The sequence below is a fragment of the Pelobates fuscus genome, chromosome 5, assembly GCF_036172605.1.
Source record: "Pelobates fuscus isolate aPelFus1 chromosome 5, aPelFus1.pri, whole genome shotgun sequence".
Classification (NCBI taxonomy): Eukaryota; Metazoa; Chordata; class Amphibia; order Anura; family Pelobatidae; genus Pelobates; species Pelobates fuscus.
In genome coordinates this window covers 45876212-46162884 of record NC_086321.1, presented here as the reverse complement: position 1 = coordinate 46162884, position 286673 = coordinate 45876212, and the positions used below count along the sequence as shown (strand labels likewise).

At 42.6% G+C, this 286673-nt stretch overlaps 5 protein-coding genes across 9 annotated transcripts; 2 read left to right on the top strand and 3 right to left on the bottom strand.

Moving 5' to 3' along the window:
* Nucleotides 1–12925: 12925 nt before the first annotated feature.
* On the bottom strand, nt 12926–37524 carry KIF24 (kinesin family member 24). The gene is made up of 13 exons (XM_063453806.1): nt 37443–37524; nt 29558–30177; nt 27135–27324; nt 26195–26292; nt 23678–23893; nt 23263–23350; nt 21736–21857; nt 19493–19598; nt 19160–19231; nt 18359–18468; nt 14889–17117; nt 14167–14260; nt 12926–13529 (listed from the first exon to the last, which is right to left on the bottom strand). Exons 2-13 carry the CDS (start codon nt 30148–30150, stop codon nt 13389–13391), a joined length of 4059 nt encoding a protein of 1352 aa, XP_063309876.1. The 5' UTR covers nt 30151–30177; nt 37443–37524; the 3' UTR covers nt 12926–13388.
* Nucleotides 37525–57806: 20282 nt separating this feature from the next.
* On the top strand, nt 57807–70195 carry NUDT2 (nudix hydrolase 2). 2 transcript variants are annotated; one of them, XM_063453823.1, is made up of 3 exons: nt 57807–57854; nt 65225–65368; nt 69577–70195. In XM_063453823.1, exons 2-3 carry the CDS (start codon nt 65236–65238, stop codon nt 69891–69893), a joined length of 450 nt encoding a protein of 149 aa, XP_063309893.1. In that variant the 5' UTR covers nt 57807–57854; nt 65225–65235; the 3' UTR covers nt 69894–70195. The 2 variants fall into 2 exon arrangements, with proteins under 2 accessions (XP_063309893.1, XP_063309892.1); XM_063453822.1 differs by having other exon boundaries at nt 57822–57847.
* Nucleotides 70196–70297: 102 nt separating this feature from the next.
* On the bottom strand, nt 70298–103473 carry LOC134610696 (uncharacterized). The gene is made up of 7 exons (XM_063453819.1): nt 103125–103473; nt 84623–85117; nt 79944–80069; nt 77848–77919; nt 74227–74317; nt 72771–73838; nt 70298–72270 (listed from the first exon to the last, which is right to left on the bottom strand). Exons 1-6 carry the CDS (start codon nt 103195–103197, stop codon nt 73628–73630), a joined length of 1068 nt encoding a protein of 355 aa, XP_063309889.1. The 5' UTR covers nt 103198–103473; the 3' UTR covers nt 70298–72270; nt 72771–73627.
* Nucleotides 103474–122524: 19051 nt separating this feature from the next.
* On the top strand, nt 122525–137099 carry CIMIP2B (ciliary microtubule inner protein 2B). The gene is made up of 6 exons (XM_063456790.1): nt 122525–122745; nt 125989–126221; nt 129699–129874; nt 132458–132596; nt 133435–133656; nt 136500–137099. Exons 1-6 carry the CDS (start codon nt 122678–122680, stop codon nt 136586–136588), a joined length of 927 nt encoding a protein of 308 aa, XP_063312860.1. The 5' UTR covers nt 122525–122677; the 3' UTR covers nt 136589–137099.
* Nucleotides 137100–140789: 3690 nt separating this feature from the next.
* RUSC2 (RUN and SH3 domain containing 2) lies at nt 140790–207370 on the bottom strand. 4 transcript variants are annotated; one of them, XM_063453800.1, is made up of 12 exons: nt 206968–207370; nt 186959–188953; nt 166062–166853; nt 162504–162701; nt 157370–157504; nt 157202–157278; nt 150980–151154; nt 149447–149552; nt 148555–148601; nt 147230–148088; nt 145685–145843; nt 140790–144110 (listed from the first exon to the last, which is right to left on the bottom strand). In XM_063453800.1, the coding sequence occupies exons 2-12, from the start codon at nt 188868–188870 to the stop codon at nt 143960–143962; spliced, it is 4611 nt and encodes a 1536-aa protein (XP_063309870.1). In that variant the 5' UTR covers nt 188871–188953; nt 206968–207370; the 3' UTR covers nt 140790–143959. The 4 variants fall into 4 exon arrangements, with proteins under 4 accessions (XP_063309870.1, XP_063309872.1, XP_063309871.1 ...); XM_063453802.1 differs by having other exon boundaries at nt 157370–157447; XM_063453801.1 differs by lacking the exon at nt 206968–207370 and adding an exon at nt 191018–191069.
* Between the last annotated feature and the right edge of the window lie 79303 nt (nt 207371–286673).

The window sequence follows — 286673 nt, the reverse complement described above, 5'->3', positions numbered from 1 at the left end:
TCTCCTTTCTAATACAGACTATACCATCCTTCAAATTCAACAGATGTAATGAATAAACAGCTAATATATGTGAAGTGAATACTTAAGTCAAGAGTTTAAAGTATGAAGAAAGAAAGGCAGTAAACAATACTTAAAGAAACACTTAGCATTACAAAGCTGTATTCCTAACGCTATAGTGTCCCCATGCCCATCCCCACGGCAATTAAAAGGTTGAACATTTTGCGGGGGGCAGGGCCTAACCACAGAGCAGAGCAATCGCATGGTACTGCAGCTCCTGCAAGCTTACACAAAAACAATTGAATCATGCTGAACAGAACGTGTGACCTGACTTCTTTTGGATCCTGGGTGAATCGGGACATCGAGCCCCACAAGATGACACCTTTCCCAAGGTTTTACGCTTCGGTCCTGACCACCCAGCTAATGAGGCCTACACACGATGCAGACATGGGGGAGACTGTCGCTCTCCCACCGCCCCAACGCACTGTGAGGCACAGCTGGAGCCACCGTCCCGTCCCCATATGGACCGGCGGGGGTTATCCCGGTCCCCACAAACCTGGCACACAAAGCTACATGGCCTGCAACTGATCACCAAAGCTGGGGCCCTGAGTGTGCTGAACCCAGCAATATGGCGGCTACAAAATCTGGGCCCACACACAACCCCAACCTTCAAGCCTGGACCTGATTTTCCAGAAATTTTGGGCCCGCCTGGAACAACTTCTCGCCAAGTCCTCCCCTGCCTACGGAGCAAAAGAAGAGGTAAAGGTGAAGAGGAGACGGAGCGGACAAATCCCGTGTAAAGCATGCTCACCTACGCCCGCAATGACCGCTGTATACCCACCTAGGCTGGAGGTCCTACGGAGGTTTCCTCCAAAGCTTCAGCCACAACGCCGGAAGCCCGCCCGCCGCTGGCGGCGGCGAAACACCAGGGCCACCTGCAGCGCCCACACAGGGAAAGACCCGGCTCACATAGATGCCCGAGTCTGTGGCACGCAGAAGCCGACACGGGGCCGGGGAGAGGTCCCTCCTCCCTCACAACCTGTCAGCAGCATCCAGAGCTTGCACGCTCCGACCGCCACACGAACAGCCAAGGGAATTGGCTGAAGCAGCGCCTCGCACACCGGACCCACACGCAGACATCCGAGCACCTTACTAGGACTGACAAACGGAAAGGATTACAGAATTGCAGCTGAGTATCGCCCATTATACAAGCGGACACTGACTCTTAGTAACCAAGTCACTTGACCCATAGTCGCTACTTACCAAAGCACGTTAAGATTTATATCCTGAGACTCCTCTCCACAACTAGGCTATACTCCTCTCTTTTAGCTCAGGGGAAACTCAGCCTGTTATCTAACCCATTGAAGACCCCTTTACCGGTAGTTGCCTCGACTATAATGCCGTGTGGGTGCTCCTAGTTTATAGCACTCAGGTGCACCTAGCCAGCCATACCTTGCAAGTGAGTTATACCTTTGACTATCCTCATGTAAAACTCAATTTCTTATGTTTATGCAGTACTCAGTAGGCAAATGTTTAAATACTCAGAGATAGATCTGTTGCATGCATCACTCGAATTTTGCCTTACATATATATGTGCCAGCACAGTCATTCTCTAGAACCTCTAAGTACTTATTCTTCTCACAGTCTAGCTAGTTTCAATCTTCTGCACTCTCTTTTATTTCATTTAAATCTTCACCAAAACTGTTATGTAATTCCATAAAACAATCATTAATCTTTCTACTTAGACTTGTGCATATAGTCCCACTATACCGGAGATCCTTCATGTCAGCACATAGACGTACACACAGTATATTGTTGAACCAAACTTGTTATAAATATAAAAATGTGCAAACGCTCATGCCACTACCTAACTTGTGAACCTTTGAAACACGCTGTTGTGGCGAATGTGATAACCTGTAACCACCTGCACAATAAAAATAAAGAATAAAAAAAAAAAAGGTTGAACATTTTAAACGCATTACTCCTGTGCTAAGGTCCCTTGGCGCTGGCCCCGTTTCTTTTCGAACACTTGAGATAGGCGGATAATCGATGGGGTTAAAACATTAAGAACATTATTCTTTATTAATTCTTTCATGGAGGGTATATCTAATAACAGCTTGCAAAATAAATCATAATCTTGGGGTCCAATATTGTTTGGCCTGTGGGTTACACCGAATCTGTGAGGATCCAAGCCAAATGGTATTTGGAACAGTCTTGGAAATCAGGCATGGGGCTAGGGTAAAATAAAATAATAATTTATCTATATTTTTGCAACATTTGACAGACAAGAAGGGTGGCTGTCACAAATGGATTACATAGTTACGTAAGCTGAAGAAGAAAAAAAAAGACTTCTATTCCTTTTTCACATATTTAGACTGAAAGAAAGAAGATTTAGATTTTAAACTGACTGGCAGAAGTCTTGCAAGTGTATAATATATATGTGGGGTAACAGCTTCTTGAACCAAGGAAAGATCTGAGTGCCATTCTAGGGCTGAGAAAGATTTGTTTTCAGAAACCGATATGTGAAAGGCTGAACTTGATGGACGCAACCTATGTAACTATATAAGCTGGTCATTATGGGACCAGTATTTTGCCAAAGGAAAACTAAGAATTTTATGAAAGGACACAGATGATCATATAATGCTTTATCTTTCTTTAATCCTCAGCAAAAGCAAAGCAAGGATACTGTAAATATTTAAAGAAAGAAAAAAATACATGTACCCTAGAGGGTTAACCATAATACAACCAGTGGCGGATCCAGGGGGGGGGCAACGGGGCAATTGCCCCCCCCCGAGATTCTCTCCTGCCGGCTAACGCAGGGCTGGCATTGTCCAAGTGCCAGCCCTGCATTGTGCCTGCGGACCGGGGAGGGAGATCAGAGATCTCCCTCCCCGGTCCGCAGGCACATTACTGACAGCCGGCAGGGGAGGGAGAGAGGACCCGGAAGCTGTTACCAGCAGCTCCTCCGGGTCCTCCTCTCGCAAGATTTGGAGCGTTGCCGCGGTTACCACGGCAACGCTCCAAATCTCTCGAGAGTGAACTCTAGCCCCGGAGCGCGGGCTAGAGTTCTTCTCACCACCACCGGACCACCAGGGAATCCCCACTGGACCACCAGGGACTAAGACATGTCCCCCCTCCTCCCAGTAAAGGTAAGAAGGGAGGGGGGACATGAAGTATATATTTATTTTAATTAAATTTAAAAAATAAAAACACACACATTAAAAAAAAAAAAGCCCCCCCCCCCCCTATCCTTCTTATCATACACACACATTGCCCCTGCCCCCCATACACACACACATTGCCCCTGCCCCCCATACACACACACATTGCCCCTGCCCCCATACACACACACATTGCCCCTGCCCCCCATACACACACATTGCCCCTGCACCCCATATACACACACATTGCCCCTGCCCCCCATACACACACATTGCCCCTGCCCGACATATACACACACATTGCCCCTGCCCCCATAAACACATTGCCCCCATATACACTGCCCCCATATACACATACACTGCCCCCATATACACATACACTGCCCCCCATACACACACATTGCCCCCACATACACACACTGCCCCCCATAAACACATTGCCCCACACATACACTGCAATACACACACACACACACACACACTGTAATTGTCACACACACATACTGACCCACACACACACTGCACCCCTGACATATACTGCCGCCCTCACGTACACACTGCAACCTTCACACACACACTGCTAATACACTGTCCCCCTCACACACACACACACTGCACCCCTCACACATTGCACCACTCACACATACCACTGCTCATCTGCCCTACTACAGCCCCATTTCCCAGAGGACCTCAGGTAAGTTGTCAAACAGTTCTTAAACAGTTTGACTACTTACTCTGGGAGGGGTCTTGGCATTATTGGCACAATAACCACTACACTGAACTGTAGTGGTTATTGTGTCTGGATTATTTATTTAAATAATCTACAAGTGCCCCTCCCGAGATCAGGCTCTGGATCCGCCACTGAATACAACATATTAACCAATAGGAATGCTCCTTGCACTATAACGTCTCATGTGACCTTAAGCTACTCCTCTTTCTTTGCTGCAGCCTCCTCAGCCAAGTACAATTTTACATACCCTCTGTATAATTGTATTGCCATACATATTTAAAATTAGTCTACTGTTTGTTTTCTATTATTTAGATTTTTTTCCTCTATTTCATTTACTTCTGTTTAATGTAATTTTCTTATAGGAAATTTTTTTTTTTGTTTTCCTTTCAAGGTTCCCCCCTCCCCCTTTGCACTACTCCAGTCAATTTGTTTATTTCCCGACTGTTTGTTCCTTTCTGCCCCCATTGCCAGCTGCCTGTCTCACTCTTCCTCCCTCCTGTGGTTGGGTACCACTAGTTTCGGCGGTCGCAACAGATCGCTATTTCGGGGGGTGAGTGTGGGGCCGGCGTCGCTTGCGCATGCGCACATCACAAGTGGGCATTGCGGCGGCCATCTTGGGGCTGGCGGTTTTGCCGCGCTTTCCTGTGCGGATGTTAATGCCCATTTGAGGGTGTGAATAAGCCAATTGGTCAGCTGTGTAGTCAGGCAGCTTCACAGTGTTCCCCAGGAGCCATTCCTGAGGGAACACTCAGTGAGTTGCCTATTATTACTGTGATTTTGTGCCACATACTTTTACTAGAGTTCTATCTGCCCTGCTTCTTCAGGGCTTACTTTTTACACTGTGAGTGTATCTCCCTCCTTTTGTCCAACCTGTCTCTGCATTTTTTCTTCTACATGACTATCTATTGGTAATATGCAGTCGCAAAAGGTGCTGGAAGTTCACATTAGCGGTTCTTCCACTAGTGGCCCTAAGGCCCCCACACCCCTGGCAGTGATCAATCCACCTACACAAACAATGCAGGATGAAGCATCGCAGGAGCAAATGAACTCTGAGGAGTTTCATTCTCTCCTGAATGCTACGATGTCAAAGTCACGCAAGCCATCTTTACGGCTATGGGCACTATGTCTGCTAACATATCCCACTCTATCACACGGCCAAGAATCCACCTGCTCTCTTTTCTCCTAACCCCCCAGAGAGTAAACCGGTTGCTCTTAGTGGGCATAAATCCGCCAAAAAATCCCATTACTTAGACAAGGAGGCCTCCAAAACTTTACAGACGGACAGGGTACGTCCTGTCACTGATGAGGTGGTTGCACCACAAAGGAGGAGGTGCAGAGCGAGTCCGACGATGAGGACTCTTACGATTCAGGTGCATATTTCCCTAAACACGGTCCCTTGTCTGGCCCGGGGTTGACCCTAAGGTTGAGCTGGATGATTCCACCCTCCTTGACCTTCAGGGCAAACCACTTTTTGACCCGGATAGTCTACAACATCCGGTCTTCTGAATGGCACTCATTGGATCAATTGGCAAAGTACATTGCCGTACGAGTAAGGAAACCACTTGACAAGGTGGCACGGAATAAGCTGAATGCCCGCGCCCCACACTTCCAGATATGGCCTCCACAATGCCAGATGTAGACCCAAAAATCGCACAATTCCTGGGCAAAACAGGGTGGAAGGCTGTGACGAACTGAGCCTCATCACGGCTTCTTGGTGGGGCCTGCTAGCCTGCCTCTTGCCCACCAACTATGACCCATATTTTATTCACCCTGGTTTGGCTGTCTCCATTCATGTGCATAGAACCAAACGCTAGCTCCCTGGTGGCCGTATGTATGGGAATGTCCTGGATCTGAGAGCCAATGTAATTGTGTATTTGTTTCTACTGTGGTTTACTCTCAGGTCCAGGAGGGAGTGCCCTTTGCATGGGAACCTGCATATAAGGCCAGCTGTAGTTACCATTAAACAAGTCCTGCCTACCCTCAACATCTCATGTGTGGGGGGAACAGCTGTATCTACTCTGGGGATTGCTATATCACTATATTCCCCTGGGTTATAAGCACTTGCTTTTTTTAAGAGCATATTGGTACACTCTCTTGGAGGAGAGGTCTACCCACTGGAAGCTGGATCTTGGTCTTGGGTCCAGGGTGGGTGGAGGACAGCGAGACCCCAACAAAGCTGTAATGCTAGAAGTGGGGACTACAGTGCTGATGGTGTCTGGTGCAACGCTTGTGGTACTCTGTAAGCACTAGGAAGCAGCGATTGGCAGAGGCACCCAGTCGGCGTGCCAGGCAGTCCACCACAAAGGCCAAAAAGGGATTGGGTTTTTCCTTGCGCAACTGCCAGGATAAAATCCTGGATGTCCTGAGGTCAAGTGCAAACAACACCCCTGCTGATTTGCTTGCCATCAGAGGGTTTATCCAATGATCCGTGTGTTTAATTGGTAACTCCAATACTGCTTTGGCCACAGAGAGAAGCAAGGCGATACTTGTAAATATCGAACCAAAGCTAAGGAAAAAGGCCTCCTGTTTGGAGACTATTTTGTGAAGGAGCTAGGCTCCTATGTAGGGACATTCACAGCACTTGATAAGACACAAGCCAATATGAAGCGAGTGTTCTCCCACAGAGCTTTTGGCAGGATATCGGGGCTGTCTGCCCGGCCATTCCTCCCAGGGTTCATACTGGGGTTCTCGTGGTTCCGCTCACTCCAGGTTTCAAGCACCTTAACCCAAATCTGCATCACCATTTTTACCAGTGGAGGCAGACCTTGGCAGTCTCATGGACCCAGAGATTCTTCCTACGGCCGGCGGCCTTATGGGAAGTCCGATGTCATACCAATTTTCTTCTCTATCAGTGGGGGCAGACCAAGTCATTTTATCGATGCTTGTCACAGATTAACTGCAGATGCTTGGGTCCTCCAAACTGTCCTGGGTTATTAAATAGATTTTCGCACCCTCTTCTTCGTCCCTAAAAAAGGAGGGGGCATCCGACCGGTCATCAATCTACGACCCCTAAACGAGTTTGTAGCATACCACTATTTCAAGACGGATGGTATGCATTCTCTCAGAGACCTCCGCCGACCAGGGGATTGGATGGTGTGACAAACTCCCCTTCCCACGTGAGTTTGCCACGAGTTCCTGGAGGAGCTGGCTTGCCAGCCTCCTTCCCACAGACTATGGGCTTGGGTCACTCGCACTCAGACTCTGTTCCTCTCGACTGCACAGCCAAGGAGGAACTCCGATGCTGGTTACAACACATGGACACATGGAACGCACGGGCAATATTTGGAACAACTCCGGACTTCATAATAGAATTGGAGGCAACCAATTGCACCAACCTCCTGCGGATGGACAACATATCAGCGGTTCGTTACATCAACCATCTCGGGGGTATGAATATATAGTGGCCAATTGGAACTCCAGACACCTATGGGATACCAGCGATTGGAGACTGGTTGACTGAAGACCCTTACTTCTTCCTCAGTTTACAGTCACTTTGGGGCCCTCTGGATATCGACCTATTCGCATCCTGCTTGAACTCACAAAGTTCTTCAGCTGGAGACCAGATGCAGAAGCCCTGGCAACGATCGTGGCCGAACATGCGCCATTACGCTTTTCCACCCTTCTCTCTGATTGCCCGGATGCTACTACACCTCAGACGCTCCCAGGCCTCATTGATCCCCATCACCCCGATCTGGACAGCTCAACCATGGTTCCCAACCCTCATGGAGATGGCCATAGATTATCAGCGGTTAGTCCCGGTATACTACGACCTACTACTGGACCCCAACGGGAACTCGTGATTTTATTAAGGACATGGAGGCGAGAATTATCCTACCCGACACAGGTATGTTACACCCTCCCTGGGGGTATATGTATATATATATATATATATATATATATATATATATATATATATATATATATATATCATTTCACGAGAAGTATACAGTCGTCATAGTAATGTGGTTATTCACCTAATTGAACTATTTCTGTTGATGTTAATGTTGAAGAATTGGATATACTACTCTGTTACTAGATGCACTGCGAATAGGATTTAATATCCAAGGGCATATTTTACCACTTATTTATTTTTCTTTACAGCCTCCTAATTTGTTTCACATCAGTCCACATCGGTCCCTCACACTCTCGAACGGATGTGTGCAAGTTTTATTCCAAGTTCCATTGTTGGATTATCACGGAGTCGCTGTTCTTCACATCTAGTTGGTTGTCTACGTCGGTCTTGTTGGAATGCTCGTCGGCACCAGTACGAACGAGGGAGGGGTTTAGGGTCACATGGGACATTGTGCAAGGAGCATTCCTATTGGTTTATATGTTGTATTATGGTAAGCCCTCTCGGGTACATGTATTTTTTTTTCTTATATTTCTTATATAGCAGTATCCTTTCTTTGCTGCTGAGGATTAAAGAGAGAGATAAAGCATAATACTCTCCTCCGTGTCCTTAATAAAATCATAACTTTACATCATGAAATTAGTACAACCTGGTAATTATTCCACTAAACCCCTTAAATTATCAGCACTTACTCAGTGTTTTCTGTATCTCTATCTCCAAAGGCATTACTCTTATTCTACTCATTACTTCTTTCTCCAGATTATCCCTTAAACTTCCAGGGCAGATTAAGTTTGAAGAATTTAATGCATTGTAAGAAATAATCTTTCCATTATACATTTTGTGAAATTTCATTCCATAACGACCTATAGCTTTGTAACTTATTTTACTGTTCTGTAGAGAGACTTAAAAAGACAATTACCGAACTTACCCATTCAATTTGTTATATTACAGAATTCAATATTTGAATACAACCCTCTGTTGTGGCTATGGTACCAGGAATGGGCTGCCATCCTCCCAGAGTAAACTTACCCAAGTCCCACATGCATTTGCAGCCCAGTTTTCCATATTCTCCTTGCAAGGAAATCGTAAATCCGGTAAGCTCCACCGAGCTAAGTAGGGATACTCTCATTGTATGAGAGTCAGCTGACTGTAATCAGAAAAAAAAAAAAAAAACTGGACGCAGAGCAGGTGTCTGGTAAATTATCAAATCATTCTGAATTGGATTGAAAAATTACTCTGGGAGGGTTTGGTTGGTTACTTTAACATTTGGCACTGCTAGTTTTTTGTAAACATGCAACAGTGGAAATATCAGTTACATATATGTATTATAGCCCGAATGTGAATTAGTACTGCCATCCTATTTCAATAGGGAGCCCTTCTGTAGTGAAGCACATTTTCTGCCATCTGAGGTTGTGAAATATATTTAAATTTAGCCAATATTTTCCCACCACTAACTTTTTATATGAACAAGATTTAAAATGGCAGTCCCCCTCCACAAGTCATTGACTTGAAAGGAAGGTGGTGAAATTAGCATTTATTATATAAGTGAAAAATCCATGTTAAACAGTATATATATATATATTTTTTATTTTTTTTATTTTTTTTTTATTTCAAAGTCAACATTTTTCAAAAGCAGAAGTAAAATAAAAAATAACCCTGTTGCACAATTTTTTCCCATCAGTGGATAATTTTGAATATTATGAAGGTACATGTATACTTGTTTTCCACATCTCACACAAGTCTGTGGGCACATTCTAATTATTCTGCTCATTAATTTATATACGTACATAGAATCTATTTATAAAGATTTTTTCTCTTTTTAGTTTTCACATTTTGTAATGGAAATTAAACTGGCATGAAACAAACACTAGCTTTGCTGGTATACTCCTATTCTTGCAGACAATGAGCACAGGTATAATGCATATCTAATAGGAGACACATTTAATAGTGATAGGTCCTGTGACATCTTAACAGGGACAAGGAGATTTATTTCACCCAAGAGCCATATTTCCTGAATGCAGTCTTCCCATACCGCAGTAAGAGCAGACTTACAGCACAGTGTGATGCATGTACACACTGTCTTTCTACTGTTACCTCAGGACCATATAGCCTTATTGACTAATGGTCACAGTGCATGTAGCTCAACATTTCTAACAGCACCTGATTTCTCTGAGTCAGTGGAATGCATGGGGCATCTGGCTTGAAATCTAGATGAATATGTGATATTTTGGTACGTTTTGACACCAGAAAAAAAAAAATTCATAAAATGTGCAATCCGTCTGGCAAGTGATCTCTGTATCTGCAGGACTGCTTGGCAATGTACAAGTGGCATGTATAGCTTACATGCCCCTTTTATATCATTGATACTCCAATGTGCACAGAGACATTTCACAATGCCAGGAGGCAATCTGAAGAAACAGAAGCAGCTTTAAACCACAACAACATTGATTACTGTACATGTATCCTGTCAAACAAAACACATATATACACAACAGAACATGTACATGATAAATTAGTAAAGAGTTTACGACTAAGTGTTCAGTATCTAATAAACAAAATCATTCAAAATCATTCAAAACAAACATACAAAAACCATAACGAGCGAAAGCCAATTCAAATGGTTTAGCGCCCTGAATTAACTCCAAACATCCTGTTTGGATGGTGACCTTTTCCTAAACTAGCATCACTCATTCCAAGATGCCCTATTAAAGGGATCACTACCCAGGCAATATTTTAATATCCCAAGTTAAAGCATACAATTATTGACCGTTAAATAGTTTAGAGCAATACTGTCAGATTTCATACATTTAAAAAAGAAATGAAGATTATAATCTATTACATGTGCTTGTTTTTAGCTGAGCAAGGCAGCTGGTGACAATATAGCTAGACTATAGATATAGAATATCATTCTGTAGAATGTAATTTTTTTTTGCATGATATTTACACTTTAAACATTCATAATTTGTAAAGTCTAAAAGGGGGGGGAATTTAGATCTCATAAATTAGGTCAGCCTGCCATAACAAATGACCAGTATTAACAGGAGTAGCAGTCAGACATTCCTCCAACAGTCACATCAATCAAACCGTATATAGCATTGAGAACATCAGCTCACCAAATACATTCGTGTGTTAATTCAGTAAGAACAGGAATTGTGGTGAGTTGATATTAGTGTTGGAATTTTGTGGCTTTAACTGAAGTATAACCACACTGAAAGAGCAGATTTCAAATATGACTGGCGCAGTTTTCTGTTTTTTTTTGTTTTGGTTTTTTCAAGCATAACTTTTACTGCAGCATATTTTAAATACATCACCTAATGTGCATTTCAGTTGGCAATTACCCACAACTTCCAGTTAAGTGATTAAATACATTTTCTTGTAATTTGCTACAGCTATAAGACTATCCCTTCTCCCTTGTACTGGATTTAAAATATCTCCTTTGCTTTTCAAAGTGACTGCATGCTGTTCAAATTGTCTAGGTGTCGGGGTCCACACCACACTTGTGATCATGTGCAGTGAGCAGCTTTTTGGAACACTGAACAGCCGGATCAGACCTTGTATCATAAAGAGAGGCTACTGAACCTTTTCTGGTTTCAAAGGGGACTGTCTGCTTCTGTAACTTGCTTGTGCAGTGTATTTACCAACGTGAGAATTCAAAGTGAATTTCAAATGTATGTATTTCTAACACTATAGTTTTGAACTACCTATTGGATTCTATGCACCCCATCAGAGTGGAGAAATAAGGTTTTAAGCGTACCTTTTCTCCCTTGTTGGAGCTGACCCTGCCTCAATGGCTGAGATCATTTATCTTAAATAACTCAGCTACTCCACTGCTTTCCCATGGGAAAACATTGAAAGGCTATTGTGCTTCCGTGCAAAACGCCATGCTGCGCCAATCAGTATCTCCTCATAGAGTAGCACTGAATCAATCTCCATGCAGCGTGCATACACTGAACATAGATGCTGCACACTGTGCAGCACTGGACTAGGAAGCACCTCTAGTGGCTAACTGAGTGACTGCTACTAGAGGTATTACTAGGCACCAATCTAAGCACTGCCTTTTATCTGGAAAGGCAGTGTTTACATTGCTCAGCCTGCAGGGACATGCTTTAGTCACCCGAACCACTACATTAAGCTACAGTGGTTCTGGTGAGTATCGTGTCCCTATGAGGCCAAAGTAGGCAAATTAAAAATTTAGCTGACTTAGAGAATTTTTCCTGTATCCAGTTTTAAACTTAAATTTGAAATTCACTTTGAATTCTCACTTTAGTGAATAAATCTGTAAATGTATTTTCTTTTCATGCTTTCAATTTTACTTTAGGTGTACGTGTGTACAGGCACACTGCATTTGAAAAATGGGTTGCTTCCAGCTAACATTTGTTCTTTTCTTATTTCCTGAATCAATGAAGCAATTACATGTCAAAAATCTGATATGGTTGTTAAATAAAGCAGGAACTTAAATTTCAAGCCATTATAGTGGAACTAAAAAAAAAAAAAACAGCTCCAGTGTTTTGGCCTAAAATGTTCAATTCCCCGGCCAATGGCATACTCTTGATATCACATTGAATAGCCTGTCAGGCATAGAATGTAGACTTTGAGGATTAGTTCACAGGATATTCAGGTTATTAGTTAATGGATACTAAACACCTTGGTTATTAAAATATATGCATAGGAATTTGGGACAGTGCACAAGGCAACATTTTTGGTTATGCAGGTTATTGTATCATGAGTTAATAGATTTAACTCTTTAAAGGCTAGCTTTTTGAACTTAACATTGCACTTGTGATTGTTCAAAGCAAAAAGATTTCCCAGATTCAAAAAGGAAAGTAAAATGTAGAACTTAAACTAGATTAGAACAATAACAATCTAATCACAATTCATTTAAAAAAAATCATACAAAAAGACATCACACAAAAGGGCATTTAAAAAGACAACCATAAATAATAAACCAATTAAATAAAATAAATAAAACCCAAATACAGCAATATGGTGTCTTGCATAAAGTATTGACCTGCCAAACACAACATTAAATATATCCTGTTAGTTTTGTGTAGCATAACATGATCTCATAACCCTGGTCAGGCAACCATAGAGGGAAATTGGATTTGACTAGCAATGATCAATCATGTAGTAAATTGCTTAACAATAGTCCCCTCCCCTGTCAAAACCTGACGGAGCGCGAGCCAAATCGGTTCTAAGACTTGGTATAAAAATGTAAAAATAGAAAACTGTTCAAGATTTACCCCAAAAGGCAGCAGTAAATTGCTGGTAGATGCAGGGTATTAATTCTTAGAAGGAAATTCTATGGCTGTTAAAAATTGCTCTTTTTGGTTACTTAATCTTTGTGCTACAATAAAAAATAAGGTGTTTTTATCAAAAAACAATTTTAATTTCAGATTGTAGCAAATGTGGCAAATAACTTACATGGTACTGTATGCCAGTACAACCTGCACACATTTACCATTTGGATGGCTCAATCCTGAAATATATTTGCATCAACTGTTAAAAGTTTTCACAGTTTCACCCAGTTACAGTAAGAATGTATAAACTGCTTTGACCTGAAGGATTCTGTGAATGTAGAAATACAGACAATTTACTGGAGGCAGTTACATGCATAGCCATTCACTGATGAATGTTGATGCCATGGGAGCAGCTAGGATGCCGAGGTCCTATTTGCTGGTTTTGCAGTCTGTGGATAGGCCATAAACAACTGTAGCTGTGCCCGCATACTATAGATACATTTTGATTTCAACACCAGGATTTCATCTAGTTTGGCCACATATTCCTTAAAATCCTGTAACACAACAAGAAAATGACAATTAATTTAAACCAACACCCTGACATTTAGATTACATTAATAAATAAAGCAAAAAAAAAAAAAACCTCCAACTTTTAGAATATTCAAACAAAATTTACAGATTCTTTTCAGGTTTTCACATCAGAGTTCATTCCTCTGTGTGCAACACCATGGTACTCTGGATCGCAGTATAAACTACCTAACAGCTACTTTGCATTCAGCTCCTGAAAGAAAGTGGAGCGGAGGGCACAGGTATGTGTGTTTATTGCCCATCTTAACTATTTTCCCTGCTCGTAGGCCTGGTATCAGTCACTGGAAGATGGCATTACTCAGAGTTAATCACTGAACCAATAATCATGGTGAATATGCCCATGGAGATGCACATATTTTATGTCACAATAGGAAGAAAATGCAGAAAATGACCCAACTCTGGTATTTTTCCAACTGAGCTCCTCTAGCATTAAATTTGCAATCCCTTCTCAATTCTCCCAAATTCTTTGTTAACGAAATAACACCAGTAGGGTATCATATTAAATAAAAGCCATAAAGATTGATAAACCTATGTTTGATGTAGGTCCCTGCTTGTAGAATGTCCTGTTAGATTGATTCAGTTATCAAGAGCTGAAGAACTTACCAAGTGTGGGAACTGGCTCAGCAGTATCTCTTCCTTGGAGCTCAAAGCAGCAATTTCATCCAGTTGTTCACGGTGTGCCTTTACAACAAGTTGCCTATAAAGTTACAAAAGTTTACATTTAATTAAAAAAAAAAAAAAACAACAACACACACTGTATTTGTTGTGCATTCAATGGGATACATTCACAAATTTACTAACCCTGAAAGTAGCATTTCATCACAGAGTACTTTTAAATACAGTGGAACCTCGTAACTTGAACATTCCCGAACAATTCAGAATTCAAACTAAAATTTTGCGTTCAAAATGTCTCGGTACATGAACGATCACCGGGACCTGAACACATCACGCGGCATTTAACTCTATGGTAATCTCGTTGGGAATCTTAAGCAGTGACACCTGCTGGTTCTACGTGAGTAACAGAAGTCGGGCAGTATTATGGAGAGGTTCAAGGATTCTGTTCTGTTGCTTTTTTGCTCAGTGTATCCAACATTACAGAATTTCTTGGCATTTTATACACACACACACACACACACACACACACACTATAATATAAGAACATTAAGTTCAAATACCAAAAGTTATGATGGATAAAAGAAAAAAAAAAAAAAAAAAAAAGGAGGTGGCATACAGATTATGGAAGATTTTAGGCTTTAAGACTGATTCCCTTATTGAACTAACATAGTACATATATGTTAAAGTAATCAATAGTGAATAAAACATACTGAGCTTTCTCCAAGTGCTTTGCGTGAAGGTTTGCTTGTTGTGTCTGACTGCTTCCATCTGTCGGGTTTCTTAGATTCTGAGCTGATGTGCTTCCACAGCTTGGAAGCAATTCTTCTCCAACTCCTCCATTTGAAAATATACACTTGATAAGAGTTGATTTGAGATGCTCCAGTTCACTATCTTTAATAGTCAGCTTGAAGTGTTCTTTAAAAGATTTTTTCTCTACATCAACATCACTCTTTGGTTGATGAATGTGTCCCAATTCGGGATTGCTGGATTTTGGCTGTCCATTTTTAATTACAGCATTTGGACCACTAGTACATTCTAAAGAATCGAAAGATGTGCTGGACTTATTCCATGCAAGTTCCTCATATTTAGGACTGATTTGTTTATTCTTAATTTTAACAGTACTGTCCTCTGTGTCGGCCTCATAGTATGGACTGGCCTGATTTTCTCTGCATTGGCCAACAGCAAAGTCTATAGAAGAATCCCTGCTTAAGGAGTTACTTGACTTAGAAAGTGAAAATGGTCTTACATTTCCTTCTCTGGGTATTTTGTCCGACCTTCTATGTCCTTTGCATAACTGTGGGGAACCAATTGAAATGAGACTGTTTGAACCACTGTGTGACCCAGATAAGCTCTCCCCAAGTTCATTTTGTTGAAGCATCTGCTTTAGAAAACCAAATAAATTACTTTCAGGAGATCTTTCATTATGTCTGTCACTGGCTGTTTCAATCTCAGTTCCAACTGTCCAGACTTTGTCACAATTTAAATTATTTTCACCACTACTTTGCCTGTCAGAAGACTCAGGAGATTTAATTTGTTGTATAAGTTCCATTGACCAGTTATCTTGCAGAAGAGACAGAGTTAGTGGAGCCATAAGCCCAGAGCCCGACCCTGATGATGGTCTCTGATGGTCACAAGTTTCTTCAGTCTTTTCAGATTCACATTTTCGGCTTTCCTTTGTTTCTAAACCTGTCTCTTGTAATGAAGATGAATCAATTAAATGACCTGTGATATCGTTAGCAGTATTGTTTGTAGATAATAAATGCTTTGTTTTCTTTAAATTACTTATTGGGTCCTCTTGAGAGGAATATGGCTTTTCGGGTGTATTGCTGATCTCTGAAGATTCACAGGCACCACAGGAATCATCTTCAGAATTCCAAAATGATTCTCTCTCTGCACATTTATCAACTTTCCCATCTGAAGAAACAAATGTATTTCCGCATTTCCAGGCATCACATTGATTTAATTCTTCTGAGTCTTCATAATTGAAGCTTAATCGATCGGCTTGTTTTGGTTTTCTGATCTCTAATCCCGGAGAACCATCGTGAAGAAAAAATGAAAGTCTTTCACATGCAGTTTCTCGTTTCTCTCCTTTTTTATTAGTAGAGGCATATGAAAAGGAGTCTTCACTAAAATCACTGTCATCGAGATCTTCAAGAAGTGCTCCTTCACATGGTGATTGAGGCAAGGGACTTCTGTTGTTCTCAACGCGAATCTCCTGTGGGTTATATAGTTCAAAGATTTTTTCTAACGGTTGATAGTGCAGCTTATGCTGGAGGATGGGAGGATGTTGGAATTGCTGGTGATAAGAACGTAGATGTTGTTCTCTTTCTTTCTGCTGTGAAGATTGTCTTCCTAAGTTCCCTGGATCTGTGCCAGCTTGCCTTACAATATTTTGAACATCATGCATAGGTGTATTAAATTTATGGTCTCCAAAGGACATTGTAGTCCTTGAAACTATTTGCTTCTGTACTGGTGGCACTGCTTGAATTCTCTGCATTGATATAGGCTGCTGGTAGCAGGTAATGGGATCTTCCTGGACAGTTCCTTTTAATGGACTTACAATCTCAGTTTTAATGCCCACTGGATTCTTATTGTTAAGAAGAATGTCATTCTTCTTTTTAACAATGTTTCCCAAGTTGATAATTCCTTTAAGTGGAGTGGTGTGATTCAGCCAGGCTTGGTTTGCTTTCACACTATTTACCTTAATGTGCGTTTTGGGAGTAGATGAGAGTGGGATATTATTGGGGTGGAAGACAGATGAGCATGGATTACTTTTTGTTGTGTTTGAGGTGGATTGTTGTCCCAATTTAACTTTCTTAGGGGAGATTTTTTCTCCAAGCACTGAAGGAGAATTTTGGACACGTTTTGGAGACAAACATGCAGGTGCCCTGGCACGGCTGACACAAGTGGCAGATTTCATTTTTTTCAATTCCTTTACCCTAAAAATAGGAAGAAATAAAAAAATAATATATATATATATATATATATATATATATATATATATATGGTAAACAGACAAAACCATGCTTACTGTTTATTTAAAATAAAAAAGGAACAGCAAAACAAAAACCACTGGAACCTTAAAGGAACATTATAGTGTCAGGAATACAAACATGTACTATAGTTCTGACGTGGCTGTTTAGGTCACAAGTGTTTTTAACCAACTTTTCTCCCAGGCTGGGCCAGTCTCACCGCAGCTGGCTCCGCCTCCGTGGCTGAGATCATAAAACTTTATTATCTCAGCCAATCAAGTTCTTTCCCATAGGAAAGAATTGGGAGGCTATTGTGCAAGTGCAGCAAAACGCCACAATCAGACAAAATCTGAAAAAAGCATCAATCAACATCTCTATGGAGAAAGTTCAGCGTTTCCATGCAGAGCTTTAGAGGTGTTGCTAGGCACCAATGTGGGGGGAAAAACAAAACAGAATAACTGCACATTTACACTGCATATACCATATTAGATGTGCTGCATAACATTTTAAATTCATTGTTTATTTAAAGTAGGAAACTTAATGGTCTCTCTAAATTAAATTGTCTCTTTAAGCTGATGGTGGAGAAAGTACCCTGAATCTTGTGAGAGTGGCTTACAAAACTGACACAATTTATGAAAATCCCATCAAAGTCATTAGAGCTGACAACAGAAACCCTCAGTTCCAGATACCTGATATTAGCTTTGTCCAAGTAGTGTGCACGTGTCACATGCACATCTTGGGCTGAGCTCTCTCTTGTCCCCACAGAGTGAGAGGAACTGCAGACTGGTTCACAAAATAGTTAACTGGACTACATGTAAACTAATAGCTACTATAGGTTGTCAGCAGTGTACAGAGCGGTGCCACTCAACGTGATGAAATAACTGCTCTTTGGGTGTAAACTACTTAAAGCCTGGGGTTTATGGGATGTGCATAGACCCAAAAAGACCTGTATAAAGCTAAATATCTTATCTTGATATGGAAGGGGTGGACCCAAAGTGCAACTTGCCTCTATAAACTGTGCATCAACAGGAGACATTAAAAGGTAAGAACATTTATTTTGTTTGCATAACGTACATGGCTCAGTATTGCACAGCAAATGAGTGGGTTAATGCAACCCATTCAAAATTAGCTGATGAACCACACTTTGGGAAACCCTGATCTAGACAATTGATGGAGTATTAAAATTTTCCATTTCGTTTTCAACTTACCTGTCTGCATAACGCAGTGTGTTTAGTGTGTGTTCGGTAGCTATGTGACTTGGAGAAATATTAGCAATCATGCAAGTCTTGGAGTTTCCAATAAAGGAGTCCTTTAAAACCTATACATAAAAAAGAGAACATGAGTGTTTAATTAGGTAGCTGTAGGAATACCTGTGTGAAGCACAGTTTAGAAAATGCAAAAAGTATGCAAGTATTTTCCAGTTCATCAATCAGTAATATACATCAGAGGTGCCCGAAATGTAGTTCTCCAGATGTTGTAGAACTACAACTCCCATGATGCTTTGCATGTCTTTAGAATGGCATAGGCAACCTTTGGCACTCCAGATGTTTTGGACTACACCTCCCATGATGCTTTGCCAGCATTATGGGGGTAAGAGCATTATGGGAGATGTAGTCCAAAACATCTGGAGTGCCGAAGGTTGCCTATCCCTGCATGACAAAGCATAATGGAAGAGGCGGTTTTAAAACATCTGGGAATCTACCTTTTGGGCACCCCTGATTTACATAAGATACTGTTTCCCTCACTTAGCAGTTATGTGTATAATTTACTTGGAAGAAAACAAAATTCACAAATCACGTTTAAAGAAAGATTAAGGAAAGATTATGACAATGTAAATATGTAATTCCCATTTTACACACTATATTTTCTTAGGACATTTTTCCATACTTGAATACAGAAACCAGCAGGCGTCAGATGAAATCACTTTAAGGCCACAGCACATTTTTAAATTATTTAGGATTCTGCAAGCAGCAGGGAGAGCCTGGAATTTACACAAATGTCCCCATTACCTGTGTTAGCTTGCTTTGCCGGAACGGAGTATGTGCTTGCTCCTGGTCCAGCGCACGGATGCACTCTTTGAGCTAAAGAGCATTAAAAGAGAAGAAGAGGTTCAATGGATATATAAAACACCATATGCCTGTTTAATCTAAATCGACAAGTGCGATATCTACTTGAAAAGAAAGAACCAAGGTTATTGCATTAATAAAGAGATTTGTTTCTACTATAATAAGACCAGCATGTACCCCACCTTATATTGCTATCCTTGAATCCATCAATATAAAAAAAATAGTAAAGGAAGCAACAGGAGGATTCTGTAATAAGGATTACGAAGCACAACTTACAGCAAGGAGACTCTGGTTTATTTCTGCTCCTTCCATCTTGGTTTGTTTATCAGATTCTCTTGCATCAGACGCCCTTTCACTCCCGGCTAGATCAATAAATGATATTCTAGAAAGAAGAAAAAAAAAAATAAGATTAAATATGATTTAGTTCAGCTTTTTACTAACCGTGTATCAGTGATGTAGCTCAGCTCTAACCCTGTCATTATGTGGTATAAAAATCAGCTCTTGGGGGCGGAGCCTGACCGCCACGCTAGACGGTCGCATCTACCCGGAGCTCCTGCATGCAAACAGACTGTAAACTATTACAATCGGGAAATAATGGAGCTGACCCGGTTTGCTACCCACCACTTGCCTGAGGGCACCCGCGGGAGCATGGAGCAAGCCACCGGGATCACTGAAGCCTCGGGTGGGGCGGCTGGAAGGCGTAGCGGCCTAAGCAGCAGCGTGGATGCGGGGGAAGCGGCCGTTCTCTCAACCCCACGTCCGCACAATCCGGAGCCTGCAACTGACACTTACCACCTGGTCCCCCCCGCCGGTGAGGGATATCCCGGCACAAGCAGGGCACTTACCTCTGACATCGGAGACAATGGTGCACCAGAAGGAGCAACCACACTGGCACAAAATGGCGGATGCCAAACTCACTCGTGAAGAATCTCCGACATCACATGTGCTGGACCCGGGTCGCATAGACCGGATCTTTGCGGATTTCTGGACTAAACTCTACAAACTGATGCATCCCCCCCCGCCCAAGGTGCAAACCACCCCAACGCTCCTGCTGGCGGGTGAAGCCCGACTTAAAAAAGGAGCCGATTGGAGGAAGATGGCCGCCAAGGGCCCTGTGATCCGCGAGCAGTGGCGCAGCAAACCCCGGAAACAGGGGTTGGGAACCCCCTTGCCGGTCCGACCTCAACATCGACAGGGGAAAGCACAGTACCAGAGCACCCCCCAAGCTGGCAGTCACCTGGCGAAGCACAGCCCCACAAATGCAGTGAGAACACACCAGCGCCGGAGACCCCAAGAGAGGGACACCCGACCGACCGCCAAAATATTGAGGACAGGCCACCAACGCACCCACGCTCAGAGAGCCTCAGGGAGAAGAGACCGGGCACCTGGCATACATCACGAAAGGGCCCACTCCACCATCCTCTACCAGGACTATGTGTGCGGCAACGAGGAAAACAGCAATGGCGAGCAATGCACCTCAGCTCCAATGGAGACCTGGACCCCATGGAGGGGGCATCAGCAAAAAGCGGGACTTTGGTCCCACAGTGGGACTATCGTGGTGAGAGTGGGAGTGGGGTGATCCACTCATACAGGACTCTAAATACAGCAGTAAGCCAGTCCCTTCTGTGTATATACCATTTACCCAGTGTACCATTATTACATCTTTAGCACCAGAGTACACATATGTCCCCACAGTCTCATAGAGTCCACATAGTTAGACACATACTCATTCGTTAACCAAAATTGTTAACCAAGTTATTCCTACTGCAATTTAGCATGAACTAAACTACTGTACCTTATACATGCATAATCTATAGCACTCGTTGTCTGTTCAAACGGCATGTCATGATATATAATACTCTATACAATAGGGCTATTTACTCTTGTAACCTTAACTATTACAAAAGAGAAAAAAGTGCAGCATATCTTGTCATTTACAATACCTGCTATGTCATTCATCAATGTTGCCTTGTGTTATTTACTATACGTTCACTGTACTGTTATCATACTCATTTAAAAATGTATGCATACTCAATCAGCCACAACTGTTATAATATGTAAATGAATAACAAGCCTGCGAATGCCGTTGTGGCGACACAGGCACTGTTGTACCTACCTACCTGCATACCAAAAATAAAGAATTTAAAAAAAAAAAAAAATCAGCTCTTTACTAACACTCTGTTATGTGTGATACAGCACTTTACGAACACGCATAATTGTAATGCAGTTCACCTTTTTCCCCACTAGAGGCAGTCTTAACCAATGCAATGTAAATATTGCAGTTTTTCTGAAAATGCAATATTTTAGGTTGCAGGGTTATGGTGACGGGGACAGTGCACGCAGACCACTTCAATGAGAAACTTATCTTGCAGCCTTTCCAGTTTAGTTTTCCAATAGGAACAGGTCCTCCCAGAGAAACAACCATTAAAAATGTGTTTAAATACCACTGGTAATCCATACACCAGTCATCAGAGATAAAAGCAGATATTGGAAGGGTTTAAAAAGGATTAGAGTCTCACCTTCCCATTTTCCGGTTTCCTGCACCTTTGATCTGGATCTGAATGATTGCGTGGGAGCGGGATGAGTCAGAATTTACCCCTGTGGCCCCTGTACTGCGTTCTTTGCTGCCTTTCAGAATCATCTGCACATATGATTAAAACAGAAGACACACAGAGTAAAAATAAATGAATAAAAATATAAAAATAGGTCAGTCAAATTACAAGTACAATAACAACTAGTGTTGGCTATAGACATGGATGAAGAAAGTGAATCCAAGGCTCTCAATGCTACAATGTACTGGAATTCTCATCATGCTCAGCAAGGGAATTATAAATACCTATAGGAATCCACATGCAATCTAGTATTACAAACAAGGTATTTTCTAATCTGGAAATATTTTAGAAAGCTATATAAAACGCTGTAGTGTCTACAAATGAAAAATGACATGGAGATGTGTCACAAGCCGTTGACTTTGCTGGATGAATAATGGTGCAGAATAACAAGTTTTGCTAACGCAGGAAGTAAAGACAAAAACCTATAAGAGACATTTTTTATTAAAGTTAAACATTAATTTGCGTCTTTCTCAACCAACACTTGCGGTGATGTACAGCTGAAAGCAGGTTGTGTGTTTTCCCAATTAATAAGTAGAAACAGTGGGTTTGAGGACTTTCCTTGTGTTTAAGGTTTTTAGACCATCAAACATTTTATTCATCAAAACTAACACCACAAGTAAGAGGATAAATACAATTTAATAAGCAGACAAAATGCAAGGGCTGTAAATAGACAAACAGCTAGGCAAAGGCTTGGAATAGGCAGACAATAAGGAAAAAGCTTGGAGAGACCAATGTTAAAGCAGCTCATAAAGACTGTCTGGGAATTTCACTGCAATTGCAATTTAGTCAAACGATATAAGATACATTTGGGACTACTTTGGCTTATGTAGGTTTCCTACGCTTGACAAAAAGGAAGAGCCACCACTGTCAAGCTTTGTAAGCCCTCAGCTGTCACTAGTGACAGGTGATGGTAAAAAGGCACTGTCGATGGAGGATCCTGCGGTCTTGTAGGATACGCAAGAATATTGTACTCTAAGGCATTTGATAGATTAGAGCACTGACGAGGACTCCTGGCAGATGAAGCGTCAGGAAGATGATAAAGCTTGAAGAAGATGGCAGCGGACCCAAGGGACAGGTTCAGGTAAATAAATCTCACCTTTCCCTTGACCCTGTGGCCACCTCACTGCCAATGGTAAAGTTACCATAAGAGGGGTCTTTGTAACACACGCAATATCCCCAGAAGGTGACAGAGCCGCTTTAAGGCATGGGTTAGGATCAATAAAAGAAATATAGAGCAAGGTCAAAATTGGAAAAAGATACAACTTGAAAAAACTATTCACACAGCCAATATGCCCAGGGAACACAATCTTAATTCCTTCTGAGGCAACATTAATAGAAATCCAAACAGTCGACTGAACCTTACACGTATGTACTCTTCTCTTCAGGGTAATTATTTCAAAGTACCATATACTAAGGGCTAAGCCAATAACATACCTCAAGGAGTAATTCAACGCTTCTGACTTGCACTTCACGCAGTCCAACAACTTGTACTACATGTTTACCGTCTTCTCTTGCAAACAACCTGTGAGAATGGTGAATAAAGATTGCACAAAGTGGATGAAATGTGCATATGCCAGTCAAATATCAGTTACAAAGAGAAATATGGTGAATGTTATAATTTACTAGTAGTATAACTTTATCTAATAGGCAGGGGACACAGTTGATTTCTTAATACATAAAGATATCGATGATTGAAACTATTATTCTGCATTAAAAATCACCATTTGAAGTAATCTGTAGAGAAGGGTATGATGGGGAGAAGGGGAAGGTTAGTGGTATGGAGGGGGGAGAAGGAAAGGTTATGGGGAGAGAAAAGCCAAAAGCAACAGTATAATGACAATTCCTGTACCTTTTTCTTCCATTAAGCAAGTCATACAGTTGCCCACAATAGATTTCATAAAAACTGATCCAAATACTGCAGTCCTTTATTGATTTTTCAGCCTCTAGAAGCTGGAAGATGTCCTTTGCAGCCAGAGCATAGAGGCCTGGGTTTTTCTGAGTACCAATCATGGTATATGTTTTACCAGCTCCTGTCTGACCATAAGCGAAGCATGTAGCATTCCCTCTGAAATCAAAATGGTTTAATCATCAATAAAAATACTAAAAATGTAACCAATACAGCTATGTTATCACCGATCTCTACCTTTTTTGTAACATAACTAGATCTTGAACAAAGAGTAGGTTTGGAAAAATCACGAAATTGTGGATACTAGATCTCCTATAAATTTACTTCTGGCTCTTAAAGGGACAATTCAAACAGTAGTACACTTTAAAGTGGCACTATCATGGCCAAAACCAGTTTTTTTTTTTTTTGTGTTTTTTTTTTTCTTAACTCCTCTCCTGACTCCACTCCAATTGTCCACCTAATTACCCACGAGCCCCCCATATTACCCATTTTTTTATCTTTATTTTGTCCTGGGCACCGCCATCTTTGTGTGGGTAGATGAAGTACACGCCATCTGCCCACACTAGATAGCGCTGTGTGACACAGTGAAACACTTGGGCATTCGCTACGTGAATTTTGTCTACTCATTCATTCGTCAGAAAGACGAAGGAATGAATAGAAATTTCAGACAAACAAACACCAAATATCGGTGTTCGTTCATTCAGTTTATTACAAGGAGGGAGCTACAGGCGCGCAGCTTCCTAAGTCCCCCCATGTCCTCCCTCACTCTATGGGGGTCATATTGACCCCATATCAGCATAAGGGAGATTGAAATCTCCCGAATGACCCTGCAGCTATGCCCATGGTGGGACATCTATTAACTAGCGTGGGGGTGGCCACTGGCTGCTCACTGTTTAGTAGACATGATCCTACTCACGGCATAGCGAGTAGGGGCAGATTAATCACTTATACCAAGTAATCTTTACTTAGTATTAGTGAAGTTGGCTGAAAGACCAATTTAGGTCTTTCAGCCTTTTGGTAGATAGCTCCTTAATTCCCACAATATTAGGGAGCCATCTACTAAGTGGCTGCAAGATGCAGCCACGGCACAAATCGGATGGGAATTTCATTCATTCTAATGAAATTTTGAACCGACCTAAAAGTACCAAATGCAGTTTTAACATGAATGAACAAACTGTTCTCATTCTGTTGGGACGAAATTCTGTGGTTTCGCTGGCATTCTGTCTAAATGACAGGACGTTCGGGATTACTGACAGGAAGCATCACGAAGGAAAGGTGAGAATTGTGGGAATATTTCTCTGACCACAGGAAATGGAGCACACTTTGCTCCTCTGTTGGTCATAGCGTAGGAAAAATACATAAGACAAAGTAGTCCCTACTTTGTCTTAGGTTTTAAAGAAGACTAGTTCAGATAGGAAGAAACGGAGAACAGATCCTGAGAGATGAAGAGAATAGGAAGCGATTAAAGAAAGGTACGTTCGGCAGTTTTCCCTTTAATGCATTATACATTTTGTCCTTAATACCTATCAGTTTATTTTGCATGTCAAAGTTTATATAGTTTTGGTGGTTTTTTTTGCATGTTGCATGTTAAAAAAAAATAAAAAATAAAAAGATTCATACCTCACAAAGCACAGCAAAGATTTCAAGGAATTACAGTAAACGATACTCATAAACTAGGCCAAGTATAGCGCTTATGATGTAATTTGTAAGATTTACAGAACGATAACTGCTTTTAAAGGGACACTATGGTCACCCAGACCACTTCATCTCAACAAAGTAGTCTGGGTGCCATGCCGCTGTCATTTTAATCCTGCAGCTGAAAACGCCTCTAATGGCTGTCACACTGACTAGAAGTGCTTCCACTGAAATAGCAGCATTAATTTTGCTATTTGAATCAGATGATCTCTGAGAGACCATTTGATTGGTGCAAGCCCAGCATTTTGCCGTTCATGCACACTAGCTTCCCAATGCTTCCTAAATTGTGAGCAGGTCACTATAACTTTAGGAATATATATTAATATTCCCAACGCTATAGTGTTCCTTTAAAGATAGTTTAAATTATTATTTTGGATTGTTTGTTTTTTCCTCAAATGTATTTATGTATGATCAATACAAAAATAAATGGATACATTTAATCATGGAATGCTCCTATACTCGGGATTAAATGCATTTGTACTGCATTGCCTGGCACTTTAACATGAAATGTTTTTATCCATCCTAGTAATAAACCATTGTTGCCATCTAAATTTAATAAAATTTTCTTGGTCAGCCAAATAATAAAAAAAAATAATAATGATTGGTGCTGGTATTACATCTTATGAAACAATCTGCTTGTTTCATTGAATGTTCTGATAAGTCCTATATTGAATAACAGTGTAAAATGAAAGCTAAACAAAACATGTTTTGAGATGGTGTAACAAAGATACTGAAACAATAAATGAAATGCGGCGATATCCCTACCCGTTAAAAACATGCTGAATGAGAGGATGGGCTGTCTTCATGTACACATCCTGATTGCTGAACGTTTCACTAAAGACTTCATCAAAATAAAATACATGCTGAAAAAGTATAAGAATATCGTCAATGAAAAAAATAAATTTAACAAAGCTTAAAAAAAGTGTACAAAATAAAATAAAGAATGTTTGGTATATTAAAATTTCTGCCAGATTTACACTGGAAGGTCAGGCAGAAAGTGTGAAATTAACTCTGAAAGGTGTACGATTTATAAAAAATTTTTTATCAGAGACTGGATGTTTTTGTGTCGTTCATATAAACATATTTCCGAACATTCACTGATGCAATGGGTCAATAACAAACATGGGACACCCCTGTCCTGATGTTCTTTAATTTCTCTGTTTTTCTACTTTATTGGAAAACAGAAAATCCTGTAAAGCAGCTACACAAAGCCATTTTAGCTCTGTCTAGCGGACGCACCTGCTGCCACGTGTCACCTTCTGACCCATCATTTCCCCCATCTTGTACCAGTGTTGGACGGTATAGGAAATAAATACCCTACTGAGACTCTGCACTAGCTCAGAATGAGGTAGCTTGTTCATTTGCATAACATTTCTTCTGAAGTAGTAATATGTTCTTTTTTATAATACAGGTATCCGGTTACACCATTTTAGCATCTAGAAACTAATTTTTAATTTATTTATGTTTTACTTAAATAAATAAAACATCACTACAAAGGATCCATTTGAAACTGATTTTAGTTCAAGTAAAATTGCACAATGTACGGGTAATATATATTATGAAGGCATTTTCCAGTAAAAAAGCTATTATGCCATGCCTTTAGTGGGAATACAAGTGGAAAAAAAATTCAAACATAAGACATTATTCAAGATAGATGGAACACAAAAGCACTGGAGACATTTATAGTTTTTATTATATGCTATACCTGGAGAATATATTCCTTGAGGTTGACTGCTTCTTTTCTTTCATGAATTAATATAGTTTCATTATTTTCCACTGTAACAACATTTAATTCCCCTCGTCTCTCTTCTCTCAATCCAAGAGGGCGCTTGCGGACACACACTCTTATTTTATCAGTTTCTGTCCAAGGTCCATCTTTTTCTGAGGCGCTAGATCTGCCAGGTAAGTAATCAGGAAATAAGAAAAAAAGACCGCATATTGAATGTATCAAGTACATTAGATGTACAAAATGATTGTGGTAAGAACAAACAACAAATTTCCCCACAATGCAAATATAAAATTACTGTTACGAATAATCTGCATTTCTCAAGTTGGACTTTGAGAAGTCCCTCTTGGTCATAGGAATAAGAGTTCTTAGTTTGACATACAAATAAGCAGGCATCGTGTTTCAGATTTCATACTGCGTTACTGCAGATACCCATAGCAGTTATTTGCTTTATTTGTAAAGATTATTTATGAGTTTTCATGTATTAAAAACAATAACATACAAAGGTCATGACAGAGTTTAGAAGTACAATACGTTGTAGAACTAACTTCAATTGAAATAACGTAGTGTTGTAGCAGAATTACTGTGACGGTTGTACAGGATTTGTGGATGAGGATCAGTCGGGTTCCTCCGAAAGGAGGGATGTTCCTGTCCGTTAGCCAGGGTTCAGTGGGCACTGTTTTAAACTTGGGCAGCTTTCTTAATTTTTTTTTTTTGTTTGTTTAAAAACCAAAAGGATCAGTGAGCAGATTGGAAACATTGTCTTGTTTTTCTATGAAAAAGAAGGGGTCCAACTTAAGATATGCAGATGATACATAGCAGTCACTTTTCTATTTGCACTGTGGGAGGGGTTTATTGTATTTGGCCTTGCCACAATCCTTTTGGAAACTAGCTATATGATCTAACAGATTCCAGGCCAGAAACAGTGCCATGCTGATGAAACCCACAGGGTTGAAACTGCGGTCTAGGACTGCTTTCTGGTCATTTTTCACTTTGGATCATATCCAATTCTTTAGTTTCAAAATAGCTGTGTTTAAAACAGCGTTCATTGCTAAAGGTATTTGCAGAAATGCAATGTAGAGTCTGAAACACGATGCCTTTATGTGCTCGTTTGAATGTTAAGCTATGAACTCTGGGATAGTTGAGAAAACAAGCCCAGTAAGGACTTCTCAAAGTCCAATTATAAATATGCACATGATGCATGGGAGTGATGTTTTTGTGTGTGTGTGTGTAATATATATATATATATATATATATATATATATACACACACACACACACACACACACACACACACACACACACACACACGCTTCAGTTTCATAGAAAAAAACAGACATACAGGTGTCTATGTTTGTGGTATACCAGTAGGATGTTAAATTGCATTTTGAAATTAGTAGATCTGTACTGCGACTTAAAGCCAAAGACATATTAAGGAGTTTAAAGTTACTAATCTCTCATTAAGAAAAATCAGTGTTACTCGCTAAAGTGAGAAGTAGCAAGGATATGTCAAGATTATGTCGCCTGGGATAATATTTATTCTTTGATGTAAAGTTCAGTTTTCAATATTTTAGACCAAAATTACCTATTTTGGCCTTAAATATTAAATTCAATCTAATTTTCAGGAAACTGTCACTTTAGTAAATAACTGTAAGAACCTGTCAACAATATGACAGGTTAATAATGGACAGGGAAAGCAGTGGTTTGGTTAAAATCGATCAGAAGGGCGGGACCGGGGCGGAACCAAACATTGGCATGGCCAATCAGCACCTCCTTTTAGAAATGCACTTAATCACAAACATGTATTCATGACCCTATAAAACCACCACTCAGGTGGCTTGCCCCCCCCCCCCCCCCCTAACCCTTTTTAAAGGTAAAGTGCGGGTCTGCCAGCGCCACAATCTGCCTTCTTGCTGACATAATCAGAATTTAGGATGTCAGTCAATCCAACGCTTTCCTATAGAGAAAGCGTTTGATTGGCTAAAAGTGGCAAGGAGGGCGAGAAGGGCAAATGTTAACCAGGGTCTAAATATACAAGATAGGTACACACCATCTAAACACAGCTCAATAAAAAGTAGGATAGAGAATGGCATTATAACACAGTCACAAAACATGCCTATCACACAAGTCAGCAGACAATGGAATAAACAAACACAGTGGATATTTTTTTTTTTTTTTTACTCTATTGTGGTTTACATGCCCATCTATAAATATGGTATTCTAGAATTGTGTGAATAACTAGCTTTTATGAATATATATATGTTACATAGCCGTTTGTGCTTTTTGTATAACCAGATATATTCTCCAGCAGTTCATTAATTATATATCCTATTATTCAACAACAACCATATGCTGTTCATCAAAATGTAGGTTTCTCACCCTTCTCACTGGCATGGTATTACCTTGAGCAGGTCTGGGGAACTCCATAGTTGTATCCCGACACATGAGTTACCCTGTGAATAATGGGGGCATCACTGTCAACTGTACTTAAGCCTATGCTTTTTACAGAACAGGTTTTTGGATTGTGATCTTTTGCTCGGCAGGAAGTCATTATATCTAATGTGGGAATTTTTCCAGTGTGATGTTGATCATCTACCAGATGCATTTCAAATAGTTCTCCTGGGCGTTTCAGGGAATAAGTGTCAGACAAGCCACATATTTTAGATGGTGCACAGACATTTCTGTCCATCTCGAAGGATGAATCAAAGTGCAGCTGCCGTCTTGTAGCAGAGCGATGTAGTGAGGGATGGAGATAGACACAGCCAGGCTGTAAAGGGGTGCGCTCATGATTATCTTCTTCAGACACACTCTGGATAATTTTAATAAGCTGGAAAAGGCGCTTTCGGTCCTCCATGCTGTGAACTCCCAACCTGGAGTAATCCTTCATTGTTATCTTCGCCAACTCCTCAATTTTCTGTAGTCCAACAGCTATAAAACGAGGGTAGTATTTATCCAGATCTGCTTCACACAGGCACTCAAACAAGCAGGACGCCATCTTTACAATGCTCAAATTTTCACCTTACTATAAAGAAAACAAAATACACAGCAAATAAGATACAAAACTTTCAATAACATTTGTAAAGAGAAACAGTTAGGGCTTGTTTCCAATGTTGTTATTATGGTTTCAATCAGGTGTTATTGTGACTGGAGTTCCCTGGAGCAGTTTTACCTTCTAGTAGTATTTTCTGAGGGAGCAGTCATTCTGCCTCTCCTCTGGTGCTCTGGTGGCCAGTAATGCTATCAGCCTATTATGGGCACCATTTTGCTGCTCAATCAAATCATTTCACATTAGTCAAGCAGCAGTGTAGCGGCATTGCGACAGACACCTCTTCTGTGTTAAGTCATTCTAAAATGGTCTATCACTGAAAGGAAATACCAAGCAAATACTGGCACCATAACTTAATTGAGATGAAATGGTTATGGTGTTCAGAGGGTTTCTACTACTGGCCTTTAGCCTTGCAGTGGACAAGAGGCAGAGCTCCTATACGGAGGACAGGGCCTGGGTTTGGAGTGTGTGTGATCTGCACCCAACGTGGGAGCAGACCACAGTAATTGCTTCCTTGCGGTCCAGCACTCTGTAATGAGTCAGGGCACAATTGCTGGGATTATCAGCCTGCACTTTGACTCAGTGAGAGCTAGAACCGTAAGAAGCATTTACTGGAGGTCTGCACCTCTGTGCCTAACCACACAAATACACACTACAAATAACCACTAACACACCACATACACATTACATACAGCCAACACACACACACACACACACACACACACACATTACACCCAGACAAACCCACCCACACAATCATTACACCTAGCCACCACAAACACTATGGGGCGGGCCAGAGGGTAAGACACTAAACTCCAAATTTTTATCAAATTAAATACTAATGGAAAAACAAACAAAAATAGCCAGCTGTGACTATAGCATTGAGTTGAAGATTTTTTCTTATACCTGTTTTTTCCATTTGTATTTAATTTGGAAAATGACTTAATGTTTAGTGAATAACCCTGCTTATGTCCAGGTATGAGTCTCGACCCCAAACTTTCTAATCTGAAATTATGTTGTTTTAGGACAAGTTGATTGCCAGTAGATAATTTTTATTTATTTAAATTCCACAGCTAAACAGAGAAACTGCTTGTGCCAATTATAAAAATGTGTTGCCAGATTTAATGAGGTCTCGTTAACCAGTCATGGACGTAGTTCAATGTTAGACATACAATGTTTCCGGCTGCCACTTTCTCTGTAAGATTAAAACTTGCGGCAGATAGGTTGTACAGTGCTACAGAACTTGTTGGCGCTTTATAAATAATAATAATAGAAAAAAAAGCCAATTTAACAAGTGCAAAGTCTACAAGCATGATATAAACACTTGTTTTGGAGTGGTCATGGTGCATGAAATCTGTGTGTGCACATTTCAGTATGATCTGCTCCACAGAGATATTTTAGAATAGATTGTGGTCAGAGATGTAAGTCAATCTCCTGCAACGTCATCATCCAGTTCTGTGCACATTATTTGTACCGAGTGTCATTCATTGGCTGAGAAAGCTCAGCCAATGAATGATTGGCGGATTTGGAATCTGGATTCTGCAGCTCTGGAGATGCCGGATGTGTTTCACCTGGCTTCAGAGAAGACTCGGCATTGTGGAGTTTAGCTCAGGAGAGCCGACAGAAGCTCCTGTTTAGGAAATTACAGATAGTAGTGGTTCTGTTACCTTTTTCTGAATTAACACTATGTCTCCAGGGAAAAAAATGGTGTGTAGAACTAGTAGCAGTATAATCTGAAGTATATTTACTGGATGTATTAAAGAAAAAAGCTCAAAAAGGGATCAAAATGTTATTTCCCAAATTCTCATCCTCAGATGTTATAGGCTGCTTTTTTCATCATTAGACTTTGTGTGATTTATATAACTGGGTTGTGACAATTAGATCTGGACCAAATATTTAAATATTTTTGAGTAGTAGGCAATATGAAAAAAAGTAGTTAAAAAAAATTAAAAAGGTACACTTATTTATGTTTTGTCAAGTGAGAGAAATAATCACTTATTCCACATTTCAATGACAGCTGCTATGAGCACTTTATAAATAATACTATGCCCAAATCAGGCTTTACACACTTTATATAGCACAGAAAACCTAGTTGAGCACTATCTCTGTTGCATTTATACAACAAGCAATAACAAATTCCTGAAATGAAAAGGGTTAGAGGTCTGGAAAAAATAAAAGGCATACAAATGATTAGTTCCCATGCTAAATCTAAACAGTGAAGGAAAAGCCTTGCAGTCTGATATATATATGTAAATAATCAACCACACAGGCCATTGTACTGTCTCAGCCCTGTAAATCAACAGAGTGATCAGAGTACAAACAAGCAAAACAAAAAAAAGGTTCTTGGGCTATTACTTACATTTTTGATATTCCATGATTTAGTAAAGAGTTGCAGTATATATGTGTAAGAGGAATTAATCCATTGGAACTTGTAAAAACACATGTATGACTATATCTTGCAGACGCCAGGGCCAAGCTGTAAGATACAGCAATAAAATACTTAACACGAGTCAGTTCACATGTTTTTAAGAGAGTGAATGGCTTAGATGCTCACGCAATTACAGGTCTGCACTTCTACAGATTTGTTTATATGTGAAACAAATTAAAGTAGGTGGATGAAGAAGAAACTGGACAATTAACCCCTTCAGAACTGCCATTTAGCCATAAAAAATGAATTACCTAACAGAAGGGAGCCTGGATCAGAGGGAAAAAAAAAGGGAACTCTAAATAAACTGACAGAAGCATTTGGCTTTTCTTAAATCACTGTTTACCGTTTTTTTCAGCTGTGTTCCCTCTACTAGGGTCTTGTAACTAACCGATAACGTTTTAGATTTCTGTGGCTTAATTTCACATCTGTCTAAGAATAAACAAAAACAAGGTTTGGATATTCTAGTTGTTCCCAAGTTTATGTTAACTGTAGATTTCACTATTCTAGTTGTAGGTAAGGGAATATGTAGCTAGAAGGTAAATTGTATTTTTCCTGTAATTGCAGGAATGGTATCATTTTCCACTGGAAAAGTAATCGTTTGATCAGTATGATGCCTGCACTTTTCCATTTTTGTAGCGACAGTCCTGTTGACACCTTTGTCAAGGCGTTTATGGGGGATTCAGAGAAGTACTATTTATCTAACCCCATTGGGAGTAGTTGGTCCCACACTTTGTAGTATAAATTAATTTAGAATGTGATTGTCTCTAATGCCTTTGAGAGATAAAATGAACAAAAGAGGGATAACCCCTGCAAGATGCCATTTAATATATTCAAAGGGGTCGATAAAAATACCACATTCTGGACCCTGGCAGACAATGCACATAGACATAATGGCCAAATGACATTACTGTAAGCTACTTAACAAATTAGAATAAGAAAATCCATTCTGCTAAAGATTAGGAACACAAGGTAAAAAGGTTCACATAGCAACGGTCCTGCTTGTGAAATAAAGTTGAAAACATTAGATATTACTTTCAACTAATATATCACTTTACATATTTAAGTTATTTTGATCACTTTATTAATGCACACTTATTCCAATTATAGCATGTTATGCATAGCAAGGCCCATCACAGCTGATAAAGACAGCTGCCTTCAACAACAGCTGTATTGACACTGACCTTCACACTCACGCTCTGTAAGGACATACAGCAATCTTCTATAGCAAAGTCTCTAGTTTTTCAGGCAGCACTGTCACCCACAAACCCTCCCACCCTACCCCACCCCCCTCTCAAATCAAGTATTTCATAAAGATGGAATCTATATTAAATACTCATACTGACTGCGCTGGAATTTTTCCAATACAGTCAAAAGATATACGTAAAAGGAATTATACTTTGTCACAGTATTCTTCCTATGCCTGACATTTCTTGACAATGGGTGAAGCTTCCGCCGTCAAGAAGTGTCAATCTCCCAGGGAACTGGGTCTCTCTATGGACAGCGGGATCCTCCATAGACCTAAATTCCCAGAAAGTGACAATGCCGGTTTAAAATATATTCATTAGATAAAATAGAAGACACACAAATAAAGATCACGTAAAAGGAATTTTGGTTTTTTTTAATAAAATATATGTTTGATCACCTCTAAAGTGAAAGTACCATAGGTTAATATAGTTAAACCTAGGTCACCAACCAATTTCTCCAGTATAAATTACGCTCTGTTTCCCAACTCCCATCAATCCAAAGCATGTCCAAACAGACCAAATTAAACATTCACAATAGCCTTTCAATGATTCCATCAATGATGTCCAACATATACTATGACAATGTTATTTCAATCTGCTACTCACTTGACAAAGTAATTTCACATACCACCTGCAAGATGGAGTCATTACGGGTTATGTGTATAAATTGTCACATTTGCTTTCATGTTTGAGCCAGGGAAGAAATACTTATGATAGATATAGAGATAGATAGATATATAGATATATATATATATATATATATATATATATATATATATATATATATATATATATATATATTCAAATGGAAAGAGTGCACTCAAAGGTCTTCTTAAGGATATAAACGATTTATTTTGCCAAAATTTCAAAAGACATACAAGTCGACGTTTCAGTCCTCGTGGGACTTTTTTCAAGGTCTTGAAAAAAGTCCCACGAGGTCTTGAAAAAAGTCCCACGAGGACTGAAACGTCGACTTGTATGTCTTTTGAAATTTTGGCAAAATAAATCGTTTATATCCTTAAGAAGACCTTTGAGTGCACTCTTTCCATTTGAATATATTGAAGGCTGAGGCAGCACCGAGGCAAGCACAAGACCGGTACATTGAGTGCGGGACATTTGCAGTTTATATATATATATATATATATATATATATATATATATATACAAAATGGAATGGGAAAATAAAATGACAGAACGTCTTAATAAGTAATATTTGTTAGTTATACACTTGTCAATGAAAAGCAAAAAAGATCATAATTACAAAGTTCATTTATGTCTATTTTTCACTGAACATGCAATAACAACTTTTCACTCATGTTCAGATCTCCTAGATTAAAGGCTCATTTGAGCAGGGCCTTCTTCGCCTCTTCTGTCTACAACATTATTTATGTATGTCAATTACTTATTGTTAAATATCAGTGTTGTATATATGTAAAGAGTTGCAGAAAAAGTGAGACCACAATAATTACGAAGAAAGGAGTAATACAACCACTGAAGCGCAAAGAGAGTTGGAGTGGGTATCCCAAGCAAGAGGAAAACATTTTTTTAAAAAGAGAGAGAGTGTCAGGTGTCTAACAGGCTTCTTTTTAACACTCGGTAGTACAGTATGGATTTGTATTTCAGAAACCTAGATAAACTATGATAAACTATGATAAGAATTTCAACATCAACAGCTAGACTACAAAAATATCAGTCTTCATGTCCTCCCTCAAAGAGCTTAATATAGACATATTATATGCACTATTATTTGTGTTTTATGTGTTAATCGTTAACACATAGCGGTCACTTTCATGCATTTATTTAATGTTTATTACACAGATATAATTTAAAAAACCTCAAAGACAACTGTAGCAGACCCAGGGTAAGCCTTCCTTCGGCCGATCAGGAACCACTTAGAGTATAAAGAGACCCATTTTCCCCCAGTAACTGGACGACACAATTTTATTGGCCACACACGGATTTTATGCATATCCCCATGCAAGGGGTCTCCCACACAACCGTACAGGGTCACATCCCATGATCCTCCCCCACCCTGGGGTCCTAGCGCAAGAAGAGGACTCTGTTCCCTTTGTCCCCAAAGCCCGCCACTAAAACACAGGGTTTCCCACACCAGACGCCAGGAACCTCTGTACCTGGGAGTCCAGGCGTGGGAAAAAAGGACTGTCCCTTTGTCTCCCAGGCACAGAAAAGCCCACCCACAGGAAAAAAAACTAGTCTCTTTGTCCCTCGGGCACAGGAAAGCCCGCCAAACTCACCAATGCCCCAAAAGTGTCCACACCACTCTCAAGGGACCTGCACAACGGCTCCTCTCTCGGCTAGCCTCCGTTCACGAGGTCCCGATGTGAAACCGAGACAAGGGAAGAGTCTCCTTTTAGGGTACGAATGCTACCTCTCGCCGACACTTGTCGGTACTAATGGCGGCCACCCAGGGGAGCACTCAATTACTTCCCTTGTGGTTTCACACCTATGTTGCGAGGTGAGAACGTTCTAACCTGGTGTTCTAAATGAGGTATCGGGGGTGCGCCCCATTCGAGAGGCAAATTAATTCCCTTTGTGGAAGCACCCCGAACGGGGAGCAGGCACAATACACAAAAGGATAGGGAGACACACAATATAAAACGGGAATTTCACAAACAGGCAGCGGTTCTGCCACAACAGCTTTGGGATTTCATTGAAATTCCAATGCAAGCAAAGGATATACATGAAACAAGCAGAGAACACGGTTTCATGTTAGTACATATTGTGGAAATATGGAAAGTTTCAAGCAGCTTGTCATTTCAACAGCTGATGGAAACAAGCATCTCCTAGCACAATAGCTGAATAAGGCATCTCATTTATCACACACAGAATATCTGTTGAGGATCCCTGGGTCTTATGGGATCGTCCTAGACTCAGGTTTTATATTTCTATACAAGCGCAAAAGGACATCAATATACTGGCCCCAAGCCTGAATAGTCTTACTTAAAAAAATGTTTTTCCAAATCGCTGCAGTTTTTTAGGACACTCTGGGCCGAAGATGGGGAGAGGGGTATACTAGGTACCACAATACATGCACATGGAAGTCTCTAATTTCTACAAACTACAGAAAGAAATGGGTTATTACTGCAGTACAGATATTGCCGTAAGACACTCGTTAAATTATTTAGTAGTATGACACACACACACACACAAATAAATGCAGGCACACATAAAGAAAAGAAAAAGATACACAAAGGGTTATAATCAAATATGCACAATACAAGGTGGTAAATAACAATTGACTTGCAAAATGCTGACAAAAATAACAGGGTTTGCTAAAATCTTCACTTCAATAAATTACAAAATTACTTTCTAATTAATGTTTTTGAAGGCTAATGCTTGCAAATTGGATGCCCAATAGAAACAGGATAGAGCAGTCACCCAATGCATATTTAAGATAATTTGTTCACTCCAATAGGGCGGTTTGGTTTGTGGCAGGGGGTGAGTGTTTTTTATATTGTGTGCTAGTTCACTTCTGTGTATATTCATAGCAAGTTGGTTGTCAGTTCATGTTTGGTTCATAAACTTATACATATGAAATGGTTACTCACCAAATTGTATGGTCCAGGTCTGCTGGGAAGCACGTCTCCTGACCATCAAATTCTACACCCCAAGAACCATCCTATATCCCTAGCATATAGCAAAATAACACCACTTTATCCTCCCACTGCTCCCCCAAATCATTAAATCCTGACTTTACACAAGAAACACCACTATATCCTCCCACGGCAATCCAACATCATTATATCGCGACTTTACACCAGAAACACCACTATATCCTCCCACTGCACCCCAACATCATTATATCGTGACTTTACACCAGAAACACCACTATATCCTCCCACTGCACCCCAATATCCTTATTTTGCACCAAGACAACCCCGAAATCCTGACTTTACCAAACGTTAAGGTAACTATATCCTGATTCTCCCCACCGGTCCCCAGCCCCGGAACCCACTACTCTCAGACGCTACCAGACATCCCGCTTTCATGTAGACCCTCCCCCCCCTGATCCTCCGGTATCCCTGCTCCCCTCCAGACCGGGGGCTCCCGTGTCCGCCTTCAGGACATCTAAAGCAGTATATCCGCCAGCCACCGGTAACCGTGCCACTATCACCCTCCGGTACCCGCACAATGTGCCGCTATCACCCCCCGGTACCCGCACTCTCCCTCTCGGTATCACCCCCCGGTACCCGCACTCTCCCTCTCGGTATCACCCCCCGGTACCCGCACTCTCCCTCTCGGTATCACCCCCCGGTACCCGCACTCTCCCTCTCGGTATCACCCCCCGGTACCCGCACTCTCCCTCTCGGTATCACCCCCCGGTACCCGCACTCGCCCTCTCGGTATCACCCCCCGGTACCCGCACTCTCCCTCTCGGTATCACCCCCCGGTACCCGCACTCTCCCTCTCGGTATCACCCCCCGGTACCCGCACTCTCCCTCTCGGTATCTCCCCCCGATACCCGCACTCCCTCTCGGTATCACCCCCCCGGTACCCGCACTCCCTCTCGGTATCACCCCCCCGGTACCCGCACTCCCTCTCGGTATCACCCCCCGGTATCTCCCGGCTGTCCTCGCGCCGCCGCTAACAGTCACTGTGCGGCCTGAGAGAAACAGCTGGTGCGGTCTCTATGGTAACGCCGCGCATCCCGTTCAAACACACGGAGCTCGGCTCGCGCTCCAGCTCGCGGCACAGCGCGAGCAGCCAATCCGGAGAGGCCATGGGCGGCGCCTGGGCGAAGCGGTCACCTGGAGTGTATTGAACCTCCCGAGCTCCAGTAGTCCCTGGCTGGAGTCAGTGTGCCAGCCTGGTGTAATATCATGGCTGCCAACAACTGTCACAGGATCCTCTGGGGATCTTTACATTAACCCCATCACTGCCACGGGCCGTACGGCAGCAATGGGGTCATTAACTGACTGACAGTAATCACACAGTACAATAAATAAACTGAGAAATGGTGGGAAACCAAAGTGAATTTTAAGGGACACTCTGCACCATAACCACTACAGCTTAAAAGATAACATCTCAAAACTATGGTTTTAATATAACATCCCTTTCACCAAGCTTTAAAAGGAAATCGATTTTAATTTTAAATGTAGTGTATGTAAAGAAAATAAAAAACATTTCCTTAACCCCTTAACCCCTTAAGGACTGGACTTTTTTTGCGATGTTGTACATTTGCGACCAGGCATCTTTTTACACTTTTGTGGTGTTTGTGTTTAGCTGTAATTTTCCGCTCTCTCATTTACTGTTCCTATACAAATTATATATTGTTTTTTTCAGGACAAAAGGGGCTTTCTTTACATACCATTATTTATATAATCTCATGTAATTTAATTTAAAAAAAATGAAAAAATATGATGAAAAATTGAAAAAAATACATGTTTTTTGACTTTTATGTGAAAAATCTTTTACTCATCTACAAAAGCGAATGAAAAAAACTGCTAAATAGATTCAAAATTTTGTCCTGAGTTTAAAAATACCCAGTGTTTACATGCTTTTTGCTATTTTTTTGCATGTTATAGGGCTATAAGTACATGTAGGATATTGCGGTTTCAAAACATACATTTTTAAAATGTATCAATAGTGACATTGTAACACTATTATCTGTCATAAATCGCTGAATAACACCCCACATGTACATATTTTTTTTAAAGCAGACAACCCAGGGTATTCAATATGGGGTATGTCCAGACTTTTTTAGTAGCCACTTAGTCGCAAACACTGGCCAAAGTTAGCGTTCATATTTGTTTGTGTGTGAAAAAAGTAAAAAACTAAATTGAACGCTAATTTTGGCCAGTGTTTGTGACTAAGTGGTTACTAAAAAAGACTGGACATACCCAATTTGCAATACCTTGGGTTGTCTTCTTTTGCAAATGGTATGCCATCATGGGGGTAATTCTCATTCCTGGGCTACCATACGCTCTCAAAGGCAACGTAACCAACCTGGCCATTTTCAATGTAAAAATATTTGACCCATATATTTGACCCTGTAACTTTCAAAAACGCTATAAAACCTGTACATGGGGGGTACTTTTATACTCAGGAGACTTTGCTGAACACAAACATTAGTGTTTCAAAACTGGAAAATGTATCACAACAATTATATCATCAGTAAAAGTGCTGTTTGTGTGTGAAAAATGCAAAAAAAGTCACTTTCACTGACAATATCATCGCTGTGATATGTTTTACTGTTTTGAATCACTAATATTTGTGTTCAGCAAAGTCTCCCGAGTAAAACAGTACCCCCCATGTACAGGTTTTAGGGTGTCGTAGAACGTTACAGGGTAAAATACAGTGCTAGCAAATTAAATTCTCTGCAATTTCGGCGTGGGTTGGCAGGCAGGTCCCTCAAATTGCAATTAATAAAATTACTTAATTATGTAAAAATATTACATAAATACGCACGTAGAATTTAAATATATATGCATATTTATATATTTGAAGTCTACATGTATATTTATATAATTATTTATGTAATTTTGTATATGGACATATGAATAGTTCGTATTCTTTTTATTTATTTATATATACATAGATATATATACAATTTCATTCTAAGTGTATTTTGATATAAATATATATATATTAATATCAAAATACAGTTAGAATAAAATTTCGTATAGATATATAATTTTTTTTTTAAATTTTTATTATTATTTTTATTTTTTTAATTTAATTTAATTTACTTATTATTTGTATTTTATAATAATATATATATACAATATATATAGTTATTATATATATTATATATATATATGTGTGTAATTTAATAATACGTGTATTTTTATATTAATATATGTACATATTAATATAAAAATAAACTTAGCATGACATTATATATATGATATATAGACATATATTATATAGGTATAATATATGTCTATATATCATATATATATATACACATATATAATATTTTTTTTTTATTCACTATAACTTTAATTTTTTTTTGATTTTACACTGGCAGGGAGACTGCCTGTCAGCACAGACAGTCCCCCTGCAGGCAGAGTCTAGGACACCTATTGTGACCATGTGGTCGCCCTGTTGGGCGATCACATGGCCACAGGGGTCCTAATCCGCCATGGGGAGACTGTCTGGGCTGCAGGCAGTCTCCCCACAACGGGAGCAACGCCGATCGCCGCCGGGGGAACGACGGCGATCGGGTAAGTACCTCTTAAATTTAGGACGGTTCAGGACCGTCGTCGGTCGGCAACGCAAAAATGCCGATGACGGTCCTGAACCGTCTAGCGTCGTTAAGGGGTTAAGGACCGGACTGTTTTTGCGATGTTGTACATTTGCGACCAGGCATCTTTTTACACTTTTGTGGTGTTTGTGTTTAGCTGTAATTTTCCGCTCTCTCATTTACTGTTCCCATACAAATTATATATTGTTTTTTTCAGGACAAAAGGGGATTTCTTTACATACCATTATTTATATTATCTCATGTAATTTAATTTAAAAAAAAATGAAAAAATATGATGAAAAATTGAAAAAAATACATGTTTTTTGACTTTTATGTGAAAAATCTTTTACTCATCTACAAAAGCGAATGAAAAAAACTGCTAAATAGATTCAAAATGTTGTCCTGAGTTCAAAAATACCCAGTGTTTACATGCTTTTTGCTATTTTTTTGCATGTTATAGGGCTATAAGTACAAGTAGGATATTGCAGTTTCAAAACATACATTTTTAAAATGTATCAATAGTGACATTGTAACACTATTATCTGTCATAAATCGCTAAATAACACCCCACATGTACATATTTTTTTAAAAGTAGACAACCCAGGGTATTCAATATGGGGTATGTCCAGACTTTTTTAGTAGCCACTTAGTCGCAAACACTGGCCAAGTTATTTGTTTGTGTGTGAAAAAAGTAAAAAACTAAATTGAACGCTAATTTTGGCCAGTGTTTGTGACTACGTGGTTACTAAAAAAGACTGGACATACCCCATTTGCAATACCTTGGGTTGTCCTCTTTTGCAAATGGTATGCCATCATGGGGGTAATTCTCATTCCTGGGCTACCATACGCTCTCAAAGGCAACGTAATCAACCTGGCCATTTTCAATGTAAAAATATTTGACCCATATATTTGACCCTGTAACTTTCAAAAACGCTATAAAACCTGTACATGGGGGGTCCTGTTCTACTCAGGAGACTTTGCTGAACACAAATATTAGTGTTTCAAAACTGGAAAATGTATCACAACAATTATATCATCAGTAAAAGTGCTGTTTGTGTGTGAAAAATGCAAAAAAGTAACTTTCACTGACAATATCATCGCTGTGATATGTTTTACTGTTTTGAATCACTAATATTTGTGTTCAGCGAAGTCTCCCGAGTAAAACAGTACCCCCCATGTACAGGTTTTAGGGTGTCGTAGAACGTTACAGGGTAAAATACAGTGATAGCAAATTAAATTATCTGGACTTTCGGCCTGGGTTGGCAGGCAGGTCCCTTAAATTGCAATCAATAAAATAACTTAATTATGTAAAAATATTACATAAATACGCACGTAGAATTTAAATATATATGCATATTTATATATTTGAAGTCTACGTGTATATTTATATAATTATTTATGTAATTTTGTATATGGACATATGAATAGTTCGTATTCTTTTTATTTATTTATATATACATAGATATATACAATTTCATTCTAAGTGTATTTTGATATAAATATATATATATTTATATCAAAATACAGTTAGAATAAAATTTCGTATAGATATAATTTTTTACATTTTTTTATTATTTTTAATTTTAATTTAATTTAAATTACTTATTATTTGTATTTTATAATAATATATATATACAATATATATAGTTATTATATATATTATATATATACGTGTGTAATTTAATTCTAAGTGTATTTTTATATTAATATATGTACATATTAATATAAAAATACACTTAGCATGACATTATATATATGATATATAGACATATATATCATATATATATACACATATATAATAATAATTTTTTTTATTCACTTTAACTTAAATTTTTTTTATGATTTTATAGCAGCAGGGAAACTGCCTGTCAGCACAGACAGTCCCCCTGCAGGCAGACACATGGACACCTATTGTGACCATGTGGTCGCCCTGTTGAGCGATCACATGGCCACAGGGGTCCTAATTCGCCATGGGGAGACTGTCTGGGCTGCAGGCAGTCTCCCCACAACGGGAGCACTGCCGATCGCCGCCGGGGGAACGACGGCGATCGGTTAAGTACATTGGACCGTTCAGGACCGTCACCGGTCGGCAACGCAAAAATGCCGATGACGGTCCTGAACCGTCCTCCGTCCTTAAGGGGTTAAAGAAACTCTATAGTGTAAGGAATGCAAACATGTATTGTTAACACAACCCCCCTTACCACTGGTTAAAAAGGTGAGTTTACTAACTTTTTAACTGCATCATGCGGGTCTGTTGTGGCTGGCTCTGCCCCCTTGGCTGAGATCGTCAAACTTGATCTCAGCCGATCCAATGCTTTCCCATAGAGGTGTCCATAGCCTAGGTAGTAATGTAAACACTGCCTTTTCTCTGAAAAGACAATGCTTACATTAAAAAGCCGCAGAGACAGGCTATAGAGATTAGATCAACTACGTTAAGCTGTAGCTGTTCTATAGTGTCCCTTTATCTTTAGTATATGGCAGAATACTTCAGCCATATACAAGCACCTTGTGTCAGTGTTTGAAAATCTTAAAGGGACACTCCAGGCACCCAGACCACTTCTGCCCATTGGAGTGGTCTGGGTGCCAACTCCCACTACCCTTAACCCTGCAAGTGTAATTATTGCAGTTTTGTCTAAACTGCAATAATTACCTTGCTGGGTTAAGTCCTCCTCTAGTGCTGTCTCCTAGACAGCCACTAGAGGACACTTCCGTGTTCATAGAACACGAAAAGTGTGTTATACGACGCTGGATGTCCTCACGCTGTGTGAGGACCTCCAGCATCGCCGAAATCCCCATAGGAAAGCATTGAAAGCATTATTCAATGCTTTCATATGGGGAGGTCTAACGTGCGGCGCATTAGGTCTCCCCTGCCGAATGACATGGGGACGGGGAGGAGCATGAGTGGACCAAGAAGCAGCGGCGAGGGACATCGTCGTTGCCTCTGGTAAGTCACTGAAGAGCAACCGGGGATGGGAGGTGGGATGGAGAGGGGACCTGCAGTGCCAGGAAAATGGATTGTTTTCCTGGCACTGGAGAGTCCCTTTAACCAGGATTTAGATGGCGATGACAAACCTCACTCACCACATTCTCCATTGCAGTCCTTTCGCACCACCCATACAACTACTACACTTTAAGGATCGTAGGGATAGCGTCTGTCTTCACGGACAAAGTCTGTAGTGGGGGGGGGGGGTGGACAAGCCACCGCTCGTTTAATGCGCAGCACCCTAAAGAGTTCGAGAGGCCCGTGGGACAGATGTGCGGCAGCCTATTAGGGACAGTATTAGGGATAGTTTGGATTGATGCTAAGGTAGTGGTTTTGTAAATAGTCATTTTAAGGGGGGACTGTTATGGATGTAAATTAGAGTTAGTAAAATGTCTATTTACTCGTGTATGCCTATATTCAATATGCCTATATTCATGTGCATTAGGTCTTCCCTGCCGCCGGTCGTGCATGCGCAATAGGTCTCCCCCGCCGGCTGACATTGGCGAGGGAGGAGCTTAGGTGGAGCCTGATCCAGTGCCGAGGGACATCGGCGCATGACTCCGGTAAGTCACTGAACGGGTTTTAACCCCTTCAGAAACTTGTGGTGGGAGGGAAAGGGGCACTAGATATGTTTTCCTGGCACTGGAGAGTCCCTTTAACGTGGTCTCTATGGTCTTCCTTTCTTCACTCTCTGCATCATTTCAACTAAAAGTGGGTTACGCTGTCTGACCCAAGGTGCATGTATATAGCTGAAGAATCCTGTCATATACTAAAGGTAGGAATTAATTTTTTACATAAACTTCATTTAAATAAAAAAAAATATATATATATATTTATATTTCCTTTCAAAACTCGATGAAAGGATTATTATAATAAAAGTGGTTTCAAGGTGACAGTTGTCCTGTAATAATAGCAAACTGAAACCAAAATCTTCTTTTGGGAGAGTGTGTGTTACAAAAGTGTTTGTGGTGGGATCTGTGTATAGCAGCTCTGTACACTAATGTGGATTACCCTTTATTCCACATGCAATTACCGGTAATACAGAAAAGAAAATTGCTATACAATATACATATACCTTAAGTGGAGCCCTATAAGTGTTGAGAGGTTACCTTGCGAGATCTTGATTGAATCGTATACGTCAAGTAAAGATACAAGACTTGTTAGGGCTGGAAGCAGCATACAAGGATGCAAGTGAGGACTGGAGTGCAGCAAACTCTGACATTCTATAAGATTGTTTGTATAAATAAATATATTAGATTTTATACCAAGTCCATTGAAGCCTCAAGTACCTTCATTGGGGGAAGTGCCACCCCTCCTAGAGTGGCACAAAGCCTACTAGACTCAGAGCCAGGACCTTAAGGCTCTGAAAAAGGTGAGCTTAATACCTATTTAACATATTTATAAATGATCTTGAAATGGGCATTGAAAGCCATGTATCAGTGTTTGCAGATGACACAAAACTGTGTAAAGTAATAAAATGTGAGCAGGATATTGCCTTGCTGCAGAGGGATTTGGATAGATTGGGGGACTAGGCACTAAAATGGCAGATTAAATTTAACATAGAAAAATGCAAAGTTATGCACTTCGGGGTTAAGAATGCACAAGCAATTTACACCCTAAATGGTAGTGAACTAGGGATAACCACACACGAGAAGGATTTGAGAATTGTCATAGACTACAAATTAGGTAGCAATATGCAATGCCAATCTGCCGTTGCTAAGGCCAGTAAGGTTTTGTCATGTATAAATAGGGGCATAAATTCTCGAGATGAGAATATAATTTTGCCTCTTTATAAATCGCTGGTAAGACCACACCTTGAATATGCTGTGCAATTTTGGGCACCTGTTCTAAAGAAGGATATCATGGCACTAGAAAAAGTGCAGAGACGAGCTATAAAATTGATAAAAGGAATGGAGTATTTTAGTTATGAAGAAAGGTTAAAAAATTTAAATCTCTTCAGTTTGGAAAAACGGCGCCTTAGAGGGGATATGATAACATTATACAAATATATTCGGGGCCAGTACAAACCATTATCTGGAAATCTATTCATAAACAGGGCTATACATAGGACACGAGGTCACACATTTAGGCTTGAAGAAAGGAGATTTCATCTAAGGCAAAGAAAAGGTTTTTTTACAGTAGGAGCAATAAGGATATGGAATTCATTGCCGGAAGAGGTGGTTTTGTCAGAGTCTATACAGATGTTTAAATTGCAATTGGATAAATACTTGCAAAAACATAACATACAGGGATACAATTTCTAATTAGTGGGCTAATAGCTGCTTGATCCAAGGAGACATCTGATTGCTATTTTGGGGTCAAGAAGGAATTTTTTCCTAGTTTGTTGCAAAATTGGAAGCGCTTCAGACTGGGTTTTTTGCTTTCTTTTGGATCAACAGCAAAAGCATATGTGAGGAAGGCTGAACTTGATGGACGCAAGTCTCTTTTCAGCTATGTAACTATGCAACTATGTAACTATTCACATTTATCCAAGATCTTTCTAAAACAACTATATTACACATTGGATGTTTCTATTGTTTTTATCTTCCCAAAGGAAAAATTCCAGCAGGAAATAGTGGTGGGATGCTGCCCTAAAAAGCATACCAGTCCTGTTTACAGAGCCAATAATATAGGCTCTTTAAAATGTGAGTGACCCAATTTTCTATTTCACTAAACTTACACAGTGTTTTACAATCTGCACTATATTATATTTTTTATATCTTTACATGACTTATACAATTCAATCAAGATCTCGCAAGGTAACCCCTCAACACTTATAGCGCTCCACTTAAGGTATATGTATATTGTATACCAATTTACTTGTCCTCTAATAATAGTGTGTGTGTATATATATATATTTACAGATATTTGGCACTCACCCTTCTTAAGGATCTTGAGAAAGACTCTGAGGGGTCGAAACGTTGATCACTGAATTTTTGTGAACTATGTAATTTTGGAATAAAAGAACACTATTACTTCACAGAAAAGACCTGTGAGTGCACCCTTTTTTTCTACTATATATATCCTTTTTTTTCTACTATACATATATATATATATATATATATATAGTAGAAAAAAAGGGTGCACTCACAGGTCTTTTCTGTGAACTAATAGTAATAGTAAATACTTTTAATATATATTAAAAGTATTTAACCAGGAAAGGTACATTCAGATTACTTTGGTTTCTAAGTACGTCCTGGGGAAGTTACTGTTTCCCAATATCCAGGGGATGTTACTATTACCCAATTAAAAATCTTGTGCAGAGACTATCCCTACAGCTTCTGCAGTGTAAGCACTGCCTTTCCTGAAAAAAGTCAGTGTTTTCGTTGCTTCCTTACACCACCTCTAATGGCTATCACTCAGACAGCCACCAGACGGTTTCCTGGTGTGGTCTTGCAATCTTTATAGCACTAATGTTAGTGTCTCCACGCTTGAGGAGATGGTAATTGAAGCAGCAAGGCACGTATACACACTAGCCCTACGATGCTTAGCTAAGGGAAGGGATTAACTGAGATCAGTACTGGCAATCTCAGCCAGGGGAAGAGTGGTAGCCACAGCAAGACCGGAGCGCTAAAAGTTAGTAAAATGCTTTATTTAAAAATAAAAAAATTGTTATCTAAATAGCGCCTAGATCACTCTAACATGTTTGTATTACTAATGTTTATATTCCTTTGAGGCCAAAATATCTTAACTGGTAAAACTCTCCTCTTTACCTGTGATTCCATTTCGACTAATTTGACCTTACATTTGAAAACCCCTTTGCATTCCTAATAATGCTTCACTTAAAGGAACACTATAGGGTCAGGAACACAAACACCCTATAGTGTTAAAACCCCCATTTAGGTGGCTTGTCCCCCTTATAAGGTAATAAAACATACCTTATTTCAGCACCGCGTGGGTCTGCCAGTGCTGGCCCTGCCCCGAATCCTATGATTTCAGCCAATCCAATGCTTTTCCATGGGGAAAGCATTGGATTGGCTGAAATCAGCAAGATTGCTTGATGGGGGCGGAGCCAAATGGCAGCTTGCCCAATCAGCACCTCCTCATAGAGATGCATTAAAACTGTGCAGCACTGCTGCAGGTAGCACCTCCAGTGGCCATCTGAGGATTGGCCACTGGAGGTGTCCCTAAGGGGCAATGTAATTACTGCCTTTTCTCTGAAAAGGCAGTATTTACATAAAATTGCCTGCAGGGAATGATTATATTCACCAGAACAACTACATTAGGCTGTAGTTGTTCTGATGGCTAAAGTGTCCCTTTAATAATGAATATACGCTATAAGAATTGCCAGATTCACCATATTTTTCTGGGCACAAATTTTTCATTCTAAGGGAAAGCCAATGTACTTGAGATTTATTTTACAGATCCACCAGGATTCCCGGGCCAGCAGATGTAAAGCGCTTCTCTACAGTATGTACCTTTTATATGCTGCCCAGAGGCAAATTAATCAACCAATTAAGGCAATCTGTGGAATCCCACGGGATTAATGATTTTTTTTTCTCTAGTAAACTATGAATGCTACATGCTACAGAGCAGCCCTTTTAATTTGCCATCGAGAAAATCATTATATATCTAGGAGACCTAAAAACCCTCTAAAAGTGAAATAATGAGGGATGTATTGCACACTTATCTTTCATTAAGTTAAATGGAGTGACAGCTTGTGTCTGCTGTTCTGCTTATAAATAGTTTATGTGGTTTCAGTAGTCATCCTTTTGTATCTGCATTTCTCCTTCCCCGATTACATTTTGTGGTGCAGTTGCATTAAGTGCTTATAGATATCTCCCTGCTTGTCACATAGTCCAAAGGAATATTACGTTGCCACTGGTGCTCATTCCTGCAGTGTTTAGTCAATTTAAAGTGAATTTGTCATGACAGATATTTCTAAACACCTGGCTTGACTCATGTTATATAATTACGTTTTTTTTCTCTTAATACTATTACAAGCTCATAATATATATTACGAGAATCAATCATGTTTTCAGGGGGTGTTACACTTGCTGTAAGACACACCCCATACATTGCTCCCCCCCCCTCCCCTCCATCGCGCCCCCTCCCTCCCCCATCAGTGCAGAGGGGATTAAAAACACCTTCTGTCACTTACCTGAGTCCAGTGCCGATGCCCATCGCACAAGTTCAGGCTCCGCCTCCGCTCCTCACTGACATTGGTGGGGGAGACCTAATGCGCATGCATGGCAATGGCCACTCTCGCATTATTATTTCCCCCATAGTAGAACATGTATAATTCTTTCCTATGGGGTTTTACATGACGCTGGATGTCCTCATGCATAGCGTGAGGACGGCCAGCATCAGTTAGGTGACCAAAAGTCTCTCTAGTCTAGACAGCCACTAGAGGTGGAGTTAACCCTCACAAGGAAATTATTGCAGTTTAAAACTGCAATAATTAGCTTTGCACGATTAAGGGACATACTTGAAAACGAGAGAAATCTCAATGTATCTTTCCTGGTAAAATATTTTATAAATAAATAATTAAGGGACCTGAGACTATGCACCCAGACCACTTCAATGAGCTGAAGTAGTCTGGGTGCCTATAGTGTCCCTTTAAAAGTCCCCAACACGTTATGTTAGCTTTATGGTATGTCCATAAAATTATGGTATGTCAATAAAATGTATGTATGTCTCTCTCTCTCTATTCTCAGATTAGGTGCCCCAAGCTGCTGCAATAAATAATGTTGGCTGTTTCTCTTCTCTCTCTGAGCTGCTCTCAAACAGTGCCTGCCCCTCCTCCCTACTTCTCCTTGCAGTCATTGCTTTTCCTTCCGCTGCAAGCAGGAGAAACTATAGGTTCTCTTCTATCAATGTGATCGTTGTCCACTCCCATTCGCTCTGTAAATGTGAAGCTTAAAAGCAATTATCTTTTTTTGAGTGCAAAGACTCCTCTACTGCAGCCTCCAGCTCCACCTCTGTCAACCCAGCAGACGCCACCTGTGATCTAGTTCAATTGACTGAGTGTGATGTGGATTATTAAAAAGTTTTTTCCCTCCTGCTGCTAACCCTTTTTCAGAGAGGGGGTATAGTCACTGGTTTCCAGTGTAGGTATACAATCCTACTGACTGTATCCCTGGTGGTCGATTGGGGCAGCATTTGGTCTGCATCTACAGTAGGTGCAGACCACATAAATGCTCTTTCACTCTGGCGCTCAGTGAATGAGTCGGAACATTGTCACGGTAAACCGACGGTAGTGCTCTGACACATTCACTGAGCTCAGCTGGACACGCAAGGTACATTTAAAGTGCTCCCTGTGGTAATTTTGTATATTGCCAAATTGCCATTACACTAAATAATAGGTCTGCTGTGGGGCCTTGACAGGAGGAACTCTAGGACCTGGTCGCAATGGCCATGACCCTGGTAGTTTTGCCATTGTGTATGTGTGAATACCAGACAGGGCAGACTCTGTACAGGGAAAGCAAAGTACCCACTCAGGGCTTTAAAGGAGCACTATAGTGCCAGGAAAACAAACTTGTTTAACTGGCACTATAGGGTTATTAGGTCCCCCCCACGCTCGTGGTCCCCCTGCTGCTGGGATGAAGGGCTTAAAACCCCTTCAACCACTTACCTTAATCCAGCGCCGGGCTCCCTCTGTGCTGGTGACCTCTCCTCCCACTGCCGACGTCAGCTCCGAATGCGCATTCACGGCCAGAGCCGCGCGCGTATTCAAACCACCCAAAGGAAAGCATTACTCAATGCTTTCCTATGGACGTCAGCGTGTCTTCAATGCGATTTTCGCATTGAGGATCACGGAAGCGGCCTTTAGTGGCTGTCAGGGAGACAGCACCTAGAGGCTGGATTAACCCTCAATGTTAACATAGTAGTTATGTTAACATTGAGGACCTGGCACCCAAACCACTTCATTGAGCTGAAGTGGTCTGGATGCCTATAGTGGTCCTTTAACCCCTTAAGAACACATGACATGTGTGACATGTCATGATTCCATTTTATTCCAGAAGTTTGGTCCTTAAGGGGTTAGTGCCGGGCACCCCTCCCTGAATTAATAAAAACAAAGATTTTATCTTATTATTCAGCAGCAAGTTCCCTCCCACTGTTTCTCGGCTCCACACTGGGGCAACTGTCAGTGGTGATAGATTCCGCTTCCTATCCAGTGAAATTTTCCACATGTGCAGAAACTGACATAAATGTGCAAATCAATTTGAGTAATTACTATTAAAATGCTTCTCATAAGGTCATAAGAAAGTGAAATGGGCACTAAAGGGGGGCATGCAGTTAGCTTCTTAAAGGGATTCTATAGTGTAAGGAATGCAAAGTTCGAATCACTACACTAAATACCCCCCACCCCCAGCCTGGAAAGGGGTTATAAAAGAACCTTTTAACACTTACCCAATTCCAGCACTACACCTCCTGCAATGTCATCCGACAGTGGGGGCTAATGTGCATGGCATAGGTTGTGGGGATATTTATGGGATAATAATAGTAAACAGTTGAGAATTGCCCACTATTTCAATTCTCAGATCCCAAAGATCGTTATCGTGTAAGTGAAATGTATTCCACATAAATCAAATCACAATTTGTTATAAAAATAGATACAATTTATTGTAACAATTTAAATAATAATATGTAACATGCATGATAATAATCAATGAATATTCAGTATAACATGAGTATGCAATACAAATGGCAATACATTTCACTGGTTAACACAGCCAATTGTCAAGACAATGATTTATGATGGGCTTCACAGAGAAACGAAAGTGAAACTTACACACACACAGAGCTTGCAGCTTAAGGCCATAAAAACTTTAGCTAACAGTTAGAATAACCCTTTCAATGCTGGTTAGACCTCCTAGGTGATTAAGATCTATTCTCATGTAATTTTAAATAAAATAACATTTAAACCAGCTCATTAGTCATTTCCTGGAACCATCCAATAAGAGGAATCTACCATGTTCTATAAGCAGAATTTTAACTTGCCTAAACAGATATTTTATCTTATTTTAGGGCAATCAATACACCTGGATAAATATCACGATATGCTAACATGTGATATGTCACATTAATATATATAATTATTCCTTTCCATCTGCAGAATAGAATATTATAACTATATATTCTTTAGTAACTAAGATTTCTAAATATCGAAATCTGATCGTGATTTATACAGTCATATATCATGCTGTTAGAAAATTTTAATTAATTTAGATTAATTAAATGAAACCAGTATAATTACCAGTTAGGTAGATTTTCTCATCATATGAGTAGGTAGTCTCAGGAACTGAATGGATGTGTGATTGGTGTGTAAGAAATTCTGAGTGTCCTGGAGTGGATATCTGTCATGGATTTCTCTGCATTGCCCCCGACTGCTCACCTCTTTGCTTCCTTTGCATTCCCTTGCATACCTCTCTCTTCGCTTTGTCTTAACTTTTTAAAGGGAAAATTCACAAGGTGATAGACCAATAGAAAACTGGAGGTGTGGTTACCTTCCAAATAGCAATTTAAGTATTTGGTCTATAGAGGGCAGTCTCGTCCCACTAAACATTCCTATCCAGGAAAGAGTTAACTTTTCCTGGTGGCTATTTTGACGTCATTTAGCTTATCTTTATGGTTATTTATAATTTACGTTTTCTGTCAGTTCAAAGAGTTTCTTTGGGCTTTATTCAGGCTATGCGTCTGGCAATTCTGCTATAATTTCTAATATGACAGTTTGTAAACTAAATATGAATTACAATGGGACGTTATACAATATCGAAAGTAAAATTAAATTATTTAATCTTCTCTGTCACAAATGTCTGGGTTTAGAATTAATTATATTCTATTAGCATTTAGACAATCTGTCCATCCCCCATTCTCATTTCTTATCAACAGGTTTGTATATACTAAGCATTCCTTTAGCTCTGGCAAAAGTGGTTAGTTTTACAGAAGGGATATAAATCTTGTGTCTTTTGTTAGCTTGAAGATAACAAAATGGAGTCTGCTCTGTTCAGAGTGACTCTGACAATATACATTTTGATTTCTATCATAGCACAAAATGTCTGCTGATATAAATACCCTGACAAGGTGGTGATCACATTAGGCCCTCCCCATTGGAAAGCACTGCTTCAATGCTGTCATATGGGGATTTCACTGACACTGGATGTTCTCATGCAGAGCGTGAGGACGTCCCGCGTCAGGTGACAAAAAGTCGCTTAACCACCACGAAGTGCTTCTAGTGACTGTCTGATTTTGCAAAAACTGTAATGATTTACATTGCAGGACTAAGTGGGACTAGGACACTGCACCCAGACCACTGCAATGAGATTAAGTGGTCTGGGTGCCTATAGTGTCCCTTTAAGCATTTCAGCAAGCCCAAGTGCCTGATGAGTTTGGAATGTCATTTTAACATCAGTGATCACTGATCATTGATCACTATTGGCAAGCTGTAACATGAAGCCCAGGTGGAGTCCCAGGTAAATGTAAAATGGTTTAAAGGGACACTCCAGGCACCCAGACCACTTCTGCCCATTGGAGTGGTCTGGGTGCCAACTCCCACTAGTCTTAACCCTGCAAGTGTAATTATTGCAGTTTTGTATAAACTGCAATAATTACCTTGCAGGGTTAACTCCACCTCTAGTGGCCGTCTACTAGACAGCCACTAGAGGTCACTTCCTCCTTCATAGCACAGATTATCTGTCCTAGAGCGTCACTGGACGTCCTCACGCTATGTGAGGACCTCCAGCATCGCTCATTTCCTCAAAGGAAAGCATTGAAAATCAGTTTCAATGCTTTCCTATGGGGAGCGCTAAAGTGCATACGCGGCATTGCCGCGCATGTGCATTAGGTCTCCTCGGCCGGTGGGCGGGATCAGTCTCGCCCACCGGCCGACGGAGACAGAAGGAGGAGCGGTGCGGAGGAGGAGACAGCGACGAGGGTAAGTGACTGAAAGGGTTTTCACCCCTTCAGTAACCGGGGATTGGGGGGTGGGAGGGAGAAGGAGCCTCCAGTGCCAGGAAAACTGATTGTTTTCCTGGCACTGGAGTTTTCCTTTAACCCCTTAAGGACGCGGGACGGTTCAGGACCGTCATCGGCATTTTCCCATTGCCGACCGACGACGGTCCTGAACCGTCCTTAATTTAAAATGTACTTACCCGATCGCCGTCGTTCCCCCGGCGGCGATCGGCGGTGCTCCCGGTGTGGGGAGACTGCCTGCAGCCCAGACAGTCTCCCCATGGCGGTTTAGGACCCCTGTGGCCATGTGATCGCCCAACAGGGCGACCACATGGTCACAATAGGTGTCCTAGTGTCTGCCTGCAGGGGGACTGTCTGTGCTGACAGGCAGTCTCCCTGCTGCTGTAAAATCATTAAAAAAATGTAAAGTTAAAGTTAATAAAAAAAATATATTATTATATATGTGTATATATATATGATATATAGACATATATTATACCTATATAATATATGTCTATATATCATATATATAATGTCATGCTAAGTGTATTTTTATATTAATATGTACATATATTAATATAAAAATACACTTATAATTAAATTACACACGTATATATATAATATATATAATAACTATATATATTGTATATATATTATTATAAAATACAAATAATAAGTAAATTAAATTAAATAAAAAAAATTAAAAATAATAATAAAAAATTTAAAAAAAAATTATATATCTATACGAAATTTTATTCTAACTGTATTTTGATATTAATATATATATATTTATATCAAAATACACTTAGAATGAAATTGTATATATATCTATGTATATATAAATAAATAAAAAGAATACGAACTATTCATATGTCCATATAAAAAATTACATAAATAATTATATAAATATACACGTAGACTTCAAATATATAAATATGCATATATATTTAAATTCTACGTGCGTATTTATGTAATATTTTTACATAATGAAGTTATTTTATTGATTGCAATTTAAGGGACCTGCCTGCCAACCCAGGCCGAAAGTCCAGAGAATTTAATTTGTTATCACTGTATTTTACCCTGTAACGTTCTACGACACCCTAAAACCTGTACATGGGGGGTACTGTTTTACTCGGGAGACTTCGCTGAACACAAATATTAGTGATTCAAAACAGTAAAACATATCACAGCGATGATATTGTCAGTGAAAGTGACTTTTTTTGCATTTTTCACACACAAACAGCACTTTTACTGATGATATAATTGTTGTGATACATTTTCCAGTTTTGAAACACTAATATTTGTGTTCAGCAAAGTCTCCTGAGTAGAACAGGACCCCCCATGTACAGGTTTTATAGCGTTTTTGAAAGTTACAGGGTCAAATATATGGGTCAAATATTTTTACATTGAAAATGGCCAGGTTGGTTACGTGCCTTTGAGAGCGTATGGTAGCCCAGGAATGAGAATTACCCCCATGATGACATACCATTTGCAAAAGAAGACAACCCAAGGTATTGCAAATGGGGTATGTCCAGTCTTTTTTAGTAACCACTTAGTCACAAACACTGGCCAAAATTAGCGTTCAATTTAGTTTTTTACTTTTTTCACACACAAACAAATATGAACGCTAACTTTGGCCAGTGTTTGCGACTAACTGGCTACTAAAAAAGTCTGGACATACCCCATATTGAATACCCTGGGTTGTCTACTTTAAAAAAAATATGTACATGTGGGATGTTATTCAGAGATTTATGACAGATAATAGTGTTACAATGTCACTATTGATACATTTTAAAAATGTATGTTTTGAAACCGCAATATCCTACTTGTACTTATAGCCCTATAACATGCAAAAAAATTGCAAAACGCATGTAAACACTGGGTATTTTTAAACTCAGGACAAAATTTTGAATCTATTTAGCAGTTTTTTTCATTCGCTTTTGTAGATGAGTAAAAGATTTTTCACATAAAAGTCAAAAAACATGTATTTTTTTCAATTTTTCATCATATTTTTTCATTTTAAAAAAATTAAATTACATGAGATTATATAAATCATGGTATGTAAAGAAAGCCCCTTTTGTCCTGAAAAAAACAATATATAATTTGTATGGGAACAGTAAATGAGAGAGCGGAAAATTACAGCTAAACACAAACACCACAAAAGTGTAAAAAGATGCCTGGTCGCAAATGTACAACATCGCAAAAAAAGTCCAGTCCTTAAGGGGTTAAACACAGATTGACTACTTTACACTAAACATATCTACAGTGCTAAAGGTGTTTCCGTGGTTACTTTTCTTACACTACAGGGCTATTCACTAAAGTTAGAATTCAAAGTGAATTTCAAATTAAAGGTCAAAATAGCCTAACTTGAAAAAATCTCTAAATCTGCTCCTCCCTTCGACGTTTCCACAAAATGACATAAAAAGTACAATAATAAAAATTAAAAAAAACTAGCAAGGTGCCTATGCACCTATGTGAAGTAATTGCAATAGTAAATAATAATATACTTCCCCTTATATCTCCTTCAAGAGTATCGATATACAGACCTTTTTTTTTTTTTTAAACTTTATAAAGATGCTGGAGTGATATATCTATACAGTGAGAACAGAAAGAAAATATCATAGAGTAGCATCTAATTCAGGAAATAAAATGTGATTAAACCCACTTAAATGATGTTGAGCTGTATACAGGGTCTGTACGAAGCATTGTTGATGCTTCTTCAGTCCATCTCTGTACACTAACCACCTCAACCTTCTTCGTGGGCTGAGGTGGTTATGCCACACAGATGGACTGTAAAAATTGATTTTCTTTCTTTCTGTGTTCCGATATGGTATTATTATTATGATATTTATAGAGCGCCGTCAAATTCCGCAGCGCTTTACAATGGGTGGACGAACAGACATGTAGTTGTAACCAGACAAGTTGGACACACCGGGACAGAGGGGTTGAGAGCCCTGCTCAATAATCTTACATGCTAGAGGGAGTGGGGTAAAATGACACAAAAAGGTAAGGATAGTATTAGACTAGTGACAGTTGCAGAAGAGGAATCAGTTGGGAGCTATTAAGAGTTTAATTGATACGCTTTTATGAAGAAGTGGGTTTTTAATGATTTTTTGAAGAAGTGGAGACTGGGTGAGCATCTAACGGAGGAGGGAAGCGAGTTCCACAGGAACGGTGCAGCCCTCGAGAAATCTTGAAGGCGAGCATCAGAGGTGGGAGTATGGACAGAAGATAGACGTAAGTCTTCAGCAGATCGTAAGGGCCTGAGGGAGGATAGATAGGTGGGATCAGCATTATGTATTCATTGTATAGATATATTATCCCAGCATCTTGATAAAATGTATTAAAAGGGGTTGTATGTTAAAACTCATGAAGAAGTTATAAGGGGAAGTATGGTATTGTTCCTTATTCACATAGGCAGGTTGCACAACTTACTATTTGTTATTACAGTTTGACTACTTAAAGTGGCATTGTGCCAGTGAACTCATAGTGAGTATGGTGCCTACTCAGACCCTTAAAGAAAGAAACATTGTAGCTGTTGGAAGTGTCAGGATTGGATTAAATAATTGCAGCAGCCACAATACCCCAGATTGTATTTAAAAATAAAAGTTGAGTCAGGGCCAGCCTTAAGTTTTTATTGAACTCTCTCCGGTACATAATCACGAATTTCCTGACTATAGTTGTACAAGCTGCTCTGCTGTGGTCCAGGTACCCTGGTTTCTGGCAGGTTATAGATTATGTTATTGTGTAGGAAACAAAAGTGTCGCCACGATCTCGTCTCTGTTGTTTAGAACTCTGATGAATGAGCTGCGCATAGTGTTTCCGAGTACCCGTTTCCGGCCAGTAGTTATGACGCATGTATTCCATTGAAGCTGTTGCGGGAGGCGGAAGTGAGCAGTATGTATGCGGACACTCTAAGTGTATTGTTGTTAGCGAGCGTCAGACAGCACGTGGGGCTTCTCTCTGGGAATGAGACCCTGGCTTAAAGCTCTAAGTGCATGTCATATGAGCTTTGCATGGGATATTCAAATCCCACCAATATCAGACTGGTTTGCCATTAGAACATGTTCTCTGGGTGTTACAATGCAGTTGTTTAACATAAAAGTCAGACATGCTCAATTAAAATGGGCCTTAACCAACTGAACATGTTTTGGTTTTTAGAGGGACACTCTGGGCATCACAAACTACTCACAATTAAGTTCTTATGGTATGAGGAGGTCCCAGGTGCTGAATGGGTTAACCTGACACCCCTGCCCCTCAGATGTTTTGAACTACAGCTCCCTTAATCCCCAGGCTATCTGTTTCATTCAAATAATCTTGGGCATTGTAGTTCAAAACATCTGAGGGGCAGCTGGTTGTGCAGGCCTGGGTTAAAGAATTCCATTAACAAACCTGTGACCTCTTACTTGAGGTGGTTAAATTGTAACGGTTTGACCCCCAAAGTCTGTATCTGCCCCTGCACTTCTTTAGATTGTTCCAGGTTTCAATCAGGAACCCTCGGTCCGGGCAGCACTGAGGACATCAGCTGACTGAGCCTATCACTAGCTCCCCATTTAAAAAAAAAAAAAAAAAGAGCGAAAAAGATAACTTACTTTTTCACTCACTATTCTAAATGGAGAGATAGTGACGGGCTTAGAATATTAGCTGATGTTCTCCGTGTTTAAGCTGTGCACGGTGTGAGGCTTCCTGATTGAAACCTTGAACATGTAGAGTAAGCACATTGGCAGACATTTAGATTAAAGCCATTAATTGTTTTAACTCCTAAGATAAGTCAGTGCCTATGACCTTCGTTTACCAATGTCACTTCTTTGCAATTACGTTGTTGTGGTGCCCAGAGAGGTCCTTTAATTCAGAGGATTACAAGTGTAAACATATAAATACTCACTGTAGTGTATATGTTGCGTCTGTCCAATAGTAAGCTGTTCAGCCGTTTACCATGGTTTGACAACTTAATTAGGTCCTGCCAGGCACCTGTGTCATATCGGTGGCATCTGGTCTTCTCCAGCAGACGGGACCATATTGCTCTTTTGAGCAAAGTGACCTGATGCAGGATAGTGCTTGGCTGATACACACAGCTAACAATTGTGGTTCTGCTTTGCTCTAAACTTTGATATCTGGCTTCTTCGGGAGAGGACCAGATATGGCTTGGATGACTGCCAGGACTCAGGTAAGTTGTCAAACGGTACTTACACAGTTTGACATCTCACCATGGGGTGGCTGCAGGGCACTCCTGGCACAATAACCACTCCAGTGGGCTGTAATGCACAGTGTGACTAACACTGTGCTGCTCGGAGCCCCTGATCTCAGAGCAGTACTAGGATTTACATACAGCCTGCTTGAGATTAGTGAAGTTAAAGGATCACTATAGTGTCCGGAAAACAAAGCGTATTTCCTGACACTATAGTGCCCCCTCCCGTGGCGCTGAAGTGGTTAAAACCCCTTCAGCAGCTTACCTTTATCCAATGCCGGGCTCCCTCGGCGCTGGTGTCCTCTCCTCCCCCACCGACGTCAGCTCCTGACTGGAGCGGCAAGCACCGCACGCGCATTCAAACAGTCATTAGGAAAGCATTTCTTAATGCTTTCCTATGGACGCTCTCTAAAACTGCTATGTTTACAGCTGCAGGGTTAAAACCTGAGGGACATAGCACCCAGACCACTTCATTGAGCTGAAGTGGTCTGGGTGACTATAGTGTCCCTTTAAAAGAAATTGTTAGGAATTCACTAATTTATATCACTGCAGTAGAGAGTGAAATCTATATACCAATCCCAATTAATTGGTAAGCTTCACAGAAAATAAGAACACAAACTGCAACATTTCCTTTATTGAATATTGTCCAAACTTGAGCCTGCTCACTGTTTTGACACAGTAAAAATACACACTGTGCAATGAAAAAGTTATCATTTTTGTTTTTTTCTACATGGGATTAAGGGGAGTTACCTCCCAGACATTAACTGGTACTGTTAATTCAGTCCCTGTAATGTTAATGATATGCCATGCCAGGGGCTGGGGCTAGGAAGACAGATGCAGTGTAATTGCCACTCCCTAGCTCCTCTGCCAGCATATCACCAATGGTAACAGCAACAAATACCAGCTTTTCTAGGATTGATGAGACATATGTTCTAAAATGAAAATAATTCTAACCTTAAAGGGACACGCTACGTACTGTAAGCCATTTATAGGCAACCTTCAGAACTCCAGATATTGTGGACTACATCACCCGTTATGCTTTGCTGGCATTGTGGCACAGTATCTTAAGTGCCAAAGGTTACTTAACCCTATTAGGAAAAAGAATGCCATCAAGGAGTTCTGGAAACTTCGTAATAGACCTCAAGATTGAAGTTAAAGTGGTTTGTGAAGCTGTTCAGAGCCAGGACATCTTTTATAACCTAGATGTGTCTTTCATTGCATGGTAGCACCAAGGCATAAGTGTCCTGACCTACCCTACCCACAACAGCAGCTGCTGTCCTTAATTCAATACTTATGTTGTTGCATGTTTGGAGAGAATATGTCACTGTCACCCTTGCTCCTTTCCCAACATCGGTAGAAAGACTGCATTAATAGCAGCAGCTGCTGTGCAGAAGTATAACTTTCACTAATCTCATGCAAGCTTGGACTCGTGTTTCCCAGCACTGCACTATTTGGGCCTTACTAATTGCACAGTGTCAGTAATACACTTTACAGTTTTTATTATTACAACAGTTCCCACATTGTGCTTCTTCTGGAGAAGTAAACATTGAAACCAGCGTTTATCTATGAGAAATACACACTTCTATTTTTCTGATTCAATATAAGTGAGGGAGCTGAAATGTGTTGCTAAAGGCATTTATAAAAAAGTACAGATATTTCTCAAAATCAACACTTTTTTATAAAAAGCGGAGGGGACATGCAGTGAAACCACTAAAGAACTAGTTCCCTCACAATGTAAGCACTTAAACCGTTTGCTAACAGTCTGACCTCTTACCTGGGTTCGCTGGTAGCCACTCCATGCTTAATCAAGAGCTCTGAGCTAAGTCAAATGTATCAGGACTTAGCTCGGTTGAGCTAACAGAAGTTATTTGCAATAACAAGACTAGAGGCTGGTAACAGCACCCAATAGACCCCAGGTAAAAAATCTAAATGTTATCATTTTGACTCATTACATTGGTTCGGGCACTTGGTCACTCTTGGCACCATAACCACTACACCACACTGTAGTTATTATAGTGTTTGGAGTATTTCTTTAATCATGACTGCAAAAGTACATCACTAAGTTATACTTCCTCTATTGGCTATGTAGATATTGAGATAGCAATTGGAGAGCTTGATTTCCTAAACAGTGTGCTTACTTGTGCTTCCAGCATCCTTGTGACCGCTTGATTTCTTGGTTATGGGTTCACTGTGTAGTAGGTAGTAATTCCTACTACACGCTTTGCATAAGGTCACTTCAAGGTAAATACTCGCACCATAGAGTCATTGATTTAAATGGTATCCCTCAACAGTTACAAAGATGAGTGGTCCTTTGAATGATGGTACGTTAAAACAAAAAGATGAAAATCTTTAATCAAACAAGTGCCATGCGGTATACTATTTTACTAGGACAATGATAGAGCAGAAGGATGTGGGTATCAATCGACTGCTTGGAAGCCATCCAATAGCTGTTTCTGTATTTGCAGAACTCTGAACTGGTCATTATACTAAATTACTAACATACCGCAATAGCTAGATTTCTACATAGGAGTGGAAGGTTTAAAGATTGCTAATATGCTGTTGTGAGTCACCGAAAATGTTTTTTCTTGTTTTTAACTGTCATGTATCACAGCACTGAGTTAATTTGCCTTATTTAATAATATATGGAACCATATTGTTTGGCTTAACAACACAGGCAGAATCGGGACGAAAAAAATCCAAGGCTAAACTAAACATTTGCTAGCAGTATGGCTATCACAATTTATAAGATGAAATTTTATTCCTTGTAAATAGGCACCAGTTTTTCCCCATGACAGGTGCACTTTAAATATAGGGTTTCAATAAGGGCCCTGTTAATCCAGGTTTTCCCAGCCCCTGCTGTCTGCAAGATGTCTGTTGTGGTCAGAGGCAGATGCTGACTGGTTTCAAATTCACAAGCCCGATTATTCATCACTTACTTTATCAAACTGTGTGCCTAGGTTAACATTTGCACTTGTGAGTAATAATTGATTTTAACCTAGCTGGCATTTGCTCTATGGACTTCATTACTATCATAGATTTTTATTGTTATTTTTTTTACACAATGTATAGTAAATATTACACTGTTTTATCTTTGCACTAACACTTTTAGTCATATTGTATTAGATTTTTATCTAGCACAAATTTGTGTGGAGTGCCAGGGTGTTCATGAATGTATGGGTTGTGTACATTTCTTTGTGAGTATAGGGATGCATTTGTGTGTTTTTGCGAATTCTATTAATAAAGGAAGGTGATGGGTCATTGTGTACGTTGGGGGTAAATTTTGTAAAAATTTTATTTTAACATGTATTTGTGTGAGTATGTATGGGGTGACTTTGAATGCAGTAGAGTATTAATCTTATCTTAATACTCATAATTAGGGATCGACCGATATTGATTTTCTTTCATGCCGATAGCTTACCGATATTGTGTACATTTACCATATTTATTTATTTTTTTGCAAATCTTTTTTTTTTATTTGCTGGTAAATGCACAAAATATGCATGCCATTCAGGTTTTTTTTATGTTTTCAAGAATATTTGTGTGTGTGTAGTGGATGCAGTGAGAGTATTTGATTAGTAAATGCCGTGTGTGTGTGTGTGTAGTGGATGCAATGTGTTTGTGTAGCGGATGCAGTGTGTTTGTTTGTGTAGTGGATGTAATGTGTTTGTGTAGTGGATGCTGCGTGTGTGTTTGTGTAGTAGATGCAGTGTGGGTAGTGGATGCAGTATGTGTGTTTGTGTAGTAGATGCAGTGTGGGTAGTGAATGCAATGTGTTTGTGAAGTGGATGCAGTGTGTTTGTTTAGTGGATGCAGTGTGTTTGTGTACAAATATGTGCGGTAGGACCTCCCCCACCCCTTACCTGTCTCTTAGTGCCCCCCTTACCTGTCTCTTAGTACCCCCTCATCCCCCTTAATGTTCCTCTCCCTTCTGTTTTAGTGCCACCCCCCCTACCCCAGTGTTCCTTTTCCCTTTCCCTAATGTTCCTCTCTCCCCCCTAGTGTTCCTTACCAGACCTCCACCCCCACCACCTGTCCCATGGTGTTCTACCACACCCGTCCCATAGTGATTCTTACCACCCCCTTCCGTCCCTTGGGGACCCTCTCTCTCTCCTCCTTGGTTCCCGGTGTGTATCTCCCCTCCTTGGTCCCCGCTCCCCGGTGTGTCTCCCGGTTGCGTGGCCGAGTGGAGCAGTGCGCACCACGGTACATGAGATTCAGTCTCCTGTACCTGGCCTGACTGACAGGAAGTGTTCTCTCACTGAGCACTTCCTTTCAGTCCAGCCCGGTACAGGAAACATAAGTTCCTGTACCGCGGTACGCTCTGCTCCGCTCGGCCACGCTACACAGAGTGCCTGGCAGGAGGAATCGCTGTGCCCCTACATCCTGTCGGTCACTCCGATCTAGTGCTCCCCCCTCCCCGGTCCGTTGCGCCCTAAGACGGACGCTTGTGTTGCCTTATGGACGCGCCAGCCCACCCATTCATTATCGGTATTGCCGGTGATTATCAGCCGATACCGATACTTCAGAACATCTGAATATCAGCCGATAACATCGGCAAAACCGATAGCCGGTCGATCCCTACTCTTAATTATCTTAGAGTATTAATGTTATCTTAGCCAATCACAATGCTTTCCCATTGAATTGACTGAGATTGTCAATTCTGATAATCTCAGCCAAGGAGGTGGGCGGGAGGGGCGGAACCAAACAATGCATTTCTATGAGGAAAGTTCAATGTCTCCCTGCAGAGGATAGAGACACTGAATGGCAGTGCTCAGCCCCATTCTTAATTTTTTGACAAGTTGTGATCTGGACTTTAAGTCTTTTTCTTATTCACCATGAGATGAAAGCCTCTGTATTGTTAGCACATACTAATTTATAACTGGACAGAATCAGCAAAATCTATTTATTTACTGTCTTAGTTGAAGTGGTTTATGTCGTAAATTGATTTAGACCATTGTCTAATAAGACATTTGGGTGTCAACAACTTTTTCTCAATGTCAGAAAAACATTGTACCACTATTTGGTTTTAAACAGCTACAAAAAGACTGATGCTGTTTTGTTAACCTGAAGTGTGCGTAATAGCATAATATTCATGTTTTCTTAGCATAATATGTCTGACAGCATGTATGCTTTTGCATTGAGGATCAGTGTGAATGCTGAGTTAAAATTATGCGGTGGGTCAGAGTGCATATATAAAAATTTATTGGGTTAGTGTGTATTTGTATATTTGTGTGAATTGCAGCAGTGTGTCAATTCTTTGTTTTTTTTATTGAAGGATCAGTGTGTATTTCTGTTGGGTGTTCTTGTGTATTATTTTAGGATTGGTGTGTGTGTATTTGCATTGAGAATTACTGTATGTTAGAATGTAGTGGTGTAGTTGGATGGTCAGTGTGTGTGTGAGTCCATGCAGGTCTATATTTATGTGGATGGTTACACTGTTTGAGTGCAACGATGTGTGCGGGATCATTATATGTATGAGAAGGACCAGTGTGGATTGTGTGCCTGTGAATCCGCTATCAGGTTGTGTAAGAGTTGGTCTTTATTTGTGTGGAGTGTCAATGGGTGTATGTAAGTGCAGAGATATATTTGTAAAGAAGTGCCTTTGTTTTTGGGAATACAGCAATTTCTTTATGCACTGTGTCAGAGTGTTTGAATTCAGGGATGTAATTTGTATGATGGCTCCTGTGTGAATGCACAGATGTCTTTGAATGGAGTGTCTGAGGGTGAGTGGCCTAGTCTATTTATGTGTCACAACAAGTGAATACTGTGTCACTTACTATTTCCCCACAAGTGTCCCTAGCTTTCCAACTCCGTGCAGCACAACTCTGCCCACATGTCATTTCAGTGACCTCCTGCCATCTTAATAGTTCTTCCCCAAAATGTATTTGCACTCTTTCTTGTGATTACCCTTCCAACTGGAGAGGACTCATTCTTTGTGTATAATGAGGTCTACTACTAGATGGGCTGCTTGTAGTGTTCTTCAGCCCAGCTAAAAAAACGTGAAACACCTCCATGTCATATAAAGTTTCTCTTTCTCCCTAACACACCATTTCTTTTTCCTGTTTGCTTGTACTTTTAGGGTTTGATAACATGGCGTTAAGAGCCTGTGGTTTGATCATCTTCAGGAAGATTAAATCAGGAATCCCAGCTTGTAACATGAATGATATCGAATTTCTTCTTCTGCAGACTTCCTACGGCATCCACCACTGGACCCCTCCCAAAGGTGACCTTGATGTGTTAAGGACTTGAATATCCCTTTCTACACATATCTCTGCATCATGTGTGAATGATAGATCTGTTTTTCCCTCATCAACACCTTGTAAAAAGTTATTTACATTTTCTCAATATACACATACTGTGTCACTTTCACCTGCCCTAGGTCCAGCAGGACAGTACATTGGTCAGGCTTTGTTGTGTTGACACGTTTACAACAATTTTTCAGTTGATTTTTGGCACAAGTTACTCAATCTGTTTTTTTTTTCCATCTGTTGCTTCTATTGCACCATACCCATCATTTTTAAATATACATATTTTTTCAAGCAACAGATTTATTAATTTTTCCAAAAGTAGAGTGATGGCATTTTTCCAGCCTTTATGAATATGGCAATCTTTTGCAATGGAAATTTCTGGCTGAACTGGCGTTATTTACTGCAAAGAATACCAACAATTTTTAGATTATTTTTAATAAATACCATCAACATAATGATGTAATTTAACCATAACTTTTCAGAACACTTTGATAAATCTCCCCATTGTCTCACAATTTCCCCCAACTACCAGAGAAGTTTGAATTTGAGAAGTGCAGGATATACCGTATTTATCGGCGTATAACACGCACCGGCGTATAACACGCACCTCATTTTTAGAAAGAAATTCCAGGAAATTTCCCCCCTCCCATAGTATTCCCCCCCCCCCTCATCCCATAGTGTTCCCCCCTCATCCCATAGTGTCCCCCCCTTTCCATAGTATTCCCCCCCTCCCATAGTATTCTCCCCCCTCCCCTCCCATAGTATTCTCCCCCCCTCCCCTCCCATAGTATTCTCCCCCCCTCCCCTCCCCTCGTATTCTCCCCCCTCCCCTCCCCTCGTATTCTCCCCCCTCCCATCCCCTCGTATTCTCCCCCTCCCCTCCCATAGTATTCTCCCCCCCTCCCCTCCCATAGTATTCTCCCCCCCTCCCCTCCCATAGTATTCTCCCCCCCTCCCCTCCCCTCGTATTCTCCCCCTCCCCTCCCCTAGTATTCTCCCCCCCTCCCCTAGTATGCTCCCCCCCATAGTATTCTCCCCCCTCCCCTCCCATAGTGTACTTCCCCCCCCCTCCCCTCCCGTCCAATAGTGTACTTCCCCCCCTCCCCTCGTGTACTTCCCCTCCCCTCCCATAGTGTAATTCCCCTCCCCTCCCATAGTGTAATTCCCCCCCCTCCCCTCCCATAGTGTAATTCCCCCCCCTCCCCTCCCATAGTGTACTTCCCCCCCCTCCCCTCCCCTCCCATAGTGTACTTCCCCCCCCCCCTCCCATAGTGTACTTCCCCCCCCTCCCCCCATAGTGTACTTCCCCCCCCCCCCCCCCCTCCCATAGTGTACTTCCCCTCCCATAATTACTTACCTGTCCTGAAGCGAGGGCCGGCTTCACAGCTTGCACCGCGGTACAGGAACTTTAATTTCATGTTCCGGTTTCCGGCGGGACTGAAAGGAAGTGTGCACAATAGTGTGCACACTTCCTTTCAGTCCCGCCGGAAACCGGAACATGAAATTAAAGTTCCTGTACCGCGGTGCAAGCTGTGAAGCCGGCCCACGCTTCAGGACAGGTAAGTAATTATGGGATATCGGCGTATAACACGCACCCACGATTTTCCCCCTATTTTCAGGGGGAAAAAGTGCGTGTTATACGCCGATAAATACGGTAAATCAAATACATTTGCCCAGATTTAGAAGAAAAACATCTACGCTTGGGCTTATTCAATAAAGTATAATTTTCTTGGAAATCAAAGTGTCTAAAATAGTCAAACTAAATTTTCGTTCAGATTTGCTGTTCCCAAAATTTTAACTTTAGTGAATAATGTAGTTGTAGAAAGTGTTGTCAATACATTTTGACTTATATTTATTATAAGAAGACTGCTCTTAAAGAATATATTTTTTCTATTTTTGTAAGTGCTGTTTCTCTTTAAGATTCAGAGCTGCCCACACTTGCGTTTTGCACACATTCATTTAAAGTGCCACACAGATAAAAGTTTGAAACCTAATCTTAGGGCGGTGCTACATGACTTGTTCCATAAATAACTGTATTAGCAGTTGTCTGTGGTCTGTCTAATAAGCATAATTTCCCATGACATATCGTGCCACTCACTACAGCCAAAATGGTAGCAATCTAGCTCTCTGAGCTGATCATCATGTAGGAATAGGTAACTGGAGGAAAGCAAGTCACTGTGTGCTCAATCCCTAGTAGCAAAATTGATATTTATCTAAATGCTCTTTATTACAGCAATTGAGCCAATATAGAGTCAGTAGCTTTGGTTATAGTAAATGACTGGCGCTAGTACTGGTGAATGATGGCAAATTACTGGAGACAGTAGTTTTGGTTACAGCAAATTACTGGAGAGAGTAGTTTTGGTAATAGCAAATTACTAGAGAGATAGTAGTTTTGGTTATAGCAAATTACCGGAGAGAGTAGTTTTGGTTATAGCAAATTACCGGAGAGAGTAGTTTTGGTTATAGCAAATTACCGGAGAGAGTAGTTTTGGTTATAGCAAATTACCGGAGAGAGTAGTTTTGGTTATAGCAAATTACCAGAGAGAGTAGTTTTGGTTATAGCATATTACCGGAGAGAGTAGTTTTGATTATAGCAAATTACCGGAGAGAGTAGTTTTGGTTATAGCAAATTACCGGAGAGAGTAGTTTTGATTATAGCAAATTACCAGAGAAAGCAGTTTTGGTTATAGCAAATTACCGGAGAGAGTAGTTTTGATTATAGCAAATTACCGGAGAGAGTAGTTTTGGGTATAGCAAATTACCGGAGAGAGTAGTTTTGGTTATAGCAAATTACCGGAGAGAGTAGTTTTGATTATAGCAAATTACCAGAGAAAGCAGTTTTGGTTATAGCAAATTACCGGAGAGAGTAGTTGTGAAAACTAAAATGTAAAATTTAGGTCAAAGTAGTTGATTAGTAAATAATCAACATTGCAGTATTGAATGCAGTACATTTCACAGATTAGTTAAAGGAACATTTCAGACAAATAAAACATTGCAGTGTGCTGAGTCTGGCATATTTGCGACCGTTTATAAAGGTGCCAATTTCAATAAAATCAGCACTTTTGTAATTGGGAACGGGAACATTTCCTTGGCTGTGTTCCACAGAGCTAACAGAAGCAGCCGGTGTGCTAAGCTAAAGTGTGCCTGCCTGCCTTCCTCAATTCTCAATGCGTTGTAATAGAGTCCTTTGAGAAACCTTGTAAAGATGTGTGCGCATGCTCCCTGCGCCAGCACAGAAGCTTCTCAATGAGACGTCTCTGATTGGTGTATTCTGCAGCACAGACTGAAACGGGAGGGCTGCAGCTTTTGCAAGCTATTCATATAAACCAAAGAAAACATGCAAAAAATATACATGCATGTTTCCTTTAGGTTTTTTTCTACAGAACTGTAAAAAAGAAATTGGAGCTTTCCTTCAATAAATTATGGGAATAATGCAAAGAAAATCCTGACCTGGATATTGACCAACCATATCCCCAAAATAACAGTGAAGTGGTGAAAGATAGAACCACACATTACTGAATGGTGTGTTAGCCTGGGTGACAAAACTGTCTGTACATCTCCAAAGGATATTGTATACTATAAGTATAAGAAGTAGTATTCTGACTGTATGTTTTATGTAGCGCCACCTAATGGTTGAAGGCTGTCTTGCATTAGTTATGAGTACTGCCTGCACATTCTCTCAGTTCCATTTTCAAATGTTTAGAGGGTAATTGCAGACTGAAAGCTCTTGGTTTTCACTGACTGATTTCTTCTTTGCACACACCACGCACACATTTTGACCCGTCAATGTTTTATTTTGTTTACTGTTGTAATGATAACTAGGCATCGTTGGCAATTTTTGATGACCGTTGTTGGCAGTGTACTGATGAGCAGTTAAAGTGTGCGTGCTGGGCTCACATTCACCCAGCACTTGCAGTCTACTATATGTCTCCAATTTGTTTCCAGACAACTAGCATATAAACTTTAAGGGACTGTGCCTAAATACTCTTTGCACCATAGCCACTGAACTAAGCTGTAATGGTTATAGTTCTTAGAGTGTCCCTTTAAGCAGTAAGGAGGCGTTACATCTATTGAATCACTGCATTCTTAATCTAAAATATTAACTTAATTATAAGATTAACAAGAGTCACCAGTCAAATAGGTTTGGACTTTACCCAAAGCTTACACATCGTTGTGTTTCTAGGTCATGTGGACCCCGGAGAAGATGATCTGACCACAGCCCTGCGGGAGACGGAGGAGGAGGCTGGGCTGAACTCCAGCCAGTTTAACATTGTGGACGGCTTCAGGAAAGAATTAAATTACAATGTTAACGAGAAGCCCAAAACTGTCATTTACTGGCTGGCGGAACTGAAAGACTTTAATACAGAGGTTAAACTCTCTAATGAACACCAAGATTTCCGCTGGCTGTCTCTCCCTGAAGCGTGTAAACATGCAGGGTACAAAGATTTGCAGGACACTCTGAAAGAGGCTAATGAGTTCCTTCACTCTCGCTCGGGGTAACATTTACTGGCTATGCTCACAATATGCACAAAAACAAACCTCAATTATCAGAATAGTAAATGCTGTTATCATCCCTCCTCAGTAAATGCATTTCCTGTTTTACCAGATTGACGGTAAATAGAGTGGGTAACTGTCATACTACGTGTGGCCTTTCATGTAATACCAGCAAGCCATCTGTGGTAGTCCTGGGCTTGTCCTATTGTGGAACGCCTTTATAAATTAGTGGGATAATTACATTTTCTTATAGGAAAGTTATTGGTAGCCTTGGGTACGTCAGTGCTGGAATTTGTGACTTATTAAAATAAATTCAGGTTAAGATACGGTACATTTGAAAGTTTTTTGGTTTTTTTTTTATATTCTTTAATATGAGTAAATGTTGCCATCTAGTGGTTAAAGACTTGAACTAAGCTACAAAGAAAACATTTATTTTATAGTTCATATACTGTGCTCTTATCCAGGGTGCAAAACATAATTTTGGTAAGTTCAATGTACACCATTTTCCAGCAGTTAAATGGTCACTCTAAGCTCCATAATCTCCTCATCTTACAGAAATGGTTATGGTTCCTTTTTTTTTTTTACCCAAAATGTTGCTCTATCCTATCCAATAAAATCTGCCTTGGACAACATACCCATGCCCAGTCCAATCTTTTGTACTATTGCTTTAATATCTACATGCATGTTTTACAGCCTTCTTTTATATTGAAGGATTTGCCTTCTATAGTGTGCAGATATTTTCTGATATATTTAAATATCTGTCACTCCAGCCTGTTTCCAGATTAGTAACGGTCCTGTCCTTGTGACAGTTCTTGATGTTTGACTGTGGTTTCATTCATTGCATGCTATGAGATGGTGTGTTGTAATTTGAGTCAGTCTGTGTTTTTTTTTTTAAAGAGAAGAAATAAATGTACTCTGTTTATTTGGATTAAGTTGTTGAGCATATTCACATAGAGACAGAGATAAGGTAAGAGTAAGCGAGCCGAGCCACAAACTGCATATTTTCTCATATTAAAACACAGCCTGGTTCATTAAACATTGAACTGACTCTGTAAACTGATATCAGAATGCTGATTGGACACAGATAAGACCAGTCTCCTTAGAATGGTATGCTTTTGATGGCTGCATTGTATCCTGGCGTGGGGGCTGCCTGTAGCTGTAGTGTACTAAGGAACACTTTTAAAAAAGGTTAGTGACTTTATTTTTAATTGTATCTTTTGCTAATATTTTAATGCATTAAAACAAATTGGCTATATTTAACCAAATAAACAATTTTTACCCTATACCTATATTGTACTGCTCACTGGAGTATGTTGGTGCTATAATACAGTAAATAAAGGTTTTAACTCGACATATAATGATCATTTAAACTCATCTGTAATGTTTACTGTTTTTTTTTTGTTTTTTTTTCTAGTAATTTTTGGTTAAATTAAAAGTATATAAGTAGTACCAAATTGGCAAAGCTATCTAACTTGTTTTTCCATTTTTTTGGGCATATATTTTGTAACTCCCCTGTTAATTCTCCACAACACCAGATTCAGTGATTACATTAAAACACAATATTTATCCATTTTTCCAATAATGCTGTTTTGAATTAAAGGGGCCCTCAGCTGCCCAAATACAAAAAAAAAAAATAGTAATCACTGTTTAGTTGATATACTCCCAGTGAAAACATACATGCATTTCATTATTAATGTTTTATTGGGGTACATCTAAAAACAACTTTCAAAAGTGGCAGGAAGTAAACCATAAAGTAACAGGACCGGTTGTGTGGCTGACAGCCAGTGGGATGTAACAAGGTTAACTTATACATACACCAATTTCTATTGAAATCTGCACTTTTTGTAAAATGAAAAAAGAGGACAGACTCTTCAAACATAAAGCCCATCATCAAGCTGAAATGCTTAAGGGGTCTATAGTGTCCCTTTAAAGGCACATCTCATTGAAGTGGTCAGGTCCCCTTAACCCTTCAATGTAAACCAATGCAATTTTAGTGAAATTGCAATATTAACATTGCAAAGTTAAGACTGCCTCTGGTGGGAGCCTCCCAGACAGAGGGGTTTCCTGCAGTTTTATAGAGTTTAACGACACTGGACGTCCTCTCGCTATGCACAAGAACATCCAGTGTCTTGAAAAAAACCATAGGAAACCCATTCATTCAGTGCTTTCCTATAGGGAAGGCCTAATGCGCACACAGCTCACCGCTCATGCGCACTAGGTTCCCAGATTGTCGTGATCAGATAGGTGGAAAAAATATTTTTAACCTTTCATTTGCTGGAAGTGGGGATGCTATAGTGTTAGGAATAAAGTTTGTATTCCTAACGCTACAGTGTTCCTTTAACATTTGCTAATTGTTTATCAGCATATGTCACTGTTTTGTTCACTGGACCGACCCCTGTTTTGCTTGATCAGTCTGAGAACATTTCCCTATGCTGGTAGACATTGCTACCTCTGCATTCTCCTCTTACTGGTACTGAAGTGCGCTAATTGCCATGGCTGCTAATTTCTAACTAGTGAGGAATAAGTACTACGGAACTACCAATGGATGTTACAGATATGAAGTGTTTCCTGTCTATTTAATTATTGACATATTTGTACAGGGCCTTTGGGTTTGTTTCATAGGCTGGTGGCTCGCAATCTCAATGTTATTCAGGCCTTTACTAACCTACTGGATATTTTTTAATGGACTGCGATATATGTAGTTAGAGGATTATTCCAACCATAAAACACTGGTTTTGATCAGAGTAACCATTACTATCCTGGTCATCTGTCGCCAGCATGCTGTCCAATAGCACATAATTGACACCAGTTGGACCGGAACTTTTGTTCCTGTCTGGCTAATGACGCTGCCTCAAGGGGAGTTATACCTTCAGAAGCAAAGACATATTTTTTGGTATGTGCAGTGTTTCAAACTGGAAAGGCTGCACAAACAAACTCCAAGCACCAGAATCACTTCAAATCACTGAAGCAGCCATACTGCTTGGAGGAGCCTATTAATAAGGAACCACACTATGATGTTAATGTATGATGTTCTTGGAGGTGTTTATAAGTGACCTCAAAGTATTAGTGACCAATGGAAGGTATCTGGTGGTTCCACTGATTTCCATGGAGATTGACACAGTTTTAGTACATTAGACCATTTTTTTTTAGAACAGAACACTGATAGAGCTCCCCGTGTGTCTGTTCCGTGTGCTCCTTTATGCTGTGTAGGGTTGAGTTCACAGGCATAAATATTACCACATCTCACAACTCCAGCAGCTTTCATCAGTCATATCCATCACATGTTTTGCGTGACTAGGACCATACTATATCTTGGTGTTTTATATGCATTCCCCCTGGCAAAAATTGGCAGCCTTCCTCTTGTGCTATAATAAGAGAGATGGGATTTAATTCCCATAGGTTGATGCTTTCTTGTTACTATTTCCAGGCTAGCTATGTCCGTTATTCAATATTGTTCTGCAGTAGTTGTCTGGTGGACCAGGCGTAGTCTGATAAGTACTGCAGTGAATTCCACAAGTGACTAGCAAATGTGATCTGTAATATCTTACTGTGCTTCAACACGCTAGAACATTTATAACATATAACAAGGTTGCAGCTGGTTTTTCTGCAGTCAGAATTTTCCAATATTTAGGTGATCTTTCAGATGTCCAGGTTGTACGTGTTTTCATGGGGGTCATAAAGAAAAGCCAATGTTGGAAAATGTTTAACGTTAGTTGATTATTCTTATTTGTGTTTCTTTGTTAGTTTTGTTGGGGGTCAAATAGTGGTGTGACTGTTCCATCCTTCCATTCAATCAGGATCTCTCCATGTCTCAATGTGGATGCTTGGGGGAATGGTTCTGTGCACATGGAGCCCTCTACTTTCTCAGTGATAGGACACTGTGTGTACACAGGACCTCCTTTATGAAGAGCTTTGGAATGACTGGGCATGGCCGAGAGTAGCTTTCTTTTTCTGCAAACATGATCAAAAAGCATTGTGTAAACATCATTGGCGTTTTACAGTACATTTATCATCCCGCTCTTAAAGGGGCCACTTTAAGCACCATCACAACTTTGCAGAGTAGCCAAGGTGATGGGACCTAGAGGACCCTTAGTCTACTCTCAGCTCTAGGAGTAGCTTAGAATGCCGCGTTGCTATGGCTGCTTTTCTAGCAGTTCTATCCTATGTGATGGGTGGAACTGCTCTGCAAGGTAAACAACTTGTGCAGAGGTTTATGAGACAAGAGTCTCTTCCTGTTTTAGAGCTGGTTTTGTTTGCACCTTCAGGCGACACAATAAACATTGCTTTAAAAGATACTTTAAAAGTAACTTTTTTTTTCCAAATTGGAAATGATACTTACTTATTGTTACGGATGTTTAATGCCAGTATCATTCCTCCCAGCATCAAAGCAAATGGACATAGGATCAACATCACTGTCTGCCATGTACTTCCTGTAAGTAGATATTATTGAGTTATTTTATTATATGTTTAGGAAAAAGTGCTATGGGCAAAATAAAATATAGCCTCTTGTGATTATCTCAAAATCTAAGGGCAACAAGTTATTTTCATCACTAAAACAGGGATTGTTTACTTTGTTAAACGATATAGACAACATTCCTGGGGCTCTAATCCAGAGCAATGATTTCAACCAGGGTGCAGTGAAATCGTGATGATCCTGAAGTCACCTCATAGGGAGCCATTCAGGACTGTAATGCGATGAAAGCATTCTTTAAGAATGTATTTTCCTTAATAAGTGTCAGCATTAAAAGTGTGATTCCTATCTGGCAGCTATTTAAAGCAGTAAGTCAGTTTGGGGAGAAGTATGCAATGTACATGTGACATACTGTATTTTTTTTCCTAGCACCAGATGTCAGTATCTGGAAGCCGCCATTTTGTTTTCTTCTTTCCATAATGTCTGACCTTTGTCATTCTGTGGGATAGTTTTGATGAATGGATTGGGGTAAATTAGCTTAACAGCTGATATAGAACTTTGCTTTAGCTCCGTCTGTTGCCAAAGATCACATTCACCATAAGAAAAAGTCATATCTACGTTTACCCTATGTATAAGGACAAAAACACATGTGAAGTGACCATGCCACTTTAAAGGGACACTATAGTCACCTGAACAACCTTAGCTTAATGAAGCAGTTTTGGTGTATAGAACATGCCCCTGCAGCCTCACTGCTCAATCCTCTGCCATTTACCAGTTAAATCACTTTGTTTATGAACCCTAGTGACACCTCCCTGCATGTGACTTGCACAGCCTTCCATAAACACTTCCTGTAAAGAGAGCCCTATTTAGGCTTTCTTAATTGCAAGTTCTGTTTAATTAAGATTTTCTTATCCCCTGCTATGTTAATAGCTTGCTAGAGCCTGCAAGAGCCTCCTGTATGTGATTAAAGTTCAATTTAGAGATTGAGATACAATTATTTAAGGTAAATTACATCTGTTTGAAAGTGAAAACTGTTTTTTTTTCATGCAGGCTCTGTCATAGCCAGGGGAGGTGTGGCTAGGGCTGCATAAACAGAAACAAAGTGATTTAACTCCTAAATGACAGTGAATTGAGCAGTGCAATTGCAGGGGAATGATCTATACACTAAAACTGCTTTATTTGGCTAAAGTAATTTAGGTGACTATAGTGTTCCTTTAAGTTTGCTTTGGTCCAAAAACTATGAATTGTTCCTTTACAGAGAAGTCCCCAGAAAAGTGATCTGGGGAGGCCAACACTGATACGTATGTGTGGTAGTTGTACTGCTAAGGCCTGAACTTTGGGTGCAAAAAGAACCTATCATTAATCACTCTATCACTACTTATAATTCTCTCACATGCATTCTAAATATATTTATTACCTGTTATGTATTAAATGTATATGTGTGTGTGTGTATGTATATATGTACAGCTGCAAGAAAAAGTATGTGAACACTTTGGAATGATATGGATTTCTGCACAAATTGGTCATAAAATATGATCTGATCATCATCTAAGTCACAACAATAAACAATCACAGTCTGCTTAAACTAATAACACACAAAGAATGAAATGTTGCCATGTTTTTATTGAACACACCATGTAAAAATTCACAGTGCAGGTGGAAAAAGTATGTGAACACCTAGACTAATGACCTCTCCAAGAGCTAATTGGAGTGAGATGTCAGCCAACTGGAGTCCAATCAATGAGATGAGATAAGAGGTGTTGGTTACAGCTGCCCTGCCCTATAAAAAGCACACACCAGTTCTGGGTTTGCTTTTCACAAGAAGCATTGCCTGATGTGAATGATGCTTAGCACAAAATAGCTCTCAGAAGACCTACGATTAAGAATTGTTGACTTGCATAAAGCTGAAAAGGGTTATAAAGGTATCTCGAAAAGCCTTGCTGTTCATCAGTCCATGGTAAGACAAATTGTCTATAAATGGAGAAAGTTCAGCACTGCTGCTGCTCTCCCTAGGAGTGGCCGTCCTGTAAAGATAACTGCAAGAGCACAGCGCAGACTGCTCAATGAGGTGAAGAAGAATCCTAGAGTGTCAGCTAAAGACTTACAAAAGTCACTGGCAAATGCTAACATCCCTGTTAGCGAATCTACAATACATAAAACACTAAACAAGAATGGATTTCATGGGAGTATACCACAGAGGAAGCCACTGCTGTCCAAACAAAGCATTGCTGCACCTGGATGTTCCACAGCAGTACTGGCAAAATATTCTGTGGACAGATGAAACCAAAGTTGAGTTGTTTGGAAGAAACACACAACACTATGTGTGGCGAAAAAGAGGCACAGCACACCAGCATCAAAACCTCATCCCAAATGTGAAGTATGGTGGTGGGGGCATCATGGTTTGGGGCTGCTTTGCTGCGTCAGGGCCTGGACTGATTGCTATCATCGAAGGAAAAATGAATTCCCAAGTTCATCAAGACATTTTGCAGGAGAACTTAAGGCCATCTGTCTACCAGCTGAAGCTCAACAGAAGATGGAAGTTGCAACAGGACAATGACCCAAAGCATAGAAGTAAATCAACAACAGAATGGCTTAAACAGAAGAAAATACGCCTTCTGAAGTGGCCCAGTCCTGACCTCAACCCGATTGAGATGCTGTGGCATGACCTCAAGAAAGCGATTCACACCAGACATCCCAAGAATATTGCTGAACTGAAACAGTTCTGTAAAGAGGAATGGTCAAGAATTAATCCTGACCGTTGTGCACGTCTGATCAGCAACTACAGGAAACGTTTGGTTGAAGTTATTGCTGCCAAAGGAGGTTCAACCAGTTATTAAATCCAAGGGTTCACATACTTTTTCCACCTGCACTGTGAATGTTTACATGGTGTGTTCAATAAAAACATGACAACATTTCATTATTTGTGTGTTATTAGTTTAAGCAGACTGTGATTGTCTATTGTTGTGACTTAGATGATGATCAGATTTTATGACCAATTTGTGCAGAAATCCATATCATTCCAAAGGGCTAACATACTTTTTCTTGCAACTGTATATATATATATATTATATATAGTTTTTATATTGTATTTTTGTAATATCGTAACCTATTGTACCAATGCAATGTTTTGTGGACCCAGGACATACTTGAAAACGAGAAAAATCTCAATGTATCCATCCTGGTAAAATATTTTGTAAATAAATAATTCTTAATAGAACGGTTAGGAATCACTAATGATACCATTTTCCTAGAAGCATCGTCATCAGAGCATTTTTCACTTAGAAATGTTGCGTTAAAAATTGATGCCATTCATTCTAATGAAGCAATAATGTTAAAATGGTGTCATTATAGAACTGTTTATAATGCAGAACATTGTCATGACAACAAGAACACTGCTTTTTTTTCCGTGCCGTAAAGAAGGTAGAACTGTGTTCTCCACACTGTAGGATAAAAGGGACTGGAGGTTAGGCAGGGAGTTTAAGATTAAAATAAGGAAGACTTAAGGCTAAGGAGAACCTAAAAGAATTATTTGATTATTTTGCCACTTACCATGTTGAATGGTTTCATAATCCGTCTCAATTCGCTTTGCTTCCACACCCAAAAACTGTTGGTCATGGACACCTGAAAGATCATATGTCCCCATTATACCATTGAAAAGTCCTGATTATCTAACTTCATATATAAAAGGAATAAAACCATCCTGGACTTTGAGGTCTTATCTCACAATGTCTCTATTTACAGTGAAAAGTCATGAAAGTACATAAATCAACTAATTTCTCTCTGCTATAGCATAGCTTAAAGTATGCTGTATAAACGGTGATTAGTATATTATCACTGAGCAGGGAACACAAAGAAGCTGTTGGAGTTAAACGTCTTTTAAATATAATACTAGGAAGCACAGTTCCTGCACAAATAGTTGTGATAATAAGAAAAAAGACAACTATCTTCACAAGTGCTTTAAAATATTTTTTTCCTCCCATTTCTATTATTATTATTATTATTATTATTATTATATTATTTATAGAGCGCCGTCAAATTCCGCAGCGCTCTACAATGGGTGGACGAACAAAAATGTAGTTGTAACCAGACAAGTTGGACACACAGGAACAGAGGGGTTGAGGGCCCTGCTCAATGAGCTTACATGCTAGTGGGAGTGGGGTAAAATGACACAAAAAGGTAAGGATAGTATTAGACTAAAGACAGTTGCAGAAGAGGAATCAGTTGGGAGCTATTAAGAGTTTAATTGATACGCTTTTATGAAGAAGTGTGTTTTTAATGATTTTTTGAAGGAGTGGAGACTTTGTGAGCATCTAACGGAGGAGGGAAGCGAGTTCCACAGGAACGGTGCAGCCCTCGAGAAGTCTTGAAGGCGAGCATCAGAGGTGGGAGTACGGACAGAAGATAGACGTAAGTCTTCAGCAGATCGTAAGGGCCTAGACGGGACATACTTGTGTATAAGGGAGGATAGATAGGTGGGAGCAGCATTATGTAGACATTTGAAAGCAAGAACCAGAATTTTAAATTGAGCTCTATATTTTATAGGAAGCCAATGTAGGGACTGACAGAAGGGTGAAGCATGGGAGGTGCGGGCGGACAGGTGATGTGTCATGTCATGTGTTTAAAAGCCCTATGAGTAAGCTTCCATGAATACAAAACAAGTATAGTATATGCAAGTCCATTCGAAAAAAGGTCCGGCTGTTAGTGGATGGTCTTTTCTGAAATATGAGTCCTTACAGACGGGAAATGCACATAACCCATCTAATGCCAAAATGAAAATAGACTCTAAAACGTGTTTATTAATCAGGTTAAAGCAAATCTTATTTTGGAACTTGAAACTTACAATTCTCCCTCTGTTTTACCTTTATTCTGCACTACTGGTTATATTAAAGGGACACTATAGTCACCAGAACAACTACAGCTTATTGAATTTGTTCTGGTGAGTAGAATCATTACCTTCAGGCTTTTTGCTGTAAACACGGTCTTTTCAGAGAAAATGCAGTGTTTATATTACAGCCTAGTGATAACTTCACTGGCCGCTCCTCAGATAGCTGCTAGAGATCATTCCTGGGTCATGGCTGCCTAAAATGCATCCAAACATTCAGTGTATCCCCCCTCTGCATGCAGACACTGAACTTTCCTCATAGAGATTTATTGATTCAATTCATCTCTATGAGGAGATGCTGATTGGCCAGGGCTGTGTTTGAATCATGCTGGCTCTGCCCCTGATCTGCCTCTTTGTCAGTCTCAGACAATCCTATGGGGAAGCATTGTGATTGGATCAGGATATCACTTCTGCTGATGTCAGCAGACTGCTTGTTTTTTTGAGGCAAACAGCATGCAGATCTACAGCTTCAGGCTTGAATACAGTAAGATTTTGCTATATTTATGGAGGCATGAGGGGACCAGGGGGTCTACATGGTGGTTTTAACACTATAGGATCAGGTATAGATGTATGTGTTCCTGACCCTATAGTGATCCTAAGCATTCATTATATTATTTTTACTTTATTATTATATATATATATATAATTTTTTTTTTATTTTATTTTTTTTACTAGATATGCAGTTTGATTCTCATATTACAAAAGTAAAAAAGAACCCCAAAAAGTTCTTAAACATTATATTTCTCTACGGCGGGGTTCTCACCATTGTCATTGTCACCATTGTCATCCATGTTACTGTGTCCTGGATTCTCTGTTGATGAAACAATCTTTACCACATTAGGGGTGATGTGAAGAGTTATCATGGTCTCCGTGGTACTGGTGAAATTAGCTTGAAGAAAAAAAACAACAACAAAACAATGTTTTAAATCATTTCCACTGAAAACACACAGATACTAAAACAAATCAAAGTCACTGAGACAAGAACAGAGCAACGAGAAGGAGATCCAACTGTGCTGTTCAGATATGTAGGTCTTAACCCGTGGGTTTCTCTTAGCATATTTACTAAAGCAGAGCCAGTGGGTGGAATGGAGCTTGGTGATGGCTTGGTAGTTTTCACCAGTTGAGCCATCAGTTGCCACTGGTTATTTTGTTTCTATACGGATTTTTGAAACACTCCTCAGTGCCCTATAATTATAATTAAGAGTCGTTCTTGCTTAATATTCGTGACTTTATAAAAGCAAACAGTAGTTTCCAAAGTATCTTCGTTAAGAACATGATGTTTCTAACTTGTAGAAATGGTTAGTGGGACTGGATGCCCTCACATTTTTTGTTGTTGTTTTTATTGTGTTGTGATGGTGTTCTTCAATTCTTTCCCACAGGTTTGCTGCCTTGGATGGTTTTCTGTTTGATTTCAGCCTATGATTTGTCCCTCACATCTAATCATTTACCAAATCACTGTCACTTCTATCTTTAAAACATTATTATTAGCAGAGGCGCGTTCAGCCCATTTCATTCATGTTATGTAATGTGAATATTCATTTAAATGTTCAGTGGATGTGTGGAGTTAGTGTGAGTTTTGTGTATGTGTAGGGTGGCTGTAAGTGTTGTAGCTGTGTGTGAGGTGTGAGTTATGGCTTGATGTGTTGATGTATAAGGCTGGCTGTGTATATAGCTGTGAGTGACTTGTGGGTAGCTGTGAATGATAAGTAGAGGCTGATGTGTCATGCGTGTGACTGTGTGTGAGTAGCTGTCATGGCTGACTTGGGAGATAAAATAAACGAGCATTATATGACACATTTTACAAATGTAACTTTTTCTTTCGGATTTCAATAATACAAATAAAAATTCCTAATTAACCAACACAAGTATACACATATAGAGACTGCAGTCAGTCATGGAAGTGTTCATTTAGAGGTACACATATTCACAGATGCACAGATACAAACAAACAAACACACACAAATACATAATAAACTCTCAAAGTCAGACACGTAGAGACACATTCACACAGATGCATATGGATACATACATAAGGACAGTATATATGAGTATATGTATATACACAGGCACATTATTAACAGAAACAGACACAAATGATTGCACATTTATGGATACCTACATCAAGACACACACAAATGCACACGTACACTCTGAAACATTCCTATGTATGATTGCAGACATTCTCACAGATACACACATAAATACACACTCAGAAGCATACACAAGTACATACACACTCACAGATACACATTCAGCCATACATACAGAAACATTCACAGCTTAAAGTAAGATGAAGTGTTAGCGTAGGGCTCACTTAAGAGGTTAGCCTTGACATGACAGGTGAGCTTACACGTTAATGGTCATTGGAGTGATACTAAAAAAAACTCCAGTTATTTAAATCTGCATAGGGATTGTATGCTATCTATTGAAACTGATGTTTACTATAGTCATTGTTGTCGCCCAGAAATAGTCGGAGTTTAGCGCATATACATGTAGGCAAAGCTCAAAAATTACAGGTCCTGAGCGACTAGCCAAATCAGAAATTTACTCACCACTTCAAATGCACTTATGTTTTCTTCACATTGAGCACGTACTCAATGTTCCAAGAAAACAGTACTCTTTTGCTTTTGTTTCGAAGCAATGGACCAAATTCACTAGTAAACTGGTCACTTATTCACTCATTCTCATTACTAGCCACTCATACAATTACATACATAATGATACCAGCAGTCATACCTGAAGATGCACTCACAGGTACTACACACATACAGACACAGTCACAGAAACAACACACTCATACAAACAGATATACACACAGACACACACTCTCAGAAATACATATACACAATACAGAAGAAACACATGTAAGAAGTGGAGGGATTTCCATTTAGTACAAAATGGGCAGGGAGATTCAAGTTAGCTGCCTCTCAGTCCAATATAGCTAGTGGGAGGTGTTGGGTATAGTAGATAGGGATAGGGGCTGTATCGAAGGATAGGGGCAGTAGTGGGAGACTAGTAAGGGTTAGGGGCAATAGGAGGGATAGTGGCAGTATTGGGGGTGTAGGGGCTGATGTAGGGTTCATGGGCTGCAGCAAGGAATAAAGGCTAAAGTGGGGGTATTGGCTGATGCAGGGGGTTTGGAGCAGTAGTGGGGGATTAGATGCTGGATTGGGGGGATCTCCCTGCCTGTTTGTTAAGCAGCCAGCACTCCGGCTGCATTAGGGTGTGTCTAGGTACACCCAGCACACGTTTATGATTATTAATGTTATTGGCATACCTTTAGACAATTTTTTGAGTCACAATTATGCAATTCATTTTATGTTTTGTTTTGTTTTTTTGAAATTTTTATTTAATTTCTTTTTATTTAATTTTTTTATATTTGCAATGTATTATATTTTATTATGAAAGAACAACTGTCACCTCAAAAATATTTTAATATAATTATCCTTTCATGAAGTATTTATAGGAAATATTTTATTTATTTATTTATTATTTATCTTTTTAAGGTATATGTTTAAAAAAAAATAAAAAATGAGAAAAATACATTATCATCCTCCAGCCATATACATGCACCTTGGGTCAGACAGTGTTTGAAAATGGACAGTTAGTCTCTATGGTCTTTCCTGCTTCACTCCGAGCACAGAAGTAGGGAATACCATAGAGACTAATGGTCGGTTTCCAAACACTGTCTGACTGTTTACTTAATTTAAAATAAAATAAAAATCTATTTCCTTTCAATACATGATAAAAGGATTATTATAAAAAAAAAAAAAAAAAGATATATGTTTAAGATGATCGTGGTCCTCATCAGAGTCCATACAGATGTTCAAACAGCTACTAGATGCATACTTGCAAAAACAGAATATTCAAGGATATAATCTTTCAATGTAGGGTAATAACTGCTTGATCCAAGGATAAATCTGACTGCCATTCTGGGGTCAAGAAGGGATTTTTTTCCTAGCTTGTTGCAAAATTGGAAGTGCTTCAAACTGGGTTTTTTTTTTTTTTTTTGCCTTCTTTTGGATCAACAGCAAAAAACATATGTGATGAAGGCTGAACTTGATGGACGCAAGTCTCTTTTCAGCTATGTAACTATGTAACTATGATCGTGGTCCTTTAAATAACTTAAATATAGCAATATATGCAGCCAAGGTGCTCATCATCAATCATCTGCTTTCTTGACTACTACAACCTGTTTTTATTTGTCTTACACTCCCAGCAATGTACTCTGTATAAAGGAGCTTACATGGCTAGATCTCCCATCACGGGCAGGGCCCTCTTTACCTTGGTCTGTTTTCCCCAATGCCAGTAATAATAATCGTGCTCTCCTTGTGATTCTGACTAACTCGTTTCACTTCCGCTCCTCCAACTATATCATTGGAAAATAAATTATACTTCATTGTAAACTCTTCTAGCAACCAACTCTTCAATACACAACATACCCTTACTCCCCCAACTTGTTTTTGTTGCAACTACTTGTTGTAGTCCACCTATTGTACAGCACTGCAGCCTATGTTGGCTCTTTATAAGTAATTGTAATAAGTAGCGCCAACTATATTATTTACTAATTATAACAGGAATGCAGGGAAGAAGGGATAACCTCCTCACACTTATGAAATCGAAGGCACAGCTAAAGCTCTCGATTGCCCAAGTAGAATCCTAAATACCTCCCATGCCTTTTTTCTTTCAGTTTATACCTCTATATAAGCAGCTGGACTTTAATTATATCCAGAGATAGTTTATTAATGATAACCAAATAGCATTTTTTGCAAATAGACTTCAGTAGTATTTAATTGCCATTAAACTTATCACACATTATAGCGTTCTCCCCATTGCGTGATAGATAAGAAAGGAGAGAGCTGGCAAGATCTGTATACCATCTTGTTTTTAAAACTCATATTTAGTATAATTGTCTACGAGAAAAATCTAATGTTTTTAATTCCTAGTCTGATTAAATAGAAAATAAAAATGCACCCCCAAAGCCATGGTATCATAAATACCCCTCTGTGCTACCAGTCCTATAGCCTTAACCACAAAAACTGAACCCTGTGTTACATGATCAATTAGTCTAACTTTAAAAATAGCCCATGACCTCAGCCCTTAGAAATCCCCCATACGTTTGCAATAACTGTAATCAGAAAGGTAATCAATGATCTTACAGGTTTATGCGCTAAGCAATAATATTTAACTCCAAAAAAGAGTAACCGTCAAACTATGTCCGTTTGACCCCTTAATTATCATGACTGTCCCTAGTAAGGTGTTTCTTTGTCCTATGTGCCTTCCTGTGGCCTATTATACAGTTAATAATGCTAATAATGGATGCTTAATACAGTTACAAATTTCAAAAAATGACAATGAGCAGCTGCTGTTAAATCCAAATCTGATCCAATGAGATGGTTTAGGTGGGTGGATGGATTGCCGTAGATGGTTGGTAAAACTTACATTCATAGACCTCTTTGTTGACCTCTTTAGTGACCTCTTTAGTGACCTCATGTGGTTCTAGTGTTGTTTTTGGTTCATAATCCATAGTAGGTTTTATAAATTCCTTGCAGATTGGTGAACCCCATGGTGTCTGCCACCTGCTGAACTTATCTTGGTTCTTAGAGAGTAAGACCTTCTTGGTGCCAACGTTGGTGCTGAGATATAGATTGTGACCCTTAAGAGTTAGGTGGCCTGCTTTATCACAGCTCCAAGCTTGAAGAGCTGTCTGTTTGCAGGGCTGCATCTTGAGCGAGGCCGATTCACTAACTTTCTGAACTGTGAGACACAGCTTGCTCTTTGCGTTTATGATAGAGGCGGAATCCAAATCCCAAATCCATTGCTGGTGAAGGACATTCTGTTTGCATGCAGTCAGGGAGACCTTTCCATTTTCATGAGGTGCATGGATGCATTTATCCTGAAGAACATTCTTTATCATGAAACTCTGGGGCTCAATACCTAAGAAAGAGCAACAGAGAGATAAAGGAGATATTTTCAATATGACAGCAAGAGGGCATGAACATACTATATTTATATATTAATTCTGAGTTACAAGTTAGTTGCCTGAAAGAGACCTCAGACCCTAGTCCGTTTTACATTAGAGATAATGTATTTCTGTAGTGTAACAAAGAAATAGGAGAGGTTCTCAAAAATAGGAAACTCTCAAATGACCATCAGGCAAAAAAAAATAAAAAAGTGCGACTACGCATGCCACTGTCAAACTCTAATATATGTTGATCCATGTTTATACACGCTGTTGTGGCGTTTGTGGAAACCTTGTACCTACCTGCACAACAAAAATAAAGAATTAAAAAAAAAAATAATGACCATCCGGCATTACCAAACAAGATGATAACCCTAAAAAAAATACAACACTCAAAATACGAATACTAAAAGTGTTCCCCAGGAGCACCAAAAACAGAATTGTCTATTAAAAAGAGAACTAAAAAGATTTTATATATACTTGTATTAAGACGTCCCCTTGGGGAGAAAGGACACAATAATATATCATAATATGAAGGAATACATATATACAATAATTGTGACAAAAACCATGAATAGTTATAATGTGATGAGACTGAAGCTATCTCAATGTAGTTAGGGTGCAATAAAGAACGACCATTTATGAGATTATAAAACCAGTCATTTTCTCAATAGCAAGTGGCCACAAATACGGATATTGTATCAATTATCCCAGAATGCCTTGCAATGTTACACTGTCACCATATAGATATAAAGCATTCCTTAATCCAGGTTTCCCCAAACTCCGGCCCTCCAGATGTTGCTGAACTACAACTCCCATGATTCTATGAATGAAATACATAGGTTGAGATTCATGGGAGTTGAAGTTCAGTAACATCTTATGGGCCGGAGTTTGGGGAAGCCTGCCTTAATCCTATTGCAATGATACATTTCATACACAGTGTGTTAATGTCAAATATGCACTTGAATGAAAAACTAAACTCAAGCGAGCGCTTGAAAGCACTTTAAAATATAATCATTACAAAAAATATCTGTACATCTAAAGAAATATATCACTTGTTATGAGATATAGTCCGATTTTATAACAAGACAGGAGGCTCATATTATGCATAAACATTCTTTACTTAACTCCAGCAGCAAAGAAATGTAAATAAAGTTTAGTTAACAATAGAAGAAAAACAGTCAAATAACTGAAATGGAACATTCAGCAGCCAATCTGCAAACAGCATAGTCTTTGTATTGAATGATCCCCAATCCTTTTCCTCTTTCTTTGCTACTCCAGTGGAGATAAGAAACATATATATACACAACGTTACATTTTTGCTATAGTTTCATTAGATGTGTTTTTTAGTATAATTGTTATTACTTTTGATTTATTTAACCCGTATTAATAAATTTTTTGCCATATTTATGATTTATATTTATATATTTTCCTTCAATTTCTTTGTAATCTAAGGTATACTATGAATATACTTCTATGAATTTCAATATTACCGGTATGTTGTAATTCACATGGTCATGAATATATTATTTATCTATTAAGTTATATTTCTGAACAAATTTTCTTTTATTAATAACTTGTTCCACATATATTTCCGTTATGTTAGGAATTTCAGTTTATCCATGAGGCCATTGGCGGCAAAACTGGAGAACGGCACTATTAATACTCCAAGTGCCGTTTGTTTAAACGAACGCATTGTTCACGTTTATTCACTTTCGTATTTATATGAACTTCACTTGCTTTCGGAGATTTCAGTCTATTCGCGATACGAATGTTGTTTGAATTTTTTCCATTATATGGTTTCCATCCATTCGCGGCACAAACGTGTTTCAGCCATTCGGCCATTTCATTCGCATATTCTCCCTCAGATTTATGCTGACGTTGTTTCTCGCGGATTTTCACAGCTAGTTGGTTGTCAGCTAGTTTTTCCCGCCCTTTCTACCGCCCATTGCCTGACTACTTTACCTCAGCAGAACCTCTTATACTGACATTGTTTCTTTCATTACATTTCATCTTATTTGTCCCTGATCAGGTTATTATGCTATTTACCATTTACATTATTGTTATTTAATTACAATATTTTTTATTACATTTATATAAAATTACTTTATTACAGAATTCATAAATATGAGTTCTGAGGAACTTAGAAAAACTCCCTCACAGTCACCAAGACCTGGTGCTGCTGACGATTGTGAAATCCTCACTGAGGATTCTTTATAAAATATTGTTGATTTATCTGCCAGTAAATCTGTCTCATCTGCAATATTTATTGCCATGTCCTCTGTGCAAGAGGCAATTGTTAAATCTGTGACTCAGGTTATCAGCCATTTTAACAAACCTATTCCAGAGACTCATACAATTAACATCCCCTCTGACTAGTCTTGGTCATCAGTAGAGTCTGAGAGGAATTTAGCACAAGGTTTCAGGAGGTCTGGAAAGGCCACCCAGAAGCGCAAGCAATGTTTTGACAGTCTTGATGAATTCCCCTCTGGCTCTCAAAATCAGTTAAATAAGAGAAGGACCAAGACCATAATGAAATGCGTACATCATGCAAACCTGACAAGAGTAAATCACTCAATAGACCCTCTGCTCGTGACAAACAAACTCGGAAGGCCATGCACAGGAGCAAGCCTGACTAGTACAAAACCTCCTCTGATGATTCATCTTCATTTTCTGAAGACGGGATATCTGAAGCAGACAATGATTCTAATTATTCCTCATATTCTGAGGCACCTGGGCATACCTCTAAGATAGATGACGAAAACATCATTACAGATATTTCAGGGAAACCTTTATTTAATCCTGATCATATAAGACAACCCCGTTCAACCGAATAGGTACCTATGGCTTATATGGCCAAATATCCTCAATTATGGTTAAGGAAATCCCTTGACCAAGCAACCAGAAAAAAAATTGAGGGCTGAGTGCCCTAGACCGACTTTGGTCTGGGTGCCAGGTCCCCTAGGTTTTAACTCTTCAGATGTAAACATAGCAGTTTCAGAGAAACTGCTATGTTTACATTGCAGGGTTAATCCAGCCTCTAGTGGCTGTCTTCCTGACAGCCGCTAGAGGCGCTTCTGCGATGCTGGATGCGAAAATCGCATTCAGCGAGCAGAACATCCATAGGAAAGCATTGAGAAATGCTTTCCTATGGAATGTTTGAATGCGCGCACGACTCTTGCCGCACATGTGCATTCCGCTCCACTCGGGAGCTGACGTCGGCAGGGGAGGAGAGGTCACCAGCGCTGAGGGAGCCCAGCGCTCGGTAAAGGTAAGTGGCTGAAGGGTTTTTAACCCCTTCAGCGCCAAGGGAGGGGGGCCCTGAGGATGGGGTGGAGGGGGGAGAAAGGGGGGGTTCTAAGGGTTATATAGTGTCAGGAAAACGAGTTTGTTTTCCTGACATTATAGTGATCCTTTAAAAGAAGTTATAAAACACAGAAAGACACATACCTAGATAGGAACGAAAATAAAGTTAAGGGAAAGAGTGATACGTTTAAGAATAACACAAGCTTTGCACAAGGAAACAGTGAGATAATAACACTTACATAATATTTTTTGTAATAATATGATGAAAGTGTGAAGGGATCAGATTTAAAAGATCTCCTTTGTCATGTTATATATTAGGGGAAAAAATTGAATACATCTTTTTTTCTCCGCTCTCCTCCTACTAGCAGTGCCTCTAGTCAGGCTCATCTCAGATCGATTATCCTCACACACAACACATGGAACCGATATCTGAGTAATGTGTTTTATTACTCGAGATACTGTATGGGGGGGGGGGGGTTCCGCCATACATTATGTTTTAGGTTGATACCATTGTTTTGGATCAACCCGTCTTATTTTTGTGTAAATACTAATAAAGAAGGGTTTTTTTGTTTTTCACACATATATGGTAATACTTGGAGAGAGAGAGTCCCAAAAACTGAAAAGAAACCATAAATTAAGTTGATCTCAATAAATGCCTGGGGGATTAATACACCATATAAAAGGTCTATAATTGTAGATTTTCTGATAAAAAAAAAAATCACGTACAAATCTGTGCCCTGCAAGAAACCCATTGGTCAAAATGGAGAAGACAATAAATTCGTCAAGATACTCCATTATTATAAGTGCATTAATTATTAAACATCAAGAATTAGACCCAGACGGTCGATATATTATCTTAATATGTGAAATAAATAACAAGTTATTCACATTAGCTAATATCTACGCACCAAATAAAGCTACAATAAAATTTATATCAAAAGTGCTTTAAAAAGTAGAGCAGATCAAACAAGGGTTGGTACTAATTATGGGGGATTTCAATTGCATAGTTGACCCGCTAAAAGACAGAACCAGAATGATAGAAAAAAATAGGAAAATAGGTGAGAACAGACTGCAAAATTTACTGAACAATTTATAATCTTAGAGATATATGGACAATCTTTCATCCTACCGATTTGGATCACACATGTTATTCTAGAACATTCAACTTTTACTCCAGAATAGATCTTATCTTGGGAAACGTGACCATGCTATATCTTGTCAAAAAAAATAGAGATACAGGATATGTATGGTCAGCATGGTCAGACCATAGTCCTATCATGGTGGAACACAAAGATAATTTTAGTAATTTTTGTAAAGAGTGGTGCATAAAAGACTTTATACTACCTAAAAAAAATAATGTGGAAGAAATTTAAAAAATAACAAATCTCTTCTTTTTAGAAAATAAAAACAAGGCACACTGGACATTATGGTCTGGTGCACTTATAAAAGTGTAGTTAGAGGCCATTTGATATAAATGGCAGCCATTGAAAATAAAAAAGGATTACCGCCTCTCTTTAAATTATATATAACACTAAGTGAATACAAAAAGGCAAAATAAAATAACACCCTCCACACAAACAGCAAGTAAGATTGCAGAAACAGAAAAACAGATTAATAATCAATTAATTAACAAAGCATCTAAACAATTAGAAGCATTACAAGCTAAATGTTACTTAAAAGACAAATCCTACCCGACCAACAAAGGCTAATAAACCAGCCCATAACAGAAATAGAGGTTAGTAAATCTATAGATAAACTTAAAACAGACTGCTCCAAGCCCAGATGGCTTTACAAATAAATTCTACAAACTAATGAAAGATCAACTAAAAGGGGAACTAACCAATATTTATAACTCTATAATGGAAACAGGAGACTGTCCTGGAGAGCTGTGGAGAGCTGTTGAGAGCAAACATTGTGCCCATCCCAAAAGCAGATAAAGACCAAGAACATATAGGAAATGATAGACCTATATCATTATTCAAAACAGATATTAATATACTATTTTCCATCCAGCGAGGTCCCAATTAACAATCTCCGAAAAATAATAAACATATTAGAAGAAGCGGAGAACAGTGGAACCCCTCTAATGTTTCTGTCAAAAGACGCAGAGAAAGCGTTTGACAGGGTTGGATTGGGTTTCATGTTCGCCACTTTAAACCAGTTTGGAATCACTGGATCATTTTCACATGCCGTGTCCGCTCTCTACAGCTCTCCATCTCATAAGGTAACAGGCTCAGAATTCACATCACAAAACTTCAATATCAAAAATGGGACTAGACAAGGGTGTCCTCTTTCCCCTTTACTGTATATAATGGTGTTAGAACCCTTAGAGATTTTAATAAGACAATAGAAAAAAAAAAGGATTCACGATATCTTACTAACATTAGAAGAGCCAAACATCTCGGTCCCACAACTACTGAAGGACATAAACAAATATTCTAAAGTCTCAGAATAAACTTGGAGAAATCAACATATATATCTAAAAATATGAACAAAAGGATAACTACATTTCTTGTACAACATACTGGGCTCCCCGAAAACAGTGACAGGCTAAAATATTTGGGTATAAATTCAAACCTAAAAGATTTAATAGAAACTAATTTCCTACCTCTACTAAAACAAACTAATAAAAACTTAAGGCACTGGAAAGGCATGGGCTTTTCATGGTCGTGTAGGATTAACATCCTAAAAGCATGTATTTTGCCAAAAGGGCTGTACTTGTGGAGAATGATTCCTATTAACTTCCCAGAAAACTCCCCCCTTTTTTAAATTAATATGGGGGAGGGGGGAGGTAGGAAACCAAAAGTCAAAATTAAAGTTTTGGCCAGATTAAGGCAGGAGGCTTGGGGTGCTCGAAAGTTTTGCAATGCTACCAGGCAAGTAAATTTTTTCATATAATGCTCACACAAAGCAATGTGGCAACTCAAGAAATATGGTATAAAATGGAAAAAGCTAAAACTGGGGTTGGAAATCTATCCTCATTATTTTGGGTTGTAGAGGCAAACAAAAAAATTATTATAGAGGCACGAACTAAATCCCAGATACTCAAAGAGTTAACGAGATGGTGGGATAAATTTACAAACATTAATGGACTCAGAAATAAAATAATAGCATGCGCTCCTATTCTCAAGTATTTCAAATAAGTTAGAAAATATAAAAACAGACATTTGGACATCAAGGGGGATAAGGGCTTTACAAAATATAGTAGTGGAACATAATCTCAAACCCTTCAACCAAATTATGAAGGAATTTAACATCCCCCCAGTGAAACGTTTAATTATCTGCGAATCAAGAGCTTGTTATTATTTATATAGCGCCAATAAATTCTGCAGCGCTTTACAGTGGGTGGACGAATAGACATGTAGTTGTAACCAGACAAGTTGGACACAAAGGAACAGGGGGGTTAAGGGCCCTGCTCAATGAGCTTACATGTTAGAGGGAGTGGGGTAAAGTGACATAAAAGGTAAGGATAGTATTAGACTAAAGACAGTTGCAAGAGAGGAATCAGTCAGGAGCTATTAACAGTTTAATTGATACGCTTTTATGAAGAAGTGGATTTTTAATGATTTTTTTGAAGAAGTGGAGACTGGGTGAGTATCTAACGGAGGAGGAGGGTGAGTTCCAAAAGAATGGTGCATCCCTGGAGAAGTCTTGAAGGCGAACATCAGAGGTGGGAGTATGGACAGAAAATAGACGTAAGTCTTCAGCAGAGCATAAGGGCCTAGACGGGACATACTTGTGTATTAGGGAGGATAGATAGGTGGGAGCAGCATTATGTAGAGATTTGAAAGCAAGAACCAGAATTTTAAATTGAGCTCTATATCTTACAGGAAGCCAATATAGGGACTGACAGAATGGTGAGGCGTGGGAGGTGCGGGCGGAAGGGAAGATGAGCCTCGCCGCCACATTCATTATGGACTGTAACGGCGCACGTTGGGAGCATGTAAGACCACTGAGAAGCAGATTACAGTAGTCAAGGTGAGAAAGGACAGTGGAATGGACCAGCAGCTTAGTCACATCTAGCGTTAAGTAGGGTCGGATGCGTGCAATGTTTTTGAGATGGAAGCGGCAGCATTTGGCGATAGACTGAACATGAGGCGTGAAGGAGAGGTCGGAGTCAAAAAGAACACCTAGGCAACGAGCCTGTGTGGTGGAGCTGATGGTAGCACCGTTGACTTGGAGGGAGGGAGACACAGGAGTAGCAATACTTGAGGGAGGAAAGACCAGAATTTCAGTTTTGGTCAAGTTAAGTTTAAGGAAGTGGGCAGCCTTCCAGTTAGAAATAGCAGAGATTCAGTCAGAGACACTAGTCGAGAGGGACGGGGAGAGATCAGGAGAGGACAGGTAGATTTGTGTGTCATCTGCATACAGGGCCGGCCTTAGGCATTTAGACGCCCTGTGCGAAAAATCTTCACAGCGCCCCCCCCCCCATCATCCATGTATGCTGTAATGTTTGTGTTGTCTGTGTATGTGATAGTAGGTGTGATGACGGTGTGTGATATGTATGCTATGTGTGATATTTGTAATGGGTGTATTAACAGTGTGTGATATGCGTGTATTGGTTGTATGTGACACACACACACACACACAGAGTCAGACGGCCATACACACACACAGGAAGACAGTCATACACACAGACACACAAAGGCAGACAGTCTCACACACACACACAGGCAGACAGTCATACACACAGACAAACACGCAGACAGTCATACACACAGACACACACAGGCAGACAGTCATACACACAGACACACACAGGCAGACAGCCATACACACAGAGGCAGACAGCCATACACACAGAAGCAGTCATACACACAGAAGCAGTCATACACACAATCACACACACAGAGGCAGACAGTAATACACACAGACACACACACAGAGGCAGACAGTAATACACACAGACACACAGTGGCAGTCATACACACACACAGACACACACAGGCAGACAGTCAGTCATACACACAGACACAGACAGTAATACACACAGACGCACACAGAGGCAGACAGTAATACACACAGACACACACAGTCATACACACAGACACACACAGAGGCAGACAGTCATACACACACACAGACACACACAGGCAGACAGTCATACACACACACACACAGGCAGACAGTCATACACACACACACAGACACACACAGGCAGACAGTCATAAACACACACACAGACACACACAGGCAGACAGTCATACACACACACACACACACACACAGGCAGACAGTCATACACACAGACACACAGAGGCAGACAGTCATACACACACAGACAGTAATTAACACAGGCAGAGAGTCACACTCACCTGACAATCCCTGTGGAGTTCATTGTGAAGGCAGTGCAGCTCCTGGTGACTGTTTGGTGGGGAAGCAGGGACTCCTTCCTGCTTCCCCTGGAGCAGTTTCCCAGCGCTTTTAGCTCCGCCCCCGCCGCACGGTAAGCTCTGCCCCCGCTGCAAATTTGAAAAAAAAAAAAATATATATATATTTTTTTTTTTTTAAATCCTGGCCGGCTGTGCGGCCGCACGGTGCCCCCTGCTACATGGCGCCCTGTGCGGCCGCACAGCTCGCACACCCCTAAGGCCGGCCCTGTCTGCATAGAAATGATATTGGAAGCCAAAGGAGTTAATGAGTTTACCAAGGAAGGTAGTATAGATAGAGAACAGTAGGGGACCAAGGACTGAACCATGGGGGGACACCAACAGAGAGGAGTTGGGGAGAAGAAGTAGAGCCAGAGAAAGAAACACTAAAAGAGCGCTGGGAGAGGTAGGAGGAGCACCAGGAGTGAGCAATATCTTGTAGACAGATATTGCGGAGGATGAGAAGAAGTTGTTGATTAGCAGAATACCTCTATAAAAACAAGGGAGAGAATACCATAAATCTTGTACATCTATTTGAACTAAATAATTATAAAAATCTACTGGCAAAATGTGCTAAAGTTGTATATAGATGGAGACATGACAAACCGATAGCACTGATTAATAAATGGGGAAAATACACCTCTCAGAAATGGCTTATCAGACCTGTCTTGGGTTTGTACAAAATATTGTGGGCTACCCTGTGTCATTTATTCTGCCAGACAAACCTGTCGATGGCGGTCTGTAAAGGGGATAGGTCTTTTTTGGATATCGGAATGGGCACTGCTTGAAACAGAAATAAAATACGGAGGAGAATATTAATTTTAATTGAGTGTATGCAGCTGTTCCACGAAATGTGTTTGTCTATACCATGGGTAGGCAACCTTTTAGCAGCACTGTGCCGATATAGGATTGTGATGTCCCGTAGCATGCCGATCCTCAGGCCCGTCGCTACCAGGCAAGCTAACCAAGCAATTGCTTGGGGACACGAGCTGGCCTGGGCCCCCAAGCAGGGCTGGCGCTTCATATAAGGCTGCAGCCGCCTGAGCACTCTATAGAGAGCCTCAGGCGGCTGCAGCACTGCCGCTCTCGTCACTTCCCCTTCCCTGTAGCGTGGCCGAGCTCCTCTTCCTCCTGTCAGTCTGGCCGGGAACCACGTGGTACAGGAGATTCAGTTTCCTGTTCCCGGCCGGACTGACAGGAAGTGCACCCTGAGCTCGGTCACGCTACATGGAAGGGAGGTGAGAAGAACATAAAGAGGGGGGGGGGAGTAATGTCCATTTTGTTTGGGTCCCCCAAATTCCTTCAAACGGCCCTGCCGATCCTATTTTTTTAAATTGAGGTGTGTGTGCTGCCGTATTCTGCTTGTGTTATTTTTACTGTAATTGCTTTGTATCGTTGTATTTGTGCGTATATGAGCTATTATATTGTACATGTCCATTAGTAGTTTATGGTATCGTGTATGGTACATATGAATGTGGGCTGTGTATGAGGGCTGCTTGTGGAATTGTGTGTGGGTGGATATGTCACATTGTGTGTTAGGTAGTGTATGGGGGCTGTTTAGGGTTTTGCATGTGGGATTGTGTGCATGTATGTAATGGTTAGTGGTGTTGCGTTTGTGGGGATTGTGTGTATGTTTGGGTGTGGGCTGTTCGTATTATTTGTATGAGGGGAGGCTTATTCTGCAGGTCTGTGCATATCTAGCAGTGTGGGTGACTTCCCTGGGTTCCACTGGGGACCAGCTTGGGCAGGTACAGGTCAAGGACAGGAGCTGCAACATCAGCTGTGGGCTGCTCTACTACAGTGTGGATTCCCATTCACAAGTGCTGGGAGGAAGTGATCTGTGCTGCAATGCATAAATTGAGGATTGCCCTTCACTACCTCTTTGTATTAGCAGATATCTGAAGTTTCACTGAGACTCCTGATAGGCCAGACCCTGTTTGGCTCTAGCAGTCTTGAGTGCCGTGCAAAGACACCTCGAGTGCCGTGCATGGCACTAGTGCCGTAGGTTGCCTACCCCTGGTCTATACACTTGTCCATGTCTGCCAGAAGAGAACCCCTCGTTATTTGCACACCTGGGCTCTAACACTACAGACTGGGGCAGACTATATTACATGGACAAATGGGAGACGGAATTGGGAGAGGTCCTTGAAGGAATAGACTGGCAGGACATATGGGAGACTACCAGGAAAATGTCTCTCTGCGTGACCCTCCAAGAACAGTCTTACAAGACCATGTTCTGTTGGTACACCACCCCTGTAAAACTGCATCATATGCACAAGACCCCAAAGGCCCTTGCTGGAGACTGAGCAAATAAAAAAATTCAGTCAAATAGAAGAAAAGGTTATGGAAGAAGGAGGGAAGAATGACTCCTATCTTGAAGATAAAAGAGCATTTGTCATGAAGGGCAAATGGTAGAGAGGTTGAAAAACCTCTCTACTAAGAAAAGACCAGAACTAGGAAAAAAAGGGAGGCAGTGGGACACAAATGCGAAAATAAACACCACCGGCTAAGTATTATGTGTACTTTCACATTTTTTTTTTTTTTTTTTAACTGCCAATATTTTAAGTGTACTGGCCCTCCTTTGGAACAGAGAAAATTAGGAAATCACATCACTAGCCCACCTCCATTTACCCCTTCCCACTGGCGCTCTGCTTCTCTGGACACTCGAGTTTGAAAGTATAATATCAATTATGTATACCTGTGCCAAATTAGAGACTTGTGTATTTCAGTTTTTTTTTTTCTTCCAAACTTGAAAAATTAGTGCTGGGACTATGTTAAATCTTGGGGCTTCTCAGCTTAAATTACTCCATCAAGGTACAATGAAGGAAAAAAAGTATTTGATCCCCTGCTGATTTTGAACGTTTGCCCACTGACAAAGAAATGATTAGTCTATAATTTTAATGGTAGGTGTATTTTAACAGTGAGAGACAGAATAACAACAACAAAAAAATCCAGAAAAACGGAGGTCAAAAAAGTTATAAATTGATTTGCATGTCAATGAGTGAATGACCCCTTCTACATAGTACATTTGTCCCACTCCTCTTTGCAGATCCTCTCCAAATCATTAAGGTTTTTGAGGCTGACATTTGGCAACTCAAACCTTCAGCTCCATCCACAGATTTTCTATGGAAGTAAGGTCTGGAGACTGACTAGCCACTCCAGAACTTTAATGTGCTTTTTCTTGAGCCATGCCTTTGTTGCATTGGCAGGAGGTTCTCACCCAACATTTGACAGTACATGGCCCTGTCCATCGTCCCTTTGATGCGGTGCAGTTGTCCTGTCCCCTTAGCAGAAAAACACACCCAAAGCATAATGTTTTCACCTCCATGTTTGATGGTGGGGATGGGGGTCATAGGCAGCATTCCTCCTCCCCTAAACACGGCAGGTTCAGTTGATTTTGATCTCATCTGACCACAACACTTTCACCCAATTCTCCTTGAATCATTCAGTTGTTCATTGGCAAACTACAGATGGACCTGTACATGTGCTTTCTTGAACAGGGGGATCTTGCGGGCACTGCAGAATTTCAGTCCTTCACGGCATAGTGTGTTACCAATTGTTTTCTTGGTGACTATAGTCCCAGCTACCTTGAGATCATTAACAAGGTCCTCCCATGTAGTTCTGGGCTGATTCCTCACCGTTCTCATGATCATTGAAACTCCACGAGGTGAGATCTTGCATAGAGCACCAGACCGAGGGAGACTGACAGTTTGTGTTTCTTCCATTTGCAAATAATCATACCATCTGTTGTCAGCTTCTCACCAAGCTGCTTGGCGATGGTCTTGTAGCCCATTCCAGCTTTGTGTAGGTCTACAATTTTGCCCTTGACATCCTTGGACGGCTCTTTGATCTTGGCCATGGTGGAGAGTTTGGAATCTGATTGATTGATTGCTTCTGTGGACAGGTGTCTTTTATACAGGCAACGAGCTGAGATTAGGATCACTCCCTTTAAGAGAGAGCTCCTAATCTCAGCTTGTTACCTGTATAAAAGATACCCGGGAGCCAAAAATCTTGCTGATTGATAGGGGATCAAATACTTATTTCACTCATTAACATGCAAATCAATTTATAACTTTTTTGACATGTGTTTTTCGGGAATTATTTTTTGTTATTCTGTCTCTCATGTTAAAATACACCTACCATTAAAATTATAGACTTTGTCAGTGGACAGACATTCAAAATCAGCAGGGGATTAAATACTTTTTTCCCTCACTGTATACCACTGCAAAAAACAAACATCCTTGAGTGTCTCACATGCAGAAACCTAGTAAGGGCATGAGGAGTTTGGGGGAAAGTACTTCACGTTCACTGCACCCTCAACCATAGTTTCTGCATTCTTGGTATTGTGAGATACAGGGCAAATCACCTGGGGCCGGAGACTGCAAGCAGAATTTGTTTTTTCACTATCTTTGTAGTAAATCTGGTTGAAAACAAAAACCCCATACTGATAAACATTTGGTATAAAATACTTTTTGGGCTGTTTTCTAGCACGTATCACATTACCTCTTGTTCCTGTAAGTCTGAATTTATTTATCATTATTTACTTATATTGTATACTGTAATGGGGTCCAGACTCATTACAACGTATGTTCAAACCCATTACATTGTACAATCGTACATCAACTATAAATTGCCCTCAGTGACCTCCTCAGCAATTCCTCAGGGAAAGGTCTTCCTCTATATCCAGTTCTTCTTCCAGGAAGGTATCATCTCCATGTCCTAATCCCTCCTCATGGCAAGTATTGTCCTCTTGGCTCAGATATCTCCCAACAACTGTCTTTACAAAGGTGCTCTTTGGCTCACAGATCCAATTGATTAACCCCTTAAGGACACATGACATGTGTGACATGTCATGATTCCCTTTTATTCCAGAAGTTTGGTCCTTAAGGGGTTAATTGCGTAAAAACTGAGTTGTATCTCTCATTGTATCTCTCATCACTCTTACCCTAGCTTTGCATAGCTGAGAATAATGAAAGTTATAGTCCATGGCAGGACTCAAAATTTCCACTTGCAACTAGCCATTGGTGAGTGAAAATGTAGTCCTGGCATATAGAAATCCCCTCTAGTAGGTATGGCAGCAGTGATGAGTAACCTTTAAGGCCTGACTAGTAGCTTAGGACTTCAGATTTTAAGTCCGGATCTTCGGTATCTTGATGTCCTACTAACAGTAGGAAAATTGTAAATCCTGTAGACAGAACCCAGTGAGACGCTCTGTGTTCCTCAGTCAAATTGTGACAGGAGACCATGGTTATTGTTATCTCCTGACAAGTTCCACTCAGTGATCCATACATTGTGTAATCACACATGGGATATGCAGAAATTTGACCAAATATCTTTTAGTTATTTTCAGTTATTCTATAATATGCTCCTAATATTTCCTGCCATTGTGATGGTCATGATGGCATGTGTTCGGTATAGCAATGCTCACCCTAACCCCTGTGTAACTCCTTCTTCCTCACTCTCAGTCAAGCTTCTTCTGTCAAGTGCAGACAGTACAGGCATACCCTATAATCACTTGACCAGTGCCCTATATGTACATGCTATTGAAGAATAATGGAATAATCAGAGTTACAGCCCAAAGCATCTAGAGTCCAAGAGCATGGAAAGTCTCCTAACAGGTAAGTAAAGATGAAGAAGTAAATAAGTAATTGTACTTTAGAGGAGGTATTGCGTCGGATGGGATTTATGGATAATAATGAAGAGGAACCAGCAGGGAGAGGTAATGGTGGCTATGGGGGATGTAGAGTATGTGCTCTCATTTTTTTTTATTTTTAAGAATCCAACGATGATGACTAGTAGAAAGGTCATAATGTGGAGGGACATCAGGAGATGGAAATGACGCAGGGAACAAAATCAACAAAATAATGTCATTCTCATGGAGTTAGAATTAGAATGAGTGGAACTTAGATCATTGGGCTTAATTAGATAGCTAAAATCAGGGTTTTAAGACCAATAAATTATAAATCAGGAAAAAAAGAAAAATATGTAAAAAATAAAATTTCATATGAAAAAAGTATTTTTAACTTTTGCTACTTTTTAAAAAACTGTTTTACCAAAGCTGATTTTTTAAAAAAAACAAACAAATTTTTATTTCCATACTTGCCATAATTTTCATATTTTGCCTATTATCCATGGCAGCATTGTATTTAACACCCATGTCTTTCCTTAATGACTCCTGGGCTACACACAAGAATGGGGGTGATCCAGGAAAGAGTACATATGGATATGTGATACATAATTAAGTTTGAATTTCCTGTGCTATAAGAACTACCCAATGGTTTTTGCTGCCATTGTTAGCCAGGAATGCTAAAGGTTGCTCACTTTAAACCATGTAGTTGTCTGTTTCGTGATCCTTTCTTTGATGATCCACAGCCTTGTGCGTAGCCATGGAGTCATTGTGGAAAGACACGGGTGTTAAATAATAAATATTTTTAATTATTATTATTACTGTGCCTTTTTTTCTGCTTCATTCCAAGTGCCAAGTTTGCAGTTTTGGCAGAGTTTGAGAATTAGATAAAAATCTAACGTGATTGTCAGATTCCTTTTGATATTAAAAGCACAATATTTTTGAGAACAGGAAGTACAGCCCATAGCATGTGGATAGGATTGATCTGAGCATTTCCATACCAATAAAAATAAATAATATTAAGAAATACAGTGCTAGTAGCATATGATGATCAAACTCTCATCAGATATATAAAAAATATATAACAAAAGAATGGAACAAAGTTCAGTCCTGGGCATTAAAATATATACACACAACTGTTCAAGTAAGGGGGTGTTAGAGGCTTTTACTGGAAGAGAATCCGGGATAAACGGGTAAACTTAGCAGGGTTCCAACATCAAGAGGTTCTGCCACTTGTCCTGTCAGGCCTATAGTAAGTCCCATTTTATGCAACAGTGCATCCAGCTCTTTCAAACAACAGTGCACACAGCACATTGGGTTTAGGTGGATAAGAAGTAATGGTGGGGTGGTGGGGTGCCCCATCTATAATTTATGTTTTAATCTGAGAAGAAGAAGTGTAGGTCGGAGACACATGTGCTAAGCAAGGGTATTCTTTGGTAGAGCAGGATGTGTGGTTACCTCATGGCCTTCAAAGCTAAATGGCAAATATCTTCCTATGGCTGAAAGAATGGGAGATCTTGTCTTGTTAAGACTCGTGACACTAGAGCTTTTCTGAAGGGAAGACTTGTATGGATGCTGACTGGAAATTTGAGTTAATGTTGATTAAGCATCTTCCCAATGGTCAAACTAGAAATGATGGATTAGTAGACATTCAATAAAAGTGAAAAGGTCCAAGAATTGAAGGTGTAAATATCACTGCCCAACGAAGGCAGCCCTTCCAGTTGTCCAAAAACAATTCCGAATACCAGGGTCCATTAATTCAATCAAGAAGATATTTAACTATTATTATAAAACATTTGTTTTGGCTTGTTGCTAGCTGTTCATTTTCAGGTGATGGTGTGTGCTTGTGGGGAGGGAGGGACATCTATGGCATCTAACTAGCATACAAAAATTACATATTCGACCAACATTGTTTTTTCTGAGTGCCAAATAGCAGTCACTGGAACCAATGTCAAAATAAACAAATAGCATACATTATCCTCATGTAAAAAATAAAGAATCGGGATCCACAAATGTGTCCTATAAGATGGAGGGTAAGTAAACCAGGAAGGGGACAGAGCTTGGACCCTGCCATGTTACCTTTGGGGTAAAGAATAATGGTGGGATTGGATGTCTCAAAGTCACCGCCCAGATAGCCATGTTACCCAAGCCTCTGGCCACCTACACCACCCACGATATCCCGATTACACTCCATCTTTCTCATCTGCAGCACTTAAAGGGTTAAACTGATATTAATGGTGAGGTTGCATTAAGATAGCAAGGGTAGTTAGCATGTACTTTCAGACCTTTAAAGTATTTGGAAGCACATTGAGCTGTGTTTTAATGAGAGCTTAAAATAATGCTTAGTGTGTTTAACACTACCTTCTCTCAATGTTCAGTGTCCGAACCTAGCTTCACACAATGCTGAGTCTCCAAATTGTATTATAACATTTCATGGGTAGCTTTTTATCATCAGCTGGAGGTTATTGTCCAATTCTAATTATTATAATATTATTATTGGAGGTTATTTTAATCACCACCAAATGTTTGATAATGCTAAATAGTCTGCACTAGGTTTACACAATTCTGTCAATACAGAATGTTCAAGCACAGCTTCTTTGCAACATTCAGTGAATGTCCAAGCCCAGTTTTTCACAAGAATTTTGAATACAGCTTCTCACAATGAAATGGTAACAACTTTGAGTATTCGTGTTTATCTGTGAGTCCAGTCCCAGCTTTTCACAATTTTGCGTGTTCAAGTCCAGTTTCACACAGTGATCTAGATTCACACTGTACATTGTGTTCAATTCTAGCTTAGCACAAGAACTGATACTCACTTTCAAACATGTTACTAAATGTTAGTGCGATAACTATCAAGAGAGGTAGAGATACCAAATCTACTACTGTTATATATTAACATAGTGCTCAATTCTAGGTCACTATTAATTTTACTCCTTTACTAAGCCTAAACATAATTAATGATTATTGGTGGATCATTATGGCAGCAACAGAAAGGAGCGATAAGCGTTGTAATTTCCAAAAATCAGTAGTAGTGATGGCCACTGGTGGCCACTGGTGGCTGGTAAAGTTTAAAGATGGTGAGTCACTGACCCCATGACTTTTTGGAATTTACCCAATTAACCCCTAAGAGATGTCAAGCCCTATACAAAACCAGATGCACCTCGAGCCATCAATATAGGGGAGAATGTAAACTATACATATAATAATGATAAACACATATTTGTTTTCTAACACACACACACACACGTATCGGTAGTCCTTAACAAGCCAATATGTTCCATTTAAAAGAAAAAACTTAACAAAACTGTTGGGGGAAGCTGCCCCATCTGTCCATATCAACCATCCTCAAGTGGTGGTGTCTTCATAGGCATCCTTTTCATCATATATCATAAAATAATATAGTTTGCATAGAAATTCATAAAAGAGGTTTAACCCAGCAATGGGACAGTGCAAAAAAAAAGTCATTATTTGGTAGAACTGCATATTTTTTGATTTACTTTCTTATCTCATGCTCCAGTATAAGTCACACACTTCCAATTTATTTAAAAGATGCCTTGGCTTTTTCTTCCATTGCGACTGTACTCACCTTATAGCATAGAACAATATTTACTACTATTCTCAAACGTAAGGGCGTAAAGATTCTACAATAAAATCTACAGAGCCATCAGTTTATTAACTCACCCTGAAGTACGGCACAGAAGGACACACAACTCAAGTACAGCCTGGCAAACTCCATAATGTCTCTTAGCAACATGGGGAAAATCCTTTTTCTTAGTAGAATGGACCAGCAGGGAAGCAGAGCTGTATGAAATGACAAATCCAGGAATAACAAGGGATGCAGGCGGACAAAACTGGGACAGATAGAAAACCCAGGAGAAAAAAAAATACACTCTCAATGCAGCTAAAAGGGAAATGTGCTCATTCCTGAAAGAGGGGGAGAGAGGCGGGCGTTAAACTTCAAATATATCAGTTTGCAGATGGGGAAATGAGAAAGCAAGCAATAGCTTTTGTGAAGTAGTTGCTGGGAGCAATGTGAGCACAGTACATCCCCCCCCCCCCCCCCCCCCCCATGACAGGCAGCTGCAGCAACAGTTTGAGTGTAGGGGAGAATATTAATCAGGACGTGCCTGGGGCTGAATCTTTGTTTGGGATATTTTATGATTTGCTATGTACGTTAGCCCTCCAGCCCTTACTGATGCGGGGAGAAGGCTCACTTGGAAAAGTTTATACATTTTAAAACCGCTTGCCACTGGCATTTCTGTGAAGAAGAGCAGGTGCACTGTGCGCCTGGGGCCGGGGGGGAGCCTACATGTCTGACGGCTCACTTACATACCTGATAACGTTGTCACTGAACTGCCCTGAGAAAATATTATTCCATACAGGGTTATTCACTAAAGTCAGAATTCTGTCAACTTTAAATCAGAATTGCAAAAATCATTCTAAACTAGTCAAACGGTGACTGTAGCCGAGATTGCAAATTTTCCCAAATCAGCTATGTTTGTCTAAATTTTTCCTTTCTGTTGGACTAAATTCAAAAGAGATAAATGGTATAAGTCAGAATAAGATGTCATGATTCCAGGGGCAGGGCCTGACCAACATGCCGGACGGTTGCATTGCAGTACAGCTCCTGAGACTTTTTGTTTTTCAAGTAATTTAACGGTATTATTTTCTATATTCTATACTGCACGCCTGGGGTCATCTGCTAATCGCTGTGCTGGTGCCTTATTTGTTTCTTCTAGCCCTGACTTTGGTCCCTCTGTGTGGAGACTGTAGCTCCCACGCTCAGGGCCTCAAATGACACTGTATGTGGAGAAGATGGCAGCTACTCTACATTACCTTCAAATCAAGCACACTAGCCTTCTGCTGTCTTAGTCTTGTGGGCCATTGTCTGCCCCCCTTTGGTCCACTCTAGAGCAGCTCCTTTCTTCAACTGGTCTTTCCTGTGCGGACACTTAAAATGGCCAATGGACCCATGTTGGCTTCCCAACAAATGCAAGATACATCGCACGAAGTCAGAGGACTGACTTCCCATGCGTTTTTGATGCCCTGTGTTCTAAGTTTTGAGCTCAGTTGGTCCAGCGAGGCGGCAATGGGTCATCTCTTCTGCAATCCATGTGGACTGTTGGTTCCGGCTCCTACAGCTATAACTCTTCCTCATTCACCTGGACTGCGAGACTTTGGGATCTGCTCTGCCATGCCTTGCCTGCACCTTTGGGGGATCCCGGTTGGGGCAGCAGACCCTTTGCATAGGTGTATTGCAAGTTTTCTCCATCACTGTGCCCTGGGCACAAGTACCCACCTCTCCGACTTGTTTCATGATTGGGCTCTGTTCCTTGCATGGTTCCAGCGAAGTGTGTGTCGTGCAGTAACTCTATTTGATCTTCTAGGCCCCCATGCCTTACTGCAAGAGTGTTTCCTGACATGGACATCGGTGGAATCTCAGTTTTACAAGCCTGGACGATAGGAGTATCCAGCACAAGTTATTACCTGTTGATTGTGACTTATTTTCAGCCTCTGATTATTAATTTGTCTTGCCTAGTGGCTTCTGAGTTGCTCAGCTATATACTACAGCTCTCCCAGGCAGAGACGTGTCTTCCGCAAGGCAAACAAGACATCTGCCTTGGGCAGCATTTTGCAGGGGGTGGCAAAAAAAGCTGCCCCCAAACGCCCAGGCAGATCCCTTGCGTGCCTCGTGTCCTGGGGGGCTCAAGACCTGGCCACTATTGAGCCCCCCTCCCCCCAGGTGGGCAGCGGGCTGCAAGGGAGCATACTCACCTGAGCTCTTCGTGCTCAGCTCCCTCGCGCGCAACTTACTGAAGCCGGGAACCGGAATATGACATCACTCCGGCTCCCAGCATCACTAAGCGGAGCGCAAAGGAGCTGAGCAGGAAAATCAGAGCTCCCTCGCTGCCTACTCAGCCTGTCCGCCCCCTGCCTGCCCGCCCAGCAGACCTACTGGACAGGTAAGCAATCCACTCCAGCTCTCCAAGGGAAGCTGGGTGAATTTAAAATAAAATTTTAAAAATAATAATTTGTGAGTGTTGGGAGCAATATGTATGTGTGTATGTGTCTGTAAGTGTGTATGTGTGTGTCTGTAAGTGTGTATGTGTGTGTGTCTGTAAGTGAATGTGTGTGTATGTGTGTGTGTGACTGTGTCTATAAGTGTGTGTCTGTAAGTGTGTGTGTCTATGTGAGTGAATGTGTGTATGTGTCGGTCAGTGAGTGCGTGCGTCTGTCAGTGAGTGCGTCTGTCAGTGAGAGTGTGCCTCTGTCATTGAGTGTATGTGTCTGTCAATGAGTGTGCGTTTGTCAGTGAGTGTGCGTCTGTCAGTGTGTGTCCAAGTAATAGTGTGTGTGTGTGTGTATGTCATTGTTTGTCAGCGTATATGAGTGTATGTGTCTGTCAGTGAGTGTATGCGTCTGTCAGTGAGTGAGCGTCTGTCAGTCAAAGTGCGGCCTTGACAGGAAGGGGTGGGAGAAATTTAAATTGAAGGGAGGGGGGGTGCAGCAAAAATCCTAAATACACCACTGCTCCCAGGTGTTCCAGTAGTTGCCTATCTTCAGCTAGACATTATATTCATATTTTACTATTTTATTTACTAGTAAAAAATCTCTCACATTGCAAATTTTCATAAATGTACATGTCTTTCATGTCTTTCAAGCTATTTATGTGAACGTGTTACATTAGTGAGGAATGGGGTAGGTTACACTTTAAATATAGAGGGAACCAACTCCACTAGAAACTGCTATGTTTACCTATGGGTTAATCCAGCCTCTAGTGGCTGTCTCAACACCTAAATAGCCGTGTTTATAGACAGCAACTATAGCCTCTGACTGCCTCTCTGAATATCAGGTTGGTATACTAAACCAGGATAGATAGCGTGTTTTATCTGGGTTTTCGTCTATACTAAGCTTTTAAAGGACCACTATAGTGCCAGGAAAACATACTTGTTTTCCTGGCACTATAGTGCCCTGAGGCAGGGCCGGATTAACATAGGGGCTGATGGAGCTGCAGCTCCAGGCCCAGGCCCATGGAATAGGCCCATTTAAAAAAAACATTTTTTTTTTTTTTTACATTTTTTTTTTTTTACACACACTTCTCTTAGGTTTGCCACCTGACTGGTATTTTACTAGCACAGCCGGTATTTAAGGCTGCCTGGCCGTGCTGGTATTGCAGTAATACCGGCAATACAAATGCAGGTATTTTTCTCAGAATAAAAGGAGATTACTCTGCAATACCAGCACCAACCAGTAGGGGTCACTGTCTGTGGAGAGAGGCAGAAACAGGAAGTTACAGCATATCCCTCCCTGCCTATCTATACTACTCACTGATCCGTGGGGGAGCAGATACACAGCACAGACAGCAGCTATACAGCTCAGGTAAGTGAGGGATGGGGGGAAGGCAGCAGGGGCACATGGGGACACTCAGACACTAGGACACATGGGGACACAGACACTGGGAGACCTGGGAACACTAATACACTTGGGGACACTGGAAAACATGGGGACACTGAGACACTTGAAAATATGGGGACACTGAGACACTAGGGGACACTGAGACACTAGGGGACATATGGGGACACTGAGACACTAGAGGACACAGACACTAGGGGACACTGAGACACTAGGACACATGGGTACACAGACGCTGGGAGACCTGGGAACACTGAGACACTTGGGGACACTGGAAAACATGGACACTGAGACACTGGGACACATAGGGACGTTGGGAGACACTATGTCCCCATGTCTCCCAGTGTCTCCATGTCCCCCAACCAGTGTCCCTAGTGTGCCCAAGTCTCCCAGTGTCTGTGTCCCATGTCTCTCAGTGTGCCTAATGTCCCCATGTCTCCCAGTGTCCCTATATGTCCCAGTGTCCCCATGTCTATGTCCACAACTTTACCCATGTCTCCCAGTGTCCCCAAGTGTCTGTCTCCCAGCCAGTGTCCCCTAGTCTCCCAGTGTCTCTGTGTTCCCATGTCTCTGTGTCCCTAGTGTCTTAGTGTCCTCAAATGTTTTAGTGTCCCCATGTCTCCCAGTGTCTGTGTCCCTAGTGTCTCAGTGTCCCCATTTCACCCAATTTCCCTAAATGTCTCAGTGTCCCCATGTCTCACTGTGTCCCCAGTATCCTAGTGACATGGGGACACACTGAGACATTGGGACACTGGGAGAAATGGGGAAACTGAGACACTGGGAGACTAGGGGCTGGGCGACATGGGGACACTGACACTGTGATACATAGGGACACTGAGACACTGGGTGACGTGCGAGACTGAGACACTGGGAGACAGGGAGACACTGGGAGCAATCCATCTATACAGCAGAATCAAACTGTGAGTAGTTTGTTGGTGATTTTACAGAATTTTCTCTGATGTCACTCCTTGTGATTTACATCATGCGATGTCACGCATAACTAATTATACAAATGATTAAGGCTGGTATTTTTTTCCAAGAAAGGTGGCAACCTTAACTACTCTTCACATACTCTTGCTTAAAGGAGCAGTATAGGGCCAGGAACAAAACAGAAGGAAATGGGTGCTGAAGGGTCTCAAATAAAAACAAGCTCTGAGACCCCCAGCATCCCCTGGATATAAGTATAGCCTAAATGGACAAATACAAAGTATATGAATGCTAATGGCTATAGTGCCCAAAACAGAGAGGGAAGTATTACAACCCCAATAAATAAAGTATATACACAAAATCTAATCCCTACTAAATGGCAAGGCTGGAGTACGGTACATATGCACTAACATCAAAGTGCAGAGGCATAAAGAGGATACCAAAAATTGAAAAAATAAAAAATCCTTTAATGAAGAATACTAAATGAGAGTATCCATACCCCAAATGACCCTGCAGTCCTCAAATGCATATAGATGTTGCATACAAAAAGCTGGAACTTCAACCTAGACCTCTGTTGTATAGTATAGGACCCCAGCCCCCCTTCCGGTATACAGGAGTCTAAATAGAGAGACTCAAAGAATATACCTGTACACCAGGGGTCCTATAATGCAAAGAGGAGATAAAGCAGTACAGGGAGAGAGAAATGTATAAGAGAGTTAGAAATCAGTGACAAATGCACTGATAGTAAAATTATAAAGCCTCTCTCCCTGGTAATCTAGCTAGACAGACATAGTAGGGGAAAAAAAGGAAAACGAATAAATCAAAAAAAGTGGTTCAGAGCATCATCAAGGTGCTCCACACCCAAAGTGTCTAATAGGTGCCCATGTGAAGACAGCAAAGTGATATTAGCAAAACGCCCGACGCGCGTTTCGGTGCTTAGGTACGGCACCTTCGTCAGGGACTAACTGAATGAGGTAACTGACCTCCCTTAAGTATGTAAGACGCCAGGAGTACTCAGGCTTCTGTATCCAATCACAAGAGTGCTCGAAGAACTACCTCAGGTGCTGCAATGTTACCTCAATAGGATCGGGTAATAGAGGGAATCCATGGGGTGCCTGTGTACTTCCCTTACTAGACTCAGAATCGGAACCACTTGTTTCGTATTCTGAAGTCGAGATCGGTTCAGAAAAACTCCTCCTTTTTTTATTATTTCTCCTATATACATTCCCATTTTTGAAATCCTGATTGTCCCTCAGAAATTTAGAATGTTTGCGAATCTTTATATTTTGTTGGTATTTATCAAGGTTGTTTTTAAGTTTCGTTTCTAAGAGTTCAAAGTTGGATTCGTTCTTAAATTTTTGTTCATCTACCTCTTTATTGATAGTTATCAATCTTTTCGATTCAAATTTACAAAGAATTTCCATAAATCTGTTTGAGCAAATACCCGCTGCCTCCTCCCACTCTTTAATAAACTCTTCTTCCTCAATATGTGATGCTGGGATATTCTGTACCCTCAGGCCCCTTGGTACACAGGATAGCGTGGTCAGACTGTGACTGTCCCGGCAGGGTCTAGGTTTTCAGTCTGTACCTCGCTACCTGTCTCCTGTTCTTTCCTTGTAGGGTCAGGAACACAATCATGTATTTCTGACCCTATTATGTTAAAACCACCACCCTGGCCCCTTCTTCCCTCCCTAAATATAGTAAAATCTTACTTGTATTCAAGTCTGCAGCTGCTGGCTCTGCCTCTGAACTGACTGTCTGCTGACATCATCAGAAGTGGTGGTCTGAACAAATTACAATACTTCCCCATAGGATTGTCTGAGACTGTCAACTAGGCAGATCAGGGGCAGAGCCAGCACAAGTCCAACATAGCCCTGGCCAATCAGCATCTCCTCATAAAGATAAATTTAATCAATGCATCTCTATGAGTAAAGTTCAGTGTCTGCATGCAGAGGGTGGAGACACTGAATGGCAGTGCTGCACACTAGGCAGTACTGCCCCAGGAAGAACCTCTAGCAGCCATCTAAGGAGCGGCTAAAGGAGTTATTTTCTCTGAAAAGACAGTGTTTACTGCAGAAAGCCTGAATGGAATGATTCTACTTACCAGAACAAATACAATAAGCTGTAGTTGTTCTGGTGACTATAGTGTCCCTTTAAGTTTGGAAGCTTAAGAGGGATGTATGGGAACAAACTTGTGTGGACTGGCTGACGATAAAATTAGTTTAGGTAATGCAGACGTTGGTCTCTCTAACACTGTGGCATGTTCCCTTTCTTCTATACTCACTACATACACCTTTTCTCTGTCTCAGACTATATACCAGGAACTTCTGCCTGCTAGTAAGAAGGTAAGGAGACAAGTGGACCAGCGAGTGCTAGGGTAAAGTCCTTAGAAAGCATGGAGTAAGTGCATCATTAGACGCATTTATGTCAAGCTCAGGGTGCTGCCTGCATAGTATGCCCTTAGTTGGACAGCCTGCAGGATTGTCAGGCAGCCTGACATGCATTCATGCCAGGCTGACCTTCCAATTCTTTGGACAAACATTCCCTCTTTTTGGGCATGTTCACTCCCTTTTGGCAGGTCTGGTAACATGATTCGCACCAGTGGCACACCCTTTTACCCCGCCCATTAACTTCCTGCTTCACTGGACACTGCTGTTAGGGGTTATGGATTTACTTGAAAGATGAAAGCATAAGTTAGAGAGAGATTAGCATAGAGTATGTGTTTTATTTTGCATCCTATGAGTTTCCCTCTAGAACCATCTCCATCAGATACATGACGCTTGGGAGGTATGACTGTTTTAGTGTTTGTGGTCGATAAGATTCCGTAATTAGGCCCATCATAATTGTCAGCACCAGGCACACTGTGCTCTTAATCCGGCCCTGACGACGCTTGGGAGGTATGGTTGTTTTAGTGTTTTTGGTCGATAAGATTCTGTAATTAGGCCCATCATAATTGTCAGCTCCAGGCCCACTGGGCTCTTAATCTGGCCCTGCCCTGAGGGTGCCTCCACCCTCAAGGCCCCCCTCCCGCCGGGCTCTAGGGTGTGGAAGGGGTTAAATTTACCTCTTTCTACAGCGCCGGGCGCCTCCTCCTCTCCACCTCCTCGGCTGAATGCACTGCGCATGCGCGGCATTGCTTGTATGTGGTAAGTTCTGATCACCTGCTCAGAGGAGCTGACTTTTATAACGGCACTTATTGCATCTTTGTGGCCTCCAGCTTCTACACCATGATGATTTGGCCACCAGCCAGAGCCAGTACCCATGATTTTGGCAGCACAGGGCCACCAGTCAGTATTTACAATCTGTACAGCATGTGGCTACCAGCCAGCACTGTATCTACCCACAAACCAGAGTGTACAGAAAGTAGCAGATTTATAATCGGGAGTAAAATAAAGAGAATGACAGTGAATATCCAGTAGTTATTCTTGAGGGTGGGCCCTGTATACAGTTGCAAGAAAAAGTATGTGAACCCTTTGGAATGATATGGATTTCTGCACAAATTGGTCATAAAATGTGATCTGATCATCATCTAAGTCACAACAATAGACAATCACAGTCTGCTTAAACTAATAACACACAAAGAACACCATGTAAACATTCATAGTGCAGGTGGAAAAAGTATGTGAACCCTTGGATTTTATAACTAGTTGAACCTCCTTTGGCAGCAATAACTTCAAACAAACGTTTCCTGTAGTTGCAGATCATACGTGCACAACGGTCAGGAGTAATTCTTGACCATTCCTCTTTACAGAACTGTTTCAGTTCAGCAATATTCTTGGGATGTCTGGTGTGAATCGCTTTCTTGAGGTCATGCCACAACATCTCAATCGGGCTGAGGTCAGGATTCTGACTGGGCCACTTCAGATGGCGTATTTTCTTCTGTTTAACCCCTTAAGGACACATGCCATGTGTGACATGTCATGATTCCCTTTTATTCCAGAAGTTTGGTCCTTAAGGGGTTTAGCCATTCTGTTTTTAATTTACTTCTATGCTTTGGGTCATTGTCCTGTTGCAACACCCATCTTCTGTTGAGCTTCAGCTGGTAGACAGATGGCCTTAGGTTCTCCTGCAAAATGAATTGATAAACTTGGGAATTCCTTTTTCCTTCGATGATAGCAATCCGTCCAGGCCCTGACGCAGCAAAGCAGCCCCAAACTATGATGCCCCCACCACCAGGGCCGGACTGGGGATACAAAGCAGCCCTGGAAAAAAAAATCTATGCCAGCCCCATAAGTCATTGCGCCATATATTGTCGCATGTAATATGTAAGGCTATGTCTAGCCACCCTAGATGATATATATATATATTGCTTTTTCTAATATAAAATATTGGTCCTTTCAGAGTAAAACATTTAAATATACAGTAAGCATACTCACATGCAGACACAGACAATCTCACTGACACACACAAGCTCATTGATACACAGCCTCATAGACAAACAATTTCACTAATATACATAAGCTCATTGACATAAAAACACAAGCTCACTCACTAGCAGGCACACACACACATGCAAGCAAGCTCACTCACTAGCTGTCAGGATCGGGACAGGGATCCAACACGCAGAGTACAAACAGGTACAGGGTACGTATACCGGACCTTAGAATGGCCGGACTAACGTAAGAGTAGTAAAGAATGGTCTAGAGACAAGCCGAGGTCGAGGGAACGAGAGAGCAGGTAAACGAGAGACAAGCCGAGTCAAAGGGTAATAGAGGTAAACGAGGTAGAACAGACAAGCCGGGTCAAAACCAAAGAGACTAACAGAATACAAGAGCACTGAGTGACTAGACAAGCTAGAACCACGACAGGGCAATGAACAAACGTAGAAAGCCCTCTTTTATACCCTGATTCTAAACAGGTAATCACTCCCCCGACGAATCCTCATTCGTGCTTGGGGCTTGATTGACAGATCGGGTTGGGTTGTCGTCATGACGTCGGCTACTGAACGCCGCGTCATAAAAGGAAGTGGATCCCTCGCGGCCGGCGTGTAAACGACCGAGGGAACCGCGAGGAACGAGTGATTCAACCCTTTTGCGAGGAAGAACGTCCAAGTGTCTCACCTCCACATAGGTAGAGACAGCAGGTACCCTGACAGTAACGCCCGCCGGGCGGAAGGAACCGGGACGAGATGGAAAACAGGAGTGAAAAGCCCTGCGGAGGCGAGGCGCATGCACATCCTCCTGAGGTATCCAAGACCTCTCCTCAGGACCATATCCCTTCCAATCAACCAGATATTGTAACTTCCCCTGGGAGATACGAGAATCGATGATGGCATTGATTTCATACTCCTCTTGTCCCTCAACCTGAACAGAGCGAGGAGAGGATGCAGTGGAGGAAAACTTGTTACATATTAGGGGTTTTAACAAGGAAACATGAAAGGAGTTAGGAATGCGTAAGGCAGATGGAAGAGCCAGACGATACGCAACTGGGTTAATTCGAGTCAGGACCCTGTAAGGTCCAATGTAACGAGGAGCGAATTTCATAGATGGAACCTTCAAGCGAATGTTTTCGGTACTCAACCATACCCTGTCCCCTGGAACAAAGACTGGAGCCGCCCTTCTATGTTTATCAGCGTGTTTCTTGAACAACATGGAATTATGCAGAAGGATTTGTCGAGTCTGATCCCACAACTTCCTCAGATTGGCAACATGAACATCAACCGACGGTACTCCTTGGGAAGGAGAAACCGAAGGAAGAATGGAGGGATGAAAGCCATAATTCATGAAAAAGGGGCTAGAACGAGTAGAATCACAAACGAGATTGTTGTGTGCGAACTCTGCCCAAGGAATCAGACCAACCCAATCGTCCTGGTGTTCGGAAACGAAACAACGTAAATATTGCTCGATCTTTTGATTAGTACGTTCAGCAGCTCCGTTAGACTGGGGATGATAGGCAGAAGAGAAATTCAATTTGATACCCATTTGAGAGCAGAATGTCTTCCAAAAACGGGAAACAAATTGGGAACCTCTATCAGAAACAATTTCGGAAGGTATCCCATGTAAACGAAATATCTCTTTAGCGAATATCTCAGCCAATTCAGGGGAAGATGGAAGTTTAGGTAAGGGCACGAAATGAGCCATCTTAGTAAACCTGTCAACCACCGTGAGAATCACAGTCTGTTTTTTAGAAACAGGTAAATCGACAATGAAATCCATAGCCAAACAGGTCCATGGTTTCTCGGGAATTTCCAAGGGATGCAAAAGCCCACATGGAAGCGTCTGAGGTCGTTTGGTCTTCATACAGACCTCACATGCTTCGACGAAATCCCTAATATCTTTACGTAAGGTGGGCCACCAGAAATCCTTGGCTATTAAGGAGCATGTCTTACGAATGCCAGGATGCCCAGCCACCTTACTATTGTGAAAGCATTGTAACAGTTCTAGTTGGAGTTCTGCAGGAACAAAATGCCGTGACTCAGGACTCTGTCTAGGAGCCAGATGTTGTAGCTTCATAATCTCGGCAAGCAACGGAGAATGAATCCTGAGGCTAGTGTTGGCGATAATATTGCACTTAGGAACTATAGAAGAGAAAACCGTCTCAGATATAGTAGAAGGTTCATGTTGGCGAGACAAAGCATCGGCCTTAGAGTTCTTAGAACCAGGTCTATAAGTGAGCACGTAATTGAAATGGGTGAGGAACAAGGACCAACGAGCTTGTCTGGCGGATAAGTGCTTGGCCTCCCCAATATAAGACAAGTTCTTGTGATCCGTCAGAATAGTAACAGGGTGTAAGGTCCCCTCCAATAAATGTCTCCACTCCTTTAAGGCCATGATAACAGCTAGTAGTTCCCTGTCACCAATATCATATCTGCTTTCAGTCCCAGATAGTTTCTTGGAAAAGAAACCACATGGATGTAATGGTTTATCCACGCCTAACCTTTGAGACAAGATGGCACCTATACCTGTCTCTGAGGCGTCTACCTCGAGTAGGAAAGGTAAAGTTGTATCGGGGTGAACTAAAATTGGTGCAGAAGCAAAAAGTTCCTTAAGTGTCTTGAAGGCAACGAGAGCTTCAGTAGACCAAGTCTTAGTGTCAGCCCCCTGTCTGGTCATATTGGTAATAGGAGCAATAATGGAAGAGTATCCTTTAATGAAGCGCCTGTAATAATTGGAGAATCCAATAAACCTCTGAATGGCTTTGAGACCCCTAGGTAATGGCCAATCTAAAATAGACTGGAGTTTATCCGGATCGATTTTAAAGCCTTCCCCAGAAATCACGTAACCAAGAAAGTTTATCTGAGATTGATCAAAACTACATTTCTCCAATTTGCAGTACAATCCATGTTGTAGGAGTTTGCGCAATACCCTTCTGACTTGTCTGTGATGGGTCTCAATTTCTCTAGAGTGTATTAGTATATCATCTAAATACACAATAACACAATCCTGTTGAAATTCCCTAAGAACTTCATTGATCAGATCCTGAAATACTGCCGGTGCATTACAGAGCCCAAAAGGCATTACCGTGTACTCATAGTGCCCATATCGAGTATTGAACGCTGTTTTCCACTCGTCTCCCTGCTGAATTCTCACCAAGTTATACGCCCCTCTGAGATCTAACTTGGTGAAAATCTTGGAACCCTTTAAACGATCAAAGAGCTCAGTAATCAAGGGAATTGGGTATGCATTTCTGATAGTTATTTTATTCAAACCTCGGTAATCAATGCAAGGCCTTAACGTGCCATCCTTTTTATTTACAAAAAAAAAAACGGCCCCGGCAGGCGAGGATGATCTCCTAATGAATCCCTTGTCTAGATTCTCACGGATATATTCCTCTAAGACTAAGTTCTCCTTAGTGGATAAAGGATATACATTGCCCCTCGGAGGCATAGTACCAGGTAGGAGATTAATCTTGCAATCAAAGGACCTGTGTGGAGGTAAAGTATCAGCATTCTTCTTGTCAAAGACTGCCTTTAAATCTATGTATCGAGACGGTATTTGTAAGTCTGTAGACTGGGTGGAGTTAACCGGTGTATTACCTACGCAAAGTGGTGAGACTTTCTGTAAACACCTGTCCTGGCAACCCTGACCCCATGAAGTTATCTCCCCTAGCTCCCAATCGATAATAGGGTTATGTTTCTTTAACCATGGATACCCCAGAACTATAGGAACAGAAGGAGAAGAGATAAGCATAAGGGATATATCCTCCTCGTGTAAGATACCAACAGTCAAAATAACAGGTATAGTCTCATGAGAAATCACAGGTTCAGATAATGGTCTACCATCTATGGCCTCAACGGCCAAGGGAGTATCTCTTAGCTGAGATGGGATAGAGTGTTTAGAAACAAAAACTTGGTCGATAAAGCTCTCAGCAGCTCCGGAGTCTATCAATGCCATAGTCTTTATTACTCCCTTCTCCCATGCTAAAGAGACCGGTAGTAGAAGCCTGTGATCTTTATAATTGTGTATAGAGGACAAAATAGAAACACCCAAGGCCTGTCCTCTAGAGAAACTTAGGTGCGAGCGTTTCCCGGACGATTAGGACAATTTAGGCGAAGGTGCCCTCTTACTCCACAATACATACACAATCCCTCCCTTCTTCTGTACTGTCTCTCCTCTTCTGAGAGGCGAGTATTGCCTATTTGCATAGGTTCAGAAAAAACTGGGATAGTGGTTTGAGGACTTTGAAATAAAGGCGCTAGTTTAAAGGAAGGTCTACAAATATTATCACGAGTGTTCTGTCTCTCTCTTAAACGTTCGTCAATACGAGAAATAAAAGAAATTAAATCTTCCAAATTTTCAGGGAGCTCTCTAGTAGCCACCTCGTCTAGGATTACATCAGATAATCCGTTTACAAATACGTCTATATAGGCCTGTTCATTCCACTTAACTTCTGCCGCCAAAGACCTGAACTCTAGTGCATAATCCACAAGGGTTTGATTATCTTGTCTAAGGCGCAATAGTAATCTAGCTGCATTGACCTTTCTACCTGGAGGGTCAAAAGTTCTTCTAAAAGCAGCGACAAAGGCATTATAATTATAGACTAACGGATTCTCATTCTCCCACAGAGGATTGGCCCATCTCAGAGCCTTATCAATGAGGAGTGTGATAATGAATCCAACCTTTGCCCTATCTGTAGGGTAAGAGCGAGGTTGTAATTCAAAATGAATACCAATTTGGTTTAAGAAACCACGGCACTTCTCCGGAGAACCACCATAATGTACAGGAGGTGTAATACGGGAAGAAGCACCTACAGTGGCTACTTCTAGACCTGAACTTACAGGAGAGATGGACGTAGCTCGCATCTCCTCCGGTGGATTACTAGATCGAGATAATAAAGTTTGCAGCGCTAGAGCCATCTGGTCCATTCTGTGATCCATGGCTTCAAATCTAGAATCGGAAGAGCCAACCTGAGTATTTGTACCTGCAGGATCCATGGCCCTGTCGTAATGTCAGGATCGGGACAGGGATCCAACACGCAGAGTACAAACAGGTACAGGGTACGTATACCGGACCTTAGAATGGCCGGACTAACGTAAGAGTAGTAAAGAATGGTCTAGAGACAAGCCGAGGTCGAGGGAACGAGAGAGCAGGTAAACGAGAGACAAGCCGAGTCAAAGGGTAATAGAGGTAAACGAGGTAGAACAGACAAGCCGGGTCAAAACCAAAGAGACTAACAGAATACAAGAACACTGAGTGACTAGACAAGCTAGAACCACGACAGGGCAATGAACAAACGTAGAAAGCCCTCTTTTATACCCTGATTCTAAACAGGTAATCATGCCCCCGACGAATCCTCATTCGTGCTTGGGGCTTGATTGACAGATCGGGTTGGGTTGTCGTCATGACGTTGGCTACTGAACGCCGCGTCATAAAAGGAAGTGGATCCCTCGCGGCCGGCGTGTAAACGACGAGGGAACCGCGAGGAACGAGTGATTCAACCCTTTTGCGAGGAAGAACGTCCAAGTGTCTCACCTCCACAGAGGTAGAGACAGCAGGTACCCTGACACTAGCAGGCGCACACACACACACACAAACACAGCTTAATGTAGTGGTTCTGGTGTCTATAGCCCATCCCTGCAGGCTTTTGAATGTAAACACTGACTTTTCAGAGAAAAGGCAGTGTTTACATTGCTTCCTAGTGACACCTCTAGTCACAGACACTCAGACGGTCACTAGAGGCGCTTCCTGTGTCTGTGCAGATTGGCTGAGATCATCAAGCTTGATGATCTCAGTCATAGAGGCAGAGACCAGCACGACGTTGGAAAAAAAAAAAAGGTGAGTAAAACACTATTTTTAAAAACACACACAGACACCACGACTGACACACACACACACCATGACAGACACACACACACCATGACAGACACACCATGACACAGACCATGACACAGACAGACACACACACACCATGACAGACACACACACACACCATGACACAGACAGACACACACACCATGATACAGATACACCGTGACACAGACACACACACACATGACACAGACACACACACCATGACACAGACACACACCCTGACACAGACAGACACACACACACACACCATGACACAGACAGGCAGACACACACACACACCATGACACAGACACACACCATGACACAGACAGACACACACACCATGACGCAGACAGACACACACACAGCATGACAGACAGACACACACACCATGACACAGACACACACAGCATGACACAGACATACACACACACAGCATGACACACACACACAGCATGACACAGGCACTTGTTGCTACCTGTGTGGGTGGGTGGGCAGACTGATAGGTGTCCTGCGGCCGCAAGGGGAAGCTCTTCTGGCGGCCGCAGGGGAAGCTCTTCTGGCGGCCGCTGGGGGACGCCAGTAACCAACACCTCCAATCTCATCTCATTGATTGGACTCCAGTTGGCTTACATCTCACTCCAATTAGCTCTTGGAGATGTCATTAGTCTAGGGGTTCACATACTTTTTCCACCTGCACTGTGAATGTTTACGTGGTGTGTTCGATAAAAACATGGCAACATTTCATTCTTTGTGTGTTATTAGTTTAAGCAGACTGTGATTGTCTATTGTTGTGACTTAGATGATGATCAGATCACAGTTTATGACCAATTTGTGCAGAAATCCATATCATTCCAAAGGGTTCACATAATTTTTCTTGCAACTGTATATTGCCCAGAATGTCTGTTTACCCAGAAGGGAGAGAGTTAAAAGGAAATTACTCTGGGAAAGTGATCAGTGACTATTGTTTACTGGCCCAGGAAATGTACTAATGTTTTCTTTTCTTACTTCTTACTTATTTTTACTATACATATTCGAGTTAATGTACAGCGAACGTCGCTTTTCTGGGAAATGTTTGCCGTGTTTTGTGTAATTTTTTTTTAACACGGCAAACAATGCAGAGGAACCAAATAGGGTCAGCTCTGTTCGTGTTTTCCTGTTAACCTTCCAGCCTTATTCTCTATTCTTTAGGACCTCTAGGGGAATGAGAGACACAAATAGCCAATATTTTTCTTTTCCCAATAAAACCCTTTAATACTTCTCTGTTAAAATAGACTCTTTTAAAAATGCACCTGCTCTATATAGAACAACACTAGCATCCCTGCGCAGGTACAAAACAATGTATGTGGAGGTGTATATGTAGGTTTGATAGTAAAGGAACTCTATAGTGTTAGAAACGTATTTCTAGCGATATAGTTTTTAACTACCTATTTTAGTGTTCCACTGCCATGTCAGAGTTTGAAAGGTGAGATTTACTAACCTTTCACCCCTCGCAGCGTCGGTCTCTGTCCTGACACTCCATCTCAGTGTAGATGATCTCAGCCAATCCAATATTCCCCTTTTGGGAAACATTGGGGGGCTAGTGCGCATGCACGGCAGAATGGCAACTTGCGCAAATCAAATGGTGTCTATAAGACCATCTCACTGAGTAGCCGAGTTTAATTCAGGGCAGAAGCACCTGTGGTGGCTGTATGACTGGTAGCCACTAGAGGCATGTTAACCGTGAAATATAAACATTGCCATTTTCAGTTGCAGGGTTAAAATTGCAGGGATGTGGCAACAAGACCACTTCACTGAGGTCCCAGTCCCCACTCTGTGATTGAGACATAAGAAGCATATATAACACGATCTATTCTATCCTATGTGTTCTATCCTATGTTTAAGTTCTAAATTCCACAATCATTGCCAGGAAATCATTTCCATTGAGCTACTACCACACCGACAAAGCTTCAAAGTGTGAGATGCTAAACAATAGCTCGTTATAAGATTGTGATCAACATTAAAAGTAAATGTTATAAGTCTGAACTTCCACCAGGAAATCACTGATTTATCCCGAATTGGCTGCAATGTTATACAAAATTCCTACTGGGATAGGAGGCATTCCACTTTTAACAAGATTGTGGGCGGGTCATTATATTTACTGATAACTTATAACAAGAATGTGGGCCGGTCATTATATTTACTGATAACTTATAACAAGAATGTGGGCCGGTCATTATATTTATTGATAACTTATATTAGGATCGTGTGTCAGCCATAATATATACTGATAACTTACACTGATCAGCCACAACATTAAAACCAGGTGAGGTGAATAACATTTATTTTGTTATTATTTATACTGTTAAAATAGCACCTGTCAAGGAGTGGGATATTAGGCAGCAAATGAACTTTCAGTTCTTGAATTTCATGTGATGGGCAAGTGAAAAGTTCTGAGTGACTTTGACAAGGACAAAATAGTGACTGCTAGACAACTGGTCCAGAGCATTACAAGTCTTGTGGAGTGTTCCTGGTATGCAGTAGTTAGTACCTACCAAAAGTGGTGCAAGGAAGGAGAACTGGTGAACTGGTGTCAGGGCGCATCGATCAGGTGCATTGATGCACGTGATCACACAGAAGAGCTACTGTAGGTCCAATTGCTGAAAAAACTAATGCTGGCTTTAGCCATGATAGAAATGTGTGAGAACGTATTGAGCATGGCAGCTTGCTTTGTAGCCAAAGATCGGTCAGAGTTCCAATGATGCCCCCTATCCATCACCTGAAGCCCCTACATTGGGGATATGAGCATCAAAACTGGACCAATGGAAGAAGGTTGCCTGGTCTGGCGAATCACACTTTCGTTTAGATCAGTTGGCTGGCCAGGTGTGTGCATAGTTTACCTGTCGAAAAGATGGCAGCAGGGTGCACTTGTCAGGATCCTAACTTTCTGACTTGATTGCTCCCAACATTCAATAGCCAAACAGGTACAGGGTCTCCCTATTTTAGGAGGACTTTCTGACCGCTGTGTGGCCTTTTATGGATCCTCTATCCCTAGTGATATTTTGCTCTGATCCTGTTATTTTGATCCAGCTTACTTGACCACGTTCTGCTCTCCTGCCCTCGTGTACCTGCCACAGCCTTTTTGCCTTCTGCCTAATTTCGTGTACCAGTTCCTGTGGTGTCTGACTTCCCTTCCCATGTACCATTTCCTGGCTTGTTCCTGACATTGCTTTTTTCATGCTCCTGACCCTTGCGTTTGTCAGGTATCGTATATGTTATCTTTTTTTGTTCCTCTCCTGGACTGTAGTCTTTCTCTTAGTTTAGTCCTATTACTTCCTCGTTCCTTCTTTACGTTAAGATCTGGAAATACGCCTCTCCCTATCCTTCTGTCTTTGCCTTTGTTTGGTCACTGCCTCTCACCTTGCAGATGCTTCCCTATTCAAGGTAGGCTGGCGGAGGCAGTGTTATGGTCTGTCCAATGTTCTGCGGGGAAACCTTGGGTTCTGGCATTTATGTGGAGGTTACTTTGACACGTACCACCTACCTAGAGATTGTTGCAGACCACATACACCCTTTCATGGCAATGGTGTACCATGATGGCAGTACTGGTATAGACATTAATGGCTGTGTGTTGAGTTATTTTGAGGGGACAGCAAATTTACACTGTTATACAGGCTGTACACTTACTACGTTACATTGTAGCAGAGTAGCAAATATTTATAAAAATGTGAGGGGTGTACTCACTTTTGTGAGATACTGTATATATGTGCTATGCATGCAGCAGAGGCAGACCGGGTCCCTAATGGCAGACACCTGTTAAAGCCACCTTCTTCTATGGACAGGCCGGCCCTGGCCACACTGCACAAATTGTTCAGGAATGGTTTGAGAAACATGACAAAGAGTTCAAGGTGCTGCCTTGGCCTCCAAATTTTCAAGATCTGATTGAGCATCTGCAGGATGTGCTGGAACAAAAAATCCGATCCATTTTAATTTTATATACATAGCTGCTTTTTTTTTTCCATTTTAAATATTTACAAGATCTATATTGCTCACCCCTGAAACCTTATAGAGCAATAGGACCCTATATAGAAAAAAAACATTTGCAAACAAAAGGGTTGTAGTAACCTTTTAATAATAACATTATATTAGAGTATATATCGTGTTTTCATATTTCTTTAAAATATAGAATTGAACTGATTGTCAGTAATTATTATCGAACACAATATTTTTAATTTAGATTGCATGCTCTTTGGTACAGAGAACCATATCCTCACTGTGCCAATAGCCTTCCTTGCCTCCCCTTGTCTCTCAGATTTGTAAAGGAATGTGCCCATTGTAGGCACTATGTAACAATATAGGTGACTGGTGTGGATAAAAACCTTTAAAGTGTATCATTTTGTTTCTTTTTTCTGTTGCAGAGTCTGTGTGTCTGTCTTAGTGATTATTATGTCTCTGTGACTGGTATTTCAATGTGCCCTGGTGACAATGGATGTTGCATAGGCAGAACTGGTCTGTCTGTGTCTCTCTGCCCCTCCTCTTCTCCCTGGGATCCCAGCCACTGCTCAACCAAACAATTGTCTCCCTATCACTAACAACAGTGACACACACACTGACACATAGACACAGGCCCAGGAGACAGAGGAGGGGAGGCAGGGTGACTGGTGACCTCCAGGACAGGTGCAAAAAATGGCCTCGACATTCCCCCCAAAGCTCAGCCCCCAGCTGATGACACCAGATCCCCATTATATCCCAGGGTAAGTGGAATTTGGTTGTGAGATGGCTTATATAGGTAAGCAAGGTGCTTTTCAAATGGGTTCACTATATCTCAGGTGTTTACCTATTATTTAATAGTGCTTGTTTATTTATTAGGTGAAATTAACATTTAAAATGAAATACTACATTTTAAACACTGCACTTGATAGTATGTATACTGAGAGTATGACAGAGATAAGAATGATGCTCACTTTGTAAAAACATTTCCATTTTGCTGCAGGTGAAGTTCCATCAGCTAGCAGGCTTGTTAGAATGTACTAACACACCCACATATTGTATGTTTTATAAACACCCATTCAATGTTCTTGATTACATACATTTAAAAAGGATCGTGTCTAATGAAATGAGCCAATTTTCAGATGGATTCCTCAATCCCAGTTCATTTTTAAGACATTAACATTAAATAAATCATGCTTTAGGGGTTGGTTGACTGATCCGATTGGAGTGGGTGATTAACAGAGGGTTACATACCATTAAACACATGTATGCAGTATCCCCGCTCATTGCTACCAGACTTTACAAATCTTAAGCATCAGACACACATACCAATAATCCCTGATCATGCGAGACAGTCCTGATTTGTGACACAAGTTTCGCTATTCTGCGGGAGGAGGGGAGGAATTACCTTTGCCTATAGGTTACCAAGCCACCATGACAGACTGAGAATGTGAAGATGTGCAATGCCACCTTCCTGGGGCACACATTGGCATTTGCTGTAGGACTCTCAAGAATGCTAGGGCTTTGAAAATGCCTCCTTTGTCCCCAGATTCCAAGTGGCACAGGGGCCTGATTTTCCTATAACATGAGATTAGGTGAGCTTTTCTCAAAGTGCCTCGAGGTAAATAGTTTACATTGGTTTTGCTGGTAAACCACATCACATCCAGAGAATATTATTCCAATGCATCTAACACACTGACACAATATTTACTGATAGTAAGAATACATACATTAAAATAATGGCTTGATTTCACTACGAGTCTATGATACAGTCTCTAAAAAGTTGAATTAATAATGAGGTATATACGTGTAGTAGCCACTGAGTACCAGCCTTCCTAACAAAGGGCCATGATTTTAACACCCCTCTTGGATCTACCCAACGTGTTCCTGTAGGTAAGTAAATGTGTGCAATGCTAGTGCTCTTAAAGTGACAGACACTTTTGCTGAGGATAAAACGTGTTCCTCTAGGTAAGTAAATATGTGCAATGTTAGTGCTCTTAAAGTGACAGACACTTTTGCTGAGGATAAAACGTGTTCCTGTAGGTAAGTAAATGTGTGCAATGTTAGTGCTCTTAAAGTGACAGACACTTTTGCTGAGGATACTCGCTGGTTTTCTTATAGCAAAGTAAACTCGAGAGTTTAATTTATACTGAGTGGTCAGGAATCCCCCTTTAAAAATGTTCTTTTTCGAATTAGAGCAGGGAGCAGTGAGAGGACATGTGCATGATGTACGTCTTACTGGCCCTTGATGGAGGGACACATTCCCCCACCTTGTTACAATGTATCTGGAAGCAGTTATCGATAGGAACTGTTCTAGCTCGAGCTGCATAATTCATGTTTCCCCAGGGCATTAATAATGGCTTTTAAACATCTCATGTTCCACATCTCCTCACTGATTAGCTGGGAGGCTTATATTCCATGACAATATAATGCAGTCAGTGGCTGGTAAAACGACAACTTAAACCAAGAAAAGGGAAAACAAACATATCAGGTTGGTCATACAGTGAATATCACCTGATATCTTCCCAGGCAGGGACAGGACCAAAGGTAATTGATCCGGTTATCTTTCAATGAAGAGGGGGAGCAGGCTGCAGGTGTGGTAGGTTACTAGCTATGTGTGTTTGTATGTTGCTCTGTAAATATCTCAGGATACATTGTCTTTCTGGCTGCAAGCCTTGTCTTTGTGTGTACCAGTCTCCACAGCAACAAGTCACACACACTATAACTAAGGCCCTTGAGGATTGTATCTCTTGACTGTAAGCTCTGAGCAGGCTCCTCATCTACCTATTGTTCCTGTAACATTTTGCAATTGTCTCATTTATTGTAACATTTTCCGCTTTCATAATATTGTAAAGCACTGCGGAATAGGTTGGCGCTATATAAATACCAATAATATTAATCATAACACAACAAATTACATAGAAGCCACTGTAACACCTCGATAGTTTCACTTAACCCCTTCCCAACAAAAAACGGTTGTTAACGACCGCAGACGTACCTGTCACCTCCGATCCCAAATATCCGATTACCTGATCGCTGGCGATCCCCCACCAGCGATCGCGATGTGGGTCTTGCCTGGCGTCCCAGGCAGTTCCCCCTGCTGCAGTTTCTCCCCCCCCCCCCCCCCCCCGCCTGGGGTGGAGGAGGGGGGCATAAGTTTAACAATTCTAACAGTCCAGTGCAGCTGTTGATATACCCCCTCTTATAGGTAGTCAGTATATTTATATATTAATTTTTTGTATTACTGACTTGACATCCATATTTATTTACATTTTGGATAGAATTATGGATAAATAAAAATAACTTTTTACAGCAACTTCTCTTATTGCGTTTCTCTTTGTTGAAGTGTTCAGTTTTCGGACCATATTTTGAGTTCTTAAAAGTCCATACATGCTGCTTATGGTCAGTAAAGGTGGGTGATATACTGGATAGTGAAAACAATAATAACTAATCAAATCTGGCTATAATTAATCACATTTAGATCAAACAGACAAACTGGAAAAATCTCCAATATGGCTGTTGTTACAGATTCACTATTATCTTCTATTATGTGCAAATGTGCATTTTCACTGTGAACTGTTCACAATTCCCTAATTAATTGATTCCTTGTTTAACTCTTTGTAGTGTTTATTAAGGATGGAATATCATTCAACATAATAAACATTACACTATATTTCCCATATATTGATAACCATCATTGCATTCAAATACATAGGTGTAATCAAACTAACTGTACCTAATAGATTGTGAGCTCCTCTGGCCAGGGCCCTCTTCATACTTGTTTTGTTAGAATTACATGTTTGTCTTTTTTCACCAATTGTACAGCACTGCGGAATATGTTGGTGCTATATAAGTAACTGTAATATGTAGAGGTGTTTGTTATGTACTTAAAATATGTTTAATATTTATTATATTTACCTTTAGGTACAATCTGTACATACATTTTTGTTTATCATATATTGTTCCCTTAATCTTAATTACTTACACACTTTGTCTTCCCAATACAGGTATAGTGGCTTCTGCCCTCAGTACAAGTACAGCCAGGGGAAAACCTATGGAAAACTCACGTCTCAGTTACTGACTAATCCTGATATCAGGCACGCGGGACAGTTAGTTCTCCAATCATGTGCCTTTCCACCTTCCCGGACGGACAATAATTGGGATCATCCTGAGAAGTTAATCAGGAGAAGACGCATGGGAGATAAGAAACTCAGCCGTAGCTTGATCCCAGGATATACAGGTATTAATACATCCGACTACGTCACCCAGTTATACAGAGCTGGCAAAATGTACACTTAGAACGCATGACCTAAGAAAATGTCCACACATACAATTCCATGCACACACATGCACAAATTAATATATAGACGTGTTTTTCAGAAAAAGAAAACAGTGCAGTTGTGTAGTGGTTCAGAGTGATCATGATGTATATAATTAATTATTGCCACCAGAAATTTTACTTTGTAATAGATGCACCAAACCAGAGACTTAACTAGAAAACACCGGGCCCCGGTGCATAAATTGCCCTGCACCCCCCCACCCCATGTGTCTCGTTCCACCACCCCCAGCCCCTCCATGTTTCTCATTCCCTCGACCCAACCCCTCCATGTTTCTCATTCCCTCACCTGCAGCCCCTCCATGTGTCTGATTTCCTCGACCCAGCCCCTCCATGTGTCTTATTCCCTCGCTTGCAGCCCCTCCATGTGTTCCATTCCTTCCTCCCCACACCCCCTTTGTGTGTCTCTCTCCCCTTCCTTCCTGTGTCTGCTCACTAACGAGGTACCCGACTGACAAGAACTGCTCTCTCAGTGAGCACTTCCTGTCAGACCGCTCGGCCGCAACTACGCACAGCGGCAGGAGGGGAGCAGCACAGCGCTCCCTTCCTGCTGGTTACCCAACAACTGCAGGGGTTCCATAGTAGGTACGCCAAGAGCAAGAGCATCTAATGAGACTCTCACGTGAGAGTCTCATTAGATGCTCTTACTCATGGCTCAGAGCACTAGGACCATGTGTGGAGTGCTTGAACAGGGAACCAGTCTGCTTGATTGGCAGTCAGCCTGGTGTGCATTCACTTTCATTCAGCTTCTGGACAATACGATCTTAACCGAATATTTTATTTATTTTGTAGCCAACTATGTCTCATTTTTGGGATTTTACAATACTAATTCAGGTAGGGGGTCTTTATGCTAGTCATAAGAAGGAAGAATTGGCTCAGAATCATTGAGTTGTAGACAGGATTTGTTGCCCCTCATATCGCTGCTGCATAATACATTCACAGAGAATGAATCAGAACGGAATTCCAAAACACCTCTTAAATGGGCAATGTCAGGGAACACTCTGCAAACCGTTTCCTTAGAGCTGTAATCACTCATCGTATAGACACAAAGTCTGAAAATGCTGTGACTGTGTTTATCATAATACACAATTATTAATACACAAACGCTGCATACATTAGATCCTACAACTCTGGGGAAAAACTATAATTTAATTTTGCACGTGACATACTTTGCCAGTGTTGGATAGCTTAACTACTCCACAGTTTACTCACACATGGTTACTTAGCATGGTAACGTAGTGAACATCTGATTAATTTTCATTCTTTTGTGCACTGACGGTACCGCAATTACTGCAAATTGTCCAGAGGATGATACATCTGCTGATGCAGGGGTAGTTGACCGATGTTGGCAGGAGACCATTCTGCCTAATTAGCTGAAATACCTGCTCTGAGATGAACTTCTCTAGAAGAAGGCTTTGAATGTTACAGACTCTGCATATCTAGCATAATCTGTCACAGATGATTTACCTACTTAATGGTCTAATGGCAAATAGGAAAGCACTCCAGTATAAACTAGGTAGAAAGCCATCGTGTCTAATTTTCACAGAAGCCTGATGTTTAAATTGTACATGGGCCAGCTCATAAGAGGCTGAGAAATTCTATTAATTCCACAGGGAATCCATCGCTGAGTATATCCTTTGCTCAGAGTGTGAAATTGAAACATGATGCAAGCAAGGTATAATTGTCAAGCAGTGCCAGTCCTAATTACGATTTAAATGATTATCTATGTGAGTCCGGTCCAGATATGTTCACTATATTTGCCCACTTCCTGCTTACGTTTTTGCATGGATGTGATATAATCCATTAATCCCTGGTGGTCCACCTTGGGCTCCCATAATATCCCTGGTGGTCCAGTGGGGAGTGTGTGGTCTGCTCTTGCAGCTGGTACAGACTACATGCTCCCTATTGCCTATGGTCATGGTGGGCATGAGGCAGTCCTTTATCTGGGTCACCAGCAGCTCATATCTTGAGTTCTTGGCTCTTACGATGGTCATATTTTTGTTATATATTTTTCTTGAGAGAAGTGATGGGGGTTAGAAAACACGCATCTGGGTCTGAGGATTTGTGGGCCTATTTTCAGGGCAGTTTGGTGATTCCTGAGTCCTATGTTTAGAGTCTATGTTTCTATGTTTACAAGCCTTAAAGTAACACTTTGGGCACCAATATAACTTAAGGTGGCTCTGTCACCATCTGGGGTCTTTGCATAACCTGCAAAGACCCCTGACAATGACCATTTAAGCTGACAATCTGGTGGCCAAGAGGTACAGGGGAGGGTGAGTTATACTTACCTGAACCTGTCTCTTGTGGCAGCTGCCATTGTTTCCACGAGTCCTCATCAGCTCCTGACACTTCACCTGCCAGGAGCCAAGGTCTATCCTCCTGCAAGACAGCGGGATCATTGACAAAACATTTTCTCAGTCGCCACTAGTGACGGCTAAAGGCTTGACAAGGCTTAACAAAAGGTAGCTCCACCTTTTTGTCAACCATAGGAAAAATACTAAGACAAAGTAGTCCCTACGTTGTCTCAGTATATCTATTGACTGGATTTTAATTTCAGTGAAATTCCAACACAGTCAATCTGAGGATTTTATATTTATAATATACTCATTTTGGAGAGGGGGAGTTGTGACCGTGCCGCTTTAAGTGCATTTGACCTCAAACTCACACTGTGGTTTTTGCCGATTTCAAATCTCTTTCCTATTGCTTAAAAATAGAATTCTGATGACATGTTTAGCTCATCCATTAAGAGATCAGTGATTGTGAAGAAAGACAGAATCAGTACTTAGAAATTTAAGTCCTACACTACTAACCATGCACTTTTGGTCCATGGCATACTCATCAGGGGTGAATATGCACTGAGGATAGTTTTGCCATGCACAGCTTATATATGAGACCAAATCTATCAATTGCACTTAAAGGAACACTATAGGGTCAGGAACACAAACATGTATACCTGACCCTATAGTGTTAAAAACAATATCTAGCCCGGGTAGCCCCCCCTCTCCCTGCCCATGTAAATATAGTAAAATCTTACCTTTTATTCCAGCATGTTAGTGCTGGCTCTGCCCCTGATCTGCCTCCTTGGCTGACATCATCAGAAATGATGATCAGAGCCAATAAAAATGCTTTCCTACAAGAAAGAATTGGATTGGCTGAGATTGTTACTTCTGATGACCTCAACCAAGGAGGTGGTAAATTTTGTGGTAAAGCAGTAGTAGGTGATGTGATTCTTTGAGTTAAAGCTGCTGAACAACTGCTGTTTAAAAAAAAAAAAACAACAACATGACTTCTATACCATCTTTCTCTACTGATAAAGGCATATATAGAGTTCAAGCCAGCCTTATTAATGTATATGTTGTTTATTGATCTGATTGTCCCCAGGATTCGTTCCCAAGTCTCAGAACTTCTTTGCAAAGACTTACACAGAAACCAGTAAGGATGCCGTGGCTGACTTCCAGAGAGACCAGCTCAAGAGCGAAAATCAGCGACAGGAGCAGACTGTGCTGTATAATCTTCAGACCGGTCAAGAGCAGCCTCATACTGATTATGAGAAGAAGGTGAGTGCCTCACCCCAAGTACAAGAGTTAGGTTAGTGATTCACAAGGTTTATGAGAAGCAGGTTAGTACCACACACTCATACTGAGTCCTAAAAGCAGGTCAGTAACCTAAACAGATACAAAAAAAACAGTCCTGCGCTCAAACTCCCATTACTCCTGAGCGGCAGTAATGACCATAGTACACATCAGCCCAAATGCATATAGTAAAAACCAAAGAAAAAAAGTTACCTGCGCTCTTTCCCAAATCCCTATGTATATTTAAACAAATGAAGGTTTTTAGTTACCTCCAATGGCCATGAGAGGGAATCCCACCTGCCACATCAAGGCACATTTCTCAGGTGGGTCCTAACTCTAACCATTCATCCTTGCTTCCTTGAGCTTCTGGCAAAGATCTCTAATGAGACAGAAAGGGGTATTTTTTATATATAGTACTTCATACTTAAATGTACACACTAAGAACCAAAAACAACTTTATCTTAATAAGTGGATTTGGTGTACAGATCATGCCCTTGCAGTCTCACTGCTCAATTCTCTGCCTTTAGGAGTTAAAGAAACACTATAGTGTAAGAAATACTCTATTCTTAGCACTAAAGTGTCCCTCTGCCTCCGTGACCACCAAAACCATGAAAGGTTAAACAGCCCTTTAAACACTGGCCTGATTCCATTACTGAGGTCCCTCGACACTGGGTTGGCCCTCCTCTGAAGGCATGCGCGTGCACACTAAGCCTTGCCCATAGGAAAGTAATGACTCAATGTTTTCCTATGGGGGATTTGAAGACGTTGAACATTAAAGTTCAACTCTGTGATACAGCAGGAAATGCTAGATGCAGTCTTAACCCTGCAATACAAACATTGCAGTTTTTCTGAAACTGCAGTGTTTTACATTACAGGGCTAAGGGAACAGGGACACTGCACCCAGACCACTTCAGTTAGATGAAGTGGTCTGGGTGCAAAGGGACAGCATGGTCACCAAAACAACTTTAGCTTAATTATGCAGTTTTGGTGTATAGATTAATTTCCTGCAGCTTGTTGGCTATGTAGAAGTCAATTCACTTTTGTTTCTGTCCTTGCAGCTATAGCTACATTTACAATCAGATGGTAATTTACTTTAGAAGTTTTTATCTCCTGCTTTGCAAAATTGAACTTTAAATTGAACTCTGTTAATAGCCAGCTAGAGCCTGTAACAGACTCTTGTGTGTGATTAAAGTTCATTAACAGAGCAGGCAAGATAGGCATGCACACAGGGTGTGCAGGTTGTGCCCAGGCACGCCCTAATCTAGCCAGAGCCCTTTTAAAAAAAGTAGATTCATTAATACATGTCAAATAAACAAAGTACATTTTTTAATATGATTTTACTAATTTCATTGCACCTGTTCTCCCCCCCTGTAATTGGTACAACTGGGACTCGAGTTAGAATAGCATTGTGTTATGTGACTCGTCTATTCATTCCTGTGGGACTTCAGGGGAGTGATTTTGTTTGTAAGGAGTACAGCGGAGCTAATGTAGAGAGGTGAGCTTGAAAAGAGAAGGTTGTTGGTCGGGGCCCACTGCTACCTGCAGTGAGCAAGTGTGACTCTGTCTCTGTCTGTTACCAACCAGCCTCAAACATTCTTCATTCAGCCTCTATTCCCACCACACACTACAGTCATGGCTATAGTAAAACATGGGCATGCTGGACAGTTACTCGGGGGCCCCGCGAGCATAGGGGTCCCATAGTCTTGCCAACTTTTCAGTGTATTAATAAACAAGGCTGCTGCCCATGTGCTCCCTATTAAGGGTTATTAGGTATATAGGGGTTTGGAAAAATTCCCCTCTCTGTCTCATGAGAGATTTTTGTTACCTAATGCTGAAAGAAGCAAGGGGAATTGTTAACCTTGACGTGGCAGGTGAGCTTACACTTAAAGGGAAACTCCCGTGGTGCAGAAGGGATTAAAAAAACCCTTCTAAAACTTTCCTGATTACAGCACAGATGTCCCTCAGTGTTGGTTTGGGGCCTGGGACACTGCACCCGGATCACTTCAAGGAACTGAAGTGGTTTTGGTGTATATAGTTATTTAAATGTGCATATGGATTTGGGATAGTGCGCAAGTAACTCTTTTATTTGTATTTTTATTGTATGTATTGGGGCTGATGTATACTATAGTCATTGCTGCCAACCAGGAGTAGTGGGAGTTTGAGCGTGGGACTTATTTTTGTATGTTGTGTGCTGGCTGAATGCAATGTGTGGTGTGTGCTGTCTGTGTGTTGTTTGTGTATGTTTTAAACTATCCTGACTTTCTGCACACCCTAATGAAATGTAGGCAGGTGATACAAACTTCTAACGTATAACTTATACACATTGTGCTGTAAACATGAAACCTTCTTTTATGGACGCTCGGTGAGTCACAGCCAGGGGAGGAAGTGTGCCCTCTGTGGATGGTTTTACAAAACTCTTTTCAAGTGTTTCAGTCTCATCTAGCGGTGAATGTGTCAGTTGGGTGGTATGGGTATATGTAAAATAATCTGTAAAATGTAAACTACCTCACACTCAGGACTTGATTCTAGAAACGGTGATCCAATCCTCTATTTCTTCTATATTTTCAGCTCCTCAAATCCAAGTACAGGACTCCACTCCCAGTTTTGTGTAAAGAACCGGCCCAATTCCATTCTTCCGCTGCATTCGAGTCACAGATATCTCCCTACTACATGGAAGACGAAAACCCCCACAAGTATTTCATTTCAGGTGAGAATCTGAGTCTGTTCTCGGTGAGCAATATCCACCTGGTTTAAGACGGTACATTAATTACTTGGTTGTCCCACATGTTCTAGCTGACAACCTGGGCCATGATCGAGAAAGTGAGGCCCCGATACAAATCTAAACCCCTGTTGTTTTTCTGGACTCATTCCTAATCCCAAGACTTAGATGTTTGTTATGCAGATATGCTCAGCATATCTAAATTCCCTTTATGGCTGGAAATGTGTAGAAAATGCTTTTGCTGTTCCATTTCTTCAATTTACAGCAACCCATGGCCTACTAAACTCACAGCAACTTGATTATGCCACCTAGATAGTAGGCAAGTTACAGGCTGCCTTTGAGATGAACAGTCACCCTCCAAAATAATCAGTGGTAGGCAAGCTTCGGCACTCTAGATATTGTGGAGTACAGCTTCCTTAAGGCTGTTAAGAGCATTATGGGAAATGTAGTCCACAACACCTGGAGTGCCGAAGGTTGCCTACTCTTATTAATGCATGCCCTTGATGTTAGATCTTTGGAGGCCATGTTAACACTCTTAAATTATTTTCCACAACATATTATCCTATTCTAGATATTGATTGCAGCCTCGCCATCATGCTAGCTGCCCTATGTCCGTTCTTGCTCTGTATGGCCTACTAAAATCACAGCACCTTGATTATGCCACCTAGATAGTGGGCGAGTTACAGACTACCTTAGAGATGAACAGTCACCCTCCAAAATAATCATTGGTAGGCAAGCTTCGTCTAAGACTAAGTCTTTTAGACTTAGGTGTTTAAGCATATTTTAATGTTAGTTACTTCTGATACTCTTATCTACTGTTCTGAAGGTTACATGGGATATGTCCCTCGTTCGCGTTTCCTCATTGGCACCGGATATCCAATCTCCACCAACAAAGCCATTGTGGAGTTTGGGCACATGATTTCAAAGGAGAACATGAGACTGAGTGAACTCCAAGAACCCAAAGAAAAGAACAAAGTTCGCTCTGACCAGAGCCACATCTACCTAGAGGAACTGGGCTTGCTGCCCCGATATACTGGACACGTACCAGGTTAAGATCTGTACCCCATTTATTTGTATTTTACCCGGTACTGTAATTTGTTTCTAACTTGGTGATTTCTGACTCCGTTTTGCATGAATTACATAATTTAACCATAACTCACTGTTCATTGAATAATCCCCATTAGAGCCTTAGTAGACCTTCTGTTTCAAATAATGTTAAAAATTGAGTTTGGCTGGTTTTAAATAATCTCAAAAGTTTTGTGTGTTTCTAGTGTTTGTCATCTCATTTGGCAGATGAAATTTAACGTAGAAAAATGCAAAGTTATGCACTTCGGGGTTAAGAATGCACAAGCAATTTACACCCTAAATGGTAGTGAACTAGGGATAACCACACATGAGAAGGATTTGGGAATTGTTATAGACAACAAATTAGGTAGCAATATGCAATGTCAATCTGCCGTTGCTAAGGCCAGTAAGGTTTTGTCATGTATAAATAGGGGCATAAATTCTCGAGATGAAAATATAATTTTGCCTCTTTATAAATCGCTGGTAAGACCACACCTTGAATATGCTGTGCAATTTTGGGCACCTGTTCTAAAGAAGGATATCATGGCACTAGAAAAAGTGCAGAGACGAGCTACAAAATTGATAAAAGGAATGTAGCATTTTAGTTATGAAGAAAGGTTAAAAAATGTAAATCTCTTCCGTTTGGAAAAACTGCGCCTTAGAGGGGATATGATAACATTATACAAATATATTCGGGGCCAGTACAAACCAATTTCTGGAAATCTATTCATAAACAGGGCTATACATAGAACACGAGGTCACACATTTAGGCTTGAAGAAAGGAGATTTCATCTAAGGCAAAGAAAAGGTTTTTTTACAGTAAGAGCAATAAGGATATGGAATTCATTGCCGGAAGAGGTGGTTTTGTCAGAGTCTATACAGATGTTTAAATTGCAATTGGATAAATACTTGAAAAAACATAACATACAGGGATACAATTCCTAATTAGTGGGCTAATAGCTGCTTGATCTAAGGAGACATCTGACTGCTATTTTGGGGTCAAGAAGGAATTTTTTCCTAGTTTGATGCAAAATTGGAAGCGCTTCAGACTGGGTTTTTTGCCTTCTTTTGGATCAACAGCAAAAGCATATGTGAGGAAGGCTGAACTTGATGGACGCAAGTCTCTTTTCAGCTATGTAACTATGTAATTATGTAACTATCTCAAAGTTATAAAGATTCCATTCTCTCCACTGAGGTTTTCCTATGTAGTCAGAGGTGTAACTAGAAACCACAGGGCCCCGGTGCAAAAATTGCCCTGGGGCCCCCGTACGTCTACCCCCACCACCCTCCCCCCATACATCTACTGTCCCCCTCCCATAGGTTCCCCTCTCCCCCCACACATGCAAACCGATACACATGCAGACACACACACATACATAGACCCCCCCTGGAAATACATAGCATGGGCCACCAGATCAGCCCCTTCAATGCGGCCGTGGCATTTACACCGTGCGGGCCTGGGCCACATTACTTAGCTGGTGGGACCCGCGGTCGCAGTGGTCCACAGGGTGGCCATGCGGCCCCCAAGAGTTAAGTGCCCGGTCGCAGCTGCGACCGCGATAGTTCTGCCACTGTATGTAGTCTAATCAACAGTGTTCATATTAATAAGAAAATAAAAAGTTACCTGCACTCTCTCCTTAATCCCTATGTATATTTAGACAAATTTAGGACCCACTTTAAGGGGGTCTGCCCAGGGACGTTTTAGCCGCGAGGCAAACAAGGCATTTGCCTTGGGCGGCATTTTCCAGGGCAAATGCCTTGCTAGCCTTGCGGCTAACCGACATGCTGGGCTAGCGGGCGGCGCGGGCGGCTGACGAGGGAGCACTTCCTCTGAGCTGTCTGCTCCGCTCCCTCGTGCGCCGCAGAGTGAGGCTGGGAGGCGGAGCCGGAATATGACGTCATATTTAATGAAGCTCCCAGCCTCATTCTTCGGCGCGCGAGGGAGCTGAGCAGAGTGCTCAGAGGAAGTGCTCCCATGCCAGCCGCCCGCCAGCACTGCCCAGCAGCCACTGGACCACCAGGTATCAGTACGCGGCGCGCGAGGGAGCTGAAGAGGAAGCACTCAGGGGAGAGTGCTCCCTCGCGCGCCCGCAGGACCAGCCAGCCCGCCGGGTGACCGGCCCCCCCAGGAGCCCAGCAGCACCACTGGACCCCAGGGAATCCCCTCAGCATTCCCAAAGATAAGGAGGCTGGGGGGGTTAAATAAAAAAAATTAAAATGTGTTAAATATGTGAGTGAGTGTGTGTGTATGTCTGTTAGTGTGTCTGTTAGAGTGTGTGTGTGTCTGTTAGTGTGTGTGTATGTCTGTTAGTGTGTGGGTGTCTGTGTGTGTGTCTGTTAGTGTGTGTGTTTCTGTTAGCGAGTGTGTGCGTATCTGTCAGTGAATGTGTGTGTGTGTGTGTGTGTGTGTATTTAGAAGGCTGGACGGGGGAAGGGTTGGGTGGGGGTGGGGGTGGCGCGGGCGGGGGGGGGGGGAAGGTTTGGGTGGGGGTGGCGCAGGCGGAAGGGGGCGCCTGAGTTTTGTCCTGCCTAGTGCAGCACAAAACCAGGATACACCACTGGGTCTGCCTTGACGTTGGCAGGCGTGCATTCCCTCCAATGGCCATTGGAGCAACTAAATGACCTCCATTTGTCGAAATATACATAGGGATTAAGGAGAGAGCGCAGGTAACTTTTTCTTTTCTTTGGTTTTTACTATATATTGGGGCTGATGTGTACTGTAGTCATTGCTGCCGGACCAGTAGTGATGGGAGTGAGCGCAGGACTTCTCTTTTTGTATTAGTGTTCATATTAATAACAAGCTCTATTCTTGTGTTCCTTCTTTAGGTTACAAGTTCCAGTATGGACACACCTATGGGGACCTTACCCACAATGCTCTGGGGCAGAGTACTATGCAGAAACAAATCGCAGACTAAAATCAGAAAACAACCTCCAGGCAGTCCATTGTTGAAAAAGTCATATTAACATCCGACACTTCCTGAAGGCTAACTGGGCATTAATACTGTTGTTTTTTTTTGTTTTTTTAGCACTTTTTTTTTCCAGTGACTTACTCACTGATTGACTTCTTTCAAGTTAATTAATTGGGGTTCCAAATCACAGTTCTTTGCATTCGTTTTCTTTTATCCTTATCTGCGTGCAAAAAAAAAAAAAAAAAAAAACCTCTTTAAACAAAACACAATTCTCTGCTCCTCTGTGTCTGGAATACAAAGAGTTAAGATTGGGGCTGGCTGTAAGGCTGACACCTTGAGTTATGTGTTCAATCTGTTTTAGAATGTGGTTCTTGTGCCTTTACACAATCAGAATAGAGCTTGAATTCAAATCATGGTCAGAAAATCCACAGATTCTAATAAACTAAAAGCAGACAACAGTTTTCCTACAACAATAACAGAAATAGACAAACGTTTATGTCTTTAACGGACAACAATTTTTTTTAATATAATAATAATCATTTCATCAAGTTTTGAAATTAAATAGATTTTTTTTTTTAAAAAAAAAATGCTTTATATGTATATAAAAAAGAGAAAAACTTACCTACCTTTTTAGTATTTAGTTGAATTGACAATTTGTCTCACTGATCTTTCCTGATTAACTATTTGGACAGAAGCAGGGAGATCATAGAGAATAACTGTTGGTTGTCAAACACTGTCTGACCCAAGGTGTGTGTGTATGGCTAAAGGATCCTGTCATATACTAAAGGTAGGATGACCTTCCCAAACATTTTTTTTACATGTACTTCTCTTTGTCCATACATTGTTGTACTGCAGACTATTTTAACATACCTCCTGATATTTGGAGGTCTGTCAATGAAAGTCAGCATCGCCAGAGTGGAAGCACTTTGGTTATCAGAAATTGCAACACCAACATAATGCATTGGGCCATTCAAAAATAAGCAATGTTGTGCCAAACTTTGAAAGTTAAAGGAACTCTCCAGTGCCAGAAAAACAAACCGTTTTCCTGGCACTGCAGGTCCCCTCTCCCGCCCACCCCCCATCCCTCGGTGCTGGGTCAGGCTCCGCCTACGCTCCTCCCCCGCCGTCAGCAATGCCGCGCACGCGCATTAGACCTCCCCATAGGAAAGAATTGAATAACGCTTTCAATGCTTTCCTATGAGGATTTCGACGATGCTGGAGTTACTCACATAGCGTGAGGATGTCCAGCGTCGTTATAACACAGAAGTGTCCTCTAGCAGACAGCCACTAGAGGAGGACTTAACCCTGCAAGGTAATTATTGCAGTTTACGAAAACTGCAATAATTACACTTGCAGGGTTAAGGGTAGTGGGAGTTGGCACCCAGACCACTCCAATGGGCAGAAGCGGTCTGGGTGCCTGGAGTGTCCCTTTAAGCTTTAAAATAATTATCTGCAGTTAATTTAGATAGACCTAACGTTTATCCTCCCTGCACCTTTGTCAGCATAACTAAACCAAATGACTAGCTAATTCAGTTTTTTCTAGGACCTTATGATTATGGCTGGCTACCATATCAATGTTAATCCAGAATTAACTATAACCTCTAACCTCTTACACCACAATGCATATCAGCCTTATGCAATCAGCCTCGAACTGCCCAGCCCTACCTACGATAAAATTAATGGAGACTTCAAGATTGAGTACTATTAATAACATAAAATATATTTATCCAGGAAAGACAGATTCAGTTTAACCTAGTTTTCAAACATGTCCTCTTGTTTGGATGTTGTTGTTACCCAACTCAATGGTGTTTGTTTTATTGACATGGGAAAGGTAATTATCTCCGCTGACCCTACCACGATAAGTAATTCAGGTGTGAATAAAGACAGTGACTCCAGAGCTATGGTGTCTCATAAGCTAAGTACCATTATTATGCAAAGGTTACCACACTTTACTTGCACCTCTTTAATCATTTGTGTGCCAAAGCTTTATAACAGGGAAATACTTGGATTAAAATTTATCAAAAGCAAAATTTATAAAATCAAATGTTTGGTTTGCAATAAATGTGTGCTTGTTTTCTTATGTTACCGATTTAAATTGTATTTCCATTATGTGAACACTAGGTGGCTGTGTACAATATGTTTCTGATCGGAAAATCCTTGTTTTTCTAACGTGCTTTATGACCAAGTTAATGTCATTAATGTAGTTTTTACCCTTTAACCTGTTCAGGATTAGGGCTATTTTGAGATGCAATGTATTTGTGACCAGGGCCTTTTTCACCTTATTACCATGCGTTCATTCTACCACGTACATGGTACATCGACAGATACCTAGGGCTCCCTAATTTTTAAATTGTAAGACTGGTGGCAGACTCAGAATTAATGCCGGTAAGAGCAATCGCTCAGTACTATATAGTACTTATATAGTACTTTGGGTTTCCATTTCGGCAAATTCATTTTTTTTTGCCTTTGCACTACCAGGTGCCGCAACCACTGGTAGACATCTGTCTATGATTCAACACATTAAAGGAACAGTATAGTCACCAGAACAACTACAGCTTAGTGTAGTGGTCCTGGTGTGTATACCATGTCCCTGCAGGTGTTTTTTTTGTAAATACTGCTTTTTCAGAGAAAAGGCAGTGTTTACATTGCTTCCTAGGGACACCTCCAGTGGCAGTCACTCAGTCTACCACTGGGTGATGATTCCTTCAAACGTGTCATTGGGCTTGCCCAGTGGAATAAACATAACCATGAATGCCAAGGTACACTAGAATAAACATAACTAGTTATTGTATATTTTGTGCATTTAAATGTCTTATGGCTTGTCCTTTAGTTACATAGGCTGAAAAGAGACATGCGTTCAGAAAGTTCAGCCTTCCTCACATCTTTCTCACATCAGCACTTTCAATTTCGCAACAAACTAGGAACACATTCCTTCTTGATCCCAGAATATCAGTCAGATTTATCCTTGGATCATGAAGCTATTAACCCACAATTTAAAAATGATATCCTTGAATATAATGTTTTTGCAAGTATGCATCTAGTTGCTGTTTAAACATCTACAGACTCTGATAAAACCACTTGTTCAGGCAGAAACATAGAATGTGACGGCAGATAACCATTCGGCCTATCTAGTTTGCCCAATTTTCTAAATACTTTCATTAGTCCCTGGCCTTATCTTATAGTTAGTATAGCCTTACGCCTATCCACATTAACTCGGTTATCTTATTTACAGCCTGCAAATCCCCCATACTCCTGTGTAACACATTCCCTGCTACCCTGTAAAAAGCCACGTGACACCACTTCTAGTCAGCACCTTTTTATTATTAATATGCATAATAAATAAACAAACCAATAAATATACATATATGGCAAAATACACCGAAAGAACAGGAGCGGACATAATAGACAAGGTTTACTTTCGGCAAGAGCGGATGTACATAGGCCGGGGGTTCTCGAAGTTACACCCCTTCACAGTCCGGAGCTTTGAGATGGCAAATCCTAAGTAGCAATACGGTTAAATTTGGGAAAGAGCTTTTGTGCAAATGCTAAAGGCAGGATGAAATAGGTGCAACGCAGGGGCTGTAGGATGGTGGGTTAACTACGGAATAGCATTCATTTCTGAGAAGCGGTTAACTTGTTGGCCTGAATATAAAAACTTGACTTTAATTACAGCAACAATTACAAATTCTGACTTTTGGGTTAAATTCCCTTAATACCATAATTACCTTTAAATTCCAATGGCCTGATCTGAAAAATAACATTTAAAAAAAAACATATAAAATGAGGGTAGGTTATCTAAATTGCAGTTTTATTAAATATATACTTCTAAGAGACCCACTTTTAGGATGTATTCGGTGGGCTGCTGTTTTTTATTTTGCTAACGTAGCCAATAAAAATACAGGTTTCAACATATTTCCAATTTAGAGTTTGATGTGGTTACACTGTTACTTTCTCTCATAATGCTTCTAGGGCTGCCCTGTACTGCGCATGATTTTAAAAGGTTCCTTCATAGCAATAAGCCTCTCAATGGTGACTCTGCAAACTAGTGCAAGCCTGCTTCTGTATAGTCTATAAAATCAGTTTGACCCCCACATGCATCCTTATTTTGGCAAGGATTTCTTTCTTTAACCCCTTAAGGACCAAACTTCTGGAATAAAAGGGAATCATGACATGTCACACATGTCATGTGTCCTTAAGGGGTTAATAAAAGATTCGGTCACTGCGTTTACTCAGATGTTCTAAAAATGGTTAGCTGAATACTATGCATGCATAAAAGGCTCGGATTCTTATTTTAAAAAAAAAAAAGGAACCAAATGCTGCAATTAATATAAAGTTTATATAATCCTAAAGATACTTTAACTATCCTATTAAATACCAGGCAAGCAGTTCTCGATATAAATGAGATATAGTTATAAGGGGCTTAGCACACACTGTACTATTCCATGATTGGTATACGCTACCTCCTACAGTGAGATATTCTGGAGTTGCATCAAGTTTGCACAGATCAGTAGAAAGCATACTGCCATCTCCTGTGGCCCGTTTATTCAAAGAGATCTGCACATCATCAAATTTACATCACAGCCTGGTTCATTTTCAGCTATTGAATGTACTTGGGCCTGCTTTATGGCACAGCTACACGCTCTGTTTACTAAGCCCCAAGCTATTCATTGAGGATAAAACTTGGAACAATGCTGTGTTCAGTGAATTGACACATTCAGTGCAATATGGGAACATGCGCACAGTTAAATCTGCCATTCAATAGCTGACATTCTCAATGTAGGAATCATTTTTTTCTTTTCCTGCAGAACGCATTTACACACCATGAACCCCATCTCATATCACCGAGCTCCACCGATTTTGTCAACAATGTTTTGTTTTGTTTTTTTTACAAAAAAATCAAACGATCAAGGTTGTTACCCACAGACAGAAACTGGACCATTTACTAGTGAAAATAATGTATAAATACAGATTAAAGTTAAAGATTAGATCATGGTTGCTTTTGGACATTACCTTTGAAACCAGAAATAATTGGCCTACTATAATGAAAACTTCATTTGCGTATTGGGGATACAAGTCAACTCAGCCTAATGATGAAGACAACACCTTTTGCTTGATCGCTCTACAGGTCATTGTTAAAATAGATATGCCTCGGCAGCCAGGTTCTTATTGTTTTATCATTCATTCATCTGCAAAGTCACTAAATGGAGAGCCGTAACAGCCTTAATATCTGTTGGTCCTTTCATTTATACATAGAATACATCAAGGACCGCAGCGTAATGTCCATCCACCCACCAATCCACCCTGTAGGGTCAGCCAAACCCCCCCCCCCCCCCCCCCCCCATATTCTCAGAATATATACAGAATGCAATGGCCTCCCTACAGCATACACACCACCAGTACTGGCCTCTTCCAGGACAAGTTACAGAGTCCATGTTACCTTATCCTTAGATTGGAATAATACTTAATTGACAAATTAAAGTGTAATATGCTCGAAATAATATTTCAGTAATCGGATACACCACCCTCCTAAACTATTCATTACACACTGAGTACAGGATCCATTCTATTTTTCTCTCAAACTGGTGAAGCAAGATTTAACCCAGAAAGGAATTTTAACACCCGGTCAAGCACATTCCATTATAGCAAACTGCACTGCTTGGCTTACCATGAAAACAACATGTGTTCTTCAAACATTTATATATTCACAGATATTTCTAAACCTATGATAGATGAGATTCTCGTAGTTCTGTATAAAGCATGTAGAGAAATCGACACACAAAGCTTTATCATGCACGATCTCTGATTATTGTCTGATTATAAGTACAAGGAACAATCATAGCTAGACAGTTATTGTGCTTAATCAGGTAATTAATTTCTGGATGAAACCTTAACTTACGCCTTTATTCAAATAAACGAGGACAGCTACATTCAGCCCTACATTGTAGATCCCAATGAAGATAAAAAACATTAAATAAGAAAATTATGTTGATATTTTGGAATATTGGTTTTCTTCCTTAAAACTGGTCCTCTGAGCCAAAGGGTGGTCCTTGCTTAAGTGGGCCCTGTGAATTTTTATTTTCACCTGGTCTGGTCGTCCCATTTCCTCACATATTTCCCAGAAGAGAGAAGCCAGTTATCCATCTGCCCAATGGTCATCATTATGTAGTATTACAAAAATTTATCATATTGAATCTTTGCTGGACTTTTGTTCTCAAGGAGAAAGCCATTTACATATGTTTACTCCTTATGTATTAAATCATCTTCAGAGCTTTGTCTAATCTCTGCATCTCGTATGATTCTACCACCGCTTTCATATCAACAAACCCTTCCATCAAAATCCGAGATTCAAGCATTTTCTAAACCTAATGCGCAAAGCATTGAAACTCAAATACTCTGTACCCGGATACATGGGCAAATAATTCCTGCTCTAGACCTTTCTGTCCATTCAACATTCTCAACAGCCTTCAACCAATCATCAGCTACCATTCCCTCACGTTTCTTTTCATGTTAATTTTGCAGTTGGAACATCTATAAATGTGTTTTTCTGTATCTTACAACTCAATAGAATCCCCATTCAAACCTTTAAAAAAGACCAGTCATAAAGAACCAAAAATGTCCAGTGTGTGAATTTCCTTCAACTCTACCCATGTGGGATTCATGGAAGCTAGCCTACAAGTCATCTTCCAGTTTCAATACTACCATGACGTACGAGTAGCTTTTAGTACTCACAGTCTTTAAAAGCCACCTTTTAACACTACCAGCATGTCAATTTAAAAAGGTATGCAATGCTTATGCCAGCGATGTAATAGTGCTTTAAACCAGAAGCATATTTAAGGTGCTGCTTGAAAAAGATTCTCCATCTCTCCAGAACTTCAAGTAACCAAGAGTTGAATAGTAGGTTCTTTGGGCAAGTGAATGGACGTGTATATTAGTATGATGTAGCTTAATCTAGCCTAAATAATTATGGAATAGCCATTTAAGTGCTGCTTGAAGATTAAGTGCTACACATGGGGGAAAGGAGCGAAATCTGTAAAGATGCAGTTCATTGGAGACAAGTAGGGACTCCAAAAGTATGAGTGAATTGGGGAAAGCCACAGAGGTTCTTCTATAATGTCTGCATGCACAGCTCACGTCAATATCACGGCTAGCACACGTGCACGTTGGTCTGGGTGCAGAAAGAAAGAATACTGCATTAACTCTATATATCCCACACTTGTCATATGAATAATGGCTTCAGTTAACTCTCAAATTGAAGAAGAGCCAATAAATGGTAAGATGCTCCAAATTACTGAAGATCCAGAAAGAGATTGGTGCGTACTTCGTTCCACAATCAGAATGAACCTGGTCTTCGTACGTCACACAGCCCAGCCATATCTGTTAAGTGTCTGTTTGGTTACGATGAGGAACATATTTCAGGGGCATCAGTCCATTCCGACTGCCCATGCCACAGCGTAGCTGGTCTGAGTGGCCATGGTAGACAAAATCTAGCTGTCTCTGTTCGGTATGAGGAGGTAAAGACTGAACTTGCCTGGAAGTAGACATAAAAAGCAATGAGTGTACAATGTGCAAAAAGAAATTAAAAAGACACAAAAAGAGGATAGGTTCTCCAACCATAATTTTTATAAATCTACTACATTAATGCCACCAGAGCTACATCCAGACACTCAAAGTTGATGATCTGGACCAGGGGTGCCCAAAAGGTAGATCCCAAGAATTTGTGGAACTACAACTCACATGATGCTTTGCATGCTTTTGGAATGCCTTTAGAATGGCAAAGCATCATGGAAGCTGTAGTTTTAAAACATCTGAGGATCTACCTTTCGGGCACCCCTGATGGAAACCCTTGAATAAAAGGGAAGGCACAAACTGCCCCATTCAAATTCTGTTGAGGTACTCTTTAACCCCTTAAGGACACATGACGTGTGACATGTCATGATTCCCTTTTATTCCAGAAGTTTGGTCCTTAAGGGATTAAAGGGCCTGAAAATGATTTAGCATTGTCCAGCGTTTTGACAGTTTTTTATTTTTGTCTTGGGAGTTAAGGCTGGTGTTTATTTGCTTGGAGGAGCTAGAGTTAAGATTTATAAGTTGTCAGAAAAACTTAAAGGGACACTATAGTCACCAGAACAACTACAGCTTAATGTAGTTGTTCTGGTGTCTATACTAGGTCTCCGCAAGCTTTTTGTTGTAAACACTGCTTTTTCAGAAAAAAGGCAGTGTTTACATTGCAGCCTCAGAACACCTCTGATGACCATACCTCTGAGGTCACTAGAGGTGCTTAGTATTCTGCATGGAGATGCTTAACTTTCCTTTCTCTATGAGGAGATGCTGATTGGGCAGGGTGGTGTTTGGCTCCACCTCCACCTCCTTGGCTGAGATCATCAGAATTGACCATCTCAGCCAATCCAATGCTTCCCTGTGATGATTTCAACCAAGGAGGTGGATCGTAGGCAAAGTCAGCACTGGCAGATTGGAATAAAGGTAAGATGTTACTAAACTTAGGAGGCAGGGGGTGCATGGGGAACTAGATAGTGATTTAAACACTATAGGGACAGGAATACATGTTTATGTACCAGACCCAATAGCGTTCCTTAATGGTTGGAGAATAGGGTTCACATTTATTTGTTGAGAGTGGAATGTAAGGCTTGTATTAATGTAAAGTTGGTATGCATGATGCAAGACTTTAGCCTATTCCTTGAATTCTGCAATAATTACATTAAGCCGTAGTTGCTCTGGTAACTATAGTGTCCCTTTAAGAATGGAATTTATTTGCTGTTAGAGGGGTTAAGGTTGGTATTTATGTATTTCCCAAATATTTCCAGTCTCACCTTGACTATCATTGTAACACCGTTCTTTTTCGCATAGCAACTTTCTGGCCTCAATTTAATATTGTCAGATTTTCAAATGATATTTCAATATTTAGAAAAACTACTTTTAAACATTTATCCAAAAATATTAAATAATTTGAAAAGCTTATCTAACAATATTAAATCAAGGCAAAAATTAGAAAAATCACTCATTAAATGCATCTTTTACATTGTAAAATCAATGCAAAATAATATTTAAAACACGCACACCTGTTTTGGAATGAGAGATTCTTACCGAGAATTCTGAGAGCACAATGAGATGACTGCAGACCCTCCTACTGTTGACTGGACCTCTTCAGTCTCTGGAGCAGTCTCTCCCCAGATTCCTGCACTTACTGTCTGAGCCACCATCTGAAGGACAGATTTATCCAGACTGAGCCAGCCCGAGGGTAGCCTGCAGGAGAAACACATGCACAGGTCAGTGAACTTATAAAACATGTATTACAGTCATTGAAAATGCACAGCAGGACTACAAGGGATTTTAGTGAAGTACTGTGTTACTTTAATACGTTCAAGCAAACATACACAAAGTCCCGATCACCGTTTCAACCCCTACAAGGGTCTTTCTCTTTCTTTTTTTCTTTTTTTTTACTGTAAGAACAGTGGAATTCTCAGGATGTGGAATTCTTCAGGATGTGCAATTCTCTTCCTGAAGTAGTGGTTTTATCAGAGTCCATACAGATGTTCAAACAGCTACTAGATGCATACTTGCAAAAACAGAATATTCAAGGATATAATCTTTCAATGTAGGGTAATAACTGCTTGATCCAAGGATAAATCTGACTGCTATTCTGGGGTCAAGAAGGAATTTTTGATCCTAGCTTGTTGCAAAATTGTGCTTCAAACTGGGTTTTTTTGCCTTCTTTTGGATCAACAGCAAAAAACAAATGTGAGGAAGGCTGAACTTGATGGACGCAAGTCTCTTTTCAGCTATGTAACTATAGAACTATGTAACTATGTAACATTATACGAAAAAGGTCAGAAACAATTAATACTATTTTGCAAAGATAAATAAAGTTGCAAAAATAATCTGATTAGGGAGGTAATATTGTGCTATTGATTCGGGAACAATATGTTCAGATGTGTATCTCAATGACTGGGAAGGTTGCAGATATTTACCATCAGATCCCACTGATTGATTTTGAAGGCACTATGACTATGTGAACTATTAAAAGCAGGCTATGAAAAAAATAAAAACAACTCACTACATGCGTATGTGTTTCCCGCTCACTCGGACACAGAGTGTCGCAGATGTATTCTTCTCTTTTGTAACTCTGTGCATTTAATGCAGGCATTATTGTGTAACACACACATCTAGCCGACTGCTGAGTGTGACCACTGCTAAATTTGTGGGTTAACCTCGTGGTTCCTCCAAATCCTGTTCATCAACAGGACTGCCAAGAGTTGTTAACCTGGCCTTATTTTAATAAATATGGATATTTTCATATAAGTTTATCACCTCGTATACACATCCACTTTTATAAAGTAAAATAAACTGTTAAGGCACGTTTAAGAAATAAAAAAACAAAAAATTAATTTGCCAGAAATATTTAGTTTCATTGAATATATTGAATATATTAAAAGACACCAAGTCCAGCATGTTTGCTCATGATGTCTATGCAAGCTTTCTTATAACAATCCTACCAAAATCTTTTGGTTAGTAAGTTAGTAACTATAAAGAATTATGCACACGTAGAGAATATTATCATGGCATGCTGTGTAAGGCATTGATTTATGTATTTTAGGGTAATTATTACATAACTCTTTCATTGCCGCTTACCTGTTAGTTGATTTGCTTTCTCCTTGTCTTCTGGACCCAAACAAGTGACCCCATTTTCTGGCAGTGCTGCTCTGACTCAATATTGTGCTCTCTTTTGTCGTAGCTTCCAAAGTCATACTGGTTTGTTTTTTTTGTGGTTGTTCAGTCTCCTGTTCTTTGCCTTGCTTCAGTTCATTGACCACAGACTCCGGAGGACTACCCATCCATGAACGCCTGTCTTCCTTCTGTACTTTTTCTGAAACCTCCTTCTTAGTTGACCTTTCTTCTGTTGCAATCTCAATGTTAGGACAGGCTTCAGCCCCATCAACCACTCCTTCTCGGGGTGGTGGAGCTTTTTTTGGTGTGCCAGTACTGCTCAGCCTTTTCCTTTCCTGTCGTGTAAACCTGGTTGAATCAGATGAGCTCTCTATATAAACTTGTGAGCTTTGCATTAGTTGGTACCACCATCCAGCCTGCTTGTCTTTTTTATGGTCCATTGCATTATCCTTCTTTTGATCTTCAACATTTTCCACAGTTGCAGCACCTTCTCCTGTTGGCCTCTCAATGCCTGATACATCAGAGTCTGCCCTTTGTACAGTCTTTTTCTCTTGTGTGACTTGGTCCTCCTCCTCTCGACTTCTCATAAGCTGCAGAGTGGAGTGGACAGACTGCATCAGGTCCTGCTTGACTCTCAGCATTTCTTTCTTCTGCTGTTGTTCTCGGCTCATTTGAGCCAGGTGGTACTCAAATAATAGGTCCAAATCAAAAGGTAACAGTGATAGTGGTTGCAGAAGCAGCAGGAGCTCCTCAAACAGTGCCTGACAAACTCCATGTGACACAGACAAGAAGCCAACTGGTTCATAGTGAGACCAAATAATATCTGAGGAGTAGAACAGTGAAGAACAAAAGATGAACAAATGCTCTAGACCGGGACATATAAACCCAAGCTTTTAGAGCAAACAATGTGCAAGACTGAAGCATAAAATGCATGGGAATCAACTTAGTCTATCTGTTTTGTAAATACAACAACTTATGGTAACTTATCTTCCTGATACTTCATACTCAGAGACACATAATTGGAAAAAAATGAAAGCTCTTCTTAACATTTGTTAACATATATTTAACCTATTAACAATTATCCCAATCTTCCTCTTACATTAAGCATGCCACATCGGACTTGCAATTAAGAATAAAAATTAATTCTTGATTATTTCCCGATACCATGTAGACAGAATGTGTGAATAATTTGTTAATTATGGAAAATAGGGATATATTAAGGTTTTAATATGAATAATTTGGAATCCTAACAGGTCTCCCATGACCTCCAAACATTGGACTTAACCTACCTTCATGGTTGTGTAGATGGTTAAACCAGAATTCAACCGAACGGATGCTGAAAAACAAAAAGATAATTCTTTGGCTGTGCAAAATGTAGGTAGCAAACAGAAGATTAGATATTTAGCTAGAAAATACAGCTCATGTGATAAAGATGCTCATATAAACTCAAACCCACCAAACTCAATAGTAGGAAGAAAGGAAGGAGTATAGGTATTCCCTACAGAAAAAAAGACTCTAACAAGGAATACACACTTCATAACCCTTGACCATGTAAAGAAAAACAGAGAAAGAGTGAAGCAAACACTCCATCTGGACAGTACTCTCTGCTGGAGATCAGAAAAAGGTCAATGGGCACAAAATGTGAACATCGAAACTGCCGTACTGGCTGCATATTCAGGCAGTCTGCATTGTGGGAGGGAATATTCAACTAATAGCATTAAAACAAAAATTAAAGAATGATAGCTTTGAGAATGGACAAAAGCTTAGAGAAACTCAATAGCTTGCCCTTCGGTACATCCCCGCTCAGGTCTCAAAATAGTTTTTGCTCACTTGTGTTATTACAGAGAGAACATATCTGAAGCATACCAGACTGGTCCCATTTGTACGGGCAGTCCAGATCCAAATGCGAGCAAGTTCCCTCTGCCCAAGAGATACAGCAACCCCAGACGATTGTTTCGACCTTCTTTTGAGCCTCGTCAGTGAGTTATAGCTGATATCCCTCTAGGCACACTGAGCACGGGGTCCACGTCTGGATTACCCTTTTAACTTGGGTTGAGCCAATAGCATTCAAATATAGCATTATATAAGTAACACTCGACACATCAGAGAAATGGGTTAACACCAGAGATGACATTTCAGGCTCAAAAAAAGTGACATGTTGATTCTGACTAATATGCTTACTTGAGCAGACCAAAGATGAATGCATTGAAGCGTAGGCTGTGGTTGGACAGCTCATGGTATTGGTTGACTTTATAGCACAGGTTGTGTAGGAGTTTCGTGGAAGGACCTTAACAAATGAATGAAAAAGTCAGTCAAATAACTCATTAATGTGTGATCTGCAGCTCAGCATAACACATATAATGTGTATATTTAAAAATTGTGCGTGGGAAAAATATAACAGGTTCCCAAAAAGTTAGTTCATGAAAATAACATCAAAAGAACAAGAATATGCTTTGGTGTTTGGATATACAAAACTGGAGAGAGAGGTGGAGCTCCCACCAAATTTGTAGTGGTTGTGGGGTAATACAGGGCCTAACTCAGAGAAAGGAGATAATAGAGAGGACTTGAAAACAGGTCTGCAAGGAGGCACACCTGGTTCCAGTCCTATTACCCTAATGGAAATTACTGAGTAAAGGTAATTGGCATATAGTGCCTAATTTACATAAGCATAGAAAATAAAAAACTTTATTGTCCAATATTGGATAAACACATCTAAATATCCCAGACACCCAAAAAAAAGTGAAAAAATAATAATAATGAAAAAAAGGAGATGATAGTAAGTATAAAATAGGACCAACTGCTGGAGCTAATGTGTACAAGGTGTACTAATTACAAAATAGCCAGATAGTGATACTGATGAAGTGGAAACAGTAAAGGTAAAAAAAAAGTACTCTCTGACAAGCCATACACCTATTTGATCCTGCTGTACTTAGAGCCACACAGACAGATTTACATTACTTTGAGCTTGACTAGTTATAAGATATACCCATTCTGTTGCCACTTGGCCAGTACGACTAGGGTTACCTTATTGCATCTACCTATGTATACACTATATATCTCCCCTCAGATACTGTTGCCACTTCATCAGTATCACTATCTGGCTATTTTGTAATTAGTACACCTTGTACACATTAGCTCCAGCAGTTGGTCCTATTTTATACTTACTATCATCTCCTTTTTTTCATTATTATTATTTTTTCACTTTTTTTTTTTTTGGTGTCTGGGATATTTAGATGTGTTTATCCAATATTGGACAATAACGTTTTTTATTTTCTATGCTTATGTAAATTAGGCACTATATGCCAATTACCTTTACTCAGTAATTTCCATTAGGGTAATAGGACTGGAACCAGGTGTGCCTCCTTGCAGACCTGTTTTAAAGTCCTCTATATTATATGCTTTGGTGTTTATCAAGAACAATTCTGATGAAGGGAGGTACAAACGTTTGAGTTTATGTGTACATAAGCACGAGAGTGTCACAAAATATTTTACAGGAGAACCATGTTGTCAGTTAATATTTCAAGTTTCTTCTACATAGTGAGTGACTCCCACCAGTAATGTCTGAATGACTCCATTGGACATTGTTGTTCTATCTCACTATATGAAATGATATTATGCATAACATGCACAGTGAATGTACTTATCTATGCTCTACCCCTTTTTGTATTTGTAGCAAAGTGAAGAGTCTATTAATTAGCTTTTCAGGGGACATACCCAGTTGTGTTGAGGCTTCCACCACTGTCCAGGGCATGTTCCTCCTCTGGCCAATGATGACATCGAGTACCCAAGGCTTCAAACCATCACTGAGAATATCCCTGATTGCTGGGCACAGGTATTTCAAGACCAGGTGTCCAATGTTGGGGCTCACCGAACTATTTCCCAGCTTGGCCTGATGCACAAAGCAGAGAATGGAAAAAAAAAAACCCAAAGATATATTTTTACAAAATGATACTTAATAACTGGAAACACATCCTTTATTATATTTGTTCTGCCCTGTGCAAAGTTTTGTGTTAGCTGGTTCAAATGAACATCTGGTAGAGGAACCTTTGAAATGTAGCATGTCAATAGACCATTAAACCTTTCTCTGCCAAATTCAGCATTTGCAAATCATAAAGCAGGAAAATACTTGAACGCAATTTATCATGTAAAGCAAGTGAGAGTTAAAAATTAGCAAGGAGACACCAACCAGTGATGACCCATGTGAGGAGGATGAAGAGTTAACAAATAATTATGGTGATCCCGTGGTCCCCTCTTTCAACTTGGAGGAAACCACCCAATGCTCTCCTGTGTTTGTACAAGGGCACACAATGTATGTACAAGGTTGTAGATCCCCAAATGATGCATTAAGGCTAGCCTATATCCAACAGCTAATTGTCTACGATAGCGATACTTAGTTCCTGTGTGAATAAAGGGCGCTAGTAAAATAAATAATCCCACCACTTTACTTTTTTCTGCGACTGTGACCTACTAGCCTGTCCTGGCCAGGGAAAGCAGCCAATTCCCTGATTAGAGATGGATATGGACCTTTTGGGATTGTGGAGGTTATCCCGGTACACCGATACCTCTTCAGCAATCCCATGGCTACTCAGGCTTTATACTCTACCGAACATTATTCAGGTCATATACACCAGCTTGACTTTTTTAAGATACACTGACAGATACACTCTTTCTGCGCAGCTCCTGGCGGAGCATCACACAAGGCCTCTAGAGAACTCTCTAAAGGCCTTTGACCTTATCTGTGAGGCTTTCCAGGTGCAGCTACAGAGTAAAGGGAACCCTGCAGCACACGCACACACCCCAGTGGACAGCTTGATGACGGGGGACCTGAAAGAGTTGTGCCAACTTTCTGCAGGCTGCGGACACGTGGGGACTCAAGGGGACAATTAGCAGGTAAGGTGAAAATGCCCAAAGTCATCACAGCCATATCAGCGACCATTTGGCTCCAACATTGAGACAGGCCTTGATGCGTGGAGCATCTCGACTGGCAAGCACAGTGTTTCTGCTCACGAGACTGCCTGGAGGCTGGTCAGTGACTGCTCTCGGGTCTGTACAGTTCTGGGTTTTATGGTAGTGAGAGGAGCAGCCCTATAGGGATTTCAGCTGCTGATGATTTTTTCCCCTACAACAAGGTGTTGGTTTGCTTAATAAGGAATACATTTTTCTGACGTGGAGCGGTGGTGTCTTAAGTATTTCTGACTCTATTTCTCATTTTATTTTCGCTTTTTCATTTAGCTGTCTGATTTTTTTTTATGTCCTAACTCTCATTAACTTTGACTTGTTGTTTAAGTTTTGCATAACCTCAATAAAACATAGATTAACAAATACTGGGGAATAATAGTGATTTTGAAATAATAGCCCATTATTTTAAACTACTAAACTTGAAGAATATTTCAAGGGCATTACTCCCAACCTTTCAAAAGGACAAAGAGGGACACTTTAAATTTAAGGGTGAGAGTTCTAGTGTGGCCAGGGGTGGGCTGTTTTTAGAAATTGTCTGATTTGTAATGTAATTTTGAACAAAAGCAATGTATATTATTTACACCAACTGATTTCTAAGTACATTTATTGTAGTATAAAGACAGATTACTGTCACTAATATGGCTATGGAGACGGAGCTCTGTTATACACTCAGACACACTAACACGATGCTCAGAAAATAAAGGTAGAGGTATACTAGGATAGAAGAAATGGACAGAGGGATTTTGGGCCCAAAATAGGGAATGACACTCTAAAACAGGGACACTTTGGAGGTATGCAGAGGAAACATATACAGGTAAATCTAGTTACATTACATACAGCCGCTCTGTATTTGCAACATGTTAATTTAAACAATGACTAATCGCTGGCCTGGTAAGACTTTAACAAATGCTTTATACCTGACAAATGGTTAGCTGATTCACTATAATTATTCTGCAGATTGTGTACGGTAATTATCCACAGACCATTGTTACTCAACTATGCTGCAAGATAAACAATTATAGTATAAGCACATTACTGGCATTGTGTTGTAGTTCAGTCACATTCATAACAGAAGCAGGTTTGTTTGTTTAAAACTATGGACAAACACTTCTTACAGCAGCATATTCAGGGGATACAGTCCCCAACTTTAAAGGACCACTATAGTGCCAACACCCTCATGGTCCCACTCCTGCCGGGCTGAGGGTGGAGGAAGGGGGTTAAACACTCATCTTTCTCCAGCACCAGGTTCCCTCGGCGCTGGGTACTATCCTCCTCCTGTAGACGTCATCGGCTGAATGCGCATGCGCGGCAAGAGCCGCGCGCACATTCAGCCAGTCCATAGGAAAGCATTCTCAATGCTTTCCTATGGACGCTGGCGTCTTCTCACTGTGAAAATCACAGTGAGAAGCTCGGAAGCGCCTCTAGCGGCTGTCAATGAGACAGCCACTAGAGGCTGGATTGACCCTATTGTTTCTCTGAAACTGCTATGTTTACAGCAGGCAGGGTTAATCCTAGATGGACCTTGCACCCAGACCACTTCATTATCCCCTTAAGGACCAAACTTCTGGAATAAAAGGGAATCATGATGTGTCACACATGTCATGTGTCCTTAAGGGGTTAAGGGGTTAAGCTGAAGTGGTCTGGGTGCCTATAGTGGTCCTTTAAACAAACAATCCAAGAGGGTCTAATTTTTTGTTTCATTTTTTTAAAGTGCAGATTTCAATAGAAGTGGCTTTCCAAACACAACAATCATGTCTATCATCTTCTCCTCACCTATAATATCTCCATTCCAACAACACATTCCAACAACACAAACCAGTTAACCCTTTACCCCTCCACACTCCCCTATGGTCCCAGCTGCCTTTATAATTTCCTCATCTACAACAAAACACTACTATTTTTCTGTTTCAACCTGACTTCTCTCATTACTAAAATCTCTCTTTCTGGTTACCTATCCCTATTGACACCATCTTCATTGCTCCTGCTTTACTACCCTCCTCTCTTTGTTCATCCCATACACTATACTCATACCTATCCACCCTTTCCCCTCCAACTCCTTGTAAATCCGCAAAATACAGACATCCAACCAAAACATTTATATCTTACTCCCACCTTCTCTTACTTTCTATGCTTCTACTCCTGGCAGCTGGCGAGGTCTCTCCAAACCCTGGTCTTGCCTCTACCCACCTACATTGTGTCCACCCTAGAAACCTCTCTAATCTTATATCCATCCCAAGTCTCCCTTTAAGCCGTCCTTCCATTCTGCCCTTTGGAATGCTTTAACTGAAACTTGGTTCTTTCCTTCTGATACAGCTACCCCTGCCTCATTATCCTATGGTGGTCTACAGTTTACGCACAACCCAAGACAGTCTAAAAGTAAAGATGGTGGTGTAGGGTTTCTCCTTTCACCCCATTGCTCCTTCAAAACTCTACCCACCCACCCCTTCCCTCTCTCTCTCCTCCTTCGAAATTCATTAAATTCGCCTTTTCAAACCCTTCTCTGCTAATATGTTATTTATCGCCCCCCTGGTTTCCCTCTCCTCTTCCTTGACCACTTTGCAGCCGGCTACCCTACATCCTCTCCTCTAACATACCATCCCTAATTCTCGGGTACTTAAATATTCCCATTAACCCACCCCTGACCTCAGCAGCTTCTAAATTACTTTCAATTATTTCCTCCCTTGGGCTATCGCAGTGGGCTAATTCTCCCACCCATGTAGCTGGCAATACCCTCAACCTCATTTTCTCATGCTCCTGTTGTGCTGAACGCTCCTGGAGAAAGTCTTGCACCCAGTCGGACTTTCTCCATTATAGATTCATATTGTGTTCATACAGCGCAGCCCTTGCACTCGCCAAACAGTCATAGAAACATAGAAACATAGAATGTGACGGCAGATAAGAAGCATTCGGCCCATCTAGTCTGCACAATTTTCTAAATACTTTCATTAGTCTCTGGCCTTATCTTATAGTTAGGATAGCCTTATGCCAATCCCACGGATGTTTAAACTCCTTTACTGTGTTAACCTCTACCACTTCAGCTGGAAGGCTATTCCATGCATCCACTACTCTCTCAGTAAAGTAATACTTCCTGGTATTATTTTTAAACCTTTGTCCCTCTAATTTAAGACTATGTCCTCTTGTTGTGGTAGTTTTTCTTCTTTTAAATATAGTCTCCTCCTTTACTGTGTTGATTCCCTTTATGTATTTAAATGTTTCTATCATATCCCCCCTGTCTCGTCTTTCCTCCAAGCTATACATGTTAAGATTCTTTAACCTTTCCTGGTAAGTTTTATCCTGCAATCCATTAACCAGTTTAGTAGCCCTTCTCTGAACTCTCTCTAAGGTATCAATATCCTTCTGAAGATACGGTCTCCAGTACTGCGTACAATACTCCAAGTGAGGTCTCACCAGTGTTCTGTACAATGGCATGAGCACTTCCCTCTTTCTACTGCTAATACCTCCTATACAACCAAGCATTCTGCTAGCATTTCCTGCTGCTCTATTACATTGTCTGCCTACCTTTAAGTCATCAGAAATAATCACCCCTAAATCCCTTTCCTCAGATGTTGAGGTTAGGACTCTATCAAATATTCTGTACTCTGCCCTTGGGTTTTTACATCCAAGATGCATTATCTTGCACTTATCCACATTAAATGTCAGTTGCCACAACTCTGACCATTTTTCTAGTTTACCTAAATCATTAGCCATTTGGCTTATCCCTCCTGGAACATCAACCCTGTTACATATCTTAGTATCATCAGCAAAAAGACAAACCTTACCATCAAGACCTTCTGCAATATCACTAATAAAAATATTAAAGAGAATAGGTCCAAGTACAGATCCCTGAGGTACCCCACTGGTGACAGGCCCAAGCTTCGAATATACTCCATTGACTACAACCCTCTGTTGCCTGTCACTCAGCCACTGCCTCACCCATTCAACAATATTGGAATCCAAACTTAAAGATTGCTATTTATTGATAAGCCTTCTATGTGCAACAGTGTCAAAAGCCTTACTGAAATACTTTTCCTCTCTCATTAGTTCATGCTCCCGCAACCCCAGGCGTCTATTTGACACCTTTAACTCTCTTCTTCGCCCTCCTGTGGCCACCCCTCAAACTAACCTTACAGCTGAGCTACTTTACCAACAAGATTAAACAGTTTAGCATTTCCTGTCTCCTGCTCTGTTAATAGCCTTCCAGACCCTGCATGAGCCTCCTGTGTGTGTAAGTTTGAACTTCCTTTCTTGCACAGTCTGTTTAACTTAGCATTTCCTGTCTCCTGCTCTGTTAATAGCCTTCCAGACCCTGCAGGAGCCTCCTGTGTGTGGTTAAAGTTCAATTTACATAAAAATAGATAAAAACTTCTAAAGGAGGTTTACAACTGATTGAAAATTAAAGCTTTTTTTCCATGCATGCTGTGTCAGTCACAGCCAGGGAAGGGCTGCATAAACAGAAACAAAAGGGATTTAACTCCTAACTGGCAGAGAATTGAGCAGTGAGACTGCAGGGGCATGATCTGTACACCAAAACTGCTTCATTAAGTTAATGTTGTTTGATGTCTATAGTATCCCTTTAAGCTGTTAATATGGGAACTAACGATGGACAAGGCACAATAATGTCTAGACCTCCAAAAATATTTGAAACTGGAAAAGCTTACATGTATTCTTCTTGGTGAAAAAGATTAGGATATTACTTATACAGGAAAAAAGTAGGACATTGGACATGGTTTGTTGAAAACTCTACCCACCTACATGTTATACTCTAAATAGGCTCTGTAGCAGTCCTATTACAACATGTTCCCGCCACCATAAAAGACAAACCGAGCAGAATTGCACAGAAAAACTATCCATGCAAATATAGTTGTATTTCTGTTGCTGGAATATTATACTTTGAAGTACGCTCCTGTTACTGATCAGACATTGTCTTTAGGAATACATTACTCTTGTCAATGGCATTGAGAAATAACACAGCCTTACCTTCACACCCGGGTCTCTGCTTGTCCCAAAATGAGCCACGATGAGATCTACCGCTACATTTACGGCTTTCACCAGCCCTGAGGACAAAGCAAAGGTAATTACCATCCAAAGACTGTATGAGCTGGACCACAGAAGCCCCATTTAATAACAGAATGCAGATTATCTCACCTCTCTTCTGAAGAAGGTCAATGGACAGAGACTCGGCACTCCCGTCTGGTGACAGGCAGAACTCAGCTGGCGGCCGCTCTGTGAGGGAGAAATAATCAGGGAAGAAGTCGCTGGAGCTGAGGGCTGATGGCTTCCCTGTGAGACGAAACCCAGCAGAATGGAAAGCATGTGAGCAACTACCAACCAAATTTCTAATGCAAAATAAATACAAGCTAAATTAACAACTACAGGGATTTAATTTAAAGGTAACGACCTCATGCAATTCCTGGCAGTTGTCCATTCCACTACGGAATCTGTTGGCGCTATATAAATCGCAATAATAATTATAATGATTATGCCTGGGTAAGGAGACAGTGGTTTTGGTGAAGCACAGCTCCCATAACCCTCTACAATACGCTATGCAGGCATTCCAAGATGGGAAAAATTGGAGAGTCGTTTGGAGAGTTCTCTGATTGTTAATATAAACTACAAATCCCATAATCCATTGCTAGTATACACATGCTGACGATTGCTTTGTATGGCAAAGCAATGTAAGATTATATTCAACACGTACAGCCTCACTTACTTCAACCTTTTCTCCGGTGCTGGGTTTTATCCTGAAGAGAAATTAATGACTCTGCCAGGGCTCAGTTCCTCTACTCTGCATCTCTGCAGAGGGATTCGAAATCATGGTCCCTCTTGCTTCTACTCTCACTCTTTACCAGCTTTTGTAGGTTAATCTTCATGGATGCATGATTGTAGACTTGCATGGGGAGGAGGGAAAGCTCTGAGTACACTACAGGAATTCTTTTATGGTTACCATAGCAGGACCTACACTATACAGATGATTGGTGTAATTGTATATACTACCTTTTATGCCCACATATAGACATCAGTTTTACATCGTGTTGGTGTTGGGAATCTGCACTTCACGAAATGCCATCAAGATCCTTAATATCCATGAGCAACATATTTAACAATTTAGAATTTATAGTTATATATTTTTGTCATACCTAGATTACAAAGTAGCTATGCATTCTATGGTTTAAATGAATGTTAGGCTACTTTCCTTTTAAAGAAAAAGAAACCGGTATCAAAAAGGTTAAGTAATTTCACTCCATCAGCCAATGAATTCTAAATTGTGCTAGGCAGCACGAGGAAGTAATATTTTTATAAAGTCAAGTATAACAAATTATTCTGACAGTGGATATATACACAGATCATTTCAACAAGAACAAATTATAGCATAGAATGGTAACAATCTACAGATGATTTATAATGGATCTATAAATTATAACATTCGGCATATAATTCATGAAGATCCCATGATCCCCGTATAATTTATCAGGATTGTGTGACCTGCAATGCTCTGCATACAATTACACATATACTGAAGCTGAATTAGTCTCTGTTTCATTCATACAGGTCTCAGGGGAGGACATTCTCTGCATCACATTCAAAGAGGTCCCATGAGATAGAATTCTCTGAATCTCATTTATACAGGTCTTAAGAGCTAAAATGCACCAGCACCCTATGCATACAGGCTCTATGAGCTGAAATGCTCTGCCCAGGGCCGCCATCAGGGGGTGACAACCATAACGGTTGTCACGGGCCCGGCGGCCCTGGGGGGCCCGGCCGCCCGGGCCCCACGTGTAGCGCATGCTGATGGGGCCCATCGGGTGGCCCACTCACTTAGGGCCACCCCATGGGCCCTGTATCTTCAGGGGCCCGGTCAGCGCTGCGGCCGTGCAATAGCGCGACCGGGCCCCTTTAAAAAAAATCCCAACCGCAAAGTACTGCTGGGAGGAAGTGGCCGTCACTTCCTCCCAGCTCCCTCCCCTCCGCACCGCGCGGGAGGCAAGAAGGACAGGCCTGCAGCCCGCAGGAGCCACGCCGACTCCCATCAGCCACAGCCTTCCACCTGCAAAAAAAGGTAAGAAAAATTAGCTGTATTTGTGTATGTATGTCTGTGTGTATGTTAGAATGTCTGTGTGTATGTTAGAATGTCTGTGTGTATGTCAGTATGTCTGTGTGTATGTTAGAATGTCTGTGTGTATGTTAGAATGTCTGTGTGTATGTTAGAATGTCTGTGTGTATGTTAGAATGTCTGTGTGTATGTCAGAATGTCTGTGTGTATGCCAGAATGTCTGTATGTATGTCAGTAAGTCTGTGTGTATGTCAGAATGTCTGTGTGTATGTCAGTATGTCAGTATGTCTGTACGTATGTCAGTATGTCTGTACGTATGTCAGTATGTCTGTACGTATGTCAGTATGTATGTAAGAATGTCTGTATGTCAGTATGTCTGTACGTATGTCAGTATGTCTGTGTGTATGTCAGAATGTCTGTGTGTATGTCAGAATGTCTGTGACTGTCTGTGTGTGTATGTCAGTATGTCTATATGTATGTATGCCAGTATGAATTAATGTATGTCTGTGTGTACGTATGTGATGTCGGTGTATGTGTGTGTAAGTCCTCATGCATGTGTGTCTGTATGTATGTATGTTAGTATGTGTCTATCTGTCACTATGTATGCCTGTGTGTCTGTATATGTGTGTATGTCTCAGTATGTGTGTGTCAGTACGTATGCCTGTATGTGTGTCTGTTAGTATGTATTTGTGTGTGTGTGTGTGTCTGTGTCCTTTTGTATCAGTGTGTGTTTTTGTGTCTGTGTGTATTCCTGTGGGCGGGATTTGGAGGCGGGCCCTGTGGGCGGGATTGGAGGCGGGCCCCAGGGGGCCCAGACCCTGAGCTGAGTTAGGGGCCCCAAAATTTCTGGTGGCGGCCCTGGCTCTGCCTCTTAATCACAGTGGGTCCAAGAGCTGAAATGTTCTGCGCTCAGGAGTTAAAATACCTGAGAAGCTCTGCATCTCATTCACACAGGTATTGTGATCTATAATGCTCTGCATCTCATTCACACAGGTATTGTGATCTATAATGCTCTGCATATCATTCACACAGGTATTGTGATCTATAATGCTCTGCATCTCATTCACACAGGCATTGTGATCTATAATGCTCTGCATCTCATTCACACAGGTATTGTGATCTATAATGCTCTGCATATCATTCACACAGGTATTGTGATCGTTAATGCTCTGCATATCATTCACACAGGTCTTGTGATCTATAATGTTCTGCATATTATTCACACAGGTATTGTGATCTATAATGCTCTGCATCTCATTCACACAGGTCTTGTGATCTATAATGCTCTGCATATCATTCACACAGGTATTGTGATCTATAATGTTCTGCATCTCATTCACACGGGTATTGTGATCTATAATGCTCTGCATATCATTCACACAAGCATTGTGATCTATAATGCTCTGCATCACATTCCCACAGGTCTTGTGATCTATAATGCTCTGCATCTCATTCCCACAGGTCTTGTGATCTATAATGCTCTGCATATCATTCACACAGGTATTGTGATCTATAATGCTCTGCATATCATTCACCCAGGTATTGTGATCTATAATGCTCTACATATCATTCACACAGGTCTTGTGATCTATAATGCTCTGCATCTCATTCACACAGGTCTTGTGATCCATAATGCTCTGCATCTCATTCACACAGATATTGTGATCTATAATGCTCTGCATATCATTCACACAGGTATTGTGATCTATGATGCTCTGCATCTTATTCACACAGATATTGTGACCTATAATGCTCTGCATCTCATTCACACAGGTCTTGTGATCTATAATGCTCTGCATCTTATTCACAAGTGAAGGTGAAACTAGCCAAACTGAAAACAGAATTGACTATGACTAGGAGAATTTTCTAATTCAGCTATTATGTTCTACATTTTTTAATTAGTATTATTATTGGCATCTATATAGCGCCAAAAAATGATGCTGCTTTTTACAATATTATTAAGGGGATTTAAACAACAAACTCTGACAATCTATTACAGATTTTTACAGGAGCAATAGGTTGATGAGGACTCTGCAAGAAAGAACTTTATGTGTTTTTACCTCACCTCCTCTATATTGGGGTATAGCAACCGAGTGACAAGGTAGGAAAGCAGCAGAATGTTGAGGTGAGAGTGAAGTAGAGAATGGACCCACTAACCAAGTGCATAGAGAAATGGCTGTTACCCTTTTTAAAGGGACATGCATCACTTCCCAATTATTTTTTTTAAATCAAGCAAATACTTTTAAACAAATATACAAACCAAAATAAAGCAAGAAAAACATTGAAAAGTATATAATACACATTTCAAAAATTATTATAAAATGGTCAGAATGCATTATTGGGCACACCTCTTAGCTACGGAGTTTCTTCAGCCTCCTCCAACACATACCCTCCTTTACTTACCCATCTCAGTTTCAGACCAGTCCACGAATTACTGAAACAAGGCATCATTGTGCAACAGCAAGAGAGAGAATCCTGACACTGGAGCTTGTTGTGTATGACCACACTAGCAAACTCCCTCTCATCTCCCCCTGTTAGGATGTTGCAAGGTGAAAAGATCTTTCACCTGCACATATGTAAACCTATCAAACATTTCCAGCATTCCTAGGGATAAGACACTGATTGGTTAGACCAATGTCCCCCCTGGAGTGAATGCAGAAAGCATAAGAAAGAAGAAGCCAGCAAATATGAAAAAATATATATATTTGCCTGTTTTTTTTCAGCCTGCAGAGTGAGGCAACTGTCTCAACCAAAGCTAAAGCTTTTAAATGAGAAAATTGTCTCAAAGTGATGCCTGTCCCTTTAACCCCTTAAGGACACATGACATGTGTGACATGTCATGATTCTCTTTTATTCCAGAAGTTTGGTCCTTAAGGGGTTAAAGGATGCACTCTGAATAAATGGAAAGTCTTATTTTAGTGCATGACCCTGCCTGTATTTCACCCATACTGGTTTTGGAAGCTACAATTCTCTGCAATACATTCATATAGATTCTAGGCTCTATAATGCTATGAATACCATTCATAGAGATGCCCAGGCTTTCAAACTCTCATCATATAATGTATATGGTTCTAGTTTTTCAGATGTTCATACACATCCTGTAAACTGTGAATGCCCTATATATTAATCACACAGAAACAAAATTCTCTTTTTTCATTCAGTCACAGCTTAGAAACAAGGAATTCTCTCGCACACAGGGATAATATACGGTGAGCCGCTAGATCGCACCATTGAGCCGCATGTGTTGGTGGTTGCTGTGCATGCTGCTGTGGAAGTCGAAGAAATGGCTCCTTCGTGTTATCTTGGTCTCCTGCCTCCTGTCCATGCTGCCGGACAGCCCTGCTAAACCATGAACACGATCCAGGCCCAGCGGGTTCCTGCGCCTGTACTCCCTCCATTTCAAGGCCTGGGGGGACAGGTGGTTGGCTGGAATATCCCGAACAGTTGTCAGGTATTCAGTGCAGCGTGCAGGAATGAAAGAAAAGCAGAGAAAGTGGAAAGAGAATGGTTAGTGCAGAGTGCAGGAACATAGCAGAATCAGCGAATAAGTGCCACAAAGCTGTGTATTAGTTAGTTGACTCATTAAATAAAAGGGCAATCTGGTTTTGACCCAAACAGTTTGACAAGAAAATGGTGGCACGGCTCATAGACCCTTGGCAGAATAACCAGTACTCTGAGCTGTAGTGTTTATGGTGTTTACACTGCCCCTTTAAGATTCAAGGTATCAAACTTTCTTTTTAGAAGTGATTTGCTCATTCAATGATGATACAAATTTGTGTCATGAAGTAGTACAACTCATGGCAATAAAATTTTACACAAATGCAGCTAATTTGTAATGGACATGTATATGAATGAAACAAAATGGATCAACATTACATTGCAACGAGAGAAAATTAACAATGATGTTTGTCACCTACAGGAACTGTGATTTTTCACACATATTAAAGGGACACTATAGTCACCAGAACAACTACAGCTTAATGTAGTTGTTCTTGTGAGAATAATAGCTCCTTTCAGGCATTTTCATGCACACACTGCCTTTTCAGAGAAAAGGCAGTGTTTACATTGCCTCTGGGGACACCTCCAAGAACACAGTAAGCAGCCCTGCCGTTCAGTGTCCCCACGCTCTGCATGGAGACGCTGAATTTTCCTCATAGAGATGTGCCGATGTCCCGTGCTGATTGTAGCCAATCCAATGCAAGCCACCTAAATGGTGGGTTTACCACTATAGGATCAGGAATACATGTTCATGATCCTGACCCTATAGTGATCCTTTAAATAATACTTCTAATACTACTGAATATTAATATACATTTGATATTTACACTTATCATGGTAAGTACTTAAATAAGGAATATAGTAAACCTACAATAACAAGACTAAGAGGGTTATTCACTATGCTCTGAATTTTATCAGTTAAATTGACAAAATTAGTTGATTTAGAAAAATTATCTAAGTCCGCTTTAGTCACAACTAGGCAATTTTAGCCTAGATTTTCCAATTTGAATTTAATTAGCTACATTTTGGAGTTCAGTGAATAACTGACAGATTTGGGATTTTTGGGTTTCTTTTTTTAATATGACCATTGAAATGAGCAATATTTGGTTAAATGTTACTGTTCTGTTAAGAAGAAGCAGGCTTCAAATGGAACACAGTTCTAAAATACCATTTCTGTATCTTTTCAACAATTGGGGCAGGGATCTAAAATAAAACAATCACCATGGAAACTGATTGTCACTAGCGTTTCCACTTTAGAACTTTGCCCCAGAATTGATGTTAATTTAATACCTCCTAAACACACAACTGGGCTCATACCGAAATAGAGTTTGGTATTATTATATTATTATTAACCTTTGGGATGCCTTACTAGGTTCTAGCGTTGGACACGTAGAAAACATGGGATTAGTAAAAAAAAAAAACTCATGCAGCATTAACGCAACAGACAGAAAGTGAGAATAAGGGATATATTCTTATACTTCTGCTACTGATTATTTTTGAGATAGCAATTTCCTAACTAGATGGATGACCAAGACTGAAATAGCCTTGACTTCCTATGATGTGTGTCTTGGGCTGACTGTGTATTTACGTTTATATATTCAGTTATATTTCTGATGACTTCAGTGGAGGTATGACTTTGCGGAGATGGGTGAACGCATAGTACGCTGTAGTGAAATGAGTGGGGAGAATGAAAAGGGAGATGGAAATGTGCAAGGAGAGTGAATTTAGATCGAACTAAAGAGAGCTGAAGAAAGTTGTAGGATAAGTAGGAATCTAATGGGTGAATGAATAATTGAGACAAAATGGGGAAAGGGGGATTAATATGTGCTGAGGAGACGGGAGATGGAAGATAAAAGGTGATGTGGGGTGTGGACAGAGAGAAGAGGGGGACCGAAAGGAAAAGTAGGGGGTATAATGAGATTGAATGGTCAAAAATGCTCAATGACACTTTATGTGGCCCCTGGAATGTTGATTCCATAGAATTCGGCTCTCCATATCAATGAATTGTACAGAACATCTATAGATTTACGACAGAACTTTGTCACAACTTTTTGTCAGCTAATCAGTCAGGCCAAGATGGACCCAAGTTTATATTTCTATTTTTATCCTTTTTCCAATATAGGGTATGAAAGCATTCTAAGCTCTGATACACTATAAAATCATGTTATTTTTTTTTATATCACCTGCATCACAGACCTGTTTTTATAATGGATTTAAAAAGTGAGATTTGTACACTTGTTGTTATCTTTGTACATAGGGTTATTCCCTAAACTGGGATTTGTAGAGAAATAAATAGGGAATTTTTTTATTGTTATAAGAATCCTTGCAGCATCTAATGAAGAGATATGGCCTTTTTAAAAATGATTTATATGTAAAATACCAGAAAATTTGGCCTCTAGTTTCACAAAGCACTAGATTCCGCTGGCTCCTATGACAGCTATCGCAAAGCGTGGGACAATTTCACACTCTTTGCAATATGACAAAGAGCATTCTGATTCGTTGGCTAGTAACCAACCAATCAGAGTGCTCTTCCAACCAAGTCTCAAGAGACGTATTACTTTGACATGTACCATCGACCTAGAGATTGTTGCAGACCACGTACACCCCTTTATGGCAATGGTGTTACCTGATGGCAGTGACCTCTTTCAACAGGATAATACACCATGCTACTATTGTTTAGGAATGTTGTGAGGAACATGACAAAGAGTTCAAGCTGTTACCTTAGCCTCAAAATTCCCCAGATCTCAATCTGATTGAGTTTCTGTTGGATGTGCTGGAACAAGAAGTTCAATCCATGAGGGGAACCTACATGATGTTAGGCAGGTGGTTTTAATTTTGTGGCTGATCAGTGTATTTATTTTAAAGTGTTGCCTTCCATGAACAAAACAGTTTTACCCATCACAGGTAGAGGGAACAATATAGAAGATATTTTATGTAATGATGGAAATATACTGCAGATAGAAGAATACTGCTAATAAAATATGTTAGCTTATTATGTAGATATATTAATCCAGTGATATTGGTGACTGAATTTTGGTAAAGCAAGCATTTACAGGAATTTCCCTCTTTATCAAGTCACAAAAACTAAATGTTTTGGATTTGATAAATTTAGCAACTTGCAAAAGCTTGATGTTTCAAATTCTCCAAATGATGTTAGTCCAATAAAATGGTATTACAAGAGGAATCAATATAAATTTTTTTTAACATTTACTAGTAATGCAAAAAAATATGAACAAAATGTGTTTTCTATTTTTAATATACCGGTACAAGTAGTGGGGTTTTCCCTACCATTAAGTGGTCGCAAAACAGGTATACTCTCTGAGCCAGGGATACCCTTCTCTTCTTCATTCCTGGGTGGCACGGACTCTCTGTTTTCATGGACCACTGTGTTCAAAAGTGGCAAGGAGGTAATGGGAGGAAGTCCATGCTTTGACACAAGAGTACTGGGTTCTTTGAGTGGCTCTCTCTTAGTTGTCAATATTTTAACTTCCAGTTTGGGGGAAACTTCATACTTTCGAGGGGGCTTTGATGCTCCTGGCAAGGTGGTTCCTCTAGTAGGTGGTGCTCTCAAAGGCAGAAGATTGGCAGAAACTGGACATGAGCGGCTTCGAGGTGGCTGCATTTCCTTGCCTTTCTCAGGAGAAGGAGAGCTAGAAGAGCCAGAGTCCATGCTCTGAAAAAATGTGGCATTGTTCCTGATAGGAGAGTAACTGCCCAGTGGGGATGGACGAGTTGTATCAGGGACTGTTTTTTTATTCTGATCTTCTCTGCTGTTTGTCATTCCATCCAGTGTAAGTTTGCCTGCCACACTAATTACCTTGCCATGACTGTTAGCTGCCTCAGTATGACTAGCCAGTGTAACTGGTGCTGAGGACTGGGCATCAGAGATATTATTTTGGCTTGATGATCGGCTACCAGACAAGCTGTAGAGTTGGGACAAGCTAGAGGTGAAATGGTTATGCAGAGGACGAGTCTTGGGCTTGCTGAAGTGATGTTGGAAAACAAATGGTTGGATAGGTAACGTGGTTGGTCGCTGGTCCTTGCTGTAACGGAAAACAGGCTTTGCCTCAGCTCCAACACCTATGGGAACAGACAATGGTTATTTTAAAGTAGGATATGTTTAAACAAGTGGATATCAAGCAAGTAGTTTCATAGTCTACAAAACATAAAATTCACTCAGTTTACCATTCGATCATCTGCAGAAACAACGATTTCAAGGTGGAAAAAATTTACTTCAATTTCTTTTTTTTTTTTTGTAACTTGACAACTTTCAACATAGTAATTGTTTCCATGGTTGTGGAACATATCCATTAAGCAATAAACGCACACACAGGCTTAAAAATACCAACACGATTCCTTGCTCAACACTAGCACAATAAAGATAGCCATTTTAGAGATTCATAACATATCAATAAATGTTACCAACAACGATGTTCATAAAAAGCGCTCTGTTAGACTCTTTCCTCCTGTTTGTTTGGACCCATTACAACAGTTAACAATCACAAGGTTTACAAGAAATTAAATAATAAGCCCTAACACTCGGTTTAGTATGTTTCAGTTTTGTGTTGTAAAAAAGTAAATCTGGTCTTTTCACTGGGACCCATGGTAAATGGTGGATCCCATCCTTGGGATAAAACCTAAACTACCTTTACTACCACAGGCTGGTAAAACATCACAATCATTTGTGTTTCCCTACATACAGTACTTTTGGGCAAGGTCTCAATGGGGATACAAACAATAGCTGGACTAAGGTCCCTGTTAGTATTTTTTTGGTAAGAACTCTATCGGGATACCTACAGAAACTTGGATAAAATCCCTTATAGAGTGCATACAGCACCTTGGGCAAGACTTCTATTAGGACACATATAGTACCTTGGGTAAGGTCCCTCTTAAGAGTGTAAACAATACCTCGTGTTAGGCTTCTACCACACTACATACAGAGCTCTGGATACAGTCTCAACAGCATAGACAGTGCTCTAGATATTTCATCGGGAGTACATCGTACATCAAATTATTGTGTTATATATTGCATAGCAAGTATAATTTATAGAGTGAATAGATACTTGTTTAGAACGTGCTATAGTGCTATAATCTCCCTGTTAGAGAAGATATGAAACATTGTTATGGTAACACATTCATATTAATTAGGAATCTAAGCCCTTCAAAGGAGGCCCTGCCTGAAGTGCATGTGTTGGGTTAAATGACATGTTTTCATTAGTATGGGAATGCGATCCCAGCGAGGAATGTTTCTGTTTAGCTCTAAACTAAGCTGCTGTTTTCCTTTCAGCACGGTTTTCAAATTATTCGATTAACGCTTTCTTGTGATAACTTACAGAGAATAATCTTTACAAATGGGAATCTGCCATTGAGACAGATGAACGGGACAAGTGATAGAAGAAGAATGACTGTTTTTTTGGCATTAAACTCAACTCTTTTGGTCCTAAAATAATACAAGGGACGCACACTTTGCTTCCTCTAGGAACTGACTCCATGAGAGAGTTGCATACCAATTATTTAAGGGAGGGAGGAGGAACTAGTTCTAAAATCACTGCAAGTACCTTTGGTACAATCACGATTCTCTGTCTAAATACCAGACATGATTAACAAAAAAGGTGAAACTGTTTGCTGTGAATTCAATTAAATTCCAATTTTGTAAACCTGTTAAAGTGACTTTGACAATAGCATTTAATATTGCTCTTCTAATTATCCTCATTGAAAAGCAGCAATTAAGAGAAGGCTGCTTAGGTTGAAAGCAATTTTATTAAAGACACGGAGGCTCATATTATGCATAACTCTTTCTTTATTTTCTCAGCAGCAAAGAGAGAGGAATATAAATATTGTCAAAATGAAAGAAAAAACTGTTCAGGCATAACAGGCAGCCAATCACATAACAGAGGAAGTAGCTATATAAGTCCTGTGTCTCCCACAATCCCCCTCTTTCTTTGCTGCTTCCTCAGACAGCTAAGTATCCATGTTTAGCTCTCTTACTTGTGGCATTTTGATTGTGGTATTTCTTATTATTATTGCTATTTACTAATTTACTTTGGTGTTGTTTTATTGATGCATCCTTTGTTTTAATTGTATATGCATCGTTTTATTCGTTGTGCTCCGCTTAGTGTGCCTTGGGGATCCCTGAGGGTTTTTCCCCTTTACCGGGAGGTTTTTTCTCCCTGCCTTTCCCTTGCTCCCTCTCGCGGGTGCAGACAGTGATTGGTGCCGCGGCCGGTCCTTTCTTCACGACCGCGGCTACGTGCACTTCCCTGCCCGCTCACGGACTTCCCGCGCGGGCAGAGTGCACGCGCCCCTTCCCCCGACGGGTGCACGGCCGCGAGCACTTCCCTCGCGTGCGGCGGCCATTTTGGACGGACCTCCATGCGGTCTGCCTCCTTGCCGTGCAGTCGGTCGCCTCGATCCCTCCCGGGCACACTAACGGTCTGAATTTTTCTTACTATCCTTCTCTGTGGGTTACTCAACCCTTTTAGTTCTCTCCTGCCCTGTTTCGTTAGTTTACAGCTTGCTAATTGTTGCATCATGCAGGATAGGGATGATGGGCCTGCAGATCCCTCTGGGGACTTTACCATGGAGACTACTGAGAGTGCTATGGCCTCTCAGGAATTTCAAGCTTTGCTTGAAGCCACTATGGCTTCCTCCCTGCAGAAGGCTATTGCCTCAGCCATGGGGGCTGTCTCCTCCTCATTTACCCACTCCCTGCACTCGATGGTTTTACCTACAGTAACCACCCCAGCTTCCCAGGGTGGGGGGTCCCCTTCCCCTGCCCAGACAGTGCCTGGGGCACGTAAGGCTAAGGCCAAATCCAAAAATGTCGGCTCCCACTCCTCGATGCAGGTGCTACCTGCCTTGAATGACACGCTGGAAGCGGTCACTGATAGCGCGCACCCCACGCGCAAAAGAGCCCCTGGCCGGGCTAAAAAGACTAGACTATGGAAAAGGGCTAGAGCCCTAGATGATGGGTCGGATACCGACCGGAGTGTGGAGGATGAGTCCGACCATATGGGATATGACTCCTTCGATGAAGGTGAATCTGGCGAGGATTTGCCCCTTACGGGCGTGACCCCCTCGGGCTCCTCCGCCAAGGCCAGTGGCCACTTATTAGACGCCTCTGGGGATACCAAGGCGATTCTTGACCCGCAGGGTAACCCCCTGTTCGACCCTGATGACCTGCGGCACCCCAGGTCCGCTGAGTGGGTTCCCCCAGACCATATTGCCCAGTACGTGGCTAAACGTATTCGCACCCCGCTCTCTAAAGAAGGCCGCAATAAACTGCGCGCCGAATGCCCAAGGCCTTCCCTCCCCGGCGCCGCCGGCAGAACCCCGGATATTGATCCCCAAATTGCCCAATTCCTCAATAAGTCGGGCTGGAAGTCCAAGAAGGGCCTTGACCACTCCCTGAAAGGGTGCCAGGACAAGATCCTGGATACTCTGGGGCCCCTATCGAAATTATACGAGCTTCTCGAAGCTGCCAAATCTGGAGACTCAGTTTTGGATATGGATGTGGCCATTGGATGGGTCCAGCGGGCTATATGCCTGCTGGGCAATGCTAATACAGCTATGTCCTCCGAGAGGCGTAAGGCGATCCTCCTAAAGATCGACCCTAAGCTGGCCGCTATGACGGTGACAGAACCTGACCCGACTGAGGAGGGCTTACTGTTCGGCTCCTCCTTTGTCAAAGACATGGGCTCCTATGTGAAGACCTTTACCGCAATTGATAAGGCGCAAGCGAACATGAAGCGCATGTTCGCGCCCAAGGTTTTTGGAGGGGCCGGGCGTAGCAGGAACCGTCCGCCTGGCCGCGGTTACAGAGGCTCGTTCCGAGCACCCAGAGGTTCCTTTTTTCCGTCACGAGGCTTCCAAGACCCGAGAGCACCCACCTTCTTCCCAGCCAGAGGCAGGGCTTGGGGCTCCAGATACCCCCGCAGTGGCGCTCCAACCAGACGTCCTTACGGTGAGTACCCCTTCTTCCCCTCCCGCTCAGGTTCAGGTAGCGGGGAGGTTAGCCTTGTTTTACCACAGGTGGGTGGCACTGACATCAGATGCTTGGGTACTACAGTGTGTAAGGGGATATCGCCTAGAGTTCGTTTCTATGCCTGTCCAGTTTTGTCCCCCCAGAGAACTGTCTCTTCCACCAGATCAGGACGAGATGATTTCCGCGGAAGTCGTGGAAATGTTGTCCAAGGGCGCAATAGAGGAACTGCCGTTCGCCGCAAGAGGCTTTACGAGCAACTTGTTCCTAGTACCAAAGAAAGGGGGCGGAGTTCGCCCCGTGATAAATCTTCGCCCTCTCAATGCTTTCCTGCGTTACCAACATTTCCAGATGGAAGGCATACACTGCCTCAGAGACCTTCTACGCCAGTCGGACTGGCTGGCCAAACTGGACCTGAAGGACGCTTACTTCACGGTTCCCATTGCTGCAGACTGCAGGGACTACCTGCATTTCACTTGGCATGGCCGACGATGGCGCTTCACCTGCCTGCCTTTTCGGTCTCTCTTCGGCTCCTTGGTGCTTCACCAAGCTCTTGAAGCCGGTGGTGGCATTCCTCCGAACCCGAGGGGTCCGCCTCATTATTTACCTGGACGACATTCTGATCTTGTCCCAGTCAAGGGCGGACCTCCTACTACACTTAGAATGGACGACCGACCTTTTACAAGGTTTGGGATTTCTGATCAATTGGGACAAATCGGTCCTGACCCCCGCCCAGTCGATAGAATTCCTGGGCTTCAAAGTGGATTCCGTCCAACAGTTTTTATTTCTACCGGATTCCAAGATGAAGGCCATTCGGAAGGAAATCCGGAGGGCTCTTCGTGTCTCGGACTTGTCAGTAAGACAATTGGCGAGAATTATTGGCCTCCTCGCAGCCTCTATTCAGGCGATCTTCCCGGGCCCACTACATTACAGAGCCCTCCAACGGCTCAAAGGTTCACACCTTCGACTGGGCCACTCCTACGAATCCCGGATACGCTTGGACGCGGAGTCCAGAGACGAGTTAGAATGGTGGTTGGCACACATGGAGGCGTGGAACGGGAGAGCCATTTTCGGCTCCGTCCCTGACGTAGTGATAGAGTCCGATGCCAGCTTGCACGGCTGGGGCGCTCGTTGTGGAGACGTTTCCACAGGAGGCAGATGGTCCGACGTGGAGAAGTCGTTACACATCAACTGCTTGGAACTTCTGGCAGGGGCATTCGCGATCCGCAGCCTTACCCCAGGGCGGGCGAATTGCTGCGTTCTGCTCAAGATGGACAACGTGTCGGCGGTCCGTTACATAAATCACCTGGGCGGCACGAAGTCCAAAATGTTGGCGATTCTAGCGAAAGATTTCTGGCAGTTCTGCCTCTACAACAACGTCTCGGTGACGGCGGAACACATTCCGGGTCTGGACAATTCGGGAGCGGATTGGAATTCCAGACACTTAAGAGACTCTGGCGACTGGCATTTACACGCTTCAGTGTTCCAGGGCCTGGACATGTTGTGGGGAAAATTCCAGATGGACCTGTTCGCATCTCGGCTGAACACTCAACTGCCGAAGTTCTACAGTTGGAGGCCGGACCCGGCGGCGGTGGCGACGGATGCCTTTCTCCAAGACTGGCCGCAGGGTCACCTGTACGCCTTTCCCCCGTTCAACATGATCGCACGCACGATCTCGAAACTGGTTCGCCACGATTGTCGTGTGGCGTTGGTCACCCCTCTCTGGAGATCTCGACCATGGTTCCCTCGCTTGATGGAGTTGTCAATAGATTTCCCTCGGTTGATACCAGTCTTCCAGAACCTCCTTCTGGATCCGGATGGGAACTCACACGACCTGGTGATACAACACCAGCTGCCCCTGATAGCATGGTTCCTTTCAGGGGACCTTGGGTTGTCTCAGACGTTCCGCAGACAACTCTCCTGCTCCTCGATAACGCCTGGGCCCCAGGCACACGAACAGCTTATCGAACTTCATGATCGTGGTCTGGTTGGTGCATGGAATGGGCAGTGGATCCCGTATCTGCCCCTCTACATTTGATCCTGGAGTTCCTCACATTCCTGTTTGACTCGGGCAAGGCGTACCGCACGATCAACCTATCCCGCTCGGCTATTTCTGCCGGACACAAGGGTTTGGATGGTTCCCCTGTCGGCAGACATCCTTTTGTATGTCGCCTTCTCAAGGGTATTCGCCTTGCCCGTCCTCCTCGGCCTCGTTTCTCTGCATTTTGGGATGTCAACGTGATATTGCAGTTCCTCTCATCATGGTACCCTAACCAAGAATTGACTTTAAAACGTTTGTCATCCAAGCTGGTGATGTTACTCTGTTTGATCTCTTGCAAGAGGGTCTCTGACGTCAGGGCCCTGGATTGGGACGCCGTTGCATTCACCCCAGAAGGCGTTACTTTTGACATATCCAGGAGGACGAAATCTGCATCCAAGTCGTTTACTTACCCGAGGTTTTCTGGTTGTCCGGCACTCTGCCCAGTGGATTGCGTCAAAGTTTATCTGGATGCTACACGTTCCCTTCGCTCCGCTGATCTGCATGATTTGTTCTTATCTTTTAAGTCACCTCACCGGCCAGTTTCAACACCTACTCTGGCACGTTGGGTGCGTTGGCTACTATCTTCTGCAGGTATAGACACCTCTGTTTTTACGCCTCATTCTGTGCGGGGCGCGATGGCTTCGAAAGCATCCTCAGTCGGATGTCGTCTAGAAGACATTATGCGAGCGGCGGACTGGTCCAGAGAATCGACCTTTCGAGATTTCTATTTCAGACCAATTGAACACATCGCATCTCGAGTAGTGGCACAGCTTTGAACTTGCATAATATGAGCCTCCGTGTCTTTAATAAAATTCCCAGATTTTACTAGTAACATGACGTAAAGTCATGATTTTATTAAAGACACGGAGGCGAGTATTATTCCCGCCCACCCTCCCGGTGTGGGTTTTGGGAAAGGAGATGCTTCGGTGCTTTTCAGGTATGTTTTTCAATTGGGTCTGTATTTATTTTGTGTATTTATATCATGTATTTTTATCATGTTTTGGATGATCTTGAACGTTTTTATACTGGGTCCTAATTTTTATATATTTTCTATTTCAGAATCCAGTTTTTTATGTATGGCTCCTCACGATTATGTTTGGTAAGTCTACAGTTTTGAGTTTGGAAATTACCATATTTTTCTATCTTTTTTAGCTTGAAGTTTTCGCTTTGTTTCCCGTTTCATGTTTGGATCAAGTGGGACATCGTTATCTTACCTGGTCTTCGGTTTTCGCAAGAAAGAGGGGGATTGTGGGAGACACAGGACTTATATAGCTACTTCCTCTGTTATGTGATTGGCTGCCTGTTATGCCTGAACAGTTTTTTCTTTCATTTTGACAATATTTATATTCCTCTATCTTTGCTGCTGAGGAAATAAAGAAAGAGTTATGCATAATACTCGCCTCCGTGTCTTTAATAAAATCATGACTTTACGTCATGCTACTAGTAAAATCTGGGAATTGTGTAATATAGAGACAGAGTCTTGCTGGATGTAGCACACCCAGCATCTCAAAGGATCCACACACAGATATACACTCACAGACACAATGGTAAATACAGACTGCAGACCACTGCACACACAATACTTAAAGGGAAACTGTAGTCACCAAGACAACTTTAGCTTACTGAAGCAGTTTTGCTGTATAGAACATGCCCCATGCAGTTTCACTGCCCAATTCTCTGCCATTTAGGAGTTAAATCACTTTATTTATGCAGCCCTAATCACACCTTCCTGCATGTAACTTACACGGCTTTCCTAAACACTTCCTGTAAGGAGTCGTCTAATGTTTACATTTCCTTTATTGCAAATTCTGTTTAATTTCGAAATCTCCTGCACTGTTAATAGTTAGTTAGCCCTTGCAGCCTCCTAAATGTGAGATTATAGTACAATTTACAGAGCAGGAGATAAAAACTTCTAAAGTAATTTAAGCTTTGTCAGTAACAGCCAGGGGAGGTGTGGCTAGGGCATAAACAGAGAAAAAAGTGATGGCAGATAATTGAGCAGTGGGACTGAAGAGGCATGATCTATATACCAAAACTGCTTCATTAAGCTAGAGTTGTTTTGGTGTTATTCATGTGAAAAAGTGCTGGTGGGAATGGTGTGACTGCAGGGCGATACACTGGGTTAGAGAACTGCTCAGTGGGGGGAATGATAGTGTGGAAATGGACTGGGTAGGACTCCAGAGGGATATGTACTAGGGAGATGCAGCTCTTGTGACAACTATACATGGGTGTTTGGGGGTGGAGCAAAGTGGGTGAAACATTGGTGTGCATGACTAACATTCCCATAACTTGCGTACTTGCAGCAAAGTGTCCTGGTAAAGTTTCTATCAAATGTCAGCAATTATAACTCTCCCTCACTTCAGTACAGACTCAGAGACATCAGGACACGTCACTTTCATTTCCTTCCAATATACAGAGATCTAGACACTGTCTACCTCTTACCTTGTCCTAATACACAAGTTTCAGTACATAACCTCCTCCTAATGCACAGACATTAGCACAAAGTTAACCTCTCCTAATAATGAAGTATTCTAGAATGTTTCTTTTTATTAGATGAGAGACAGGTGCCTGTGTATAAGAAGTAAGTGAGAGAAAAATATTGTCCTTCTGATGTCTGTATTAGATGGAAATGAGAGCAAGCTGGTGTCCTTATGTCTGTGTATTAGGAGAAAGGTTGTCTGTGTATTAGAAGGATGTGAAAAGTAACTAGTGTCCTGAAGTCATTATTACGTCATTATTATCAGAAGTATCTGGACACCAAAAAATAAGAGGGAGCCTGTGTACTTATATTATTATTATTATTATTATTATTCATAAAGCGCCAACACGTTCTGCAGCACTGTACAATGGGTGGACTAACAGACAAGTATTTGTAACCAGATGGTAGGACGTACAGGAACAGAGGGGTTGAGGGCCCTGCTCAGTGAGTTTACATTCTAGAGGGAGTGGGGTATAGTGACACAAAAGGGAAGGGTAGAAAAGTAGGTTGCTAGAATAGTTTTTCACCGAGGGCTTAGTGTATTTTTATATCTGTGTATTAGGATAGGGCTAAAGCATGCGTGCTAGTGTCTGAGGTATCAGGCATTTATCCTAATCTGTCAGTTCAGGAATATCCACTGTCAGTATAATTATCTGCTACAGACATTTAAGAACACGTGTCTGTCTGGGGTGAGATTCTACCAGTCACATCTCCTTCATCACAAAGAGGCAGTTGTGTGTTAGTGGGTGCGGCACGGGTGCCTATTGCCTGCACGAGGGTTATTTTTAAATGACTTGCTCTGGAATCCCCTACTCAGTGCCCAGTTGTTCCATTAGTCATGTGAGTGATCTGGTTGTGTGTAATATGAATGCACCCTGAAGATGGAATATCTCCCTATCTCTTTCCAGATACTTTGAACTACAGTTCCCATGATCATTGGGCAGAGGTGATACTAAAAGTATTATGTTTGACAGGCACAGAAGAAGACATTTTGTTTTTATTTTGTAAATTAAAGGAAAAAATATGTCAAAATCCAGCCAAGGAGCTACTGATAAAAACTTTATCTTCCTAATGCAACAGCCTGTTATTGTCCCAATTCATCTCTCCAACCCCACAGCATCCCATTATTTGACATTTTGGAAGACAGAGTGGTGAGATAAATTGTGTTTTTCTTTACAATACACAGCATCTCGAGTACAAGTGGTTAAACAAGGACTCTCAAACCACACATAATCATGATAATACTGCACAAACCCAACATGCTCTCGCCCAAAACACATCAGCCATAGCACCTAACATAACAGCCCATATCAGTACATACACTGAACAAAATTATAAACGCAACACTTTGGTTTTTACCCCATTTTCATGAGCTGAACTCAAAGATCTAAGACCTTTTCTATGTACACAAAAGGCCTATTTATGTAAATTATTGTTCACAAATCTGTCTAAATCTGTGTTAGTGAGCACTTCTCCTTCGCCAAGATAATCCATCCACTTCACAGGTGTGGCATATCAAGATGCTGATTAGAAAGCATGATTATTGCACAGGTGTGCCTTATGCTGGCCACAATTAAAGGCCACTCTAAAATGTGCAGTTTAACTGTATTGGGGGAGTCCGGCAGGGTCAGTAAACCAGTCAGTATCTGACCACCATTTGCCTCATGCAGTGCAACACATCTCCTTCGCATAGAGTTAATCAGGTTGTTGATTGTGGCCTGTGGAATGTTGGTCCACTCCTCATCAATGACTGTGCGAAGTTGCTGGATATTGGCAGGACCTGGAACACTCTGTTGTATACGCCAGGCCCGGACTGGCCATCGGGCACACCGGGCAAATGCCCGGTGGGCCGCGGTGGCCATGGGCCGAGGCTGGCAGGGGAAGGTCCCAGGATCTCCCCTGCCGGTCTATGCAGGGCCGGCACTATCCGAGCGCCGGCCCCGCTGTTTTCAATGAAGGGCCGGTGAGGAGATCAGAGATCTCCCTCACCGGCCCCCTTGGAGAGACATGCTGCTGGGGAGGGAGGTAGAGGACCCGGCGGAGCTCTATCTTGCAGCTCCGCCGGGTTCCTCTCGCGAGATCCGGCGCGTTGATCCATGGCAACGACCGGATCTCGCGAGAGTGAACTCTAGCCCTCAGGCTAGAGTTCACTCACCACTGGACCACCAGGGATGGTGTTGGAGTTCCGGTCCCCCCCTCCCACTCACCAGCATACCGGTCCCCCCCTCCCAGGCTAAAGGTAAGAAGGGAGGGGGGGACATAATGCATACTCTTTTATTTTATTTTACCCCCCCAACACTCAATCCCTTCTAACATTCACACACATCACTATCACACACAGCACTCTCACTCCCATCACACACAGCACTCTCACTCCCATCACACACAGCACTCTCACACCCATCACAGCACTTTCACACACAGCACTCTCACACCCATCACTCTCACTCCCATCACACACAGCAGTCTCACACCCATCACAGCACTTTCACACACAGCACTCTCACACCCATCACAGCACTTTCACACACAGCACTCTCACACCCATCACACACAGAACTCTCACACACATCACACTCAGCACTCACACACATCATCCACAGCACTATCACACTCGGCACTCTCACACACATCACATTTAGGACTCACACACACATCACACTCAGCACTATCACAAAATACATCATTCACAGCACTCTCACACACATCACACTCAGCACTCACGCACATCGTCCACAGCACTATCACACTCGGCACTCTCACACACAGCACTCTCACACACATCACATTTAGGACTCACACACACATCACACTCAGCACTATCACAAAACACATCATACACAGCACTCTCACACACATCACACACAGCACTCTCACACATCATCCACAGCACTATCACACTCGGCACTCTCACACACAGCACCCTCACACACATCACCCTCAGCACTCACACACATCATCCACAGCACTATCACACTCAGCACTCTCACACTCAGGACTCACACACATCACACTCAGCACTATCACAAAACACATCATACACAGCACTCTCACACACATCATACACAGCACCCTCACACACATCACACACAGCATCCATCATACACACATACTGCACCCCTCACATACACACCGAACCTCCCCAACACACTGCACCACACACATACACAATACTTCCAAATATATATATATATATATATATATATATATATGCACATGCACACACACACTACATTCCTGACATACACACTCTGGATACCTTATACACACACTAGATTCCTTGTAAGCAAACACATACTACACCCCTAAACACACACTCTCTACAAACACTACATCACATATACACACACACACACACTATAGCCTGTATGCACACACTTGCTACATCCCCTATACACACATTCTTTACAGACCCTAGCCACATATGCATTACATTACACCACAAACACAACACGACTAAAACCGACCTTATTACACAATACCACACCACAATCAGCTCACTCTATACACACACACACACAATCCCACAAGCAGGCTCCAAACACAGCACGATACTCTTTCCTGGCATTTTTGTCTCCTGGTATCCATTTATAGAGACACCAGAGACAAGTTGCAAGGAAACACAGTGCAAGCATGTTATTAAATTTGCTTGCACTGTGCAGAACAAATACAGGGCTTTTTTCTCATGCTAGAGCTCTTTAGCAGAGCTCTGCGCATGGTCTGCCCTGGCCTGCACTTTGAGAAGGGGGCGTGTTTGTCGTTAGTGATGACAAAACACACCCTCTCTGCACCGCCCCTTCTTAGTGGGCCGCTGTGATAAAAAAATGCCCGGGCCGAATTTTTATCCCAGTCCGGCCCTGGTATACGCTGATCCAGAGCACCCCAAACATGCTCAGTGGGTGACATGTCCGGTGAGTATGCTGGCCATGTAAGAACTGGGATGTTTTCAGCTTCCAGGAATTATGTACAGATTCTTGCAACATGGGGCCGTGCATTATCATCCTGCAACATGAGATGATGGTCGTGGACGAATGGCACAACAATGGGCCTCAGGATCTCATCCCGGTATCTCTGTGCATTCAAAATGCCATTAATAAAATGCAATGGTGTTCGTTGCCCATAACATACGCTTGCCCATACCATAACCCCACCGCCACCATGGGCCACTCGATCCACAACGTTGACATCAGCAAACCACTCACCCACACAACGCCATCATCTGCCATCTGCCCTGTACAGTGAAAACCGGGATTCATCCATGAAGAGAACACCTCTCCAAGGTGCCAGACGTGATCGAATATGAGCATTTGTCCACTCAAGTTGGTTACGACAAAGAACTGCAGTCAGGTCGAGACCCTGATGAGGACGATGAGCATCCAGATAGGCTTCCCTGAGACGTTTTTTGACATTTTGTGCCGAAATTCTTTGGTTATGCGAACCGATTGTTGCAGCAGCTGTCCGGGTGGCTGGTCTTAGACGATCTTGGAAGTAAAGATGTTGGATGTGGAGGTCCGGGGCTGGTGTAGTTACACATGGTCTGCGGTTGTGAGGCCGGTTGGATGTACTGCCAAATTCTCTGAAACGCCTTTGGAGACAGTTTATGGTAGAGAAGTGAACATTCAATTCACGGGCAACAGCTCTGGTGGACATTCCTGCAGTCAGCATGCCAATTGCATGCTCCCTCAAAACTTGCGACATCTGTGGCATTGTGCTGTGTGATAAAACTGCACATTTTAGAGTGGCCTTTTATTGTGGCCAGCCTAAGGCACACCTTTGCAATAATCATGCTGTCTAATCAGCATCTTGATATGCCACACCTGTGAGGTGGATGAATTATCTCGGCAAAGGAGAAGTGCTCACTAACACAGATTTAGACAGATTTGTGAACAATATTTGAAAGAAATAGGCCTTTTGTGTACATAAAAAAAGTTTTAGATCTTCGAGTTAAGCTCATGACAAATGGGGGCAAAAACAAAAGTGTTGCGTTTATAATTTTGTTCAGTGTAGTTGGATACAAGCGAATAAAATAATATACCCATAAACCTACTCATGTCTACCCACATTTCCCTCTATTCATGTAGATTAAATTTGTGTGCCTGATTGCTCTTCATTTTTTTGTTTTTATTTATATGGTTTTGGGTTATTTCACATTTTTACTGTTTGTACAATTATGCTGGTGACAGTATTGCTACTTTTATCCCCATATTATCTTATCTAATATCATCTTATCCCCATATAATTGTATCTAATATAATCTTATTGCCATGTATCTTATCTAATATTATCTTAGCCAACATATCCTCTTATCCACATATAATCTTATCCCTATATCATCCTATCCCCCTATCATCCTATCTAATATCATCCTATCCCCATATCATCCTATCTAATATCATATTATCCCCCTATCATCCTATCTAATATCATCCTATCCCCCTATCATCCTATCTTATATCATCTTATCCCCCTATCATCCTATCTAATATCATCGTAGCTAGATATTTCTTATCTAATATCATCCTATCTAATATCATCTTAGCTAGATATTTCTTATCTAATATCATCCTATCTAATATCATCCATTCCCCCTATCATCCTATCTAATATCATCCTATCTAATATCATCCATTCCCCCTATCATCCTATCTAATATCATCCTATCTAATATCATCCATCCCCCCTATCATCCTATCTAACATCATCTTATCTCCCTATCATCCTAGCTAATATCATCTTAGCCAGATATATCTTATCTAATATCATCTTATCCCCATATGATCTTATCGTATATCTACCCCCTATATCATCTCACCCAATCCCTACTTCCTATCATTGCTTTTTGGGCCACATGGGTCCCTTAATACAGAAATACATTTGGTGAGCTTAGATTTTTAGCAAGACATGATAGTTCTTGTATAGCTTATAGTCCTAGCCAAGAAAGAATTGCTGGAAGGCAAGGTAAAAGTACTGAATGTTTCACAGAAAGCTGATGTCTAGGAGGTATGAACAGAGAAGGGTGGGCGCCTTAAAACCATAAAACACACATAAATGCTCGCTGTTAGAGCTTAGTTTAGAAAATGTGTGTTTCATTTTATTTTCCTTTTCACCTCAGCTGCAATGGTTGGTTAAATAATGATCCACCTGGCATTTCGGAAAGTTAACCCACTGAATCATGGAACATTTTAAAACAGTTTTCTGTTTTCTGTTAATTGTTAAAGTGACCCTATCATGCTGAGGAAATTTTTTTATATACAAAGAGAGCTGAACAAATGCATACAGCAGGAAAAGGATGGCGTACAAAAGATTTCTACCATTTGTGCATGTTGTCTGCAATTGCTAAATCAGACTGCATACTTTAAAAGGGTATTATAAGAACCATAAATACTCCAGCCCTCTTTATTGATTGTGTTGCCAGGGGTCCTCTGGCACCACAAGTGCATAGTTACCCAGTTTGACTTATATTATGGGACACTGCCAGGGGGCTCCTGACACAATAATAATTAAACCGCGGTGGTTATGGTTCTGAGAATGTCTGGAATGGCTTTGCCAGTAGTCAAACCAGTGAGACTTGAGCACAAATCAATGAGTTATCACACTAGCTGTTACTAGTATGTCTGTCAATGTGTGTCAGTATGTCTGTCACTGTGTCTGTGTCAGTATATGTATCTGTCAGTATGTCTCTCAGTGTGTGTCAGTATGTCTCTCAGTGTCTGTGTGTATGTCAGAGTGCATCTGTGTGTGTGTGTCAGTATGTCTGTCAGTGTGTGTCAGAGTGTGTCTGTGTGTGTGTGTCAGTATCTCTCAGTGTATTTGTCTGTGTGTGTCAGTATGTCTGTCAGCATATGTGTCTGGTATCTGTTTGCTGTCATTGTGTATCTGTGTGTGTTTGTGTCAGTGTGTCTATCTGTATGTAGTCAGTGTGTGTATCTGTGTATCTGCATGTGTGTCAGTGTGTGTCAGCATGGTTTTTAGAGTGTGTGTGTATCTGCGTGTGTGTTTGTGGGGTAGTGTATGTGTATATGTGCATACATTTCAGCATTCAAGCACTAACATGACACACAAATACACCCCTGCATTCAAACTTCAACACTTTATACAAGCACACACCTTCATTGAAACAACAACAATACATACAAAAACACCTCTGTGTTAAACACCAAAATTACATATAAACACACCCTTGCATTCAAAAATCAATACTACTCATAAATGCATGCTTGCATTCAAACACCAACACCAGTAAACATACTCCTACATTCGCACAAACATACTCCATACAAAAACAGGCTTACATTCAAACACACAAACACTGCTCAGTGCTAAATACTACCCTGTAAGCATAGGAAAATGTAGAGTTCCAGCTATATTACTATACTATATTACTAAAACAAAAAGGAAATAATCAGCAAGTAATACCATGGCACATATACAACCACCCTAATATTATCCTGGAATTACTGACAGGACACATTAAAAGACAGGCAAAAAAGATGTGATCTATATGATGAAGAACAGTCTTGAAATCTTGAATACCACAAAGCAGTAGATACCCATTTTTGTTTATTTGTTGTGTCTAACAAATACATTATTCACATACCTTTCTTTAATTTGATATACCTCACAGGGAAACAGATGGAAGAAAATGTTAAGACTTAACAAAGACACAGCATTCATGTCGACCTCCTAGTGTGAGTACGCAGCATTTCAATAACATGAGGCCCAGTAGAGCAACAGGCCCAGATGGCAAACACCCAACGGTACTTAGTGAGCTCAGTTTAGAATCAGAAAAGTCACTATTTATAGTTTACAAACATTTGATCTTCCTGATATGATGCCACCCTGACTGGTAAAATGGGAGACGAAGCTATCATTTCTAAGCTGGTATCTAGGACTTTAAGATCTATTAGATCAGTGGTGCCAACAACGGAGATCCAGATGTTTTAGTACTACAACTTCCATGATGCTTTGCCATTCTAAAGCATGGCAGAGCATCATGACAGTTGTAGTTTCACAGCGTCTGGGTACTTTTGGAAAAAACTCTGAATTAAACTAAAACTGGTGCATTATCTGATGTTTTACTAATAGGCTACATAATACAGTTTGGACAATAATTAAAGAGGATGTTTTCACAGTTTCTATATATATATATTATTCTCAAATTCTGTCAATAAGGCTGGGAGGGAAGATTTCATCACTGAGTGGAAGATCATCAGGATAAACTGTTATTTAATATTGGGAGTTGATAAATGTGTTTTGCTCCAAGCATTAAAAGCCAGCTAGCGAGACACACAGAGGCGTAGCGTGGGGGGTGCAGGGGGGCTGGCTCACTCACTCGCTCTGCAGTGCTGGCTGTGCGAATCCGATCCGAGCCGCCGGGTCGCCGCCCACTGTGGAGGGGGGGGGGGGGGGAGTGCCAGGCGTGTAGTGCGGTGGGTGTGAAGAGAGAGCGAGGGACTATCTGGGGGAGGGACAGTGCAGCGGCCGCACAGCACAGCGCTGAGCTGTGAGAGAACCACACCAGACCAGCCCAGACCAGCCCAGGCAGCAGCAAGAAGAAGCTGGCAGCGGCGGCAGGTGACACAGGCCAGAGAGGAGAGAGGGAGCCAGTGGTGACAGACGCTGCAGGAGGAAAACCTAGGAGGACCTGGAGGAGAAAACCTAGCCTGCTGACTGCTGTGATCGGGTACGGGACAGCCGGTGAAAAAAAGGTAGGAGTCAGGACTGACTGGAGTAGTACTGGGCTCAGTGGGCTGGCTGTGTAGTGCTAGCAGAGCATCTCCCAAACTGAAGTTTCTTGGGGATGTTCCCGGTCTGCAGGTCAAGACTGGCATGTTAAGCTGACCAGATGGATTGAAGTTTGGTTGGTTCAACAGTGACGAGACAGATTTCGATCCATATGTAGCTGCTCCAGCTCAACATAAGTTGATGTACGCCAGTGGGTCTAGGCCTAGCAACCTTTAATTTATTTTATTTTTGCTGAAAGAGTAAGGCAATAGGCATGAAGGTGAATAAACATTATGTTAAGAGTAAAGAAATGGTTATACAATGAAGGGGTGCTAAAAGTGCAGCAAGGCAAGAAAGTGATTTATACATGTGGAGAATGTGTAATGCATGTTCGCACTCAATAAAGTGTTGGAAAATAAACTTGTATTTAGATGCATTTTACTTTAATTACATAAGTATTTTCATAACAAACAATACATGTGCTTGTGGGGTAAGGGTTTCTTTAACTAATCTAGTGGAAGAGACTCGAGTGCTAAAATCCACGGGTTAGGGGGCACAAATTACTTGCCTTGCCCCGGGTGCTGACAACCCACGCTACGCCACTGGAGACACATAATGCCAATAAACACTATTATTCCAAAGTCTTATACTGCAGCCCATAAAAAGAACGTGACACTAGTGCCCAGTCTCAGTCCACTATTACTGCCCTGGTACGCATCAACAAAGCAAACCAGATAAGTCACATGATGTGGTTGATAAGTAAGCAGAATATTTGCATGATGGGGAGTTAAGAAACTGGCACAAACCAGGGGACATCAATTAGAAAATGACATATAAAAATCACTGATCACTTTGTAATGTATTGAAAATCGTGGGACTGGCTTCACGCGAAACAAGAACCGTTTACATTTTACAAGGTTACTGAAGCCTGCCCAGTGCCTTGTGTCAATTAGACAGCACTAGGACTGTTAAAGTCTGGAAAGGTATGTTAACACATAAATGTGTACACCCTAATTGACACAAGTAGCTATATTTAAACATTTCAAGAAAACTGTAAAAAGTAACAGATCACACCCTAAGTGAATTTAAAGGGACACTATAATCACAACAACTTTTGCTTAACGGAGCAGTTTTGATGTCAAGATCATGCCCATGCAGACACACTGTTCAATTCTCTGCCATTTAGGAGTTACATCCTTTTGTTTATACAGCCTTAGTCATACCTCCCTGCATGTGACTTATACAGCTCTCCTAAACACTTTATGTAAATAGACAACTAATGTTTACACTTCCTTTATTGCACATTCTGTTAGAATTTTTATTCTATTACTCGGTTAGTAGTTTTCTAGACCCTGGAGGAGCCTACTGGGTATGATTAAAGTTCAATTTACAGAGCAGGAAACAAAAACTTGCAAAGCAAGTTAACAGCTGATTGAAAAGGAAAAAAAAAATTCATTCAGGCTGTGTCAGTCACTGTCAGGGGAGGTGTGGATAGGGCTGCATAAACAGAAACAACGTGATTTAATTTCTAAATGCCAGAGAATTGAGCAGTGAGACTGCAGGGTCATGATCTATACACCAAAACTGCTTCATTAAGCTAAAGTTGTTTTAAATGCCTATAGTGTCCCTTTAAGTAACCATGTACTCCTGTTTCAAAGACTTCTTGCTGAATGAATAGAGCAGGTACAAGAAAAAACTCTATCAAATGTTTTTATACCGGTGCCCACAGGGGAAATTGGATGAGAACAGTTTACGTCCCATACATAGACAATGCTCTAAAAGTTGAAATGGAGCAAAATAGCTTTCCAAATAGGATATATCTGCTCATTAATCTCATTAAATAGATTGTCTTATGGAGTTAACTAGAGGGACACCTAATGTCACACAAAAATAACAGCTAGACTTCTAAATAAATCGAAACAATCTATTGGAAGAGAAATTCTAGCTGTAAAACTGTTACATTGACTACTGGAAAAATGAACCTTAGAAACCTACACAACCAACTAAACTCACTATCATCTCCATTAAAATCAGAGACTGAGAGTGCCTGGTCCTCAAACAAAAACTTTAAACATTGTGTTGTCCTGGACCAAGAAACTGGTTTGCTTATTTACGTGCTTAGAAACTCTTCTAACCTATAAACTTGTGGAGCGTGCAATGTGCCCTTCACCTAAAACTGGACATGCATGCCACCAAATATCACTTTCCACCATCCTTAGATCCTTAGAGCCCACCAGTCTGTTACCAAACCCAGAGGCTATAAGGAAGATCAGGAACATTGAAGGTATGTTTATCTAAGTGCAGGTAAGTACTGCAGTCAGAAAGCCCATTCTCCTATTGGTTGACTGCACTCTGCAGAAAATAGAAACTGCAAGGTCACAGCCTGTTCTTAGAAGCACTCGGCACCAGGAAAAAAATAAATATAAAGATTTTTGTCTTTTCTAAATGCAGCTTCAGAAATCTGTGAACATTTTTTTATTTTCAAATATTTTTAGGATCCAAGCAATGTGTTAATAGTGCCCTTAAATCCAGGCATTCCACTTGCTTCCTAGAAACAGAGCGGTTTATCATCTGATACACACAAGAAGAGCAGACTAAACTGTTTTTCTTTATCGCACTGAAACTGCTAGAATGCCGGCCAATCTGTGATGTTCATTATTTGAAATACACACTCTCTCTTCTGCTACATAACAGGAATACTGTTACATATTGGATACATATACTCTGTATAAGATATGTACAATTTCAAAAACAGTTAATACTAGCATTACAGCTTTTTAAAATAAAATCTGCATTTAAAGAAACAATTATATTTAAAAATAAACAAATCCATAGTATTATAGATGATTCATAATTTACCAGAGGCGTTCTGGACTTTCATATATATGCGTAGTATTACCACTGCAACATATATACTATCTGTGAAGCAAAGGGTAAAAAAAAAACATTTGTTTACTTACCATCTCCCTTGATTCTTAGGTCTCTTGGCAGGAAACTGAATCCAGCGCCCTTCGGCTCCATAACATTGCACAACAAAGGCTGCTCCACTTCCCCATCACTGCTTTCAGATGTGTTGCTTAACATGGGGCCTGGATTAGGATTTGCAGCCTTAGTTTCAATGTTATCGTTGGTACACCCCTCACAGGTACGACTCATGCAATGCAGGAAAGACATGGGTGGGAGGCTGTGACTACGAAGTTCTCCACGTTCCGAAATTCCGTTTCCATTTCTATGAAATTCTGGGATAGGTGAGAACTCCAAGGAAGAATCACCACTGCTTTTGAGTGGGGGGCTGGTGCCATTCTTCTTTCTGCTCTTAGCCAACTCCAGAAACGATGTGACCCTTTTGGGGGAAGACCCCTGACCATTGCTGACTTGGCCCTCACTTAGTTTTACCGGACAGCTCATCATACGTTCCAGGGATCCCAGTCGATTGGTTGGGCTCTTGTCTAAGCTACGGTCATAACTGCGGGAGCGTTGTCTGCCACTATTGTAATTTGGCGGTGACACATTGACATAAACTTGTCCCTCGATTGTGTCTGATTTTGATCTTTCAATGGGCTTTTTGGGTTCATCTTCACTAGAATTTGTTTGTGGCTGTTGAAAGAGAAAATATTCTGTTGGTTGCACTGGACTCCCTTTGGTGTGATCATCAGAGCAACTGGTTATAGATGAGCCAGCAGGGCTTGGGGATGACTGAGATGACAAGTCACATGTGACCAGTTTATAATAATTTTGTGTGGCCATGACTAGCCTTGCCTGGCTCTGTAAGCAAGATGTCAAGTCTGAACTCTCTGCAGGGCATTGTGCTGAGTCACAATGAAGATGATATGAATTGCAGTTGGCATCCAACACAGGAGAGGAGGGATGGAAACATCCACATGATTTTCCAGGTTCTTCCTGAACATGTGAATCACAAGACATTTTGGATTCTGTAGGTGATGTCTGAAGGTCAAGATAGAAGGCTCCAGTGTCTGTGTGGCTACACAATGAGGAGTCACAAGAGGGATTCCCAGAGTTCAGGTTGGACCTGGGATGTCCATTCATTTTGTTATACAAGGTGCTGAAATTAACTAAGATACCATCTGAACTGTTGCAGGAGGAGTCACTTACATAGCTAACCTGCTGGTCCATTTCTGATTGACTTGAGGCACTGTAACATCTGCAGTGCCTGATAGGCTCAGATCCATTACAACTGCATTCCCTGCACTGCAGGATATCTTGGTTTCCCAAATCTGAGCTCTGGTTCCAGTCCAGAGAGAAACTAGGACCACCATGCTGATGCCATGTTGGTTCTTCAAGGATTGATCCTGTGGAAACTTCATTACCATTAGTCCCCTTTTGCAGGTCAGCAAGTGAAACCTTCTCCTCTAGGCCATCCATGAGCCCAGACCTATCAGACAACATCCAAGGCTTCACAATGGGTGGAGTGTTGTGAAGGTGGAAAGGTGGCAGTGTCATTTCTTTGAAATTAAATCCATATGTTGGTCCAGCAAGGCTGCTGTGGAGATGGAATGACTTCTCCCCAGCCTTTTCACTTGATGTGATATTTTCTTTCTCTTCACTTGGAAGAAATGGGTTGTGACGCTTCCTAGTAGTAGTGGGGCCCTGCAAATCCTCATCTTTTTTGTTCCCCCTTTCTCTTATGGGTGGCTCAGAAGCCTGGATTAAACTGCTGTACACCAAGGAGTCAGCCTGTGATAGATCCCTCTCTGGAAGGGAGGTGGTTCTTGTAATTCCAAGTTCATTCTGGCCATATGTATGTGATCGTTTGGAAGTAGAGCAGCATTGTCTATCTGGCACCTGACAATGAACCAGAGGGATGTGATGCACAATCAATGTTTCTCCAGCAAGTTTGGGTGGGCTATCCATAGTGAGGACTGCCTGTTAGGACATTGGCTCCAATTAGCAAGCTCAAGCTGCGAACACGACTGACATAATATCGGCGAAGATACCTGTGGAGACATACAGACAGGGAGACCTGTTAGCAATCACAGAGACAATTTCAGATATTAATTCTATCATATGCTCTCGATGTGTATTACTGAAAAATCCTGTCTCTTGACAATTTACCAGACCCAGTTGAAATTTAAACAAAAGGTAAGATAAATGTGGAAAAATAAGCCACATATTTATTAATGACCATACCTGACAACATCCCTGCCAGTGACCCACAGATTTCATCTCCTTTCACCACAGAGGGGAGAACTAGGACACAAGAAGAAGTCCCATCCACATTCTTTGAATGGCATCCAACTTACAAATGAGTTGGGCAGAAATAGGTATTCCAACTCAAAGAGGACCGAACCATTCTGGGGTGGTTGTTATACCTGGATCATTTGGTGACAAAATTTCCCATGTGTTGTGAACTATATTTCCCAGATGTTTGTGAACTATATTTCCCATGATGCTCAGCTAGTCTTTATGGTCTAGCTGTAGCAGATCCAGCATGTTGTGTTGTGCTGCTTGGCAGTAAGTATAATTCATATGAGTTCAATTAATTAGTTAATTGGAGCTGTTCCTGAATAGCATCTACATGTGACACGTGTCTGGAAAGAACATTAGAGATCTGTTACACACTTACTGTATCTCCACTCAGCCAGTTACCTACCTATTCCTGTAATCCACCCATATTAACAATTAAATATGTAATGCAAGCAATGCAATTTAAAATTTAGGTTGACAATTCCCCCCTTCCATTTCTCTTTGCTCTGATGCAGAGAAACACATTTTCCACAAGTGCTCGGTTTAGTCCCTCTGTATCTCTGCAGAGCGTACATACATTGTGGATTGTATGTCTGGGAAGGTTTTGTAGGTTGAACTACAAGGCTGCATTCTACTAGCAGCCAGGCAGAGGAGGAATGGAAGGCTCTGAGTACACTACCAGTAGTCTTTGCATTTAGTGCTTTCTTATGAGAAGCATTGGATACGGTATTGCACTTGCTGTGCATGTGTATCAGATCCTCAGTGTTCCTCTACAAGGAGCATTGGAATGGACCAGCAATGGAGGCAGTGGTGTCTCCACGATGATGTTGCAGGATGCTGAGAGGTGAGGAGTGCCAGGTGAGTCTCAGCACTGGAAAAAGGTAAGTAAATGTCTTCTGTACAGTTATGTATCCATATATTTACAGAGAGCTCCTGACAGATTACACAATGAATGAATAATTAATGCCACTAACAACATTTATCCTTTAACAGAGTGTGTTCTCAAATCGCACTCACTCTATGTTTTATAAAACTGGGCCAATGACAGCCAAACTAATGGTGCAACATACCAGAAATGTATGTAGTTACTAACCACAAACTATCCTCATGCAGTTAAGGAACACTATGCAATCTATATCCTTAATTAAATGTTTTGCTAAAAAGAAAAAAGGTGTACAACATTCTGTCCATTTACATTAAGACCATAAAAATCTGCCCAAATTTCTCATTTACTACAATAATATATACATTTTCCCAACAGCCTGCCCATTCCCCATTTAACGTCTTCTCATATGCCCCCAAAAGTCTGTCCATTCATTCGGAAAATGTGCTCGCAAACACTTAGCAAATGGGAATTTGTCCATTCTCCCTGACAATTAATTTACCCTGAGACAATAGGGATTTGCCCATTCGCCTGGTTCTGAGCATTTGACCATTCATCCACTGAATCTGCCTTAGTGAGATCCTAGTAGCTGACACTAATTGTTAGTCTTGTGCCGGAATAGTTAATGTCAAACACTGTGCGGACTGCAATGTAACTGATATCAGTGACAGCAAGTGTGAGTCGCTGGAATATTATGATAAACACTGACAGCAAGTGTGACTCAGTGGAGTGCCATCTCATAAACCAACAAGTGTGCATCACAGGCATGTGACCACAGTTCCCAGTATCTTGCCTTTTTTGTTTTTAAATGCCTTAACCCCTTAAAGCCCACAATAGAACTTCAACATTGACATGGCACAAACACATTAAACTCTGCTCTCCTTAAGGTCACAAAGTATAACATCTGCACTCGTTAAGACGTTAAACTCACCCATGTAGTGGCGTGAGCCCAGCCGGGATGCATGTGAAAGACAAGACAAGAAAAGACAGGCTGAGCCTGTTGGCTGAGAATAGACAGTGAAATAAGAGCCAATGGATGTTATAGGCCAATCCCAGGCACAGCTGAGTCAGTGCCCAGATAAAAGACGCACAAACATATAACACACACAGCAGCAAACAGCCATGCAAAAGTAGATTTTCCATAATAAAACTCAGATATTCACAGAACGAAAAAATAAATTGATTAACCCTTTGAAGCACCAGAGGTGTGAGCGGTACATTGTAAATCAAGCCTTTAAAAACCCTCGGGCGCTCTAAAAGATTACTAACATCCAAGTGAAAAAAAAACTGCTTTTAAAGGAACATTTATACTAACATCAAGATACGTCACCTTCCCTAGCTTAATCAGTCATATGAATACTATATGGAGGGGTCGTAAATAAATTAGAGGGTGCTGATAGGCAGAGGAGCTCATGTATGGTGTACACAGCAGGGCGATGGTCTATGAAGTTATTCAAAATGCATAAGACTGTCCGTCATTTAAATAAAGGTGTTTAAGAGAAGTTGAAACACTAATAAATAATATAGTATTTGTCAATTTAAAAACATTTAGCATATTATTGGTTTGGAGGGTTCATTTTTTTTTAATTAAACTTTAAGTTGGGCTTTAGGTTTCTATATTTTATATATATATATATATATATATATATATATATATATATATATATATATATATACTGTGTATATATATATATACACTATTTGATTTCAATAAGCCAGACAATAAGAGATTATATTGTTTTATTAATTTAGTAGCCTGGCCTTACAAGCCATCTAAACTGGAAATATAATACTCTGTATATTAAATTAAAACCTAATGATATAAACTGAATTTACAAATATTAATCCCTGACCCGGTGAGAGACAATGTTTAATAATAACTGTCAGGATTGCTTTTAATGGAGTCGGCTATCAACCATTAGAGCTGCAGTTGTTAACCTTCACCCTGCAATTGATTGTGGACTGCATTTCCCATGATTCCCATGCAGCCTCAAGGCTAAGATTGGATATCATTGTATCATATCATCCAACATTTCAGATAGACAGAGGGACACTCAAATTTTAGGGATGTGGCAAGGTGCGGGGTTATAGCTCCTCGAAAAAAAAGGAAAATATGGATAGAGGAATTTGATCTCCAAATAGGGACTGACTCTCCTAAATAGGGACACTTGGGAGGTATGCATTATGGCTACTGCCTGTCAGATCCCCAGTGACAACATAGGGACTCTGTCAGCTAAATTAGTCATGTATTCTGAGCTATACTGAGGGGAATCTCCCACTATTTCAATACTAGACTTAAATCCAGTAAACCCTTTTTCTTAAAAAAAAATAAAAAGTATATACCTGGGTGTGTTTGCAATTATTATTTCTCATAGTTTATTTTTAAAATATTCCCTTCAGAGCTGTGCATTACACACTCCCTCTGGAATGCTGACAGTAAATAATGGAATGTCTCCACGGATATATTATACACCCTTGAAAACGTGCAGTTAGCTTGACCATGCCGGCATGTCTGTATGTAGCAGGTGCGTGGATCACATGTCCAGAACAGAAGCAGAAGTAGTTTAATGCATAAAACATAAGGTATGACGAAAACTTCCCAGCTTTGCAATTAACCAAAGGGAGACGTATGGTAATATAAAGGGAGAGGAGAGAGGATTGGTAATGTAAGATCACACACTATACAAGGGTTGTTAACATGTAAACATGTATATATCATGGCTGCCCTTACCGTAAAGTCTTCTCTTTAAACACAGCTCTATAGAACATTAAAACCCAATTTTACATTCTTACTAAACATTAAAGGGATCCTCTAGTGCCAGGAAATAGGGGTAATAGGTCCCCCCTGCCTCGCGCCACCCCTCCCGCAGGGCTAAAGGGTTAAAACCCCTTCAGTTACTTACCTGAATCTAGCGCCGATGTCCCTCGGCACTGGGTCAGGCTCCGCCCACACTCCTCCCCCGCCAACGTCAGCCAGCGGGGGAGACCTAATGCACATGCGTGAGGACATCCAGCGTCATATAACGGACCAAAAGTCTGTTTGGATTCCGGAAGCCTTGTAGTGGCTCTAAGTCTGCCACAGAGGGCAGACTTAGAGCTGCAATATAAACATTGCAGTTCTCTGGAACTGCAATGTTTACATTGCAGCACTAAGTGCAAAAAGGTCACAGCACACAGCACCCAGACTACTTCAATTAGCTGAAGTGGTCTGGGTGCCTACAGTGTCCCTTTAACTTCTACACTACTCTGTGGATGAATATTAAAGACATTATAGTCACCAAACAAACAGTTTTAGTGTATATATCATGCTTCTGAAGTTTAACTACTCAATTCACTGCCATTTAGGAGTTAAATCACTTTGTTTCTGTTTATGCAGTCCTGTCCACACCTCCCTTGGCTGTGACTGTAAGAGCCTGCATTAAAGAAAATGGTTTTACTTTCAATCAGATGTAACTTACTGTAGAATTTTTTATCGCCTGCTCTGTAAATTGAACGTTAATTACATGTAAGGTCTAGCAAGCTATTAGCAGTGCAGGAGATAAGAAATTCTAAAGTTAACAGAATTTGCAATAAAGGAAGTGTAAACATTAGCTGACTCTTTACAGGAAGTGTTTAGGAAGGCTGTGAAACTCATATGCAGGGAGGTGTGACTAGGACTGCATAAGCAAAGTGATTTAACTCCTAAATGGCAGAGAATTGAGCAGTGCAACTGCAAGGGCATTATCTATACGCCAAAAACTGCATCATTAAGCTAAAGTTGTTTTGGTGACCCTTTAACTCATACACTCCCCTGCACTACACTAAGTATTAAAGACCTACACTACCTTAACACTGTACCACAAACAAACAGTAACCATTGATCCTAAACACTGCCTTAACAGTTACTAATCCTAACCGAAAAATATTGTGTGCTATAAAAGATATATTACAGAATTCATTAGGGAATATTAAGGGGAACCTAATAATCTCTGGGTTTGGGAGACATTTAAAAACTACTCGAACCTCCAGTCTTGTAGTTAATCATGATGTCTCAAGAACCCCTTAATGGTGTTATTTTTTCCATAATACATGGATCACTGTTATTTATCATATTTGCTGTATAAAGTTTTATTTGATTTTAGAATGGTAAAAAGATGATAGACAATACCGCCAGACATACAACAGTATGAATAGAGAAAGCAAAATAAAACCAGCAAAAAAATACAATGTATAGAATTAATGAATCACATTAATAGGGCCTCAGAAATATCTATCACCAAAATATAAAAAGCCTCTTTGAAAAGAAAAATAAATAAAAAAGAAGATATGAAAGGAAGGAAAGAAGACATAAAGCTTTTAAAAATTTCCAAGAAGTATTAAACCAGATTAAATCCCCTTTCCTCCTATCCCTTTTCCACAACTAACAGAGTTCGTTACGAAACTCCAGATTCTAGAATGTGTTACTATTTGCAAGATTCAGGCTAAAATAGCCAAGCAAATAACTAGAGCCAAGTTAAACCCTTTTCTTTTTTTAACAGTTAGGCTATTTCTGCCTCAGTTATTCACATTTAGTTTTAATAAACTGAAATTCAGAATTTAATGAATAATCGCACATAATTATATTGCTAGAATAAAACAAGCTGCCGGTAGACTTCCTTACAGAATAATCCCCTCAAACGTATCTCAGGATAATCCTAAAATCTGGGAAGCAAATGAAATGGATCACCTTTATAGGCTAATTTATTATTCTTCCAAATCATTCCACAGGATAAGGGATTCCTGACTGACTGTTGCAGCTCTAAACTGAAATCAACATTTAAATTACAATTTTTATTAAAAAAAAGTTAAAAGTCCTACAAAGGGACTTCTTCCCTCAGTGACCAAAACTGGCCAAGTTCAGTACATTCTACAAATCTTTTAGTTTTTGTTCACTTTTTTTGTTTGTATAAGGTACGTTTCATTGACACACTGATCTCTGACACAACACTCCTGACATACACTTTAATTAACCAGCAGATATTCTTTGATTATAACATTCAGTGGCACGAAAAACAAGACTGCCCTCGTCTCCATTCCCCCTTTCTTCTTATGATTTATAATCCAGCCATTCTCTTGGGCTTGGACCCTAATGTACCCAAAGCTTTACTATCCCAAACAAATCTGGTTTATACTGATCAAATAAGGAAACAATTCAGTAGAAACCACAGACAACCCATGTTTTATCTCACAATTACAATATCCACAAGTCACAAATATCATAAAAAAAAAAATACCCCAACAATTACCCATGACCTCAATCCATTTGAAGTAATGTGCTCCTTAGTACATGGTTATATATGTCGAGAGAGTCCAGGCACACAGGATCCGTCACATTGCCGCTCAAGTCACTTGAGAAAGACTGTCTGTATCAGCTGAAACGTTGTCATGTTGTGCTTATTCCAATAAGCATCTGTGACTTGATCTGTGTGCATAGACTCTCTCTACATATAGAAGTGTTCTTGGAGGTTTGCCATCCCTTGAGTCTCCAGAACCAGTGTTTTATATAGGTTATACATCAAATAGGATGTGTGCAGTCTCTATCGGATCTTATGAAATCAATAGTACATAGTATCACCAACCTATATACTTCAACCACCAACCACTATATTTAGAGTGGTCTACCTCAATGCTTATATTGTGGCAAATTGGAACCGATGCAACTTGAAATATGAATACAACACATCAGTGCTCCGTAGCAATCAAGAACCAAGAGAAGAAGTCTTATCCCTGTGAAGTCCAAACCAAATATGAGTATTATAAGACCTTCCCTGGCGGCCTCTGCTAGCGATGTAACAAGTCTCTGATGTAACTCCATAGCTGGTGGGAATGTCCTGTGATCCAGACATTGTGGAAAACTAAACACATAATCAAAGTTATGTTCTCAGATAACCCACACCCTACCAACCTCCATCACTGCTATTACATCACACCAATCAAAATGTCCTCACATAAGAAGTCACTGACCATCAGTATTTTGAACGTTGCAAAACACATAATACTAATATTCTAGAAAAACCAAACCTCCCCTGGAAAGACACTGGCATACAAATATTAAAGTACCATAACCACTAAGCGTTGTGATCACTCTCTGCTGATGAGCAATGCCCTGAGCTGCCGGACTTAGCTCAGTGAGAAAAGTTTCCAGCAGCAGGACAGACAGGGAGCAGAGCCCAGTGGAGCCCATCTAATAAGTCAAAACATTAGTAAAAAATTTGACTACTGACATTGACGCTGGTTACCATACTTGGAGTATTCCTTTAAGAGCCTCAGATAAATTAATCTTTAGTGCTAACAACAGGATGGCAGTATATGGGCTCAAAGAATAGTAATCTCTGTAGGAGAGGAAATTAGGCCTTTGCTAATATAGTGCTAGACACCTCTGTTAATTTTGTCACTCCCTCTCCACCATTCTCTCCCTAACCCCTTTAATACTTGATGTTGTTTCATTAGATTAGACAGTCTGTCTCAGTTAGCTCAGCTATTTTAATCCTGCAATATTTTAGATAGCAGTTATATAAAATAATGCAATGCTTCTTGTGATTGCTGTATTTCCTTTTTTCTGTCATTTATGATTTTCTGTGAAAAACCAATAATAGGCGAAAAATGTTGGGAAGTCAAAGGGAATTCTAAATGAATTTAAACTTTCAGGTCGAAATAGACAAACTATAAAAATGATCCAGTCAGCTATGCTTCCGGTTTGGCTATTGCGTCCTTAAATCTGAAATTCCCTGTTAATTCTCTTTGAATTATTAACAATTCTCACTTTAGTGAAAGGACCTGTTATTTGACCAGTATTTGTTGCCTGTATGTACGTACAACTGTGAAACCTGGATAAAATTATTACATTTGGGGGGTGGGGCCGGGCGGCCATGCCAGCAGGCTGCAAGTCACTATGGCTCCAGGGACTCTCGACGAATAATGGGTAAAAACCCATCAAAATCAGCTTGGAACCCCCTGGAAGTGCGTGATACTTGACCCTGGAGTGTCCCGGTGCAGCTGGAGCACCTGATATCGGGTGGACCGGGCCCTGGTGAGATGCTCCGGGGCTGGGGAGACTGAGGCCTACCCGGGAAGGGAGCGGGGTGGACGGCTGCCGCCTCACTTTCCGTCCCGGCAAATACAGAGACCTATGACAAATCTGGGGCCCCCGGCCTTGCTTACCCCCCCTTTGGGCCGGCGGGGGTTATCCCGGCCCCCACCAGGCAGACACAGCCACCACGCGGCCCCCACAAAATGGCCGACAGCGAGGCACCCATTCGGTACACCGCTGAGGGAAGCTCCCACAACACTTAGCCAGGGCTATGACCACCCATGGCATTTACCAGCAGTCACAACGGGGCGACAGCGGAGACCTGCCATTCTGCTGAACAGCCACCCCACAAGCAGACTTACACACCAGCAGAGGACCCAGCGCTTACCTGCACTGAGCGTGCCCCACTGGAGCTCTCGAGAACTCAAACTGAGGCAGTGCCCCCAAGCGACCAGCTCATTACAGCGGTACTGTGACCCGTAAAGCAACTTACCCGCACAAATCAGCTGGGTACAAAGCCGAGGAGGTCCGCAGACACTTTAACCCACAGAGGGTCCCACAGCTGCGAAGGACGCAGAGATGCTCTGTGAGGAACATCTGGGTGCCGGAGAAAAAGACACAGCTCAACACCGTCCCTAACATTAAAGCGACAGGTACCCCAGCTCCATGTGACAGATGGCAATACACCAGCGATGGAAAAGGGCCGGTCTAACGCTCAAAGAGCAGGAACACTCACCCCTACTATCACCCCCAATGAGACACAGTCAGAGACACTGCTCACCTGCAAGGACAACGCAGGCTCCCACAGCGACAGGCAGAGGGGACAACCACTGGAACCCACAAAGCCGCTTCTTGCTTTGCCCCTGCAGGACTTACATGCATCCGTGACACCCTTCCCCACGAGGGGTATAGGCTGAAGGAGAACCTACATGCTTGGAAATGTGGAGGCCCAGGCCTGGAGCCTCTGATACAAGGGACGCAAACGAAACCATACAGTAGCCACCTAAACAGGGACTCGCTAGTGACAAGGGACTCCAACGTAATACCCACTGCTTAGTCGTTTTATTTTATTTCTGTTATTTAGCCATGCTCTTTAGATACGCTCTGTTTAGCACTCTCATAATAGCCTCCCAATACCTGTATAAGGCCTCAACACAAGCATCAGTTAAACACTCAGAACGCCTGTAGTTAAAGATGACAAGCCCGCCTGCCTGGTATTATCTATGTTCAGTTAAGTAACTTATCGCATAGGTTAATCGCATTTACTAATTGACTGACGTAATCAATGTTGTTCTCTCATTATTTTTATTTAATTTTTTTTTTTCCTTCTCTCGGAAATCAGCATGTTTAAATCATACTTATAAACGTGACTGAGGCAGGCAGGACTAGGCACTGTCTAAACATACGGTGTAATCTTACTCGCTCTCTAAACATTATGGCAGAATGTATAACTTGATATAATCACTTACCTGCCTTTAGCACGAAGTCTAAACTAGAGTACAGCACTAACAAGATCAATCCTGCAAAACTTAGCTAATAAGCCTATATCTGTTAAAGTTGTAACTCGTCTTCATAAAATTAGCCTGTATTCATAAACCAAAAAATGCACTATTGTCAATGCCACTGTTTAGCCTGTTTAATATGCACATACACGCTGTTGTGGCGTGTGGCGTTGTTAATGTACTCAACTGTGCAACAAAAATAAAGAATTTAAAAAAAAATAAACATTTTTTTTATTACATTTGACTATTCACCAAAATTGTTTATACTCAAGCGATTTACAAAAAAAGTGATTTGCTCTATATAAATTGAAGAAATTAGGGGCGGGGCCTGGACATCATGGCGGCTGGACGTACCTTGGGTGAGCTCCGAGCTCAATCATCCAACTAAGCCTGAAAAACCGCACACCCGCCAGCCAGGACCACCACAAAAGCCTGTAACCAGGACATACCCACCTCAGGAGCCAGCCGAGGCGCCCCGGGTCTGCCGCCCGCGGGTGCACGGAGCATCTGTCGAGGGTCCGGGGAGTGAGGCCTAGTAGTATCGCCGGACGGGGGAGGCGGCCGATCCCCTGCTCTGTGCGACCTAGTGCCCTCCCAAGCCTGTAATACAACCCTGTTCCCCCCCCCCCCGGGACCGGTGGGGGTTATCCCGGTCCACCCTAGCTTGTACGTGTCACCAAGCAAATTCAATCGACATCTACTCCTCGAGGACTACCAATCGCTCACAAGCTACTGCGACGCGCCAAAATGGCGGATGAACGTCAAACTACCACAGAGGACCATGGCCCACCTGGGCAAAATCAACACAGCACCATCCCAAACATTTCCCAGCAGCTGGACGACATCTTCAAAGCCTTTTGGCTCAAACTCCAGGATCGCATCACAGCCCACCCACCACACCCGCAAAAGAAGGAGCAGAGCAGTCTCCCTCGGGAGAAACAACCATCACAAGCGGCGAATTACTATGCGACCACCTTACCTGGACCGAGAGCACTCCGAGGCATAGCCTCCACTCATCGACCAAGTAGGCTGAAAAGCTCCCACAAAAGGCGAACACCTCCTATCAGACGCCACAGCAACCTCAAACAGGGGAAAGACTTGGCGCCACAAGGCCCTCAGGTCAGTGGAACACGGGTGCTGGCTTTCTATACCGACCAAGGCTGGAGGGAATCCTCGGATACAGACGGCGGACGACCCCACAGCCCAACACCAACCCTGCAGCCTGATCAGGACTCCCACACAACTTTACAGTTATTTCCCATGCTGGGCATAGGCTGAAGGGGAACGTACACCCCGGGAAAGCGCAGAGATCCAAGCTCAGATCACACAGCAGCCTCCCTACCCGAGACTTACAAGCTCCAGAGAACACTTCAGATAGCCTAAATGCCTGATCGTTTTGCTTGTTTTTTCTAATTTGCGCTTGCAGTTGTATAACAATACAACAATGACCATATAATGTTGTGTTACACACGCGGGTTGCTCTCCCTGATGGCCGATAACCTACTCTCATATTCATATGCCGGTTGGCCTGGCAACCTCTTGGTATTTTTTACTCGTGTTTTATACGGTAAAGCATGCAATATATTTAAGTTTTTCATTTAATAACCACACATATGGGAGGGTCTGACAGTTACCACATCAACCACACACCTGTACACATAGGATATGCATGTATCACTTATGCACTAGCTATTTCACGAAAATTTGTGTAGCTACCTCTTGTACTATAACCTTAACAAACGTGTACAGACGCAGCGACTTGAAGCCCAGTAATAACTCTCAAGACCAATCTCTTATGCAAGCTGTTTTATTGTGAATTTTGCATGTTACCGCTTTAGATGTTGTGACAATGCAGGATGATAAGCGCACCTTTTTTAAGCCTGTTTTACAAGCCTGCTTTATAAACCTGTTTTATAAGACTGTACTATAAGCCTGTTTTACAAACTTGAACTGTCTTAATTATACAAAATGTGCACGGTCTATTCATACCACATTACAGTATTTGTATGAACGTGTAAACCCTCGCAGAAAGCTGTTGTGGCACTGACTGGCATAAATGTACTTTGTCTTAACTACGCACGATAAAATAAAGAATTTAAAAAAAAAAAAATAAATTGAAGAAATTAGGCATTTATCAACAGATACATTGTACACAACTTGCCCCAGAATTTGCCAAAAATGATAACATGCAATTATTACTCCCTCACACTGTAGACTTAGTTGTTAATATGTGAAGCAGATAAGTCTGGTGCTCACTACTCAGCAGTTTTCCAATCCCCTGAGTGGTGGGATGAAGGCTAATTAAATGAATGTGGGGTCAAGCCTATCGCAAATCACATTGGTGCTTTATTTCAATTGCTGTAACAAGTGATAGCACACGGTCACTGTGATATTATTCATATATTCATTTATTGATTTAGTGACAAACAAGGAACAAGTGAATGTTTCAATATGTTGTCATTTCATCTGAAAAAAATCTAATTTTGACACCAAATGTCAATATTCAAAGCAACTCTGCCACGTATTGAATTCAGACCTTGTGTGACTGATTTATTTTTCGTTGGCAAGTACAGATTCGTCAGGACTGCCATCAAAAATCGAGGGTCCCTTTACAAAATCCTTATGCAGCGCCCCCACACTGATGCACACAGACAACCAGTGCAAGACACAAATACTCACTGCCACATGAAGATACACCCACACTGACACATAGATACACAGGCACTGCCACATACAATATTACACAGTGACACAAATATACAGACTTTGCCACACCCACACACTGAAGCGCACAGTAATAATGCAATAAAATACATACTTTAGCCACTATAATGTTTCCATAAATCACTTCCTACCAACACAGTACGGCTGTGTGTGTGAACAGTTAAGGTCCAGCTGCTTTGGCCTGTGCCAATGCAATGCTAAATTCCAATTTTGGGAAAAATATTTCTGTTGCCCAAACTGAACCCCACAGTGTTAAAGGGCCCCCCTGGTGGAACCCGTGACAAGAATATCAGCTTTTAAGCCTGACAAGTTGTTTTTAGTTCATTTTGAAATTGAAGCTTTGGCCAACTTCCCTAATTGTGTAATTGAGTGGCAGATTGACATACCTCCTAAGGGCCAGGAGAGACAGTTCCTATTTAGAGCCCAAATCCCTGTCTCTCTTTTCTATACTACTGTCCCGTTTTTCTAATAGTTTCAGATTATTAGAGTATCTGCGTGTATAACAGAGCTCCACAGCAATAATACTCCCAGTAATGTGTCTGAGTGTATAACAGAACTCCACAGCAATAATACTCCCAGTAATGTCTGTGTGTATAACAGAGCTCCTCAGCGATAATACTCCCAGTAATGTGTCTGTGTGTATAACAGAACTCCACAGCAATAATACTCCCAGTAATGTGTCGGAGTGTATAACAGAGCTCCACAGCAATAATACTCCCAGTAATGTGTATGAGTGTATAACAGAGCTCCACAGCAATAATACTCCCAGTAATGTGTCTGCGTGTATAACAGAGCTCCACAGCAATAATACTCCCAATAATGTGTCTTTACTAACTCTTTCTTAAACTACAAAAAAAAGTGTTACATTGTTCTTGGTATGAATTACATTTTGGCTGCCAAAGATAGAGACAGATTATCTATCTATACAGAAAGAGAAAGATAACTGGATATATACAGATAATTGTAATTGCATTATTGCATGTATTTACCAGTGGTTAAAGGAACACTATAGTCACCTAAATTACTTTAGCTAAATAAAGCAGTTTTAGTGTATAGATCATTCCCCTGCAATTTCACTGCTCAGTTCACTGTCATTTAGGAGTTAAATCACTTTGTTTCTGTTTATGCAGCCCTAGCCACACCTCCCCTGGCTATGATTGACAGAGCCTGCATGAAAACAAAAACTGGTTTCACTTTCAAACAGATGTAATTTACCTTAAATAATTGTATCTCAATCTCTAAATTGAACTTTAATCACATACAGGAGGCTATTGCAGGGTCTAGCAAGCTATTAACATAGCAGGGGATAAGAAAATCTTAATTAAACAGAACTTGCTATAAAGAAAGCCTAAATAGGGCTCTCTTTACAGGAAGTGTTTATGGAAGGCTGTGCAAGTCACATGCAGGGAGGTGTGACTAGGGTTCATAAACAAAGGGATTTAACTCCTAAATGGCAGAGGATTGAGCAGTGAGGCTGCAGGGGCATGTTCTATACACCAAAACTGCTTCATTAAGCTAAAGTTGTTCAGGTGACTATAGTGTCCCTTTAAATACAAACAGACCCGGATATTCAACAAAGAAATATTGTTGCATTTTCACAGACATTTAATGGCAGACGTCATTAAATCAGGCGTAGCATGCAGACATGATCACTGGGTATAGAACTTATTCTATATAAATAGATAGCGTTATTACTCACACATGTACAGACAAAAAGCAGTGGAAATATACAGACATGTATTACTGATACATTGAAATATAAACCAACAGATTATACAGAGCCATACACTACTTGGTCAAATGCATAAGGAAACATGGATACGCTATATACTTTCAGAATCTCATTCCCAAATCAGTAAGGACTTTTTTGCCATTTTACTGGTATAAGAGCTGCAACTCTTTTGGGAAGGCTTTCTGCATATGTAAGACATATCTTTTCAGGCATTTGCTTCCATTCAGCTTGAAGACATATAATGAAATTGGGGGAAATGGCATGGGTCACATTCGTCATTCCAAATCACCCTCACAGCTGGGGCTATCATACGATGGCACATGCAGGATAGGTAGTAGGCAACTTCTCATTAGACCAAGTAGAAGAACAAGAGCCTCTACTGCTGTCCTTAAGGCCACGCTACAGACAAGGTGAGAGAGAGACGCAAAAGGAGGAGAGTAAGGAACACCCCTGTGCTGAAGAAGGGGAGAGTAAGTGACACAAAAGGGTTAAAAAGGCTCATGGGGTATAGAGTAGCAAATTGGAGAATAAGAGGCAATGGATTTAAGAGACACGAAAGGATTTAGAAACACAAATTGGAGAGACACAAGACAATGTAAGAGACGCGGGTAAGTGACACAAAAGGGGGATGAAGAGGCCCATGAGGGGCAAAAGCTGGGTAGTAGACACTAAAGGTCCCATTATCTGGGTTTGTGTGTCCTACAGTAGGGTGGGTCTATTTTTGCCCTAGACATTTCCAGCAGTTTGTAGGGTACCCAGGGAAGGTTCGGCAGGGCAGAAATGAAAGTTAAAAGGTGGCATCTTATGATTGCTACATTGCCTTTTCCTGAGTTCTGCAACACATGGTATTTGCTGTCAATGCTTGTCTATGGAGCTTATAGGCCTGTGTGCACCATATTGTACATGGCTGGGGCTGTTATTTGGATAGGGACACTCCACTGCCCAAATACGAAGCAAGTAAATAAATAAAATCATTGTTTAGTAAATATACCACCAAAGAAACCATAAATGCATTGGGTATAGAAATCTAAAAAGGGATATATCTAAAAAAAAATAGCTTGCAGTTTTCCTGTCTGCAGCCTTTGCCAGCCATCCCTTTCTTCCTCAGCCCAGACTTTCTGTCGCTGTCCAATCACGGACTGCCAAATGCAGCTCAATGAGTCTTAGCAAGGCAGGTGCTCTGGGCAATTGTCACTGAGCTAAACAACCAGGAAGTAACAGAACCTGTTGTCTGATTGACAGCCAGGGGGTGTAACAAAGTTAGTTTATAAAAGTGCCAATTTCTATTTAAATCTGGAATTTTCGGAAAATGAAAAAAATTCAACACACATTCTCCACACAAAGCACTTTAACAAGCTTAACTGCTTTAGGGGTCTAGAGTCTCCCTCTAAGGGAGGGAGATCTATAAAGACAAAACAGGTGTTTTAGGGGCAACGTACTATATGTCGAGAGACATTCTGTTGGTTTCCATGATTGTCCTTATTTAATGATATGCGCCAGAATAGCATCTGTTTTTTCCTTTGGCATATTGCTCTTAATATATTGAATGTCCTTGCAGTTGCAGCAATATTGTTCATAAGAGAACAGACTCATTACTGTGCTGTGCATAATATCACAATTTTAAATGTTGCATCTGTTAAATTTAACTTAGGGTTTGCTGGGACTTATGGTAAGAAGGGATGTAGGGTTAGTATCGTTACGTTAGAATATAGCTGCATTCAAAATTCTGTGAACTATAACCCCTATCATTCATGTGAGCAATAGTCCTTTGCAGCACCACGGTGTATGAGGGTTTGGCCTAAACCTTTCCTTTACTACAAGTACACACTGTACCACTAGACTGTAGTATACACAACGCTTAAGGACTCTGCTCTATTTTGAATGCAGCTTGATTACAGCATCACTATAGTGACACTTGCCATTGTAAAATAACATTTCAATGTCAACATTTAAAGTGAATCCACAAAAACACAAAAGCAAATGTCTTGAGTATACAAACTGGATGACAAAACATCATTTGACACGCAAACAGCACGTATACATACACTGGTTCACTAACAAACGGTGCAGAAACACAAACAGGTCTGATATTTAAATGGCAGAGGTACAAACATGGATAGATGCACACATGGATGCACAAGCTTCACAGGAATAAAAACTGGTCTAATGCACAGATATTGTTCTGGTATGATACACAAATATCACATATATTAAAATGCAATGTAATTTACTCACAAACATAACAGCTACACAGGCTACACTGATACTCAACCAGCAACAATATCACTGGCTACATATGCAAACAGCAGAGACACAGTGCTGATACCACACTAGTCAAAACACAAATGACATTGATACATACTGTGACCTAACACAGAGTACTTACGCAAACAACACATATACACAGATACACAGCAAAGAAAGCTCATATTTGCTACAAATACAAATAGCAGAGCTACACAAAAAGAACACAATCTGCTCTTATTTTACGATGAGTGATAATATCACACTGACATGGTACACAAACAACGCAGATACACACACTGGCCTAATACACAACCATCACAGATATACACACACTGGCCTAATACACAACCATCACAGATATACACACTGGCCTAATACACAACAATCACAGACACACACACTATGGCCTAATGCACAACCATCACAGACACACACCCTGACCTAATACACAACCATCACAGACACACACACTGGCCTAATACACAACCATTACAGACACACACACTGGCCTAATTCACAACAATCACAGACATACACACACTGGCCTAATATACAACAATCACATACACACACTATGGCCTAATGCACAACCATCACAGACACACACCCTGACCTAATACACAACCATCACAGAAACACACACTGGCCTAATACACAACAATCACAGACATACACACACTGGACTAATATACAACAATCACAGAAACACGCTGGCCTAATACACAACAATCACAGACACACTCACACTGGCCTAGTATACAACCATCACAGATATACACACACTGGCCTAATACACAACCATCACAGATACACACACACTGGCCTAATACACAACCATCCCAGATACACACACTGGCCTAATACACAGCCATCACAGATATACACACACTGGCCTAATACACAACCATCACAGACACACACTATTGCCTAATGCACAACCATCACAGACACACACTATGGCCTAATACACAGCCATCACACACACACACTGACCTAATACACAACCATCACAGAAATACACACACACTGGCCTAATACACAACCATCACAGATATACACACACTGGCCTAGTACACAACAATCACACACACACACACACACTGGCCTAATACACAACAATCACAGACACACACACTGGCCTAATACACAACAATCACAGACACACACTATGGCCTAATGCACAACCATCACAGACACACACTGGCCTAATACACAACCATCACAGAAATACACACACACTGGCCTAATACACAACCATCACAGATATACACACACTGGCCTAGTACACAACAATCACACACACACACACACACACACACACACACACACTGGCCTAATACACAACAATCACAGACACACTGGCCTAATACACAACAATCACAGACACACACACTATGGCCTAATGCACAACCATCACAGACACACACACTCCACAACTATGACAGCTATAGAAATGGTTCCGACAGACACACAAAGGAGGCTGACACACACCCTTCTACGCAGTGATGCATCAAAGAGCCAATTCTGCTAAATGACAGCTGGGGCTGGAGACACACACAGCTAACACACAACTGTCACAGCACAAGGACACACACAGCTAACACACAGCCGGTCCTCGCCCGTCTTACCTCCTATACACAGCTCACACCCTGCACACACAGGGCAGCTCTGCTCCTAACATGGCTCTGCTCCCTGTCTGTCTGTCTCCACCAGCATCACATCCCAGGCAGCAGCATCACATCGCTGGCAGTGCAGCTGGAATGACGTCAGCACTGCCTCTGCCCACTGAGACCAGAAACAGGGAGGATACAGAGAGAGGCAGATACTGCTGGGGACCAGAGACAGGGAGGATACAGAGAGAGAGAGAAGCAGATACTGCTGGGGACCAGAGACAGGGAGGATACAGAGAGACAGAGAGAGACAGATATTGCTGGGGACCAGAGACAAGGAGGATACAGATAGAGACAGAGAGAGAGAGAGAGATACAGATACTGCTGGGGACCAGAGACAGGGAGGATACAGAGAGACAGAGAGAGAGGCAGATACTGCTGGGGACCAGAGACAGGGAGGATACAGAGAGACAGAGGCAGATACTGCTGGGGACCAGAGACAGGGAGGATACAGAGAGACAGAGAGAGACAGAGGCAGATACTGCTGGGGACCAGAGACAGGGAGGATACAGAGAGGCAGATACTGCTGGGGACCAGAGACAGGGAGGAGACAGAGAGAGAGGCCGATACTGCTGGGGATCGGAGACAGGGAGGATACAGAGAGAGACAGAGAGAGAGAGGCAGATACTGCTGGGGACCAGAGACAGGGAGGATACAGAGAGAGACAGAGAGAGAGAGGCAGATACTGCTGGGGACCAGAGACAGGGAGGATACAGAGAGAGACAGAGAGAGAGAGGCAGATACTGCTGGGGACCAGAGACAGGGAGGATACAGAGAGAGAGAGAAGCAGATGCTGCTGGGGACCAGAGACAGGGAGGATACAGAGAGACAGAGAGAGACAGATATTGCTGGGGACCAGAGACAAGGAGGATACAGATAGAGACCGAGAGAGAGATACAGATACTGCTGGGGACCAGAGACAGGGAGGATACAGAGAGACAGAGAGGCAGATACTGCTGGGGACCAGAGACAGGGAGGATACAGAGAGACAGAGAGGCAGATACTGCTGGGGACCAGAGACAGGGAGGATACAGAGAGACAGAGAGAGAGAGAGAGGCAGATACTGCTGGGGACCAGAGACAGGGAGGATACAGAGAGGGAGAGAGGCAGATACTGCTGGGGACCAGAGACAGGGAGGATACACAGAGACAGAGAGAGAGAGAGAGAGGCAGATACTGCTGGGGACCAGAGACAGGGAGAATACAGATAGAGACAGAGAGGCAGATGCAGATACTGCTGTGGACCAGAGACAGGGAGGATACAGAGAGACAGAGACAGAGAAAGAGAGAGGCAAATACTGCTGGGGACCAGAGACAGGGAGGATACAGAGAGAGACAGAGAGAGAGGCAGATACTGCTGGGGACCACAGACAGGGAGGATACAGGGAGAGAGACAGAGAGGCAGATACTGCTGGGGACCAGAGACAGGGAGGATACAGAGAGACAGAGAGCGAGGCAGATACTGCTGGGGACCGGAGACAAGGAAGATACAGAGAGAGAGAGAGAGAGAGAGAGAGATACTGCTGGGGACCAGAGACAGGGAGGATACACAGAGAGAGACAGAGGCAGATACTGCTGGGGACCAGAGACAGGTAGGATACAGAGAGACAGAGAGGCAGATACTGCTGGGGACCAGAGCCAGGGAGGATACAGAGAGACAGAGAGGCAGATACTGCTGGGGACCAGAGACAGGGTGGATACACAGAGACAGAGTGAGCGGTAGATACTGCTAGAGACCAGAGACAGGGAGGATACACAGAGACAGAGAGAGGCAGATACTGTTGGGGACCAGAGACAGGGAGGATACAGAGAGACAGAGACAGTGATAGAGAGAGGCAGATACTGCTGGGGACCAGAGAAAGGGAGGATAAACACAGAGAGAGAGGGGCCAGAAACAGAGAGACAGACAGAGAGGCAGATACTGCTGGGGACCAGAGACAGGGAGGATACAGAGAGACTGAGAGGCAGATACTGCTGGTGACCAGAGACAGGGAGGATACACAGAGACAGAGAGAGGCAGATACTGCTTGGGACCAGAGACAGGGAGGATACAGAGAGACTGAGAGGCAGATACTGCTGGTGACCAGAGACAGGGAGGATACACAGAGACAGAGAGAGGCAGATACTGCTGGGGACCAGAGACAGGGAGGATACAGAGAGAGAGAGAGGGACCAGAGACAGGGAGGATACAGAGAGAGAGAGAGGGACCGGATACAGAGAGATAGAGGGAGAGGCAGATACTGCTGGGGACTAGAGACAGGGAGGATACACAGAGAGAGAGACTGCTGGGGCCTAGAGACAGGGAGGAGAGAGAGGCAGATATTGCTAGGAACCAGAGACAGGGATGATACAGAGAGAGAGAGAGAGAGAGAGAGAGACAGAGAGAGAGGCAGATACTGCTGGGGACCAGAGACAGGGAGGATACAGAAAGGCAGGTACTGACCAGAGACAGGGAGGATAGAGAGAGAGAGAGAGAGAGAGAGAGAGAGGGGCAGGTACTGCTGGGGACCAGAGACAAGGAGGATACACAGAGAGAGAGAAATACTGCTCTGGACCAGAGACAGGGAGGATAAAGAGAGAGTGAGACTGCTGGGGACCAGAGACAGAGAGGCAGATACTCCTGAACTTTTCTCATAGAGATGCGTTGGTTCAATGCATCTCTATGAGGAGCTGCTAATTGGCCAGCGCTGTGTTTCACTTGTGCTGACTCTGCCCTTGATCTGTCTCTTTGACAGTCTTAGCCAATCCAGTGCTTTCCTACATGAAGGTATTGTGATTGGCTTTTGATCAACACTTCTAATGATGTCAGAGAAGCAGGCAGGTCACGGGCAGAGGCAGCAACTGCAGACTAACAGCATTTTTTTTTTTTTATAAACTAAGGTGCATGAACTCAGCGTTTAACCCCTCAACCCTTTCATTATCAATCACATTTTATCTTAAACATATTAACAGGTTTATTAACATGGGGTGCATACAGAGCAAAAATTTAATTTTGTATGTATTTACCCTTAACTGAAATATTGAGGGAATAAAAAGTACTTAAGACTATATGATTCTGGTATCTTGCACTGTCTGAAATAATTCTGTTTAGGCAGATATACAATTTTTGTCACATACTGTAACATAGATGTAACAAAACGAGATAGATAAAAATGGTCAAATACCCTGTTCACGTGTATTAGTAAAAAAAAAAAACACAATGACATTTTTAGAAATGCATCTTCAGAAAAACTGAAATGGAATGTATAAACAGTGTCTTTATAAGCAGACATAATACTCACATACAGTAAATATGTTTCTAGTAACTATTGCAGTGCCAATGGCTTTGCAAGCTATTATATGGACTTGCAAATAATTTCTGTTTGGTACTGAGTGACACGTGAGACCCTCTTTAATGTCTGTTGAATGAAGCAGACATTTTTTTTTCTTCTAAATTCGCTTATTGTATGAGTGGAGGGAAGAGGGTCTATCATAAAGAGATGTATGTATGTAGAGAAAACATGTCCATTTAGCATTAGCATTAGCATTGAGAAGGGGCTGCTGCCCGAAACGTTTGCTGCTTTAACTTTGTCCTCAAATAAATTGTGGAAGCACCTGGGTGTGCACACCTATACTGGATGCGCAGGACTCTTGTTTGCACTGGCCGCAAAAGCAGTAGTTCCAGTAAGTACAACTGGTGAACCAGTGTTGGGATTATGGGAGCCCAAGGCTCATTGATATACATGGGGAGCGAAGCCTAGCCATCTGGTCCGATCACACAGAACAGTTACTGTAGCTCAAATCGATGAAGAACTTAATGCTGGCCATGACATAAAGGTATTAGAACACACAAAGCATTGCAGTTTGCTGCGTGTGTAGCCTCCGACAGGTCAGAGTGGCCATGATGGCCCCTGTCCACCACTGTGGGTATGTGAGATCAGAACTGGACCATGAAACAATGGAAGAAGGTCACCTGTTTGATGAATTGTGTTTTCTCTTAGATCAAGTGGATCGTCATTTACCTGGGGAAGAGATGGCAGCAGGATGCACTATGGGAACAGATCAGATCCATGGAAGTCCAACTTCGCAACTTGTAGGACATAACGGACCTGCTGCTAATGTCTTGGTGCCAGGTACCACAGGATATGTTCAGATGTCTTGTGGAGTCCATGCCTTTAACGCATCAGAGCTTTTTTGGTAGCACGAAGGGACAAGCTGTTACACAGGTGGCATTATGCAGGTAGTTTTAATGTTGTGGCTGATCTGTATATCGTGAATCTATACCTACATGAAGGTGCACTTTATGTGGGCACAGGTTAATTTTAAATGTAGCAGCAACATTAACCATGGTTGTGTAATGAACAGTGCTGTAATGACGATGGACTCTTATGAACGCAGCACACTGCGTTGCTCAAATGACCTTCAACATTTTGATGTTACTGTTTCAACAGCAAAAAGGATTGCACAAGCTTGAGCTTAGAGCGTGTAATGAATCTTACTGTCCCCATGCCTGTTCTCTTTGCTCAGTAATTTCTGTTTCCAGACATACAGGATGGGAGGATTTTCCTGGCCAGCTTCCGAAAATTTCCCAAAACATTCCTTTTCTAAGACATAGCTATTTGTGCACATGAAAGAGGGGCTGGGTATATAAGATGAGAAGCACAGCTAGACTTCGTACACTATGTTACTTTCTGGAATTTATTTTAATACTGGTGCATACTTCAGATTTTCCCCCCAGTAATTTTCCATTCTTTTTGTATGTGCATTTTTGTTCACTTTAGAATGATTTTATTCAGCACATATGATGCTGTGGTAAGCAGTTTGAGCAATTGTACAGAGACCTAATTGATTCAGGAGACCACATGCAGGCTGACCAGTCAGGCACACCACCATGCACCAATGGACAGCAGAAATAGAATGCTTGTGTGTGTCTGTGTGTGGTGGGAGCGTGTGTCTGTGTGTGTGTGTAATATAGAAAGGCTTATAGCCCAACAGAACACTGGCAACCAAATGCCTCAGTAATGCTAGTTACATTCTTTGGAAATCTGTGGAATAAGGGGGTCTATTCACTAAACAGTGAATTGGGGTGAATGAAAAACTGAATTGCAAAATCCAGGCCAAATTAGTCGATGTGGATAAGAACAGAACTTGGCTATTTTACATAGTGGGTTTTGGTTTATTACAGTTCATTATTGAGTAAATAAAAGGAACACACCAATTACATAAAGCAAGTCAACTTGCTGAAGTGCTTTATATATGAAAAGAGTATCCTTTTTTATTGTTATTTTTTTTTTTATGAAAGTGCCAATTTCAGTTGAAATTAGCAGTTTTATAAATGAACCTTTTTACACTACCTCCACCAGCTGCCAATCAGACAGCCAGTGCTGTTACTTCCTGGTAGTTTAGCTCCTTTGTTGCAAAGAATCCTCTCTATAATACAGCTTAATGAGAGCATGTGATTGGGCAGACACAGAAAGGGGAGGGCTTGCAGTAGTTGCAGATAATAGATCTGAAGCTATTGCAAGCCAAGATTTCATTTACCTAAGAAAACCTACACAATAAATTGCATGCACCTTTTCTATATCTACTAAATTGTTAAAGAAGTTTTACTTTAAACCCTGAAATGCTAGGAAGGAGACTAATACTTTAAATGAACACTATAGTGACAGTAATACAAAATGTATACCTGTCACTATAGTTTTAAAAGCATAGTTTAGGGTCCATTGATTCCATTTATGTTCTGCTGAGGAAGTCATCATACAGGGAGAACGTATTTAGAAATTATATAAACATTATGCATTTCTTTACTCCTGGAAAAAAAAGCATTGGAAATCATGTTTCAGTGTTTGGAGATGACACAAAACTCTGTAAAGTAATACAATGTGAGCAAGATATTACTTTGCTGCAGAGGGATTTAGATAGACTGGGGGACTGGACACTCAAATGGCAAATGAAATTTAATTTTGAAAAATGCAGAGTTATGCACTTCGGCCTAAAGAATGCACAATCAACGTAAACCCTCAATGGAAGCGAATTAGAGAGAACAACATGCAAATAGGACTTGGGAATTGTTATAGACAACAAACTATGCAACAATGTGCAATGTCAATCAGCAGGGGCTAAGGCCAGTAAGGTATTGTCATACATGAAAAAGGGCATTAAATATCATTTTGCCTCTTTATAAATATCTGTTAAGACCACATCTTGAATATGCTGTGCAATTTTGGGCACCTGTTCTAAAGAAGGATATTATAGCACTAGGAAAAGTGCAGAGGCGGGCTACAAAATTAATAAAAGGAATGGAACATTTCATTAAGGTTAACAAATTTAAACCTCTTTAGTTTAGAAAAAAGTCGCCTCAGAGGGGATATGATAATATTATATAAATATATCCGGGGCCAATACAAACCATTGTGTGGAAATGTATTCACAAACCAGACTTTACATAAGACAAAAGGTCATGCGTTTAGACTTGAAAAAATAAGATTTCGTGTAAGGCAAAGGAAAGGTTTTTTTTACTGTAATAACTATAAGGATGTGCAATTCTCTGCCTGAAGAGGTGGTTTTATCAAAGTCCATACAGATGTTCAAACAGTAACTAGATGCATACTTGCAAAACCAGAATATTCATTGATATAATTTTTAGGGTAATAGCTTCTTGATCCAAGGATTAATCTGACTGCCATTCTGGGATCAAGAAGGAATTTTTTTCCTAGTTTGTTGCAAAATTGGAAGTGCTTCAAACTGTTTTTTGGTTTTTTTTTGCCTTTTTTTGGATCAACAGCAAAAAACATATGTGAGGAAGGCTGAACTTGATGGACGCAAGTCTCTTTTCAGCTATGTAACTATAGAATGTTCAGGTTATTTGTGAGGTCCACAAGCACATCATGAGTGTCAAGGTGGGCTATCCCGGCTCTTCCCACGACTCCATGATTTTACATGAGTCAAACCTCATGAATACGTTTGAAAATGGAGACGCACCCCAGCAATAACTCATGAGCAGTATCTTTAGCTGATTCATAAACAGTATATTTAGCTGATTTTGCTCTTTTTCTTCTCCTTTTCCTTTTTGCCTAAATGCTTAAGTAGTGTAAGACACTTGGATTCATTGAGGTCCCAGAAGATAAGAAACATTTCTGCCTATACCTAGGTCTTTTTTAAAGTTTTGCTGAGCTTGATCAAGATCTTGGTACAGGTTAAAATGTTGGCTGTCTTCTGGCACCTCAATAAATGTGTTGTGTGCTAGTTGGGTTTCTTGGGTGTTTCTTTATTATGGCAGCTGGGGAAAGATATAGTCACCAATTCTTGCAACATCTGTATTCCAGAGTTCTTGGGATCTTCTAGTGGAAAGCTTGAGAAGAAGTCTTTTTTTTTCTTTGCTTTATTCAATGAAGAGTATCACATAAAATAATTACAAACGGTAATTTATAAGTAACACATTTGAGGTTATGGGTTTCAGTTCTTAAATGTTCCATCTTAAATATAAATAAATAAACAAAACATTACAAACTAAGTATTTGGTGTTTAGGCATTAAATATCTCACTATTGGAGGCAAAAAGCTCAAGGTGTCCTGTATTGTAAAATTTATACTGTGGAGCTATGGGTGGCCAACCGACCACAACTCAGTATGTAAATTCTAACGTTGATTTGATTTTAGATTGCGTCTATGTTGCTCTGTCTTGGGAATTAATATAGGGCTTGCCAAGAGAGGAAAAATGTTTTCATTAGAGTACTTTTATTTAACGAGGGTGCTACCCAATCCATATAAAAAAGGAAGGAGATTTTCATCTAAAGTAAGGATAGTGGAGGTGGGGAGGAGCAGATCCAATGGGGTAATATACTTTGACGTGCTGCAGCAAGGATCATCTGTGCTAGTTTTGGGATGTGATTTGTTCCCTCAATGTTACCCACTATGTTGCCAACAATGGAGAGATTTTAAAAGACCTACCTATTTATCTAATTTTTAACTTGCTTTTAGAATATTTAAATCCCCACACATCCCCAAAAGCAATGGTAGAGGTCTGCTCCGTCTAGCCCACATTTTAAAAAGTTGGCCGAATCCCTGAGTTTTAGGGGAAATTATTTTTAAGGTCAGTAATATGCATGGTGTTCGATCTTCAAATGCATTTCCTAATAGGGAGCTATTGGGAGTAGTTTAGGAATTTTGACAGTGGTTGTTGTGAGTACTTCATGCGTTAATGCTGAAAAGTGTGTTAGCCACCTTAAAACACCCGATTATGTGATGGGGTAGTCTAGATTAGGTCTGATTTAGGAGTAAAGTGATTCATTGAGTAGGATGAAGTGGTTGATTGTGTACATGCATACATGCATAATCTATGGAATGGTCCCAGTCTGCCAAACTGAGATGGAAGAATTGTACCTATCAGGCTGCGTGTCTGTAAGTATGCAAAAATGGGGATATTAAGGTCCAGAAATTTGTTTTTGATTTGCAGGAACGTAAGGACCTTTTTTTTGCATTAATCCAGAATATTTTTCTACGTATTTTGTAGACTTTACATACGCTACTTTATTAAAGAACGATCACAACCGCATCTATTGAGTACACCAATAACCCCCTTGTGTACCTTTTACTATGATGTATCATTAAACTACAGACCTGTTTTTTAACCCCTTAAGGACCAAACTTCTGGAATAAAAGGGAATCATGACATGTCACACATGTCATGTGTCCTTAAGGGGTTAAAGGAATCCAAAGAAATCCTGAAAAGCACCATTTTTATTTTGGAAGTCACAGGCCTCACCAGAGATGGGGACATTGGACAGAGCACATGGCTAACAACATTTGTTACATGACACTGCTTCACTCACACACTTAACATATCGCTTACGCCACAGTAACCCGCACCTAGCTCTATATTCGCACAGTACATGGGGTAAGGATTCCGTAGGAATATTTAGTGCCACACAGAGTGCCACACCACCCTATCCATTTAATTGTTTTTTTAATTTAATTAAACAAAACATTGCAATGTTGGTACAGTTCACATTATGTTCAGCCAGTAGAATACACACGGTGTGGATTGCAGTTCACTAACCTTTGGGGTGGCTAAGGGAACATTAACTGAATACTGACATGTTAATGGACACTGTTTTCCTGGAGGCACATATCTTTCTGTATGCACTAAACTTAGATGGCGAGGAGTTTTGAGTGGCAGGGGAGATGCAATGACACCAGGAGGAAAAGAAGACTGGTTAGGAGTCACAAAGGTACATAGGAAAGCTTTTTACATAGCCAGAGGGATGCACATTGTAAACAGCAAGATGATAATAGTAAGTTCATTAAAAATAGGAAATATGATGAGAAACGTACTGAAAGCCATGAGAGCCATATGAAGTGGTGCATTGGATATGTGCAGTATATTCACCTTCATTATCCTGGTGGGGGTAAAGGGGACAGAGGGTAGAAGGGAGGTAGATTGTGTGCTTTTAGCAACCCTTGTGATCCATAACCATTAATCTCCAGCATACAGAACCCATTAGCTTCCACCACTGCAGTGTAAAAGCATCCCGGAGCTCTGTCAGCTGTTATCATCATACAGCCGGAGGAATAATGCTGGATTAACAGCCTCACTGCCACAATGTAAAACAATGACAATATGATTCCTGTGACATTTCCTGCAGTATTGGGGTTTCAGTTGATAAAACTCTGAACCTCTTTAAAGGACCACTCTAGGCACCCAGATCACTTCAGCTTAATGAGGTGGTCTGGGTGCCAGGTCCTTCTAGGGTTAACCCATTTTTTCATAAACATAGCAGAGAAACTGCTATGTTTATGAATGGGTTAAGCCTTCCCCCTATGTCCTCTAGTGGCTGTCTCATTGACAGCCGCTAGAGGCGCTTGCGTGCTTCTCACTGTGATTTTCACAGTGAGAGCACGCCAGCGTCCATAGGAAAGCATTATGAATGCTTTCCTATGTGACCGGCTGAATGCGCACGCAGCTCTTGCCGCGCGTGCGCATTCAGCCGACGGGGAGGAGAAGAGGCGGATCGGAGGAGGAGAGCTCTCCGCCCAGCGCTGGAAAAAGGTAAGATTTAACCCCTTTCCCCTTTCCAGAGCCGGGCGGGAGGGGGTCCCTGAGGGTGGGGGCACCCTCAGGGCACTCTAGTGCCAGGAAAACGAGTATGTTTTCCTGGCACTAGAGTGGTCCTTTAACTGTTTATTCCCCATCTCTTCAAATTATTTTATTAAATAACTCCTAAAAAACTTCCTCCTGTCTTCCATGAAATATATACAAAAAATAGGGGATGATCTGCTAAGCCAATAACAAACAGAAAAACATGGCGTATAATTGTGTATATGAATATACCACAAGTGTTGTATTCCCAAATGGCCACTCACATATTCCTTATCATCATAGTATATAGCTCATCATCAAGATATAATTTTTCCCACAAAGACATTTATTCACATGTGCTAAATGTTTGAAGCTATGTGTTATAGTGTAGGGAAGGCCACTAACTCCTTGTCATTTTGTACGGAAGAGCCACTAACTCCTCCTCATGGTGTAAGGAAGGTCCCGCTAAGGATGCTAACTCCTCCTCATGGTGTACGGAACGACTGCTAACTCCTAGTCACGGTGTAAGGAAGGTCCCACTTACTCCTTGTCATGGTTTAACCCCTTAAGGACACATGACATGTGTGACATGTCATGATTCCCTTTTATTCCCCAAGTTTGGTCCTTGAGGGGTTAAGGAAGGGTCGCTAACTCCTTGTCATGTTGTTAGGAAGGCCCGCTAACTCCTCGTCATGGTGTAAGGAAGGTCCTCTTAGTCATGGTTTAAGGAAGGGTCACTAACTCCTTGTCATGTTGTAATAAAGGCCCGCTAACTCCTAGTCATGGTGTAAGGAAGGTCCTGCTAACTCCTAGTCATGGTGTAAGGAAGGTCCTGCTAACTCCTTGTCATGGTGTAAGGAAGGTCCTGCTAACTCCTCGTCATGGTGTAAGGAAGGTCCTCTTAGTCATGGTTTAAGGAAGGGTCACTAACTCCTTGTCATGTTGTAAGGAAGGCCTGCTAACTACTTGTCATTGTGTAAGGAAGGTCCTCTTAGTCATGGTTTAAGGAAGGGTCACTAACTCCTTCTCATGGTGTAATGAAGGCCCGCTAACTCCTTGTCATGGTGTAATGAAGGCCACCAAACTCCTTGACATGGTGTAATGAAGGCCCGCTAACTCCTTGACATGGTGTAATGAAGGCCCGCTAACTCCTTGTCATGGTGTAATGAAGGCCTGCTAACTCTTAGACATGGTGTAATGAAGGCTTGCTAACTTCTTGACATGGTGTAATGAAGGCCTGCTAACTTCTTGTCATGGTCTAATGAAGGCCTGCAAACTCCTTGACATTGTGTAATGAATGCCTGCTAACTTCTTGTCATGGTCTAAGGAAGGCCCGCTAACTCCTTGACATGGTGTAATGAAGGCCCGCTAACGTCTTGTCATGGTCTAAGGAAGGGCCCACTAACTCCTTAATAGGATAAATGGGTACTCAACCAGATTCATCATATTATCATAGACACCAGTGACTTTGTCCTGTTGATGTGCAGCACTGCAGAATGTATAATACATACCCTAGAAGATAGGCATCAATTGACTTATCCAAGAGGAAAGGAATTTCTTGATCCCATGAATTTTACATACTGCAGGGCAGCACTTTTCACTTGCCATCCATCAGCAGGGGAATGGTATTTTTGCCACAATGCTGAGGATCTATTTTTCAGGCAGAGGTTTCTGTGTTGGCCCCTGATTGTGATAATTCTAGGAACAGTTGTACAATCGCATGATACATGCAATATGGATTTGATGAAACCTCCACTGGCAAGATAATTAGATACTTAAAATATAATAATGCCAAGCAGTAGCTGTGGCTCTAATTTTTGAAAGGTGCCACGTTTCTTGATAACAGCCAACACATGCCATCAATTAAAAAAAAAAAAAACAGCTTTTTGCCACTAGGAGTTTGGCCTAAGGTTTGCAAATCTCTTATCATTTCTCTAGAATTAATGTTTTAGTGAATACCTAAAACTAGACTCTAGCTCAGTAACATGAACGTATCGCATTACTCATTATAGATAATCACAGTATGAGTGCTTTGTAAAAGGTGCACTGGAAAAAGTAGTCACTGAGCGAAACGCGTGTTGGTCCTGACATTCCTTTCACATTGATGTGAGCAGGAAGCTACAATCAGTCTTTGTATGACAAGTCGGTGAGCGAGAGATGATACTGTGAACCCATACACAGAGCCCAGTGTGTAGGCAGCTGCTGTAGGTTTCATATCAATTCTGGCTTTGAGCTCATTCCGGTGAATCACAGAAACCCTTTTGTTTTCTACCTGCAGATTCTACAGAATTTAAGGCCAAAGTTTAAATCCTTTAAAAAAAAAAAAAAAAAATGTTTTATATTCTTTATTTATGGTGTGCAAATGATGACAGAAAGCTTGGTAAGCCCCAACAGCATCCACAAGCATAGATAAACCAGGTTTTTGGAAACAGTGACATTCGGATAGACTGCACATTTTTTACATCATAGTATGCTAGAAAAACATGTCTAAGATCTGGCCAATACTTATCACACTAGAGGAAACTGTTAGACATGGTTAGTTGTAGGGCATTATAGAATAAATCAAGCAAACAAAACAGGTTGAAAGACATGGCATGAGGTATACATCACTTATAGAAAAAACTGTTAAGAGCATGCCATATGCATTATAGACCCCTGATCCCCACACACAGCCCGACAGGTTAATAGCTGGATGAATAGTATGGACCAGGTTAATAATCTCTTAGGATACACTCCCAGGTGTCAGGTAGGGATCCCACCCCCATCACCAGCAAGACACAGTCCCAAGATAAAGACGCAGGTCCGTCTCCTCAGTGTGAGCAGATAGCCATTTTGCCGCTTTTGCAACACCAGCTTAAGGCATAAGGTGTCAGGCACAAGTCCACTCAGGGTGTAGGTTGCTGCTTGATGCTGTGGTGGAGGGTTATCAGCCCTTTTCATGCAGGTTCCAAAGATATCCCCAAAAACTTCCTCCTGTCTTCCACGAAATATATACAAAAAATAGGGGATGATCTGCTAAGCCAATAACAAACAGAAAAACATAGCGTATAACTGTGTATATGAATATACCACAAGTGTTGTATTCCCAGATGGCCACTCACATATTCACTGAAGTTTTAATGCCTTTAGTATTCAATCTTCACTCTGTATTCATGCAGGAGCAGATTCTCCCCTGGTGGCAGGGCCGGCGCGTCCATAAGGCGGCACAGGCGGCCGCCTTAGGGCGCCACAGAAGGGGGGCGCAAAAATCCAAATCTCTGGCACCTGGCCAGAGACTTGGATTTTTAAATATTTCTGACACCCTAAGCCCACAGCAGCCGTCCCTCACAGCTCACACACTGCCGCTGTTTTGAAGTTCAGAGCTGCTGCTACGGAGTCACACTATGGGAGCCTGGATGCTGCAGGGCCTCCCTGAGGCATTGTAACAGCCCTGCAGAGGTTTCATTGGCTGCTGTCTGCAAAGCTCCGCCCCTTGCTCTGTATCAGCCCTCCCATAACATGACGTATGTCACCAGACCGCGAGGGAGTGGGAAACAAGCTCCCACTCTGAAGGCTGGCTCTAGCTCCTACAGGTAGGAGCTGCCACAACATATATACAGCCTGTTACAGTGAGGAGCACTATGGGGCAGAAAGGAATTAGTAGCTCTCAGCAACAGGAGCTCAGTGTGCATGAGGAGCTACAAGGTCTGATGGTGGATCACCTATGGTGTGTCTCCATGAGTGACTGTGAGTGAGTATCTGGTGTGTGAAAGTGATTGGGTATCAGGGTCTGTGAATGTGAGTGTGTTGTCTGTGTGTGTCAGAGTATAAATGTCTGACTGTGAGTGTGCATGCCCTGTATGCATAATTGTAAGTCTGTGTGATTTTGTGCATCTATGAGTGTGACTGTAGGTGTATGCTGTGAGTGTGTATCACTGTAAATGTGTATGAGAATATTTCTGATTGTGATTTTATTTGACTGTAACTGAATGTGTTTGTATGTAATTGTTATGTATATCTCTGAGAATTTATGTTCCTGTGTGACTGAGGGCAGTGTGTGTATGACTGTGTGCCCCTATCTGTGAGTGAGTGTTTTGTGACTGTTACACTGTAAGTGTGTAGAGCAGAAGTAGCTGTAAAAGCTTATAAAAGGGTGCACACAGGGAACCTGGAAGGGGTTAATTGACCTAATTGCTATGGGAAGCTAGCCATGATGTGAATTGAGGAGAAAGGGGTACATTGCAGAGAAATATGGAATTTTAGTTTAGGAGGGTATAATTGCAAAGAAATAAGGACTTCCAATTTTTGGGAGGCATGGAGTAAACTGCAGGCCTATGTGATTATTAATATTGCTTATGGAGGGGGTTAATTTTCAGGAGGCTGCCACCAGAAACTCCAGTTATTGAGCTAAGCCCAGCCATGTAGGACCTCACTTATTGGTTAAGAGTTTCAGCTAAGCGCTGTTAGCCAATGAGAGAGTTAATGCGTGGCTGGGCGTAGGTCAGTGGCACTAACCAGAGCTTTCTTGTAGGCATTTCCAGCAGCAGGGGAAGTGTTGCATGCCTATCAGTACCCAGGGAACCAGTGTGTGTGGGGAAGGGGGGGGGGTTTCGGGGGGGGGGGGGGGGCGGCAAAATCAGTTTTTGCCTGTGCAGCCAAAAATCCTTGCACCGGCCCTGCCTGGTGGTAGGTCGCTAAGGGTCGGCAGAAGGATAGGTATAACTCACTTCGGCCAGCGGCTCGTTGTCAATGAAAGCTGCGTTGTCCAATAAATGGGCCTTAGCGCCAGATAGCTGCGTTCCGGTCTGGGCCACTTGAGCTGTATGTTTCTCAGGGAGGATCGCCCAGAATTGTCCGCCATCTCCATCGCCTGCCCGTGCTGTGTGGCAGGCTCGGCAGCCATCTTGTGATGTGGGTGAGTCTACCAACCATTTGGGTAGACAGCAGGGCACAAGGGTGGATCGGGATGAACCCCACCAGTCCAAAGGGGGGGGGGGAAACAGGGCCCGCGCCTTTGAAGTTCAAAGAGTCCGGCTTGTTGCAAACAGGCAGGATAGCGTGGGGTGGCCGTCCACCCCACTCACCACCTGGATAGGCCGCAATCATGGAGGTTTAATATCACACAAGGAACCATGAGACAAGTTTCGGGCCAAACTTCGGAAACCAGTACCCCACACTGAACTGTCACTTCTCAGTGTCATATGAGGGGTTCTGCAGCATTTGTGAACCTAAAGGTCTAAAACTTGTGGGAGCTGTTCTTTTATGTGACTATGCATCATGGCGGTCCGGTCCGGCCCGCCCCCTAAAACCTTTTTCAAGTCTCTGGTGTTCTTTATTCCGTGAGTTCCACAGAAGCAGAATTCTGGGACACAAAGTAAGGAATGATTCACTAAACTGAAAATATAAACATTTTGGAAATACAAACAAGCAGGTAAAATAGCTGCGGTAGTAGGATTTTCCCAATTCATCCAGGGATGCGACTAGCTTCCAGGAACACCTAGAGCTTGAGCCCAAACAAAACACAACGACCCCTACCTTATGGCTCTACCCAAAGAGCCATATCTCCACCTCTCTCTGCAAACCGTGCCAGCTGTGTAAACCAGGATATCAAAGAAGAAAATGGTCAGAAAAAAACTTTCTGGATTACCAGGTATTGAAGGTAATTCTGCACTACTTTAGCAATGCAGGAGAGGTACAGTACAATCCCATCCTTATTCCCTTAGTAGCCTGGAGGAACATTATATCAATGCCCTCCCCTAGTAAACACCTTTGAATTCATACATTTTGGCTTAAAGTATGCAGTTGTAGAAGGATAGTGTAAAGGAAAACTCTGGTCAATATAACTGCTGCAATTTGCTGTAGTGGTTATGGTGTCTGGATTGTTCCTTTAATGCAAGCAAGTCAAACTCAAAGGCTAGCACGGGCCAAGTAAACAAGGTTTAAATTTATGAATTTATGCAGGCCGCAAAAAAAAACAAACTTCAATCTTCATAGGAACATTTATTTTGAAAAATACAGTATTAAAAAAAAAAAAAACAGCAACCCCCTCTACTAAACCACAGCACCCCTCTACTAAATCCCAATCCTCCCTCTCTACTTAACCCCAGCCCCCCGCTACAAAATCCCAGTCCCTTCCCTTTACTAAATCTTAGCACCCCCTCTACTAAATTCCAATCCTCCCTCTCTACTAACCCCTAGCCCCCCTCTACAAAATCCCAGTCCCTTCCCTCTACTAAATTTTAGTTCCCCCCTCTACTAAATCCATCTCCCTGTTTAAAAAAACAAACACTATTAGCCAACAAGCAGTATCCGGAGTCCAGCTTCTGGAATACCCCCAACGGCGCTGTCCACATCCAGTACCAAAGCGGATCCTCACGCTACGTCGGAATGTGACGTGGCATTGCGTGTCTCCATGCACCTCCAGGTCCTCCACTCTCCAGCCACGGCCATCGCAACACTGACTGACACTGACGACACACACACTCACTGAGACACTATCACTGACAGAAACACACACACACTCACTGACAGGCACACACACCAAGGCACACTCACTGAGACACACTCACTGACAGAAACTCACTAACAGACACAGACACACACTCGCTGACAGACACACAGTCACTGACAGACATACACACTGACAGACATACACACTCACTGACAGACACACACATTTACACATTCACTCACCCTCACAAATAATTATATTTAATGCTGATTTCTCCCAACCTTGGTTAGTACTCCACCAGCGTTACTACAGGTTTGATTCCCAGAATGATCAGTTCAGTCTTTCATCCTTTCAGGATCTATGAATTGAATATCGTTAAAGAGTCACCATGAGTACCTGTATTGCAAGGAGACTAGCTTAGAACTGTAGCACTTTCGAAATATCACAGCAGCTCTAAGGAGCCGAGAGCTTTCAGTTAGGACGCTGGAACACTCACAGTCGTCATTCCAATGCATAATATCAATTTAGTCCAAATTTACAGAATAAAAGTAGACGCTATGCCCTAGGATGAAATGCTCCTGATTGGAGCATCTCTGTCAGGATCGGGACAGGGATCCAACACGCAGAGTACAAAGAGTAGCAGATACGTATACCGGACCTTAGAATGGCCGGACTTAACGTAAAACTACGTATAGGATGGTCAGGGACAAGCCGAGGTCGAGGGAACGAGAAGACAGGTAAGCAAGAGACAAGCCGGGTCAAGGATAACAGAGAAGACAGGTAAGTAATAACAAAGCCGGGTCAGAACCAAAAGACAAGAGAATACAAGAGCACTGTGTGACTAGGCTGGCTAGAACCACGACAGGGCAATGAGCAAATGCTGAGAGCTCCCTTAAATACCCTGGTTCTAGAGACTAATCACGCCTCCGCCGAAACCTGATTCGTGTCTGGGATTTGACTGACAGGTTGGGCTAGAATAGCGTCATGACGTCGACTATTGAGCGTCACGTTACAAAAAGGCATAGTTCTCTCGCGGCCGGCGTTTACATGCGCGAGGGGACCGCGAGGAACGGGAGAATCATGCCGTCTGGATGGAAAAACGTCCAAGTCTCTACCCGTCTCAGGGGTAGAGACTACAGGTACCCTGACAGTACCCCCCCTCTCAGAAACGCCCACCGGGCGGAAGGAACCGGGACGAGATGGAAAGCGGGAATGAAAAGCCCTGCGAAGACGAGGAGCATGGACATCCTCCTGTGGTACCCAGGTCCTCTCTTCTGGACCATATCCCTTCCAGTCAACCAGGTATTGGATTTTCCCCCGGGAGATTCGAGAATCGATGATGGAGTTGATTTCGTACTCCTCCTGACCCTCAACCTGAACAGAGTGAGGAGAGGAGACCTTGGAGGAGAATCTGTTACAGACAGTGGCGTACTAAGGGGGGGGCGGGGGGGGCGGTCCGCCCCGGGTGCCATCCAGTAGGGGGGTGCCACACTCTGTCCCTCCTGCTGGTCGTCCTCTCCCTCGCGGCTCAGGCGCTCAGTGAGTGAGTCAGAGCACAGGGAGGGGATTCCCAGCCTGTGTTCTGAGTCATCACTGAGCACCAGGGATGCTGTTATGGAGTGTGCCAGCAGGGGGCGCAGAGCGTGCATTCTGGCAGGTTTCTCCCCTGCGGCCACTCTGCCTGCACATCCTGCACTGCCTGGGCTGGGATGGAGAGAGACAGCCCCTGAATCATGGTAAGTTAATGTAATTGTAAATTCACCCTCACCCCCCCTCCTCATTCACCCTGTCATCCCCCCTCAGTCACCCTCTCACCCCCTCCCTCAGTCACCAGTCACCCCCCCTCAGTCACCCTGTCACCCCCCCTCAGTCACCCTGTCACTCTGTCACCCCCCTCAGTCACTCTGTCACCCCCCACCCTGTCACCGCCCTCAGTCACCCTGTCACCAGTCACCCCCCCTCAGTCACCCTGTCACCCCCCTCAATCACCCTGTCACCCCCTCCCTCAGTCACCCTCTCACCCCCCAGTCACCCTGTCACCCCCCTCAGTCACCCTGTCACCCCCCACCCTGTCACCCCCCAGTCACCCTGTCACCCCCCTCAGTCACCCTGTCACCAGTCATCCCCCCTCAGTCACCCTGTCAGCCCCCTCAATCACCCTGTCACCCCCTCCCTCAGTCACCCTCTCACCCCCCCTCAGTCACCCTGTCACCCCCCTCAGTCACTCTGTCACTCTGTCACCCCCCTCAGTCACCCTGTCACCCCCCAGTCACCCTGTCACCCCCCTCAGTCACCCTGTCACCAGTCACCCTGTCACGTCACCAGTCACCCCCCAGTCACCCTGTCACCAGTCACCCTGTCACCCCCCCCCCCAGTCACCCTGTCCCCAGTCACCTCCCCAGTCACCCTGTCACCCCCCTCAGTCACTCTGTCACCAGTCACCCCCAGTCACTCTGTCATCCCCTTTAGCCACTCAGTCACACTGTCACCCCCCTCAGTCACCCTGTAACCCCCCTCACCCTGTCACCCCCCTCAGTCACTCTGTCACCAGTCACCCCCAGTCACTCTGTCATCCCCCTTAGCCACTCAGTCACACTGTCACCCCCCCTCACCCTGTCACCCCCCTCAGTCACCCTGTCACCAGTCACCCTGTCATCCCCCCAGTCACCCTGTCACCCCCCTCAGTCACTCTGTCACCAGTCACCCCCCTCAGTCACCCTGTCACCCCCCCTCAGTCACTCTGTCACCAGTCACCCCCCAGTCACTCTGTCATCCCCCCTTAGCCACTCAGTCACCCTGACACCCCCCTCAGTCACCCCCCTCACCCTGTCACCCCCCTCAGTCACCCTGTCACCAGTCACACCCCAGTCACCCTGTCACCCCCCTCAGTCACCCTGTCACCAGTCACCCCCCAGTCACCCTGTCACCAGTCACCCCCCCTCAGTCACCCTGTCACCCCCCCAGTCACCCTGTCACCAGTCACCTCCCCAGTCACCCTGTCACCAGTCACCTCCCCAGTCACCCTGTCACCCCCCTCAGTCACTCTGTCACCAGTCACCCCCCAGTCACTCTGTCATCCCCCCTTAGCCACTCTGTCACCCCCTCAGTCACCCTGTCACCAGTCACCACCTCCCTCAGTCACCCCGTCACTCTGTCACCAGTCACCCCTCCAGTCACCAGTCACCCCCTCTCTCAGTCACCCCCCCTCAGTCACTCTGTCACCAGTCACCCCCTCCCTCAGTCACCCTGTCACCCCCTCCCTCAGTCACCCTGTCACCCCCTCCCTCAGTCACCAGTCACCCCCTCCCTAAGTCACCCTGTCACCCCCTTCCTCAGTCACCAGTCAACCCCTCCCTCAGTCACCCTGTCACCCCCTTCCTCAGTCACCAGTCACCCCCTCCCTCAGTCACCCTGTCACCCAGTCACCCACTCCCTCAGTCACTCTGTCACCCCCTCACTCTGCCACCAGTCACCCCCTCACTCTGCCACCAGTCACCCCCTCACTCTGCCACCAGTCACCCCCTCCCTCAGTCACCAGTCACCCCCCCCAGTCAATCTGTCCGTCACCCCCTCCCTCAGTCACCCTGTCACCCCCTCCCTCAGTCACTCTGTCACTAACCACCCCCAAACTCTGCGACCAGTCATCCCCTCATTCTGCCACCTGTCATCCCCTCACTCTGCCACCTGTCACTCCCTCCTTCCCTCACTCTGCCACCTGTCACTCCCTCTTTCCCTCACTCTGCTACCTGTCACTCCCTCCCACGCTCTGTCAGCCCCTCCCTCCTACGCTCGCCACCTGTCCCCTCCTCACTCTGCCAACCCTATCCCACAGCACACTATGTGCCTTACAATGTCCTACACACACTACATCCCCACACTATGTGTCTTACCCATACTACATCCCTATCACCCCTACACCAGGTCTGTCTCCTAAATTACTATCAATAAAGATTTGTATCAGGACAAGTAGATTGTCACGGCAGACAAGTAGATTGGGCAAACACTTTAGTCCCTGGACAATTAGTTTTTTTTTTTGTTTTTTTTTATTTCAACACCCCTGCCCTCTCTGCCATATACACCCCCGCCATGTCATAATATCCTCCCTGCTATAAACCCACTACCTGGTCATAATTCCCACCCTGGCTTATACCCCTTTAACATGTCATATAATACCCACACTGCCATAATCCCCTCCCTGCTATATACCTCCACCGTATCATAATATACACCCTGCCATACACCCTGGCCCTGCCTTGACATAATATCCTCTCTTCCAAATAACACCCAATCCCATTGTTCCCACCCGTGACATAAAACACCATATACTCACCACCTCACCTGCAGTCACCTCCTTCAATCCACTGTGTGCAATGGCACACACTGTCATAGTATCCACCACACTGTCCCTCCCTGCCATATACCTTTCTCCTAATAGTAATACTCACCCACTTACATATACATCCACGTTGTCACATTACCCCAGACAGATAGGACAAATATATACTGGAAGGCAGTGAGATTAAACATTTTTATGGACCATATAGGAGTTTGTGTACGCCCTGCAGTAAGCCGGCAGCCGGGGTATGACGTCATCCTGGCATCGGCATCACTACTGGTCGTGCAAGTGAGCTGTGAAGGAAGAGCACAGAGATCCCAGTCCAGCAGCAACTGCTTGTCACTCCCAGAGTAAGGTAGGGAGGTTGGTTGGACCTCTTAAAAACTAAATGCATGTGTATATCTGTGGTTGTGTATATGTTTAGTAGATAGCTCCCTAATTTGGTGTCCTTAAATATGTCAATCCCACATAAGGATAACAAATAAGTGAGTTATCTACTAAACAACCTAAAGATTAAAATTAAGAAAAAGGCTTTTTAAATTTTGATCTTTTAGCTGTTTAGTAGAGAATTCCCTAAATTGGTGCCCTTATGTGAGATTCCAAATGTAAAGATACCAAATTAGGGTACTGTTTAGCAGATAGCTCCCTTATTTGGTGTCCTTAAATATGGCAATCCAACATCTCAGCATCTTGCCAACACTACACACAAACACATCCCTGCATTCCAGTGCAACTACATACAAACAGACCTCTGTATTAAAACATCACCATTATATATAACCACACCACTGCATCTCGCCAACACTACACACAAAAGCATGCCTGCATTAAAATGCCAACACTACATACAAGCACACCCATTCATTCACTCACACTTACTCCATACAAAAGCATGCTTACATTGAAACATTTTTTGGTTTTTACATTGAAACATGCAAGCACTGCTCAATGCTACATACATAAAAAAAAAATTGTGGGTGTTTTGTACATTTTAAAGTGCAGGGGGGAGGGGGGTGCCAAAACTAGGACCCGCCCCGGGTGCCATATGCTCTAGGTACGCCCCTGGTTACAGATCAGGGGTTTTAGCAAGGAAACATGAAAGGAATTAGGAATACGTAAGGCAGAAGGGAACGCTAGGCGATACGCAACAGGATTAATTCGATTCAGAATCCTATAGGGTCCAATGTAGCGAGGAGCGAATTTCAGAGACGGTACTTTCAAACGAATGTTTCTAGTACTCAACCATACCCTATCACCAGGTACAAAACTAGGAGCCGGCCTTCTGCGTTTGTCAGCGTGTTTTTTATACAGTATAGAATTATGTAGGAGAATTTGTCGAGTCTGATCCCACAACTTCTTCAGATTGGTACCATGAGTATCAACCGACGGTACCCCCTGGGAAGAAGGAACCAAGGGAAGAATGGAAGGATGAAAACCATAATTCATGAAAAAGGGGCTAGAGCGAGTTGAATCGCAAACAAGATTATTGTGTGCGAACTCTGCCCAAGGAATCAGACCGACCCAATCGTCCTGGTGTTCAGAAACAAAACAACGCAGATATTGTTCAATCTTTTGATTGGTACGTTCAGCGGCTCCGTTAGACTGAGGGTGATAAGCAGAAGAAAAATTCAATTTAATGCCTAGTTGAGAACAGAATGATCTCCAGAAACGTGAAACAAACTGGGAACCTCTATCAGAAGTAATCTCGGAAGGTATCCCATGTAAGCGAAAGATCTCTTTAGCAAAAATCTCCGCTAATTCAGGTGAAGTCGGAAGTTTAGGTAAAGGCACGAAATGAGCCATCTTGGTAAACCTATCCACCACTGTGAGAATAACAGTGTGCTTTTTCGAAACAGGCAAATCCACAATAAAATCCATCGCCAAACAGGACCAAGGTTTTTCTGGAACTTCCAGGGGATGTAAGAGACCACAAGGAAGCGAATGAGGTAGTTTAGTCTTAGTACAGACCTCACAGGCTCTGATAAAATCCTTAATATCCCTCCGTAAAGAAGGCCACCAGAAATCCTTAGAGATCAAGGAATATGTTTTGCGAACGCCCGGATGACCAGCCACCTTACTCTCGTGAAGACACTGTAAGAGCTCCAGTTGGAGTTCAGGAGGAACGAAGTGTCTAGACGCAGGAGTCAGTCTAGGTGCCAGATACTGCAAGCTCCTGATCTGATCAAGAAGCGGAGAATGGATTTTGAGAGTTGTGTTAGCGATAATATTACACTTAGGTACTATAGAGGATAAAACCGTCTCAGATATGGCAGAAGGTTCATGTTGGCGAGACAAGGCATCAGCTTTAGAATTCTTAGAACCAGGCCTATATGTGAGTATGTAATTGAAGTGAGTAAGGAATATAGACCAACGGGCCTGTCTCGATGATAATCGTTTAGCCTCCCCAATATAGGATAAGTTTTTATGATCCGTCAAAATGGTAACAGGATGCAAAGTCCCCTCCAATAGATGTCTCCACTCCTTTAAAGCCATGATAACCGCTAGGAGTTCCCTGTCACCAATGTCATATCTGCTCTCAGTACCCGATAATTTTTTGGAAAAATACCCACATGGATGTAATGGTTTATCCACACCCAACCTTTGGGACAGGATGGCACCTATACCCGTCTCAGAAGCGTCAACTTCGAGTAGGAAAGGCAGAGTAGTATCAGGGTGAACTAAAATTGGTGCGGAAGCAAACAGCTCCTTGAGAGTCTTAAAAGCCATAAGTGCTTCAGTACACCAATTCTTAGTGTCAGCCCCTTGTCTGGTCATATTGGTGATAGGAGCAATAATAGAGGAGTAACCCTTAATGAAACGTCTGTAATAATTAGAGAAACCAATAAATCTCTGAATGGCCTTGAGACCCTTAGGTAAGGGCCAATCTAAAATGGATTGGAATTTCTCCGGATCCATTTCAAACCCCTCTCCAGAAATCACGTAACCAAGAAAGATAGTCTGGGATTGGTCAAAGCTACATTTCTCTAATTTGCAGTACAAGCCATGTTGAAGAAGTTTGTGCAAAACCCTTCTGACCTGTCCGTGGTGAGTCTCAATATCCCTGGAATGTATAAGTATATCATTGAGGTATACAATAACACAGTCATGTTGAAACTCCCTAAGAACTTCATTAATTAGATCCTGAAATACCGCCGGGGCATTACAGAGACCAAAAGGCATTACTGTATACTCATAGTGCCCATAACGAGTATTGAACGCAGTCTTCCACTCGTGTCCCTGCTGAATTCTCACCAAGTTATAAGCACCTCTGAGGTCTAACTTAGTGAAAATCTTGGAACCCTTTAATCGATCAAAAAGCTCGGTGATCAAGGGGATCGGATAGGCATTTCTAATGGTTATCTTGTTCAAACCTCGGTAGTCAATGCAAGGTCTTAAAGAACCATCCTTCTTTTTAACAAAAAAAAATCCAGCCCCAGCAGGGGAGGAGGATCTCCTAATGAACCCTTTGTCTAGGTTTTCACGAATATACTCCTCTAAGACTAAGTTCTCATTCGTAGACAAAGGGTATACATGGCCCCTGGGAGGCATAGTACCAGGAAGTAAATTAATTTTGCAATCAAAAGGCCTGTGTGGTGGTAAGGTATCAGCCTTTCCTTTGTCAAATACCGCCTTTAAATCTAGATACAAGGACGGTATCTGTACTTTAGTAGAGTCGGTAGAGTTATTAAGTGTGTTAACAATACAAAGGGGTGACACTCTCTTTAAACATCTCTCTTGACAACCCTGACCCCACGAGACTATTTCCCCTGATTTCCAATCTATAATGGGGTTATGTCTCTTCAGCCAGGAGTATCCCAGGACTATGGGAACAGAAGGAGATGAAATGAGTAGTAGAGATATCTCCTCCTTGTGTAGAATACCAGTAGTTAAGTTAAGAGGTGTGGTTTCCCGGAAAATCACAGGCTCAACTAAAGGTCTACCATCTATGGCCTCAACAGCCAAAGGTGTCTCCCTTAACTGGGATGGGATAGCGTGTTTGGTGAGAAAAACTTGGTCGATAAAGCTCTCAGCAGCTCCGGAGTCTATCAATGCCATAGTCTCTAAAGTTCCCTTCTCCCAAGTTAAAGAGACGGGTAATAGAAGCCTGTGTTCTTTGTAGTTATGAGTAGAGGACAAAATAGAAACACCCAAGGCCTGTCCTCTAGAGAAACTTAGGTGCGAGCATTTCCCGGGCGATTGGGACAATTCAAATGTAAGTGACCTCTGACTCCACAATACATACACAGTCCCTCCCTTCTCCTGTACTGTCTCTCCTCTTCTGAGAGGCGAGTAAGGCCTATCTGCATAGGTTCTGGAAACTGTGGAATTTTGGTTTCAGGGCTTTGAAATGATGGAGCTAGTCTAAAGGAAGGTCTACCGGTTCTATCTCGAGTGTTCTGCCTCTCTCTTAGACGTTCGTCAATGCGAGAGATAAAGGAAATTAAGTCCTCCAAATTCTCGGGAAGCTCTCTCGTCGCTACCTCGTCAAGTATTACATCGGATAATCCGTTTAAAAATACATCTATATAAGCCTGTTCATTCCACTTAACCTCTGCCGCCAAAGACCTGAACGCTAGTGCGTAATCCACAAGTGTTCGGTTCTCTTGTCTAAGGCGCAACAGTGATCTAGCTGCATTGACCTTTCTGCCAGGGGGGTCAAAAGTTCTTTTAAAAGCAGCTACAAAGGCATTATAGTTATAGACTAATGGATTATCATTCTCCCACAACGGATTAGCCCATCTCAGAGCCTTCTCAATGAGTAAGGTGATAATAAATCCCACCTTTGCCCTATCAGTAGGGTAGGAACGGGGTTGTAGCTCGAAATGGATACTGATCTGGTTCAAAAAGCCACGACACCTTTCAGGAGAACCAGCATAACGTACAGGTGGGGTAACTCGGGAAGAAGCACCTACAGTGGCTACCTCTAGCCCTGAACTCACAGGAGGAATAGAAGTATTACGCATCTCCTCAGGTGGATTATTAGGACGTGATAGTAACGCCTGTAGTGCTAGTGCCATCTGATCCATTCTATAATCCATGGCGTCAAACCTAGGATCAGGAGAACCAAGCTGACAGTTTGTACCTGCAGGATCCATTGGCCCTGTCGTAATGTCAGGATCGGGACAGGGATCCAACACGCAGAGTACAAAGAGTAGCAGATACGTATACCGGACCTTAGAATGGCCGGACTTAACGTAAAACTACGTATAGGATGGTCAGGGACAAGCCGAGGTCGAGGGAACGAGAAGACAGGTAAGCGAGAGACAAGCCGGGTCAAGGATAACAGAGAAGACAGGTAAGTAATAACAAAGCCGGGTCAGAACCAAAAGACAAGAGAATACAAGAGCACTGTGTGACTAGGCTGGCTAGAACCACGACAGGGCAATGAGCAAATGCTGAGAGCTCCCTTAAATACCCTGGTTCTAGAGACTAATCACGCCTCCGCCGAAGCCTGATTCGTGTCCGGGATTTGACTGACAGGTTGGGCTAGAATAGCGTCATGACGTCGACTATTGAGCGTCACGTTACAAAAAGGCATAGTTCTCTCGCGGCCGGCGTTTACATGCGCGAGGGGACCGCGAGGAACGGGAGAATCATGCCGTCTGGATGGAAAAACGTCCAAGTCTCTACCCGTCTCAGGGGTAGAGACTACAGGTACCCTGACAATCTCTTCACGATGAGAGAGTGGTTACCCTACAGCTGCAGTTAAAACCAACAAAAAGTTAATCTGCTGGAACTTTGATGGTGAGTATCTTCCATTAGCTGGCCTCTCTTAGCCAATGAGCTTCTAAAATTTTAATAAACTTAGAGATCATACAAATTTTCTGTATAATCTTTTCTCCTGTGTAAAATGTGTTGTACCTCCATGCTCTGCTGTTGGGGAGTTGGTAATCTCAGCTCTGCTGTTGGGGATCCGGTAATCTCAGCTCTGCTGTTTGGGAGTCGATAATCTCAGCTCTGCTGTTGGGGAGTCGGTAATCTCAGTTCTGCTGTTGGGGAGTCGGTAATCTCAGTTCTGCTGTTGGGGAGTCGGTAATCTCAGCTCTGCTGTTGGGGAGTCGGTAATCTCAGCTCTGCTGTTGGGGAATCTGTAATATCAGCTCTGCTGGTGTGGAGTCAGGAATCTCAGCTCTGCTGTTCGGGAGTCAGGAATCTCTGCTCTGCTTTTGGGGAGTCAGGAATCTCAGCTCTGCTGTTGAGGGGAATCAGTAACATATAAGTAGGTTAGTTCTGGGGCAGGCAACCTTTTAGTAGTACTGTACCAAAACAAGATCTTGAAGTACCTTGGCGTGTTGATACTATTTTTTTCAAATTGAGGTGCTTTGGTGTATTCTGCTTGTGTTATATATGGGTGCTGCAGTTGCTTTGTAGCACTGTATATGTGTGTATGTGGGCTCCTATATTATACACTAAACGTTTATGTGTAGTTTGTCCATTGTGTATCATACCTATGAATGTGGGCTCTGTATGGGGGCTGCTAGTGTAATTGTATGTGTGGTCGATATGTCACATTGTTTGTTTGGTGTGTGTATGTGTTTGTCTGCTTGGGGTATTGCATGTGAAAGGCTGCTTGTGTGGTTGTGTGTGTCAGTGGTCCTGTGTTTGTGCGTGTGACAGAACACCTAACCTGAATCTCAAAAAGAGGATAGCTACACCAATACTAGAATATCAACTAATATGGTCAAAACCCTGTCTGTGCCTTCGAGGGAACCTATCAAAATACCCCCAAGTAGCTAAGCTGATTCTAAGAGATCGTCTTACTCCTCTAAAAACTAAAATGCTAGCAATAGATGAAAAAACAGAACATCATGAAAGTCTCATCATGAAAGTCTCATAACAAGATAAGGAACAGATAGTAATTCTGATAAATAAGATGGGTGTCCTAGAGCCCCTGACACGCGCGTTTCTCCACCAGGCTCATCACCTTTCTTACCAGCCCGGTAAGCAAAATTGGAACGCCGTTGGGTTGACACCCCAACAGAACTCACTACTTAAAGACCAAGTACAGACATCCCCAAGTTGATCCGAAAAGGGTTAAGCCATGTCTACAGGAGCACCATGCAAGGGGGGAGCAGTGTTACAGAACACCTAGTCACCGAACCATTGCTGGCAGTTCAATTACTACTTATGGTTCGGGAACCGAACAAACACACGAATTGCCCATTTATACCCTCCCCGCCCCCCCCTCCCCGTATTTTGACCACCTCTGAGCTCGTTAACCCCTGTTAACGCCTCCTGACACCTCTAGCATCGTTCACACCTCGTTATTTCAAGCATTTTGCTGGGTGGCTGTTGTTCGCATGTACGAACACATGGGAAATTAGTTGGCGGCCGTCTTGTCGCACGAACGCAGGCAGCGGTGTTCGGTCTTCATGTGCATGGACCCGTGGGTTAGTACCTTCCAAGTAGTGTCACAGTAGAGGAGATAATTCATAATCCCTAGAGACGTGCCCTTGTTGGTAGAAATAGTTCCTACCCCAGGGACTCCTGGAAGACAACAACACAGTCTCACAATAATTAAAACTTGTTGATCCTAGAACACCATCCTTCCCTGTCTATTTGGATTTCCACTGCTGTTTTCTTTTTGTTTGTTTGTTTGTTTGTTTGTTAGTTTTTGCTGATTTCTTCTTTTCACCTCCTCAGTTTTCTTTAATTGTTCCTGTTCTTTAATTTATATCTGAAAATGTTGTTTATCTTCACACACTAACCACTTTTGACTCCTGTACGATTTGAAGAAAATAAATAAAAATAAAATAAAAAAAGACTAACAAATTTATTGGAATAAGTAAATAATATGTTTTCATCAATACGGAGCAAGCACATTCTGTTCCTCGGAGTTAAAAAATGTTGTAAATACACATGAAAATTACTTAGTAGTTGTTATTGCTGTTAACTATTCTGCTCAATTGCAACTCTTTTTTATTTAAAACACTGTCAATAGATTAGTGGCTTTATGCATTTTATTACGAAATATCTCTGTCTTCTATATTAGTCTGGAGTATAACACTGACCTCTTGTGGAATGTTTTGGTAACACAACAAATGACAGTAATAATAATAACAAAGTATTTAACCAGGAAAGGTACATTCAGATTACTCTGGTTTTCAAGTACAGTCACTACTGAGACACCCAGCCTTGCCTTATTTAGAACTGAGTGATGGTCATGTATCCCTATTTGGTAGATCTTACCCTTTGTTTGTATCTACCTCTAAGGTTTACTGATGTGGAATTATTAAAATTATTATTGTACTTGTATTGAATTATTGTACTAACTCCATTTTAACCTTATATTGTGACAATCCTCCATTTTGTCCTCCTAACCTGACTTCTTCAATCCTCCATTTTGTCCTCATGACTTAACTTGTTCATTTTAAAACTACATTACGTGACTGAACTTCTCAACCCAATTAGTACAGTAGACAAAGACTGTGTTTCCTTCAAGGACAAGTACCAGGAGGTGCTGGCTACTCCTTAAGACTTGCTGGCTACTCCTTAGAGCTTGTAAGATAGTACAGTTTGAAGGCCACAGAACACAGTAGTAATGAAATGTTCTATTCATAAGAGACCTTGCACCTGGACATAAAGCCTGATATCATTGACCGTGTAAAATGACGCTTAGGACCCCCTTGTCCCCCACCCGTGTCCAGAATAATCCCACCTCTGATGGGTGGGCACGGGACTAACCTCTTAATTTTACGAACCAATAGGTAAGACACTAACCCCGTCACTTAACAATTAATCCAATTGATGATGTTTATTTGCTGATATTCTAATAATCAATGATGACGCAAAATGCCTCTTAAAAGGGCCTGCGCGCCCGCTTTTTCTTCACTTGCCAATAAACTTTCTCGAAGTTATTTTAACCTGAACCTCGTGTGTCAGACTTAATTACTTCAGCGTATATACGCAATTTAATTTTATTGATTTGGACAGGAACAGATAGACATTTGAACATTTTGGTTTACTTTCAAAAAGTACCATAACATTACTGTGGCTTGCATATACTCTACTGTAGACTAATTTTACTCCAACCTAAATGTATCTTTTGTATAATTACTTAAAATTGGCTGTAGATTCTAGACAGAATGTTAGCTGTCTATTTCGTTTTACACTACACTTATGTCTTTTGTTTATTGTGATGTATTATCTTGCCTGCAGAATTAAAAACAAAAGAACACAAACCACATATATAAGAACTTGTCACACTGTAATCTGGTCCCAAACTTTTGAAGCTACTGTATATATTGCATGCCCCATAACACCCAAACTTTATCCATCATTTTTCATTCTTACCCACATGACAATTCTAATACAAAAAAACATGTCACCCTATATAACATCGACATAACACTCCTAATACATATTAAAGATGTAAAAAAAAAAAAGGGAATTGGGGGCACACCCAGAACATGCATTTCTAAGCAATGGTGCTGTTGTAGAGACCAAACTGTAAACAATATACAGATTAACCTCTTAAGGACACATGACGGAAATATTCCGTCATGATACCCTTTTATTCCAGAAGTCAGGGGCGGACTGACCGGTCGGGCACTTCGGACATGCATATATATATAGCGAGTACCGCTATATATATATATGCCTCTGCGGGCCCTGCTGGCTTCCAAGCAGGGCCCAGGACACACTAACCTTCCCCCTCCAGGACTCGCAAGCCACAGCAGTAAAGCGTTGCCGCGGGTTGCCGTGACAACGCTCCGTGGCACGCAATGCATGCTGGGCTCGTTAAAGAGCACTGGCTGCAGGAGGGTGTATGCTGGGCCCCTCTATGCTGGCCCATAAAGCTGAGCCACCCGACCACCAGGGAATCTACTGTCCCCCTCCCTGGCTACAGGTAGAAGGCAGGGAGGGGGAAATAATAAAAAAAAAAAACTCAACTGCTAAAAAATACCCCCCAGCAGCATTTGTCACACATCCACCACACACATACATCAAACATACAAAATGCATCCACTACACAACCACACACATCATCCACTACACAACCACACACATCATCCACTACACAACCACACACATCATCCACTACACATAATACACTACACAACCACACACATCATCCACTACACAACCACACACATCATCCACTACACATAATCCACTACACAACCATACACATCATCCACTACACAACCATACACATCATCCACTACACAACCACACACATCATCCACTACACATAATCCACTACACAACCATACACATCATCCACTACACAAATACACATCATCCACTACAAAACCACATACATCATCCACCACATAAACACACAAACTGCATCCACTACACAACCACACACTACAGTGTCCACCATCCCTGGCTACAGGTAAGAGGCAGGGAGGGAGAAATACATTTAAAAAAAAAAAAAATTATAAAAATTCAACAGCTAAAAAATACACACACGCAGCATCCACTACACAAACACACACGCAGCATTCACTACACACACACACACACACACCGCATTAACTACACAAACACACATCATCCACTACACAAACACACACATCATCCAGTACACAAACACACACACAGTATCCACTACAAACACACACACACACACACACACAGTATCCACTACACAAACACACACAGTATCCACTACACAAACACACACAGTATCCACTACACAAACACACACACATAATTCACTACACGCTACATCCACTACACAAACACACACTCTGCATTCACTATACACACACTCTCTATCCACTACACAAACATTCAATCTGAATCCACTATAAACACTGTATCCACTTTACTCATGCATTTTGCATCCACTACACACATTCTACAGCCACTATACACACACAACCAAATTCAGTACACACACACACTTCATCCTTGTGGGTGGACTCAAGATGGGTTATGTGGGCTGACTTGGGGGAGTGCCATGTGGGCAGGCCCCGGAGGTCCAGACCTTAAACTGCGTCAGGGGCCCCTACATTTCTGGTGGCTGCCCTGCCCGCCCGCCGCGCCAGTGCACTGTGCGTGCAGCCATGCACATAACAGAATGCGCACTGACTACAGAGTTATTTTCACCCGGCTAACGGGGCACGGCGGCCGGCGCTACTTACCTCAGCATAGGAGGAGGGGCCCGGTCCTGGGTTTCCATGGAGTCCTGTACGTCATGCCGCCCGCACAATCCGGATTTCATTGTATTCCGCACACTGCCTTACAAAGCCCAAAAAACTGGGCTCGGCCACACCTTTGTCAGCCATCTTTAGAGGCCAGCCAGCCAGCCCACAGGCCAGTAGCCAGCCAGCTAGCCAACATGCCAGCAAGCCCACCAGCCAGCCCACAGGCCACCAGTTAGCCAGCCCACAGGCCAGCAGCCAGCCCACAGGCCTACAGCAAGGCACAGGCTTACAGCCAGCAAGCCCACAGCCTGCCAGTTGTAGCCAGCAAGCCACAGCCTGCCAGCCGCAGCCAACCGGCAGTAGCCAGCAAGCCCACAGACTGACGGCAGTAGCCAGCAAGCCCACAGCCTGCCGCAGTAGCCAGCAAGCCCACAGCCTGCCAGCAAGCCACAGCCTGCCAGTCGCAGCCTGCCAGCCGTAACCAGAAAGCCCACAGACTGCCAGCCAGCAACAGTAATTAAGGTGAGAGGAGCCAACTTGGCCTAGGTATCAGCGTGCTATGCTGTGTTGCTATATTGTGAATAAGAACCAGAGTGTTGGAAAGACATCCCTCCAGGCCCCATTAGACTCCATTGTAGTCTCTAATGGGGCTTGGAGGATATTCTTTCGAAAACTCTCTCTAAAGGACACTGAGATAGCCTCTGCTAGAAAGACCCCCCCCCCTTCATGGCCCATAACCCGTTAATTGTAGTCTCTACTGGGGCCGGAGGTGACTGTTTCCAGCAGGGACGCTGAGATGGCCTCTGTTAGAAAGACCCTCTTCCAAGCCTATTAGACTCCATTGTAGTCTCTAATGGGGCCTTCAGGGGATTCTTTCTAACACTCTCTAAAGGACACTGAGATAGCCTCTGCTAGAAAGACCCCCCTCCATGGCCCATTAGCCCTCAATTGTAGTCTCTACTGCTGGCCTTGAGCGGATTATTGTTATTTATTTTGCACAGTTTGTTTTTTACATTTGTTAATTATATTGCACTTGTTTAGAATTTATTGCACTTTTGTTCCTTGTGTCTAAAGATTGTGTAGGGTGTGGCTGGAGGCGGGACAAGGGTGGGGCTTGTTGCGAAGCATGGGTGAGGCCTGTAAGGGGGCCCTTGATTTATTTTGCCCGGGGGCCCTGAGGGTTCTCAGTCCGCCCCTGCCAGAAGTTGTGTCCTTAAGGGGTTAAGGAACAGTGCACACATAAAAATACAGTTTTACATTCTATAAGGCTAACGAACATCACCTATCTCAGCAAACAAGTATGGAGATTCAGCTCCACTACGTGGCCATATTGTGTTAAGCCCACCTCTACACCTCATCACCCCAATGTCTGTGGGCCCTACACTAATTTCAACATGGGAGACAAATCAAATAGCATTTGTGCTAAATAAGCTAAGGTGTATTTAAATAATCTGTTGTAAGAGCATTGTGAATATATATATAATGCAAAATCAAGGTGAAAAAACAAAACATAATACAAAAAAATGCAGAGTCAAAACTAAACAATTAAAGTGATAGTGCTTTGATGTATATACTCGCAATGCATATCATACAGTTTCTCTGCTCTATACTAAATAAAAATTATAATTAAAATTACATTACTATCCAAAAACCTCTTCAAATTTATACCTGTGGTCACCTCCAAAGGAGCCTCTGAAGCTGGGGGTCGGGGTGCTCAACCCAAAAGGAATCTGGTCTGGAGTCCAAACTTAAATAGTGAAGAAAAAGGGAATTGGGGGCACAACGGGAACATGCATTTCTCAGCAATGGTTCTCCCGTGGTGACCAAAATGTATACCATAATACAGATTAAGGAAAAATGAACACATAAAAATATGGTTTTAAATATTATAAGGCTAATCATCTATCTCAGCAAACAATTATGGGGATTCATTTAAGCCCACCACTACTTCACAGTACCCTGATATCGGTGTTTAGAGTGTTTAGCACTCTTCCTTGACATTTGTTAATTTCAATGTCTAATTCTCTAATATCTGCATCTTTTTTTTTTCAGTTCGAACATTTTTATTTTCAGCAAAATAATGCAAAACAATACAAGATAGCAGACAGTGCACAGACCGCACACAGGCACCTTTAGGAAGATCAGTAAATTGGATAAATTAGTAACATTGTTATTTAACAAGGTGCATCGTGGACACCTTCCAAATGTTGATACTTTTGTACAGTAAGGCTGTAGCATAGTGGAGTGATGATACATTAAACCCTACTCCCTCCACTCCCTTATTTTGATACTCACCCAAATCTCTTGCTTGACCAATTCTCACCTCCTCTACGTATGCATCTCCATTCCATAGCTTTAATGCAGCCCTTTTTGACCCTATTATCTCTGTCTTCCACAGTCTGAGTTAAAAGTTCCCTGCTGGAAACCAGAACAGTTCTCAGTTGCCCGCCCACCCCTCGCCTCACCACACCACCCCAAACTCTTTATTCCATTTTAGATGATTAGAAATGACAGCTACAAACACTAACTGCATTCAGAACACTCTTACACTCCCTTAACCCCTAAACCTCAGTCCTCATTCTCCTTACTTCTGCTCATTCTGCTTTTCTCAAAATACTTACTCTTACAATGCTCTATCTTCTCCTCTTTTCCTTTTCTCTCCTCTCCTCAGCATCAAAATATCTACTTACACCCACTTCCCTCAACAACACAACCACAGCCACATTAAACTATCTCTGATACACTCCCACCTTCTCTCATCTCATCTCATGCCCTGCACACATTTCTTTATTCTTTCTCTCCTGCTCCCACCCAATCTCATCCTAGACCCCGCCAATAAAAAACCCATTCACACCTCCTGTCACTATCTCTCCTCCTACTTCTAGCAGCTGGTGACGTCTCTCCCAACCCAGGGCCCTTCACCTCGTCTGCTCACACTAAAACAACTAGAAACCACACAAACCTCATCTAAATACCCTGCAGTGTATCCTCCTCTACTAACATTCAGTGTGCACTATGGAACGCCTGTTTCATCTGTAGCAATATTAAATCAACAGCCATACACGACCTCTTCATCTCTAATTCCCTCACACTACTAGCACTCACTGAGACCTGGCTCTCCCCCTTTGATACCTGTGGCGAAACCAGCTTCGCCACTGTGAACTGGAGAGGCCTGGCTGCTAGCCTCCTGCCCTGCGACTACGGCCCATGGACATATTGCTCTATAAACTATAATTGGGCATGTAATAATTTATATTGCTGCTACTGGCCCTTTAAAATCAGCGATGGACATTTTGGGACTACTGTCCCTTTAAGACTGTGAAGCATATTCTATTGTACTGCCTGTATATTGTATATGTATTCATGTGTTAAGTTTAACCTGGGTGATATGTATGCAGCATTCAACTGATTGTTCGGTAGAATCACTCCATTCATTATATTGAGTGAAACTACCGAACAACCAGACCACCCAGGAATAAGTGTGCCTCCAATTACCGTTTGCAACAATGTTGCAAACAGGTAATTGGCAATCCATGTAATGTATTCTTTGTCCTCTGGGTGGCCGCCATTCGGGAAACAAACACGTGGCGGCGGCCATCTTAAACTACCGAACAGCGGTGTTTTGCCGTCGAGTGTCTGGAACTGAAATCGGACACTTGACTAGGCAAACACCGCTGAGACCTCCATACTCCCAGAAATTCGTATAGAAACTACCGAATGACCCGCCGTTCGGTAGAAAGAAACATACGAACTAGGGGATTCATGCGAATCCCCCTTAGTCTCTATAACCCAGGCAATTCGTCTGTTTTCATTCCCTTGTTTGTGACCGACCGCAGGGCCAAAATGCATGGAACTGTTTTCGGAAACTTTACCCATGCGGTCGGTCAAATCTTTGGAACCTCATATCTCCCGAACCATTCATCCGAATGACCTGATTCTTGAATATGTTGTCCCCCTGAATAAGGGCTATCAGGGGATACCTGTTTTGGAGGTGTAGCATATGTATTTGGGGTACATCCAGGAATTGGGAAAAAAGGTGTACGGTATAATTATGTTAAGTGCTAATCTAAGGGGAGGAAATGTGTGGGAGGTACATCCATGTGATTGGTTAAATTCATCCTCCCCCTGGGAGTGTCCTGTATGTACTTGGTTGTAATAAAAGCCAGACTGGGTGTCCCAGTCCAGAGTTCTTGCTTAACCCTCAAAGCGATGTGTCGTCTCGGTCTTTGGGGGAATGGGATTGTATGCTGACTGCCAAGAGTGTAAGCCGATGTCTGCTTTTCTTGTTCAGCTGTTCCAGTGTTCGTGTGGTTCCAGTCGGGAGAATGGTGTTTGCAGTAGCTGCCTGTGCATCTGGAAAGGGGATTATCGCCTAAACTGGGTTTTATCCTCTTGTAAGTGAAACGGTCCGTTACAATTGGTGGCAGCGGTGGGATCGTTCCTACAACCAGAGGGACAGCTACAGACAACACTATTTCTGGATTACAAATTGAGGGCAACGCTAGTATCCGTACAGCGACCCTATCTACAAAGGAACTCAGAAAATGGAGAAGAAGCTTCAGGATGAAATGTCCAGTTACGTAGGCCTGTGGTCTGGAGTAGTCCCAGAGGAGGACATGATGAGGTACAGAGATATGGCCAGAGCCAGATTGTGGGACGAAGCCCTAGAAGAAGTACAGTATTCACGAGGGGATCGGCGCCGCAGCAGAAGGCAGCGAATTCTGGCTAGAATGGCAGAGCGGATGCCCCTCCTGAGAAAACAGACCACAGAAAAGTGGGTGACTAGACTCGAGATTCTAGTATACGCAGAACTGACGCTCGACAACGCGTACCAGGCGCTACAGTGGTACGCGGCTCAGTGTGTCCCCAGGATGGCAGAGTATGAGTTCCCAGAAGGCGGAGAATACACTGGCCCCGGTCTATTTTGGGATAATAGTGGTGACGAGGACTTTGGGGAAGATACCGACTATCGTTTTTGGGACCTGTACGGCATCCGAGAGAACATGCTGGGTCTCTTTGGCGCTATGGACCTCGAGGCAGACCTACGATATTTGGTCACCAAGGAATGGAACCTGGAGGGGGATTACCTGCGACTCATCAATGAGGCCTGGGAAGAGACAACCGGTCCTCCCGCCCAACAGCAACCAGCAGTACCCGAGGTAGCAGAGTTCCTAGACTGGTCCTGTGAGCAACCCCAGGGAGATGAAGGTGTCGTCCTCCCTCCCCAGCAGCAGTGTGTGCCCCAGGGAGCCGAAGGTGCAGTCCTTCCTCCCCAGCGGCAGGCTGTGTTACAGGGGGCAGAGGTTGTTGTTCCTGACCCCCAGCAGCAAAGTGATATGCCAAGAAGGCAGTGTGAAGTGAAGGGAGAGGAGAGCAGCGTCCTCCCTCCCCAGCGGCAGTGTGTGCCCCAGGGAGCAGAAGGTGCAGTCCTTCCTCCCCAGCGGCAGTGTGTGTCTCCGGGAGCTGATGGTGTCGTCCATCCTCCCCAACGGCAGGCTGAGTTACAGGGGGCAGAGGTTGTTGTTCCGGCCCCCCAGCAACAAAGTGATGTGCCAGGAAGGCAGTGTGAAGTGAAGGGAGAGGAGAGCAGCGTCCTCCCTCCCCAGCGGCAGTGTGGACCCCAGGGAGATGAAGGTGTCGTCCTTCCTCCCCAGCGGCAGTGTGTACCCCAGGGAGCAGAAGGTGCCATCCTTTCTCCCCAGCGGCAGTTTGCCATCCAGAGAGAGGAACTTGTTACACCCTCTCTCCCACGGCAACCTAACCCACCAAGGGGAGATGTTAAGCCCCACAACTGTGCAGATGGGACCGTAGTCTCTGCACTTACAGCACAAGGGATAGGGACGGTCGGTCCTGTTCCCCAGCCTCAGTGTGATGGATCCAAAGGGGAGACAGTCGGTCTCCCCCTCCAGCAGTCGAGCTGTGCACCTAAAGGGGAGACAGCCAGTCTCCAGCAACCAGGCTCCCACCAGACTACTCCCGTGGTAGTGCGGGCAACAGGACAGAGTACCGCTGGTCTCTGCCCCCTCAGCAACCCACCAAGGCAGCCTACCCGTCTCCCACCCAGCAGTGGTGAAACACCAGAACTTGGACAAAATCCTTCCTCACCCAGATGTAGTAACCGGTTAGTGTGGGTGGGCTGCTCTGTTATTTCTGTTTTGTGGGTGGGTTGCTGGACTAACCAGGGCACTGACCGGCAGAAAGTCAGGTACCCTGTTAGTCTAATTGGCAAAGGGGAGAAATGTGGCGAAACCAGCTTCGCCACTGTGAACTGGAGAGGCCTGGCTGCTAGCCTCCTGCCCTGCGACTACGGCCCATGGACATATTGCTCTATAAACTATAATTGGGCATGTAATAATTTATATTGCTGCTACTGGCCCTTTAAAATCAGCGATGGACATTTTGGGACTACTGTCCCTTTAAGACTGTGAAGCATATTCTATTGTACTGCCTGTATATTGTATATGTATTCATGTGTTAAGTTTAACCTGGGTGATATGTATGCAGCATTCAACTGATTGTTCGGTAGAATCACTCCATTCATTATATTGAGTGAAACTACCGAACAACCAGACCACCCAGGAATAAGTGTGCCTCCAATTACCGTTTGCAACAATGTTGCAAACAGGTAATTGGCAATCCATGTAATGTATTCTTTGTCCTCTGGGTGGCCGCCATTCGGGAAACAAACACGTGGCGGCGGCCATCTTAAACTACCGAACAGCGGTGTTTTGCCGTCGAGTGTCTGGAACTGAAATCGGACACTTGACTAGGCAAACACCGCTGAGACCTCCATACTCCCAGAAATTCGTATAGAAACTACCGAATGACCCGCCGTTCGGTAGAAAGAAACATACGAACTAGGGGATTCATGCGAATCCCCCTTAGTCTCTATAACCCAGGCAATTCGTCTGTTTTCATTCCCTTGTTTGTGACCGACCGCAGGGCCAAAATGCATGGAACTGTTTTCGGAAACTTTACCCATGCGGTCGGTCAAATCTTTGGAACCTCATATCTCCCGAACCATTCATCCGAATGACCTGATTCTTGAATATGTTGTCCCCCTGAATAAGGGCTATCAGGGGATACCTGTTTTGGAGGTGTAGCATATGTATTTGGGGTACATCCAGGAATTGGGAAAAAAGGTGTACGGTATAATTATGTTAAGTGCTAATCTAAGGGGAGGAAATGTGTGGGAGGTACATCCATGTGATTGGTTAAATTCATCCTCCCCCTGGGAGTGTCCTGTATGTACTTGGTTGTAATAAAAGCCAGACTGGGTGTCCCAGTCCAGAGTTCTTGCTTAACCCTCAAAGCGATGTGTCGTCTCGGTCTTTGGGGGAATGGGATTGGATGCTGACTGCCAAGAGTGTAAGCCGATGTCTGCTTTTCTTGTTCAGCTGTTCCAGTGTTCATGTGGTTCCAGTCGGGAGAATGGTGTTTGCAGTAGCTGCCTGTGCATCTGGAAAGGGGATTATCGCCTAAACTGGGTTTTATCCTCTTGTAAGTGAAACGGTCCGTTACAATTGGTGACAGCGGTGGGATCGTTCCTACAACCAGAGGGACAGCTACAGACAACACTATTTCTGGATTACAAATTGAGGGCAACGCTAGTATCCGTACAGCGACCCTATCTACAAAGGAACTCAGAAAATGGAGAAGAAGCTTCAGGATGAAATGTCCAGTTACGTAGGCCTGTGGTCTGGAGTAGTCCCAGAGGAGGACATGATGAGGTACAGAGATATGGCCAGAGCCAGATTGTGGGACGAAGCCCTAGAAGAAGTACAGTATTCACGAGGGGATCGGCGCCGCAGCAGAAGGCAGCGAATTCTGGCTAGAATGGCAGAGCGGATGCCCCTCCTGAGAAAACAGACCACAGAAAAGTGGGTGACTAGACTCGAGATTCTAGTATACGCAGAACTGACGCTCGACAACGCGTACCAGGCGCTACAGTGGTACGCGGCTCAGTGTGTCCCCAGGATGGCAGAGTATGAGTTCCCAGAAGGCGGAGAATACACTGGCCCCGGTCTATTTTGGGATAATAGTGGTGACGAGGACTTTGGGGAAGATACCGACTATCGTTTTTGGGACCTGTACGGCATCCGAGAGAACATGCTGGGTCTCTTTGGCGCTATGGACCTCGAGGCAGACCTACGATATTTGGTCACCAAGGAATGGAACCTGGAGGGGGATTACCTGCGACTCATCAATGAGGCCTGGGAAGAGACAACCGGTCCTCCCGCCCAACAGCAACCAGCAGTACCCGAGGTAGCAGAGTTCCTAGACTGGTCCTGTGAGCAACCCCAGGGAGATGAAGGTGTCGTCCTCCCTCCCCAGCAGCAGTGTGTGCCCCAGGGAGCCGAAGGTGCAGTCCTTCCTCCCCAGCGGCAGGCTGTGTTACAGGGGGCAGAGGTTGTTGTTCCTGACCCCCAGCAGCAAAGTGATATGCCAAGAAGGCAGTGTGAAGTGAAGGGAGAGGAGAGCAGCGTCCTCCCTCCCCAGCGGCAGTGTGTGCCCCAGGGAGCAGAAGGTGCAGTCCTTCCTCCCCAGCGGCAGTGTGTGTCTCCGGGAGCTGATGGTGTCGTCCATCCTCCCCAACGGCAGGCTGAGTTACAGGGGGCAGAGGTTGTTGTTCCGGCCCCCCAGCAACAAAGTGATGTGCCAGGAAGGCAGTGTGAAGTGAAGGGAGAGGAGAGCAGCGTCCTCCCTCCCCAGCGGCAGTGTGGACCCCAGGGAGATGAAGGTGTCGTCCTTCCTCCCCAGCAGCAGTGTGTACCCCAGGGAGCAGAAGGTGCCATCCTTTCTCCCCAGCGGCAGTTTGCCATCCAGAGAGAGGAACTTGTTACACCCTCTCTCCCACGGCAACCTAACCCACCAAGGGGAGATGTTAAGCCCCACAACTGTGCAGATGGGACCGTAGTCTCTGCACTTACAGCACAAGGGATAGGGACGGTCGGTCCTGTTCCCCAGCCTCAGTGTGATGGATCCAAAGGGGAGACAGTCGGTCTCCCCCTCCAGCAGTCGAGCTGTGCACCTAAAGGGGAGACAGCCAGTCTCCAGCAACCAGGCTCCCACCAGACTACTCCCGTGGTAGTGCGGGCAACAGGACAGAGTACCGCTGGTCTCTGCCCCCTCAGCAACCCACCAAGGCAGCCTACCCGTCTCCCACCCAGCAGTGGTGAAACACCAGAACTTGGACAAAATCCTTCCTCACCCAGATGTAGTAACCGGTTAGTGTGGGTGGGCTGCTCTGTTATTTCTGTTTTGTGGGTGGGTTGCTGGACTAACCAGGGCACTGACCGGCAGAAAGTCAGGTACCCTGTTAGTCTAATTGGCAAAGGGGAGAAATGTGGCGAAACCAGCTTCGCCACTGTGAACTGGAGAGGCCTGGCTGCTAGCCTCCTGCCCTGCGACTACGGCCCATGGACATATTGCTCTATAAACTATAATTGGGCATGTAATAATTTATATTGCTGCTACTGGCCCTTTAAAATCAGCGATGGACATTTTGGGACTACTGTCCCTTTAAGACTGTGAAGCATATTCTATTGTACTGCCTGTATATTGTATATGTATTCATGTGTTAAGTTTAACCTGGGTGATATGTATGCAGCATTCAACTGATTGTTCGGTAGAATCACTCCATTCATTATATTGAGTGAAACTACCGAACAACCAGACCACCCAGGAATAAGTGTGCCTCCAATTACCGTTTGCAACAATGTTGCAAACAGGTAATTGGCAATCCATGTAATGTATTCTTTGTCCTCTGGGTGGCCGCCATTCGGGAAACAAACACGTGGCGGCGGCCATCTTAAACTACCGAACAGCGGTGTTTTGCCGTCGAGTGTCTGGAACTGAAATCGGACACTTGACTAGGCAAACACCGCTGAGACCTCCATACTCCCAGAAATTCGTATAGAAACTACCGAATGACCCGCCGTTCGGTAGAAAGAAACATACGAACTAGGGGATTCATGCGAATCCCCCTTAGTCTCTATAACCCAGGCAATTCGTCTGTTTTCATTCCCTTGTTTGTGACCGACCGCAGGGCCAAAATGCATGGAACTGTTTTCGGAAACTTTACCCATGCGGTCGGTCAAATCTTTGGAACCTCATATCTCCCGAACCATTCATCCGAATGACCTGATTCTTGAATATGTTGTCCCCCTGAATAAGGGCTATCAGGGGATACCTGTTTTGGAGGTGTAGCATATGTATTTGGGGTACATCCAGGAATTGGGAAAAAAGGTGTACGGTATAATTATGTTAAGTGCTAATCTAAGGGGAGGAAATGTGTGGGAGGTACATCCATGTGATTGGTTAAATTCATCCTCCCCCTGGGAGTGTCCTGTATGTACTTGGTTGTAATAAAAGCCAGACTGGGTGTCCCAGTCCAGAGTTCTTGCTTAACCCTCAAAGCGATGTGTCGTCTCGGTCTTTGGGGGAATGGGATTGTATGCTGACTGCCAAGAGTGTAAGCCGATGTCTGCTTTTCTTGTTCAGCTGTTCCAGTGTTCGTGTGGTTCCAGTCGGGAGAATGGTGTTTGCAGTAGCTGCCTGTGCATCTGGAAAGGGGATTATCGCCTAAACTGGGTTTTATCCTCTTGTAAGTGAAACGGTCCGTTACAATACCGCTTCTCCAGCTTCTTTGTGTTTCGGTGGACTACAATTCTCCCACACTCCGAGACTCAACTGTAAAGGCAGCAATGTAGGTACCTTTCAACCTATCCCAGCCCTATCCTTTACTTCCTTTGAAGTTCACACTGTCTACATATATAAGCCCACTCCTTTAAGAATTGCCATCATTTATCAGCCCCCTGGTCATCCTAGGCTATTCATTGAACACTTTTCTTCCTGGTTACCCCACTTTCTCTCCTCTAGCACTCCTTCCCTCATACTTGGAGACTTTACCATCCCAATCAACAACCTCAACTGCCCTGGTGCCTCCCGTCTGCTCTCTGTAACCTCCTTTTTCGGCCTTACACAGTGGTCTACTTCAGAAACTCATACAGCAGGAACAACTCTTGACCTCATCTTCACCAATCTCTATACCACCTCGAATCTCTCCATTGTTCCATTTCTCCACCAAACTCCAAACTCTCCTTTTACCCATCTCAAATCTCACTTGCCCTAACTCCGCAACCTCATTCTATAACTGAACTCTCTCCTCTCAACTAGATAACATGGCACGTCCTACATGTAAACGCAGCAAGCGTTCCCAACTACAACCCTGGCACACCAAGCTGACCCAATATCTCCAAAAATGTTCCAGAACTGCTGAATGCTGTTGAAGAAAGTCTCACTCGCCACCTGACTTCATCCACTATAAATTTATGCTGTGCTCCTACACTCTGGCTCTTTCCTCTGCAAAAGTAAATTACTTCAACACCCTCAAAGGCACACTGTCCTGCCAACCTAAATGCCTATTTCACACTTTTAATGCTCTCCTTCGCCCTGTCTGCTCACCCTGTTGCTCACCCTCTCCTACCGCCCTGTCTGCCTCAAACTTTGCAAGTCACTTTAATGAGGATATTTCTTCAATCAGGAAAGAGATTTCTAACCTCTCTTCCTCCCCTTCCAATACATCACCCAATCCCACTGTTCTATGCTCATTCGCACCTACTACAACAGAAGAGGTTTCCGCTCTGCTCCGGTCCTCCCGCCCCACCACCTGTTCCCTCAATCCTATTCCCTCATATCTCATCCGCACTCTGTCTCCCTCAATTACTCTTACACTCAAAGTTTTCAATCTCTCCCTTTCCTCTGGCACATTTCCTTCACCCTTCAAGCATGCAACCATAACGCCAATTCTGAAAAAGCCCAGCATCGACCCCGACTCCCCATCCAACTATCGCCTTATATCGCTACTGCCATTTGCATCCAAGATCCTTGAGAGAGTTGTGTATGTGAGATTGACAGACTTCCTCAAATCCAACTCTCTGCTTGACCCGCTTCAGTTTGGATTCCGCGCTCATCACTCTGTTAATGTCTCACACACAGCACACTCTCACACATATACAGCACACACACACACATATAATATATAAAATAACCCTCAGTAAGTTAACAGACAAAGAAAATTAGAAACATAGAATGTGACAGTAGATAAGAACACCCAAACACAGCCAGCACCCCTCTTACACACACACTGCACTCCTCACACACATGCTGCACCCTTCACACATACACACCGCACACCCAACACACTGCGCCCTTCACACATACAATACGTCCAAACATATATATACTACAGCACCCCTCACACTGCACCACTAGACACATTACGCTCCAGATACACGCTAGATCCCTTACCCTATATACACTCTGAATCCTCTATATACACACACACACACAACAATCTCCTATATACACTCTGGGTCCTTTACACACAAGATTCCCTACATAAACACTGCACCACCTACACACACTACATTCCTGACATACAAACTCTGGATCCACTATGCACACACTACATTCCTTGTAACCAAACACACACAGCATTCTCTAAACACACACTCTATAAAACCCTTACACACACTCGCTACATCCCCTACACACACTATGCTCCCTATACACACACTCTCTACAACCTCCAGCCACACATATTACACCACAAACATGAATAAAATCGACCCATTTACACAATACCACACCACACTCTACACACTCGCAATCCCGCAAGCAGGCTCCAAACACATGCACCATACACTTTCCTGGCCCTTTTGTCCTCTGGTATCCCACTTATTGAGACACCATAGACAAGTTAAAAGCAAACACAGCGCAAGCATGTTATTACATTTGCTTGCGCCGCGCAGAACAAATACAGGGCCTTTTTCCCATGCTTGAGCTCTTCAGCGGGGCTCTGCGCATTGAACCAACATGCTCACTTTGAGAGTTGGCGTGCTTGTCATTAGTGATGACAAAACACGCCCTCTCTGGCCCCGCCCCTTCTCAGGGGGCCGCTGTGATTTAAAAATGCCCGTGCCAAATTTTTTTCCCAGTCCGGCCCTGGCTACCAGGCTACCACTGCAGTGTTAGGAATACACATTTGGAGTGGGTACATAGTGTGTACCTTTTAAAACATACTATCAAAGTAATAAATATGTGGACTCACAAATTGTTTAAAACAACTTAAAACAACAGCCACAAATAAAACATGATATATTTGTATTTTTTTTTTTTTTTTTTTTAATTCTTTATTTTGGTCGTGCATATATGAGAATTACAAACAAGCTTTCCATAAGTCACAGCATCATGAACAAGCTTCAGTACAATGTGTTTAAAACGTAAAGTGACTTTTGAGGATCATGCACATTTTTTATATATATATATAACAGGTTTGAACCATTTAGTTGCAACTGGAGAGTTCCGCTAGGCATAAAATAAGGGTGAGCAACATAAAATGTTAACGTGGAGCTCCGTTAAATGATAAGTACAATATAGTAGCTGATACTATGCATTTGTAGACAGTAGGCTTGCTAAACATTGCTGTGGGCATCAGGAGGGAGACAGCCTGGTAAATAATAAAGTGGGACACACTAAGGGCAAGGTATATCGAGTAGCCGGTGATGGCTGACATTTTGCACAGTCATGTGTGATTATAAGGTAAGATAACTACTAGGTAGCATATTTATACATTAGGTTTGCAGCAAGCCTGTTTAGTGTGACATGCTAGATTCAGGTTAACTCAAAAACAACATAAACAGCGACCAAAAGGTTCTAGGAAAGTGCTTGTCAGATTAAGAATTGTGGGCTAGGTTGTGGATCGAAAATGCAATAAACGACTTAATACACTAGTAGTCTGGCATGACACCCAGGCTACACATTCCAGAATTTATGGGGAGTAGGGTGCTTGTATGTCAGGTCTGTCTAGGCCTTATGACACCGTGAGCAGCCATATGCTTTAGTTAAGCAAACATAACAGTAGCTATCACTGAAGCATAGAAGGCAGGATAGCGTCCTTGTAATGTGGATCCTGTATGCCATGTCTCTTTTCCCCACTGAGTGCAGGGTATGATCTGGGTGTCCCTCAGGCTCAGCTCAGCCGATGCCCTCCATGGGATGGGCACAGTCCCGCGAATCTGGTGAGTGCTGCAAGTTGTTGGGGCTGTAGGAAGGGGTTTTTCCGTTAGGCCATTGAATGCTCCAGCCCCTCTCACCGTCTCCCGCCTGGGTCGCAGCGGGGGCCTTTGTCTCCCCTGGACGGTCTCCCCGCTGTCGTGTCGCTGTGAGACGTGATTTTCGGGATCTCGGGCGGCGGTGGGACCTCCTCCTGTTGGGTCTGTGAGTTGGTGCACTTAGCTTCTTAGATCTATGCCAGATAGTGGGTCGCCGAGCCAGCTTACTGTTCAGAGGTTGCGCCTTGGGAGCGGGTGTAGTCAGACGTCGACTCCTTGCCTCCACTCTCCTCCAGAACCGCTGACAGATCTCATCAAATGCCTTTAGGAATTTGGTTTCCCAGTCACGGGTAGCCGACCCCTCACCACTCAGAGTGAGATTTTCAGCGGCCATCTTGAGCCTCGTGGGGTCTGTTGTCGTTAGGTGAGTTTTGCTTGTCACATTGTGGACCGGGATAACCCCCGCCGGTCTGTGGGGGGGGAAACGGGTACATTTCTCGGGCGTCCCTGTTGGTTGCCGCGGCGGGAGAGCGGCCGTCTCTCCCACTCTAGCCAGGCTTGCAGGCCGCAGATGTCGCGCGTTTGAGGCTGATCCGAAAAGCATTTTGTTTGGCATTAACGGGTAGCTTGCAATGTCCCCTGGTGTCCGGTGCCGGTTTCAGGTCAGTAAGTGCTTGTTTTAGTCGAGAATAAGTAAGGAAACCGCCACCCAGAGCAGGAGCAGCGGTAACGTGCGACTGCTTCGCTCCGAGATCAGGCCCCGCCCCCATATATTTGTATTTTTAATAATTGAAGATTATGCTAGCTTTAGTGTACTAATAATCTTAATTTTAGTAATGACAGGAGGCGAGTATTTGCATAACTCTCTTTACTGAAAATCTCTAGCAGCACAGAAACAAAAACAACCAATCAGAAAAAGTCAGATGACACATAAAAGGCCCTGACAGTTACATCATTTCCTCTTTCTTTGTAGCGAGTTTATAAAAACAGGTAGAATAATACAGAAAAAACCTGATCAACCACATAAGTCCAACTTGAAACCCACCAATGTCATCCGAAATCCGGTACGAACTTTAGATGGGTAAACAGAAAGGTGAGTCCATCCGTGGGGGATAGCCAATCACGCTGAAAGAAAAAGAAAAAAGTGAAAGGTTTCTGAAGTGGCAAGTTGCCCGCATATAATGAACATCCAACTGTGTAACAACTATTATGCATGTCATGATAGCAAGATAGATTAAGCTTACAAAGTCAGTGCTATATAATTGCAACACATAACTATCTTATAAAGTAAAACCAGAGAAAATTTAGAACATTACATAATCACAGCCACAATGGGAGGGAAAGATTAGGGTGGGAAATACTCGCCTCCTGTCATTACTAAAATTAAGATTATTAGTACACTAAAGCTCGCACAATCTTCAATTTTACCACATGACAGGAGGCTTCATATTTTCATTTTTAACGCTAAGAATTAACCTAAGTTAAAGAGGCATGAGAAGTCTGCCTGAAATAAAACGTCCTAAAAGTACTCTCGCGCGTCCAATCTGCACAACGCATAATGTCGCCAAGAGTGGCTCCTGCCGAGAAAGCTCCTGGTGCCGGGAGCCCATGAATACCATAGGAGATCCTTAGCCAATTGCGATAGGCCATGGACTGACTAGGAACCCCTGAAATCATCCAGGCCACTAGGTCCAGCTTCTGATCTAGTAAGAGGGGTCCCGTCAGAAGTAGAGGGAAGGATGGTAGTAGAAGCGGTGCATGGTGGGACATCTACAATAAGTCTGGGAACCACGACTGACTCTGCCAAAGTGGAGCTATGAGGAGTAGAGATATCTTGTGGGTCCGTACGTGACAGAGTACTCTCGCAATCATGGAGAACGGGGGAAACGCATATGCCACGTGCTTCGGCCATGTTTGCAGGAACGCATCTACTGCTTCGAAATTCGGATCCAGAAGCCAACTGTGGTAGTTCGGAAGTTGGTGGTTGGTCCGAGAAGCAAATAGATCAAGAATCAGCGGGTCCTTCCAGTGCCTCAATTCCTGAAATACTGAGGCATTGAGTTTCCAGTCGCTGTTGTCTCGCCAATGGCGAGAGAACCAGTCCGCCATCAGGTTGGAAATTCCCGGTAGGTATTCCGCCCGAAGTGTGATATTGCGAGATAGGCAGAATTGGTATATGTCCTTCGTGGCCTCTGTGAGGGCTTGGGATCTGGCTCCGCCCAGGCAGTTGATGTACTGCACCGCCGAAATGTTGTCCATGAGGAGCAGAATGCAGCAGTTCGACATGTCTTTGGCCAGGCTGCGGATGGCAAAGGACCCCACAATCAATTCCAGACAGTTGATGTGGAGGTCGGTCTCGTCGCCCTGCCGAGGTCCCCCTGTGGAGGAGTCCGAGGCTGGCGTCCGACTCTACAATGAAGTCCGGGGATGAGTCAAATATCACTTTGCCATTCCAGACTTGCATGTGCAGAAGCCACCAGCGAAGCCAAAGCGCAGGCATCTCGCTTGTAGGCATTGCATTGCTCTGAAGAGGTCCTGGGAATATTGCTTGGATGGAAGACAAGAGGAGTCCAACAATCTGAGCAAGCATCCTGAGGGGAATTGTATCCATTCGGAGGACACATCTGATCTCTTTCCGTATGGAGGCTACCCTTGCCGTAGGAAGGCGCAATACACAGCTCTTCGAGTCGATCTCAAATCCAAGGAACTGGACCGACTGGGAAGGAGAGAGAGACAATTTCTGTCTTTTCACCACGAAATCCAAAGGATTCTAGAAAGTGAACGACAAACTTTGTCTGCAATCGTAGTCTGGATGCGGATTTGCAGAAAATCAGCAAATCGTCCAGATAAACGAGACATCGCACGTCCGAGGTTCGGATGTGAGCCATCACTAGTTTCAGCAGGATTGTGAAGTACCATGGAGCGGAGCTGAGACCGAAAGGCAGACATGTGAACTGGCATGTACGTCCTCTCCGGCTGAACCGGAGGAAACAACGACAATCTAGGGCGATGGGGACTGACAGGTCCAGACACGTGAACCAGTCGTTCGCGATGAGAAGGTCCTGTAGGAGATGAATACCTTCCATCTTGAAATGTCAGTATACCACGTAGTAATTCAGGTGTCGCAGATTGATAACCGGTCGGTAATCGCCCGTCTTCTTCTTGACTAGGAAGATATTTCTGAAGAAACCGACGTCCTCCAACGTGTATTGCATTGTGCCCTTCTGGAAGAGGGTGCGGATATCTCCGTCTACCAGTTGGTCTTGTTCCATAGACATACGTCCGGGGGCGGAGGAGATGTCTGGACGGGTAGCGAATAAAATTCTATGACGTAACCTTGCACCGTCTGGAGTATCCAGACGTCATTGGTGATCGCCTCCCAATTCTGTAAGAAAAGAGACAGGTTGCCAGTGGTAAAGTTGGGAACAGGTGGACTGGTATGGACACTTACCCGTTGTGAAGCGACCACATCCACGTCCTCTGGAGACTCTGGCTCTATCCGTGCCTCTGTAGAAGGAGGATGTTTGTGCCGTGGTAGGCAAGAAATTGTATGATTGTGGATATGTTCTGGAGCCCGTCGACCAGAAGTGGCTGGTGGCTTGGCTCCGCCCAAAAACACCTTGTCCAGGTGGGGCTCGGAAGACCTGTTTCAAGGATGCATGTGCCTTGTTTAAAGTGGTGAACAGGCTTACGTGTCTCTTGAGTTTGGTTATGAAGGCTTCACCGAACAGTAGGCCTTTAGCTTCTGGCCCGAGTTCTTTGGATCCAAGGTCCAATAACTTGTTATCAATGTGGAGTAAGGCCGATCTGCGCCGCTCGGTGCATAATGCAGCATAAGAATTTCCCAGCAGGTATATGGCTCGTTGGGCCCATTCGCGAATAGTGTGCGGGTCTAGTTGGGTGCCTTGGGAGACCGGCAGGTCCGCAAAGTAGAGATGTAGCGGAGGGCAGTATCTCCCATCAGGCACTGCTGCACAAGAGGGATACTCCCAATGGAATATACTGTTAAGTGGATTATCGCTCCGTGCGGCAGAACCGTAATTTCACCTTAAAATCTGTAATTCCAACAATATTCATAATATTTGCATGAACAGACGTTTGGTAGATAGCTGGGGTCTGAGTGCACATTTCGTGTGAATACCGCTCAGATCCAAGCTAAACTAACCGAACGCCGCACGAAATACATTCACTTAGTTAATTAGTTTCAAAGTACCGAACACCGATGGGGAACCACAATAGGAGAAGACCGGAGCTCCCGAACGGCCTGGAAGTACAGCGGTGTTCGTGTCGTCGAGTAGCCGTTTTTAGTTCCACGCGCTCGACGACCAAACAGCGCTGGGGGAGACAAAGGATCCAAGATGGCCGACCGCCGCGTGGTCGGTAGTCGAACGACGGCCACCTAAGAACACACTTAATTACCGATTGCAACAATGTTGTAATCTGGTAATTGGTGCCACACACCTCTAAGTGTGTGGGCTTGGGTTCGGTACCTAATTCGTTTCACGAACAGCCTGATCACACTCTGGGGCCCAGACAACCTGTCGAGGAAGGTTCTTGGGGGTCAGGTCAGTCAAGGGTTTGGCCAGGGCGCTATAATTGGGCACAATGCAGTACCTAGAAACGCTAGCACTTGGGTCTTTGTCCTAGGGGTGGGCCATTTAGCTACGGCTTCAACTTTGGCTGGTTCGGGTTTCTGTTGCCCACTCCCCACCCGGTGTCCCAAGTACTGCACTTCTGCCATCCCTATATGACACTTGCTGGGTTTCAGTGTTAAGCCTGCCTCTCCAATATGATCTAGAATGGCTCCTATGTGTTGTAGGTGCTCTGCCCAGGACTGGCTAAATATGGCGATGTCGTCTAAGTAGGCACATGCATATTCCTGGAACCCGTCCAATAGCCGATCTACCATCCGCTGAAAGGTTCCCGGAGCGTTTTTCATCCCGAATGGCATGACCCGAAATTGATACAGGCCAAACGGGGTGACAAACGCTGACTTGGGGATGGCATCCTCGGCTAGTGGAATTTGCCAGTATCCCTTACATAAATCTATGGTAGTGAGATACTGGCCCGTGCCATCTTATCCAGCAGCTTGTCTATCCGGGGCATCTGATAGGCATCAGACACCATTTTGTCATTTAGCCTCCGGTAGTCGACACAGAAACGTGTCGTGCCGTCCTTCTTAGGTACCAGCACTACCGGCGATGCCCAGGGGCTATCAGAAGGTTCGATAACCTTAGTTGATTTGCCCTCATGCAGTACCCACATTCACCACTATCTTTGTTTGGCACTGTTCCTAATTTCTTTTTGTTAAGCACTTCACCTGGTCCTTGTTTAGCACCTATATAGTTTGGTTTCTCCCCTCACTCCTTGTCAGATCATTGTCTCTTGTTTCCCCGGTTCCTGGTTCCCTGTGATTCTAGCTCCTGGCTCCTTGATCCTGCATACTGTTCCTTGGTCCTGTGTCCTGCGCCTCCTGGTCTTTGTTCCTGTGTTCTCCTGGTATTCGTCCTGTGTCCTTCTGATCCCGCGTTACTGTGTCCCCATGGTCCTTTATTCCTGTGCCCTCCGTGTGTATGGACTCAGCAGTCTGTATGTGTGTGTGTGTATGGACTCAGCAGTGTGTGTGTATGGACTCAGCAGTCTGTATGTGTGTGTATGGACTCAGCAGTCTGTGTGTGTGCATGGACTCAGCAGTCTGTGTGTGTGTGTGTGTGTGTGTATGGACTCAGCAGTAGGTGTGAACTCAGCAGTCTGTATGTGTGTGTGTGTGTGTATGAACTCAGCAGTCTGTGTGTATGGACTCAGCAGTCTGTATGTGTGTGTGTGTATGGACTCAGCAGTGTGTATGGACTCAGCAGTCTGTGTCTGTGTATGGACTCAGCAGTCTGTGTCTGTGTATGGACTCAGTAGTCTGTATGTGTATGGACTCAGCAGTCTGTGTGTGTATGGACTCAGCAGTCTGTATGTGTGTGTGTATGGACTCAGCAGTGTGTGTGTATGGACTCAGCAGTCTGTATGTATGTGTGTGTGTATGGACTCAGCAGTCTGTATGTGTGTGTGTATGGACTCAGCAGTCTGTATGTGTGTGTGTATGGACTCAGCAGTGTGTGTGTGTGTGTATGGACTCAGCAGTCTGTATGTGTGTGTATGGACTCAGCAGTCTGTATGTGTGTGTATGGACTCAGCAGTCTGTATGTGTGTGTATGGACTCAGCAGTCTGTGTGTGTGTGTGTATATGGACTCAGCAGTCTGTGTGTGTGTGTGTGTGAATGGACTCAGCAGTCTGTATGTGTGTGTGTATGGACTCAGCAGTCTGTATGTGTGTGTGTATGGACTCAGCAGTCTGTATGTGTGTGGACTCAGCAGTGTGTGTGTATGGACTCAGCAGTCTGTGTGTGTGTATGGACTCAGCAGTCTGTGTGTGTGTATGGACTCAGCAGTCTGTATGTGTGTATGGACTCAGCAGTCTGTATGTGTGTATGGACTCAGCAGTCTGTATGTGTATATGGACTCAGCAATCTGTGTATGTGTGTATGGACTCAGCAGTGTGTGTGTGTATGGACTCAGCAGTCTGTGTGTGTATAGACTCAGCAGTCTGTGTGTGCGTGTATGGACTCAGCAGTCTGTGTGTGCGTGTATGGACTCAGCAGTCTGTGTGTGTGTGTGTGTATGGACTCAGCAGTCTGTGTGTATGGACTCAGCAGTCTGTATGTGTGTGTGTATGGACTCAGCAGTCTGTATGTGTATATGGACTCAGCAGTCTGTATGTGTGTATGTATGGACTCAGCAATCTGTGTGTGTGTGTGTGTATGGACTCAGCAGTCTGTATGTGTGTGTGTATGGACTCAGCAGTCTGTATGTGTGTGTGTATGGGCTCAGCAGTGTGAGTGTATGAATTCAGCAGTCTGTATGTGTGTATGGACTCAGCAGTCTGTGTGTGTGTGTGTGTGTGTGTGTGTGTGTGTGTATGGACTCAGCAGTCTGTATGTGTGTATGGACTCAGCAATCTGTGTGTCTGTGTGTTTGTGTTTTGTGTGTGTGTGTATGGTCAGCAGTCTGTGTCTCTCTGTGTGGAAGGACTCAGTAGTCTGTGTGTGTATGGACTGTATGAAGGGAAATGTGTTTGTTTTGTAATAATCCTTGGTGGAAAATAATGAATTCTCCACCAGGGATTATATAAAAAAACCAACACATTGTGTTGGGGGCGGGGCTTAACATGCGACAGAAGCGGCGGTCAAACTGCCATGAGGGCGGGGTTAAACGTGCCCCCCTACTTTTGTCCCTGGCACACCATGTGCCCCCTCTAAAAATGAATCCTAGAGACGCCACTGTTTATTCTGCTTCTGACCTTGCTTCCTGGTTTCAGTATATTAGTCTTGTGACTCTGGATCTGTGCCCTACCTACTACTCGTGGTAACTGCACAATCCTGCCCTTATCCCAAAGGACTGTTTCAGTATACGTTGCCTGCACTATTCGTGCTTATCTTTATTTATTGTATATATTTTGTGGCATTGTGTATATATATATATATATATTATTTTGCTTTGTCTTTTGGTTCTCTGTAATAAATATATCTCTTGATTTACCCTATTCATTTGTGTCTTGGCATTTATTTCTTTGCTGTATTGGTTCCCACATTTAAAGGGCCAGTGCTGTTCCAGGGCAGCACCCCTTCATGTCATTACACCATGGCGTCGAATTCTGGAGCACAGGCCTATTTGTCCAGTAGGAGCGGTCTAGGGCATTCGGCCTTAAGGTGTGCCCGAATCTTCCTCTCTAGGGGCTTGCGTAGCCAATAGTGTACACATTTTGCCAGATGGTCGGGGAGGGTCCACTCCGATGATCGGGGATGGCGAATGTTCCGAGGGTCCAAGAAGTTACCAGCTTCAGCTATCTTAGTTTTAGGGACCCTCAGGTCTCTTTGACATATAGTCTTCATCGGAGGAAGGTGGTGGAGGGGGAGCGGGTTCCCGTTGTTCCACCTGTTTGGGCCTCTAACCGGCGCATTGCCCATGGTCCTAGAGGCCGGAGGGCTTGTCCCCTTCCAGTGTCGTTTGGATTTCGGGTTTCGAGCACTAGGCCTCCACCAGATCAGATGGGCCTGTGTCGCCCTGGGGCAGGGGTAGTGCTCGTAGCAGAGCCTTATCTACCAAGGCCGTCACCGCGGCATTAATCATCGCTTGGAAGTCTTGGGTCGGTTGCAGTGTGTCTTCCATGTCTGGAACTGTCCTGTGTGTGAAACAGTGATGGACAGTGAGGTGCAATGGTGGCAGGGTATCAGCCTCCTTGTACAACTGGGGCTCGCCCAGGGTATAGTGACCCAAAATGTTATTGCCCATGAGTGTATATTATTGTGTATGCCAATGCGGGAGGGCCCTCTCACCTGATACCTCTTGAAAGGTAGCTGAGACCTGTGCGTCTTTTGGGAGCGAGTGGCCCAGACTCCCTAGTGTACTGGGTTTATCACAGTTGTACCACGTTCACATCATATTAATGCGTCACGTAGGAACATTCAGTGCATAAATTATTTTCTGCCGTAGCAGAACCACATATAATTAGCTGGGGTTCGCCCCAGGTGGTGTGCCGTGACAATCAGAGGACACCCACGTTAATAATAGGCACAATATCGGGTAGACATGGATAGCTGGGGGGTCACCCCAGGAGGAATGCCATGAAAAAATCCAGAGGACAGCCACTGTACTGTGTGTACCCTCGGTACATTAATAATGTAAATAACGATGTGAAGGGTGACAGTATATGCCCTCAGGCAGTATAATATATACACTCAGTTTACTTGAGAGAAGCCACCTTTATTTTAAACAGCATCCTGCAAGTGCATCCTGAATCAAATGTTTTAGTTGCCAGAATAATGCAGTAATCCTTAGAGTAAATAAGGTACCTCTACAGTTGATGCCAAATGAGCTGAGCAAACCAGCCCAGTAGGTCCTTTAAAAGCAGATCATTTTTATCCGGATCTGGAATAAAGTCAGAAGATGGCTGCCGCTCGCGCAACTGTAAGCAAGCCCGCAATTGTGGGCACACCAAAAATGCTGCAAATCGCCCCGGTCCACCCCCCCAACCCAACCCCCAAGCCGACTGGTCCCACAGCAGAATCCCTAAACTGATCCGCGGCACGAGCGCGGCACTGGCAGCCGCGACGCCCGCGGACCGAGAGGGGCTGGAAAGCACAAGTAACAGCAGAGGGCTAAGGCTGGAAACACATAAAAAGAATGAATACAATATTTAAGCATATAAAAAGACAGGTTTAGGGGAAGCCAGGGAATAGTAATACCAAATAATAAATGAAAGGAGAAAAAAACAGCAATAGAAATTATCATTAAGAATCATAAACCTTAGGAGAAATAAATACCCTGACCTGTGCCAGGCTGGAGCACAGGCCCGGACTGGCCATCGGGCACACTGGGCAAATGCCCGGTGGGCCGCGGTGGCCATGGGCCGAGGCCGGCAGGGGAGGTCACAGGATCTCCCCTGCCAGTCTATGCAGGGCCGGCACTATCCGAGCACCGGCCCCACTGTTTTTAATGACGGGCCGGTGGGGAGATCAAAGCTGACCCTCACCGGCCCACTTAAATAGACATGCGGCTGGAGAAGAGGACCTGGCGGAGCACTATCTGGCAGCTCCGCCAGGCTCCTCTCGTGAGATCTGAAACGTTGCCATGGCAATGCCCCCGATCTCGCGAGAGTGAACTCTAGCCTCGCAGGCTAGAGTTCACTCACCCACTAGGACCACCAGGGATGATGCCTCCCAGGTACCACCGTACAGGTCCCCCCTCCCAGGCTAAAGGTAAGAAGGGAGGGGGGATATAATGCCTGCTTAGTTTATTAATTTGTTTTTTTACCCCCCCCCCCAACACACAATCCCTTCTAACATTTACACTCAGCACTCTCACACATAGCACTCTCACATACATCACACTCAGCACTCACACACATCATACACAGCACTCTCACACACATCATACACAGCACTCTCACACTCACACACATCATACACAGCACTCTCACACACATCATAAACAGCACTCTCACACACATCATAAACAGCACTCTCACACCATACACAGAAACCCACACACACAAATCACCCCCACACAGCACCCTCACACAAATCACACACAGCACCCTCACACACAGCACACACACAGCACCCACACCACCCTCACAAACTGCATCCACCACACACACACATACTGCACCCCTCACACACACACACACTGCACCCTTCACATACACACAGAGAGGGGGCGTGTTTGTAATTAGTGATGACAAAACACACCCTCCCTGCCCCACCCCCTTTTTAGTGGGCCGCTGTGATAAAAAAAATGCCCGGGCTGAATTTTTTTTCCCAGTCCGACACTGCTGGAGCAGCAAAGAGAGAGGAAGTAATGTAACTGTCAGGGCCTTTTATGTGTCATCTGACTTTTTTCCTGATTGGTTGTTTTTGTTTCTGTGCTGCTGGTGATTTTCAGTAAAGAGAGTTATGCAAACATGAAGCCTCCTGTCATGTGGTAAAATTATGTAAATGTTATGTTATTTTGTATCACATTTTATTTGTGGCCGCTTTTAGTTGTATAGTCGTATAGTGATCTCATATCCTCTCTGAGATGCCTTTTTTCTAAAGAAAACAAATGTTGTTTTTTAGTCTTTCTTCATAACTAATGTTTTCCATCCCCCTTATTCAATTTGTAACTTACCTCTGCATTTTTTCTTATTCTGCAATAAACTCTTTTAAAAACTGGTGTCCAACTGGAACTGCATATTCAAAGAGGGGTCTCTTACTATTATTATTATTATTATTACCATTTATATAGCGCCAACAGATTCCGTAGCGCTTTACAATATCATGAGAGGGGATTTAGCTATAAATAGGACAATTACAAATAAACTTACAGGAACAATAGGTTGAAGAGGACCCTGCTCAATTGAACTTACATTCTATAGGAGGTGGGGTGTAAAACACATTAGGACAGGAATTGCAATCAAATAAGGTGGGCTGCCCTTTAGGAGAGGGCAAGAGACAGGTATGTGAGGTAGGGGTTAGTCTTGGAGGCCATAAGCTTTCCTAAAGAGATGGGTTTTAAGGCACTTCTTAAAAGATGCTAGACTAGGGGAAAGTCTGATGGCGGTAGGCAGGCTATTCCATAGGAAGGGAGCCGCCCGCGAGAAGTCCTGCAAGCGCGAGTTGGCCGTACGAGTGCGGACAACGGACAGGAGGTGGTCACGGGCAGAGCGGAGAGACCGAGAAGGGACATACCTATGGATCTGTGAGGAGATATAAGAGGGGCTAGAGTTGTTCAGTGCTTTATAGGTGTGAGTTAGTACCTTGAATTGACTCCTATAGCATACAGGAAGCCAATGTAAGGACTGGCAGAGGGGTGAGGTGTGAGAGAAACGACTAGAGAGGAAAATCAATCTAGCAGTGGCGTTCATTACGGACTGTAGGGGTGCAGTACGGCTATTGGGAAGACCAATCAGGAGAGGGTTACAATAATCCATGCGGGAAATTACTAGAGCATGGACAAGCTCCTTGGTAGTATCTGGTGCAAGAAAGGGGCGGATGCGGGCTATGTTTTTAAGATGGAATCTACAAGATTTGGCAACATGCTGGATGTGAGGCTCAAAGGTGAGACCAGAGTCAAGTATGACGCCAAGACAGCGCGCTTGCAAGGATGGACTGATGTTGGTACCACAAACTTGAAGGGAGAGCGAAAGAGGAGGATCAGTATTAGGAGGAGGAAAGACAAGGAGCTCAGTTTTTGAGAGATTTAGTTTCAGAAAGCGGGAGGACATCCAGTTAGAGATGGAAGAGAGGCAAGCAGTGACACATTGCAGGACGGCAGGGGAGAGGTCCGGGGAGGAGAGATATAGCTGCGTGTCATCAGCGTACAGGTGGTAGTGGAATCCAAAAGAGGTAATAAGTTTGCCAAGAGAGGCAGTATAAAGAGAAAATAGAAGGGGACCAAGGACGGAGCCTTGGGGGACTCCAACCGAGACAGGGCGGGGGGAGGAGGTATCATTAGAAAAGGAGACACTGAATGAGCGTTGGGAGAGATAAGAGGTAAACCATGAGAGGACAGAGTCACAGAGACCAAGCGATTGAAGAGTTTGAAGAAGGAGAGCATGATTGTCACGTTTAACATTTGTTTATGAAGGAACACAACTGCAGATTTCTTAGAGCTTGAATATTTATTAGAACAATTAGAAGATATAGTGACTTTAAGTCCAGAATTACAGGCACTGTAGCTTTAAAGAATAAACGGTTGCTTAAGTCCAGAATTACAGGCACTGTAGCTTTAAATAATAAACGGTAGCTTAAGTCCAGAATTACAGGCACTGTAGCTTTAAATAATAAACGGTTGCATTTAGCAGGTTCTGAATCATTTAGAGTCTGTTAGTTGAGTTAACAAGTTAGGTGATAAGCAATTATAGTAGTTTGTTCCATTAACATTTATCTGAAGCAAGACAGGTGCAGCTAACTTGAATAGTGGATAGGTTGAAGATAGCTGTAGCTGGGTTGGTTGATAATAGGACTTTGGTAACAGGCAATAAAGGCTTTAGATATGTAACTCTTATCACAGAGGTTAATGTTACTTAGCTTCCGGTAAAGAGAAAACAGGTTCCCAAGTTCTCCTCAGAGGCGGTTGTATCCAATGATATGTATGTAGAGAGTTCAGGCTTTAGTCGAGGATGAGGAGAGGTGAAGGGGACGTGAGTAGTCTTCCAGTCCGGTCCGGTAACAGATGGCTTTCACAGAGAAGTTTGTAGCCGGTTCATGAGTGCGGTACGTAGTTCAATAATCCAGCGTCTATCAGCTGGTGCGGTCGCATTAAGTAAGGAGACCGTGTCATAAGGGGGTGTGGCTAAGCTCCGTGGAATCCGGAAGTAAGAGGATACCAGAATTAAGGCATGACAATGATCAACGGTATCAAAGGCCGCTGAGAGGTCAAGAAGAATTAGTATGGAGTAGTGGCCTTTGGATTTAGCTGCGATTAGGTCGTTAGTAACTTTGATAAGGGCAGTCTCTGTAGAGTGGAGAGGGCGGAAGCCAGATTGAAGGGGGTCAAGGAGAGAGTTGGAATTGAGGAAATGAGACACACGGGTAAAGACAAGTCTTTCCAGAAGCTTTGAGGAAAAAGGGAGCAGGGATATGGGACGGTAGTTAGAGAGGGTGGATGGGTCTAGGGATGGTTTTTTTAGTATAGGTACTACAGTGGCATGTTTAAGGTCAGCAGGGACAATGCCAGAAGAGAGCGAGCAGTTGAAGATGTGTGTTAGAGAAGGCACGAGACAAGTGGAGAGAGATCTGATAAGGTGAGATGGGACAGGATCGAGCGGGCAAGTGGTGGGCCGAGAGGAGCAAAGAAGAGCAGCCACCTCTTGGTCAGTAGCTGGGGAGAATGTCTGAAGGGTAGGAAAGGCATGATCTATGTGTGGTTGAGAAACAGAAAGGCAAGGAGGGGAGAATTCTTTCCTTAGCTGTTCAATCTTGTCAGTGAAGTAACATGCAAAGTTATCAGAAGTAAGGTTAGTTTTGGGGGTGGCCACAGCAGGGCGAAGAAGAGAATTAAAGGTGTCAAAGAGACGCCTGGGGTTGCGAGAACATGAACTAATGAGAGAGGAAAAATAGGCCTGTTTGGCAAGGGCAAGGGCCGCACTGTATGAACACAATATGAATCTATAATGGAGAAAGTCTGATTGGGTACGGGACTTCCTCCAGGAGCGTTCAGCACAACGGGAGCATCTTTGCAGATAGCGCGTTGATTTGGTATGCCATGGTTGGGGGCGGGTCCTGCTCGGGGTGCTTGTTTGGAGTGGCGCTGCAGTGTTCAAGGCAGATGTAAGAGTAGAGTTATATATGGAGATGGCCAGTGAAGGACAGGAGAGGGAAGGGATGGACTGCAGTTGTGAATCAATGTCAGCTGACAACTGTTGGAGATCAAGAGAATTAAGGTCCCTCCTGAGTTGAGGGGGGTTAGGCTGAGGTTGTTGGGTGAAGGGGTATGCGAGAGCAAATGATAAGAGGTGGTGATCAGAGAGTGGATATGGAGTGTTGCAGATATTAGATACTGTACATGCATAAGTGAAGATTAGGTCAAGGGTATTGCCAGCTACATGGGTGGGAGAATGTGCCTACTGCGATAGCACGAGGGAGGAAGTAATTGAAAGTAGTTTAGTGGCTGCAGAGGACAAAGGTGGGTTTATAGGAATATTGAAGTCCCCGAGAATTAGGGATGGAATGTTAGAAGAGAGGAAATAGGGTAGCCAGGCAGCAAAGTGGTCAAGGAAGAGAAGAGGGGAACCAGGGGGACGGTAAATAACAGCAATGTTAGCAGAGAAGGGTTTGAAAAGGCGAATTGAGTGTATTTCAAATGATGGGAAAGAGAGGGAAGGGGGGGTGGGAAGAGGTTTAAAAGAGCAGTGAGGGGAGAGGAGAAACCCAACACCACCACCTTTACATTCAGAGTTTCTTGGGTTGTGGGTAAGTTGGAGACCACCGAAGGACAAAGATGCAGGGGTGGCAGTGTCAGAGGAGGAGAGCCAGGTTTCTGTTAAGGCTAGTAAATCTATGGAACGAGAGATGAAGAAGTCATGGACAGCAGTGGATTTGGTTATATTGCAAACAGAGCGTGCGTTCCAGAGGGCAGTATTGAAGGAGGATTTAGAGGAACATGAGATGGGTATGAGATTTGTGTGGATCCTTGGGTTAGTATGTGCTGAGTTTGTTGAGAGGGGACCGGGGTTTGGAGAGACATCACCAGCTGCTAGGAGCAGAAGGATAGAAAGGAAGTGAAGGTGGGAGTAGGATTTGAAAGTTTTGTAGGAGGGTATGTATGTAGAGGATTTTGGAGGAGTTGGTGGAGATAGGCTGGAAAGGTATGTGTAGAGTGCATGGGATGAATAGAGAGGGGAGGGGAGTAAGGTGGAAGTAATGATGATGGTGTTGCCAGGGACAGGTGAGTGAAAGGATAGGGATATTTTAGTGATGAGAGAAGTTAGTGTTAAAGTGAAAAATAGAAGGGAGAACATTAAAGAAAATGTGTATTATATAGATATGTAGATCATATATACAAACACACACAAATATCAATGAGTGTTTAAACCAATGTAAGGATGCAGTGTGTTAAATGAAATCAGGTGAGGAGAGGTTTAGTGACTTGATTGGTGTGTTAAGGAAACCAGCTGATGTGCACTATCTATAAGTAAGTTGTTGACGGTAGGGTGGGGTGGGCAATCTTCCAGAGATGATACCTCTGCTCTGAAGATTCAGCAGGACTTTGTTGCTTGGGAGTGCTGGGTGTTAATGCTGTTTTAAGGGGCCCAGTCTGAAATATAAGGTCTGAGGTTAGAAAAAAAAAAAGAAATAAAACACACTATTATGGGTGGGGAGACATGGGGCTATTGAGGTAATTAATTAGAGATGAAAAAAACTAAAAGGAGAGAACACTTGGGATAAAAAGATAGGAAGGATCAGATAGGTGAAAGTCATAAACCATGAACATAAATTTACCAGATTATCAGTTAGAGTAGTAACACTAGCTAAACAAACAATTAACAAAGTCTTAGAGAATGAATTGATTTAAAAAGAGACAAACTTGTATTTTGAGCAAGTGAATCAATACCCCTTTCAATGCATTGTGATGTCATTTGCTAGATGTTTAAAGGGAGACTGGGTCTGGGTCTGGGTGCCATGTCACTCTCGTTTTAACGCTACAGTGCAAAACATCGCCATTCTGCAAGGTTTAAATGCCATAATGCTCTTACAGCTATAACATAAGGGGAATTGTAGTCCACAACATCTGCAGTGCAAAAGGTTGCATATCCCTGTCATAGGTAATTTGGAATGCGTACTGTATATAAAAGTAACAGTTCTCCTTTAACTGGGCAGTGTTTCATGTTTCTAACCCTCATTGTTTCATTCTTCTATCCCTAGCATGTTGTTGGACTGTTAATAGCAGGTGACATTTAAATAGGGGTGTATTCATTAAACACTGAATCTTATTGAATTAAAGCCTGAATTTAAATTCGAGGCAGGCTGAAATAGCTCATTCGGAAAGATTCTACAACTCGAATGTACTCACAGCGTGTGTATTTTACCATAACAATGTCAGTTTTTCCTAAATCATTCAGTTTTCAATCCGCTGTTTACTGAACGATCCCCACAGTGTTAAAGTCAAACTAAGGTAAGTGCGGGCAAGTTCCCTCAAGGCAATAAAATGATGTTGCAATATCCTTGTAAAAACAAATTACCCAAGTTGAATAATTATATGGTGCAAAGTTGGAAAGGCAGGGTCGAGTAATAAACACAGTCTGCAAATATATCTTATTACTTTCATATGTGTGCAAACAGAAAAACGAAGGAAATTGGGTAAGCCGACACACTATTGCACAGGGTCATCTGTTCCTCATACATAGTACATGTATTTTTCCATTTCTGATATTTAAATACATTTGGGTAAATAAAAAAAAAAAAGGGGGTGATGTCAAATAAACTTTGTTTACTGTCACAGTAAAATAATTGTATGCCGTGAAATTGTTTCTACAAATTCTCCTGTCACAGATAACATGAACAAAGGCTAAGGCACATAACATGAACAAAGCCCCTTATTATATTTTATTAGAATATGCTGCTTTCTTATCCGTAGTACTTTCTGTAAAACCCTTCCAGAATTATCCCAAGTTTCGTATTTATGCGCCAATTGTAAACCAATTGCAATTCAGTATCAGTATTATCACTCCTTTAAAGGGACACTATAGTCACCTTAACAACTTTAGCTTAATGAAGCAGTTTTGGTGTATAGAACATGCCCCTGCAGCCTCACTGCTCAATCCTTTGCCATTTAGGAGTTAAATCCCTTTGTTTATGAACCCTGGTCACACCTCCCTGCATGTGACTTGCACAGCCTTCCATAAACACTTCCTGTAAAGAGAGCCCTATTTAGGCTTTCTTTATTGCAAGTTCTGTTTAATTAAGATTTTCTTATCCCCTGCGATGTTAATAGCTTGCTAGACCCTGCAAGAGCCTCCTGTATGTGATTAAAGTTCAATTTAGAGATTGAGATACACTTATTTAAGGTAAATTACATCTGTTTAAAAGTGAAACCAGTTTTTTTTTTCATGCAGGCTCTGTCAATCATAGCCAGGGGAGGTGTGGCTAGGGCTGTATAAACAGAAACAAAGTGATTTAACTCCTAAATGGCAGTGAATTGAGCAGTGAAATTGCAGGGGAATGATCTATACACTGAAACTGCTTTATTTAGCTAAAGTAATTAGGTGACTATAGTGTTCCTTTAACTATGATTTAGAAGGCTTGTTTAATGCCACAGTGGTAGCCATCGCCGCATAATGGTTGGCATGTGTGGAGGGTCCATCTGCTCCAGAAATAAACAGATCAACTTTGTTTGAACATTTTTTTTTTGTCTGGGCTCTGCATTTTTTCCACCTGATAATGAGACTGTGTGTCAAAATTTCCGAAACATGGGCAAAATCATCTGTGAGTGATAAGCAATCAGAGAGGGGATGTGTGCAGGGGAGGGTGGGAGAGAGGGCATGTGTGCAGGTGAGGGTGGGGATGTGTGCAGGTGAGGGTGGGGATGTGTGCAGGGGAGGGTGGGAGGGAGGGGACGTGTGCAGGGGAGGGTGGGAGGGCGGGGACGTGTGCAGGGGAGGGTGGGAGGGTGGGGACGTGTGCAGGGGAGGGTGGGGACGTGTGCAGGGGAGGGTGGGAGGGGACGTGTGCAGGGGAGGGTGGGAGGGGACGTGTGCAGGGGAGGGAGGGGACGTAGGGAGGGGACGTGTGCAGGGGAGGGTGGGAGGGAGGGGACGTGTGCAGGGGAGGGTGGGGAGGGTGGGAGGGAGGGGACGTGTGCAGGGGAGGGTGGGGGGGAGGGGACGTGTGCAGGGGAGGGTGGGGAGGGTGGGGGGGAGGGGACGTGTGCAGGGGAGGGTGGGGGGGAGGGGACGTGTGCAGGGGAGGGTGGGGGGGAGGGGACGTGTGCAGGGGAGGGTGGGGGAGAGGGGACGTGTGCAGGGGAGGGTGGGGGAGAGGGGACGTGTGCAGGGGAGGGTGGGGGAGAGGGGACGTGTGCAGGGGAGGGTGGGAGAGAGGGGACGTGTGCAGGGGAGGGTGGGAGAGAGGGGACGTGTGCAGGGGAGGGTGGGAAGAGAGGGGACGTGTGCAGAGGAGGGTGGGGAGAGAGGGGACGTGTGCAGATGGGGTGGGGGGAGAGGGTTGTGTGCGGAGGAGAGGGGATGTGTGCAGGGGAGGCAGGGGAAAGGGGATCTGTGCAGGGGAGGGTGGGGGGAGAGGGGATCTGTGCAGAGGGGTTGGGGGAGAGGAGATGTGTGCAGGAGAGGGTGTGGGGAGAGGAGATGTGTGCAGGGGAGGGTGGGGAGAGAGGAGATGTGTGCAGGAGAGGGTGGGGAGAGAGGAGATGTGTGCAGGAGAGGGTGGGGGGAGAGGAGATGTGTGCAGGAGAGGGTGGGGAGAGAGGAGATGTGTGCAGGAGAGGGTGGGGAGAGAGGAGATGTGTGCAGGAGAGGGTGGGGAGAGAGGAGATGTGTGCAGGAGAGGGTGGGGGGGGGAGGAGATGTGTGCAGGAGAGGGTGGGGGGGGGAGGAGATGTGTGCAGGAGAGGGTGTGGGGAGAGGAGATGTGTGCAGGGGAGGGTGGGGGGAGAGGAGATGTGTGCAGGGGGAGAGGGGAGCTGTGCAGGGAAGAGCTTACCTGGTGTCTCTGCCAGGCCGCTCTTCACGGTTACTCGGCAGGACAGGAGAGCACAGGAAGCAACCTCACTTCCTATCCTCCTGCCCCCTCTCCCCCTCTCTCTGCACCACACGGAGACCTGGCGGGAGCAGGGACCTTGCCGCCCCCAAAAAAGTGACGCCCGGGACGGACTGCCCCCCCTTGCTATGCAAGGATTGGTAGCTGGAGGACCCCAGATTAAACTATTCACAATTGTTTTGACTACTTATACTGAAGGGGTGCCAAGGCATTCTTGGCACCATAAACAATACAGTGCCATGTAGTAGTTATGGTGCTTGGAGAGTTTCTTTAAGCTGCTGGTGGATGAATGAGTTTATGTAATAGTTTAGCGGCTTGTTTGCCCTCAGCAGATAACAGGGCAAGATGGCATTGTACAAGGAGGCAGGAGATGTAGCTTCACCCGGAAATATGAGCCAATTTCTATAGAAAGAAAAAAAACCTGTGTGTATTCAGTGTCAGACAGTCGTATGACGCCAAGATGTTTCTCTGATATTACTGATACTATCTCATGACTACTCTGTAAACTGGATGCATTATTTAATTAACTTGCAACCCTGACATTTAAAAATCCAGGATCTGTCCTTCTTTAGTGTGCTATAATACCATCGGGACAAAATGTCTTACAGCAAGCATGTCAAACTCAAGGGCTAACACGGGCCAAATAAACAAGGTTTAAGTTTATGAGGGCCGCAATTTTCTTACTAGACCAACACAAACTAAAATTACTTGTATCATTCTCATACAAACAATATGTAATCCTGGGTACATATATATAATTTACTCAAAAGTTTCACTTCAAGTTACTTATACACTAATACACAGCCATCCGCCCCCACCCCCACCCCCAATCTAATACATTGCCCCCTCTCCTTCCACTCTAATACACTGCCCCCACTCCCACCACTCTAATTTAATACACTACCCTCCCCTTCCCTTCCCCCAAGTTAACTTACTGCCCCAAATCCTTACCCCAATTTTATAAACTGCCCTTCCTCCCCCGACACTGATACATTGCCTCCACTCCCTGCCCCTCAAATGTAATACACTAAACTACAGGAAGGTTCCCCCAAGCCCTTTTTTCCCCTATCTTAAGCCGTCTTCCAGTCCAGGCCCTGCATGATGATCTTTGCTCAAGCAGGCCACACGCTCCTTTGGCAGCTGCGAGCAGCAGGAAAGGGGGAGTGGCTGGCCTGCTCTGCACGCAGCCAACCACTTTGCGCAGCTGCCGAATACGACTCCATATGATGGAGCACGTGTTCGACCGCGGCCTGCGGGAAGACCAAAGCATAAAGCAGCCCCAGGGCAGGCAGCCTACCGGGAATTTTCCCGGTATCCCGGTAGGCCAGTCCGTCCCTGGGCCGCAAAGATAACCTTGTGGGTACCCAGTGTCGTTTTACATGTACGGTTGGACTCTCAATAGATAGATTATAGCTTTTTTTGTGTGAGATACCTTTTTATAAGACTCTTTTACAGAGTAGAAGCTCCAGAATTAAAACAAAACCAAACAATCTACAGATTCTTATTAGGAAAGTATTACAACCTGAATACAGCCTGGTGCTAGCATAAACCATGATTTCAATAATTACACATTAAATTCCTCTCTATTTTCACGTCTTTTTTATATTTGGGTACCGTCCTCTCCGCATCTAGCAGATTGCTACATATTACAATGTGTATTTCTTTTTTGAACTATGACACTGTGAGGGAGAATATCTGGAATTGCCCCATCCTTATATTCTTGCTGGTATTAAAAATTCAATTTATTTGACGATTTCAGCTTTGCTTGTGATTATTTCTATGTAGTACTGCTGTGTTATTTTAGAATTGCTCTTCCAGGAGCATGGCAGCACCTAATGGAGGATTTCGAACTTGAAACTCGCAATATACAGAGTTATTCACTAAAATTAAGAACTCAAAGGGAATTTCAAATTTAAGGTCAAAGTAGCCGCATTGTACTTCCAGTTCTGCTACTTTGGCCTTAAAGGGGCACTATAGTCACCAGAACAACTAGAGTTTAATGTAGTGGTTCTGGTGTCTATAGCATGTCCCTGCAGGTTGTTAAATGTAAACACCGCCTTTCCAGAGAAAAGGCAGTGTTGACATTGCTGCCGAGTAACACCTCTAATGGCAGTCACTCCGACGGCTACTAGAGGTGCATCCTGGGTCAGTGCTTCATAGCAATTCAAGGCATATCTATGAGGAGATGCTGATTGGTGCAGTGTGATGTTCTGCTGCACATGCAGAAAGCACTGGATTGGATGAGATCACCAAAGAATGACATTTGATGATCTCAGCCATGGTGGCAGAGTCAGGCGTGGTGAGACTGACGCGGCATGGGAAAAAAGTTGAGTTTAAACACCCTTTTACTACTCTGACTGGGGGCCTGAAGACCTAAATAGTGGCTTTAACACTATAGTGTTAGGAATACATTGTCATGTTCCAAACACTAAAGTGTTCCCTTAAATTTGAATTTCACATCAAATTCACTCTGAATTACCAATTTAGTGAATAACTCTGATAGTAATTTTCTTTTTCCAGCTCTTACATACGCTACTTGAAATGCACTGAATGTAGACAATACAGAATATGTGATTTGGATCCTTTAGAACGACAGTTATGTAAAAACCTGTGTAGCCCGTTCCTTGTGTCTGTGGTTAACACGCTGTGTGTGCTGAAACCAGAAACAACATTTGTACGGACGCCAAGCCAGAAATATTGCCAACAAGAGCAGAACATACCAGCTGGGAGACTGTGATCCTACACCTGAAAAAGATAGGTCTATTGCCAGAATGAAATATTATCAACATTAAAGGCTTCAGGGTCTTTGCATCATGACCTCTTCAGTAAGAGGAAGTGGTTATGGTGTTTATAGTGACCATTTAACAATCACAGACATTAGAGGAACATATTCTAGGGACCAATCAATGTGTGTAATGGTTGTTAATGACTTCTTGTATTAATATATATAGTAGAAAATTGTTTCCATACTTAACGTTATTTTCTTTTCCTGGCTATAATACATGGCAGCATCACATATGGGTAAGCTCCTCCTCCCAGCTGTCAGGACAGGAATAATTAAACAATTAAATCCAATAAAAGCCCCCTCCCCTCTAGACCCCCCAGTCTTGTTAAATAGCTCCAGTTGAAGAATCCAGAAGGGAGGGAGCGTAATACTGCCATGTATAATAGCCAGGAAAATAATATTTCTTTCTTCTTGAGTGTGGTTTGATGACACTTGGCGCCTGATGGCCTTGGGAAGTGTAAGCCCTTTTAATCACTAGAGAAAGCCATCTTCTCAATGTTGTAGTGGATGCTGCTTCTCCTTTTTTTACTGCCTGAAGGCAGAATAAAAAGCTTGTCCGACTTTCTGAAATCCTTTGATCTCAGTAAGTAGACACTTAAACATCTCATCACATCCAGTTTACTCCATCCTAATTCTTCTTCGTTAGCCGGATTCGGAAAGAATGAAGGTAGAAACATTTATTTTTGAATGTGGAATCTAGAAACTACTTTCGGAAGAAATTCAGGTTTAGTAACCAGCACCACCCTATCCTGATGGATCAGTATAAGGTTCTTCAGAACTCAATGCCTTAATCTATGATACTCTTCTGGCCGATGTAATAGCTATTAGGAATAGAGTTTTCATGGTGAGCAAATAAATTCCTATTTCTTCTAGTGGCTCAAATGGTACTTTAATGAGAGCATTTAGTACTAGAGGTAAGTCCGAAGGAGGCTCCAACTGTTTGGTAGGTTGTCTAATCCTCAATACTGCTCTAAAAAACCTCATTATGAGAGGATCCAGAGCCCATCTGGAATTTGACAAGGCTGAAATTGCCAAAACGTGAACTTTCAGAGTGCTCAGACTAAGCCCTTTATCCAGACCCTCTTGAACGAAGTCCAAGACGTCTGCCACGCTAGGTGCATCACAAGGGATTCCCTTATCCACCATCCAGGAGCAGAATGTTTCCTATATTTTATAATAGGAGGCTGACGTAGAGCATTTCCTGGATCTTAGTAGAGTATTAGAGACAGACTCTGACAGGCCCGATTTCAAGAGGTTGTTTTCCTCAAGAACCATGCCGCTAACTGAAGTGACTGGGGTTCTGGATGCACTGCTGGACCCTGGACGAGCAAATCCCCTCTCAGTGGAAGCATTATTGAAACTCTTTGGCTCATTCGTAACAGGAGTGGAAACCAAGGTCTTCTAGGCCATGATCGGATGATTGCGATCACCATGCAATTCTCCTTCCAAATTTTCCTCAGTACTTTGCTGATTAGTAGTATTGGTGGAAAAATGTAAGCCGGCTCGAACTCCCACTTTTGGGATAGGACATCCTGGGCTTCGGCTTGGTTGTCTTTACATCTCGAGCAGAATTTGGTTGTTTGCGAGTTCCTCGACGTGGCCATCAAGTCTATTTGTGGGATTTCCCATGTCCTCACTACCTGTAGGAAGACTTCCCTGTTTAGAGACCATTCCCCTGGCTCTATACTTGCTCTGCTCAGGAAGTCTGCTAAGGTATTTTCTGTTCCTGGTAAGTATACAGCTTTTAGGTCTTTCAGGTGAATCATGGCCCAATGCATAATTGGTTGTAGTTTCAAAAGCAGCAGTTATTGCAATGAGCTCCCTATTCTCTTCTACTTGCATCTGTAGTAATAACTTCCCATTGGGGATCTTCCAGGGGAAAACCCTTGGTCAAGTTGGATCCTTCTATCCACCACCTTAGTTGAAGCTTCAGGTATTGGGTAATTATGATCCATTGATCCCAGTTCTTTGCTGACTTGTTGACCTGTGTGAGGAAGTTCATCTGAGCCTGTCTCATCTTCCAATGTGCCCATCTGACCAGACATATGGTCGACGTGAGGGATCCCAGGACACTCATATAATCATTTGCTCAAAGTCTTGTTCTTGGAAGTATTTCTAAAATCGTGTTCTTGATCCGAGCAATGTGATCTTGGGATAGATTATTGAAGCTTCTGTGTTTATACTCGCTCCAAGGAACACTATGTGTCTAGATGGAATGAGATTGCTTTTGTCTCTGTTTGTGATCCATCCAAATTCTTGCATAGTTAAGATCACCTCTTCTGTCTGATGGACTGCTGTGTTATATTCCTGTGCTACTACCAGGATATCGTCCAAGTAGTGTAATACTTGGATCCCTCTCTTCCTCAGGATTGCAATAACTGTTATGAGAACCTTCGAGAATGTTCTTGGTGCCAAACTTAGACCAAATGGCATGCTCTGGAACTTATAGTGTTTTCCTGACATCCAGAACCTCAGGAAATTCTGATGGGATTAATGTATCGGGATCTGGTAGTATGCATCCTTCAGATCTATCGTTAGCCAGTCACCCTGATGGATGGCCTGTTTTAGGGATGCGATAGACTCCATCTTGAAATACATGTTCTTGAGATATAGATTTATTCTTTTTAGTTCCAAAATAAGTCTCCATTTTCCGTTTGGTTTGGGAGCCAAAAATACATTTGAATGGAATCCTCTGCATTCCTTCATTTGAGGGACTTGCTTGATAACCCCTAGAGTGATCAGCTGCTGAAGGCAGTTCACAATTGCCTTCTGTTTTATGCCTGCTGACACCCTTGATCGATGAAACATTAAATTTTTTGGGAATTCTTCAAATTCAAGTTTGTGGCCGTCTTTGATTATGCTCAGGACCAATTTGTCTTTGGATGTTGTGCTGTAGGGTCTTCTGTTTGACTATGGTAGAAACGCTTTTTTCCAATCTGCGACTTTCTGAATGGCGTCATCCATGACTTAAACAAATAATCTTTCCCCTTGGAAAGGTAATGCACAAAGGCGGCTTTGGAGGCATAGTCCGCTCACCTGGAATGGAGCCACAGTGCTCTTCTAGCCGCGACTGACAATGGAAGGCTTTTTGACAGAGACTTCGTGACATCTAAAGCAGATTCAGATATGAAGACTGTTGCCAGTTTTATGTCTTTCAGGGATTCCAGTAAGTTCTCTCTGCTTGTGCCACTGGTTATGTCTTCTTCTAGATTCCCAATCCAGACCTTCATGCTACTGGCTACTGACATTAAAGCTGCCGCTGGGTGTAATCCCAATCCAATTGCCAGATATTGTTTAACCAGGATAGAGGCCATTCTCTTTTCCATAGGCTCTTTCAGGTACACCATGCTATCAATAGGAAGTATGGTCTTCTTTGATAATCGGATCACAGCAGCGTCAATTTTTTGAATGGTTTCCCAATGCTTTACTTCCTCTGATGCAAATGGGTACATTATTTTCACTTTCGCTTGCAGAGCGAGTCTCTTTTCTGGTTTGGACCATTCAGAATGGATCAATTCTTTTATAGTCGAGTGCAGCGGAAAAGTAGGTCTGGCAGATCTCAAGTCTTCGAAGAAGACATCTGAAGCTGATACTTCCCTGCTATCTTCTGTGATTTTTTTCTAGATACACTTCTAAGGGAGGTGGGAGAAGAATCCATCTAATATAAACAAGGTTACCAAATTAGAATAATTCAAGAAATATTTAAATATTTCACGTGCAATTTTAGCAAAAATGTTTTGCTGTAACTAACCTTGTGGATGAATGCAGAAAGCCAAGGCAGCCTACACTTACACCAACGCTTGAATTCTTAAATTTCCCGGGCAAATTCTAGCCGCGGTATACTTTTAGACCACTGGGTGGTGCCCGCGTGGCTATTAGAACTTATGGCGCATGCGCAAGAGTCCTGCGGCCACGTTGCTGGAGCTCCCATCGCTGAATACTGCACGCAGCGAATACAGGAACCATGCACTGCTGGACCCTGTGGAGTCACTGGAAACAGTAAAATGGCTTCCCTTAGTTAGGGGTGAAAACGGACTGTCTAGTACATGCTGCTGGGAATGATAGGATTGGTGGTCAGTCCCATGGTGGAGTCTCTTTTACTAAAAAGAGACTCAAACCAGTTAGTGCTGCCAGTGCAGTCTGTTAACTGGTTTCATCAGGGGTAGAGAGGCTGAACTCCCCCTGGAAGAACCATGTTAAACACGGCAGTGAGCCCAGAAAGAAATTATTGTTTAACCCCTTAATGACAAAACTTCTGGAATAAAAGGGAATCATGACGGAATATATCCGTCGTCTGTTCTTATTAAAGGGACTTCAAAACCCTGTCTGTCAACTGGGACAGGAAAAAAAGACTGAGGGGTCTAGAGGGGAGGGGGCTTTTATTGGATTAATTGTTTAATTATTCCTGTCCTGACAGCTGGGAGGAGGAGCTTACCCATATGTGATGCTGCCATGTATGGCCAGGAAATATATTTACCGTACAGACTCGAGTATAAGTCGAGTTTTTCAGTACATTCTTTGTGCTGAAAAACCCCAACTCGACTTATACTCGAGTCAATGTCTGTATTATGGCAACTTACATTGCCATAATACAGACAAGGGGCTGTTGGGGGCTGGCAGTAAGCATTTACTAACCTTTCCTGCAGCTCCTGTCAGCTCCCTCCTCCTCCGCGCCGGTCCGGTCAGCTCCCTTCTCCTCCAGTGTAAGTCTTGCGAGAGCCGCGGGGTCAGAGCATTGCCACGGGTTACCGCAGCCGCGAGACTTACAGTGGGACTTGACAGGGGAGCTGACCGGACTGGCGCAGAGGAGAAGGGAGCTGACAGGAGCTGAAGGAAAGGTAAGTAAACACTTCCTGCCAGCCCCCCTCCTACACAGTCCATCCACTGGACCACCAGGGAATGAGAGCCCCCCTCCCTGCCATGTACCAAGCAAGGAGGGGGGACAAATACAAATAAATAAAAATGTAAATAATAAAATAAAATATTAATAATAAAAAATAATAATAAAAAAATATTACTAATATAACAAAAAAAATAATATTACAATAATAATAATTAAAAAATAATAATACAAATGCCCACCCCCCACCAAGGCTCTGCATCACATACACAAACACACTCTGCATCACACACACACACTGCACTCATACACAGACTGCATTCATACATACACTGCACTCATACACACACACTGCACTCATACACACACACTGCATTCATACACACACTGCATTCATACACACAAACACTGCATTCATACACACACACTGCACTCATACACACACACTGCACTCATACACACACTGCATTCATACACACACACTGCATTAATTATATACACACACTGTAAATAAATATTCAATTAATATAATTTTTTGGGGATATAATTTTATTTTGAAATTTACCAGTAGCTGCTGCATTTCCCACCCTAGTCTTATACTCGAGTCAATACGTTTTCCCAGTTTTGGGGGGTACAATTAGGGGTCTCGACTTATATTCGGGTCGACTTATACTCGAGTATATACGTATTAGTCTACTCTTTCTCCACGCATATAAAACTTGGACAAGATTAATACTTGTAACACAGAACGTGGACTGATAACTAAGTGGCCAGCTTAGAGATGTGGCCATTCTTACAAATTGCTACACGTCCAAATAATTCTCTGAGCTAAGAGTTGTCTCAGCTGGCTATGTGCTTGATAACTTTTTAAGTTACGTAATGTTGAGATGGTGCATGGAGTGACTTTTAATCGATGGCCTATTTTACTTCTTGCCAGTGTAACACAATTCAACTCTTGATACCTGGACGCTTGCCTAATGCCTTGACATGCATTGCATGGATACACAACGTGTTAAAGTTGTGTGGCTCTGTCTGCACATGACTGGTGTTAGTGTTAGCTATACATAAAGAAGGTAACAATATATTCTGCTGACATGGTCTGCTGAATGCCAATGGTTCTATGTAAAAGAAATCTAGGTGTTTGTTCAGCTGAGTGGCATCCTAAAACACTTTTAGCTAATCATGTGACGTGGAGCTTCTTTTAATCATCAAATGAACCATAAACTGGGAATATGGGGTTGAGGGGACAGATGTAATGCACTCATTAACTTCAAAATAGAGAAAAAGTATTTAGCAATCCAGAGAGGAGGAGGAGAAACACCCAAGAAAGTGTCTCATTATCAGCTCCCTGACTGGAGCTAATACAGTGTAGGCAACCCTTGAGCACCAATGTATAATAAATGGTTAAAATATAGCTTTTAATAGAAACATTAAAAAAATTGTCCAAATAGTATATATAAAGATGAAGAAAATAAAATACAAAATAATTAAACTAAATAAAGGCTGAAGTCACCAGCCCGTCAAATCTAATAGTTAGAGGCTATGTAGCCTTGAACTCAAGGCAACACAGGGTGGATATGGTAAGGGAGTAAAAAAAACAAAATAATTAACTAAATGAAAATCAATTCGGAGAGGTGTAGTGTCTATCCTCCCATATATTACCATTCCCCAAATACCCAAATTATGAACCACCCTGGAGTCAAACCTCCTTATAGTTAAAATTAGCGTCCCAGCAGCTAAAAAAACCTCAGCAGGCTATCTATTAGAGCTCGTTGCAAAACCCTAGCTTAGGTAAAGTTAGCGGAGAAAAAAGATCAATATACTCCGCTATCTAAGTGCCAACCGTCCTATGTGGTAACGAAAACTCCTAGTGGCTGAGCGTTCTAGCGGCTAGAAAATCACTTGATAACGAATTAAACTCATAAGTCTAAGCTTGAGCTAGTAAATCAACTGGAGAAATAAATTGGAAATACATCTTGTCTGTCCCTTGTCTAAAGCTTCCATTACTAGCTAGTACAAAATCGTCCCGACGCGCGTTTTGCCGATAACTCGGCTCGTCCTGTCTGCTCTTATGAGATTAACCCACTTACTTGTGGAAAAAATTCTATCTGAGGCTCTCTGCAGTACAAGGCTAAATAGGGACCTGAGATGAGGCACCTGTAACATTGAAGTTGCTGTTTAGTAGATAGGAGAGTGTGCTGGATCTTGTGTATTGTTTATTATATATATATAAATATATATATATATATATACATATACACGCGCACACACACATACGCTCCCTTAATCCCTCTGCAAACTGCAATCTCAGCCAGGTAGGTAATTTGTCACACCTTAGATGTAGCCGCACTGTCTGTACAGCTCACATCCACCCCAGGGATTGGAGAATCCGTGTCTTTTTTGTCCCCTCTCCCCCACCCCCTTCCATCCATGTCTCTGTTCCCCTGCTTTTCATGTCTTTGCAGTGTCTGTGTGTGTGTAGTGTATCTAGTGTTTATGTGGTGGACCCAGTGTGTCTAGTGGATCCGGTGTCTGTGTAGTGGATGTAGTGTATGTGCATGAAGTAGTGTCTTTGTAGTGCATGCAGTGTTGGATAATTGCTGGGGAGTGAGCCTGTCAAATTAAATTGGGCTTAACCCCACCCCGCCTCTTACCTGAAGAAAGGTGACAGTATAGGGGGGCAGTGTGGAGGAAGGTGATAGTATGGGGCACAGTGTGTAGGAAGGTGACCATATGGGGGGTGGGAACAGGGTGTAGGAAGGTGACAGTGTGGGGGCAGGGTGTGGGGACTACAGCGTGGATGGGCAGACTGACAGACAGCATGCCCTGACTGATACACACTCACTGACAGACAGTTATTGTCTCACACACTGTTTAACTGACAGACACACACTAACATGAACACACTCTCTGAGACACATGCTCTCACTGACATACACACACTCACTAACAGACACATACATTCACTGACACACTCACTGACAGACACACACCTATTGGCAGGTGCACGCTGACAGTCACACATACATTCAATGACAAACACACAGACATCACTGACAGACACAGACTCTCACTGATTTGACATACACACATTCATTGACAGACACAGATACACTTAATGACAAACACAGACACTCGCAGTTAGACACATACATATTCACTGAAATACACACACACTCACACATTCACTGCAGACACACACATATTCTTTCACACACACACACACACACACACACACACACACACACACACACACACTCACAAATAACTAATATTATTATTTTAATTTGTCCACCCAGCCTCCCTACCTTTTGGGAGAGCTGGAGTGGATCTGTATCTGGGATCCAGTGGGGCTGCTGTGAGGCTGGCAGCTGTGAGCACACACACAAAGTTACAGTCACACAGAGGCACACAGCCACACACACAGAGACAGACAGTCACACACACACACACACACAGTTACAGTCAAAAATAGGCACACAGCCAAACACACCAAGACAGACAGTCACACACACAACTACAGTCACACACAGGCAGTCAGTCAAAGACAGAGGTCAGACAGTCAAACACAGAGACAGACAGCCACACACACAGAGGCAGGCAGTCACGCACACAGAGGCAGACACAGTAACACACACAGGCAGATAGTCACACACACACACACACACACAAAGTTACAGTCACACATAGGAAAACAGCCACATATACAGAGACAGACAGCCACACACACAGAGGCAGACAGCCACACACACACAGCTACAATCACACACAGGCAGAGAGTCAAACACACAGGTCAGACAGTCACACACACATAGGTCAGACAGCCACACACACACACACACAGGCAGACAGTCACACACACACAGGCAGATAGTCACATGCACAGTTACAGTCACAAACAGGCAGACAGTCAAGCACACACAGTTACAGTCACACACACAGAGGCAGACAGCCACACACACAGAGGCAGACACAGTCACACACATAAATCAGATAGTCTCACACACACATACAGATAGTCACACACACAAAGGCAGATAGTCTCACACACACACTTACCTCTGTCCATTATGGGCTGAAGTGGAGAAAGTGCAGCTTCTGGAGTCTGGATGTTGGGGAAGCAGGGACTCCTTCCTGCATCCCTCTTCCTGTGCAGCAGATACCCCCGACCGATGTCTATTGGGAGCTTTTGGTCCCGCCCCTGCTGACATTTTGCCCCGCCTCCACCACAGGTAAGCTTCCCACACCCCCTCCAAAATGTTATTATTATTTATTTATTTTTATGATTTTTTTTTAATAACCCCGGCTGGAGGATTCATTATTCTCCACCAGGGATTATTAAAAAAACACACACCACATTTCCCATAAAACAGTGCCTGCATTTGGGGGGGTGGCACAAGGGGGAGCACAGCATGAAGTAGGGGGGACCGTGGCCCAGTGGTGTATCCTGGTTTTGTGCTGCCCTAGGCAGGACAAAACTCAGGCGCCCCCCTCCCACCCACGCCACCCTCACCCAACCCTCCCCCCCCCACCCGCACCACCCCCACCGAACCCTTCCCCCGTCCCGCCTTCTAAATACACACACACACACATTCACTGACAAATACGCATACACTAGGTAACAGAAACACACTCACTAGCAGACACACACACAGTCTAACAGACACACACACAGTCTAACAGACACACACTTACAGACACACACACTGACATACACACACACTAACACACACACACACAGACCCACACACATACAGACATACACACACACACATACAGACATACACACACACACACACATACAGACATACACACACACACTAACAGACACACACACAGACACACTAACAGACATACACACACTAACAGACATACACACACACAAACACACACACAAACTAACAGACACACACACAGACCCACTAACAGACATACACACACTTACAGACATACACTTACAGACATACACACACACACACACACTAACAGACATACACACACACACACTAACAGACATACACAGACATACAAACACACTCAATCACTCACATATTTAATACATTTTTTTTTTTTTTAATTTAACCCCCCCATCCTCCTTACCTTTGGGAAAGCTGGGGGGGGGGATATCTGTCTCCCTGGTGGTCCAGTGGCTGCTGGGAAGTGCGGGTAGGTGGGCGGCCGGCGAGGGAGCACTTCCTCTGAGCGGTCTGCTCAGCTCCCTCGCGCGCCGCAGAGTGATGCTGGGAGGCGGAGCCGGAATATGACGTCATATTCCGGCTCCCAGCCTCACTCTGCGGCGCGCGAGGGAGCTGAGCAGACCGCTCAGAGGAAGTGCTCCCTCGCCGGCCGCCCACCTACCCGCACTTCCCAGCAGCCCGCCGGCCGCCCAGCATGCCTTGTTAGCCGCAAGGCTAACAAGGCATTTGCCCTGGGCATTTGGGGGCGGCTTTTTTTGCCGCCCCCTGAAAAATGCCGCCCAAGGCAAATGCCTTGTTTGCCTCGCGGCAAATACACCCCTGCCGTGGCCCCCTCTGGTCCTGTTGCGGTCGCCGGCCCGCCGCGTCACATGGCCGTGCCCGACCGGCACAGCCTCGCCGACAACACGAGCTTACCTGCTCGTCGGCGAGCCGGCAACCGCTCCCCCAGGTCTTCCGGGCATCGCGCCCAAATCCAAGATGGCGCTGACCACGTTGTCGCGTCCATCTCTAGCTCCGCCCCCCAAAAATTATACTAACGTGTGCGTGACGTCACAACGTCAACGCACATGCACGTTTTGGGGTCAGAGGTCGCCCTCTGACCAATCAAAACATAGAGAGGGATATTTAAATCCCTAAATCACCCCAGTACCTTGCCCTGTCGTGGTTTCCGTTTCCTGGTTTCCTGAGAGTGCTCTATATTCATGTATCTGATTTCCTGGTATCCTGATCTTGGCTATTCCCTGGTTATTCTGTATTCTGGTTTCCCTGACTTGGCTTGTGTAAACGGTATTGTGTATTTTCTGGCTTCCTTGACCTCGGCTTTCCCTTTGACCATTCTCTGTCTCTAGCGTATTAGTCCGGCCATTCTAAGGTCCGGTTTACGCTCTGTCCTTTTATTTTCCTTTCCTTGTATATGTATATGTTTACATAGTTTCTGCGTGCTGGACCACACTAGTAGTCGTGACAGGTCCCCCCTAGTGACGCCACTGTTTAAAGGTGCCCCCCTCCCTGGCGCCCTCCTTCTGCGACCAGTGGTGTATCCTAGTTTTGTGCTGCCCTAGGCAGGACAAAACTCAGGTGCCCCCCCTCCCCTCGCACCACCCCCACCCAACCTTCTAAATACACACACACATTCACTGACAGATACGCATACACTAGCTAACAGAAACACACACTTGCTGACAGAAACATACACTCACTAACAAACACACACTCACAGACACACACACATACACACTAACAGACAAACACACTCACACTCACTAACAGACAAACACACACACTAACAGACAAACACACACACACTCACTCACACACACACACACACACTCACTAACAGACACACACACACACTCACTAACAGACATACACACACATACTCAGACACACACACTCACTCACATTAACACACTCACTTTTTAATTTTTTTTTATTTAACCCCCCCCCCAGCCTCCTTACCTTTGGGAATGCTGGGGGGGAGGGGGGGTTCTCCCTCTCCCTGGAGTTCAGTGGGGCTGCTGGGCTGCTGGTCGGTCAGGCGGCGCTGGCGAGGGAGCTGTCTGTTCAGCTCCCTTGCGCGCCGCCCGCAGAGTGATGCCGGGAGCCGGAATAATTGGCGTTCAAATTAGTTCTTTGCATTTTTCACACACAAACAAATATTAACGTTAACTTTGGCTAGTGTTTGTGACCAAGTGGCTACTAAAAAAGACTGGACATACCCCATTTGCAATACCTTGGGTTGTCTACTATTGCAAATGGTATGCCATCATGGGGGTAATTCTCATTCCTGGGCTACCATACAGTTTCAAAGGTAACGTAACCAATCTGGCGAATTTCAATGTGCAAAAACTGAAAAGTGTAACATGCTTTATTTGACCCTGTAACTTTCCAAAACACCATAAAACCTATATATAGGGGTTACTGTTTTACACGTGAGACATCGCTGAATACAAATATATGTATTTTATTGCAGTATAAGCAAACAGTATTGTGACAGTCACA

Excerpts from the sequence above, each read along its gene's own strand:
- KIF24 (XM_063453806.1), bottom strand. The coding sequence starts at position 30,150 with ATGGCGTCCTGCTTGTTTGAGTGCCTGTGTGAAGCAGATCTGGATAAA. Across the intron at positions 23,894-26,194 it reads ATTCAGCATGTTTTTAACGG|AGGGAATGCTACATGCTTCG; the intron begins GTAGGGATATCG and ends TTTTGATTTCAG. Across the intron at positions 23,351-23,677 it reads TTGCTTAATGGAAGAAAAAG|GTTGTTTGCAAGAGAAGACG; the intron begins GTACAGGAATTG and ends CCATTCTCACAG.
- NUDT2 (XM_063453823.1), top strand. The coding sequence starts at position 65,236 with ATGGCGTTAAGAGCCTGTGGTTTGATCATCTTCAGGAAGATTAAATCA. Across the intron at positions 65,369-69,576 it reads CCACTGGACCCCTCCCAAAG|GTCATGTGGACCCCGGAGAA; the intron begins GTGACCTTGATG and ends TTGTGTTTCTAG.
- LOC134610696 (XM_063453819.1), bottom strand. The coding sequence starts at position 103,197 with ATGTTGCTAAGAGACATTATGGAGTTTGCCAGGCTGTACTTGAGTTGT. Across the intron at positions 77,920-79,943 it reads CAATGGTGACAATGACAATG|GTGTCCATGACCAACAGTTT; the intron begins GTGAGAACCCCG and ends ATGATCTTTCAG. Across the intron at positions 74,318-77,847 it reads TTATGAAACCATTCAACATG|GAAGTACATGGCAGACAGTG; the intron begins GTAAGTGGCAAA and ends ATCTACTTACAG.
- CIMIP2B (XM_063456790.1), top strand. The coding sequence starts at position 122,678 with ATGGCCTCGACATTCCCCCCAAAGCTCAGCCCCCAGCTGATGACACCA. Across the intron at positions 122,746-125,988 it reads GATCCCCATTATATCCCAGG|GTATAGTGGCTTCTGCCCTC; the intron begins GTAAGTGGAATT and ends TTCCCAATACAG. Across the intron at positions 129,875-132,457 it reads ATACTGATTATGAGAAGAAG|CTCCTCAAATCCAAGTACAG; the intron begins GTGAGTGCCTCA and ends CTATATTTTCAG.
- RUSC2 (XM_063453800.1), bottom strand. The coding sequence starts at position 188,870 with ATGGATAGCCCACCCAAACTTGCTGGAGAAACATTGATTGTGCATCAC. Across the intron at positions 149,553-150,979 it reads GGAAGCCTCAACACAACTGG|GTCCTTCCACGAAACTCCTA; the intron begins GTATGTCCCCTG and ends TCATTTGTTAAG. Across the intron at positions 148,602-149,446 it reads TTCATCTTTGGTCTGCTCAA|CATCCGTTCGGTTGAATTCT; the intron begins GTAAGCATATTA and ends TTTGTTTTTCAG.